The sequence below is a fragment of the Dendrobates tinctorius genome, unplaced genomic scaffold, assembly GCF_039654945.1.
Source record: "Dendrobates tinctorius isolate UK_male_01 unplaced genomic scaffold, ASM3965494v1 ptg000051l, whole genome shotgun sequence".
Classification (NCBI taxonomy): Eukaryota; Metazoa; Chordata; class Amphibia; order Anura; family Dendrobatidae; genus Dendrobates; species Dendrobates tinctorius.
In genome coordinates this window covers 3,458,335-3,737,952 of record NW_027361719.1, presented here as the reverse complement: position 1 = coordinate 3,737,952, position 279,618 = coordinate 3,458,335, and the positions used below count along the sequence as shown (strand labels likewise).

At 44.2% G+C, this 279,618-nt stretch overlaps 1 protein-coding gene and 1 pseudogene across 4 annotated transcripts; both read right to left on the bottom strand.

Moving 5' to 3' along the window:
• Positions 1-43,509: 43,509 nt before the first annotated feature.
• DIP2B (disco interacting protein 2 homolog B) lies at positions 43,510-277,249 on the bottom strand. Of its 4 annotated transcripts, none has more exons than XM_073576701.1 (39): positions 277,044-277,238; positions 178,318-178,389; positions 151,753-151,795; positions 144,841-144,969; positions 143,833-143,958; positions 134,249-134,461; positions 125,135-125,302; positions 123,702-123,821; positions 122,790-122,987; positions 120,988-121,079; positions 116,144-116,254; positions 112,563-112,686; positions 110,831-110,940; positions 103,203-103,305; positions 102,964-103,028; positions 102,459-102,552; positions 98,733-98,852; positions 95,766-95,880; positions 95,343-95,482; positions 89,713-89,849; positions 84,500-84,580; positions 82,171-82,298; positions 80,439-80,553; positions 79,258-79,459; positions 78,731-78,840; positions 76,880-76,960; positions 76,659-76,782; positions 75,448-75,569; positions 70,861-70,972; positions 64,081-64,190; positions 60,040-60,170; positions 59,382-59,550; positions 58,556-58,726; positions 52,707-52,768; positions 49,176-49,233; positions 47,833-47,907; positions 47,209-47,383; positions 46,779-46,902; positions 43,510-44,744 (listed from the first exon to the last, which is right to left on the bottom strand). In XM_073576701.1, exons 2-39 carry the CDS (start codon positions 178,366-178,368, stop codon positions 44,492-44,494), a joined length of 4,662 nt encoding a protein of 1,553 aa, XP_073432802.1. In that variant the 5' UTR covers positions 178,369-178,389; positions 277,044-277,238; the 3' UTR covers positions 43,510-44,491. The 4 variants fall into 4 exon arrangements, with proteins under 4 accessions (XP_073432802.1, XP_073432803.1, XP_073432800.1 ...); XM_073576702.1 differs by lacking the exon at positions 277,044-277,238 and adding an exon at positions 259,115-259,129; XM_073576699.1 differs by lacking the exon at positions 151,753-151,795 and having other exon boundaries at positions 277,044-277,249.
• Positions 197,482-198,299, bottom strand: LOC141091364 (membralin pseudogene; annotated as a pseudogene).
• Positions 277,250-279,618: the final 2,369 nt, after the last annotated feature.

Sequence of the window (279,618 nt, the reverse complement as noted above, 5' to 3'; positions counted from 1 at the left end):
AGAAAATACCCAAAAGTGACAACATTCTAAAAACTGCACCCCTCAAAGTGCTCAAAACCACATTCAAGAAGTTTATTAACCCTTTATGTGCTTCACAGGAACTGAAGCATTGTGGAAGGAAAAAGTTAACATTTAATTTTTTTTACGAACATTTTACTTCAGAACCAATCTTTTTTTTATTTTCACAAGTGTACAAAGAGAAATTGAGCCTCAAAATTTGTTGTGCAATTTCTCCTTTATACGCTAATACTCCATAAGTGGGGGTAAATCACTGTTTGGGCGCACGGCAGGGCTTGGAACGGAAGGAGCGCCGTTTGACATTTTTATTGCAGAATTGGCAAGAATTGAGATCGGATGCCATGTTGCATTTGGAGAGCCCCTGATGTGCCTAAACAGTGTAAACCCCCAACAAGTGACACCATTTTGCAAACTAACCCCCTTAAGGAACTTACCTAGATGTGTGGTGAGCACTTTGAACCCCCCAAGTGCTTCACAGAAGTTTATAACGTAGAGCTGTAAAAATAAAAAATCATATTTTTTCCACAAAAATGATCTTTCCAGGAAGTCCCCCTGACAGCACCATGGAGGACGTCCTCCTCCTCCTTACAGGGACAGGAAAAGCACACGAGAGGTTAAAAGGTTCCGTCCCACCCCATTTCCCTCAGTGTTTTCCTGTCCCTGCATGGAGGGATACGCGAGAGGAAGCACAGCAGTGCTTACCGTGCCCAGGGGGATCGAGCGGCCAGTCCAATCCTTCCCCCTGTGAAGATGCCCAGGGCCGAAACTCTCCCTTGCGGAGTCCCTCTGCCCCTAAGGCCAGGAGTGGGACGATGCTCCTGGAGGGAGCCGCTCCTCCCGGTGGGAGGCTCTCGGCTCCAGTCGTGACCGCCATGGTGGCGAGGGCCGGTTCCCCGCTGGCAGCTGGTTGGGTGGGCGCCGGCATCAGGAAGAGGCGGGGCTAGCGTCCGGGTAGTCGGAAGTGGCCGGAGCGATTTTCGGCCTACCGCCGAAGGATGCACGTCACTTCCGGTGACGTCACGGCGCGCGCTCCAGGAGCCCGGCGTCTCTCTGGAAGTGCAGACAACAGGATGGATACCGAACCGGCGAATGGAGGGGTAATTGCAAATCACCCTTCCCATACCATCCTTCGCAGCCCAGGACAAGGGCCTGACTACCCTATCCTTTATCATAGGATAAGGGAACTCCAGCAGCCCCCCCGACAGTGGCTAAAGACCCGGCCAAGGCCACATCTAAGTCGGTCAGATGCCCAGTATGCAGGGTAAAACTGCCAGACACCCATACCAAAACCCTCTGTGGGCCCTGCACGTCACGGGTGATAGGAGATGAGCAGCCGTCCCTTCTATCCGAGATGAGATACGGGAGGAAGTTCAGGCCTCCAGAGTCAGCTTTGCACAGCGGCAGTCCCCCAGTCCAAGGCCAAGCCGAAAGCGTCCAAGGTGGGAGGCAGAGTTATCCGATCCAAGCTCCGATGGAGTCAGACTTCCGGGACTCGGATCCAGAGGAGGAAGGAGAGATCCCTGCGGATAAGCAGGATGAAGGCAGGAAATACCTGTTCAGACTAGAGGACACGGACGAATTGGTCCAGGCGGTGAGGAACACCATGCAGATTGAGGAAGTTCCTAAGCCGCAATCTAGACAGGACCTGATGTTTGGAGGACTCGTGTCTCGAACGCAGATAGTGTTCCCTGTAAGTGAATACATCAAGACAATGGTCCGCGAGGAGTGGAAGGAGGCGGAACGACGACTTGTACTATCCCGTTACATTAAAGGTCGACTGCCTTTCGATCCCGAGAAAATACGATCATGGGAGGAAGTCCCGAAGATCGACGTTCCTGTAGCCAAGGTCACCAAAAAGACCGCCATCCTGTTCAAGGATTCATCAAGTCTCCGGGACCCGATGGACAGAAAGGCGGACGTTCTGATTAAAAGAACTTGGGAGACGTTGGCGGCCCTTATCAGGGCTAACATAGCAGCCACCTCGGTGGCCAGATCTATGTTTTTGTGGATGGGGCAGTTGGAGGAACACCTTACCAACAAGACTCCTAGGTCCGAGATTTTAGCTTCCCTTCCCCTCATGAAGTCGGCCACGGCGTTCCTATCAGATACGTCGGCCGAATCTGTGAGATTTGCAGCCAGAAACAGCTCCCTTTCTAATGCGGCCCGGAGAGCAGTCTGGCTTAAATCTTGGTCAGGAGATAATGCTTTTAAAGCAAAGCTCTGCTCCATTCCCTTCTCAGGCTTAAGAGTATTCGGACCAGCCCTGGATAATATCTTAGAGCTAGTGTCCGACAAAAATAAAGGTTTCCCGGAAGAAAAACCTAAGCGACCCCAGCCTTTTCGAAGAGGCCCCTTCTATAGGAAACAGACCGACTCTAGGGCCCAGGTCAGGTCCAATAGAGGCTCATACAGAAGCCCCCATGGCCAGGGTGGGAGAAGCAAAAGCTCCCTTTTTTCGTCAACCTCCAGGTCTAGGAGACAATTACGCCATAGGTATTGTGGGAAGGCTTCACAACAAATTGGTGGGTCCTCAGAACCATCACGGAGGGCTACAGTATAGAGCTCTACTCACCTCCCCCCGACAGATATATTGCCCCCATTGTATTCCCGGCGGACTCCGCAATGTGGGCAGATATACAAGACATGATCAGGTCAGAGGTTATAGTACCGGTTCCTCTGTCAGAAAGGGATACTACTCCTCCCTGTTCTCCATTGCAAAGCCATCCGGCGAGTCCCGGACTATTATAAATTTAAAGTCTCTGAATGCCTGGGTCAGGTACAAGAGGTTCCGGATGGAATCTATTCGGTCCGCAATACAGCCAATAGACAGGGACGCTGTCATGTGCACCCTCGACCTGAAGAGTGCGTACTATCAGGTCCCTATCCATCCCTCATCCTAAAATCTACTAAGATTTGCAGTCAGATTACCAACCCGGACCTGCCACTTCCAGTTCCAATGCCTTCCATTCGGGCTGGCTTCGGCCCCACGAATCTTCACAAAGCTGGTAGCGGAGGTAGTGGCCTTCCTGAGAAGGCAAGGTATCATCATCATACCGTACTTAGACGACTTCCTCCTGGTGGCAGTATCCGAAGAAGCGCTCATCCGAGACGGACCGAGCAACTACTCTAATGGAGTTCCTCGGTTGGGTGATCAACTGGCAGAAGTCAGACCTCAGACCAGAGTGCAGGAAGGTCTTCCTTGGGGTTCTCTTAGACTCACAAGACAGGATATCCCTGCTACCAAGACGCAAGCAGAAGACTATTCAGGACAGAGCCAGGGACCTCTTAAAGCATCGCTCCTCCATAAGAGGGGCAATGGAGGTTCCGGGTTTAATGACGGCTTGCATTCCGTGTGTCAGATGAGCACAGTTCCACTCGAGACCGTTACAAAAGCAGATCCTCGCAGTATGGGACAGAAGTCGGTCTTCACTCGACAGACCCATTAGGCTGTCAGGACTAGTGAAGGAATCACTACGGTGGTGGACACAGGCCAGAAATCTCCAGGTGGGCGTATTATGGACAACCTATCCATACGTGGTACTCACCACAGACGCCAGTACGTGGGGATGAGGAGCCCACGTAAAAGGGAAGATCTTCCAGGGGAGATGGCCGGCAGAAATCGGAAACAAATCCTCCAACTACAGGGAGCTCTACGCGGTCTGGGAAGCTCTGCGGCGGACCGACCGATCCTGAAGGATCGACACGTCAGAGAATTATCCGACAACATAACAGCAGTGTCATTCCTGAAGCACCAAGGAGGGCCCAGACACCAACCACTCCAGACTCTAGCAGGAAGAATATTCTCCTGGGCAGAAAGAACAGTCCTCTCCGTAACAGCAGTCCACCTAGAGGGGTCCCAGAATGTGGTAGCAGACTACGTAAGCAGACAACAGGTCTACTCGACAGAGTGGGAACTGGACGAAGAAATTTTTCATCAACTGTGTCAGCATTGAGGGACCCCCAGTATAGATCTGTTCGCAAATCGAAGAAACTCAAATGTCTCCAGATTTTATTCCCTGAACCCGGCAGACCACCCGGAGGGCGTAGACGCCCTGAGCCAGACCTGGGAAGAACCCCTCTCTTACGCGTTCCCACCACTAGCGCTTATACCGGCGGTACTAAGGAAGATCCGTGAGGACCGCGCAAAGGTGATAATGGTGGTTCCATACTGGCCATGGAGATGCTGGTTTCCCCTACTAGGAGCTATGGCAGTGGGAAGTCCGGTCGAACTACCTCTGAAGAAAGACCTCATCCACCACCCGAATCCAGCAAGGCTTCACCTCTCGGCTTGGATCCTGAAAGGAACATCCTGAAGGCAAAGGGCTTATCAGATCAGGTCATATCTACCCTACAGGCCAGCAGGAAGCCGGTTACGTCCGCAATATACCGGAAGATTTGGAAGAGATTCTGTCTGGACGGTGGCAGGTCCGACCTCGTGGCGGGTACCCCTGACCTCCCTAGTATCTTAAACTTCTTACAGTCAGGGTTTAATAAAGTTCTTTAGCCCAGCACTTTAAAAGTCCAGATTTCGGCCTTAAGCTCCTATTTTGATAACCCGTTAGCTTCTCATCCCTGGGTAGTAAGATTCGTAAAGGCAACGCAGCATCTTCGCCCCACGATTAGGCAGCTCACCCTGCCTTGGGACCTTGGCCTGCTACTCAGATTCCTATGTAGGGATCCCTACGTTCCCAGTGAGGAAATAAACATCTCAACTCTCGCTCGCAGAGCGGCCTTCCTTGTAGCCATTACCACGGCCAAGAGAATAGGGGAAATCTAGGCCCTGTCCACTAGAGACCCATATCTCCAGATCAGAGAAGACCGTATAATCTTGAGATAAGATCCGGCTTTTATCCCAAAAGTAGCCTCTTGTCAAAATATAAACCAGGAGATTGCGTTACCATCCTTCTGTGACAATTCCCGTAATGAGAAGGAGCAGCGTCTTCGATCACTGGACGTGAGATGCGCGGTTATTGACTATTTAGAGGCCACCAACAGTTGGCGTATTGACCCAAATCTATTCGTCCTCTTTGGGGGTAAATATAAAGGGGAAAAAAGCCTCTAAGGCAACCATCGCCAGATGGATTACCTCAGTAATCACAGACGCCTACCAGGCTGAAGGTGCAAACCCGCCAGATAGATTAAGGGCCCACTCTACAAGGGCAGTATCGGCCTCGTGGGCCGAACGGGCGGGAGCTTCGGTTGATCAAATCTGTACAGCAGCAACCTGGGCCAGACTTAATACTTTCTGCAAGCACTACAAGCTTGATGTGCTGGCTAGTCAGCAAACCGCATTTGGGAGAAAGATTCTCCAGGCGGTAGTCCCACCCTAGGGAGGTGCTTTGGTACGCTCTATGGTGCTGTCAGGGGGACGTCCTGGAAAATAGGTATTAGACCTACTGGTAATTATATTTCCAGGAGTCCATCCTGACAGCACGGGTAGTTCCCTCCCTGTTTATGTTATGTTAGGTTATGTTATGTCATATATTGTAATATGATTGTATCATTAAAATTTTACGTGCATTATCCACGCTGTGGTACTTCTTAAATCACTGAGGGAAATGGGGTGGGACGGAACCTTTTAACCTCTCGTGTGCTTTTCCTGTCCCTGTAAGGAGGAGGAGGACGTCCTCCATGGTGCTGTCAGGATGGACTCCTGGAAACATCATTACCGGTAGGTCTAATACCTATTTTTCGCCCCCAAATTTTTATTTTTTACAAGGGTAACAGGAGAAATTGGACCCCCAAAGTTGTGCAATTTGTCTTCAGTACGCCCATACCCCATATGTGGGGGTAAACCACTGTTTGGGCACACGGCAGATCTCAGAAGGGAAGGAGCGCCATTTGACTTTTTCAATGCAGAATTGGCTGGAATTGAGATTGGACGCCATGTCGCGTTTGGAGAGCCCCTGATGTGCCTAAACAGTGAATAAAAAACTACAAGTGACACCATTTTGGAAACTAGACCCCTTAAGGAACTTATCTAGATTTGTGGTGAGCACTTTGAACCCCCAAGTGCTTCACAGAAGTTTATAACGCAGAGCCGTGAAAATAAAAAATCATTTTTTTCCCTCAAAAATTATTTTTAGCCTGCTAGTTTTTTATTTTCCCAAGGGTAACAGGAGAAAAGTTGTTGTGCAATTTGTCCTGAATACGCTGATACCCCATATGTGTGGGGGAACCACTGTTTGGGCGCTTGGAAGGGAAGGAGCGCCATTTTGGAATGCGACTTTGATGGAATGGTCTGCGTGTGTCATGTTGCGTTTGCAGAGCCCTAGATTTACCTGAACAGTAGAAACCCCCCACAAGTGAACCCATTTTGAAAACTAGACCCCCCGCAAGGAGCTTATCTAGATGTGTGGTGGGCACTTTGAACCCCCAAGTGCTTCACAGAAGTTTATGACGTAGAGCCGTGAAAATAAAAATAAATTTCCACAAAAATGATTTTTTTAGCCCTCAATTTTTTTTATTTTCCCAAGGATAACAGGAGAAATTAGACCCCCAGAGTTGGTGTGCAATTTGTCCTGAGTACGCTGATGCCCCATATGTTAGCATAAACCACTGTTGGGGTAAACCACTGTTTGGGCACACGTCTGGGCTCGGAAACGAGAGAGCACCCTTTGACTTTTTGAACCCAAAATTGGGTCGAATCAATGTCGCGTTTGGAGACACCCTAATGTGCCTAAATAGTGGAAACCCCTCAACTCTAGCTCCAACCCTAACCCCAGCACATTCCTAACCCCAACCCTAATGGAAAAAAGAAAATAAATGTTTTCTATATTTCATATTTCCCTAACTAAGGGGGTCATAAAGGGAGGGGTTATACTATTTTTTTATTTTGATCACTGTGATAGGGTTTATTACAGTGATCAAAATGTACGTTCAATGAATGAATGAAATCTGCCTGCCGGCAGATCTCGGCGGGCGCACTGCCCATGGAGGGGACTCACGCGAGCCAAGGACCTCCGGGAGGTACCGGGGGTGGGGGGAATCGGGGACCCTAATTCTCTCTTTGATGTGCGATCACTTCAGAGGAGAGAGAAATGAAATGACACATTGGACCTTTTTTTTTTTTTTTTTGCCGTCACTGTTATAAGGTTGACAGCGATCGCAAAAATTGGGGTCCATAAAAACCGACCCTAGTCATGTTCTCTGGGGTCTCGGCTATCCCCGGCAGCCGAGAACCCGGAGAAAATCCGACTCGGGGGGGGGGGGAGCTATACACTTTTTCCACAGTGCCGTTAATTAACGGCGCTGTGGTTTTAGTACCTTTAACTACAGCCGTTAAAAGGCGTATCAGCGGTCGTTAAGGGGTTAAGCCACTTCTTGATGACGGTGTTCACAATTTTTCATGCTATATCCAGTGCCTTGGAAATAATTTTTGTGCCCTTTTCCTGTCTGGTAACTTTACACAATTTGATCCCTTGACTGTGTTGTCAGCAGTTTATGGACCATGGCTTTTGCTGTAAATTCAATTAAGAATTAGCTCAGTGGATAGCACTGCAGCCTTGCAGTGCAGGGTTCTGAGTTTCCAATCCCACCAAGGACAACATCTGCAAGGAGTTTATAGGTTCTCCCTGTATTTGTGTGCGTTTCCTCTGGGTTCCTCCTGTTTCCTCCCACATTCCAAAGACATACTGATAGGGAATATAGATTGAGCCCCACTGGGGACACTGATTTATAATGTATGTAAAGCTCTGTGGAATTAATGGTGTTATATATAGTTGTATACAGGACCCTGTAGGTTTGGATTTCTTTTTCCCTTAATAATAAAGACCTTCATTTAAAAACTGCATTTTGTGTTTATCTTTGTCTAATATTTAAATTTGTCTGGTGATCTGAAACATTTAAGTGTGAAAAACTTGCAAAATAATAAGAAATCCGGAAGGGGGCAAACATGTTTTCACAAAACTGAGTAACGTAAAAAATATGGGGTCAATCAGAATTACTGTACTATATTTAACACAAATTTAAATGTGATTCAGGATGTGGTTGTGTTCAGAATTAGCCAATCACAGGCAGCATGAATCTCATTGTGTGAGCGATTGCAGGCAGGTATGGGAAAACCTACTTTGCAAAAAAGCAGAGAGGTTTACCCGTCCAGGCCTCCAGACAAATGCACTATCAGGATGCAGTGGACCCATATAATTAAAATGGCAACACAGGTGCAAGAATACCGATGAGACAACCGCTCACAGCCTACCAATACATGGAGGGGGTGGTTGCTTGGTATATTGATGTTTTCTTCTATTATTGGAGGATTTTTAAGTCCTCTTTTTGTGCTATTTCAGAAAACCTACTTCAGAAAGGCCTGGGACTATGCTTTTTGGCTGCTTTGTCTTTGGCATATCCCTGGTCATCTCTTCCCCTCTCTCCCTTGGACTGACAATCACTTAATCGGTGCAAGGAGAAACTGGCTGGGGAACACATCAGTGTAGTGTAAACCCTGCTTAAGTTTATGAAGTATTTTTGTAGCCAGAATTATATATAGTTTTTAATTGCGCCATTTTGCTGTATGTATAATGTATTCAAATAAAAAAACACTAAAGTTTTTAATAATTTTTATTTCTATAGCGCCGACATATTCCGCAGCACTTTACATTTCAGAGGGGATTTGTACAGACAATAGACATTACAGCATAACAATAATCACATAGATTATAACAAATACCAAGAGGAATGAGGGCCCTGCTCGCAAGCTTACAGTCTATGAGGAAAGAGGTAGACACGAAAAGTGGGTGGTAACAGTTGCCCTGATTGAAGGGACCAGCCATAATATTAAGTGTGTAACAGTACAGACACAGAGGGCTAATGGATGCATAAAGCATGTGGGAACATGATGCGGGGAACCTGGTTATGGTGAAACTTTGGCTGTGCCACACAGGGATAGATTAGGTTAATGTGTTGAGGTGGTAGGCCAGTCTGAATAAATGCATTTTCAGGGCACTCTTAAAATTGTGGGGATTGGGGACTAATCGTATTGACCTGGGAAGTGCATTCCAAAGAATTGACGCAGCACGTGTAAAGTCTTGGAGACGGGAGTGGGAGGTTCTGATTATTGAGGATGCTAACCTCAGGTCATCAGCAGAACGGAGGGCGCGGGTAGGGTGGTATACTGAAACAAGGGAGGAGATGTAGGGTGGTGCTGAGCCATGGAGGGCTTTGTGGGTGAGGGTAATAAGATTATACTGAATTCTGGAGTGGATGGGTAGCCAGTGTAATGACTGGCACAAGGTAGAGGCATTGGTGTAACGATTGGTTAGGAATATGATCCTGGCTGCAGCATTCAAGACAGATTGGAGAGGGGAGAGTTTGGTAAGAGGGAGACCGATTAGAAGAGAGTTACAATAGTCGAGACGAGAATGAATAAGAGAAATAGTAAGAGTTTTTGCAGAGTCAAAAGTAAGAAAAGGTCGAATTCTAGAAATGTTTTTGAGATGCAGATGACAAGAGCGAGCCAGTGATTGGATGTGGGGGGTAAAGGAAAGCTCGGAATCAAGTATGACCCCAAGACAGCGGGCATATTGCTGGGGAGTAATAGTGGAACCACACAGAGAAATGGCAATGTCGGGTATAGGTACATTAGTAGAGGGAGGAAACACAAGAAGTTCAGTCTTTGACAATTTCAGTTTCAGATATAGTGAGGATATGATGTTAGATACAGCGTTTAGGCAATCGCTGGTGTTTTCTAGAAAGGCTGCAATTTCGCTGCTCAGTATTGTTAAGTGAAACAAATTTTTTTTTCTATAAATGTTACATTTGCACAATTAAAATAACTTTCAAAACCATGGTTGGAAATAATGAGGGTCAGTGGGTGCTGTTGTCCACTGGCCTGGCTGTCTTCAGAAAGACCGCCCAGGGCTCATACCACTGAACACCCGCACTTTTTCCCTGTGGCCAGAATACTACTCAGACAACACAGGTTAAGAGTAACACACTACACTAATAAATTATTGTATCTCCAACAGTCAGCAACATATAATACAGTCCCATCAAGTACATGAGATGGTGCAAATGACAGGTTCTCACCCTTCAGCTGGCTCACCAGGAATTAGAACATCTGCGACTTCAGAGCTTCCGGGGCTGACTACCCCAATCAGTGATACCCCATTTTTGGCCAGCACCACAGCGAGGAGGTAGCGGCAAGCTTATGAAGCTGACAGTACATTGATGTGTGGCCAGGTGATCAGATTGTCCCAACCTGGCTTCTCCAAACGTCTTTGAGGGTTCAGTGATGGTCAATGGAGCAGATCTGTATTCCTCACACAAAATAGTTAATAAATAACATTTCCCACATGTCTACTTTACAGCCGCACAATTTTTGAAACATAATTTTTTTTGTTAGGACGTTAAGGGTTAAAAGTTGACCAGCGATTTCTCATTTTTACAACAAAATTTGCATTTTTTTAGGGACCACCTCACATTTGAAGTGAATTTGGGGAAGTCAATTTGACAGAAAATACCCAAAAGTGACACCATTTTAAAAACTGCACCCTTCAAGGTGCGCAAAACCACATTCAAGAAGTTTATTAACTCTTCAGTTGCTTCACGAGAACTAAAGCAATATGGAAGGAAAAAAATTTACTTTTTTCACAAAAAATTTACTTTGGAACCAAACTTTATTTTCACAAAGGTATTATGAGAAAATGGACCACAAAATTTGTTGTGCAATTTCTCCTGAGTACGCCGATACCGCGTATGTGGGGAAAGCCACTGTTTGGGTGCATGGCAGGGCTCAGAAGGGAGGGAACACCGTTTGACTTTTTTGCTGGAATCAATGGAGGGCGCCATGTCAAGTTTGGAGACCCCCTGATGTACCTAAACAGTGGAAACACCCCCAATTCTAACTCCAACCCTAATACAGAACTAGCCCCGACTCTAAACCTAGCCCAACCCTAACGGAAAAATGGAAAAAAAAAATATTTTTTTATTTTATGATTTTTACCTAACTATGGAGGTGATAAAGGGGGGGTTTGATTTTTTTTTTTATTTTGATCACTGTGATAGACCCTATCACAGTGATCAAAATGAACCAATAGGAGAAATCTATTGTAGCCAGGTGCAGGCAAGCAGATCACGGCGGGCGCACTGCGCATGTGCCCGCCATTTTCTCTACGGAAGAAGATGTCGACGGCCGGGAAAGGCAGGAGGATCCAGCGACACCGGAGGTACCGGGTGATCCATTTCTCTCTCCTCTGATGTGCTAGATCACATCAGATGAGAGAGAAATAAATATGAAATCAGACTTTTTAAAAAAAAAATTTGCGAGCCAGTTATTCAGTGAATAATTGTGATCGCAACACTGGGGTTGGTAAAAACCGACCCGAATCATGTTATCCGGGGTCTCAGCTACCCCCGGTAGCAGAAACCCCAGAGATTTTCCGATGCTGGGGGCACTATAACCTTATTTTGCAACATCGTTGAAAAGCGTCACTGAGGAATAAGTACCCTTAACTGCCACCGTTAAAAGTCGTATCGGTGGTTGTTAAAGGGTTCACAAACATTGATTGTTCAATTATCCTGTGCCTTTGTTTCACAAGGACAGCAGGACAATAAGTTACAAGGACTGATACAGTAGGTAAATAGCAATTCACAAACCTCAATTCAATGTACAACAAGAGTCAGCGTTCAGACTCAAATGAACAATAGCTCATGTACGTGGGCCTACCGAATATATGTCTGGCATAATAAAGAATAAATGCTGTATTATCACACCATGTTTTGACGAAAGGATCATCACGTGATGACTTTTGGTTCAGGTAGTGACTTTTTATCAGATGCTTTTTCTAATAGTTCGTGTAGAGTAGGTCCAAACAGGTATTCAGCCTGAAAGGGAATGGAGATTCTCTATGGGGTTATTGTCAGGTGAGTTTGCTGACCAATCAAGCACAGTGATACTGTTGTTTGTAAACCAGGTATTGGTACTTTTGGCAGTGTGCACTGTTGTGAACTCATTTTCTGGTCTGCCTCTGGTTTCTGGCAAGGGAGCTGGTTGTGCTGACAGAGGAGTTGCGAGTTCTCTTTCCGGGCTCCCTCTGGTGGTGGCAGGAGGTAATGAAGCTGATCTAATTAACAGAGACCTGCCACCTGAGGATGAGGAGTGGACATCTGGAGTCTCAGACTGGATTTAAGACAGCCGACTCCCTATTCCCATGCTGGTGATTTTTTTGCCTCCTGAGGTCTTAGTTTCCAGCTCAGTTCCTGCCTTCTCAAGCTAAGTTGTTCTCCGCTTATGTTCACATTTTATTTGGTTTGGTCTATTCAGTTTTTTGTGTGGTCAGCCAGCCCCGGCTGGGGCTGTGCTGAATTTCCACTCCTGTCATTGTATGTGCTAGTTTGCTTTTTGTCCCTTATTAGATTGGCCTCTTTTTGCTCTGTTCTCAGAATATGCCAGAGTGCTGATATAGTGGGAGAAGTCTAGTGACTTCAGGGTATTTTTTGCTATCAGAAGTGTTGGACATTTTTGCAGGGTTTTTTGGCGTGATTGCATACAGTATCTTTCCTTTCCTGTCCTTTCTAGTTAGGCTGAGCAAACGATGGGGCCCACACTATTTTCCTACCTGTGTTTGTCGGCAGAGGGAAGCAAGAAGTGCTTTAAAATTTCCTGGTTGACACCTGCCCTGACTTTGGTCTTAATAAAACACAGTGCACCTACACCAGCAGAAGACATGGCTCCCGAAACCATCATTGATTGTGGATACTTCACACTAGACCTTGGAAATCAAGGTCCCAGAGTCTGGTGGAAGAGTGGAGTGCCAGACAATCCAAGCTACTTAAGGTCTAGTGTGAAGTATCCACAATCAGTGATGGTTTGGGGAGCCATGACATCTGGTGTAGGTCCACTGTGTTTTATCAAGACCAAAGTCAGCGCAGCCGTCTACCAGGAAATTTTAGAGCACTTCTTGCTTCCCTTTGCTGACAAGGTTTTGGTAGATGGAAATTTCATTCTTCAACAGGACTTGGCACCTGTCCACACTGCCAAAAGTACCAATACCTGGTTTACAAACAACAATATCACTGTGCTTGATTGGTCAGCAAACTCGCCTGACCTTAACCCCATAGAGAATCTATGAGTATTGTCAAGAAGAAGAAGATGAGAGATGCCAGACCCTACAATGCAGATGAGCTGAAGTCTGCTTTCAAAGCAACCTGGGCTTCCATAACCTCAGCAGTGCCACAGGCTGATCGCCTCCATGCCACGCCGCATTGATGCAGTAAGGCTAGCTTCAGACTAGTGTTTTTCCCCGCAGCGCACGGCGCCGCTAAGCCGCACCCCCTCCGGTCATCTCCGCCTAGTGTCGCACATCGCTGCATGCGATCTACACACCCTATCTTTAGCATAGGGTGCGCAGACCGTGCACTGGCCGTGCACTAGTAGGATTTTGCGTGCTCTGCGCCCTTTTGATGGTGCACCGAATGCACCATGTTGCATTTTGGTGCGCTCGGAGCCATCTTGGTAGTGGCATTACTGTGATTGGCTTTGTGTGTGACCTCATCAAGGGGTTATAAAAGAACAGGTGCTGCCCGGCTTGGCACACTGACATCATTGTTCTGTGACACTTCATTTGGGAGGGAGAGAGTGCTTGTCCAGGCATGTGTGTGCACAGTATAGTGAATCAGAGTCCTGTAGTGTTGATACTGGTGCTGAAGCGGAGCCATCATAATAACAGACCTTCTATTCCATTGTCTGGGGTAAATTTCTGTGATATTCATCTAGAACTAGTCTGAATAGGTGCATACCAAAAAATAGCTTACGTATCAAATAAAGAAATGGTTGCACTCAATTGCATTAAGACATATCAAATATGAAATATATGAAGTACAAATAGCATAATGGCTTTTGTAATCTAGAAAAAACATATGAGATACTTAGCACAAAATTTGGCCAAAAGATGTGAGACCATTCACCAACGTCAAGGTGATCTCATTGAACGGGTCCCTATTCTAACTGCCTAGTGTGAACTGTGCTCTGGCTAATAACATGGTAAAGCCTGTATTAATAGGAAGAAAGGAACCAAAATGTGATTGGATGTAATTAAAATCACACCTTGATAAAGGGCGGAGTGCTCAGTCAGAAAGCTAACATACAAATGACAGAAAAAACTGACGGCACATCTAGAACTAGTCTGAATAGGTGCATACCAAAAAAACAGCTTACGTATCAAATAAAGAAATGGTTGCACTCAATTGCATTAAGACATCAAATATGAAATATATGAAGTACGAATAGCATAATGGCTTTTGTAATCTAGAAAAAACATATGAGATACTTAGCCCAAAATTTTGTGCTTATGCTATTTGTACTTCATATATTTCATATTTGATATGTCTTAATGCAATTGAGTGCAACCATTTCTTTATTTGATACGTTTCTGTGATATTCAACACTACAAATAGCGTTAAAAAAAAAATTGGCTGTATTACATTTTTCATCCATACACTATTCTGTGGTCTGGGGGACATTTCCTGTGGTTTATAAAACTGGAGAAAAAAAAGGGAGTCCCTCCGCCTCTTCTGTGACGCGCTGATGACTCTACGTAGTCGATGGTCATTACGTACTCTCGCCAGGACGCCAAAAACGGAGCTGCACCTGCAGGGAATAGTCTGAGATGTAAGTATTACAAACTTTTTTTTAATAAAAATAAGTAAATGGGTTTGGGGGGAGCAAATGATGAATTGACTGTGTGGACTGAGACAGTGAATGAATGATGATATATTGAGGTGGTGGAGTGCACATAATGATGAATTGTGGGTGGGGGACATCAAATGATTTTTAGTGGGTGGAGAGAGCAAATAATGATGAATTGAGTATGGGGTACAGCAGATAATGAATTGAGGGTGGGGAGAGCAAATGATGAATTGGGTGTGTGAGAGAGAGAGGACATGACATTATGAATTGGTGCAGAGGGGGGCATGTAAATATAATGAATCGGGGGAGCTGAAAGTATAGGGTGTTGGACTGGTAATGAATTGGTCTAAAGAGGCCAAAAAACGGAGATTAGACCTACCGGTAATGTTATTTCCAGGAGTCCATCCTGACAGCACCATGGGGGTTGTCCTTTCATCCTTACAGGGACAGGAAATGCATGAGAGGTTAAAGGTCCCCTCCCACATCCACACTCTAGTTATTTTCCCAGGTACCACACTAGTATGGGTGCAATTAATATTTATTAAGATTTAGTACAAGCATAGTAACACAAATACAAATCATCGGGAGTGAACTACCAGTGCTGTCAGGATGGACTCCTGGAAATAACATTACCGGTAGGTCTAATCTCCGTTTTCCAGGACGTCCTATCCTGCCAGCACCATGGGGAATACCAAAGTAGGAATTCACTTAGGGTGAGACTACAGCTTGTAACACTTTACGACCAAAGGTTGTCTGGTTGACTGTTAACGTGTCCAATTTGTAATGTCTACAGAAAGTGTTTAGTGTAGACCAGGTGGCGGCCCTGCAAATCTGCTCTATTGAAGCTCCCACCCTCTCTGCCCATGATGTTGCCATTGCCCTGGTGGAATGGGCTCTAAGCCCCTCTGGTATAGGTAACCCCTTGGTTTCGTACGCGGAGGCAATAACTGATGTTATCCATCTAGCTAGGGTGTGTGTAGGTGCGCCTCTACCCCTATTTTTACCTCCGTACTGGACAAACAATTTTGTGTCCTGGCGCCACTCTTGCGTGACCACGTCTGATGTCCAGAGAGTGAAAGAGCCTTTCTTTATCGTTTTTTGGAAATGGGCAGAATGAGGGTAGGACTATCTCCTGGTTTAAATTCTGGGGAGATACTACCTTAGGGAGGAAACCTGGGTTCAGTTTTAGAATTATGCGGTCCTCAAAGATCTGTATGTAGGGATTCTGGACTGACAGGGCTCGGATTTCTCCCAGCCTTTTGGCTGAGGTGATGGCTACCAGAAAGAGGGTTTTCTGTGTGAGCCTTGTGATGTCTATTTCGGATATTGGCTCGTAAGGTGGACTGCATAGGGCGTTAAGTACCAGATTTAGGTCCCACGGGGGAACTGTTTTTCTTAGTGTGGGTCTCAGTCTCTGGATGGCCTTTGTAAATTTCGCTATCCATGGGTGAAAGGCTAAGGAAAAATTAAAGAAAGTACTTAGAGCCGCTATCTGGACTTTTAACATGCTTGGAGTTAGGCCCTTATTAAATCCTGCGTGCAGGAAGTCAAGGATCTGAGGGATATTCGGCTGAGATGGGTCTATGGGAGTATTACCACCTTCCGAGCAGAACTTCTTCCAAATTTTCCGATATATAGCCCTCGTAACGGGTTTACGGCTAGCCTGCAACGTTGAGATCACCTGGTCGGAGAGGCCTCTGGATTTTAAGATGTCCCTCTCAGGATGCATACTGCCAACTTGAAGGTTCTCCGGATGTGGGTGCAGAACTGGGCCCTGGGACAGGAGATCCTCCGCCATCGGCAAATGGAGTGGCCCCTCCTGAGCCATCTTCTTCAGGAGTGGGAGCCAACTGCGATTGGGCCAAAACGGTATGATTAGCATCACCCATGCCCGGTCCTCTTGGATCTTCCTGAGGACTATCGGAATTATAGCGATAGGGGGAAAACCGTACAGCAGTTCCTTTCTCCAACTCTGGCTCAGGACGTCAACTCCTTCTGGATGGTCTGCTGGGTTGAGGGAGTAGAATCTCTTCAGTTTGGCGTTCTTCCTTGTCGCAAAAAGATCCAGCTGGGGGGTTCCCCACAGGTGGCATAGATCTCTGAAGATCTCTTCCTTCAATTCCCACTCGGTGGCTCGGACTTCCTGTCTGCTCAGATAATCGGCTATGCTGTTCCGGGATCTTTCTAGGTGTACGGCTGACAAGGAGCGAACATTGTTTTCTGCCCAGGTGAGGATGCGAGTTGCTAGGTCTTGCAGTTTCCTGTGCCTTGGTCCCCCCTGATGCCGTAGGAAGGCTACTGTAGTCATGTTGTCTGACATGATCTTTATGTGTTGATCCTGTAGCTCTGAGCAGCTTTGTTTTAACGTTCCCCATACTGCTCGTAGCTCTCTATAATTTGAGGACTGTGTCCTGATGTTCCTAGGCCATGTTCCCTGCAGGTACCTTCCTTCCAGATGGGCTCCCCATCAGTCTCTGCTGGCATCCGTGACGATCGTTACGGATGGTGACAGTATCCAAGGCACTCCCTGGCTGATATTTCTGTGACTGATCCACCATCTTAGTGATGCTTTCACAGCTGGGGACGGCCGAATCTTCTTGTCCAGAGAGGACTGCCGTCTGTCCCATTTTGTTAGGATCTCCCTTTGTAGGCCTCTTGTGTGGGCCTGGCACCACCTTACGCAGGGTATACAAGCGGTCAGGGTACCCAGGATCCTCATAGCCGTCCTGATGGATATCTGCTCCCCCCATAGCTGACGAACCTTGTCCCTAATGGGTTTCTTTTTCTCTTCTTGTAGAAACGAAATTCTTCTCCTGGAATCCAACATGATTCCCAGGAACTTCTTCTGGGTACTGGGCTGCAGGTCCGACTTCTGCTTGTTCAAGACCCAACCTAGGCTTTCGAGCGTGGTTATTACTGAGACCAGTTGCTGCTTTAACTCCGCCGTTGACTGGGATATTACCAGGAAGTCGTCTAGGTATGGCACGATGATTGTCGTTCTGCCTCAAGTGCGCCAACATCTTGGCGACCAGTTTCGTAAATACTCGAGGTGCTGAAGCCAAGCCGAAGGGAAGAGCCTGAAACTGAAAGTGGTAGTACCTGCTTCCTTTTTTTAGTGCGATGAGCAGGAATTTCTGAGAGTGAGGGTGGATGAGAACGTGATAATATGCGCTTTTTAGATCTATTGTGCACATAGCTGCGCTCCGGTGTATCAGCGGGGTGGTGGTCTTTAGAGACTCCATACGGGATCTTTTGTATCGGATTCAATGGTTTTAGATTTATAATGATGCGACTGTCTCCCGACGTTTTTTTTTATGGTGAAGAGGGTTGAATAGTGGCCCTGCCCTCTTTCCTTTTCTGGGACCGGGACTACTACCCCTGATTCTAGCAGGTCTTTTATGTCTGCCCAAATGGGATCTATAAGGGATCTGGACCGAGGATTTGTTACGACGAACCGTGCTGGGGGGGGGCTCTTTGAATTCGAGGGTATAGCACTGGGAGACCGTATTGAGGATCCACCGGTTTTGGGAGATGAGTTCCCATGCCCCCGCGAAGTGTCTGAGGCGACCCTCCACAGGTATGGCGTCATTGTCTCCTGCTACTGGAGCGGGACGGGGGAGCCCTACTTTTCCCCCCTTTTGTGTAATCCCAGCGAGGTGATTTCCCCTTCTCTCTATATTCCTGCCTCTGGCTAGGCTGGGGTCTCTGAAAGGGAAATGGTCTTTTTGGTTTTTCCTCCGGAAGACCTTCTTTGTCATCCGAGGCATTCTCCAGGATCTTATCTAAGGCCAGCCCAAATACCTTCCCACCTGAGAAGAATATGGCACACAACTTATTTTTTGACTGCTAGTCCCCTGACCAGGTCTTCATCCAAATGGCTCGACGAGCCGCATTGGACAAAGAATTATTCCTGGCCGCGAATCGTACGGATTCGGCAGAGGTGTCCGCCAGGAATCTGGTTGCGATTTCTAACAGGGGAAAGCCTTCTAAGATATCGCCCCTAGGGGTCTTATCTTTTAGTTGTTGTTCTAGGTGGTCGATCCATAGATGCATGGATCTGGCGACCGATGTGGCGGCTATTTTTGTCTTCATAACCGCCGAAGAGGCCTCCCAAGCCCTTTTCAGGAGTACATCGGCCTTCTTGTCCATGGGTTCCTTGATGCTGGAGGAATCTTCAAAGGGAAATCGAAGTCTTCGATACCCTGGCCACCGGGGTGTCGATTTTAGGCACCTCGTCCCAAGTGTTGATGTCCTCCTGGCTAAATGGTAGTCTAAGTTTAAAGTCTCCAGGTATGACTAGACGTTTCTCTGCGTCCTTCCATTCCTCCAGAATCATCGAACGGATATGGTCGTTAACTGGAAAACTTGACGGATCCTCGCTCTCAGGCTTCCGAACATCTCATCCTGGATGGATTTAGTCTTTGGGGCCTCCTCAATATGCATGGTGCTTCTCACGGCGCTGAGAAGCTAATCCGTGTTGTCCTAGGAGAAGAGGTATCTCTTCCCCATATCCAGGGGTTCTGAGGTGATCTTGCCTTCCTCCTCCGAGTCCGTGTCAAGGATCTCCTCGTCCGACGACTGATCGGATTCCAATCTTGGCCTCTTAGCCTGGGGCTGGCTGGAAGACTGAGCGGGTAGCAGTCCGGAGACGGATGCCTGGACCTCCTCTCTGACCATTGTACGCATCTCTGCGAACAGAGAGGCCTGTTCGCCCCTGATGATCTTCAGGGTGCACTCCTCACATAGGGGTTTTTTCCATGACCCTGGCAATTTAGTGGTACAGATGGGGCACTTGGGTCTCCTGGAGGTCGATGCTGTGGCTGTCGGTGCTGTCTTCTCCTACAAGCACAGGAGTTTTATTAAGCTCCTGCCTTTGGAATGTACAGCCCCCTCCCGAGTCCTACTTATGGACGCTGAAAAATGAGGAAGAATGAACTCATGGAGATCAACATCCAACACTGCGGAGACACCATCACATGTTTCTCAATGCAGTGATTCTAGAGTAATGCCCCCATCCCTTATGGGAAATATGCAAGTAGTTTCCTACTCCACACTGATGAGGGGCAATACCCCGAAACAACTGTCTGTGGATGGATACCATGTTTTGGCATAGGTGGTTTCCTTCATTGGAGACTGCCCTTCCTGTGGTTGTTCCTTCCCGGGGAAAGACCTGGCTAGTCATTGCTTGCGTTGAGAAACTACTTATGGACGCTGGCTGCTCTGGCTGTGCGGCATTTTCCATGGTGGGGAGTGTTTACCGCGTCTGCCTGGTCGCCCCCCCTCCCCGGTTTTATCCTACCTTGTCCTGCAGACGATCTTCCCTGCCGCGTTTGGCCGCGCTGATCTGTCATGGCGCCACCGGAAGTTGTCATCAGGCGCCCGGAAGTGACGCAGCCGCCGACGCTTCCAGTGTCTCTGGGTGATGCGGCGGAAGCAGAGAGCGCCGTTGAAGGGAAGCGGCTCCGAGTCCCGGAGCAGCGCTCCAAGGGACACCTGGCGGAGAACCCCCCCTTAGGGGGGTGCCGCCCCGGGCCATCTGACGTGAGGATCTGGCGTTTGGACCCCGCTCCTCGATAAGTTTCTTGCTGGATGCCACGCTTCTGCGGCGCTCTCGTGCCTGTCTGTTATGAATGAGTCACCGTAGGAGGCAAAAACAGAAACGCTAGCTAAGTCCAGAAAACCAGAGAAGTTGGCAGCTATCGGATTGCAGACCCCTGAACCTATCAACACAACTAGCAGTAGCCGTGGGGGGTTCCTACGATGCCCTAGACCCCTCGATCACAGCCGGAGGACTATATAGCCTAAAGACAGAAAGGGAAATCTAAACTGCCCCAGAGCAGACCCCAAAGCAAAAGGCAGCCCCCAACATATAATGACGGTGAAGCAAGAAGAAAGAACACTAACACAGACAGAAAGATAGACTGAGCAAAGACGGGGCCCAAGCTAACTAGATAGGAAAGGACAGGAAGGCTGCTGTCTGCAATCCGTGAAAAACCCTATGAAAAGAAGAGCCAACAGACTGACAGTGAAAAAGGCCCTGAAGACGCTAGGCTTCAAAAAGGCTATGTCAGTACTCAGGAATATTCTGAAGACAGAGCAACCGGCAAAAGGAGATTCAGCTCACCCCAGCAGGGAATGGCAGAATCCAGAAAAGCAAGGCAAACAAAACACAAATGCTAACAGGCAAAGCAGAAAACTTAGCTTTAGAGGAGCAGGAATCAGACTGGCCTCCTAGAAGTCCACAGAGAAATCACCCGCAGGGCAGAAGGGCGTCGGCAGCCTTATATCCAGTCCGTGACTCCACTCAGCCAGTCATCATCATTAGGCTCAGGTGCCTGATAATCAGGCTCATTACCTTCCTTTACCAGAATAGGGAGTTCACCAGACCTCAGTGACGAAGGGGAAAATGAACTCGCAACACCTGTCCTTACAGGGACAGGAAAAACACTGGAGTGTGGATGTGGGAGGGGACCTTTAACCTCTTGTGCATTTCCTGTCCCTGTAAGGATGAAAGGACAACCCCCATGGTGCTGTCAGGATAGAACGTCCTGGAAAGGTACTCTGAGGATCATATATACCATATGCATTTGTGTAATTTATATCCTGGCCGCTGCATTCACACACATCCACCGCCCTGGCGTTAACTCTCCACACTCCATCCATATCGGCCCCTCACTCCTTTCCTCTCCTATGTATAGCACTCACGCTCTTTTCACATTGTAAAATTGCACAGATCCATTCAGTCCCACCATTCAATATAAGAGGCGCTCCCACAAATCACTCAACCATCTGCTCACTCTTTCTATCCTCCTTGTCGCAGGAGACATTGCTCCCAACCCTGGTCCCCCATGTTATAGAAAGTCAAACCCCCCCCACTGCTACACTCAGAAACCCCTCTAATCTTATTAATATTCCCTGCATGTCTCTCTTAATTGTGCCCTTTGGAATTCTCGCTCAGTTTGTAATAATCTCTCCTTCATCCATGATTTCTTTCGTTCTAATTCTCTTAACCTCCTGGCTCTTACTGAAACCTGGATCCAGCAGTCAGACACTACTGCTGCTGCTCTTTCATATGGGAGATTACACTTCTCTCATACCCCAAGATCAGACAAAAGAGCAGGTGGAGGCGTTGGTCTGCTTCTATCACCAAAATGTACCTTTCAGGTTATCCCTCAAGTACCCTCACTAGTCTTCCCTTCTTTTGAGGTCCATGTTGTCAAGACTCTACACCCCCTTCTCCATGCAAGTGGCGGTAGTGTATCGTCCCCCCAGCCCCTCCCATGAGTTCCTGGATCATTTTGCCACTTGGCTTCCACATTTTCTCTCCTGTGACATCCCTACCCTCATCATGGGCAATTTCAACATCCCCATTGCTCTTCCCCTCTCCCCATCTGCTACTCACCTTTTATCTCTAACCTTCTCGCTTGGCCTTTCACAGCTTACTAATTCTCCAACCCATGAAGACAGAAACTCCCTCGACTTGGTCTTCTCTCGGCTTTGTGCAGTGGATGATTTCTCAAACTCCCCTCTCCCGCTCTGATCACAACCTTCTTTCATTCTCTATCAAGAACTGCCAGGCTGCTCAGGTCACCCCCACTGTCCATACTTATAGAAACATACAGGCCATTAACACCCAGAAACTTACGATGAACTTGCAGTCTTCACTGGCCCCTATCTGCTCCCTCATGTCCTGATTCTGCACTGAAGCATTACAATGAAACACTTCAATGTGCCCTGGATGATTTTGCACCTCCTATACATAGAACAACACGACAAAGACAGCGACAACCCTGGCACACCCTGCAAACACGTTTCCTGCAGCGGTGCTCCTGGTGTGCCGAGCGTCTATGGAGAAAATCCTATCTATACGAAGATTTCATCCATTATAAGTTCATGCTTAGAACATACAACACTGCCCTTCACCTCTCCAAACAAACCTATTTCAACACCCTCATCACCTCACTGTCCAATAACCCGAAACGTCTCTTTGACACTTTTCATTCCCTGCTCAACCCAAGAGTGCAGGCCCCAACCACAGAGCTTCGAGCTGACGATCTGGCCAATTACTGCAAAGAAAAAATTGATCATATCCGACAGGAAATTATCTCCCAATCATCTTATACCATGCACTGTCCTCCCTCCCCCACTGCATCTAGCTCACTCTGAGTTTGAACCAGTCACAGAAGAAGAAGTAAGCAGGCTCCTTGCATCTTCTCGCCCAACCACTTGCACCATTGACCCATTTCCTTCACATCTGCTCCAGTCTCTTTCCCCTGCTGTCACCCCTCACCTAACTAAAATATTTAACCTCTCTCTCTCTCTTCTGGTATCTTTCCCTCCTTATTTAAGCATGCCATCATACATCCACTACTTAAAAAACCATCCCTCGACCAAAACTGTGCCGCTAACTATAGACCTGTCTCTAATCTTCCCTTCATCTCTAAACTCCTGGAACGCCTGGTCCACTCCAGTCTGATCCGCTATCTCTCTGATAGCTCTCTTCTCGACCCTCTCCAATCCGGTTTCCGCTCTCTACACTCTACTGAAACTGCCCTCACTAAAGCCTCTAATGATCTACTAACAGCTAAATCAAATGGTCATTACTCCATGCTAATTCTCTTGGATCTCTCTGCAGCATTCGACACGGTGGATCATCAGCTCCTCCTCACTATGCTCCGCTCCATCGGCATCAAGGACATCATTCTCTCCTGGTTCTTCTGTCTCTCTGACCGCTCCTTTACTGTATCTTTTGCTGGCTCCTCCTCCTCTCACCTTCCCCTTACTGTTGGGGTTCCTCAAGGATCGGTTCTAGGCCCCCTCCTCTTCTCCTTGTACACTGCCCCTATTGGTAAAACAATCAGTAGATTTGGTTTACAGTACCATCTCTATGCTGATGACACCCAATTATATGCTTCTCCTGACATCTGTGTCTAACATCATGTCCTCACTATATCTGAAACTGAACCTGTCAAAGACTGAAGTCCTTGTGTTTCCTCCCTCTACTAATGCACCTATACCCGACACTGCCATTTCCGTGTGTGGTTCCACTATTACTCCCCAGCAACATGCCCGCTGTCTTGGGGTCATACTTGACTCCAAGCTTTCATTCACCCCCCACATCCAATCACTGGCTCGCTCTTGTTATCTGCATCTCAAAAACATGTCTAGAATTCGACCTTTTCTTACCTTTGACTTTGCAAAAACTCTTACTGTTTCTCTTATTCATTCTCGTCTGGAGTATTGTAACTCTCTTCTAATCGGTCTCCCTCTTACCAAACTTTCCCCCCTCCAATCTGTCTTGAATGCTGCAGCCAGGATCATATTCCTTGCCAATCGTTACACTGATGCCTCTACCTTGTGCCAGTCCTTACACTGGCTACCCATCCACTCCAGAATCCAGTACAAACATATTTCCCTCACCCACAAAGCACTCCATGGCTCAGCACCACCCTACATCTCCTCCCTTGTTTCAGTCTACCACCCTACCCGTGCCCTCCATTCTGCTGATGACCTGAGGTTAGCATCCTCAATAATCAGAACCTCCCATCTCCAAGACTATACACGTACTGCGCCAATTCTTTGCAATGCACTTCCCAGGTCAATACGAGTAGTCCCCAATCCCTACAATTTTAAGCGTGCCCTGAAAACTCATTTATTCAGACTGGCCTACCGCCTCAACACATTAACCTAATCTATCCCTGTGTGGCACAGTCAAAAGTTTTACCATAACCAGGTTCCCCGCATCATGTTCCCACATGCTTTATGCATCTATTAGCCCTCTGTGTCTGTACTGTTACACACGTAACATTATGGCTGGTCCATACAATCAGGGCAACTGTTACCACCCACCTTTCGTGTCTCCCTTTTTCCCTCATAGACTGTAAGCTTGCGAGCAGGGCCCTCATTCCTCTTGGTATCTGTTATGATCTATGTGATTATTGTTATGCTGTAATGTCTATTGTCTGTACAAGTCTGAAATGTAAAGTGCTGCGGAATATGTCGGCGCTACAGAAATAAAATTTATTATTATTATTCTGATCGCCTTCATGCCATGCCGCATTGATGCAGTAATTGATGCAAAAGGAGCCCCGACCAAGTATTGAATGCATTTGCTGAACATACATTTCAGTAGGCCAACATTTTGGATTTTAAAATCACTTTTCAAGCTGGTGTTATAAAGTATTCTAATTTACTGAGATAATGACTTTTGGGTTTTCATTGGCTGTAAGCCATAATCATCAACATTACCAGAAATAAACACGTAAAATAGATCACTCTGTCTGTAATGACTCTATATAATATGAGCTTCACTTTTTGTATTGCAGAACTGAAATAAATTAACTTTTTGCTGATATTCTAATTTTGTGAGATGCCCCTGCATATATAGGTACAACAGAGGCGTGTGTGTGTGTGTATCTAAATGTAGTTAATAAATGATTGTCATCAAGTGATAGGTGATTGTAGATAGGCATAGCCAGCCAGGACAGTATGTTGAGGTACAATCTACAGTAGATATATTAAATCATAATTACACTGGCTAATAGAAAAACCTGTCTATCCTACTAATTGGCGTTGCACAACAGACATTGTTATACCAGATCTGGTGAAAATATTCCAAGATCAGTGTATCCTCCAGGTTGAAGTCAGAAAATGGACTTATTGTAAATTAAGTTGTTGGAGCCATTATACCCAATAGGTATTTCAGGATTGAAGCCAGAAAACTGGTAATTGAACTAAGTGATGAGGTGGTTAAATATCAAGTTAATGCGCTTTTGGAGTGATAACATGGCAACTCTGTAATAAAGGGGAGGAATCGATGGATGAGTTATAAAGTGCCCTTACCTGTCAGACTCCTTTGGTGGAGGAGAAACATCTTCGCTATTCAAGACGAGTCCTTCACACTGAGGTAATATTGTTCTGATTATTATGTAGGAACAGTATAGTATGTCCATAAGGTACATGGTTTCTAAATGCTAAAGATAGGGTACGCAGGTCGCATGCAGTGTCATGCGCCCATAGGTGGAGCTGACCGGAGGAGGCGCGGCCAAGCAACGCAAGTGTGAAAGTAGCCTTACCTTGATTAAGACCATCTGAGCTTTGACCAATACCATGAGGTCTATATCTGTTTCTGACTGAGCAGCTTCCTCATGGAAACAAAATATGTGGTGCATCAGATGTGAAGATTATCACTTGGATTTCTCAGTCTGCTTGCTCAAAATCTAATCTGTTTTCAACCATCAATCTGCATGGTTAGATTGTATTATTAGCATCTTCCAGGAATTTTGGATCACACGGTCACAATATCACAGATCAGGAAGGTCACGAGTACCACCTCCTGTAATCTTTGGAGTGATTAGCTCTCTGTTTCTCCCTATTGTCCGGGCAAGTACACATTTGGCCGACGATCAACGGAGAAGGCTGCAGCCTGTTCTCAGTACTAGACCGGTTATCGGAAAACTAACAGTGAGCGCATGGCATATACGCCTCCAGATTCTAACACATGGCATATGTGTATATACCCCCCGAACAGTCACCGCTAACTCCATGATAACCCCAGACTACTCGCTGCACCACCAATCTGTTTCCGGCTGATTGGATGCCGTTTAAGGTAGTGTATGGCTTAGAGGCGTAATTTACAGCACAAGATGAACAGAACTATTCACTTTTCTATTTAATCCAAAGGGAGGCAGTGTTTCTGAAAAATTTACAAAAGATTTTACAAGGGGGGACAAAACAATACAGCATGTACAGTTGAAGAAAATAAGAGATTCACAAGGGAACGTGCTACACCGATTGCGGAGACAATTCAGTTTAGCTGAGTGAGAGAGCTTCACTTGGGGCCGTTTAATAAACAGGGTCCCTGCATACACGATATGTATCGCTCTACACAAACGCAGATCATAATTGAACTTGATCTTTTATCAGACCCTGAGAGCCACCAACACAAAACCTCACATGGGCAGGGTTGTAGGCTGTTCTCAGCCCTTCAGGATTTTATGAAATCCCAAATAATGCGGTAACTCCTCATCAGGCAATCGCAGAGGGTCGAGACTGATGCCATATTTTGCCTTGGGATTTTATCTATACTTAGAGACCAAACATGGCATAGCTGTTGGCAGTTATACGGACCCCTATGGATTTAGGGTATTTTGGTGGATGTTATAGTTATGAGAAAATATGTATCTTTTTCCCTGGTTAGCCCCAGTGCAACACTGCTCTTGCGGGGACAAAGGTGTCTAGTGAACATATAAAATATTTCCCTTGAGTGGACAATGTATTTCCTGCAGACAAAATGCTGCCCAACTTTCTGAAAAGCACTTCTGCCTAAAGGCCCATTTACATTTAGCGATGCACCAGTGATCCCGACAACGATACGACCCGGTCAGGATCGCTGGTGCATCGCTAGATGGTCGCTAGTGAGTTGCCAAACAGGTAGATCTCACAGCGACGCAGCAGCGGTCGTTACTTACCTTTCAGAAGCGGAGATCCTGACGTCCTCCCGCCTGCGTCCACGCGTCGCTCGTCGGCCCCAGCAGGAAGCGCCCGACGAGAAACGGAGCTGCGCGATCAGCAACAGACAGCGGGGGAGCCGGTCGGAGGTAAGTATCACAAAAAGCGATATCGCTAGCGATATCGCTGCTGCGTCACAAAATCGGTGACGCTTTAGTGATATTGCTATGTGTAAAGGCCCCTTAAGTGACCTGTCTATTGTGTAGCTCTTTGTCTACCCACAATATCCGCATTGTCTTTGTCATACAAGAGGCTCTTACATGTTATTTTACTGGGTCATTATTCAATTCCCTACTAGCATTAGTCTATTCCAAGAGTGTCAGTGAGATTGCCAGGTCTTGTTCCCTTACTGGAAGAGAGAGAGAGGAAGGGAGGATATGAGTGACTTTAAAATTATTTATATTTTCTATAACATCTGAGACGAAACTAGATTTTATCTTAATTTCCCAGACAACCATGTTTTTGCAAACCAAGAATTGACTTTTTATCTGTATATTGGCTGGTGGATTTAAGTGTTTATGTCTGGTGGGTCAAGAAGACAGACTTGCATAACACTTAACATATTGTATAAAGGTACTGTCACACTAAACGATATCGCTAGCAATATCGCTATAATGTCACTGGTTTTTGTGACGTTATAGCGATATTGCTAGCGATATCGCTATGTCTGATACTTACCTCCAACCCGCTCCCCCGCTGGTTATCGCTGATCGCGCGAGAACGTCCTGGACCGTTTCTAGTCGTCAGCGACGCGTGGACGCGGGCGGGAGGACGTCTTCATCACCTCGTCTGACAGGTAAGTGGCGACCCCCGACCCCTGCTATGTCGCTGGTGAGATCTGCCTGTGTGGCAGCTCACTAGCGACCACTCAGCGATGCACCAGCGATCCTGACCGCGTCATATTGCTGGTCGGGATCGCTAAGTGTGACAGTACCTTAAGTCTGTAATAGTGACTTCTGCATAGTGTATGTTTATCTTTGTTTATTTAGTGCTGATATGCTAATTGTATATTGTATTCTATAACCAGTTTGTTGACTTTGAAGGTAGATAGGGAAAGGCTGTGAGGGTGGACTGAAGGACACTGGGTAAATCTAAAAATAGTCCACCTGTATAAAAAGAGACTTCTTTTCCTCTGGTTGGTGCCACTCTTCAGGATCTCAGCTCGGGCTTCTTCGGACTCGACTGAAAGAACACAGGACTGCTTTTGGTTATCTCCCTACGCTCGTCATTACCTCCTCTCTACGTGCGTATCACAGGTGGAGTAGCGACCCTGGGAGCTCGGACATAAAATCTACCATTATCCTGGTGAGTCAGCAGAAGGAAAGGATGAGACCTTGTAATGTGCACCATCTTGGGGTACTAGCTGGGATTGTTGTTTGCTATTGGGTGTTGTGGTTCAATAAAGCATGGCCACACTGTTTTACCCTAACCCTGCGTTGTCTGTGTAGTATGTTGCCCAGCGGGAGATAAGAGCGGGTGTTCAGTGGTATGAGCCCTGGTCCATGCAGTCTTGCTAAAGGCAGCTAGGTGAGCGGACGAGAACACCCACTGACCCCCTTTCTCCACAACATCCATTTAAGTTGCAGAATTGATGTCATTATAGAGAATAGGATAAATTCTATCATCCCTAAATTAACATTTGAATGTGGCTCTTCTTTATATTGTACTAGATGGAGGCCTGAAGCTATTGCATCGGGAGGGCGGTAATGTCATGATGGGTGCAGGCTTTGCAGCTCACCCACCTATCCATTCTCTCTTTCACCATGTGCTTTCTTCTGTCTGTGCTCTCTTCTTTGACCTGTCTACCCCATGTGCTATCCCCCTTGTCTGCTGTCTCTCTCCTTCCTGTGATGTGTTCTCATCTCATGTGCTGTCCCATTTGAGCTCTCTCACCTGTGCACTTTCTCTCCCCCATCGCCTGTCTTCTCCTCTCATGACAGCTCTTCTTTGACCTGTGTACCCTATGTGCTCTTCATCCGTGGGAAAACCCCATTAATGTGACCGGCTTCCTCTGCCTCTAGACACGTCACGCATCTCCTGCTGGGATCTGCTGAATGATTCACTGTGCCTGCACGGAATTCTCGCAGGTGCAGTAACTCAGACCACCGCCATCTTTGTGCAGACAGCGGCATGCGCTCCTCCTGTACAAAGATGGCGGTGGTCAGTGAATCATTCGGCTGATCCTGGCGGCGTGTTCGCGACGGTGTTCCACTGTTGGAACTGTGCAAGAGGCTGCGTAAGGTGTATACAGTGTGTGTTGCATATGGCATATACAGAGTGTGTGTGGTGCATACGGCATAGTGTGTGATTGTGTTGTGTAAGGCGTATACAGTGTGTGTGTATTGTGGTACCGCGCAAGAGGCTGGTACCACCAGCAATTTCCATATTGAGACACCCATCACTTGTCCCAATATGGTGGTCGATGAACTTCCGCCTCTTGGAATTCTGGGATCCAGACAGAACAGGAAGTGAAGACATTACAAGGTAAGTATATATTAGATAGCTCCAATCTCTTTTTTGCCAGTTCTAGTTGTATCAGCTCTAAGTACTTGACTAGGATGCGGCAAAAAGAAATTCCTTAAGATAGGAATCTTGAAGTGCAGTTGTCAGTTTTGGCTTAAATACATTGCATAGATGGACTTAACGTTCCAGGAGGCACACCAAAAAAAAAATGGTTAACGTCGGATTATAATAATATACCAAACATTTCTTCTGGTTTCTGGATCGACATTGACATTCTGGGATGCTCAATCTACACTGTCATGATTTGTAGTTTTGCCCTGTCCTGTATTTTGTATAATATGTCATTTAACTTTTCTCTGGTTGTATGTGCTGTAAATTAACCATGTCTCCTTCCCCCAATACTTTGCAATGTCTTGTGATGTACCTGGACCATAATCTAATTTAGGCTTGTGTCAACAGCTAGTGGAACTTTGGCTATTGTTTCCTAAGCAGAAGATAACCTATAATACACATCCTGTAGACTCAGTGGAGCCCTTACATTTCTAGAATCTTCTGATGGACCAAACCATTGATTAGTAGGTGTGACCCCTACCCCCCTTCAGATGGGCTGATCCCAGGAGCCCCGACAATACATTCTTGTTTTAAGATCAGTTGTGATTTGAGTGCAGACGTGAAGGAGTCACGAACTGAGTTGAGGCCAGCTCGTGACGTCCGTGGGATTGTGTGGAATCCTGTGGACTATTGCAAGGATTATTATCGCATCTGGCACAAGGACTATCGTGAGGTGCCCAGATTTGTTTCCATTGTGTGGACTTCTCATGGATTCCAAGGACATTATGGATATTTGATGTTGTATGCTCCCTGCCTTAATAAATCTCGTTGGATCATCCCTCGGCCTGTTGTCCCTTCTTGCTCTGTCGTATACGCCGTCACATACACTTGATAGTATAGAGTTGGGTAGATATTTTGAACCATTATGTGATCATTGGCACTGGAAGGGTTTCTTACGGTCCAGATCTTAGCCTTGGCTGGCCTTTGATGAAAAATGTCAATATTGGGTTTGATGTAACGTAAGGAGGTGCAGTTGCTGAGCCCATCGGCCACTAGGAACCAAATTCTGGACCTTGTTAGGGTTACCAGGTTCTTTGAATCACTTGATATCGGCTTTCATTAGCATACTAAGTCTTAAGGGGCCTTTACACATAGCGATATCGCTAAAGCGTCACCGATTTTGTGACACAGCAGCGATATCGCTGTGTGATACTTACCTCCGACCGGCTCCCCCGCTGTCTGTTGCTGATCGTGCAGCTCCATTTCTCGTCGAGCGTTTCCTGCTGGCTCCGACGAGTGACGCGTGGACGCGGGCGGGAGGACGTCAGGATCGCCGCGTCTGAAAGGTAAGTAACGACCGCTGCTGTGTCACTACATCGCTGTGAAATCTGCCTGTGTGGCAGCTCACTAGCGACCATTTAGCGCTGCACCAGCGATCCTGACCGGGTCGAATCGTTGTCGGGATCGCTAAATGTAAAGGGGCTTTTAGCGCCAGTTCTTATATATTTCAGTTGTTGGTTAGGTGATTTAACAAGTACAGAAAATCTAATTAAATCCGAGGAAGATAACCAACCATACACATAGGTAAAGTCTGTAAATATAGACCCTCTCTTAGGAAAAGAAAAAAAAAAAGTAACCAGTAAAATTCCTTTATTGCGCTTGTGCATGTTTTTTTGTTTGAGCTCCAAATCGATAGACATTATCTTTATTAAATGATATCTACAACTTTCACAATCCTCCTTCCTTAAAGGGATTGTCCACTACTAAGACAACCCTTTTTTGAACCAAATGTTCGGGCCTGATATATAATAAAGCCTATACTCACCTCCTGTGCCGGCGACATTCCCGTTGTATCGGCACTTTTTCTCCTCGACGCCTTGATGCGGTGTTTTGACACGTGATGCCGGCACCCAATCAGTGCTGGCATTACTGTCTCCACCTTCGGACAAACTGAACATGAAGAGGAAGCCAGGGATCAGCTGCGACCTGAACTTCCTCTTCATGTTCAGTTTGTCCAAAGGCAGAGACCGTGATGCCAGCGCTGATTGGGCACATGGCACCACGTGTAACAACAACGCATCACAGCCCCAGATACAGCGAGTACCGACACCGCGGGAACGGAGTCGGCATGGGAGGGGAGCATAGGCTTTATTATTTTATCAGGGCATAACATTTGGTTTAAGAAGTGGTTGTCCTAGTAAACTGTAAAGCGCTGCGGAATATGTCGGTGCTATATAAAGTTTATTATTATATTAAGGCACTGGTAAATAATTATCATTTTTTTGTTCAAGAATATATGTGGATTGTTGTTCATGGAAAAAAAAAAAAAGACATCCTTTGAAAAAAAAAAAAAGCCCAATCCATCTTTTTAATCAAAAAATAATTTACAGCTGTCTTATTTTTGGGGAAACACAAAATGTAGCATCTCTGAAAGAGTCAAGTAAAAAGTCACACAGTCAAGAGTCACTGAGTAACCCTAATGCTGCTACTGTGCCATAGGGCGGTTATTAGGCCAGGTTCACATTGCGTTATGGCAGTCCGGATGCGTTAAACGGACTGCGCTGACGCTAGTCTTCTTTTGATCACGTTTGTGCGATCACGTTAGCGCAGCTGCTCCTTCTGCGCTAGCCGTGATGGACCCTTGAACGCTGTAGACCGTGTCCGATAGTCCGTCACAGCATAACGGCACTTCGCTAATGCATGCCAATTTTAACATGCGTTAGTGTTGCGGTAAGTTATGGCAGTCTATGGGTGCGTTAATGCCGCTTTGTAACGCATCCGTTAAACGGACTGCAATAACGCAATGTGAACCTGCCCTTAATTTCAGTAGGTATAAAGAACCTAATTACAAAGTAAAACTTTCTTACCTGCGCTTCTCCCTACCTGTATATAATGTCCTGATGGAAGAAGTGTTGTGACCTGTAACCGCAGGACACTACATTACCAGGATGGTTCACATTCCTGAGCAGATCATAAATTCTGCATTGCAGCATCACATTCTACAGCTTAATGTGAAGGATCCAAGGGCTCAAGCTTAATAGGAAATAGCATGAGAACATTTAGTAGACAAATGTGTTTTAAGAAGAATGCAACAGTCATTGGGAATATTGTTGCAAAATGTATGAATATACACAAAGTAATTATACCTAAAGATTTCACCAATCTTTAAAGACTAAAGATCACCAATAAAGGGAATGTGTCAGTAGGATCAACCCTCTCAAGCAGTCTATATGGGTGTGCAGTTCATAGGAAACGGAATATAATGATATCTCTGATCAACATCTTATTCCAGAGAAATCTACATTCTTCTGAAAGACGTCTACTAGTTGGACAAACGCTTCTCATACCCTTCACTTAGCCCTGATAAAAAAGCCTACACTTGCCTCCCGTGCTGGCGCCGTTCCCGTGGTTTCGGTACTCGCTCTCCCCATGGCTCATGTACTGTAGAGTTGAGCTTAACAGGTCAGCCCGATTCATAAGTCGCCGACTTATAGCAAAGTCGGGTTTCGCCGACCGAAACCCGGCCACAGCATGAAGTCGGCCATGCGGTCGGCAAAACGAGCGCCAAAGTCGAGTCGGATTTCCCAGAATGCTTGCACGTGACTTTTTTCAGTCACTGAGCAAAGACGTACACTGTGGGCAACAAGATGACATGTGCAGCATCTGGGGAGAGAGAGATTTTGCACTTTAAAAAAGCGGTCCGGCATGTAGGTGTGTTTACTGTCCTCCACTCCCTGCCGACTTTGCTTCCGCATTTAGAGATGAGTGACTTTGCCTTTTTTAGGGTCGAGTCGGGTTTCATGAAACCCGACTTTCTCAAAAGTCGAGTCGAACGAAATCTTCCGACTATCGGGAAAAGTCGAAGGTCCGACTGAAACACGAAACCCAATGCAAGTCAATGTGGAAGCAAAGTTGGCAGGGAGTGGAGGACACCTACATACTGGTCCACTTTTTTAAAGTGCGCAAAATCTCTCCCCGGACGCTGCACGTCATCTCGTTGCCCACAGTGTACATCCTTGCTCATTGGCTGAAAAAAAAAGTCATGTGCAAGCATTCTGTGAAATCAGACTTTGGAGCTCGGGTGGACGACCGCATGGCCGACCTCACGCTATGGTCGGGGTTTGCTTGGCGAAACCCGACTTTGGCGAAAGTCGGCGACTTTTGAATCTGACCGACCTGTTTCGCTCAACTCTATCCCCATTGACTTGTATTGGGTTTCGTGTTTCAGTCGGACCTTCGACTTTTCCCAAAAGTCGGCCGATTTCGTTCGACCTGACTTTTGAGAAAGTTGGGTTTCATGAAACCCGACTCCAACCTAAAAAAGGCAAAGTCGCTCATCTCTACTGTACTATTGTTGTGACTAGAGTTGAGCGAAACAGGTCGGTCATACTCAAAAGTGGCCGACTTTCGCCAAAGTCAGGTTTCGCTGAGTGAAACCCGACCATAGCATGGCCGGCGACCCGAGCGCCAAAGTCAGATTTCACAGAATGCTTGCACGTGACTTTTTTTTTGTCAGCCAATGAGCAAGGACGTACACTGTGGGCACCGAGATGACATGTGCAGCGTCCGGGGAGATATTTTGCGCACTTTAGAAACGCGGTCCGGCATGTAGGTGTCCTCCACTCCCTGCCGACTTTGCTTCCCCATTGACTTGTATTGGGTTTCGTGTTTCAGTCGGACCTCCAACTTTTCCCGATAGTTGACCGATTTTGTTCGACTCGACTTTTAAGAAAGCCGGGTTTCATGAAACCCGACTCGACCCTAAAAAAGGCAAAGTCGCTCATCTCTAGTTGTGACATGAGTCCGTCGCTCAATAAGTGTTGGCGTCTGTCCCCTCTTCCTGACGAATTTACCATGAAGAGGAAGTGATAGAACAGCTGCAGCCCGGACTTCCTGTTTGATTTGTCAGAAGGCGGAGACAGCGATGCCAGCACTGATTAGGTGCCTGGGTCACGTGTCACAACAACCGAAAGAGATCTCCAGAACCGCGAGAGCCGACACTGCTGGAACGGCACTAGCAAGGGAGGCAAGTATAACCTTTTTTTATTTTATAGCAGCCAAACATTTAGATCAAGAAAGGATTTCCAAGTAGTGGACAACCCCTATAAATGACTGCTCAGGACTATGGGTTAGACCGTGATCTGCATGAGAATCTGTCTCCAGAGATAATTTTAAATAGATGGGGGCTTTGAGATATGTACAGGAACACCAGAACTGATCTTTTGTCTCCTTACAAACAGATTTGCTGCAGCTCTCACAGCTCTGCTGTATTGCAATTTCTCTAATGCAGATCAGTGCCCAACCTTAGCCTGGAACAGCTCATTTACATATAGGAAAAATGTGGCTTTCTTTGGAATGAGAAATCAGATTGCACACAGATGGATTAGAAGGCTTGATCCTACTGACAGATGCCCTTCAAATGGGACAAAAGATAAGTTTTTCCTGATAAATTTATCTTTTGTAATATTGTTTGCCAAGCAATGAACTCTGTTGCTTCGTAAAACAGAAACCAATGAGATTTCCAGGGCACCAGCACTTCTAGACACTGAGTGAGATAAAGGCCCACTACTCTATTTCCCTGAAAATAAGACAGGGTTTTGCATTAATTTTTGTTCTGAAAGATTGACTAGAGCTTATTTTCAGGGCTTGTCTTATTTTGTTCTGTGAATAATCCATATTTATTCTTGAACAAAAAAAAAAATCAACATTTTGTTAGGGTTTGCGGATCGGTCCAAATATAACTTAAGATAAGGTACGATCGCAACCTGGGGTCCACCGTGCGGTGATGTGGAAACTGCAGTATGAAACAATGGTGGCGTGAATCTGCGAACAAGCACCATAAACACACCGAGTTAACGGTCACTAGGTGTGAACAGGGGTGCAAAGAACCTGATTGTTACTTCACAGAGCAGAAGCAGAACTGAAGGCACTCTAAGCTGTGCCCTGTTAGACGTCACAGGTGCACAGTAGTAAGGACGTTAGTTGGGGTCCCTGCAACTTCTCTCCACTATGCTGGTGGTTGAGCCTGCCCTGTCACACGGTTTGTGTAACGTGCACATGCGACTGAATCACCTGATGCAGGTGCTAGGCTCAAGCAGGAGTTACCACCCTACTCTGCCTGACTCAGAGAACGCTAGCAGTGCCAGTAGTAGCACACAGGCATACAACTCCTGTCTGGAGGAGCCAGAATAAGCTTGGTGCGAAGCCAGCCCTAACACGTGCACTCAGGGTGGTAACGAGTTCCGCATACACACAGACATAACATGAAAGTGATCATAGCGTGCCGACGGGCGTCTCAGAGGTTTTTTTATAGACTAGGCTAGTCAGAAAGGACCTTACTCGCTGGCCAATCAGGACTCGCCACAGGACCTGAGCAGCTGACGACCGACCACCAATGGGAGGTCGACACCTCATGAACATGCTCAGTAAGGCGAATCCTGGACTTAACCTCAGGAGTGACTGCCTCCAGCTGAGTATTGCCAGTTACTATAGCTGATCCTGGAGAGGCAGCAGTAACCAAGCGCACAGCCCGAGTCTGAGCAAGATGCTGAGACCGATGTCTTTGCTGAGCAGCATTCACTGCGGTCGAGACTGAATGTGAGACCGCAGAAGACAAGGCTTGGGATCCATCCTGTACAGAGGGAGAATCCCGGCGCCTAAAACATTTGTTCAGATATAACCATCATCACACACATACCAAAGGTCCTGTCAGCAGGTTTTTGCTATGCAATCTGCATGAGGTAGAGCTTAAAACACAGATTTCAGCAATGCCTCTCTTACCAACCTCCGTGGTTTTGCGTGCTTACAGATTGTTTTGGCAACAGCGGTTTATGGCTCAGACACAGCAGGGCATGCCTCCTGGTCAGGCAACACCCTCGCCGGTCACAGGCACCTCACTGTCTATGGACATTGTATATACAGAGCCTGGTGTGTGTGGAGGTAGCTTCTTCAGCTCTGCTGTATGGCTAAATCTAAAAACTCTATGCTAGAACAGCTGCATCCATACATCCTTGGATTAAGCTTCACTTTGCCTACATCAGTCTGCTCTCAGTTAAGGTAGCAAAAACCTGGTGACAGATTCCCTTTAAGCAGTCAACCACAGAATAAAAAACTGGGGGTGGGGGCCCTGGGCAATTGTCCACTTTGTTTCCCCTCCACACACACCCAATGCCGCCCTAACTAGGGCATATTTTTAGAGTTCTGTAAAATCTTGCTAGGGCTTATATTCAGAGGTCTTAGTTTCGAGGAAACACAATAGTTTCTTGGATTGGGGTATAGTTTCTAAGTAAGTAAATGCTGATGCAGATGTAATTTTTTCTTTACTTAAGTGTTCTCTCTATACCCATTTTAGTCTTTTGGGATGTTCATATGTCCACAGATGTCTAAATGAGGCCTAAGATATCGACAGGTTCGTCAGACTGATAGGGAAGAAGTTGTGCATTTGTAATTCCAGGCTGACGATCACATTGTACTCCATGAGATAATCCGCCGGTCAAAGTTTCAGCCGGAAGCTCTCTCATAGAGTACACAGTAGAGCTAGGCTGGACAAGCGCTACTGTGTATTGGAGAGTTGGCTGAGATGGCCGTCAACCCAACATTCCACCAAAGCATCATTTGGCCGATAGCCATCCTTAAATTTGCCCTATTGGTCTGGCAGACCTTACTTGTTGGCTAATAGAGGGGAGGGGGGTGCCAACTACAAGACCCCCATTTCTCTGATGTTCATATGCCCTTAAAGATATATTATGAGCTACAGCCTATAATTGTGGTCCAGCTCAATATTGAATTGGCGCTGTATGGTCATCAGTATGTTACCCATCAGGTAGGGGTCCACTGCAGGAAAGAATGGCAGATATAGTGGTATTATATATATTTTATATCAATATTTTGCAGATCTGTTAAACAATTTTAGTAATGAAAAACAAATTGAGGTCAACCGGATTAAAAGTCTTTCTTATTCTCTTCCAAATTACCAAAACCCAACGGTTAAATAATAGCAGAACTTTTCCATTGCTTGAAATCTGGTGAAGCGATCAGATAAAGCACAAACTAATTTATTTACATATGATCTGTATAAAGACAATATGACATCCGTAAAGCAAACAGTAATGGAAATGTTCCAAGTGGTAAAACCAGGCGGCACACATAGGATACAAAAGGTTCAAGTTTGCGTGTCTTTTATAATCTGTAAACAAGTGTTAACATTTAATGGAAAAAAAAAAAAACTTTACTGGGCGTTCCTGCTCATGGCATAACGTAACAACAATTTCCAAACTTATGTAATCTTTATGATTCATAGTGATTGTAACCATTTAAAAAAAAATAAAGCTTGCCAGGAATGTGCATCAGGAATAGCCAAGAACTAAACATAAAAGACAAAAAGTAACCCATAGTAGTCCCGATCAAACGTCACCACTGCAGCCATAGCTCAGCCAGTAGATAACCTCCGCTGACCTCGCTCAGTAACCATCTAAATGGCTTATGTGGCTCACAAATTTCTTACATGGAATCAGACACAAGTTTTATACTGCCCAAACCTCGGGACCATGTAAAGTCTTGATCCTGCAGAGTTTAAGTGGGAATAAAGAGATGGGATTTATTAAACAATTTAAAAAGTTTTCTGCGGTAAATTTTTAAAATGTAGGACTCTACTTGTTCAGTTTTTGAAGTGGTAGGGAAAGTGGAACCCATATTTGAAAATTGACTATAAATTGTATAATAAGTTGGTCAAAGTTAAATTGCTCAATACACAAGGAAACTTACATTTCTGGCCAAAAAAGTGCCAAATTTCTAATAAAGTTTGCACTTCTTAATAAATTTGTTTTATCAAATGAGCAGGGTTCAATGACCGGACTCTCTATATACCCAAAAATGGACAAGCATGGCAGGGAAGCCGAGTCAGGCAGGGAGAGGCAAGAGAGCTGTGGAGCCGGAGTCCATTTTGGTGGCGTCGGAGTCAAGGAATTTGAGTCGTCGGAGGTTTGGCTTATGACTCCACAGCCCTGGCAGGGCTGTGGAGTCGGAGCCCAATTGGGTGGAGTCGGTGTCATGGAAATTGAGTCGTCGCAGGTTTGGCTTACAGACTCCACAGCCCTGAGAGGCCAGAGGGGAGCCACTGGCTGCACATGGTTTGGGCAGAATAAAACTGAGGTTTTAGCGTTCATTAGTCTTGTTTCTGACTGTTGTAACATTTTGTACTATTCCCTAAAAATAAATCCAGTTGCAGTGCAAATGAATGAAAGTTATGAGATTCTATGGGCACTTTCAATGGGGTACATTTCCCAAGCAGACCAATTTCCATGCAGGAAATGTATTAACGGCCCTGTAAACCATGACGGTCTAGCCACATGTACCCGTCAGCAAGGAAGCCCAATGATAGTAATTACCTGCTCTGTGTAGCAGATATGAGCTCTTATCAGGTCCTGCGATTTTCTATACTGTACTACATTGTGACTTGCCATGTTCATATGTCCAGTAATGATCTGTTATTACGGATCCAGCAGAAATCTGTTGGGAAAAAAAGTTGTGCTGACAAGTTTTTAGTCCGTTATCCAGTGATCTCTACCGCAACCGATTTTTTTAACATTGGAATCAATGGAGTCTATTTGTTTCCTATCCAGCAAGAAAAAGCCTTTTCTTCACTAATCTGTTACAAATAGATGACAATGGATGCCACATTAATGGATCCTTTGCCCACTGACTTCAATGTTAAAAAAAAAAAAAACTCCGGTAGAGATCAATTAGTGAGTAACGGACTAAAAAGTTGACAGCACAACTTTTTACCTGACAGGTTTCTGCTGGATCCGTTCGAACGGATCATTACTGGACTTGTGAACATGTCCTTATGTGCGGCATTGCAAGAAAAAAGTGCTCATCCAGAACTGATCTGGCCTGGGAGATAGCGGAGTGCCTACAAGTCCCTGAATGTCTCCGGAGAGGCTGCCTGCCTGGAGTGAGAGAAAGCGGCAGAGACGTTGTTAGACATTATAATGCACTGTATGGGGAAGAAAATGAAATTAAGGGTCTGCAATGAATCACACAGAATGTTCGCTCCTATGAACTAGCACTTCTGGACTACAACTTATTATTCTTTTGCTACATGTAGAGAATGATTAATAGGCCTGGTCTACTCATAACCTATCCAAAAAAAAAAAAATGTAAAAACAAGCAACATATAAAACAGGAATAAAATGACATCTGTGTGTGTTAGGATAGGTTATGAGTAGACCAGGCCTATTAATCATTCTCTACATTTGCTATGCTCCATTTATTTACAAGGTGGATTTAAATTGATCTGTAGTATAAAACACAAAACGGGAATCGCACTGATTTCCGAGAGGATGAATCTGCTACAATGATAGGACGGGGACATACAACAAAGTAGTTAAAACCAAGTGAGAATTACAGTTTACCAGTGGGGGAAAAAAAAATCAGGATAATTTATCATTTGCATGATTTACAGAAAAATAATAACTTCAATTGTTAATACCCTGCCATCTAAAATGCTGGTTAAAAAAGACCCCCTCCCCCACATTGGTACCACCTGCCAACCCCCCTGAGACTACAGTATGCGGCAATAAGAAAATAGATGAGGTGAAGCATTTTTTTTTTATATATTTTGTAAAAATCTTTAAACTTGTGCAAATTATTCCACCATTAGTGGTCCTCGAGTTTCACTGTACATTCACTCCTTAGGTCCTTAGCAATGTGCAGACAAGCCCCCCACCATGTATGAATGTCTGTATCATGTCGTTATCATCTCAGCAAAGCAAATGGTTTTCTTCACACTGGGATTTGGATGTGTGCAGTTTATCACCAGTTGGGAATTTGACGTGAAGCCGATCACACACGTAAAAGAGCAGATACTAAATATTTGTTAATTAATATGGCCAACAGCTCCGAACACGCGAACTTGCCCAAGAGGATGTTAGTTCGATGGGCTGTTACCAAACGTCGATGGACGGTCAAGTCTGATTGTTAATGGGACCCAAAAAATATCTAATGTCTGCGGACAACTTATGTGAAGTGTTCACCTGCGATTGACCACCATGTGGCGATTTGCTAGGAATGTGGTTTATACCTAATGAGCGCTATTGGAATGCTGCTCATGAGGACGATGGCACCAAATACACTGTGGTGTCGCCTGCATTCATGTATCGGAATAAATCTATGAGCTTTGGCGAGATGATTTCTTATGTTATAAAGATCTGTCACATTTAAAAAAAAAAAAAGCAAAAACCAAATAATTTCTATCGATGCTTTAACTGCAAGTTAACATGTGGTGTTGTATTTCACATATCATAGGTCTGGTTAAAAGAAAAAAAAAACGTTTTGGTACCGTATTAGCCAGTTGAAAAAAAAAAAAAAAAAGACTGACTGTTCTCATTGGGAGAAAAAAATGATCTTGTAGTTACGATTAGAGTTTAGCAAATTTGCTCGGGTCCTTGCTTATTCGGCAAGCTATAGCGCTTACCAAATAAGCTACTGCGGGAACCTGGATACATGGAGTGCGCCGGCTGATCGGCGTCACAGCTGCATGTGTCGTGGCTGTGTCACAGTCGCAGCATATGCATGGAGAGCCCAACACACAGATTGTCCATGCATGAGCTGCGACTGTGACACAGCCACGACACATGCAGCTGTGGCGCCGGACAGCTGATTATCGGGAGTGCTCCATGTATCCGGGTTCCCTCTGTAGCTTATTTGGTAAGCGCTACAGCTTGCCGAATAAGCAGGGTCCCGAACTAATTTGCTCCACTCTAGTTATGATACCTTTTATTGGCTACCAAAGCTAAAATAAGTGATGTTACAAAACCAGCCTTCAAGGCTTCTTAGGTTTCTTCATCAGGCATGGTATCACAAAGTATGTGATGAAACACAAATATTCACACAATTATGTCTTGTCTCTGCTCTATTTTTTAGAAAAAAAAAAATTGTGTTACTTTATTATACCATGCCTGATGAAGAAACCTAAGACGACTGGAAAGCTAGCTTTGTAACATCACTTATTTTATTTCTGGTAGCCAATAAAAGGTATCACAACTACTACGATTATTATTTGTTTCTCCTACCGAGAACAATCAATCATAGGTCTGGTTCACATTGCGTTTTCCACAAATAATGAGAGTCAGACAGGCCCTGATGGAGCCACTATCTTCAATAAGGCAAACAGATTCCAAAATGTTCACAAAGAAAGTTCAGGAGGCCTGGATGGTTTTCTTAAAAAATAATATTACAAGTTATGGGTAATAGATTCTGTGATAGGACATTAATCCTGGAAACTCGCCTGATGTGGAGTCAGGAAAGAATTTTTTCTCCTCATTTAGAGCAATTAGCATCGGCCTCATGGGGATTTAGTTTTTCTCTGTATCAACGTGTTAGCTTCTATTGGTTGAACTCTATGAACTTATGTCTACTTTCAATCTTAGAAACTTTGGATTCATTTTGACCTCATTTCTGGTGGTATCTGTCGTATGGTATAGCATACGATAGATTAAAGCCCCCAATAATCTCATAGATGGATATTGCTGGACACTGTCAGGAAAAACATGCAGTTTTGCAATTTACTGCTCATTAAAACTTGAAGCAATTCTTTAGATATTTAACAATTTCCCTTACAGCCGATTGTCTACAAGTCCAAGTACCGCTGCTTTATATCCTATAAGCACAGCACTGAGACTGGCCAGCTTCAAAACAGTGCTTACAAGCTCAGTAGAAAAGCGCTTGTTCTGCTGTCTAGCAGTGGTGGTCCATCTCCAGCACATGGTAAAATTGCATGTATTTCCAACAATGTCCAAAAAGATCCATTATGAAGATGGAAAACCCCCTGTCAATCCTCGTTTTCCCTGACATCTGAGGAGTAGAACATTACTGAAGATCTGCCTTTTGGTCAGATAGGACGCTTCGACCCATTTAGTGAGATCCTGTTTACCGGAAAATGAGAATTGCTGGCTGCTAGACGATGAAGAAGACGACACGTTGCCCTAGCAAGATATATAACGAAGTTTCATAAATTCTACTTGTTAATATAACAATAGGTATGGTTTGTGTTCCACAGAACGCCTTTACGTATCTACTATGATCTAGGATTCACAGCTTTTGGGTGGTCCAGTTCAATATTCACATCTAAAAACATAACTACGTAATCCTAATGATGTAAAAGAAAACATCTAATGATACAGATCAGAGTGTAAGATGTTAATCTTACCTGTGACTTTTCAAGAGAACTTACCTGTGGACCATGAAATTAGATATAACCTAGCAAATATGACCAAGTCACAGACATTCATATGGGAGAACAGAACATACTGATGTATGACGTAACGCTTTACAGTGTGCTACAAAGTCAGTGATTACATATATGCCCAGGTTACGGTGCCAAGCGTGGCATACACCCCTGCTGCCAATCACGTAGGTGGCATGCAGCTTAGTAGATCTATTGGACTTGAACCACTTGCATGTGCATAGTGCTACTCCTAATCTTGGATACTGCGGTCTGGCAAATGACTAGAATAAGAAATACAGCTGACATTAACTTTGCAAGAAGTAGTAACCACAGTGTATATGTAGAAAAGTAGCATTCTAGTTGCCAGCACAATGTACAATCGCTGTGACAGAGGCAAATCCTCGCCATCTCTGAGCCCTAATGACCCTTTGCTATCGAGAGTCGTCCTGGGAGCAGAGTGCATATATGACTATTGCCGATCAGCCAGGTAGTATGACGGTGGAGTATATGGAAAGCTGGGGATGAATAAGGACAATCCAGATCATAGCCATCGAAGAGAAACGCTTACTCTCTTGCCACAATGGTAAGAAGGCAGTAATGAAAAAGTGCATCGATATCGAGTTCTGTTTCGTTTGTTTTTTTTTACCTGCTGGCAATACAGTTGAGTAGTTAGCAAATTTCCGAAAGACAAATTCATTAAAACATTCAGCATATATTTAACAACATATATTAGTAGGCAACAAAATACTTCTGTATGGATCAGGACGATCGTTCTATCACTTGCATTGTCTATAACGGGGCAGATAAACCGATAGCTTGACTGCGGCGTATGAACAAGCGCCGGTGCGCTCCGCTCGGCCGGTAAGCTACAGCTGGCGTGCCCCTGTACTCTATGCACTCAAAACCTAGTAAAAATGCTAAACCCTCTGCGATTGCCATAGAACAACTCAACATCACCTCCATATTTACCACGAGCGGATCTGAATGCTGAGAATTGTTATATTAATATTTACATATTTAAAATATAGGCAGAATATTTTACATTTAAGACCTATCAATGAAAAATCTAAATTCTACACATTTTTTTTTTCCTAAGTTGAACGCCCCACCTTAGTAGCATCCAGGCTCAGCAGACGGTGGGCTCGGTCGCACTGTAGCAGGGCACTCATGGCACCATTATGAAGAAGCAGTTTTACTACCTAATTTTAATTTAATAAGACAATAACAAAGCTACCGCTGCAAATATCAAGGATTTAAAAAAAATAAATCCTTTCAATATTAAATAAATCTCCACTGAAGAACTAGGTAAGCGTACATGCAGAGTGCCCAGTATGCGCTGGCACCACAGATGCTGTACCCCCACCAACCGTTCTGTAGCTAAAATACATTAACGTCCAGTGACTTGCTTTTTAATACTACCGTAGCACAGTGTTCCCTTTCATAAAATAATGCAGACAGACCATGATCTACTAGAGGTTATGCTAAAAGATAACACACGTTTTAAACTATTATCAAGCATTGGAATTTTTTACGTGAAATTTTGACAAAAATAATAGCCCGGCGGCATGTCTTGAATGGTCAAGTTCAGTCTATTGTCTTTACATGTTGTACGCAACATAGATCGGATCTAAATGATCCGCTAAGAAACTGTCCCGTAGATGCATCCTCTGTTTTTCCCCTCGAGAGTTGATAGGGATGACTCCAGGATCCACCACCACCACCACTCCCACGATCAAGTAATGTTCTTCCAGCACAACGTTGGTCACAAGAGGAACCAGGTCCAGAGCTTCTTGTTCAGAGCCACAAAGCTCAACCACGACCACCAACAGGTTGGTCCATGTGAACACAGCACTGTTTTCAAAGAAAGGAACACCAAAGAAGAAAAGGTTTTATCCATATAAAAGTGACAATATAAAATGGTAAGCACTTTTGACAAATGGTATTAATTTACTGTATTTTTCAGACTATGGGACACACCATAAAAAAGATGCACCCCAGTTTTAGATATCAAAAAATTGAAATAGTATTTCCTAATCATTGGAACTTCCCTGGTGGTGTAAATAAGTAGAGGAGCCAATAGCATCAGGGGTCAAGAAGGTGCTCGAGGGTGTTCTATAGGGTAATTGTTAGCCAGTTTAACCGTCAGATCCCATTAGTGCTTCTCTGCAGTATTCACATTATGCACACAACACTGCTGTATGCACAGTAGACTCACAGCTCTGCTGCACTAACAGTATATACACACAACTCTGCAGCACACACAGCACTGCTGCACTGACAGTACATTCACACAACTCTGCAGCACACACAGCACTGCTGCACTAACAGTATATACACACAACTCTGCAGCACACACAGCATTGCTGCACTAACAGTACATACACACAACTCTGCAGCACACACAGCACTGCTGCACTGACAGTACATTCACACAACTCTGCAGCACACACAGCACTGCTGCACTAACAGTACATACACACAACTCTGCAGCACACACAGCACTGCTGCACTAACAGTATATACACACAACTCTGCAGCACACACAGCACTGCTGCACTAACAGTACATACACACAACTGTGCAGCACACACAGCACTGCGGCACTAACAGTACATACACACAACTCTGCAGCACACAGCACTGCTGCACTAACAGTATATACACACAGCACTACAGAGCACAGCACTGCTGCACTAACAGTATACACACAACTCTGCAGCACACACAGCACTGCTGCACTAACAGTACATTCACACAACTCTGCAGCACACACAGCACTGCTGCACTAACAGTACATACACACAACTCTGCAGCACACACAGCACTGCGGCACTAACAGTACATACACACAACTCTGCAGCACACAGCACTGCTGCACTAACAGTATATACACACAGCACTACAGAGCACAGCACTGCTGCACTAACAGCATACACACAACTCTGCAGCGCACACACAGCACTGCTGCACTAACAGTACATTCACACAACTCTGCAGCACACACAGCACTGCTGCACTAACAGTACATACACAACTCTTCAGCACACACTGCACTAACAGTACATTCACACAGCACTGCGATACACAAAGCACTGCTGCATTAACAGTACAAACATATTTCTATTTTGCAGAGCTGCATTTAGTGTTCTGTTTTCTGCCTGATTTTTCCCGATACCCTTTGCTTGTTCAGTGTCTGCAGAAAGCTTGCTATAAGAGTTTTGGGACGTACAGGCTTTACACTGTGCAATAACCTGATACAGAAAACAACTAAAGAACATTGCTGATAAATATCAACATACTGGTAAGGGTGCATAGGTGTGTGCATCACTGACTAATTGGATGGTCAAATACAGCTCTGCAGCATATAACGTAACCCAGGATTTGTAGATAAGACATTTGCATAGTAAAGGTACTGTCACACTTAGCGATGTACCAGCGATCCCGACCAGCGATATGACGCGGTCAGGATCGCTGGTGCATCGCTAAGTGGTCGCTAGTGAGCTGCCACACAGGCAGATCTCACCAGCGACATCGCAGGGGACGGGGGTCGCTACTTACCTGTCACAACAGGCGATCCTGCGTCCTCCCGCCCGGCTCCACGCGTCGCTCGTCGTCACAGCAGGAAGCGCCGCAGGAAGCTGACGACGAGAAACAGTCCTGGACGTTCTCGCACGATCATCGATAACCAGCGGGGGAGCCGGTCGTAGGTAAGTATCAGACCCAGAGATATCGGTATAACGTCACAAGTTATAGCGATATTGCTAGCGATATCGCTTAGTGTGACAGGCCCTTTACTCTTTACGAAGATTATAGCTACCTTCTTCTCACGTATAACCATGTGTCTCCATACTTACATACGTGTATTAATCCATGTGTCATACATACCACTCAGCAATGCTCCGGTGTGTGCGTGACACTGAGGTTTCAATGTCTATGGGATGGTAGCGCAGTCCCCTCAGCTCCAGTGTTTCATCCAGTGCCCCAACAACAAATAAGGCATCATGCCGTTCTACAGACGGAAACAAATATCTAAGCAAAACATATATTGTGGGAGAAAAAAGCCAAACTAGATCATATTAAGCATTGCCAGCACGTGTTCTCAGTGTCATCACAACAGTGGGGATGGGGATCCAGTGACTAAGTGGAATAGTCCAATCAGGGAGATAGTAGAATTGGGACCACACTACAAAACTGGAGATCAGAGCATTCGACCTCCCTTGTTAAATATAAGTTAGTCCCAAAAACCCCTTTTAAAGTGAAGATTGTGGATACAAGTGAACAGTTAAACGAATAATTCTCTAGACACTTTCCGTACCTCCACTTGCATCCGTCAGTTCTGTCCTACGAACAAAGCCAAGGTATCCAGTTCTTGCCCAAAGGGTCTGAGTGTCCCCGAAGCTGAGTTTGGTGTTAAAGTGATCAGCCTGCAGACTTTCACTGTCATATATTGTGTAGTATCCACTGGCCGTGTGCGGACTGTTCACCCATATCTATGACAAGAGAAGCAAACGACTAATAGCTGGAAAAACCACACTGTAGTCAGATGGGTGGCCTGGAATGGAGCGAAGCAATAACTGAGGACAAAGCAGCTAGCACACAACCCTAGAAATGGCGTAGTAACATATGGTGGTGTCATTCCCTCTTTTGAATGTACTTATAGGGAAGCTAGGCAAAAATTGGCAGTCGGACATTTTAGCAAGCCAACCCAGTGCAAGCCTATGGTTTCTTAAGACCTGACATTTTTGATCAGCTGGAGAGACCTATTAAAGTGATGGCTATATTTACACTCAGGATTAGTCCGTCATCCAAAATACATGACTACTGGTTCAGATAGGAAGGCAATGTAAATCTGTAATACCATTTTAGGTAATAGAAAATAAATAATTCCAGAATTCTCAGTGATTAGACAAATGTCATCTATTTTACAGCGAGCACCTACCTCACCAAGATGGGAATCTCCCAGGGGTCCTTTGGTCTCTGGATTAACAATAATCACTGTGACTCCAGGTAGAATCTGAAACAATCAAGTAAACGAATAATTGTCCAATGTAACAGACACTGAACTAATAGAGAAACATAACAGTAGTAAATGCAGATAAACACCAGGCGGTCCATCCGGATCCAACCTAATATACACTGCTCAAAAAAATAAAGGGAACACTTAAGCAAAACAATACAACTCCAAGTCAATCACAATTCTATGGAATCAGACCTGTCCAGTTATGAAGCAACACAGATTTTAAATTAGTTTCTCCTGCTGTTGTGCAAACAGGTAGAAATGACAGGAAATTAGAAAGATAAACCCTATAAAGGAGTGGTTCTTCAGGGGGTGACCACAGACCATTTCTCTGTTCTCAATCTTTTTGGCTGTTGTTTTGGTCAGTTTTGCATTTTGTCATTGCTCTCACCCATAGAGGTACTGTGCAGTAGCATGAGGTTATGTCTACAGTGCAACCCACATAAGTTGCTCAGGTAGTGCAGCTCATCCAGGATGGCACATCAATGAGAGCGGTGACAAGAAGGGTAGCTGTGTTTGTTAGCACAGTGTCCAGAGCATGGAGCAGATACAGTACCAGGAGACAGGACAGCACACCCGGAGAAGTGGATGGGCTGTGGGATGCCAACAACCCAGCAGCAGGACTGCTAACTCCTCCTTTGTGCAAGGAGGAATAGGAGGAGCAGAACCCTGCAAAATTACCTCCAGCAAGCCACTAACATCCATGTGTCTGCATTCAAAATTTTAGAGACGGTCACATTACATTCACCTGAAAAAAGTTAGAGTGTATTTTAGGATCATCCTGAAATTTTGCCAGAAAGCCAAATATCCCTAAATTTTTGTGAGCAGTGTATATGAACCCACCTGTTTTCATAGGACTGATCAGCTAAGTAATGAGCATCTGGGCATCCCGATCCCCCTCCGACAACAGATGTAAACAAAGACATGGAGTGGGTTACTGGATCTTATCTGCCCAGTCATTTTGTTCTTGAAGAGATAAGCCCGAAGGAAGGATTCTGCCAGCAGCTTACCTCCTTCTTTCTACAGAGAACACATGCATGTGCTTGGCTGACAGCTATCTAATGTGCTTGGCCAGCCAAAGTGGCTACATACATTATCAATACATCACTTTACCATAGCTTATTAAAAGGGCCGCATGTGGTAATTCAACCTGTATGAGAAAACTGATTTCTTGGGGCTAAAGAAGACTTTAAAGCAGCAAAAGCACATTATAAAATATAGATTTGGCAGAGGTTATATTATTAGGTCAAGGTCTAGAAGCTCACCTTTCCAGACTCCAGGAGAAGCAAACTCTGAGGAGACCCTCTTTCTACCAAGCGTACCCTTAAAATTGAAAAGAACAAAATGGTCATTACATGACTTATTGATCTATTGGATCCAAATGATAAGGAATTTGGCTGATTAATAAAAAAAAATACAAACTATATTTTATTATTATACAGTACATATTTATATGGCTAATGACATCCTTGGAGTGACGAGGTTACTGATGGTGATGGGCCAACACACGTGACCTGCCATCGAGCAGCTGGAGAAGTGTAATAACTCATGGCCGTATTTTCCATCAGGGTTATTCTGTCATCCACAATGCATGACTATTAGTTCAGATAGGAAGGCAACGTATTCATTTTGAAAGACCATTTCAAGTAGAAGAATAATTCATGAATCCTCAGTGATTATACAAATGTTGGAAAGGGTGAATGAGGAGCGCAAGATTGGCCATGGACATGTAGTCACACGTAAAATGTCCAGGACGGAGATATAACTGTAATGCCAGTCCCCCTGACTAGGGTCAGGCGAAACCTCCAATATTGGTTGACATGGGGAATGGGGGCTCTGACTCCCTAATGATGATGATTACAATGACATGTAACATCTCTATACACAACTGATAATACAGGATCCACCAATCATAGAAGGTGATGTCACATCTGACCTTCTCCCCCACTACAAAGTTATCTTTGCAGGGGCTTATTGGAAGCTTTAATACAAAAGATAGGGTCAGTTCATTGCTTCTAGAAACAGCGGGAATTTAGAGTCTAAAAAAGATGGTGTGGCCATTATGAAAATTGCAAGATTTCTATTTCTTTAATTTTAATACAAATTGTGGAACAGAAGAAAAGTCATTGGCAACATTTTTTACACTATAGTACTGATCAAAAGTTTGGACACATGTTGCATTAGTTTTCCTTGTTCTTACTGGAATGCATACATTGTAGGTTAAGAATGAAAGCAGAAAAACCACAAGGGAAAAATAATGTAAATACAGTTGTGGCCAAAAGTATTGACATCCCTGCAATTCTGTCAGATAATACTCAGTTTGCAGTCTTTTCCAGGAAGAAACTGAGTATTATCTGACAGAATTGCAGGGGTGTCAATACTTTTGGCCACAACTGTAAGAAGGTAGAAACCTTTTTACTCTGATGACAGATTTACACCCCCTTGGCATTCTCTCAAGCAGCCAGGTAGTCACCAGGAATGGCTACCAGTAAACAGGCATGCCTCATCAAGAGGTGTATTTTGTTGTGGCAGTATTGGTAGACAGCTCGTACAGTGCTGAGCCATATTTCACCACTGTTCCAAGTCAGAACATAGCAAGAACCACTCAACTAAGTAAAGAGAAATGGCAGTCCATCATTATTTTAAGACATAAAGGTCAGTCAATCCCAGAAATGCCTAGAACCTCAAAGGTATATTCATATGAAGTCATGAAAACAATCAATCGCTATAGTGCAGCTGGCTCTCACATCGCCCCAGGAAAGAAAGACCAAGAATTACCTCTGCTGCAGAGGATAAGTTCATCAGAGTTACAAGCCTCAGAAATTGCAAAGTGACAACACCTCATATACAAAACATCATAAATGATGCATAGATATCAAGTAGCAGACACATCTCAACATCAACTGTCTAGAGGAGACTGTGAAAACAAGTCTTTCTAGTTGAATTGCTGCAAAGAAGCCACTACTGGAGACTGCCAACATGAAGAGTCTTAGGGCCAAACAACACAGAGAATGGACATTAGTGGAAATCTGTACTGTGGTCGGATGAGTCAACATGTGAGATTTATGATACCAACCTTCATGCCTTAGTGAAATTTGAAAAAAAAAAGGTACACATACTCAGCATGGCTAACACCATTGTGCAATGACATGCCATCCCATCTGGTTTTCAGTCAGTGAAACCATCATGTGTGTTGCAACAGGACCATGACCCAAAACACATCTTCAGGTTATGTAACAGTTGTGCGACCAAGAAAGACTGAGAAGTGAAAGTAATGCATCCAACAAATGCAGAGCATCTCTGAAAACTCCTTCAAGACTGTTGGAAAGCTAATCCAGGTAGCTAAAGTTATTTGAGAGAATGCCAATAGGGGTGTAAAGTGGTCATCAGTTTAAAAAGAGGAATCTGAAGTTTAACTCATATTCTAGTTTGTTTCACAAGATTCACTACTACTTGTTTGCTTACGTGTTCCTTTGAGATTTTGCTGCCTTCAGTCTGAATCACTAATGTACACATTCGAATAAAAACTAGGAAAACTATTGCAAGATCAGGTTTGTCCAAACTATTGGCTGGTAATGTACATTTAACACAAACACCTGATTTAAACACTCTGTCCCTTAATGATGACACATTCTCTTTAAAAGGGACATATTACAAAGCTATTTCATGGGGAAAAATCATAACCAATGTTGTGGGAAAAAAAACAATTGTGAAGGCTAATTGATGTATAGCCTTGGCAATAATAATAGAATTCTATGAATTTTTATCATGAGGTTGTAATAAGTAATACAATGCCATCTGGTCTCCAGCTATAATCAAGATGTCCAGTTCATGTAAAAACACTGACTACAGGAAGCAGCGGATGAGATACTGGAAGGTTATGAAGGTCATGGCAGATGGTTTTATTCGGTCACTTGTCAGGCAGCCAGAGGTTGCAGAACTGACAGCATCGACAGAGATCCCCTGACACTGGCATCCCAGCAGATCCTGGCAAGGATAACCATTATAGACGACAGCATGACTAATCTAATCTGATGACAATCTGGCATAACGAGGAAGATATTTAACCATTTCGCACCATGCAGGTATATACTCCAAACATATACTGATAGGGAATTTAGATTGTGAGCCCCAATGGGGGCGGTGATGACAATATCTGTAAAGCGCTGTGGAATATGATGGCGCTATATAAGCAAACCACATATTTGTATGGCCACATACTTCTACTATTTCATCTTGACTGACACTGCACATGCTGCATTTCACCTCAAAGTGACAAGAAACAATGGCCCCTATGCATGGAAGCTTTTACAACAGAAAACTGGTGTAAAAGGTTTGAAAAGTTGCAACATGAGGTGGCGCAAAAATTTTTGACTTGACATTTTCACGCCATTTTTGCCCGGCTCCTACAAAGGTGGCAGAGCTTAGTAGGGATGGGATGTCGCGTCTCCCGCTCATCAAAATTCGTGACATGCAAAAGTGCTCCTTACTCTAGTCCCTGATTGGAATAAGATTTATGGTGAGGGGCACAGCTTGCACCATGAGTGTTCTTAATGAATCAGGTCCATATCACTCCACCTTATCCTTTAACTCAGGCGTGAAAAAGCCAATTTTGATGAATTGGGACCAAGTATTAATTACAACTTAAATAATAAATATTAAATATTAAATTGCAGCTAAATGATCAATATTTAAAATTGAATTAGCTTCTTATAACTAGAACTATAATTAGCTAACATTAACCAATGGAGCTTTTTCTTCTTCCTAGAAAATGGCAGTATTATAAAACTGAATACCTGTCATGTCGAAGAGATTTGAGATCCACATACACTGTTGTAGGATCTGGCCCTGAGGTTCCCTGGGAAATAAATGAAAACACAACATACATAAATGGAAGGTGTTTTCTATACACAGGTATTTTATGACAAATTGCATCTTGTAATAAATTTGACAATGTTTAAAAGTTAAAGGTGTTGTCCAAACTTCAATATTCAATACTCATCCATAGAATACGTCATCAATATCAGATGAGTGGGGGTCTGATGCCCATCACCGCCAATGATCAGCAGGTCCCACAATGGTCCATCACCTGCCAGTGATCAGCAGGTCCCACAATGGTCCATCACCCGCCAGTGATCAGCAGGTCTCACAGTGGTCCATCACCTGCCAGTGATCAGCAGGTTCCACAATGGTCCATCACCTGCCAGTGATCAGCAGGTCCCAAAGTGGTCCATCACCCACCAGTGATCAGCAGGTCCCACAGTGGTCCATCACCTGCCAGTGATCAGCAGGTACCACAATGGTCCATCACCCGCCAGTGATCAGCAGGTACCACAATTGTCCATCACCCGCCAGTGATCAGCAGGTCCCACAATGGTCCATCACCCGCCAGTGATCAGCAGGTCTCACAGTGGCCAAATGTAAATGACATACAGAGTGGAACAGCACAGCCCCGTACTCTGTGTAGTGGCCAATCTCAGGTACCGAAACACAGCTCCTATGAAGAGGGCCGGTTTTAGGCAAAGTGGGGCCCTAGGCAGAGTTTAAAATGGGGCCCCAAATGCTAACATATTGCACATCACAGAAGCATTTTGGTTGTGTTTACATGCGCTGAGTTCAGGATGCTAAGCAAGCGTGATCGACAATATTGAAGTCGTTCAACACTTGTTTCCCAGCCTCTTTCCAACGTCTGAGAAAGAATGATGGGGACAGAACGATTACTAATGGATAAATCTGTCCCCATACAGTATCATATTATCAGCAGCACATCTACAGTTTACACCCCATAGTCCTCCAAATAATATAAAGTGCCCCATAGTCCTCCACATAGTATAATACACTGCTCATAGCCCTCCATATAGCATAATACACTCATCATAGCCCTCCATATGTCATTGCTTGCGTTGAGAAACATGATGGTGTCTCCGTGGCTTGTGTTTTGCATGTTTTTGCATATTTCCCATAAGGGATGGGGGCATTGCTCTAGAATCACTGCGTTGAGAAACATGTGATGGTGTCTCCGCAGTGTTGGATGTCGATCTCCATGAGTTCATTCATCCTCATTTTTCACAGTCTTTTACTAGACATTGCTCCTACTAGCCAGTTTCCTACTCCACACTGATGAGGGGCAATACCCCGAAACAGCTGTCTGTGGATGGATACCATGTTTTGGCATAGGTGGTTTCCTTCACTGGAGACTGCCCTTCCCGTGGTTGTTCCTTCCCGGGGAAAGACCTGGCTAGTCATTGCTTGTGTTGAGAAACATGTGATGGTGTCTCCGCGGCTTGTGTTTTGCATGTTTTTGCATATTTCCCATAAGGGATGGGGGCACTGCTCTAGAATCACTGCGTTGAGAAACATGTGATGGTGTCTCCGCAGTGTTGGACGTTGATCTCCATGAATTCATTCATCCTCATTTTTCATAGCCCTCCATATAGCATAATACACTCATCATAGCCCTCCATATATTAAAATACACTGCTCAGTCCTCCATATAGTATAATATACTCCTCATTGTGCTCCATATAGTATAATGCACGGCCATAGTCATCCATGTAGTACAATTCACTTCCCAGAGTATAATGCACCCCATAGTTCTTCATATAATGTATTCCCCATAGTTCTCGATACAGTATAATGCAGCCCACATATACTATAATGCAGCCACCCCATAGAGCATAATGCAGCCACCCCACAGAGTATAATGCAGCCCCGCCATAAAATATAATGTAACCCCCATAGAATATAATCCAGCCCCCCTCTTATAGTATAATGCAGCCACCCCTTAGAGCATAATGCAGCTACCCCAGAATATAATGCAGCCACTCCACAGAATATAATGTAACCCCCCATAGAATATCATGCAGCCCCTCCATAGAATATATGGCAATCCCCTCAGAGTATAATGCACCCCCTCCATAGAATACAATGTAGCCCTCCTCATATAGTATAATGCAGCCCCCATAAAATATGTACCCCCTCAAAGTATAAAAAAAGAGCCCCCATACAATATAATCTAGCCCCCCATAGGATACAATGTAGCCCCCCATAGAGTATGATGCAATCACCCCCCATAAAATATAATAAATATAATACAGCCCACTTCCACAAAGAATATAATGTAACCCCCATATTGAAGTCATTATTTCCCTCTACTCCTCTTTGGTCAGACCTCATCTGGAATATTGTGTCCAGTTTTGGGCACCACATTTTAAAAAAGACATCAACAAACTGGAGAAAGTTCAGAAAAGAGCGACCAGAATGGTGACCGGTCTGCAAACCCTGTCTTATGTGGAAAGGTTGCAGGATTTGGAAATGTTTAGTTTGCAAAAGAGAAGACTGAGAGGAGACTTAATAGCTGTCTACAAATATCTAAAGGGCTGTCACATTGTAGAAGGATCATCTTTATTCTCATTTGCACAAGGAAAGACTAGAAGCAATGGGATGAAACTGAATGGGAGGAGACACAGATTAGATATTAGAAAAAACTTTTTGACAGTTAGAGTGATCAATGAGTGGAACAGGCTGCCACGAGAAGTGGTGAGTTCTCCTTCAATGGAAGTCTTCAAACAGAGGCTGGACAGACATCTGACTGGGATGATTTAGCGAATCCTGCTTTGAGCAGGGGGTTGGACCAGATGGCCCAGGAGGTCCCTTCCAACTCTACGATTCTATATAACACAGCCTCCCCCATAGAATATAATGTAAACTGTACCCCCCTTGATATATAAGCCGTATAGTATATAGCCCAGCACCACATGGTATATAGCCCAGCACCACATGGTATATAGCCCAGCCTCACATGGTATATAGCCCACCATGGTATATAGCACAGCCCGCCCACCATGGTATATAGCACAGTACCACATGGTATATAGCACAGACCACCATGGTATATAGCACAGCACCACGTTATATAGCACAGTACCACCATGGTATATAGCACAGCCCACCATGGCATACAGCCCAGCATGGTATATAGCACAGCACAAAATGGTATATAGCCCAGCACAACATGGTACATAGCCCAGCACACCACATAGTATATAGCCCAACACCACATGCTATATAGCTCAGCATGGTATATAGCCCAGCACACCACATGATTAAGCCCTTTCAGGGTGAAACGCGTAGGAAATTGCTCCCCTCCATACGCCTCTTTATGTCGTTTTTACCTGATGGTATGAAGATTTTATATTCTCAATAAAGCAATTATTATTTTATCTCCTGGATACGCTGGAAAAATCCTTCTTTATGTTGTGCATATAGCTCAGCATGGTATATAGCCCAGCACACCACATGGTATATAGCCCAGCATGGTATATAGCCCAGCACACTACATGGAATATAGCCCAGCACCACATGGTATATAGCCCAGCACCATATGGTATATAGCCCAGCATATCACATGGTATATAAGCCCAGCATGGTATATAGCCCAGCACAACATGGTATATCGCTTAGCACCACATGGTATATCGCCCAGCACCACATGGTATATAGCCCAGCACAACATGGTACACAGCCCAGCACCACATGGTATATAGCCCAGCACACCACATAGTATATAGCCCAACACCACATGCTATATAGCCCAGCATGGTATATAGCCCAGCACACCACATGGTATATACCCCAGCATGGTATATAGCCCAGCACACTACATGGAGTATAGCCCAGCACATGGTATATAGCCCAGCATATCACATGGTATATAAGCCCAGCATGGTATATAGCCCAGCACACCACATGGTATATAGCCTAGCATGGTATATAGCCCAGCACACCACATGGTACACAGCCCAGCATAGTAAATAGCTGCTCCCCCCAGAATGGCTCTACAGTCCAGTACTCACACTGATATATTAAAAAAAAACAAAAAACACACTCCTCACCTTCTCCTCGTGCCCGCGCTGCTGGCTGCTCCTGTCTCCTGCTCTGCCTGCCACAGTGAGTGCGCGATGACGTCATCGCGCACCCGCTGTGTCAGAGGCAGAGCGGGGAATGATGGGAGAGGGAGCATCAGCTGATGCGCTCTCCTCCATCATTGCTGTGAACTGTACCGGCGTCTATGATGCCGGTATAGTTCAATGCGGTGGTGGGGGGACTCGGCGGTGGGGGAAGGCGGGCCCCCATGCCTCACAGGGGCCCCATAGTGGCTGCGTGATGTGCCGCTAGCTGGGGGCCCCTGGGGGAGCGGGAGCCCTAGGCAGCTGCCTGGTCTGCCTGCCGCTGACCCTGCCTATGAAATTGAATAGGAGTGAGCCGAAGTAATTAAGGATGGCCCCTACACAGTGTATGGAGCTTAGCTGCTCCACTCTGCATATTACTAGTCATCAATGGACCTGCTAACAACATGGAGGTGCCGGGTGTTGTAACCACACAAACGAATATTGATGACTGATCCTAAGTATAAGTTATCCATATCGCAGACCTGAACAACCCCTTTAATAAGTGAAATTTTTTTCTTTCTTTTTAAGGGGTTGCCCACTACTGAACAAATAAAGGCAATCTATACTCACCTCCTACAGTGTTGCCATTCAAGCAATGTCAGTGCTGCTGCTGTTCCTGGGGGGAGACGTGACAATATGACTGCTGCACACTGTGACCGCTGCAGCCAATCGTCTGTCACTGATTCGCTGCAGCTCATGAATATTCCATCTGAGTGGATGTCTACTCGACAAAATAGTAGTCTGTAAACGGTCAGTGCCGCTGATAGCAGTCAAGTGGCACAACAGTGTCATGTCACCTGCTGGGAATCGAAGCACCAACATCTCTGGAAAGGCACCACTGCAGGAGGAAAATATAAGTTGTTTATATTTCAGTGAGGCCTTGAATTAAATCAGAGGTTGGCCAGTAGTGTGGGTGCACCTGCAATGAAACCTAAAAACATCATGGCACTCTTTGAACCTTATGTACAGTTCCTATGCGGAGCCTTTTCTCTTCAAAGTGCAGCTATTAGTAATGCAGAACTTTTTTTTTTAATTCACTAATAGTGATGAGCGAACGAGCTCAGATAAAGTGTTATCGTTATCTGAGCATGCTCGTTTGCCATCCGAGTGTCTGCGGGGTGCTCGAATAATATGTTCAAGTCCCCACGGATGCATGTCTCGTCAGACAATCCCTGCATGTGTTGCAGCTGCTGACCAGCCGTGAGACAAGCAGCGGCGGGGACTCGAACATATTTTTCGAGGACGCCGAAGACACTCGGTTAGCACCCAAGCATGCTCGTTTAACACCTTATTAGAGCACGTTCGCTCATCACTATTCACTAACAAAGTTACTAGGATAGTCAGCCATGTTGTAGATTCTCTGAAGCTGGTCATCGTCACGATTTCTACAAGCATGCATCTCATATCACATTCGTCTCTCCACCCTACTTTACCAAACGGCAGAGCGAATGCTGCTTGAATCAGTGTGGATGATGCAATAATTACAGGACTAGCAATATCCCAACACACACAGATTGTCACACCCAGTTTGAGTAAGATGTACAAGTTATGTTAGCTATATAACTCGACCGGTCTAACTCAGCAGGGAGGAAGTAAAGGGCTTCAGTAATTCAAGTGTCTCTCCACCCTGTCGTATATGGACGTAGAGTGTTCACCATTGAAGTTATCCATTGCGTCTCTTCATTTCCAATTACCTGTAAACATATTGCAGTATTCACTCTTGATCCAAAGGTAGTACTAACAGCACGTGGAGACAGACCAAGATCTTTGAAAAGTTTGGAGAACGAGTACGTGAGGGCAACTCTTGGACGTTCTTCTGCCACCACAACACAAGTTCGCACGTACGACAGATTTATTCCTCTGGTCTGTAAAAGAAAATATCAGAAATCAAAGTCAGATTACACAAGAACACACAGCCGGGACGCAGGAATAACTGTTTGTATAGCTCCGTTAGACTTTTACACACCAAGAACTCATCCCACAGTGTTTTGTAGTTAAATTCTGTGCAATACAGGTTATAATTCAGGTTATAGAAGTTTCTTTTCCAAATTCCAAAAATAAGTTAAGGTGTGCACTGAACAACTGTTGCCCCTGTGTCAGGCATCTACTTCCTTCGATTGGAAAGAAATCTTTGTGCGCAAAACGTTTTAAGCAAAGTACGCTCATGAGAATGGATTTCACTAATGTTGAGTCACCTGCATTCAGCGCAAGACTACAAAGAGCAAGGTCTGCTGAAAATGCCGGGCGCCAACCCCATCAACCTATTGCTGCCCATGAGGGAGTCAATAAGAACATCTGTGGATAATGAAAGGACACAGGACCCTGAAAACATGGGAAAAAGGTCCTGGCTCTGGCCACGTCTTGGTTATTTTGGTGAACATTTGGATGTTTCTTTACAGGCTCTGCGGGCTGAATGGCGGCAGAATGATAAAATTACAAAAAGAATTTAAAAAAACCTTAGAATTAGCATCTCTGATCTAGACCGCACTCCTTTAGAAGACAAACGTGTACAACTCTTACCTTCAACACATCAATCTGGTTCCCAAGTCCCTTGGAGCACATCTCCATGACAGAATAGGAACAGAACGTGTCTCTGATCTTGTACTGACTTACTGCAGACAGCCACAGGAATAAGTTGGATTCCAACTCCATAGGAGGAATTAATATAGACTGGTGACCAGAGTAAACACTGCGGGCAAAAGGGAGACGTAGAAATGACATTAGACGACAACATAGTCACGGTAAAAGGATAGGGAAAAAACCATTGTACTCAAGGTAGACAACTTTTTTTATTTTTATTAGATTAGGTTTTTATCATGATAAGTAATATAATCAATACATAAACCTATCCAACTGTACAAAGTAAAAATTATTTCTATGCAATGATCCAAAACTGTCAATGTTTGCCCAGACATATTTTAATGTGCTCTCAGTCCAGATTTGTGGACTTGCCAAAGTTAGCACAGCGAGAACATACAAAGTAAATGTAGATGTAGCATTGGTTGGATTCAAATCCAGGACCGCAGCGCTGCAAGTCAACAGTGCTAACCACTGAGCCACCGCACTGCCATCCTAACAATCATTATGCAGCTACATAATAAATATTTATGTACACATATAACATGAAGCTGTCAGTTTTATTTCTTTTTTGCTGATTTTTTCTTATTTTAAAACCAACCTGCAAAGGCACCAAAGTACAAAACCAAGTCCACAATAAGGATCCAGACATATGGCAATCTGGCGCGTAGAGTACAGTTCACACTGTAATTTTATCGCCCGGCAAAGTGCATTTACGGATCCATGGGACATCTGCAATTGAATGGAGAATTAAATTAATCAGGATCCTGATCGTAAACACTCAATGCATACAAATGGAAATTTGGACATAATAGACGATTTTGGTCTAATTAATATGGGATGAATAACTATCAAAAAATGACAGATCATTTTCTACCTGAAGTTCGTTCAAAGTGTAGGAATTTCTTGTTTTTACAGCAAAACCCAAAGTGTTAGGGGAGAAAGAGTAATATAAGAAATACCTTTTTTCTAGATCAGATTTAAATAGCAGCAATGTTTTCTGCAGTCCTAAACTGCAATTATTACCACCAGAATTTATAACCTACCGTATTTTTCAGACTATAAGACACACTTTTTCCCTCCAAAATCTTGGAGGACAACGGGCGGTGCGCCTTATAGTCCGGATGTACCTGCTGTGGTGGGAAGGTGGGGGAGCGGCAGCGGGTCACAGGAGGGCAGGAGCTGGCTGATGCGGCTTAACCTGTGCCCGCTGCTAAAGAGAAATGAATATTCACTGCTCCCCACGCCCATTGTCCCTCACACCTCTATGCACTGATGCGGTCGTGGAGAGGTGGGAGGGACTATGGGCATGGGGAGCAGTGAATATTCATTGATCTTTCACAGCGGGCACAGTAGCCGCAGGCTTTCTACAGGGAGACCACGTGTACTCGCTATTAAAGAGAATTAATATTCACTGCTCCCCCCCCCCCCGGGAGTGGAGAGCAGTGAATATTCATTCTCTTTAGTAGTGGGCACATGTGATCGCCCAGCTGCTGCAGGAAGCCGGCGTCTGCAGCCAACAGTGTGGCTGCTATTAAAGATCAATGAATATTCACTGCTCCACACGCTCACAGTCCTGGGTGTGGGGAGCAGTAAGTATTCCGGCAGCTGTCCTCTGCTTGTAAGCAGCGCATGGCGTCACTGCCATGCTCTGCTTACAAGCATAATTCAGCTGCTGGCATCAGAACAGGACACAGCGAGGGAGCACAAGGAAGGCAAGTAAAATGGCTTATGTTTTTTTTAATGTTTCTGATGGGAGCCATGCATACCAGGATATGGAAGAGGGGGCCATGTGTATCAGGATAGGGAGGAGAGGGCCATGCATGCCAGGATTGGGACAAGGGGGACATGCATATCAGGAAAGGGATGAGAAGGCAATGCATGCCAGGATTAGGACAAGGGGGCCATGCATGCAAGGATAGGGATGAGAGGGCCATGCATGCCAGGGTAGGGATGAGGGTGCCACGCATACCAGGGTAGGGATGAGGGGGCCATGCATACCAGGATAGGGATGAGGCGGCCATGCATACCAGGATAGGGATGAGGTGGCCATGCATGCCAGGATAGGGATGAGGCGGCCATGCATACCAGGATAGGGATGAGGCGGCCATGCATACCAGGATAGGGATGAGGGGGCCATGCACACCAGCATAGGGATGAGGTGGCCATGCATGCCAGGATAGGGATGAGGGGTCCATGCATACCTGGATAGGGATGAGGCGGCCATGGATAGCAGAATAGGGATGAGGGGGCCATGCATACCAGGATAGGGATGAGGGGGCCATGCATACCAGGATAGGGATGAGGGGGCCATGCATACCAGGATAGGGATGAGGGGGCCATGCATACCAGGATAGGGATGAGGGGGCCATGTATACCAGGATAGGGATGAGGGGGCCATGCATACCTGGAATGGGGACATAAATATATACCAGGATGGGGGATATTAGTACAGAAATGACCACATTTTTTGCTTTGATTTTTTTTTTATATTTTCTTCCTCTAAAACCTAGATGCCTCTTATGGTCGGGTGCATCTTCTAGTCTGAAAAATACAGTAATTTTCCCATCTCAGGTACAGATCATTTATAACCAATATGCCAGATGTAAATCACCCTATGGCTTTGGGCTGTGGGAGAAGAATGGAGAAATGAAGACTTAGAGCGCAGATTACACGAAGTCCAAGTAGATATTTTTTCCTTGCTTAGACTGAACCTCAGGACCCAGTAATAGTGCAGCAGACCAAAGAGCGGAAATTAAACTTTGGCTAAAAGACATCTACATTGAAGGGAAATGTATCATCAGAAAATAAGCCTTAAGCCCCCGTTACACACTGCGATATCGCTAGCAATATCGCTGTAAAGTCACCGATTTTGTGACGTTACAGCGATATTGCTAGCGATATCGCTGCATATGATACTTACCTCCGACCGGCTCCCCCGCTGCTCATTGCTGATCGCGCGAGAAGCTGCTGGACCATTCCTCGTCGGCCACTTCCTGCGGCGCCGACGAGCGACGCGTGGACGCGGGTGGGAGGACGCAGGATCGCAGCGTCTGACAGGTAAGTAGCGATCCCCGTCCCCAGCGATGTCGCTGGTGAGATCTGCCTGTTTGGCAGCTCACTAGTGACCACCTAGCGATGCACCAGCGATCCTGACCGCGTCATATCGCTGGTCGGGATTGCTGGTGCATCGCTAGGTGTAACGGTACCCATAGTCCAAATCAGGTTTTTATGTAAAATGTATGTTTTTTTTTTCATATTATATCTACAAGCCTCCATATTGAAATTCACAGGATAGACAGACATGTTAATGAGATGCAAATGGTGAGAAAATAAAAACACATTTTTTCAAAAATATCTTGATTTATTCAGTATCTAGTATAATCATCACATGCAGAAATATTGCTATCGATGAGGTTAATAAAGGGACTGTCAGCACAGGATGACTGTTAAATCGAAGAAAAATATTGAAATTTGAGCGTCCTCAGTGGTTGATACCTTTATAATGGCTTACTGAAAAGATGGTAACAAATTGATTTTGTGTTATTTTTTGCCTGATGAAGAGACCTGAGTAGTCTTGAAAGCTCGCAATTTGTTGCCATCTTTTCAGTTAGCCATTATAAAGGTATCAACCACTGAGGACTCTCAAATTTCAATATTTTATCTACTGGCTAACACAGTGCAAAGATATATGTATTTCCTGTTCAATCTAAGTACAGGTGCTTCACGGCCAATCCTTTATATACCCCTCCCCACCTGCTTGTTTTCCCTCTATCTACACCTTCCTTTTTCATTGTCTTGACTGGGTCAGAGAAAGGGGGAGATGGCTGGAAAACCAGCAGATGGGAGGGTGTAATTAAATAGCTGGTCCCGCCATGAAGCTCCGAGCGCCTGCACTTGCTGTTTACAGACATTCTGTGCTGACCGTCCCTTTAAGAGTAAGCGCTTGTATTTCTGCACATAGATGTTTTGAGCATTTTGTTTCCATTTTTCATCATTTGCATATCATTAACAAGTCTATTTATCCTGTGATTTCCACAATTACAAGACTTTTTCCATCTTGGTGTTACAATGTCAATGTTAAGGAGTGTATATTAGAAAGAAAGAAATCTTGCAATTTTCCAAATGACCACTAGGCCTCATATTATCTTCCCACTTCCTGTTGGGCATACCGGCATTAGTAACAATACACTGGCTGAATCAGATCCTACTGAAGTATTTAATGGGCATGCTCTCATCAGGGCAGGGGAGCAGGTGAGCTGTGACATCCCCTTCTGTGAATGGTGGACCCTGTATTATCTACTGGAGTCGGGAAGGAATTTTTTTCCCCAATGTGAAGCTTACTGTTGCCACATGGGTTTTTTTTGCCTTCCTCTGGATCAACATGTTAGGGCAAGTTAGGATAGGATATGGGTTGAACTAGATGGACTCAAAGTCTCCCTTCAACCTTAATAACTATGTTACTATGTTACTGTGTATAACGCAGTTATATTTCATTGTCTTCCTGACTGTGATAACAAGGCTGATGAAAAGTCTTCTGCACAAAACCGGAAGTATGAGTCGCATATAAGGTCATTGTGAATATTGCAAGATTTCTGAACAACAAGCCACATAACAGAAGACACTGGATCACTAAACGTACCTTTACCCCTGTGAGCATGCCAGTGGTGCTAACACTGAAGTCGAGGTAGGCCAACATTTCGGGAGTAGGTGGCTTATATATCTGAAATGATCGCTTTCTGGGCAAATCATCTAAAGTCAGAGAAAATGTGCAAGTTAGTATACGATTGTGTAGGCGAATAGACTCCATGTCATTACTGTAATATTTTCACATTTAAGATGCTATTAAAGAGTTTATCCCAAGAAACAAGTTCAGATGAGAAGTCTCAAAAGTCTAGAAGTTTTATAGTAAACTTTGCACAGATTCACGGCACAGAATATCTTATTTGTATTCTTTCTCTGTGACGCTCTTGGCGCCACCGGTCACTGGTGCTATTGTGAGAGTTGCATGAGCAGCGTCACACGTTTCACTTCTCTGGTCTTATTCCTACAAGCCCTTTCGTGCACTCTATGGCCTCAATTTATCAGTTTGTGCCAGAAATCTGACGGATTAAAGATTTAAACACCATAAACTGACCAAATTTTACAACTTTTCGTTTTTTTCACACCTGCTCTGGCAACTTTTTGTAAAATGAGTGGGGTTTAGCAAGGAAGGTCGTGCCAAGCAAATGAAAGATTGGCCAAATTTAGGAGGCACATGTACTGGGCTCCTTAGGTGGATGTGCACATTGATATGCACTTTGAACACCATAGATGGCGCCATAGTGAATTATTTTAATCCAATTCTTTAAAGCAAGTTAACAGAGAATATCAGTATTTCTCGTTCGCCTTATTGGGGGACACAGAGACCATGGGTGTATGCTGCTGCCACTAGGAGGCTGACACTATGCACAAAAAAGGTTAGCTCCTCCTCCGCAGTGTACACCCCACCGACCGGCAGGAAATTCCTCAGTTTAGCTTAGTGTCAGTAGGAGGTGGACACGGGTCTTTCATTAGACCCATATCTACCTCGATGTGCGTCGTTCCTTTTCAGGTTTCAGGAGGGATACAGTGTGAACAGTCACAACTGTACTCCCACAAAGAGGCTATGAGTACAGCGTGTACTGCCACCCCGTATCCTCTTAGTTCTCCGGGCGGACCACAAGCTCAGCACAGGTGACGTGCCAGCGAAAACGGATGGTCCTTGCCCCCCGCCTCCCACCCACTCACCCACCAGAGCCTGTCGGTTGGACGAGGAGCGAATACGTAGAAGATGAGCAGACAGCGTGGGATACAGAAGGTACCTTTATTGGAGCACCGGAACATGAAGCCACAAAATGACCTGGCAGCGACGCCAAAAGTAGCGCCACAGATTCTCTAGCGCCGCAGATTCTCGCCTGCTCATGCCTTCCGACGGTCGCCGCATCCCTTTTGGCCCCGGCTGCGGTGCGGGCCTTCTTCACCCCACCGCCGGTATTCTTGTGAGGATTGCGTCTGGGAGCAGGGCTATGGCGGCGTCTCCTTTAGGGGCGGACGTGGCTGCGCCGCAGTTCTTCTGCGCCGCACCGTGCTGACAGGCGGCCGCCGTTTCAAATTTAGTCCCCGGCTTCAGTTTGGGCCTTCGCGCCCGTCGCGGCCACGCCCCCCGGTCATTATTATCGGCCGGTTGCGCTCCCGCCCGTTCCTAAGCCCTCCCACCGCCTCTCTAGTCTTGTGGCTGGGAAGGGGGAGGAGGCGGTTCTTCCCTCTGGTGCAGGCGGCTAGCTCCGCCTTTCTTCTTACACAGAGACCGCGTTTTTTGATTCCTCACATCAGGCTGCCGCCATATTTGCAGCCTGACAGCCGGAGACTAAAGCAGATGCCATCTTTCGGGGACACGGGACCGTGAGTAGTTCTGCAACTGCAGACTGACGCCCTACTCTGCCTTTCTGTCCCCCAACCTTCCAGCATTTCCGCAGGTTTTCTTCTTTTCTTCCTTTACCATGTCTAATTCTAAGTCTGAACGTGGCCGTCCGCCAGCCCCCACGGGAACCCTAGTCCGGTTTTTCGATGCTCCTCTTGCAATCACAAATTCCCCTCTGCCTGGACTTCAGCAATCCTGTTCAGCATGATGCCGTCCAGGAGCCATCTACTGCGCCACGTGAAATCGAACCCCCCATTCCTGGCTGGGCCTCGTCTCTTTCACAATCTGTGGCAGACCTCACCAGGGTGCTTCAGTCCCTAGTGGTCGTTCTTGATAAGTTCCCCCTGGACACTTCTGCAGGGTCCAGCAGGTCGCAAGACGTTCCATCTGAGCCAGCTAGCAGAAGCCGTAAAAGGCCCAGGCAGGATCCCCGGCCGGAATCCTCTCCTGGCCTCTCATCTGCACCTAGTCCTTCCCAGCAGTCGCCCTCCCGTGCCTCCTCACCCGAGTCAGGTGAAGCGTTCTCGGATATGTCCTCTGAAGGGATTTTAGAGCTGGATTCTGACCAGGACGCGGACATGAAGGTTACGGTACAGAACCTCATTGCTGCGATTAACCACACCTTCGAAATATCTGACTCCCCTGCGAAATCCTCAGATCAGGAGGTTTCGTTCAGACGGGCAGAAACACCACCCAGGGTATTCGCTTTCCACTCTGAGTTTGGCAAGATCCTTGCCAGGGAAAGAGGAAATCCATCCAGGCGATTTCAAAGAGGGAAGCGCCTCAGCGTGCTGTATCCGTTTGCTAAAGAGCTCACTGACAACTGGTCTGCTTCCCCGTCGGTGGACGCACCCGTGTCCAGACTTTCTAATAACACGGTTCTCCCGCTTTCAGGTGTAGCGTCGCTAAAGGATTCTAATGATAGAATTATAGAATCCTTGGCAAAGTCAGCATTCGATGCGGCTGCAGCGGCGCTATGTCCAGTCTTTGCCTCATCTTGGGTGGCAAAGGCCATAGCCACTTGGGCAGAGGATCTCCGTAAGGGCATCCTAGATAAGGCCCAACCAGAGCAATTGGCCGATCTGGCCAACTAGATTTCCCATGCAGGGGAATATCTGCTTTCTGCTTCCCTGGATGCCGCGTCTTGCGCTGTTCAGGCGTCAAACAACGTGGTGGCAATCCGATGGACCCCCGCCAAGGTGTCAGTTTCGGGCCTTTCGGGCTTACCGTCGCTTCAATAAGGCAGAGAACTTCTCTAACCAACAAAGACCACAGGCATGCCAGGATAGAAAGACGGTGTCCATCAGACCCACTCCCTCCTAGCGATCTCGCTCCTCCCAGGGCAGACCCTCCAGGTCCAGATCTGGACGGTCTACGTCAGCATGACTATCAACGAAATCCCAAGGGTCCCTCCCAATTGGTTTCTTCAGGGACATCTGGCTGGCCTCAGCAGAGGACGCTTGGGTCAGGGAGGTTGTATCTTCAGGGTACAAGATAGAGTTCATTTCTCGTCCACGGGATCGCTTCTTCGAGTCCCGTCCTCCAAAAGATCCAGCCTTAGTTCTGGGGTTCTTTGCATCCATCGCCTCTCTCCTCAGTTCCGGGGTGATTGTGCCCGTTCCCGAATCAGAACCTTTCACAGGGTTTTATTCAAACCGGTTCGTGGTGCCGGAAAAAAGGCGGGACAGTTCGCCCCATCTTGGACCTCAATTTACTCAACAGGAGAGTCCGACTGCGTCATTTCCGAATGGAGTCTCTTCGGTTAATCGCTTCCATGGAGACGCAGGAGTTCATGTGTTCAATAGACATTCAAGATGCCTATCTACATGTTCCCATATTCTCCGGGCATCAGAAATTCCTGCGTTTCGCGATTCGCCAGGAACATTACCAATTTGTTGCACTGCCGTTCGGTCTTGCCACCGCACCCAGAGTATTTACAGAGATCATGGCAGCGTTGATGAACTTGTGGAGAATCAGAGGTCTCGTTCCTTTTCCGTACCTCGACGACATTCTGATCAAAGCTCCATCCTTTCATCAAGCTCGCCAAAGTCTTACCATTGTCCTGGACACCCTGCCCAATTTCAGGTGGCTCATCAACTAAAAGAAGTCCTGTCTTGTCCCGACACAACGTCTTGTGTTTCTGGGTCTATGGTTCGACACTCGTCAATCGAGAGAAAATTGGCTCCCTGCAACGGGATGTACGATCGCGGCAGATCATGAGACTTCCATCTCTCTGGACGACCATGAAAGTCCTGGGAAAGATGGTGGCGGCAACAGAGGCGGTTCCCTTTGCCCAATTTCACTCCAGACCTCTCCAACTCGCCATCCTATCCCGGTGGAACAGGTCTGTCCTTTCCCTGGATCGCCCATTTCGACTTACAAACCGTGTCAAGCAGTCCCTCAATTGGTGGCTGACGTCTCCTCTCATCTCCCTAGGATGGTCATTCCTCCCCATTCACTGGCAGATTGTGACAACGGAGGCCAGCCTCCTCGGCCGGGGGGCAGTGTTCCGCAATCACACTGTTCAGGGTCGTTGGTCAACTCAGGAGTCAGCCCTGCCAATCAACGTCCTCGAGATACGAGCGATTTATCTGTCTCTCGTTCACTGGGAGAGACTTCTCAGCGGACTGCCTACCCGGATTCAGACACACAATGCCACGGCTGTGGCATATGTCACACGCCAGGGAGGGACGCGGAGTGTCTCAGCCCTGGCAGAAGTGTCCAAGATTCTTCATTGGGCGGAGGTTTCAGTCCCGGCAATATCCGCGATGCACATTCCCGGCGTGGACAATTGGGCCGCCGATTTTCTCAGCCGCGAGGGTCTCGCGGCGGGAGAGTGGTCCCTACATCCGGAAGTATTTCTTCAGCTTTGCCGTCGTTGGAGAACCCCAGACGTAGATCTGCTAGCTTCTCGCCTCAACAGGAAAGTCCTCTTTCCTTCCTAAGGTGGTGTCCACTTTCCACCTGAATGAGGACATTGTTTTCCCGTCCTTTTGTCCGGGTCCAGATCACCCTCGGGAGCGGTCCTTGAACAAGCTGGACCTGGTCAGGGCGATGAAGGTCTACCTAACTAAAACGACTTCTTTGCGGAAGACAGATTCTCTCTTCACCATTCCAGATGGGGCGTGGAAAGGTCACCCGGCCTCCAAAGCTACTATTACTCGCTGGATCAGATCGGCAATTTTGGAGGCCTACCGGGTTAAACATCGAGTGGCCCCTCTGGGGATTAGAGCGCACACTCTACCCGGGCAGTGGGTGCCTCTTGGGCGGTACGTCACAGAGCTTCCGCGCTGCAGCTTTGCAAAGCTGCAACCTGGTGATCGGTTCACACGTTTGTGAAATTCTACAAGGTCCACACCTACGCTTCGGCGGATGCCAGCCTAGGTAGAAGGATCCTGCAGGCTGTGGTAGTGAGTCCGCTGGCCTGATGCAAGTTTTTTTTTCCCACCCCAGGGACTGCTTTGGGACGTCCCATGGTCTCTGTGTCCCCCAATAAGGCGAACGAGAAAACAGGATTTTTTGGGTTGCTTACCGTAAAATCTGTTTATCGGAGCCTTCATTGGGGGACACAGCACCCTCCCATGTTCTACAACTCCTGTTATTATATTGGTTGGTTGTTTACAGTTGAGTTGTCTGTTCTGTTTTCAATCTATTCCGTTACTTCTCCTACTGCTTTCTCACTAACTGAGGAATTTCCTGCCGGTCGGTGGGGTGTACACTGCGGAGGAGGAGCTAACCTTTTTTATGCACAGTGTCAGCCTCCTAGTGGCAGCAGCACACACCCATGGTCTCTGTGTCCCCAATGAAGGCTCCGAGAAACAGATTTTACGTTAAGCAACACAAAAATCCTGTTTTTTTCATAAACTGTACAATAAGAATAATACTAACTGGGGACGGGGGGATTGGACAACCCTTTTAAATACCTTTTAAATACTTTAAAGCTTATATTTTTGTTGATCATGTCGTAATTGCAAAAATTCGGAGAGCAGCATGTTTTACAAACACCAAAGACTGACCATAACTTCCAAACAGAAAAACAAGTTTGGACAGGTGCAAGCTAAGTGCCACCTCCATATGTAACTAACAAATTAAAGCTACACTCTGCAACGCCATAGTATGCTAACATGGAATATAAGAAATTGGATTTGCCTCGCTGCTCTAAAAAAAAAAAAAGTTAAAATTAAGATACTTAGCGCATAAATTGGTCAATTAATGTGGGCCCAACAGCCATCGACAAGGCGACCTTCTTATCTAGGAACCTAACATGACAGAGGTATCATATTAGGTTAGGTTCCCAGCAAAGAGAGATCGCCTAGTTGATGGCTGGTGGGCATACATGAATTGGCCAATTTGTGTGCTAAAAGTATCTTAATTTTATCTTTTTAACTAGAGCAGCAATGCCATTCCAAGTTCATATATTCCATGTTTGCATACTATAGCGTTTCGGAGTGCTGCATTTGTTAGCAGCAAGTTTTAGATATTCTTACTATGGAGAATGGTTGTGTTTCCTGTCCCGTGTACAAAGCATCTCATTGTCACTTTCTGCTGTTTGATGTACTTGACATTGGCGGTAACAACAGTTGGCTTAAAGGAGTACGCTAGGCGACATCATGCGAGTCCACAGCCCTCCAGCTGAACAGTGGGCAGGAGCGCAGGATTGTGATTGCTCTGCAGCACATATAGCTACATCAGGAATCCAGCAGGTCTGAGAATATACAGCGTCACCCTGCACATTGCATCATAGCATACAGCTTGCTTTAGGAAATTTCCCTTTACTTGCTGTATTTCACTGCTATGACTAAGAAATCACAGAGGTAGAAATGTGTGGTTGTTGTGTGAAGAGATATGGGTATGGTTTAATTTTAACATGGAATTTAAGAAAGAAAAAAAAAAGTATTTTCATCTCTGAAATCTGAAGTTGGTGCAAGACTGATATATACAATTTCGCCAAAAGTACCGCTAGAAATAGTGAATATTCACCTGTATCTATGATGGTTGGCCAGGTTTTCACATCCACCGCAGCTGCTGCCTCTTTGGACTTTAGCAATCTCAGTAACGTTTGTGTTGTGAGAATGCAAGAAGTTTTACTGACCTAATAAAAAGGACAGCTATGTTATACTGCAGTGTCAAAAATGCATAGAAGATCCATTGTAACGCGAATAAGTAGGGAGCGACTCCAGGCTGTGTATCCTGCTCCTCGCTAGAGATGTTGGCACTACATAAATATATAAGAGAAGGGTAGACAAGCAGAGAATGACCCAATATAATCGTCAGAAATTTAATCTTCCTATTTTTCCTGACCTCAACCCCTTCCCGACATGTGACATACTATTACATCATACGTTGGGTCCCATCTTTGATGGAGGCTCAGGTTCTGAGCCTGCATCACTACTGGCAGATCGTGGCTGTGTTATACAGCCATTATCTGCCTCTAACAGCAGCAAGCAGAGCTGAGCCCGCTCATCCCTGAAATGTTGTTGTGAATCTCTGACGGCAGCATTTAAAGTTCTATTCACCTATTACGAGGCGCCGAAGAGCTGCCATGCCAGCCAAAGGGCCTGCTAAAGACCTCTGTGTCTGCCATTATGACACTCTTGGAAAGACCAACCTGTGTCTGGCGTTGACAGAAGACTGATTTTTACTATATACTGCCATATTGTGGTGCTGCACTACATAGTAAAAGCAATCGGATAGCCGTAGGTTCAAGAGAAAAGAAAAGTTTTAGAAATGGAAAAATTCGACTCCCTTTCCCCATTAAAAATACAGAAGTAAAAAGATTACTAAAATAAATGTGTTGTGATAGCATCCCTAAAAGTTTGAGCTATCAAAACAGAAAATTGATTACTCCAGTCAGTAAACGGTGTAACAAGAAAAAAAGTCTGAAACTTTTTTTGGTAACTGGAAGAGAAGTGCAATAAGAAGCAATCATTATGTTGATTGGTAAAAATAAATTGACCGCTCACCACATAAAATAAAGTCCTCACACAGCTCCAGTGGCGTAGCGTGGGGGGGGCGGGGGGGGCGGTCCGCCCCAGGCGGCACGTGTGTGGGGGCGGCGCGGCAGCAGAAGCAATTCCTCTCCTCTGTGGGAGAAGCGCGGAGCCTGGACTCACTGACTGTACATTTCGGCCTGCGGGGCTGTGCAGTGAGGGGGTAATGTAATGCAGCCTCTTCCCACCCTTCCTCCATCCTTCTCCTCCGCCTATCGGGAGTCTCTGTACCCCTGCTACCTAGCAGCTTCTCCCTCCTCTCCGCCTGGACCCTCAGTGAGCAGCGCTGCGCTGGGCAGAGGCAGTGCTGACTTCAGCCCCGCTGCACTGGAGGACTGTCATGGTGGGATGGTCGCGACTGCCAGGAATGTGATGCACACAAGGAGCCATGTTAGGAAGAGCCGAGCAGTGAGCTGGTGAGTGCGGGGCTGGGGTAAGGTGGTCTGCGGCTGCCCCCGGCGGCCCTGTGTGCAGGCAGCTGTCATCCTCATCACAGGCTGCGCTGGGTGTGTGTCTGCCTCCATTGTGTGCAGTTATGTGCCACCAACACCGCTGCCTGTGTCTCACCATGTGCAGCAGCGAAAGGATCTGTGCATGCAGCCACACTGTGTGTGTGTGTATGTACACTTATGTGTGTGTGTGTGTGTGTATGTACACCTGTGTGTGTGTGTGTATGTACACCTGTGTGTGTGTGTGTATGTACACCTGTGTGTGTGTGTGTATGTACACCTGTGTGTGTGTGTGTGTGTGTGTATGTACACCTGTGTGTGTGTATGTCTGTGTGTGTATGTATACACCTGTGTGTGTGTGTGTACACCTGTGTGTGTATCCACCTATGTGTGTGTACACCTGTGTGTGTGTGTCTGTGTGTGTGTGTGTGTGTGTACACCTGTGTGTGTGTATCCACCTATGTGTGTGTACACCTGTATTTGTGTATGCCTGTGTGTCTGTGTGTGTGTGTGTACGCCTGTGTGTGTGTCTGTGTATATACACCTATGTGTGTGTGTATGCCTGTGTTTGTGTATGCCGGTGTGTGTGTATACACCTGTGTGTGTGTGTATCCACCTATGTGTGTGTATGTACACCTATGTGTGTGTGTACACCTGTTTGTGTGTATCCACCTATGTGTGTGTATGTACACCTATGTGTGTGTACACCTGTTTGTGTGTATCCACCTATGTGTGTGTATGTACACCTATGTGTGTGTGTACACCTGTGTGTGTGTATCCACCTATGTGTGTGTATGTATCCACCTATGTGTGTGTACACCTGTGTTTGTGTATGCCTGTGTGTGTGTCTGTGTGTGTGTATACACCTGTGTGTGTGTCTGTGTGTGTGTATATACACCTATGTGTGTGTGTGTACGCCTGTGTGTGTGTCTGTGTGTGTGTGTGTGTATACACCTGTGTGTGTGTGTACGCCTGTGTGTGTGTGTCTGTGTATATACACCTATGTGTGTGTATGCCTGTGTGTGTGTGTCTGTGTGTGTGTGAATACACCTGTGTGTGTGTACGCCTGTGTGTGTGTGTCTGTGTATATACACATATGTGTGTGTGTATGCCTGTGTTTGTGTATGCCTGTGTGTGTGTATGCCTGTGTGTGTGTGTCTGTGTGTGTGTGTATACACCTGTGTGTGTGTATACACCTGTGTGTGTGTGTGTGTATATACACCTATGTGTGTGTGTATGCCTGTGTGTGTGTGTCTGTGTGTGTGTATACACCTGTGTGTGTACACTCTGCGCATGTGTCAGCACAGCAGCAGCTCTGCTTTCCTAGGTTTTCTGTCCCGTCCTGGCACCGTAGCAGCTGCAGAGGCTCCGCCCTATTGATGCTCCCGGGAGGAGGAAAGAATATGGCGGTGCTGCTGCCCCGGCTGGGAGCGAGAGGAAAAGGGTAGGACAGTACTGCACGGGGTGAGGTGGGATACTGGGGAGCATGGTATGGGGGCGATTTGTGGGAGAGGCTGCTGGGTGCACCGCGGCCATTACCGGAGAATGCACCACCAACATCTGTACGGGAGAAGCCACAGACAGCTGTCACATGCCACATAGACATCACACCACAGGTGTCCTAATACAATAATCATCCCCCATATAAGTGTTCTCGTACATCCCCCCATATATACGTGTCCTCGTACATCCCCCTATACGTGTCCTCGTACATCCCCCCCATATATACGTGTCCTCGTACATCCCCCATATCCATATATACGTGTCCTCGTACATCTCCCCCTATACGTGTCCTCGTACATCCCCCCATATACGTGTCCTCGTACATCTCCTCCCCATATATTTTCTGTTTTTTTCTGTCACATTATTAAAAATTATTATTAAAAAAAGCCATTAGGTCTTCATCCAGCATCATCAAGCTAATACATACATATATATATAGAGAGAGAACTGCAAGAAGATGAAAGTCTAGAAATGTAGAAATAATAACAGCAGAGTTAGTAGCAGACTAAAAATTAGATCTTTGAGTGTAGTGTGGGCTCTCCTGATGCTTCCGGATTATCATCGACCAAAGGGGCGGCAAATTTTTCGACCGCCCCGGGCGCCACAAACAGTTGCTACGCCACTGCACAGCTCCAGTCAATAACAAATGAAACCGCTACAGGTCTTGGAAAATGGCGACATGCAATTTTCTGTTTTTGATTTACAAATTTATGGTTTTTGTTTTTAACACTTATAAAAAACAAACCACGCAAAAAAACCAAACTCTGTAAGTTTAGCATTGCTGTAATCATACTGACCTGGGGAATCACGTCTACAAATCATTTTAACCGTATGATGAATACAGTAAAAACAAGGTGTGATCCGAGCTGGTTAGAGTGGTAACACAGTATCTTCGGCGTGCGCAAATACAATGTTCGAGTCCTCGCGGCTGCATGTCTCGTGGCTGTCTGACATCCGCAACACATGTAGGGATTGCCCGTTTGTTAGACAATCCATGTGTGTGTTGTGCCTGTCGAACAGTCGCAAGACATGCAGCCGCGGGGACTCGAACATATTATTCAAGCATGCCAAAGACACTATTAGCACATGACCATGCTTGGATAACACCTTATCTGGGGCACACTCGCTCATCACTAGTAAGCAGCATAGTGAATCAGAAGAACTATGCTATATTTTTAATTAGAGGTATTTGCTATTATTATTACACCTACTACATATTGGGATAGGATCTTGGAGATGGGAATATCCCTTTAATCCAGTTACTACAAATTATCAGTGCACAGGATGAGTGATAAGTAGTAGATTAGTCATAGTCCAACATTCCACAAACCCACCGATCGCCATAAGAGGGGACTTTTGTTTCGTGTTTCTATGAAGCACGATCTGCTCATGTGCTCTTCCATTCAATCTCTATGAGACCACCAAATATAGGCGAGTGCCATACAATATCCCACATACTGGTCATCATTGGACACCCACCGATCTACTAGTTATCATCTACCCTATGAATGGGCTCTACCTTTTAGCATGTGGAATGACCTCTGAATTCACTGAGGACACCAACAGAGAAGAGGCTTACAGGGTCCGACATTCATCATGTGAACCTTAGGTGACCAGCGACTTACATCTACAATCATCCGGACTGTGGGTAAGGTGGCCGAGAGGTTCTGCGCGTGAGGCGGCCGGACAGTAACGGGAATGCAACCAGCATATAGACAGCCATAAAATGCAGCGATCAGCTCAATGCCTGGAAGTCATGGAACAGAAAGAAAGCATGTGCATGTGACCAGGAGCTTCCGTGTCACAAAAGTTATAAATCATAGTAATTAGAGTAACCGTCGTCAATAGAAATAAAAATTTTCTTAATTAAAAATTAAAATGAGTTCCTCTTTAAGTAAGCATTAAAGGGACTGTTTAGTGAAAAGACGTGATCGCCTATCTATGGGTTTGCCACAATGTGTCACTTTTATCCCGCATATAATGCAGCGGCATTGCGTATGATTGACCACCACCTTTCATTCTCTATGGGGATGGCTGGAAATAAAATCCTGCATGTTTGGCATAGAAAATTAATAGGACGGTGGTCGACTGTGCACTGTGACTCCATTTTAACGAGATAAAATGCCGCGATCTGTGGGGCCTCAGTGGTGAGACCTTCCCCCACCCTATATCCAATGGAATGGTGATAACTTCTTTTCACTGCACAACCCCTTTAAGTTGTAGTTTAATAGAAGTAGAAATCACGTGCGATCTGCTGGCTGCCAATGAAAGGTTATAAAACCTAAGGAAGAGCAAAGCCAGCATAACATCTCATGGGTTGGGTGAGAAAAACTACTGGAAGGCAAATTGATTTCTCATGATAAATACAGGAATATCTCGAAGAAGACGACATGTTCTTCACAGCAGGGCTAACGAGGAATTCAGTATTATACAATTCCTGCTAATCTACAAAAATAATCCTAATGCAAGATCAGCAGGAAACTGGATGAAGCGTGCCTGGGGCCAGAGATGCCCAGAGAGTGAGAACCCGGGGAATCACCAAACTGGTACTTGGCCCGTCCTGAATCATCTTTATCAAGGTGATTGTAGCCGTATTATTTCCCCTGACGAGGGAATAAACCTTGCCCTAGTAAGCTGCATAAATTGTGCCAGCACAGGAAGCCATGAACAAATGTGATATGCAGAATAGACACTTTCAATGTGTATTATTTCATAAAATCTAATAATAATCCAGCACCTCACCAGCCACAAGGAGATTTACTACACATGGCAAATTAGTCCAGAAAAGCAAACCATATACTAACGATTTCACCAGAGTTGGGGACTGCACACATACCAGGAGGATAGAGAAGTACCACGTTATCCCCAGCGTTTAGGTGCCCTTTTTCCACCAGGGTGGCAGCTATTCTCTCGGCTCTCTTATGTAGCTGTAAACAGGAAGCGGTACACACGGCCGTCCCCTAAAAATGGAGTTATAGGTCAGTAACAAAGAATTACAATTGCAGTTTTATCCCAGAAAACTGAACTCAAACCACAAGAGAAGAGCTTTATGAATACCTTTGCATTGAGTAGTATAAAGAGAATGTGCTCTGGCGTGGTCTGCGCTCTCCACTGAAGTATTTCGGACAAATATTGGTGCTGTTAACGGCAAAATATAGGTCAAAAATGAGTTTTACACATGTATTTCATACTTCTAGACCTGAGCTCTGCAACTCGCGTGATTGTCAGCAGGCACCAACCCTATATTATTGGAATGGTGCCAGGCCAGGAGGCGAGAATCAGTGGGACGGTGCCGACCCAGGAGGCGAGTATCACTGGAACGGTGCCGGCCCAGGAGGCAAGTATTACTGGACCGGTGCCGGCCCAGGAGGCGAGTATTACTGGACCGTTGCCGGCCCAGGAGGCGAGTATCACTGGAACGGTGCCAGCCCAGGAGTCGGGTATCACTGGAACGGTGCCAGCCCAGGAGCCGAGTACCACTGGAACAGTGCCGGTCCAGGAGACGAGTATCACTGGAACGGTGCCGGTCCAGGAGACGAGTATCACTGGAACGGTGCCGGTTCAGGAGGCGAGTATCACTGGATCGGTGCCTCTACAGGAGCAGAGTATCACTGGAACAGTGCCAATGCAGGAGCAGAGTATCACTGGAACAGTGCTGATGCAGGAGCAGAGTATTACTGGAAATGTGTCAGTCCAGGAGCAGAGTATCACTGGAACGGTGCCGTCCAGGAGCAGAGTATCACTGGAACGGTGCCGGTCCAGGAGACGAGTATCACTGGAACGGTGCCGGTCCATGAGCAGAGTATCACTGGAACAGTGCCAGTCCAGGAGGCGAGAATCACTGGATCTCCTAATATCAAACTTTTACTTCCTGTTGGGCACTTGAACATTAACAGCCATAGACTGACTCAGACACTACTGAACAGTACTGAAGTATTTAGTGAGCACGCTCTCATTGGGACAGAGATCCATGTGAAGTGAAGGGAAAGGGAAGGGAAGAGGTGAACTTTAAAGAAGTAGTCCACAACTTGGACAACCCCTTCTCATACCCCATGCTTGGCCTTGATAAAATAAAAAAGCTTATACTCACCTACCGTGCTGGCACTCGCGATCCCTGGGGTATTTGTGTGATTGTTATGATACATGAGCCATGCGCCCAATCAGCTCTGGCGTCACTGGCCCCGCCTTCAGACAAATCGAACATCAAGAGAAAGTCCGGGCTGCAGCTGCTCTTTCACTTCCTCTTGATGTTCTATTTGTCCGAAGGTGGGGCCAGTGACGCCAGCAGGCTCATCTACTATGTAAAATCGTCTAATTCTGTCTGTCTGTAACGGAAATCCCGCGGCGCTGATTGGTCGTGCCCGGCCAGCCGCGACCAGTCAGCACATTCGAACGACTCACGCCTCCGTCGGGAGATTTGCAGCGTGGAGAGAGACAAATTCTAGAATACCCGATACGTTAAAATCGGGCCACCATCTAGTGTATCATAACCGCACGGGAGCACTGCTGGAACGACGCTGAAATAGGAGGCGAGTATAAGCTTTTTTAATTTATTGGTGCCAAATATGTAGATCGAGAAGAGGTTGTCCTAGTACTGGTCAACCTCTTTAACATTGACTATTGTGAATGGTGGATGCTGTATTTTCTACTGTACATAGAGGTGTTCCTTTTCATTGGAATCCTGTCTGTGATGATAATGAGAATGCAGAAAAGCTTTCTGTACAGAAATGGAAGTTCACTTCCGGTGTAAGGCCTAGAGGCTAGCTTGAAAATTACAAGACTTCTAATGACACATTCCCTTTAAGTTGACGGACAACATTCAATATGTGATGGGCTAAATACCCTGTGCCATGTAAAAAGTAGAGTCGCTATGTGCTCATTTCTTCCAACCAGCAAACAATCTTTTACCTTTTTCACCAAGTCATTTTCTTCTATCTGTCCAAGATCTCTACCCGATGCCTGAGCAATTCTCTTCCCCGCAACCAGATTACCGACCATCACGGATGCTGGGCCAACTCCTTCAATGTAGAGGAAACAATTTATAATAGGATTTAGTAAGTCGATAAAGACGTGTGCACAATGCGCTCACACACGGAACGTTAGACGAGTGCGGTGGAGGATTCTAGTCTCCTGGAACCTTGTAAGGGGTTCCCGAAATACAGCAGCAGCAAGATCTGATGGGGATGAAAAACTAAGCCTGGACACAAAAGTGTTTCACACGTCAACGAGCATTTTCAGGGGTTCCCACATTGTAATAAGACAATTACTGGCCTAAAAGCTGTTATACAGAAGGAAAAAAATAACACTTTGTCCCAAAGAGCATGGTGCCCACTTGCTGCTTGGACTTGTATTCATGGTGTATAAGCGTGCCAACATGGCACCACAATATCATTACTGTACATCATAGTGTATATGAGGACATTCTGAATATTTACCGGGCTGTTTCTGCCGTGGCTTTGGCAGGTTGGTCACACACGTGTGAGGACACATGAGTATATTGCACGGGTGTAAGGTGCCTTCCAAAAAGTGCTGCTTTGTTTGAGATAGGTGAATTCCTCCAAGTGGCGTTTTTGGCAATGTGTTTGCAGGAACAAGGGCAAGGCAGTAAACTCCCACCTGATGGATACTATCGATGGCCTGGATGGAAGAGAAGAAATCATTCGGAAATGGCATAAGAATTCGGCATAAAATATATATAGTATTCAGTAATCTTATAGCAAATATGTAGAAAAATAACTCTAGTCATTGCGCACACCGAGTATCTGCAGCAGACTTTTCTGCATCAACAACCAGAGGGTTAGCAGGAAAAACCGTGTAAAATGTGTGCCACGTCGCGTTTTGATGCGCTCTTTCCATGCACAATGGGTGAAACCGATACAAAAACGCTGAAAAAATTGAAATGCTGCAGATATGTAAAAACGATTGGAAAGATCAAATCAGCAAGGAAAATAATCAGCGTGTGCATGAGATTTCAGAGATTTATCCACTTTGCTGGTACATTAAAAAGAAGAGTTTTTTTTACTATTGAAAAAATGTTGTAAAAATGCAGAGTGTGAACAAGCCCTTACTGAAAATAAATGATGTGGACACTTACGGTCATTTTTTTTGTATTTTGGACTAAACATAATTTTTGCACTCAAAGTTCTTTAAAAAAGTTGTGCCGTTTGCTTTGCATAGCGTCTGTGAGAATCTGTCAGTGAGCTCGTTCTGATGGCGAGGTTTCAACTCGTATCTTTTTTTCCCCCTCATTTTCTCTATGAGAGAGAGGCTCAGAAAAAGACAGGAAAAAATGCCACAAATGTTCCCCTCGACGAGCTCATACTCTCCGATAACTCACTCTGCAGCCAGCAATGTGCAGGGAAACAAAGAGCCCAGAGAAGCCAAATAGGGAAACATTTATAAGAAAACGAACTTGTAAAATAATTTTAAGTTCTCAATATATATATATATATATATATATATATATATATATATATATATATATATATTTAAAAAAAAAAAAAAAAAAGGTCTCTGAAGGGGTCCATATTCTTAAACTTTGAGCAGAAAACCGGAGCGCAAACATTTAAGACATCAAAAAAAAAAGGACCCACATAAGAACCATGTAACCCTTTACCTGCAGGACACGACTCATCCACTGGAAGGAATCCTCCTCTGAGGCATCAGGACGCTGCTCTGCCACCACCACGATGCGTTCATCATAGAACACCGTCACTGAGAACACCGCAATCCTGACAAATACAACACAACATAAATGCACCATCTCATTATGATCGATGAGGGGGCTCACCTCTGGGACCCCACTAATACGGAGAATAAAGAGACAGCAGTCCTAATTCACACTGTGGCTACTTCACCATTTTCTCCACACAGTGACACTCATGGCCACCGGGCTGAGTAGGACACTGCTTGGGTAGGACTGGATGCAGGTCCCGTGGACAGCGGGGAGCTAGTGAAAGACAATTGGGCACAGACTCTTTATTCTCAGAATGGATTGTTGGGGTGACGGAGGTCACAGAGATGAGACCAGAGCAGATTATAAAGTGATGGAGTATTCTGGTGATAAATCATTTTAAGAGATGAGAATGATGGTTTAACAAACTAAATAGCAATAGTCTTTGTTGGGGATACTAATATTTCACAGGTATGGGGTAGAGAGGTCATTACTATATGCTTCAGACTATACACAATATTGCCACATGCACTGTACATGCGCACACACAGCTCCGATGTCTACATGCGCACACACAGCTCCGCTGTCTACATGGGCACACACAGCTCCGCTGTCTACATGGGCACACACAGCTCCGCTGTCTACATGGGCACACACAGCTCCGCTGTCTACATGGGCACACACAGCTCCGCTGTCTACATGGGCACACACAGCTCCGCTGTCTACATGGGCACACACAGCTCCGCTGTCTACATGGGCACACACAGCTCCGCTGTCTACATGGGCACACACAGCTCCGCTGTCTACATGGGCACACACAGCTCCGCTGTCTACATGGGCACACACAGCTCCGCTGTCTACATGGGCACACACAGCTCCGCTGTCTACATGGGCACACACAGCTCCGCTGTCTACATGGGCACACACAGCTCCGCTGTCTACATGCGCACACACAGATCACTTTGCCACACTCATGCACACCACTATGCTACATTACATACACACAACTCTGCTACATCAACACACATACTACCACATTCCCAGGTAAGTCAATGACCACATGACGTGAAAGACCCTTCAGCTACTCAAAGCATGCAGCATGAGTGTCGGTTCTGATGGTTCCTCTCCTGCCTTTCAGCGATCAAAGTGATCAAAGTCGAGCAGGATGGGAGACAGCAGTTCCTCAGTGATCGGGAAGGACATGGTGTCAGTGTTCTCCTTGATTATAAGAAACTCTGCACACACTTTTCTGGCAAAAATTTTCAGTTCCATAAAGTAGATCTTCTAGTCCAAAAATAAAGCATGTTTTATTCAATGAGTGGGTAAGCTGAATATGTAATACACAGGGATTTCATGTCCATGTGCTTATTACCAATATCTATAGCAATAGGTGGCATAAAGTTGTCATTAAATTTGGAGGTAATAATACAGAAGTGAACCACACGCCTGCAGCCATTGTATGTGTCACTGGCTCTGGAGATCATTTATACCTAGATCCGCTTCTTTTAGGCACTGATTTTATTACTTCATTTATTGCATTGTAAAAAAATACACAATTTCGTTCAGTGCTGAAGGCGACTGGTAAAAAAAGGGTCACAAAATGGCGACATAAAGCAAACTGAAAATACACTTCCACACGCTATACCCCTTTAACACATCACTGAGTATGTCCTACCTTCCTCTGTACAAGGTTTTAATCGATTCCACGGCTAATGCAGTTGCTACAATGTCATCTGCATTGTGCCGCCTTCCGCTAACCACCAACGTCCCATCCATTTTTCCTACCACAAACACAAGATTGCCCTGGAAAAAGGAAAAACAATATCATTTAGATAAAAAAACTGCAATTTACATTGTTACATATGACGGGGATCTCAATCACTGCAGGGGAATGCAGTTTCCCTCAGATCCTCCACCATACACATGCACTCAGCAGAGTACGGGCTTCAGATGACTTTTCTCTTGAGTGTACGGCAGCGGGCAGTCCAATCAATTATCGGTTATACAGGTCATTCATTGTACATGTTACCTTTTAAAATGGAACAAAAAGAGTCATGGTTTTAACTGCACCTCAACTGCAATGTCTGAATGTACCCTAAAGGAGTAGAAAGTTGGGCAAAGAGTTTTGCGGAACCTTGGTCCAGTGGCCATGTAAACCACCTCTTATCTGCCAACACCTCCGCTGGCTAGTGGACACAACACAACATCATTGTTGCATAATGATGCATACATTACGTATCCTACTAATTAAGAGACAGCGAGATGCCGACAGGTAGGTGGTTTGCAGCACTGATTCAACGGCCATGGATTACCGATATAACCGCCAGACCAAGGTTCCACAAATCTTTTTGCTCAAATCTGGGAGTTGGCTTTTTATTTTTTAAACAAAAATTTTCAACAGTATAAAGACACAAACAGTACAAACCCCTTTGAACCCAATGACCCTCATTAGGAAAAAAAAATCCCGCCCAAACGGAATGATATACTGACTCTGCACCTTTACAGTAGGGAATGTTTGCTATACGAAGAATTAGAAAGTGTAAACAATAGTACGCACAGACTAAGGAAAAAAGGGGGCAATTTATATCTCTCAGGATCACTCCTCCTCCGCTCTCATCTCTCCAAAATACTTGGAGTATCTGGCAGGCCATGTAGGAGTCAGCAAGCTTATATATTCTGCATCGCATCTCCCTGGGAGTTGCCTTTTCTTAGAACCCCTTCTCGAAATGATGACTTGCTAATGATCAATGAGGGTCTTACAGCTGCAAAATAAAATGATACTAAACGGCCCCTATTTAAATAAAGGAATAATACATAGCGGACGGAGCAGATTTCCGCTTAGGTTTTTACAGTAGGCTTCTTCTTGTACATTTAATCTAAGGGACCCGTCACACATAGCGACTCACCAGCAATCCCGACAACGATATCAATGTGTCAGGATCGCTGGTGAATCGCTACATGAGCGCTGGTGAGTTGTCAAACAGCTCGGTGTCGCTGTGTTCGTTAGTTACCAGCGCGCTGATGCAGGGAGCTGGTAACTAACGTACACATCGGGTATCCAAGGGACGTGCGTCCCTTGGATACCCGATGTGTACGTTAGTTACCAGATCGCTGGTCTCCCGCCTGTCACACACAGCGATGCGTGCTGGCCAGCGGGAGACCAGCGACCAAAGAAAAGTCCAGAGGTTTCCCAGAGCGATCAGCGATACCGGCAGGGGGGCCGGTTGCTGATCGCTGTCACACACAGCGATCTCGCTGGTGAGATCGCTGTTGTGTCACAAAACTTGTGACTCAGCAGCGATCTCGCTAGCGAGATCGCTATGTGTGACGGGGCCTTAAAACTAAAGATCTTTTCCCACAAACTAAGTTGATTTTAATCAATAGATCTTGGAATAGTAATTTCCACAATTGGATGTGTTTAAAACAAATGTTTGTTTGTGCTGAGATAATCTTATAAATGTGCTCCTGCTGTGTGCTGTGTAATGTCTGACCGTACAGGGAGATGGTCTGATCAGGGGAGGAAGCAAAAGTGTATACAGACCGGACAGCAGGAGATCACAGCTGATTCTTGTGAAGTAAAGCATTTATCTGCCTGGTTTAAAATATATTTTACCTCCATGCAACAAATCATTTGCGATCCCCTGCTGTCCTGTCTGTATCCTCGCTTTTGCTTCCTCCCCTACCCAGGAGCTGTGGTGTGATCAGACCATGTCCCTGAACGGTCAGACACAGCCATTACACAGTACACAGCAGGGGCACATTTATAAGATTATCTCAGCACAGGAACATTTTATTTAAACACATCCAATTGTAGAAATTATTATTATTCCAAGATCTATGGATTAAGATGAACTTTGTTCTTGTGACAGCCTCTTTAAGGCAAAAGACAAAAATCAATTATACAATGAGGAAAGGAAGAGCCTGAATTTACTTATAAAAGGGATAAGGTCGCATTTTCTACATCAAGTTAACTTTAGTAGCAGCCAATTAAATGCAGCACTTACAGGTCCTACGAATCCCAGTAACCCAGTCCTGGTAAATGGGGTTTCCCCAATTGGAGTTCCTGTGGCACCAAATGGTAAAACCTGGAGAAAAAAAAAACAATTAAGTGACTTGCTGCTTGCAAAAGTACAAGAAAGAGGGATCGTACATGTAAGCTGAAACTCTGAAGCGAGGCAGTCAGGGTTTCCAAAAGCTTTATGTGACAGACACCGCGGGTACCATATTCACACAGCAATCAGAGAGCATGGACAGATGTCTATTTGTAGAAAGTCCAGGCAGGGAACGGAGAACATTGTACTCCTTCCAAATACAGACAGATGACACCTGTGCTCGCACTGCAGACCTGTCCAGATCACAGTAGTCTTACAAAGATTTACACGAAAACTCCCTCAGATCTTAGTTTTCATCTAGTGCACAATTCCACAGTGAGGAAACTGAATATAAAGATGTGAAAAATCATGGACAGAGACAACAGAACGGCTTGGTTTTGGACTTTGCTTGGAAGTGATTGACAATGTAAAGGAATTTCCAAGACAATTCCTGTCAGTTAGACAGGACCCATAAAGGGAAGGAACCATCAGAAAATGACCTATTGTTTAAATCAGGTTTTTGTGATGGACGCATTTTTTTTTTTAATTTGGCAAATTTTTTTTTTTCACATCACAATCTTTATATAAAAAAATCGTAATCTTGCACTTTTCACACTCGCCACTAAGGCTTTTTTAGACTCATACTACCTGATGTTTCAGGAAATGTTTTCAGCAGGTTCTTTATCAGCAGAGGCAGGATTGCAATGACAAGTAAAGCCCCCGTCACACACAGCGAGATCGCTGCTGAGTCACACTTATCAGCGACCGGCCCCCCTGCTGGGTATCGGTGATCGTGCTCGAATGCCCTGGACCTTTTTTTGATCGTTGGTCTCCCGCTGGCCAGCACGCATTGCTGCGTGTGGCAGGCGGGAGACCAGCGATCAGCAAGCTGGATGCTGGTTTCCAATGTAAACCACAGGTAACTAAGGGCGCACGTCACTTAGTTACCTGCTGTGTACCTTAGATACCAGCGCGCTAGTACAGGGGAGCTGGTAACCAAGTTAAACAGCGGGTTTCTAAGCGCCGCGCCTAGAAACCCGCTGTTTACCCTGGATACCAGCTCCCTGCACCAGCACGCTGGTATCTAAGGTACACTGCAAGTAACTAAGCGACGAGCGCTTGTTACCCACGTCGTCGCTGGTCCTGATCGCTGCTGAGATCTGCCTGTTTGGCAGCTCACCAGCAATCATGTAGCGACACACCAGCGATCCTGACAAGGTGATATCTTTGTCGGGATCGCTGGTGCGTGGCTATGTGTGACGGGGCCCTAACACCTGTAAACACAACTGATAGTACAGAATCCCCCAATGTCGATGTCATAGCTCTCCCTGTTTCCCTTTCATTACCAAGGAGCTTTTCACATGCTCATTTGGTGCGTCAATACATAAGATAGAGGCAGACTCTGTTCATTGCAGCTACATACATGTGTTGTTTCCTGAAACAGCAGGAAGATTAAAATCTAAAAAAGCCCCAGTGGCTAATGTGAAAATTGCAAAATTTAGATTTTTTTATTTTTAACACTGATTGTGATATGTACAAAAAAAGCAGCGTCAAAAATACTTTCCGTATATACTCGAGTATAAGCCGACCCGAGTATAAGCCGACCCCCCCCTAATTTTGCCACAAAAAACTGGGAAAACTTATTGACTCGTGTATAAGTCGAGGGTGCACAGTGAGTGGCCTCAGTTATCTGCAGTGTGTGGCCCCAGTTATGATGCACAGTGAGTGGCCCCAGTTATCTGCACAGTGAGTGGCCCCAGTTATGATGCACAGTGAGTGGCCCCAGTTATGATGCACAGTGAGTGGCCCCAGTTATACTGCACAGTGAGTGGCCCCAGTTATGATGCACAGTGAGTGGCCCCAGTTATGATGCACAGTGAGTGGCCCCAGTTATGATGCACAGTGAGTGGCCCCAGTTATGATGCACAGTGAGTGGCCCCAGTTATGTACACAGTGAGTGGCCCCAGTTATGATGCACAGTGAGTGGCCCCCAGTTATGATGCACAGTGAGTGGCCCCAGTTATACTGCACAGTGAGTGGCCCCAGTTATGCTGCACAGTGAGTGGCCCCAGTTATGCTGCACAGTGAGTGGCCCCAGTTATGCTGCACAGTGAGTGGCCCCAGTTATGCTGCACAGTGAGTGGCCCCCAGTTATGATGCACAGTGAGTGGCCCCAGTTATGCTGCACAGTGAGTGGCCCCCAGTTATGCTGCACAGTGAGTGGCCCCAGTTATGATGCACAGTGAGTGGCCCCAGTTATGATGCACAGTGAGTGGCCCCCAGTTATGATGCACAGTGAGTGGCCCCCAGTTATGATGCACAGTGAGTGGCCCCAGTTATGTGCACAGTGAGTGGCCCCAGTTATGATGCACAGTGAGTGGCCCCAGTTATGATGCACAGTGAGTGGCCCCAGTTATGATGCACAGTGAGTGGCCCCAGTTATGATGCACAGTGAGTGGCCCCAGTTATGATGCACAGTGAGTGGCCCCAGTTATGATGCACAGTGAGTGGCCCCAGTTATGATGCACAGTGAGTGGCCCCAGTTATGATGCACAGTGAGTGGCCCCAGTTATGATGCACAGTGAGTGGCCCCAGTTATGATGCACAGTGAGTGGCCCCAGTTATGATGCACAGTGAGTGGCCCCAGTTATGATGAACAGTGAGTGGCCCCAGTTATGATGCACAGTGAGTGGCCCCAGTTATGATGCACAGTGAGTGGCCCCAGTTATCTGCACAGTGAGTGGCCCCAGTTATCTGCACAGTGAGTGGCCCCAGTTATCTGCACAGAGTGGCCCCAGCTTTTCTGCACAGTGAGTGGCCCCAGCTTTGCTGCACAGTGAGTGGCCCCAGTTATCTGCACAGTGAGTGGCCCCAGCTTTGCTGCACAGTGAGTGGCCCCAGCTTTGCTGCACAGTGAGTGGCCCCAGTTATCTGCACAGTGAGTGGCCCCAGCTTTGCTGCTCAGTGAGTGGCCCCAGCTTTGCTGCACAGTGAGTGGCCCCAGTTATCTGCACAGTGAGTGGCCCCAGTTATCTGCACAGTGAGTGGCCCCAGTTATCTGCACAGTGAGTGGCCCCAGTTATCTGCACAGTGAGTGGCCCCAGTTATGATGCACAGTGAGTGGCCCCAGTTATGCTGCACAGTGAGTGGCCCCAGTTATGCTGCACAGTGAGTGGCCCCAGTTATGCTGCACAGTGAGTGGCCCCAGTTATGCTGCACAGTGAGTGGCCCCAGCTTTGCAGCACAGTGAGTGGCCCCAGTTATCTGCACAGTATGTGGCCCCAGCTTTTCTGCACAGTGAGTGGCCCCATCATGTTGCTGCTGCCGCTGCCTCCCTTACAAAAAAAAACAAAAACCTGTATGCTCACCTCAGTCGCTGCCCCTGCTCATCAGTGTTGCGCTCTGCAGTGACTGTACAGGCAGAGAGCGCGATAGCGCCCTCTGACCTGATTGTCACTGCAGAGGATGCAAGACAGCAGAGCGCAGGGACAGGTGAATATGCCTGCCCCCCCCGTTCATACTCACCGGGTCCTGGCGCTTGTCTCTGCAGCTCCCCTGCTTGTTGTTCCATGTTGTCGGTGCTGCTCTCTTCCTGGTTCAGCGGTCACGTGGTACCCGCTAATTAAATATGCACATATTTAATGAGCGGGTACCATTTGACAGCTGAAGCAGGAAGAGAGCAGCGCCGACAACATGGAACAAGCAGGGGAGCTGCAGAGAAGGGTGAGTATGATCTGACACCCCCGCTCCCCCGCCGATCCCCCCCCCGGTATATGACTCTTGTATAAGCCGAGGGGGGGGGGGGGGGGAGACTTTCAGCCCCAAAAAATGGGCTGAAAATCTCGGCTTATACACGAGTATATACGGTAATAAAAAAAATAAATTCAGCTAAAAAATATTATTTAAACAATAGGACATTAAAACATGTTAACAAAAATGTCTTGAAACTGAATAATAGGTCATTTTCTGATGATATCTTCCCTTTAACAATAACCTGATCACAAAGTGTTGCCCCTGCTGGTGCCCAGAATGATCAGCTGAAATCTTTGATAAAACCTATAGCATATGATAAGCATTCCTGCAGCGCCACTATTGGGAAACATTAAACATTACACAGCTCACATTCAAATCAAATCCATTATATGTAATGCATATCAGGACAGGTCCTCCGGGGTAGGTGACACTTCTTGGAACCACATTACAGTTTGGACCAAAGGAGAGACCATGATCCTGAACAGAGGGCCACTAGTAATAACTAAGTATTACTTAAAAGGTTTATTCAGGTGTATGTTTTTTTGTTTTTTTTATTTTACTATGGACCTAAAAACAAATGGGCAGGTAGCTGTGCACTATCTGCCTGTTATAACCCGCAATTGACAGTCGATACATAGCGGTAACTAACTGCTCCTGTCATCAATTCAGCTTCTCAACGTCAACAGAGCAGCGACTCCTCTTTCGGGCTGCTCTGTCGACAGGGAGTGACTACGGACATCATGCTGATTGACAGCTCTCCACAGTTAGGCAGCGGGCAGCCGCCTGTCAATCAGCATGACATCTGCAGTCACGACCTGACAACAGAACAAAGTAGAAGAGAAGACGCTGATCTGTCAACGTGATGTCAGTGGAAGCCACTGAATCTCTGGCAGAAGTGCTCTGTGCCAGCAAAGATCGGTGCTGGGTACAACAAGGAGGTAGGTAGTGTAGTCCAAAAAAAAGTACTGGATAAAGCCTTTAATAAAAGATGAACAAAACTTTATTTCAGGTCAGTGAGAAGCAGCTTCCTAAATATGTAGACGAAGCCAAGGTACGAAGCTGTAGCATCAGACTGAATACACCCTGAAAATGGCGCCTCTCATTCAATTAAATGATTTACTGCGGCAAAATCTGCAATAGATTGTGTGAATTTAGTTGTGGAAATGCTGTGCAGTTACCATGGGTTTCACACTTTGCATAATAAGAAGTCAGAATAGATCCATCCTTTACATTTTTAGATTGCCAGAAAGTGAATAAAATGTAGAATGTATCTTGAATGTTTCTTATGATTCTCAGGATTTACTAGTCACTAGTGCTGCATTATAGTTATTTGCCCTGGGGCGTGCAAGCAATCAGAATATATGTGTACACACCTCAAATGTATTCTTCGTCACTCCCGACAGTCCGTAATAACTTATGCCTCCTCCTTTGTAACTCACGCAGATTTCTCCAATCTCATCCGTCTTACATAACTGCGGCACGGCTTCTGGTTTTACAATACACATCACCCCTGAAAAGGCAGAAGAGCGGGAATCAGACAGCAACAGACTGGGACTTTATATGTATAAAATCAGTGTTCAATTCTGCACCAACTTGTGTTACAAACAATTGTAAAAAGATTGATCAAGTTGTTATCTATGAGCCTCACGTTCAGATTTGAACATTTTTCTTAGCCGCAGGCCCCTTTTTTCTACAACTGTGCTGTATTTCCTTTTTTGTTTTTTATTTATTCCCTTATTTGGATCCGGTATTTTCTCTGACTAGTAAAAGTGAGTTCTTGAGATCAGTTCTCTTTGTGATGGTGCGGTGTCTCTGGAGACGTTGTGGCCCAGGAACTGAAAAGCTTTTCGTAGCAGCAGGGGTGATGTTTGGCACCTAGGTCAATCCTTCTGTGGGTGCTTGCTGCCATGTGGCACACTCTACTAATAATGTAACTATTATCTTGAAGAGGTAGTCATGAGTTGGCGATGGGCTTAAACAATTTTATCAGGATATTAATTTTATCAGGATGTTAACGGGATTGTACTACAATTAGAAGTTATGTTCTATACATAGGATAGAAGATAATTTTTTAATTGCTGGAGGTCCAACTGCTGAAACCCCAAGATATCCCGAGAACGGAGCTCTGAAAAGCCTGATTCTGAAAGAGTGGGCTTCAAGCATGCACAGCCAGGCTTCATTAATTCTCAGTGGAAGAGCTGAAGACTAGCGGATTGCTGTGCCTGGTTACTCTGATGTTCCCATTGAGAAAGAATAGAGTGGAGGTGTTCACTCTTGACCTTGGGTCCATTCAGACAATGTCATTCAGAGATCCATTCTTGGGATCAGTGGAGGTTCCACTAGTTAACTCCTATTCCAAGGTTAAGGACAAACTTCAAAGCGTGCTACAACTATCTCTATATATAAAACTGAGTGTGTGTGTGTGTGTGTGTGTGTGTGTGTGTATCACCAACCAATCACGAAGCATCTTTCATTTCAGCAGAGCTGTTTAAAAGAAGCTGAGCTATGATTGGTTGCTATGAGCAACAGTTTTCCTTGCAATCAATCACTAAGCATCTCTCATTTCACCAGAGCAGGTTAAAAGAAGCTGAGCTGTGATTGGTTGCTATAAGCAACTTTTCCCACTTGACAACACCTCAGCAGACACTGACATGGTGGGAGAAATCTAGCATCCCTGGGAACATAAGCTCCCAGCCATTGTCTGCCCTCCAAAAAGGAGCACAGAGCACATGACAGAAATGAATCCCCCCCTCCTGGGCCCATATACACATCACACATCCTCCATCATATAGGCACATGTTCCCTCTTAAAGGGATCATTGGTATGGAAGTCAGAGCAAATCCATCCAGCGCTTTGGTTTTGACCCCAGGCCTTTCTTAAAGGGATCTCCGCTATAGAAGTCAGGGCAATTGCCTTCAAATGCTCTGGTACTGACCCCAGGCTCTCTTAAAGGGATCTCCTGTATGGAAGTTAGGGCAAATCCCTCAGCGCTCTGATTCTGACCCCAGGGTTCTATTAAAGGGAATCTGTCACCCCTTTTTTGAGATATCATATAATGATATCATTCAATTGTGTGTCACATAAGGATTCTCTTAGCACTTTTGCTTCCCAATGACCCCGCACCTTTCATGCATAAATACCTTGTTTATATCGGTTCAGAGGTATGTAAACTGCTGCTGTCCGGTCCGCTGGGCGGGGCTTATTCACCTGCTCCCCCCCTCCCTGTCTTGCTCTATGCATTTCTTCTTGTGTAGAGCAAGACAGGGAGGGGGGAGCAGGTGAATAAGCCCCGCCCAGCGGACCGGACCGTGGCAGTTTACATACATCTGAACCGATATAAACAAGGTATTTATGCATGAAGTTTGCGTTGTCAGGGGGAAGCAAAAGTACTAAGAGAATCCTTATGTGACACACAATTGAATGATATCATTATATGATATCTCAAAAAAGGGGTGACAGATTCCCTTTAAAGGGATCATTGGTATGCAAGTAACGGCAAATCCACTCAGCACTCTGGTTCTGATCCCAGGCTCTCTTAAAGGGATCTCCGGGATGGAAGCTAGGACCGTTCCACTCAGCTCTGTGGTTCTGACCCCAGGGTCTCTTAAAGGGATCATTGGCAAGGAATTTAGGACAAATCCACTCTGCACTTTGGTACTGACCCCAGGCCTTTCTTAAAGGGATCTCTGCTATGGAAATCAGGGCAATTGCCTTCAAATGCTCTGGTACTGACCCCAGGCTCTCTTAAAGGGATCTCCTGTATGGAAGTTAGGGCAAAACCCTCAGCGCTCTGATTCTGACCCCTGGGTTCTATTAAAGGGATCCCCGGTATGAAAGTTAGGGCAAATCCACTCAGAGCTCTGGTTCTGACCCAAGGCCCCTCTTAAAGGGATCCCCGGTATGAAAGTGAGAGCAAATCCACTCTGTGCTTTGGTACTGACCCCAGGCCTCTCAAAGGGATCTCCGGTATGTTATGGTAAATCCCTCAGCGCTCTGATTCTCACCCCAGGCTTCTATTAAAGGGATCATTGGTATGGAAGTCAGGGCAAATCCACTCAGCGCTCTGGTTCTGACGCCAGGCCTCTCTTAAAGGGATCCCCGGTATGGAAGTTAGGACCGTTCCACTAAGCACTCTGGTTCTGACCCCAGGCTGACAGGATGATGTGGGATATTAGGGGTAGTAGTCCAGTGGCTCTGGCTGACGAGACGATGTGGGATATTAGAGGTAGTAGTCCGGTGGCTCTGGCTGACGGGATGATGTGGGATATTAGGGGTAGTAGTCCGGTGGCTCTGGCTGATGGGACAATGTGGGATATTAGGAGTAGTAGTCCGGTGGCTCTGGCTGATGGGACGATGTGGGATATTAGGGGTTGTTGTCCGGTGGCTCTGGCTGACGGGATGATGTGGGATATTATAGTGAACGTGGCTATAAAGAGTGGGCGGGGCTCTACACTCAGCTTTATATATATATATACACACACACACATACATACATACACACACACAGTATATATATTCATTATAATTTGTTGTAACTAACCGTAGTTAGTTACTATGCCTGGGCAGCGCCGGACTTTTCCGCTAGTTTTACATAAAAATCTTGTCTTCATTTATGAAAATTTTGATTTTCTGCAATAGATCAAGGTGTAATATTTGCATATGCGGTCCAGGTCCTTTCTTCTCCATAGCTGTGGTGCATTTACAAATTTAAAAGTAATGGGGATTATTTACAATACTTGTAGAAAATGTAATTTAATCTTTTACCAATCCCATTTTTCCATGAATAGCCTATTAATCAATTAATGACTTGGCCATTTACTCCCCTTCCCGGCCAGGCATATTTTCGGGTTTTATTGTACCCACGCTTTTATCAGCTCTATCATTTTTTCTCATATAACTATTGAACTAATTTTGTCTCTTTTTTTAGCAATGCATGGGGCTTAGGGTGTGTGCACACGTTGCGGATTTTGCTGCGGATCCGCAGCCGTTTTCCATGTGGTGTACAGTACCATGTAAACCTATGGAAAACCAAGTCCGCTGTGCACATGCCGTGAAACATTCAGTGCAGATTTGCTGCGGTTTATTTTCAGCAGCATGTCAATTGTTTTTGCGGATCCACAGCTGCAGTTTCCATTCTGGGACATACAAAATTCTCTCTCTCTCTCTCTAGAAGCACAAGGGACAAACTTTTGGACAAATCCGCTCAGGCAAAACGCACTAGAATCCGCATCAAATACGCTGGAAAAACACTAAGAATCCGCAGAAAAAAGCAAACGTTTTACCCTGCGGTTTCTGCCAACAGATTCGGATTCTCTGCAGAAAAATCTACAGACTAATCCGCAACGTGTGCACACACCCTTACTATTTCATTTCTATTTTTTTTCCTTTGCGGATATTGGGGTAAAACGTAAAGAAAGATAGGTAATACAGGTCTATATTTAATTTTTATGACTACAGAAAACAGCTAAAAACATTAAATTGTCTCCGCCTTTCCGCTGAAATTATCTTTATATATTGAACATATTTCTACGATGTGAAGTGGGGCTAGAAACTGTGATGTAGACAGGCAGAATCTCTTTTAGGCTGTGTGCCCACGATGCGATTTTTAAGTGTTTTTGCCGCGATTTTCGGCGCAAAAACGCTGCGAAAACATTTAAAAATTGTGTACAGAACGCCCCCCCCATGCATTCCTACGGCATTCCGCACATGCTGTGCTAATGCTTCGCTTTTTTCCACGGCGGAATCGCATCGCGGAAAAAAATTGCAGCATGCTCATTCTTTTGTGCAGAATCGCAAAGAATTGCCGCGATTCCGCACCCATAGGAATGCATGAGAATCGCTTACTTCCCGCATGTGGCTATGCCCACCATGCGCGAAGTTAAGCATCTCATGTGCGGTTGGTACCCACGGTGTGGAGGAGAGGAGACAGTCCTTCAGGCCCTGGGTACCATACCCCTGTAAAAAAAAGAATAAAAAATCGGGGTATATTTACCTTCCGACGTCCCGCGCTGCCATCCCGGGCCTCAGTGTTCCCAGTAATGCCTCGCGTGACTCTAGCGGTCTCGCGAGATCGCTATAGCAACGCGAGACCAACGTCATCACAAGTCTCGCAAGGCATTACTGGAAACGCTGAGGCCCGGGATGGCAGCGCGGGACGTCGGAAGGTAAATATACCCCGATTTTTTATTTAATTATTTTTTACATTCTTTCTTTTACTATTGATGCCGCATAGGCAGCCTCAATAGTAAAAACCTGGTCACACTTGTCAAACACTATGTTTGACGAGTGTGACCAACCTGTCAATCACTTTCCAAGCGATGCTTCAAATCGCTTGGAAAGTGCTTGAATATCGCACGCGAAAATCGCGGCAAAATCACAAACATAATTGCGGTAAAATCGCGCTGAAAAAAAACACGCGATTTCTGGGAAGGAGTCCGGTTTTCAGTGTCCGGACTTAAACGCTACGTGGGCACATAGCCTCAGTTTGTGTTTTTTTTTATTTATGCTTTTTTTCCTACTTTATTTATGCTATTTTTATTTATTTTTCTCATTTATTTTATACACTATGCCCCTCAAAGGTATATCATACATAGTCCCAGCTACAGGGAAATTTCAACCTCCTAGCTGCATAATATAGAGTTCTCTCTGTTTCCTAGGACATAGCAACTACTTTTCCTTTCCTACATCAAGTGACCAAACGTTCACTGGGTCCAGAGGAGGAAGCAGGGTAAGTGCTTCCTAATCGATATACACACAGTTTTATAACATCGGTGCAGAAATAATTTTGGACTAGCAGGATGAATAAAGTCTATAGGCAGTTTAAAAGCAGTTAAAGCAGATAATACATCACAACATACTGGCATACATTTCATACAAAGTATATGGAGATGATGAAGCTGCCAAAAGAATTGATAAAAACAAAAATCAGCTAATCATTTTTAGCAAATGCTGTATATGACTAGTATACATCACACATTGAAACATCAAAAATGTCCTCCCCTACCTCCAGGCATCACGTGACCAACATCTTGCACCGTTAAAGCAGAGTTCTTATCTTCAGTGTTTACACGGATAACACCATAACTTAACCCATTCATGGACAGAATAGCTCTTCCAGGCAGTGGGGCCCCAGGGATCCCAGGTCTTAATAAAAATAATTGTTTTATGACACTGCACATTGTAACATCATAAGTAATTACTAGGCTTAACGTAGACAGATACAAGATGGAAACGAGACTATACTGTACAAAACTGATATAGAAAACTCTTGCAAGCTTCAATGTACCGACCCAGTATCCTCAATATAGATAGATGCACAGAGATATATATTTAACCCCTTTCATTCCCATGATATAGCAGATGAAAAAAAAATTAAGGCCATCTCTAAACGCAAGTATCATGTTGATAGTTTATTTTCTTACTATACCTTCGGATGGCTACGGTCATGGCTTCTGGAGATGTGGCACATGGACAAATCGCTTCAGGCTTAAGACCATAATTTTGAAATAAACTCAGGAAAGCGTCACAGGATGAAACAGACCCTGGGCAAAATCAGAGAAAAACACAGCAATTAAATGCATTCTAGAGTTATTAAATAAAAGAGGGTTAACAGTGGAGAGATATTACACTTCAAGGGTTCCAGATTGTGTAACCTACCACTACATGTAAAATTACTATAATTATGGCAGGTAAGCTAAAGTAGGACACAGCATCAAAATATCCTCGCATGATGCTAGACTAGAGGCACTGGATATATCAAATGAAGAGCTGAAGACTTGAGTGTACGTAGAAGCATATATAAATGGTAATGGAAATGAAAATACATATGGAGAAATTCCCGTAAGTACGGTACTTCCTTTAACACATCCCACCCCGATTACACGAAAGTCTAATTCCTTTCACAAGTATGGAGAACATATCATGATAGGAACCATTTGGGCAATACACATAGGCTGTGATAAAAAGTCAACGACAGCTGGGAGGCTGCAGGTTGGTTTGAAGAATTCTAAGGTGGCCATCAACAATAGATGCTAGCTGAACCTGCTGATCTTGGTCAACCTTTAGGTAGTGATGACTCAATCAATTAGCAGGACCCTGGTCCAGCAGCCACATCGATGCCACCATGATGGTGACACACCACACCTACAAATCTCAGAAAAAGAGCAGAGGATGCAAATAGGACGTGGTTCACTGGGCTCTCATCCAGCCGCTGAGGACTTCTTGCATGTCTGCTAAACCAAGGCTCTGCAAATCGATTCAGTTATCTTCAATAATTAGGAATTCTGACTTTCTCTTGCTGGCAGGTGTTGAGGGGATGGAGCCTCTGCCTGTAGGATTTTAACATGCCCAATAGGTTTGTTCTGGTACAGGTTTACTCCCCTCTCCCAATTTGGTCAGTATTTTGCATCAGAATTTGTAAGCCAAAACTAGGTCTGTGTTTACGACATGGGGGACATAACAGATAGATTTAGACTACTTCTCTTTTTTTGCTCCTATACCTGTTTTTAGTTTTAAAATACTGATGTAAAATACTGATCAAATCTGCAATGTATGATTAAGGGTCCATTCATCATTCTTGAAGAAAAGCTTCCTTCAAACCTACCATAGATCAGCGAAAAAATGAGTAGGCCATGTAACATGCATACTCTATGGGTCTGTATGATAGTATTATCGAATGTTCGGTATGTGTCAAATATTAAACAAGCGCCATAAGACTTGTATGTAACACATTGGCAATCGGAAAAAATCTGTTGCCTGTTGATTTGCCTAATTAATGAAGCACAGACTGCAGTGCATCCTTTTCTACATTTGTTACTGTATATGCAGTTCTCAGTACATGTTTATTAACCCCTTTGCGCATGTCGCTTCTCTCCCTTTGATGTGGGCTCCGACAGTGAGCCCACATCTTTCCCGGCAAATGTCAGCTGTTTTGAACAGCTGACATGTGCCCGGAACAGCTGCGGGTGGAATCACGATCCACCTGCGGCTAATAACCCGTTAAATGCTGCCGTCAAACTCGGTCAGCGGCATTTAATGTGTGCTTCCGGCCATCGGGACAGATCGCAGGTAACCGGAGGGTTGGCATGACAACCAGAGGTCTCCTAGAGACCTTTATGGTTGTCACTGCCCGGTGGTCGGCACTCATAGCAAGTGAGGTATTCTGTCACATGCAGGTGATCTGATCATTGCCTGTACAGTATCTAGCAGAGCCAATCGAGTCATGGAGACTATTGAAACATGCCAAAAGTAAAAAAAAGTTTTTAAAAATATTAAAAAAAAATATATAAAAGGTTTAAATCATCACCCTTTTGCCCCATTCAAAATAAAACAATGAAAAAAAAAAAAAAAATCAAACATACACATATTCGGTATCGCCGCATTCAGAATCACCCGATCTATCAATAAAAAAAAGGATTAACCTGATCGCTAAACGGCGTAGCGAGAAAAAAAAAAAAAGTCAAAATGCCAGAATTACCTTTTTTTGGTTGCCGCAACATTGCATTAAAATGCAATAATGGGTGATCAAAAGATTGTATCTGCACCAATATGATATCAATAAGAACGTCAGCTCGGCGCACAAAAAATAAGCCCCCACCCGACCCGAGATCACGAAAAATGGAGATGCTACGGGTCTCGGAAAATGACACATTTTCTTATTATTTTATTTTTTTTTAACAAACTTTGGATTTTTTTCACTACTTAAATAAAAAAGAACCTTGTTTGGTGCCTGTAAACTCGCAATGACCTGGAGAATCATAATGGCAGGTCAGTTTTAGCATTTTGTGAACATGGTAATAATAAAATCCAAAAGAATTGTTGTGGAATTGCACTTTTTTTTTGCAATTTCTTTGCACTTGGAATTTTTTTTTCTCATTTTTGAGTACATGATATGGTAAAACCAATGGTGTCATTCAAAAGTACAACTTGTCCAGCAAGAAACAAGCCCTCATATGGCCATATTGACGGAAATGGCTCTGGGAAGAAGGGGCAGTGAAAAACAAAAAAGCAAAAACTAAAAAGGGAAAGGCCTCAAAGGGGTTAAATAGATGGTAAATGGCACAGGTACTTTTATTTGGCCTAAACCCTAGAGGGGGGTGTCTCTTCCTCAATGTCATCCTCTGCTTAAGTGACTATAATCGAGTGGTTTTGTTGTGAATGGGTAGTGAATGGTTTCCCACTCATCCGAACAGCCAAGACGTAATACTATATTTTCCCATGCAACCTACTGATGGTGCTGATGATCCAACTCTATATGCAGAACATGAATATGCATTTTTAAGCAGCAAGTAAAATTGACACAAAACAACTGTCCACAATCTTATTGAATGTTGCAGTTTTGTTCTTTACAATCTGGTTATCATAATCATTAATCATAAACTACAAGGCCGCTTACATGGATTGGCTCCATCTGTTACAATGAGCATGCGGAGTGAGGCCAAACTGATATCCTTCTGTTCTCGGTGTGCAATCATTGCCCAGTGCAAGTCCCGGCACTTTACTACTGCAACCCTGGCTGAGAGACAAGAAAACACAAAGACGTATTCATGACTTTATCTCAGTGCTGTACATTCATGAAGGACATCCATTTCCTTCACTTCTTGTTTCCAACGGAAGAAAAATCAACCTAAATGCCAAGATCTCAGCACCATGTCATTTAAACAATTGCAGGCTTTGGCACTGATCTAACTAAAAATAAACCCTCATAATAAAGAATAGAAATTGCTCAAAACTGGCAGCGATCTCACGCAGGTTTCAAGATAATATACTGACAAGAGTTCTGTCCATCAATATGGCACAAATGCATTGGTGAAGTTACAGCTGCTGCTCACTATTCTTGGTCCCTTTTGATATCTTCTATTATTAAAGGGGTTCTCAAAGAGTGTAATAAAATGCCCCTCATCACACAATTCTCACAGCAGCCTTTCCTAGTCATGTGTCGGGACGGTCTGCAGTCTGAAGAAAGACAGCTTTCAAATCCTGTGTCTCAACTGACAGAGGAGCTGTATTGTAAGCACACATACTGGAGCTATCGCAGCAGGGTTGTGACATGAAAAGAAATAAGTCTTCTCCTCTGCTGATAGGACTGAGGCTGGAGAAAAATAATCCTCAGTGTTCAGTCAGCGAGAACACCATCTATTGCATCAATTACGCCATGGGGCCTATTCTGTTACATGCAGACCTTTTTCACATATTAGTTGTTTTGGTAAGTATTTGCTCAGAAATTGCAGACCACAATCAGAAGAACCTACAGAATGAAAACCTATAATTGAAAGATTCTTTATTTAGGTGTCAGATGTCCTAAAAAAGTATTGACAGCACTTCATTCACCTCACAGTCAACAAGGCAGCACTAAGGGCCCTTTGACACTGCGTTCTTCCTCACACTCCGTAGTCCCATCAGGGCTTTCAAACCCCTTCACACCCCACAAAACGGGATTTGGACATATGTGCGATGGGGTTATTGACTATAATGGTGCCGATAGAGTCAATGTGTGCTCTGTCGTGCGTCATTTTCAGGAGAATACGCCTATTCGAGGCGAACACCCAGATGGAGTAGACTGTGTCTGAGTGTCCACATCACAAGTTGACTGTCAGCACCATTATAGTAAATGGCCCCATTGGCGCATACATCTGAATCTCATTTTGCAGGGGATTCGGACATAAGTCCCAACGGGACCACTGAGATTGGAGAAGAACACAAAGTGAAAGCACCCTAAGGGTATGTGCACACGTTTCTGCAGGAAATCCTAACGTGTTGGCAGGAAAACACAGCATAAAATAAGTGTGCTGGGCTATATAACCATGTATCATGGATATGGAGCATAAAAAATATCACTCTAATAAAGAAAAATATTCAGAATTGAGAGTCCTCAGTAGTTGATTCCTTTTAATGGCTAACTGAAAAGATGGCAACACATTGCAAGCTTTCCAGACTACTCAGGGCTCATCATCAGGTCTCTTCATTTTTCTATCTACTGGCTAACACGGTACAAAGATATACATCTTTCCTGTATCTAATAAAGAAGTTATCCAATTTGAAAAAAGCCATAAGAGGAACCAACACTCTTGTGCACCCTGCCAGTCTCTGTGTACTTTTTACCACAATGATGTCACTTTGACAAACAAGACCGCCATGGCATTGCTGCAGCAAGTAAACAAAGACCGGTAGGGAACAGCAGAGCGATGGCTGATGTAGAAGGGAAATACTGATTCTTATGACATGTCACTCCCTTGTTCAACTCTTTGGCTGATCCTTAACAACCCATGTTAAGTGAGAATTTTGAATATGTTGCTTAGGCCGATCATCATCTAAATAAGTGAAAAAAGAATATGCATTCACAGCAGCTTCAAGCACCTGAATCCTAGTGCAATATAGAAATCCCCCAAAACACACCTGTGCAGTTACAGCATATTACACTGGAACATCTATGAGTCATTTACACAAGCAGATAATTGGGAAGGAGAGCATCTGGCAACGCTTGATCCCGATCATCAGCCTGTCTAACCACACTGACCATTATCAGATGAATGAGCGAAATGCACATTCATAGGTTGAAATGATTTTTTTTTTTTTTTGCATAAAAATCATTGCTCTCGGCAGCACATTGTCCTGTGTAAACGAGACATGTGCTGCCAAGAATAGTGATATTCCATGCACAGAGATCGATCATATTAGCTCTGAGTGCAGGCAGCCTTTCCAGTCTAGAAAACAACCGCCAATTGGCTTCTAGCAGCCAGCCAGTGGTCGTTTAATGGCTGCAACTGGGCAGCATAAATGGAGCCTTAACCTTGAGAGTCAATGTATCTATGCCCACATTATGTAGTTGGTGATAATCAGCACTTACACAGATGAAGGCAGACTGATGATCAATGGTCTACTGCAAGTATCTCCAGCTTAAAGGGAACCTGTCACCTGTTTTGGCTGATATAACATACGGAAACTGCCTTATCTACAGCATTCTATAATGCTGTAGATAAGCTCCCAATCCGACCTGCAAGATAAGAAAAACAAGTTTTATTATACTCAGCCCAGATAGGGGGGGGGCCGGTCCGATCCGAGTCGCAAGTCTGGACCCGGCATCTCCCATCTTCTTGCGATGCCGCCCTCCTGCTTGTTTCATCGCTCTCTTGCGCAGGCGTTCTTCTCTGTCCTGTTGAGGGCAGAGCACAGTACTGCAGTGTGCAGGCACTGGGCCTCTCTGACCTTTCCCAGCACCTGCACACTGCAGTACTGTGCTCTGCCCTCAACAGGACAGAGAAGTACGCCTGCGCACGAGCGCGATGATGGGGAGCGACGATGCAGGCAGGAAGGTGGCATCGCAAGAAGATGGGAGGCTCCGGACCTGCGACACCCATCGGACTGGACCACTCCCCTGGGTGAGCATAATAAAAGTTCTTATCTTGCATGTTGGATCGGGGGCTTATCTACAGCATTAGGCCGGCTTCACATTTGCGGTTTAGTCCGCTGCGTTTGATGCGCATACATCCGCATGCGTCCTGCGTACCTATCTTTAACATGGGGTAGGCAGGGACATGCATTTGTATGCGTTAGGGTGCGTTTGCGCACGGCTGCGCCTTTTTGCAGTATGCGGCGGGGCGCGCCGAACGCATCTTGTTGCATTTCTTGCGGCGTCAAATATCCACAGTCATCCACATGCGGATGACGTGTGAAAAAAACAAAACGCATTACTGGCTATGTAAACGCAAGCGTACACAACGACATGCGTATGCATTAATTTACATAAAACACGCCCATTGGGTGTGGCTTGTGTAAATTCAAAAATTTGCTGGGAAAATGGCAATTGGCTATCATTTGCAACTGCACGCACGCGTTTGCAGTTGTGGACGATACGCTGCGGACTCAACCGCAAATGTGAACCTAGCCTTATAGAATGCTGCAGATAAGCCCTGAAAGGCAGTGGCCGCATCTTATATCGACCAAAACTGCTGACAGGTTCCCTTTAAAGCAGCTCCAAAAACATTAACGTACATGTAATGAGTGTATGTTAATAGAGCTGACCCTTTGGGTAGGTAATACAACACTTAACAGTAAGATTAAGAAGGAAGAAGGAAAGTTTATTCTTCTGAAGCTGTGCACTTATCACCATGTAGTACATTACCTTTATTTGCATGGACTCTTTGGACCCAAGATAAAGGACACGCTTTCATCACCGCATACGGAACACTGACTGTATGCATTTTATTCACTACATTCTAAAGGAAAATGATAGAAAATATGAGAACATTTATAAACTTTTTAATAGTTCATTTTTTATAGATGAGGGGCATGGGACGTACGCCAGCTCACACAGTGCTCGTGCCAACGATGGGGCATAATGCTGATACTACACACAATGGGCATCATGCATGGGATTTCCATGCAGTGACAAATCAGGGTAAGCGTCACACAAAATCAAGGAAGAGACGCGTCTACCATTACATCAGAGCTTCCTAAAATATTTCCAACTCTTTTAGGGCGAATTTACACATCCATATTACCATCCACTTTGTGCCAATTGTACCGAGGTGCACGAGCCTCTACTGAGCCTCCGAAGTGCTGCAGCCAGCAGAATAACCCACTGCTGTGTGCACGGTATTATCAAGGGTACAAAATGAGAGTCTCACCGTTAGTATGCCATGCCAGAGACCAGCATCCCTCTTAAAATCGAGGACATTTACCATGGTTTCACCTACACAAAGGACAAAATTTCACATGAATGGCCATACTGTTTAATCATGTGATAGTATACAAATTGTTCTGATTTATATCACATATTAGAGGGTTTATCCAGAGGATCTAAATATGACCGCAGCCAAAATACTATGAATGCGCAGAGCATGGACGCTATTTGGATTTCACCCACCTTCAGTATAATTACAAGACTGAGAAAGAGCCTGACAATGAGAAAGCATTGCTATTCGAGAAACTGCGACCCCCATCACGCTGCCTTCTTTACTTGTTTTATACTGCAAAACAAATTAATGAGATTACTAATACACAAGATGGGCACGCGGCACAACTTATCCAGAAACACTGACATCTGTCTAGTCCTGGACTCCCGTAAAGGACAAGTCGTAATAACAGGATTATAGCGCTATCATATTCTGAGGTCCTTTACAGACATTATCAGCTCTGTCCCCATTGGGGCTCAAAATCTAAATTCTAGATCAGTATGTCTTTTGGAGTGAGAAAGAAAGTTGGGGAGAAAATAAAACTCCGTGCAGATAACCACTGAGCCACCCTGCTGCCCCAATTAACAAACATTAGATTACTAATGTAAGGCAGTAAAACTGCAGATGTGTTGTCTTTTACCTTGAAGATACATAGGTTTAAGCGGGAGTCACACATAGCAATCTCGCTAGCGAGATGGCTGCTGAGTCACAACTTTTGTGACACAACAGCGATCTCACCAGCGAGATCGCTGTGTGTGACAGTGACCGGCCCCCCTGCCGGTATCGCTGATCGCTGCAAGAAACCTCTGGATATATTTTTCGTCGCTGGTCTCCCGCTGGCCAGCACGCATCGCTGCGTGTGACAGGCGGGAGACCAGCGATCAGCTGTAAAAAATAATAAAAAAAATATTGTTATTCCCACCTTCCGACGTCCCGCGCAGCATTCCCACCTCTCTCCACGCTCCCGGTCCCAGTGATCCTTTGCACGAATGACCGCGAGACGTCGCGCTGCCGCGAGACAGTGACATTCTCGCGGTCATTCTCGCAAAGGATTACTGGGACCGGAGCGTGGAGAGAGGCGGGAATGCTGCGCAGGACGTCGGAAGGTGAGAATAACAATATTTTTTATTTTAATTCTATTTTTTTACAGGGCTATGGCATCAGCGCTAATGAACACAGCGATGCCGGGCGCTCGGCATCGCTGTGCTAATCGCTGGTGAAGCTGTCTGTGTGACAGCTCACCAGCGATCACATAGCGACTTACCAGCGATCCTGACACGTTGATATCGTTGTCGGGATCGCTGGTATGTCGCTATGTGTGACTCCAGCTTTACATAGGAGCTGGGAACACAAAACAATAAGAGATTTGTAATGACTATATGCAACAGTCCTCGTTTTCCATTTTGGTTGCATCAGCCCCAAATATATTCATTCTTCACATGCTGGCTTCAGTTTCCTTGGATAAGGTCTACTTGTAATTTTGTGCCAACATACAATTTAGTGATATTCATGTCTTACTTCTACCATATTACAGAACTATTATTAAAGATTCAAAAGGGTGGAAAAAAGGGAAGTGAATTTAGAGGAGAGGCAAGGAGAGAACTTCCTGGAATTGTAAATTATAAAAATGCTGAAAAAATTAGATAATTGATCTTGGCTATTGACAGCGACTTAAGACAAGCCTGGCCAAGTCATAAGAGACAGACATAATTGCCAAATATTTGCGGAGGTTGCAGTCCGTAACCATAGAAATTATTCACCCTTTATCAATGGCAGCTGGAAATGAGACAGATGATATTTTTGGGAACACTTTGCAGACAAGCGGTGACATTGTAGAAGCCTATGGGTGGGAAGTAACCTTACTGGCTCATCCCTCTAATAAGCAGCGAATAGTAATTATTTAGGGATGGTGTAATTCTAGCCTAGCTTAAAAGGAATCTGTCGCCAGGTTTTTGATATGTAATCTGCGTATGGCATGAGGTAGGGGTTAAAACACTGAATTCAGCGATGTGTCACTTAACAGGCTGTTATTACTTACAGTGAAGGTCTTATCAGTAATATAAGTAATATATTGCAATTGCTTAAGGGCCTTACACATAGCGATATCGCTAAAGCGTCACCGATTTTGTGACACAGCAGCGATATCGCTACATGTGACACTCACCTCCCCCCCCCCCCCCCCCCCGCTGGATATCGCTGATCGCGCAAGATCGGCCTGGACATGGGCGGAAGACGTCACCCTCGCCGCGTCTGACAGGTGAGTAACGACCGCCAAGCATCGCTGCGTTGCTGGTGAGATCTGCCTGTTTGGCAGCTCACTAGCGACCATTTAGCAATGCACCAGCGATCCTGACTGGGTCGTATCGTAGCCGGGATCACTGGTGCATCGCTAAGGCTATATGCACACGCTGCGGATTGGTCTGCAGATTTTGCAAAATCCGCAGGTCAAAAGACCTGCGGTTTATCTTCGGATTAGCCTGCGGGTTTGCCCTGCGGTTTATCACCTCTACAATGGAGGAGATGGCAAACCGCAGCGAAATCCGCAGAAAAGAATGACATGTCAATTCTTTCTGCGGATTGGGAACCGCAGCGAAAAACCACGCGGAAAATTCTGCACCATGTGCACTGCGGTTTCCATTTTCCATAGGATATAATGGTACTGTACAATGCAGCAGATTCTGCTGCGGATCCACAGGGCCAAATCTGCTGCGGATCCGCAGCAGAATCCGCAGCGTGTGTGCACATACCCTAAATGTAACGGGGCCTTTAGTCTAGCTGGTGTGCGCTTGCTAGTCCAGCTCCGCTCCCCTCCTGTGATAAGCAGCTCACTGTCAATAGACTATGTACATAGAGAGCCTGGTGTGGGCTGGGTTAGCTTTCTCAGCTCTGTTGCATCTAAAAACTCTGACTTTGTCAATAAACTAAGTGATACATAGTTGAATTCAGGGTCTCTTTGCAACATCATGCTGCGCTCAGATGACAGAGTAACAGCCTGCTGACAGATACCCTTTAAGGCATCAACATTTTTTTAAAATCTTTTTTTGTTTAATTATTGTTAGGAAAATTCTAACGTACAACTAAGTTCACAAAGAAATGACTATTCATCTCATGGCCAGTAGTAGATCAAGCACAGAGATAAGCATTTAGCATTCTGTGCTGTATAACTGATAAGGCAGTTGTACACAGGGCAAGTAGTTTCACGCATGGGTCCTTTTAATTCAATTTTGACCCCTATTTGAGACTCTCTAGCTGGCCATACACATCATAAAGCTGTCGGCGAAATGATTGTTCAGCTGACCGCTACCTTCCTCAGACACAGGCTCGGCTTTGTCAAGCGTTCCTGACTTTTCTAAGAAAGAGAAGATGCCAGAATTATCTGGCAGCGGCTTATCTCACTGCCAAACAAAAGGATAGGACAATTGAATTCCAGCTGTCCAATCTTTATGTTCCCCAGTATGTCTTCCAGGTGCAAAAATTAAAGATGTGTCTGACAGGATATCAGGACTCTTCAGACCTACAGATGACTACCCATTCCTGCTACTACATGTGGGGACAAATGACACAGCGAGAAACGACCTGGAAACCATCTGCAGAGACTTTGAAGACTTAGGCAAGAAAGTGAAAGAACTGGGAGCGCAGGTGGTCTTCTCTTCCATCCTCCCAGTGGATGGCCATGGAACAAGGAGGTGGAATAAGATTCTGCAGGTGATCAACTGGCTACGTCGATGGTGCCGTCAGCAAGGATTTGGATTTCTGGATCACGGAGTGAATTACCTATACGATGGACTAATTGCTAGAGATGGGGTGCACCTTATGAAGACTGGAAAACATGTATTTGGAAGTCGCCTTGCTACACTTGTAAGGAGAGCTTTAAACTAGAACAATGTGGGAAGGGAAGCAAAAAGCCAGAAAAAGCCATACACCTGACAAATGCTATTGAGAATTCTGCTATTAGAAGTGGGAGGAAAGAACAAAGACAAAAAAATCTAAATAAAAATATTGGAGAAAGAGAAAACAATCACAAACTAAAATGTTTCTATACTAATGCACAAAGCATGGGCAACAAACAAGGAGAATTGGAACTACTAACACAGGAAAGGAAATATGATGTCATTGGAATCACTGAAACTTGGTGGGACGATACACATGATTGGAATACAAGACTAGAAGGATACAACTTATTTGCAAGAAACAGACTTGATAAACGAGGAGGAGGTGTCGCATTGTATGTTAGAAATGCATATATCTGCACAGAGATTGAAGCTTCAGAGACTGGGAGTTCTGTGGAAACTGTTTGGGCAAGAATACAAGGACAGAACAATGGAAAGGACACCATTGTAGGCATTTACTACAGGCTGCCTGTGCAAGCTGAAGATATGGATGAACTCTTTATGCATCAAATGGCAGAGTTCTCCAAAAAATATGACATAGTTGTCATGAGAGATTTCAACTATCCAGACATTTGTTGGGAATCTCTCTCAGGCAAAACTAACAGGTCAAGGAAATTCTTATCCTCTCTTGCTGACAACTATGTTCCAAAAGGTAGGGGAGAAAACAAGGGGAACTGCTACCTTGGATCTAATCCTTATAAACAGGGAGAAAATGTTTAAGGAGGTAAAAGTGGCTGGGACGCTAGGAGGTAGTGACCATGCTATTTTAGAATTTTGGATAACTAGAGGAGGAAGACCTGTGAAGACTCAGATGTCAAGGTTAGATTTCAGAAAGGCAGACTTTAAGGGACTCAGAAAGAGAATTGGAGGGATCCAATGGCTGGATATCCTTAAAGACAAAAATGTACAGGAAGGATGGGAAATCTTGAAAAATCAATTCTCATGGAACTAATTTTTGGACTTCCATGTGCTGCTTGACAAAATACAGGATTCCAATTATAGTAGAAGATTAATCCAAAAATTAGTTCCATAAGAATTGATATATTAGCAGTCACTTGTCTGGCCATTGGACGTGCAGCAGCTGACTACCAATTGTATATGCCTGATCTCTCCTGCAATAGGTGAGTGGATTTCTTTTATAATTTTAACATTAACCCGGATAAGACCCTATTGCGCTTTTTCTTGTTCCTACAGTGTACTATATTGAAAATCTTGAAAAATGAAATTCTCAAAGCACAATCGTTAACAATTTTGAAAAGAGAGAAGAATAGGAAGCATTTAAGGAAACCAGGATTGATGAACACAGAACTTAAGCACATGCTAAAAAGGAAGAAAGAAATGTTTATAAAATGGAAAGAGGGAGGCATATCTAAAGAAGAATATAATGATGTCTGCAGAACCTGCAGGGCACAAATCAGATTATCTAAAGCTGACAATGAATTGAGGCTTGCAAGAAACGTCAAAAGCAACAATAAAGGATTTTGGGGATATGTCAAAAGTAAAAGAAAAGTCAAAGATGCTATAGGATTTTTACAGGATGAAAATGATGAAATAGTAAGCCAGAATGTTGAGAAGGCCGAACTTTTAAATTCCTATTTTGCATCTGTTTTCTCTCAGAAAGGAAATGTAACATCAACTGTTCTTCACTGTCCTATTAAGGGAATTGAAGAATCCAAGATATCTATAAACAGAAAGATAGTGAGGAAACACTTAGCTAACCTAAATGAATTCAAGTCTCCAGGTGCAGATGAATTACACCCCAGAGTACTGAAGGAGATAGCAAAAGAAACTTTTGAACCCCTCTCCATAATCTTTGAAAATTCTTGGAGAACAGGAGAAGTCCCAGAAGACTGGAGAAGAGCAAATGTTGTTCCTATTTTCAAAAAGGGGAAGAAGGTGGACCCAGGCAACTATAGGCCGGTGAGTCTGACTTCTATACCAGGAAAGATCTTTGAACAAATTATTAAAAAACATGTATGTAAGTACCTAGATAAGAATGAAGTGATTAAACAGAGTCAGCATGGGTTTGTAACTAATAAGTCATGTCAGACTAACTTAATTTCCTTTTATGACAGAATCACTGATTGGGTGGATCAGGGAAATGCTGTAGATATAGTATATCTTGACTTCAGCAAAGCATTTGACAAAGTATCTCACACAATCCTTATTGAAAAAATGACTAGGTATGGAATGGACAAGGCAACTTTTAGGTGGATTCATAACTGGCTTAGTGATTGGACCCAAAGAGTGGTCGTAAATGGCTGCACATCCAGGTGGAAGAATGTCTCAAGTGGGGTACCACAGGGCTCTGTCCTGGGCCCTGTATTGTTCAACATCTTTATCAACGATTTAGATGAAGGAATTGAGGGTAAACTGATTAAATTTGCTGATGACACAAAGCTAGGAGGGATAGCTAATACTAGAGAAGAGAGAGAAAGGATTCAAAAATATATAAATAAACTGGTGCAGTGTGCAGCAACTAACAGAATGGTTTTTAACAGGGAAAAATGCAAAGTACTACATCTGGGCAATAAAAATGAAAAAAGCATATACAGAATGGGAGGAATAGGGCTAAGCAACAGCACATGTGAAAAAGACTTGGGTATACTAATAGATCACAGACTGAATATGAGTCAACAGTGTGATGCAGCAGCAAAAAAGGCAAATGCAATTCTAGGATGTATTAACAGAAGCATACAGTCTAGATCACGTGAAGCCATTATTGCCCTCTACTCCTCTTTGGTCAGACCTCATCTGGAATACTGTGTCCAGTTTTGGGCGCCACATTTTAAAAAAGACATCAACAAACTGGAGCAAGCTCAGAAAAAAGCGACCAGAATGGTGACCGGTCTGCAAACCCTGTCTTATGAGGAAAGGTTGCAGGATTTTGGAATGCTTAGCTTGCAAAAGAGAAGACTTAATAGCTGTCTACAAATATCTCAAGGGCTGTCACATTGTAGAAAGATCATCTTTATTCTCATTTGCACAAGGAAAGACTAGAAGCAATGGGATGAAACTGAATGGGAGGAGACACAGATTAGATATTAAAAAAAAATCTTTTTGACAGTTAGAGTGATCAATGAGTGGAACAGGCTGCCACAAGAGGTGGTGCGTTCTCCTTCAATAGAAGTCTTCAAACTGAGGCTGGACAGACATCTGTCTGGGATGATTTAGCGAATCCTGATTTGAGCAGGGGGTTGAACCAGATGGCCCAGGAGGTCCCTTCCAACTCTACGATTCTATGATTCAGTATTATTTGATGGGGGATGGTTGGGAGGTCCCCATACACATTAGATGGGCACCCAATCCCAAAATCAAATGGATGCCTTCTACGTGTTGTACTGTTGCCTCAGTAACCCTACTGCCCAAGGTGCTACCTGCAGCTCTCAATTCCCCAGTGCAAGTAATTTGGCATTTGACTTCAGTATTTCAGGGTAGAAGGTATTATTTGGTGGATCCTATTTATTTTTGGTGTCTTTTATACAAACCAACAATAAAAAAGTCAAATATATTAGAACAATTAGATTTAAAGGGAACCTGTTTGGATAAAAATGGTATCTGATCTGCAGGCCAGATGTTAAAGAGCAGAAGGAGCTGATCAGATTGATGTACATTTTTGTGGGAAAACTTGCATTCTCTTCCTTCAAATCCCTGTTGTTTGCATGCATATGAGTCCAGTGGGCGGTCATATCGTGACTGACAGTCAGTGATTGATGCAGCTGTCCATCACTAGTAGGACCGCCCACTGGACTTAAATGCATACAAACACCAGGGATCTCAATAAATAAAATACAAGTTATACTAAAACTTTATCTACAAACCTACATATCATTTTGCACAGCTGCTCCTTATTTATACCATGTTGTTCACAGATCAGACTTCATGTACCATGTGATAGGTTCCCTTTATGATTTTACCAGCCCGTTTACCTCAATATAAGCAGGTTCTACGCCCGCTACTGTGATGTGTGGTTGCCAGTCCTTTGGTGCCTTGGTCAGGTATCTGGAATCAGTCACAACCCACTTCAGCTTTGGCCACCCTATAGAAACATACCTAAATTGTGAGCCCCTGGTCTTTGGTACTTAGAGGTTAACATAAGCCCCCGGAATCATTTTCAGGTCATGTTCCGTTAGGTTCATCTCAAAACTACCCAACAAAAGTAATATGAAGCATGAGAAGGCTACCAAGTCATATTTTACCAATTTTAAAGAGGTTGGCCAAATGATCTTTGACAAAATTTTCCTTCTTTGTGAAGCACAGCCTAGTAGATCTTCTCTCAAAAATGACGGCTAATTTAGGGACATGTGACCAGTCCAGTCCACCGGCCTCCTCCAATTGTATTACACTGCGCATTAGAAAGCTGTTTTTCAATTGGAGGCGGCTGATGGACAGGTGTGGTCACATGTCCCTAAATTAGCCGTCATTTTGAGAGCAGATCTATGAGGAACTAACAGGCTGTACTTCACAAGAAAGAATCTGTAACACTTAATTTTGTGACCTTTACCAATATTTATGTCTCCAACACACGTGTTAAAATAAAATCGCCAACGCCTTTAAAAGGGAACCTGACAGACGCTGCATGATTTCAGCCGAGTATGTTTGACTCTGAAACGTCACCGGGAATTGATCTGTACGGGTGACTAGCTGCACAGGCAGATCCCCGGCGGCCTCTGCCCGCCTTCTACCAGTGACTGACAGGTCTCTCCCTGTACACGCATGCAGGGAGGGACCCATCACTCCAGGGGCAAGAGGTGGAAAGAAGCCGCCATGGAGCTGCATTTCTGACTTCTCTCCCAGGTGGGATGGCACATAGCAGTGTTGAAAATACGTTTTTTTCTGAAACCCCACAGCATTTCAAAGTCAAACATACTAAATTTATACACAGCATTCCTATGATAAAACACAAATATATTTATGACAATGCATTATTTTTAGTAGAAGTACATTAAAAAAAGGTCAAAAATACAGATTTACTCATAAATAGACATATTATGGTGACACAGCCCATATAGCGGGGGGGGATCTATATCTAGCTATCTATCTATATATCTCTCTAATATATACATTAATATTAAATATTAAAAAATATTAATGTCACTTTTATATTGCGGTGCCCATACTTTTGCACCGGTCAAATTTTGTTTAAATGCAGATTGCACATTTTCTGTTAGTACAATAAACCTCATTTGAATCCAGAAATATAACTGAGTCCATCAGTTATTAGATATATGAAACTGAAATAGCTGTTGCAAAAACCAAAATTGTTATAAAGAAAAAAGGTTAACATTAATAGGGGTGCCCAAACTTTAACATATGACTGTATATATATATATATATATATATATATATATATATATATATATATCTCAGTTATATAAAATGAAAAAGTGTCTCCCACAAATAACACCCAGAAATAGACTAATTAAAGACATCATTTTTATTTAGATGGCAGACAATAAAACCGCAGACACCACTTCACGAAAAACAGCTGCAAAAAAGATGATTTTCCACTGTGACAGTGTGACTAAGGAATTTAATTACAAACTATATATCATTTTTATATTCTATTAATTTCACCGCTCCATAAATTCCAAGTAAAAATATCAACACAAAATACTGGGAAAAATATATTCTAGGCAGGAAAATAATCTAGTGGCTTACCCTTGAATTGCACAATTTCTCCATTCTGCGTCTTTGGCAGTCCTTTCAGGCAAACCTCGGTGGTAAGAGCAAGCTTCACACCACAGCTTCCCAGCAGGAAACCAATCTGATGCCCACCAGCATCCTGTTTATGAAGAAGACAGGAGAAAAGTAAATGGGCAGAAGAAGGCAATGTTGAGGCTCACTGTTGTTACTGGGATTTTAGCCAGACAGAATGGAACAAAAATGGATGCTCTCGGGAACTGAGCACGCTCCGCTGTGGTACACTATATATTGTAGTATAATATCTTGCTGTATATGTCTGGTCTGTATGATTGGGTCCAATGGCTACATACCCGCATGCTATCGAGACAAGTCAGAAGTTTGTATCAGACAGAATCTAAGAACATCTTTTTCCGCTGACCTTCAAATCAAAGACGCCTCAGACTAGGACTATGAATGAAGGTGAGCACAACGTCCAAAGTTCACCAAATCCTATATAAATTGGTTGTGAAGATCTTCAGCACGGAAAAGCCCCTGCTTGGCTTAAAGGGAACATGTCAGTACGTTTTTCACAGTGTAAACTGAGAGCAGTCAAATATAGAGCAGGAGAACTGGATTGTGTGACTTACTGGCTGACACCCTACGACACCGCCTCCCCTGCTGCGCTATGCTATGGCGGCCTCCACTTCACCCACACTCCTCGCCCTGGCAACAGACATGGAGGAGTTGGCCTTCTCCTTTCTTCCAATTGCACCTTCAACCCAATCCCACCTCTTCCCTCCCTTGTCCTCCCCTCTTTTGAAGTCCACTCCGTCCGCATCTATTCTCCCTCTAACTTCCAAATGGCTGTCATATATTGACCTCCAGGCCCAACCACTGCCTTCACTGACCAATTCTCTACCTGGCTCCTTCACATTCTCTCTGCTGACATTCCCACCATCATCATGGGTGACTTCAACATCCCCATTGACACCCACCAGTCAGCAGCCGCAAAACTCCTGTCGCTCACTTCATCTTTTGGACTTACTCAGTGGTCCTCCTTAGCCACCCACACAAACGGACACACATTAGACCTGGTCTTCACCCATCTCTGCTCCCTATCTAACTTCACAACCTCCCCTCTCCCTCTGACCACCATTTACTCACTTTCTCATCCCTGTCCTCCTCACCCGTCACCCATGTCAAGCAACACGCGCACCCCCGCAGAAACCTTGCACATCTAGACTCTCACATACTCTCTGACTCTATCCTACCACTGTCCTCCACATCCTCACTCCACGACCCAGACACTGCCACTAGTTTCTACAATGCCACTCTTGCATCAGACATCGACTCAGTCGCCCGTCATGCATAGCAGAGTACGACGACTCAATAGACAACCCTGGCACAATAACACCACTAAAAACTTCAGCAAGCATCCAGAATTGCTGAAAGGCGCTGGAAGAAAACGCATTCCCAAGACGACTTCACTGCACTCAAACAAGCAACACTTACGTTCAAGTCTGCCCTCACCTCTGCTAAACAGGCCTACTTTACATCCCTTGTATCTTCCTTATCCCACAACCCCAAACAGTTGTTCAATACTTTTAACTCCCTCCTCTGCCCCCTCCAACTTCCCTAATCTCTGCTGAGGACTTCGCCGCGCACTTCAAAAACAAGGTTGACCAAACACGGCAAGTCTTTATTATTCAAATCCCACCTCACCACTTGTGCACTCGACCCCTTCCCATCCCACCTCCTCCCCAACCTCGCCACCACTCTTATCCCATCCCTAACCCACCTCTTCAACCTATCACTTACTTCCGGTACCTTCCCTTCTGCTTTCAAACATGCCACAATCACGCCTATCCTTAAAAAGCCAACTCTCCACCAATATCGCTGCTCCCATTCGCTTCTAAACTCCTGGAACAGCATGTCCACGCTGACCTTTCCTCCCACCTCTCATCCAACTTGCTCTTTGACAATCTACAATCTGGTTTCCTTCCCCATCATTCCACTGACACAGCCCTGACCAAAATTACCAACGACCTACTTACAGCCAAAGCGAACAGACAATACTCTATACACCTCCAACTAGACCTGTCCTCTGCTTTCGACACAGTTGACCACTGCCTCCTACTACAGATCCTCTCCTCCTTTGGCATCAAAGACCTCGCCCTATCCTGGATCTCCTCATACCTTTCCAACATCCTTTTCTGTGGCCTCCCTGCCTCCCTCTCTCCCCTTTATATCAGTCTGTGATTATTAGTTTGTTTACTGTAAGTGATATCTGTACTTTGTATGTTACCCCTTCTCATGTACAGCACCATGGAATCAATAGTGCTATATAAATAAATAATAATACTGGGCTGCTTGGTGCAGTTTCCATAGAATCCCCATTGTGCAGATGTAGCAGCGGTCAGAGTGCTAAACTGTGTATAACCCTGCACACACCCCTGTGATGGGCAGCTTCCTGTGTACAGCTGCCAATCAGTGGTGGAGGCGGGCTTTTACAGTTTAGCTGGACTGCAGTACACATGAGACCTAGTCAGGCAGTGATTATCTCCTGCTGATTAAACACTGATTGTATGGAAACTACAACACGGCCCAGTAAGTGACACATCCTTGGAATCAGGATCACTTGCCCTGTATTATGCTGCTCTTAAATAGCAAAACCTGCTGACAGATTCCCTTTAAGATGCAGAGAAAATAAACAAAGGCCTCCAGTCATTTGGATATAAAACTTCACCAATTTACTAGTACAACTTAAAAGGTTTCAGGTACATTAAAAATATTGCATAAAAGGCAAAAAGTGACGCATTTCTAACCTAGAATTGTCCTTACTCATGGTATCATTGAAAGGTGCACTGAACTGCTGCTCAGTCACATCAAGGGTTCAGAGTGCCTGCAATTACTTTGTAGTCATTAATTGCCGACATACTACCCTTAACAGGATGAATGGCATATTGTGTACAGCACCCACTCACTTTCTATATCTTTATACATCTGTCCGTTTAGTAAGTTGTTTTGTTTTTTACTATGGAAAGTCTAAGCAATTTTTGGCATGCCGGGTAGATTACCAATTGTAGTAGAGTGGAAACTTGCATTGTTTGTTCTTTTGAGTGCTTCTGTATTGCTGATTTACATGCAGAGCATTGCATTTCTGACTCTTTTCATATTGTTTCCACTTAATATTTGTCAAAACCTATTCTAAAAAGAAGTGAATATAAAGTTTTCCTCTTGAACGCTATAGAGATAACTACACTCCCTGATTGGATCACAAACTCTTGGGGTGCCGGTACATCAGTATCCGCGTATCACATAGGATACTGGTCAGTTGTGATGACAGCTTACATTTCCAAAAAATGCTTTTGCTGCAATTAGGCCTTGCTATAATAAAATGGCCCAGACTACATTATATATTCAATTATTCAAGAAAAAAGTCACAAACATAAATTATGAATGGCTTTGCTTTCACTCGCTCTCATTTGCTGGAATTACATTTTTAGGTACAATTACTAGCAAACGTCAAAGGGCTGAGAGGAGTCTGCAACTGGAATAGTCACCGGAGATTGAAGGCCCGAGAACGTGTCCCACATTACTCTAAATGTTAATGTTACCTTTCTAGTAAGAGGTACCTCAATCGGCACTGGAATGACTTCTGCCAGGAGACAGCCGTAAAAAGCAACCATAAACATGACTGGATCATTATTGGGGTAGACCAGGGCCACCTGAAAGAAGGCAATCCATGAGAAGAGTGGCAGAATGAGACATCAATTCTTAACTGGATTCAATACTGCAAGCTTTGCATCTAATTATACAAATCAATTGCTTATAAGAGAAAACAAAAGTGAATTTCCAGGCAAAGGCTTAGTTAAGATCAATATCCCAGTACCAACAATCTTAGGGTGTCCTACACCTTTGATAGTTGTCGGTTGAATAACTATTCTTCCCAAATTCCTCATACATCTGACCAAGTGTGAATGTGTTTCCAATAAGGAGCGGTGGCTAAACTACCACCAGACTCTACCGGGAGTGACTAACCTCTGCGCGATCAAAAGGATCAGTTACTAAAATTCAGCCTGCCCAATTCTTCTGACCACCAACATAATGCACATTAGACGGTTGGCTAGTCCTGATGAAATCAGTGGGTGTTGGTGTTTTCCAATCTACTCAAATGGGTACATCATGTTAAGGATCCGCTACAGTCTCAAGATTGTTGGGATTTTTTCCACTTTATTGTTTACATCTCATTGCCTCGGGTTCCCAGCCACAGATGCAGTTCTATGAGACGTGGCCCGTCTCCTAAGTAAGAAGCGAGCACAGTGTTTCCAAGTTCTTTGGTCTAGAGCTGGACCTGGCCAGCTTCAGTGCCACTGCTGCGCTCCTCCGATGTTGCAGAGACAAAACTCCTTCTGCTTGCATCATTGGACAGTGCACAGCATAGACCAATCTACCTGCCAACCAGGAACGCACTCCCATCCTGCCAAGCAGTAATCTGGGAGGCAGAGTTCTACAATCTGATGAGAACAACCCTTTATCTGTACGCAGAAGATCTTCTGGTTTTCTTTTATAGAGCAGGACAACCAATGTCGACAGCCGTGAAGAAGTTGACCCCAGAATACTTTGCAGCGTCGATCATATCGGACCAGCAATGCTTCAGCATTTAAAGAGGGCCTGTCACCAGGTCTAAAGTGTCTAGTTTTTGCTCTTATTTTAGTCCCACTGAACCACGTCGTATGGTCTCAGAGATATGATCCTTTAAATTTAGATATATATTTCATGTTCTTTACCAAGGGGGAGGCTCACAGGATCCTCTGGGGCGTGACTTTAGGCTGCTCTATATTTTTTACCCTGTGAGCACCGTCCCCTTGAAAAAGACCATAATAATTAGCACTACATAAAAAAAACCCCATCCCTGGATCCGTACAGCGGATTTATAATAATAAAAAAAAAAAAAAAAAAACAAACAAATAAAATAAGAGCAAAAATTGGCAGCTTCTGACATTGTGACAGGATTTTTTAAGCTCTATAAATGGGAGCGATGGCTGTAAAATATAGCTATCTTATCCTGCATCCACAACTAAGTTTGCGCAAAGCAGCATTGCTTCATGCGGCAGACATATCACTGGATTAATACACATAGGCAATGATAAAAAAAATATCCATAGTTATATTACAAGAACATAATAGTGTTGAACACAATGACACCATGACTGTATAGTGGGAGACACGAAAAAGTCACACTGGTACAATGAACTGGACATGACAAATGAAAATAATGGCAGACACAACAGTTAAAGAGGTTTTCCAGTTTCAGAAAAGTTCGTTTTCCAGACACAGTTTGCTGTAAAAAAACAAAAAAACAAAAACAAAACAAAAACAAACCCTAAACTTTACCCACCCATGCCAGGTTCTAGGACGAGTCTCTGCTGCGCTCTTTGTTGTTTGTCTGCAGCGCTGACATCACTTTGACAGCGGTGCAGTCAATCATTGAGTTGCTGTCTATGCCGAGCTCAGTGATTGATTTCTTAACGTTAGTATGGGGAAGCGGTGGAAACATGCCACTGGACAAACAATAGGCGAGTAAAACACAGACTTTTTTTTTACATTAAACTTATCTGGAACCAGAGGACCCCTTTATTGTAAACCTTACATTAGAGCATTTTCTAATACAGCAGGAGCAGCAGCAGAACCCACTAAATGGCCTGATACTTAATTGTGTTTTATGTGCAGAAAAGTGGTATTCACACGTACAAAAAAATACATAGACAATGCATACAACAGATTTAGACAAGGGTCTAAAAGGAAGATACTCATTCAATGAATGAACATGCCAGCAGTGATAAGATAAGAAGACAGACTCAAAAAAACCCATAAAACACAACATTATCACATGTGAAGAAAAAAAACCCCACAAAAAGTAAAAAAGATTAAAAAAAAAAAAAATCTACAAATATCATACTGAGGTAGGTCTAATGCCATAGTGCAAGTTGTATGGGGGATTAGGGACAACAAAACAAGTAGCAATACTCAGACTCTTTGAAAGCTTTGTAGAAAAACCTCCAGACAAAGTCTAGATCATCTCCTTATAGGACTTTAGGTTGAATTTTAATATTGGGCAGTAAAATCGAGTCCCGCAGAATAATCTGTAGACCACAATGTAGCAACTGATGACCCTATAAATCTGGCTGTCATATGGAATTAGAAGGTCTTTTTTTTTGGATTTTCACTGGATTTATTGACACAAGAGAGACAGTCATTGAGACTAAAGGTAACCGGCTGGATACTATTACCTAGTTATAGCTTGAAAATGGGACTCCGTTGGGCTCTGGGTACACGACAGAATAGCATAACATTTCATTAAAGAAGAATCAGGCTTTAGATACATAAAACGAGAGAAACCCTATAGACTGAACTTTTTTTTTCTCTCGCAATGTAATAGAGTAAATATATCAGCACCAAAGAAATGTATCCTAAGTGGGTGATCAGGGCTGATGGCTGTCGGATCCCACTGATCCCTCCATCCATGCACAGATAACACAGATCATCTGTCCCTTTCAATTAACATGTAATTGCTTTATCTGCTCTCACTGCTGAATCTGGCTGGCGTTGCTGTTTTTTCCTTTCTACGCCTCCCTATACTTGAGATCTGGCCCCTCTTCCCTTTATATAAATCTAATCTAATTAAGGCTAAAATCATAGATTTACACATAGAGAAGAAGGGGAGGAAAATCTCAGGACCATAGAGGTGCAGGAACAAAAGAAAGCAAACTACTGATTAATTAGAACCGCGACATTTAGACCAGGTAAAAAGAAAATATCCATACATATTTATGGCAAGTAACTGGTCCTCTTATAGAGTAACCGTCAATTTTTTTTCTTTTTTTTATACATCAATAGAAAACATGAAAGTAAGAAACAATGTAATATCTTATAAGAAAAATCTGCTTCTTTCTCCTCCTGGACTGAACTCCCATTCTCCAAATTCTCAGTTCTCAAAATACAATCTGGCAGTTGTGATCATTCTATGAAAAACTTTAACTGTCATTTCTGTATCTGTCTGCCTCTAGGCTCCTCCCTCCTCCATCGAATCTTATAAGCACCAACTGTCGACTTCTATCTCAGTAATGGTAAATTCTGACTTCAAGGAATACTGTACATATTTCACGCCTTGAGAGTGAAATTTCAAAGGAGGAGAAAGCAGCAGAATTCTCTATGAAATATATTACAAAAGTTGTTTATTTGGATGTGTACTATCGATTCATAAAATTAAAATGTTACTATTCCTGTGTGTTAAAAATGTATTTCTTCACTTCAAAGGGAATCACTTTCCACAGGAATATAAATCCTTAAGTTTGCCGTCAAGTTATGATGGATCTGTCATCCAATGGACCCAAATGTCAGTGACGGGCTGTACTGGTCTTAATGAGGGATATCAAGGTTTCAGATTTCTATCCCAGAGATTGGTGCTGTCATAGGCTTAAAGGGTGTAAATTTACATATGTCATTTATATGCAGATAATAAAGTCTATCTCTGCCCTAAATCTGTGAAAGGTAAGTCATCTGTGAAATCTAAAGGTCACTAACAAACCATATTGCTTTTAATAGTGTCATTTTTCCACTTTTTTATATGATCCTCCAACAGAGATTGACAGAGCAAAAGTTAATAGAGCCTTAGGGTATGTGCACACGTTGCAAATTCATGTGCAGATTTTTCCGTGCAGAATCTACAGAATCCACAGGTAAAATGATTTAGTGCGGATTTCCTGCAGATTTTGTGCGGATTTCACCTGCGGATTCCTATAATGGAATGGGTGTAAAAATGCTGTGGAATCCGCACAAAGAATTGACATGCTGCGGAAAATAAACCGCTGTGTTTCTGCGCGGAATTTTCCGCAGCATGTGCACAGCGGTTTTTGTTTTCCATAGGTTTACATGGTACTGTACACTGCATGGATAACTGCTGCAGATCTGCAGCCAAATCTGCAACGTGTGCACATACGCAAAGGGTGTGTGCACACGCTGCGGATTCTGCTGCAGATTCGCAGCGGTTTTGGCCCTGCGGATCCGCAGCAGTTTCTGCTGCAGTGTACAGTACCATTATAACCTATGGAAATAGAAATCCACAGTGCACATGGTGCGGAATTTTCCACGCGGATTGCGGATTTGTCAATTCTTTGTGCGGATTCCGCTGCGGTTTGGCACCTGCTCCATGGCAGGTGTCAAACCGCAGGGGAAACCCGCAGGCTAAACCGTAGAAAATCTGCAGATAATCTGCGGATTTACACAAATCCGCGCGGACAATCCGCAGCATGTGCACACACCCTTAGATGGTGCCAAATTTACTTAAAATATGTCACTTATAAACAGATACTCAAATTCATTGCTTTCAATTTAAAAAAAACAACAAAATGTAAATAAAATAGCGATTACATGCAAATATAAAAAAGTATGACTTTACCCTATCACCTGGCTTCAGCCCCTGCTCATTTTTGGTCCCCAGTTTATTAAGAAGGGTGTACGCCAGTCTGACGCTTCGGGTCCACAATTTTCCTGAAATATGAAAAGTTTTCTTACTGTCAAGCCTCAAAATCGTCACCACATATGTGTCATTAATTTGTGTGCACCAAGCTCTGGAGGCAGGGTGACAAAACTGGTGTAAGGGTAGGCTCCCACGTCTTAGACGCCAGTGGAACCAGCGGTCCTTTTCCTGAAGCGGCTTCGCTTGTGTCCTTTCGGTTGTTTTTCCGGTAGCTCTACCGCCAGGGTCTTTGCTTTTTCCTTTAAAGTTTATCAGAGGAGGCGGATTTCAAGCTAAGCCGCCAGAAGAATGAGTATGTCACTTCTTTAAACCATTTCTGCATTATGAAGTGGATAAAAGATGTGACCTAAAGGGGGTTTTACACTAAGCGATATCGCTAGCAATATCGCTAAAACGTCACTGGTTTTGTGACGTTATAGCGATATTGCTAGCGATATCGCTATGTGTGATACTTACCAGCAACCGGCTCCCCCGCTGTCCATCGCTGATCGCGCGAGAATGTCCGGCTCCATTTCTCGTCGGGCGCTTCCTGCTGAGACTTCCTGCTGTGACGGCGAGCGACGCTGGAGGCGGGCGGGAGGACGTCAGGATCGCTGTGTGTGAATGGTAAGTATCGTGCGCTGCGTCGCTGCTGAATCGCTGTGAGGTCTTTCTGTATGAAAGCTCACTAGCGATCATTTAGCGATGCACCAGCGATCCTGACCGGGTCGGATCGCTGGTCGGATCGCTGGTGCATCGCTAAATGTAAAAGGGCCTTAAGGCTGAACGTGTGCACAGCAAAGTCGTTTTCACATTGCTGTGCACTATGTTCATTTTTTGTGGCGGTTCTGCAGAGTTTTCAGGTGGATTCCAAGCGAAAGCCACCAGAAAAAGACGACGTGCTTACATACTCCAACTGTTTATGAAAGCGAAGGTCTTATGCATCAGAAAAAAAGGAACTCCAACTAGTATAAAAATACATTACTAATTGGATCTATGCAAACCATGGTGTGGAAAGTTCGAGATTCACTTTAAAACTGGCGGTTGTGATAAAATGCAGGTTACATATGTCCAGTTCTATTAAGTCTCTTATGGGGGGGGGTAATTACTTTATCACATTCTACATTTTATAGAATTAGAAACCTTGCATTTTTCACATCGGCCACTTGAGGTTTTTTTTAAATTTTGAAGTCCTGTGCTTTCAGAAAATCCACATGTACATTAGCAACAATAGGCAGGCTCGCACCCTATCCTTTATATTGAAGCATCTACTGAGCATGTGCAACAGTAATTGTGAAGCGAGGGGGAGCAGGTCAGCTGTGACATCGTCTATTGTCATTGGTGGATCCTGTGTTATAACCTGTGTTATAACGAGTTACCATTGCTCTTAGTCCTGCCTGTGATTATACCGAGACTTCTGAAAAATCTTGTATAAAGTGAAAATGACAAGATTTCAAATTTTTTTTCAATATAGATTGTGATATGAAAAACAAACATTGTCAAAACGTAAAAAAAAAAAATTGATTTCAATAAAAGGTCATTGCCGGATTCCTCTTAAGTAGAAGTATCAGTAGATGAATGTAATACAGAAGAAGAGGGCTAAGGATTTTTTTAAGGCAGCACAAGCTCTGACACAGAAAAATAAGTAAGAACATTGCTCTAAAACTGACAGCAAGCATGGAAGTCCTGGTGCTCTAAAGCATGACACACTGCAGAAGACATTATGTTCTGGGTCACGGTACCATATGTCAGCGTATAGACGGGTTTCCCAGTCACGTCCAGGGCGGTGAGACAGGAACATTTTGCTTGTGTTGTTCCCCATCGCTGCAGAGCTGCTTCTACTGAAGGCGGCCAATTACACACCACTCCTAACGGCTCTCCCTTCACAGGGGTCATCTGGCGACCTTCAGGTTTTGGTTGGTTAGGGTCTGGCCTGGGAACTGTGCGGTAAAAACATGACAAACATGTAAATTCCATGCAATAATGTAATCCCCCAATATGTCGAAGGCCATAAAATCTGATTTCATGGGACAATTCCCAAATTTTTGTTTGCAAATCGATATCAATCAGCGTGCTCAAATACAGTGTCATCCGAGCATGCCCGTGTGCTAATAGAGTATCTCCGGTGTGCTCGAATACTATGTTTGAGTCCCCGCAGCTGCATGTGTCGTGGCTGTTCAACAGGCACAATACATGCAGGGATTGCCTAACAAACAGGGAATTACTGCATGTGTTGTGGCTGTCAAACAGTTGCGAGACATGCAGCCGCAGGGACTCGAGCATAGAGTATCTCCGGGGTGCTCGAATACTATGTTTGAGTCCCCGCAGCTGCATGTGTCGTGGCTGTTCAACAGGCGCAATACATGCAGGGATTGCCTAACAAACAGGGAATTACTGCATGTGTTGTGGCTGTCAAACAGTTGCGAGACATGCAGCCGCGGGGACTCGAGCATAGATTATCTTCGACGTGCTCGAATACTATTAGCACACGGGCATGTTCAGATAACACCTTATTAAAGCCCCTTCGCTCATCACTAGCACCGACTTTAAAGCCCTATATGTCAATTAAAATCAAGGAAAACGTATTTAGTGCAAATAACCAATGTGACTACATGTCCGAAATTCATTTACGACATCTGACAGATAAATGATACCTTCCACAATCTCTTCGAAATCGTCCACAAAGAATTCTTTTAATGGTGGCCTTTTTGGTCGCTTGAGTGTATTCAGTAGCTGTTGGATCTTTGTAGACACTCTGCTATTGACGGCGACGCCTGTAACAGCGGAACGAGACGGTAATAAATCAGCACAAAGGTGATGGGCAAATTTGTATCATTTTACTATAGGATGCCATTGAGAGAAAGAAAAATACCTCCAGGGTCAAACCATCCCCGCTCTTTTGTCACCTGACTAACGAGACCTGCGATTGTCTGCAGCTCTCAGACTGCAATGGGATATCATCAGAGGCAGAAAAAAAAAGCGGCACAGTCAGCACGCTGCACTAAGTTGTATTTCCCATGCACGGACAATTTAAGACCCAGTCAAGCAACTAGCAGGAAAGGCACATCTGATGACATCACATTCCAGTTACTCAACCCGCTGCAGACAATCACATGCCTCATGTGAAAACAAAAAAGTCAAAATAAGCATAAATTAACTATAATAAATGCTGAAGAAATAACTTCACTTCAAATAATGAGGCATAATGCCTAACAAATGAAAAAAATGGAAATGTTCCCATTAGAATGATATACATAGAGAAAACGGAGCAGAGAAACACAATCCAATAAAAAAGTTATATTTTATTAATTCAAATAATTTTGAAAATATACAAGATGTACATACCAATATTAAGGCTTTTACAATAAAAAGGAAGGAAGGAATACTACGGCCAATACAGGGGTACACATGGTGATACTGCGACCAAGAGTTATACAATATGCATATCGGTAATACAGTACAACAGGATATATCCCAAGCAAAGTATCCATACAGAAACATGAGCAAATATAAACAATGTCCGGAACAACTAACAAATCAGTATGCACATCTGCATCAAAATAAATATCACTTACGCATAAATCACCAGTACACCAGTGTGCCCTCCTGTGACCCCCTGACGCGCGTTTCGCGTTGGATGCTTTTTCAAAATTATTTGCATTAATAAAATATAACTTTTTTATTGGATTGTGTTTCTCTGCTCCGTTTTCTCTATGTATATCAATCACATGCCTCAGCAGACAGGTGACTGAGGAAAGGAACGTGCCGTCCCAATGCAGACCACCGGACCAACGCCTGTGCTGGATCTAGATCTAAATTCATTCAACTCATTCTACTGTTTTAAAACCAATCCTTCCAAGTCCAAAATTATGCAAGATGCCGATCGATCCCTTTAATATAGAATAAATCTTTTAAATATTGAAAAAAATATAAAACGATAATATAAGCAAGATAAAGATATCAAATCATTATATAGATTTCAAGCATCCAATGTTGTAAAGCTGTGGTGTAAGTTTCCGTTTAAAGCCCGTGAAATGATTGCAAGCTCTGAAGCCTAAAATGCGGCTAGATACAGGAATGGAGTTACCATCTGCAGTGTCCATTAGGCTGGACCTTCTTGCAGCTTTGTGCACCCCCTTTACCAGACCGGAGGGCGGCAGGTCAATGTTTGCTGGGCGGACAGAGGACAAGGATGAGGAGGAGGACGAGGATGTGGTTGTGGTGCTTGTGACATCAGGAGGAGCCGATAGACATTCTGTAAATAAGTAATGACAGATGGCATCAATATAAAAATGGAAGGTAAAACTATATTTAAACTGCCCAAATCCTCTAATAACACTTCATGAAGGTGTAAACATAGGAAAATTATGGTGATGACGTCTTTGACGGCCCTGCAGAAAGTACAGGCTATGAAGCAAACCCCCGTCTGTCCTCCAGAGTGAAAATATTTATTATGCACCTATGAGAAATTCTTCTGTACTTTTTTAGCGCCTGAAATTTTTTTTTTACCTTTCGGTTTCTCTATTCCAATCCTTCCATTGCACCTATAACAAGGTAGTTTCTGTTTATACAGATCCCCAAAACATTACGATAATAAGTGCACGACCCCTGCAAACTTTGTGGGTTATTTTCTGTTACAAACGGTCATTTTTTTAAAAAAGACACACAATTCTGAAATATTTTTTTATTAATTGTTTATGGGTTGGAGATTTCATTCAATATGGACACGAAACGGTCCTGGTCATGTAATGGGCACAGAGGAGCACGGCTCATGCCTTTCTACGGGCTCTCGGCATTCTCATCAGAAGACACATTTTTATCACCTTGTAGTAAAAGGCTCGTATTCATTTTTGTAAGTATTTTGGAAAATTTTGTAACGTTTGACCACATTTTTCTTCTTTTTGCTGAAACATCAATTTCCTCTTTTCTTTACTAGAAGAAACAAAACTATAATCTATGAGGCAATCCCAGCACCCATCTGTGGCTACTATGCAGTAAGTCTTCTCCTTACTGGAGGAGCTAGTTCACCTACTTTTTCCATGGAGTACTGCCTATTTAAGTCTCTGTAATCCAGGTGGATCCGTTTAGTGAGAAACAGCTATCTTCCCCTTCGCTGAAGCCTACCCCCCCCCAGAAAAAATACAGGTTATGCTACAAACAGTATTTATCACCTGTCCACAAGATTGGTGGGAGTTTGACAGCTGTGGTCTCCACTGATCAAGAGGACACGGGACCCCATTCTCATGACTGGTGGGGAATTCGCTGTGGTTTCTGTCATTTATCTGGTGGACCGTTCTACTACTAATAATTTTAATATATTCCGAACATATTAAATAATTCAGTAGGAAACATTTTGCAAGAGTTGCAGGAAAAGCTAACCAAAGAGCCACTGAGGCAGCACCGTGGCTTGAAGCACAAGGGTCCAGGGTTCAAATCCCACAAAAATGACATCTACAAAGCATTTGTGCTTCCCAAGTGTTTGCGTGGGTTTTGTTAGGTTTATTCCCACACTACGAAAGGCACCCTGGTAGAGATATAAATGACCATAACTGACCAGAGAACCGAACCACTTGCAAATGTTCATTTCCTCAACAGAGGACAGACGGATTTTGCAATGGTGCTCTTGCACGGAATCGTCTTGTCATCTTTGGAGGAGATTTCAGTTTCCAAATAGAAGCTGGAACTAGACATTTTAACCGGTAAGTCCTCCTTGTCTGCTGAGGTGGCTCACAGAGTCTGACAACAATTTACCCACATGCATCTGATGGATAGAGAATTCTCCATCCAAGAGAGAAGGATTTCAACTTTTTCTCTGCCTCTCACAATTCATATCACTATGACTCACTCTAAACCCCAGGCTCTCCAGGCTCCTCTCCTCTTCTCGTCCGACTACATGCACAACCGACCCCATTCCCTCACATCTCCTCCAGTCGTCACAACTCACCTAACTACAATCTTTAATCTCTCCCTCTCCTCTGGCATTTTCCCCTCCTCCTTCAAACACTATCATTACTCCATTACTAAAGAAACCCACCCTCGACCCATCCTGCACAAACAACTACAGACCAGTCTCCAATCTCCCCTTCATCTCTAAACTCTTGGAGCGCCTGATATACTCCCGCCTTACCCGTTACCTCTCCACTCACTACCTCCTAGACCCTTCACAGTCTGGTTTCCGCCACCTACATTCAACAGAAACTGCACTCATCAAAGTGACCAATGACCTTCTGACAGCAAAACGTAACGGTGACCACTCTCTGCTCATTCTTCTCGACCTTTCTGCAGCTTTCGACACTGTTGACCACCCTCTCCTACTCTCTAGGCTCCAGTCACTAGGCATTAAGTACACTGCTCTCTCCTGGTTCTCCGCCTATCTTTCTGACCGCTCCTTCAGTGTTCTATTCTCTGGCTCCACTTCATCTCCTCTTCCTCTCACTGTTGGGGTACCTCAGGGCTCAGTCCTTGGCCCCCTTCTCTTCTCTCTCTACACAGCCCCAATTGGACAGACCATCAGCAGATTTGGCTTTCAGTACCATCTTTGTGCTGACACACAACTATACACATCATCCCCTGACCTTACCCCCGCTGTACTACAGAACGCCACTGACTGTCTGTGCTTTGTATCGCCCCACCTCATTGTAGATTGTAAGCTCCCACGAGCAGGGTCGTCTTATTTCGCTCTAATTATTGTATTGTTAACGTTATTACTTATGACTGTTGTGTTTGAAACTGTTCAGCTGTAAAGCGCTGCGGAATATGTTGGTGCTATATAAAGATTATTATTATTATTATTAAACCCCGGACAGTCTGTCATCTACTAATTTAGGAGGATAAACATGCTAGGGACAAACTATATTATGAATCTGGGCCGAATAGAGGGAAACAATTAGCCAGGGCACTCGACGCTAGTCAAAATTCCTCATATATTATGTCACTAAATTTGCCACTAAGAGGAAAACTTAATTCCACAGAAGACATCCTGGGGAAGTTCGGGGCATATTACGAGAATCTATAGAATATTAAAGGTAAATACAACTTTCTTTCAGGCTCTCCATGGATGTGTTGTGACTGTCACACAGCAGTGACAGATGTAGCTGGGAAGCCGAATAGCCGATCAGCCGGCGCGATCCAGCAAGCTGGGTTCCCTCTGCAGCTCATTCGGAAAGCGCTATAGCTTGCTGACTAAGCACTGACCCGATCAAATTCGCTCAACTCTAGTCTTAACCTACGCAGGTCTAGGTCAGTATACAACAGTGCGCTTAAAGGGTCTCTACACAACTCCAGTAGCACAGGTCAGAGTTAACAGAAATCTCTCAGCCATTTCCTATTTGGACGGGAATAGACGGCAGTGCCCCCTGTCCCCATTACTTTATATACTTGTTATGGAATGTTCCACTAGAGGAAATATTTATATTCCGGTACTGTTAATAGGCAGCACAGTATGCAGATGACCTGTTTCTCTACACCTCTAACATGAAAATAAGTTTCCCCAACAATGTACTAAAATTTCAAACCTTTGGAGACTTCAGCAAATTATAAGGTAGACACCCATAAATCTGAGGTCCTTAATATTAATATTCTCAATTCAGTTTCATTTCACATGAAAGACTCATTCCCATTTAAATGGCCAACTAGACTATTACATATTTGAGTATCTGGATCTTAGCAAATCATGAAGCCATCTACTCCCTAATCTTTCTTCCTCTACTTCTAAAAAAAAAAAAAAAAAAAAAAAGAAATCAGACTTCACTACTTGTAATACTCTTCCTTTGTCATGGTTAGGGAGAATCTATTCACTAAAAATGAATATCCACAAAGAGCCCTATATGTGATGCAAGCTCTCTCTGTCCACATATCCAGGCTTTCCTTCATACAGCTAATCTATGTTCATCAACTTTGTTTGGGCGGGCTCTAAACTTATAGGGATGGGATTACCGGACATTATATTGTTCTACAAGGCTTCCCTACTGACATCTATTCTTAAATGGTGGGAAGTACTGTTTGACCCTTGAAAAGGAAAGCCAGAGCCCTCCAACTCTGGTTGACTCCTTTACAATAGCTTGCTATTCTATTTTCTCTCCCAATAACCTCTACAGAGCTCAAGTTCTGGAACAGAAATTCAGCCCTTTTAGGTTTATCTTCTTACACTAGCCCTTTTTCTCCTAGATTCTAATAACCTTTCTATGAATAGTTCGGAGAGTCACACATTTTGGGTCTATCTTAATTACCGTATTTTTTGACTCACTTTTTTCCCCCAAATTTGGGGGGAAAATGGAGGTGCGTCTTATAATGCAGATATACTTTACCGGCTGCGGTGGAGTAGGGTCCCAGGGTCGCTGCCGGAGGAGGCAAGGGTGGCGAGCTGCTGCAGGCCGCAGGCTGGGATGAGGGGGTGCTCCGATGTGCGCCACTGTGAGTGAAAATGGCTGTGGTGCTCAGTAGTGCGGGGGGGGCCTCCTCCAGCATTTTGCGAAAACCCGGAGCCCCCCGCATATCCATTACTGCGATGCGGTGGCCTCTGGAATAAAGGCTATCAGGGGCAGCGCATGCTCAGATTGAGATCTCGACAACAAGATCTCGGGAGCAGGGCCGCACCTATAATGAGGCCATTTGAGCCTGTGGCTCAGGCGGCAGCCAGCTGCTGTTCTCTGGGGGCGGCATTATGCGCTCTGCTACCCGCAGCACCTACAATTTAGCCTCCGCACGCTGGTGCTGCGGTAGGATGCAGATCCTTGTACATGAGGTCACAGGAGGGAAGGAGTCAGGGCCCCTGATCATGTGACCCCTGACTCCTCCTGTGACCTCATCACAGGTCCTGTGGCAACAGCCCTCAGTGTGTGCAGGACTCTGCTGTGCTGGTTGTCATGGTGCTGGACCAGTAAGTTTATGTGTGGGGTCAGGGGGGTTTTTACAGGGTGGATGTAGCAGAGCCCTGTGTGCAAGGTGTACGGAGCAGAGCCACGTGTACAAGGTGTACGGAGCAGAGCCACGTGTGCAAGGTGTACAGAGCAGAGCCATGTGTATACGAGGTGTACGGAGCAGAGCCACGTGTGCAAGGTGTACGGAGCAGAGCCATGTGTGTACGAGGTGTACAGAGCAGAGCCACTTGTGTGTGAGGTGTATGGAGCAGAGCCATGTGTTTACAAGGTGTACAGAGCAGAGCTGCGGGTGTACAGAGTGGAGCAGCGTGTGTACGGAGCGGAGCCGCGTGTGTACGAGGTGTACGGAGCGGAGCCGCGTATGTACGAGGTGTACGGAGCGGAGCCGCGTATGTACGAGGTTACAGAGCAGAGCCGCGTGTGTACGAGGTTACAGAGCGGAGCCGCACGTGTACGAGGTGTACGGAGCGGAGCCGCGCGTGTACGAGGTGTACAGAGCAGAGTCATGTGTGTACAAGGTGTACAGAGCAGAGCCGCTTGTGTGTGAGGTGTACAGAGCGGAGCCATGTGTTTATAAGGTGTACGGAGCAGAGCTGCGCGTGTACAGGGTGTACGGAGCGGAGCCGCATGTGCAAGGTGTACGTATCAGAGCCATGTGTGTACAGGGTGGAGCCGCGCGTGTGTGAGGTGTAGGGAGCAGAGCAATGTGTGTACAAGGTGTGCGGAGCCATGCCGCGCGTGTGCGAGGTGTACGGAGCAGAGATGTGTACGAGGTGTACGGAGGAGAGATGTGTACGAGCTGCGTGTGTGCAGAGCCACGTGTGTACGAGGTGTACGGAGCGGAGCCACGGGTGTACGGAGCGGAGCCACGTGTGTATGGGGCGTACAAAACGGAGCCCTGCGTGTACGAAGTGTACGGTGCTTAGCCGTGTGTGTACAGAGCGGAGCGCGTGTGTACAAGGTGTATTGAGCAAAGCCGCATGTGTACAAGGTTTATGGAGTGGAGCCATGTGTGTACAAGGTGTACAGAGCGTGGCCACGTGTGTAAAAGGTGTACGGAGCAGAGCCGCATGTGTACAAGGTTTACGGAGTGGAACCATGTGTGTACTGAGTGGAGCAGTGTGTGTTCGAGGTGTACAGTGCGGAGCCATGTGTGGTACGAGGCATAAAAAGCAGAACCGTGTGTGAATGAGGTGTGCAGAGCCATATGTGTACAAGGTGTATGGTGGGGAGCATTCATACCTCCCAGCGGGACAGTCCCGATTTTGAGAGTCTGCCCCAGCTGGGAGCTTACTTTTCCGACGGACACAGGAATACACGGTGGAGCCCAGAGGAGTACTTTAAAATTCGCAGGTGACGTTCCACCGGAAGTGACGTGCTAGAAGCTGACCGGAAAATAGGTAATTTCGGGACGAGATTGTGACGGACCCATGGAGGCACTTCAGGGAATGCTTCAGATCCATCACCGTGTCCTCCTCCAACAGCGCGGACAGCGGGATGGCCTTGGACTTGGGGATGCCAGCCGTGTGAGCGGATCATGATTTGTCCTGCATCGGGAGGCTCAGGTGGGCATTACAATGAGAGCTGGGAAGCTATAGTATCTTTATAGAATCTTTCTTTCTCTGTTCTTTCTTTCCTTCCCCTCTTTCTCTCCCCTTTCATTCTCTCTGTTCTTTCTTTCTTTCCCCTTTCTTTCTCGCTCTGTTTTCTTTTTTCTCTCTCTCTGTTCTTTCTTTCTTTTCCTCAGTACCAGTCAGTGTGCCCACAGTACCAGTAGAATAAGAGGGGTAGGAAACTAGGTGGCACTGGTCACATTGAGCCGCTGATACTTTTTACTGGTGTATAATCATATGCCGTGAGCACCCCATAAAGTGGGCCAGCCCCAGACAACAGGGTACAAACAAATCACTATTACTATCACTCCAAGTGGACAATTATATACGTAAAGTTAATGATGTCCCTATGCCAAGCAGTGCGGAGAATCAGAATACACTGAGGAGACCAGAGCAGCGGGGTATGGGGAGAAGAATTATATGGGGCCCATTATGCTGTATGAAGTAATATATGGGGTCCATTATACTGTATGAAGCAATATATGGCTTCCATTATACTGTATGAAGTAATATGTTGGGCCCATTATACTGTATGAAGTAATATATGGTGCCCATGATGCTGTATGAAGTGATATATGAGGCCCAGGCCCATTATACTGTATGAACTAATATATGGTGCCCATGATGCTGTATGAAGTAATATATGGCGCCCATAATACTGTATGAAGTATCTGCAACCTTCAATCATCTCAAGATCTCCTTCTCCACTCCCCCCTTATCTCTTCTTCCCACAACCGCATACAAGACTTCTCCCGTGCTTCCCCCATACTCTGGAACTCTCTGCCGCAACACATCAGACTCTCACCATCAACGGAAACATTCAAGAAGAACCTGAAGACCCACCTGTTCCGACAAGCCTACAGCCTGCAATGATCCTCGGGCTACTGAACCACCGCACGACCTGCTCTACCCTCTCCTACTGTATCCTCACCCATCCCTGTAGACTGTGAGCCCTCGCGGGCAGGGTCCCCTCTCCATATGTACTTGTATGTCCCTTGTCTAACACATGTTTATTATACTTGTCTATATTTCCCCTTTTCACATGTAAATCGCCATGGAATAAATGGCGCTATATAAATGCATAATAATAATAATAATAATAATAATAATAATAAAAATAATAATAATGATAATAATATATGGTGCGCATTATGCTGTATGAAGTAATATATGGGGCCAAATATACTGTATGGAGCGTTATATGGGGCCCATAATACTGTATGCAGTAATATATGGGGCCCATAATACTGTATGGCGCATTATGTGGGGATAGGGGATGACTTTCTATTTGTTGTGGATCTGACCGATGGGACCCCCATGATCCTGGGAAACGTAGCTTTGAAGAGCACCATGTAAATGGAGCTGTGGTCGATCATACGCACTGTGGTGCCATTCACATGTGGCTCTTCAAATAACTCCTTTAAGAGAGTGAGGAGGGGACGACAAAGTATAGCAAAAATTCACTGATAGGGGCTGATGAGTGTTATAGTTTGTGGGCTGGTGGGATTTGTGTGGCAGGGCTGCATTTTTGTCCCAGTCCGGCAGTCTGGCCACGTGCCAGGCCTATTATTGCCATTAATGACCCTTGTTCTGGATACTTCTGTGTTGTTCTTGTATGTGCGTGTGATGGCACTGACATCCTTGTGTTTAGACACCTTTTTTTTCTATTTATCTAAATCAAAATGTCCATTATTGTACTCAGTTATACAGGATAGATACAAAAATTTACTTTGTGTGCGGGGGGGGGGGGGGGGGGGGGGCGTCATTTTGCTGTTCGCCTCAGGCAGCAGAGGCTAGGTTCACCCCTGCTTGGGAGACTACATCTTGGCACCTGAGATCTCGTTGCTGAGATCTCAACCTGACCATGCAACACCCCAGAGGCCACTGCAGCGCAGTAATGGATGTGCTGGGCCTCTCTGAGCTTTGCCGATGCTTGCGCACTGAAGTACTTTGCTCTGCCCTCAACACGGCAGAGAAGTACGCCTGCACAGGAGCGCGATGCTGGGAGTGACGAAGCAAACAGGAGGGCAGTATCGCAAGAAGATGAGAAGCGCCGGACCCACGTCACCCATCGGACCGGGCCGCCTCTGCCCGGTGAGTATAATAAAACTTAGTTTTCTTATATTTCAGGTCGGATCAAGGGCTTATTTACAGCATTATAGAATGCTGTAGATAAGCCCTGAAAGGCAGTGGCCGCATCTTATCATCATATCAGCCAAAACTGCTGACAGGTTCACTTTAAGGAATCTGAAGAATTCCAATATTGGCCAGATACCCAAACCAATTCAAGACTATAAGAATGGACCATCGTCGCTACACCTTTGCTTTTTTTTCCCCAAACTTTCTTTTTTTCTTCTTCTTTCTTCATACTTTTTTTTAATAAAAATACTAATATACTGTTATTAATTTCTGCTTGATTTGCTAGCTTATCTAGTGTTGGTATCTCTAGCATATTTCTTTTATGATGTGGTTTAATAAAAAGAATTGAATAATTAAGCAGACATCCACAAATAAGTATTTGGTATATAAATGATGACTCCATTAAACTCCAAATTGCTGACCGATACTTTCAGACTTTACCAGAATTATTTCCAAAGCAATGAACTGTAAAATCATTAATTACATAAATATATTATGACTGCTTAAAGGATAAGCATTACAAAGCAGCAATACAGACAACAATAGGATTCTTATTTTATTTTTTTTTACCTATGTGAGTATTGGATAGCACATCGGCTAAGGATCCACTGGTGCTCTTCACATCCCCGTGTGACAATGTAGATGATGCTGAAGATGACGTGGACGAGCCCTGAATAGACTTATTTATCCAGGATTCCGTATTCTGTAAACTTTGATTGAGTACAGCAGAAAGAGCAGCCTGACGTCTCAGAGAACCTTCATCTTCGGAGGCGGATGACGTGTCTGTGAGGGAGAATATACAAAGCTTACATATGGTGTGTACCATGCCCGTAGACAGCGGATTAAGGTCTGGACTGAATTTGGAAATACAAACTGGTCAGTGGTCCCGGTCACCCGCTGCAGCCTACAGCTCGGCATAGATATGGGATATTAGTGGCAAGTTCAAGCCAAATTTGGCAGCATGTACACAAAATCCAATTGTGAGGCCACATGTATCAACATTTACAAACAATAAGCTCCAATACATATATCACACTATCCCCATCCAAATCCCTGACCACTGGATTAATAAACTGCAGAAACAATTATCCAATTTTATATGGCAATTTAAACCCACGAGGATCTCAAAACGTTCGCTGTTTAAACATAAGAAAAATGGTGGATTTGGCCTACCTAAAATCTATGCCTACCATGCTTCTAATATCATTCTTCAAAGTAGATACTGGCTGTGTGAATCCGGCAAACCTGGCTGGACAGAACTTAAAAAACCTTCTAATAATTCCGCTTTATCGTCATTGATAATATCCCATTTCACTTTGGAAATAGCTATACAGTATCTCAAAAACTAGTAAGTGTAACATTAATCCAAACAAACTTCCTATCTCGATATTTCATACAGCTCTACCAAATTTTCCATGTAAAAAATGGGAAAAGTTTGGAATTATAGACTGTTATTCACTTATAACGGGGCCTAAATTAGACTCGATTATACGTTTTCAGTCATTGAAAACCCTATACAATATTCCTGGCGAAGAATTTTATAATTTTCTAGAGTTACGGAAGTACACCAGAAATAAATTTGCTTTACCTTTGACCCTTTCAAGAGAAATTGTTACTACTTTAGAGAATCCTATGAATAACTCAATTTGGAATACGAGGAATATCTATACAATTTTTAACTCTGATGTCTCTTTTGAAAAACTGAATTATATGTGGACACTGGAAAGAGATCTAAAGAATAACTGATAAATGGGAAAAAGCAGTGGAACTAGCGTACAAATCTTCTACTAGCGCAAACTTACGTGAACATTATTTTAAAATTTTACCTAGGTGGTTCTACACTTCCACTAGACTTAAAAACGCATTTCCCGATCAATCCGATTTATGCTGGAGGAATTGTGGTCAAAGAGGTAATTTTCTTCACATATTCTGGGAATGTTCCAAATCTTTGATACTTAGGAAAGATGTGTCTTTATCTTTACTATTGAATAAAATAAATGAGTCTCCTGTCAAAATTTCTCCCCAATTGGCTCTCCTTTTCTGGAAGCTGATGACCTCCCTCAAATAATTAAACAAGTTTCTTTACATATTTTTTCTGTCATAAAAACATGTATTGTAGCAAGGTGAAAATCGATGGAAATTCCCTCTATTTCTGATATAATTGATATTACTGTATGTTCTCTCATGACTCCTTTGAAATGTCCTTAGCTTTAAGGAATAACTTTCTACCTAAATATATTTCCAAATTGTCCTCTTGGAACGCACTTTTTTCTCCAAGCAAGGAAAGCCTCTTTATTTGATGTCCTATTACTTTGCCAGAATACTTTTAATCTATACTTTATTTTATGTTCTTTTTGCACTTGGTATGTTAATTGTTGTGGCGCAACTATGTTAAGATGATCTTCATTTCCCTTCTCTCCTCTTCCTCCCTAACCCCTTTCCTCTTTTCCTTTTTTTGGTTACCTTGCTTTACCTGACCCATTAACCCCTATACTGTAAAAATTCCCCTTAGAAAAAGAATTTTGAGAAAACTTAAAAACAATAATACTATGAAATGCAACAATTAAACTTTTTTGTCACCTAATCTTTTATGGAGAAGTTTACTTGTAAAAAAAACTCCATGAAAATTACAAAATTGCACTCAGAAAATTTGAGAAGGTCGAGGATTAGTTGCAGTGATAGACAGTCATGAGAACCGTTACCGATTCAGTACTGCAATGAAGGAGCCATGGCGCTCCAGGGCCATCGTTCTGCATATTAGTGAGGAATGAATACACTATCAGACACGCATTGACGGAATACCAATGGTCAATCAAACCTAACCTTGGTAGGTTTACAATAAAAATGAAATATAAAAATTACAATTCTAAAACTAGACAGGACATTAAAAAATTAACCCGAAACAGTGAATTAATGTTATACCAGTAATGGTAGGTTTTCATAAAAAAGAACAGAAATCTTTTGCCAAAATAGAGAGTTTACACCAAAAATAAGATCTAGCATGATATTACAGGATTTTTGGTTTAGAGTTTGCTTGAAATAGAATTTCGACAAACAGGTCAATTGCCCAGGGCCCACGTTCACTTAGAGGCCCCCAGCATATCTATTCCAAGGGTGAAACTGCTTATGGACCTATGGTGGCATCATGGTCACAGAAGTCCTTTAACTACACGAGCCTAGTGAAACTAAGGAGAAGACAGGCTGGCATGTAGCGCATGTGTCAGAGGGAAGGTGGAGGCAAACTGGGCAATTTCTCAGGGACTCCACTCTCTCAGGGACCCCCAGCATTTCTATTCTGAGGTTACGACTGTTTAAGGACCTTTGGTGACATCAGTGTCAAGTGACCTTGATGTCACTTATATTGAAGCTACAGAAGCAGGGTCTGGGGGAAACTATATGTAGATGGGTAAGGAATTGGCTAAAAGACAGGAAACAAAGAGTTGTCATAAATGGTACGTTCTCTAAATGGGACAGTCAGCAGTGGGGACTGCAGGGATCTGTGCTAGGACCGATTCTTTTAACCTCTTTATTAATGACCTTGTGGATGAGATTGAGAGTATAGTGTCAGTCTTTGCTGATGACACCAAACTAAAAGGATACTAAAATCTGACCTTGATATTACAATATTGTAAAACGATCTAGATAAGATGACTGAATGGGCAAACACCTGGCAGATAAGGTTTAATGTGGATAAATGTAGAATAATGCACCTGCATATACTGTACATTAAATAGGACCATACTCAGGACAGCAGAACAGGAGAAGGACTTGGGTGTTCTGGATAGAAGTAAGCTGAGCGGCAGTATGCAATGTTAAGCTGCAGCCGCAGAAGAAAACAAGATTTTAAGGTGTATAAAAAGTGAGAAAATTCCAAGATCCCAGCGTATTATTGATCCTTTATAAATCACTGGTGAGGCCACATCTAGAATATGGGATCCAGTTTGGGGCTCAATATTTTAAAACATGGATTTTTGTGATAACTCACCGTAAAATCCTTTTTCTCCGAGACGCTCATTAGGGGACACAGGTACTGTGGGTGTATGCTACTGCCGCCTGGAGGCTGACACTAAGTGAAAAAAAGAGGTTAGCTCCTCCTCCGCCGTATACACCCTCGCCCCGATTGCGGGCGGAAACCAGTTTGGTGCAAAAGTAGTAGGAGATCAAACAAAAATCAGACATCAACCTTAATGCAGGTAACAACATGTCTAGAAAATAACCACCCTAATCTTATACAGAAAGCATATTAATTAAATAAACAGAAGCCAACTTGGCTAACAGGGTGGGTGCTGTGCCACCCAATGAGTGCCTCGGAGAAAAGGATTTTACGGTGAGTTATCACAAAAATCCATGTTTCTCCTTCGCCTCATTGGGGGACACAGGTACTGTGGGACAACCTAAAGCACTCACTGGATGGGAAGTTGACTTACCGATCCAAGCTACATGCACCTCCTGTCTAAAGGTGTGCCACCGCTGCTTGGAGAATCCTTCTACCCAGGCTCACATCCGCTGAAGCCTGTGTATGGATATTGTAATGTTTAGTAAACGTGTGCAGGCTGGACCAGGTTGCTGCCTTGCAAACCTGTTCCGTCGAAGCCTGGTGCCGACGCGCCCAAGAGGCGCCCACTGCCCGAGTAGAGTGTGCTCTGATCCCTGCTGGAATCAGCACGCCTCTGATGCGGTAGGACTCCTGAATAGACAAACAAATCCATCTGGCTATGGTCGATTTTGAGGCAGGGAGTCCCTTCCAGCGACCTTCAGGGAGAATGAACAGCGCGTCTGACGAAAGGGTGCCGTCCGTGACATGTACCTCCTGAGTCTTCTCACCAGGTCTAACGTATGCAGGGCCTTTTCCACACGGTGTACCGATGCTGGACAGAAAGAGGGCAAGACAATATCCTCATTAATGTGAAACAAGGAAACGACTTTTGGCAAAAAAGGAGGAGTTGGTCTAAGAACCACCTTGTCTTTGTGAAAGGTCAGAAACGGGGCTCGGCAAGATAACGCAGCCAGCTCAGAGACCCGCCTGATTGATGTTATAGCTACCAGGAACACAACCTTCCAGGAAAGGTATGACAAAGACACATGCTGTAGCAGCTCAAATGGAGCTTCCTGCAGAACACTTAGGACCAGGTTAAGGTCTCAGGCGTCCATAGGTGCCTTATAGGGAGGTACCAAGTAGGAGACCCCTGGATGAAAGTCTTTACCTGCAAGTTGGTAGCAATCCTGCGCAGAAAAAGGACAGATAAAGCCCATATCTGTCTCCTGAGAGAACTGGGGGCCAAGCCTGAGTCTAGGCCAGACTGGAGAAAAGCCAAGATATTAGGGATGGAGAATCTTAGTGGAGAACAACCGTTGCCTCGACACCATGCAAAGAAAACCTTCCAGGTGTGGTGGTAAATTCGTGCTGAGGCAGGCTTCCGGGCGCTAACCATCGTAGCAACCAATTTGCGCCCAAACCCCGCCTGCGTCAGAATCCAAGATTCAACGGCCAAGCCTTCAAACACAGGGCCCCTGAGTTCGGGTGACAGATCGGCCCCTGAGAAAGTAGATCTGAGCGCTCTGGCAGTCGCCATGGCACGTCGACGAGCAGCTGCACTAGATCTGCGTACCATGCCCGACAAGGCCAGTCTGGGGCCAGCAGAATCACTGGCATCCCTTCTGCCTTGATCTTTTTGATGACCCTCGAAAGTAGTGGCAGCGGGGGAAATAGGTATGAGAGGCGAAACTGACTCCATGGCAGAACCAGCGCATCCACGACGATTGCCTGCAGGTCCCGGGATCGAGCGACAAATACGGACACCTTGGTGTTCACCCTGGAGGCCATCAGATCCACATCCGGTGTTCGCCACCGTTGGCAAATCTGCAGACAGACCTCTGGGTGTAGTGACCATTCCCCGGACGCAAGCCCCTGCCGGCTGAGGAAGTCTGCCGCCCAGTTCTCTACCCCCGGGATGTGGACCGCCGATATCACCGAGCGGTTCTTCTCGGCCCAGCGAGGCACGTGCCCTTCCTTCCCACATGGTTGCCCTGCTGCGGGTGCCCCCTTGTTGATTTATGTAAGCCACCGCCATGGCGCTGTCCGACTGAATCCGGACGGGGCGGCCTGCTAGAAGGTGATGAAACCGTTGCAGAGTCAGCCGGATCGCCCGTATCTCCAACAAGTTGATCGGGAGACGTGCCTCCTGCGGTGACCACCGTCCCTGGGTCGTGTGGTGGCGAAAAACCGCTCCCCAACCGAGGAGGCTGGCGTCTGTTGTGACCACCAGCCACTGATCTGGGGGGAAAGGATTTCCCCTGAAGAAGGGAGGAACTGATCGCCCACCACTCTAGTGACTGTCTGACCTGAGAGGACAATCGGCACCGATGATCGAGCGTGAACGGGTTCTTGTCCCAGGATGACAAGAGGGCGTGCTGCAGGGGGAGAAGATGGAACTGGGCGAACAGGATCGCTTCCATCGCCGCCACCATTTTTCCTAGAATTCTCATGCAGAAACGGATGGCGTGAGGGACTGGTTGGCGCAGTATCCGCACTCCCTGCCGGAGGGCTAGGGCCTTGTCTCGAGGGCGAATTAACAACCCTCTGCAAGTGTCGAAGGTCATCCCTAAAAAGGAAATTCTCTGAACTGGAACAAGGGATGACTTCTTTACATTGACCAACTACCCTAAGCGGGCAAGAGTATCTAGCGTGATGCTGACACTTTCCTCGCATGCCCGCCTTGAAGTGCCCTTGACCAAGAGGTCGTCTAAGTAGGGGAATACGACTATGTCCCGGGAGTGCAGGATGGCCATGGGGACTGCCATGACGCTTGTGAACACTCTGGGGGCGGTGGCTAGCCCGAAGGGCAGCGCTGCAAACTGAAAATGTAGACCGTTGATGGCGAAGCATAGAAACCTTTGATGCGGAGGGAAAATGGGGATATGTAGATAGGCGTCCTGAATATCGATAGAGGCCAAGTACTCTCTCTGCCCCATTGCCAATATGACTGAATGGAGAGACTCCATCCGGAAATGTCTGATCCTGATAAATTTGTTCAGGAGCTTTAGATCCAAAACGGGCCTGACAGTCCCGTCCTTTTTGGGGACTGCAAACAGATTGGAATACAAGCCCTGAGTCTTCTCGTTTTCCGGTACCGGAATGATGACTCTGTTGTGGCTGAGCGAATCATTGGCTCCTAGTAGAGCCTTGGCCTGGATATCCACTTTGGGAAGACCGTAAAGAAAAAATCATCTTGGGGGGTACCTGACAAATTCTATTTTGTACCCTGTGGACACCAGCTCTCTCACCAATGTGTCTTGTGCGACATTGAGCCAGGCGTGGTGAAACTGGAGTAGGCGGCCGCCTACCTTGCTGCTGGTGCCACCTGCCAAATGCCCCAAGTCATTTGGCTGAAGATCTTTGGGACCTGAATCCCCTCCACCTGGACTGGTTAGTACGCATCCTCCGGACCCCAGAACCAAGGCCGGGACCGGATCCGCCGCTGCCGGACGCCCGTCTCTGCTGCTGCCGCCCAGGAGAGGCTAAGGGCTCCAGCCCTGCGCCGCTGCAGGAGCCCTCCCTGGCCATCCACCTCCGTCCAGCTCAGGTAGAGGGGAGGGGGGCCATATGAAAAAAGGACGGTGCAGGCACCCTAGCTCCATCTAACTCCTTCAAGGGGTGAGGAGAGGGACCGTCCGCCGCCTTGTCCCACCGCAGTCTTAGCATTGGTGGGGCAGTGGGGGCTGCACGGACTACGCTTGTGCCTCTGTGCAGCCTAGGGTTTCAATACCCTAGGGTGGACAGGGCTAAGTCCGGCATCATGTTACACGGTGCGGGAGAGGATACATGGAGGGACACTCAAACGTGCTCGCCCTTTGTTGGTTTTGGGAGATCGGACCCTATCAATAGTATCAGTCGCCCCTATCTCACCTTCATGTGAAAAAAGGAACATCCGGAAAAAAATCACCATGGCGGGAGAGGATATGTAGAGGGACACTCGCACGTGCTCGCCCGTTGGTTTGGGGAGATCGGACCCTTTCAATAGGGTCCATCGCCCCTGTCTTATCTTCATGGGGAAAAAGGAAAAAAAAAAATCAGTCTTGAGACAGACAGACGTGTGCCTCCAACAGACACTGAGCAAAAAACTAGTTTCCGTCCGCAATCGGGGCGAGGGTGTATACGGCAGAGGAGGAGCTAACCTCTTCTTCACTTAGTGTCAGCCTCCAGGCGGCAGTAGCATACACCCATGTACCTGTGTCCCCCAGTGAGGCGAAGGAGAAAAGAATATTCAGAACTTAAAGTCAGTTCAAATGGGGGGGGGGGGGGGCAACAAGATTATTGCAAGGGATGGAAGGCCTCTAATATGATAGGTTGAAAAAGTTGTGCTTGTTTGGCTTAGATAAAAGGAGATATCATCTATATGTATAAATATATGTGTTGCCAGTACTAAGGACTGGCACATGACTTATTCCTTCCAAAAACCATACTAAGGACCAGGGGACAAGTTACCTTTGCAAGAAAGGCGATTAAGCAGCTAAATAGGAAACGGTTCTTTACAGTTAGAGCAGTCAGGCTGTGGAATTCCCGACCACAAGAGGTAGTAACGGCAGACACTATGACAGCTTTTAAAAAAAAGGGCTGGACGATTTCCTCAATACAAATATATTTTATAGTTAAATTGGTGACAAAATGTATCATTAGTGGAGAAAGGATGAGTGTGATGGACTTAGGTCTTTTTTCAACCTATGTAACTATATGTACCTTATGTGGAATTGCAGTGTGTGTATATTTATCTGTATATGTGCAGTGTGCGGGTATATACACACACACACCGCACGTATACATGTAAATATACACAAACTGCAACTGCACATAAGGTACATATAGTTACATAGGTTGAAAAAAGACCTAGGTCCATCACACTCATCCTTTCTCTCTCTCTACACACACACACGTGCAGTGTGTGGGATGACATGATCATATGCGAATAAATGTGGATCTCTTTGTTCAACAATAAGGCTATGTTCACACGTAGCAGAACATTTCTGCTTAAAAACTGGACTCCCTTCCCCAGAAACCGCGCTTTTTTTCTGCGCGTATTCCGCACAAAAAACGCACGTTTATGAGTTTTTTTCCGCGCGGTTCCAGACCCATAGAAATGACCAGAAATGCGGAAAAATTCACGAAATTAATGAGCATGCTGCGTTTTTTACCGCAAAGCGTTTTTTTCGCGGTAAAAAGCGCATCAATATGCACAAAAAGTGCAAAATGCATAGAAATGAATGGGAAGCTTATTTTTAGCGTTTTTATATCGAATTTATTAGCAAATCCGCTAAAAAACGCTAAAAAAACGCTGTGTGTGCATACAGCCTAAATGTGGACTGTTGTTCATGAAAAATATAAGCTATCCCTTGATTATGAGCCCTAACCGATTTTTCGAAGCAAAAAAAAAAAAAAAAAAAAAAAAACACAATATAAGACCCGGTCTTATTTTCAAAGAAACACGGTACTATGTCCTCAGATGAAAACCTATCATCAAAGCTTTCTTGATATTCCTAGTATTTTACACTGACTATACAGTAATTTAAAAGGGCTGTCTATTACTTTAACCGCTTTCTGCCATGGGACGTACTATCCCGTCCATGTGCCCTGGGACTTACAGCCCATGGACCGGACAGTACGTCATTTGCGATCAGTCACGCTCATGGGGGAAACGCGGCTGATCGCATCTGGGAGTCAGCTGATTCACACAACTGACACCCAGCAGTAAGTGCCAAGAGCGGTCACGGACCGCTCCCGGCACTTTAACCCCTGGAACACTGCAATCAAACATGATCGCAGTGTTCCGGAGCCAGCAGAGGAGCTGACACAGTTTTTTTCACAAATAAACGCAAGTCATATCAAAGAAATTTTACCACTATCATGAAGTACAATATGTCACGAGAAAACAATGTCAGAATCACCAAGATCCACGGAAGCGTTCCAGAGTTATTACCTCATAAAGGGAGAGTGGTCAGAATTGTAAAAATTAGCCTGGTCATTAACATGCAAACCACCCTTGGGGGTAAAGGGGTTAATATTGTGACCTATTACAAAGCCAAGGAAAGATTATCATTATCAAAGTAATGGACAACCTCTTTAAAACTAAAAAAAAATACAAAATGGAGACCTCTAATACCTGGAGGAGTGCACGCATCTGCAGGAGACTGCACAAAGGTGGACCTCCTTTTGGTTGGCATAGGCAAAGCCATCTTCTGTTCTTTATGCTTTGCCAGGGCAGCTTGGACTGCTTCTGTATGGATATCTGGAAGGCAAAATATCTGTTAGGCCATGACTATTTTGCAGGTAAAAACCACTAGAAACCACATTGAATGTTCAGGCTTTCCTCCATATTTCAGGATAGATATCAAAACAGCAGCACATTTGCTTACAAAGCTACACCTTTTCATTGGCGCTGACTGTGTACTAAAAACCGAGCAAATTCATCTTTTATGTTTTTATGAAATGAAAGTAGTAGAAAGAAAAGTTAATGGATTTTATGCTAAATTATGAAACCGGAGTGGAGGCTCCTTAAATAAGGAATGGTTTTTCGAACTTTTTCAGGCGAGCAAATGGCCGTGCATAACGTCGAAATCACAAAACCAGCACTACATAATACATGAAGAGAAAGCCATAAAGAAGAGAGGAGAATTCCAAAGTAAAAAGACAAACCAAGACAACTAAATAATAAAAAAAAAATATGACCCTAAAATAAAGATCATAAATAAATTCTCATTGAACTGAAACATTATCCAAAAGAAAAGTCAAAAGACCAATTAGGGAAGGAGACACTGCTCCTCAGAGGTGGGAGAACTGACGGGTGACACATTTCTGTTGTCCAAGAAAGGTTTGTTACAGGATTAGTTGTGTGATGACTTCCATGTGCAGCAAATCTAGGCAGAGGACCTTTCCTCTGCAATAAATGCTCCATAAACCTGGGCGGCGATGGTGGTCCTAATACAGACCACAGTCCAAAGGGTAGAAAAAGAGAAAATACCAGTAGCTCCACTTTGTGGTACCAGTAGGGATGTACTCAAGTAACTCCGAACACAAAAGTAAATATTTGACCCACTCAGAAGACCTACTCAGGCAAAAATAAAGGTTCCCACTGGATGCAGAGTATACAGAAGAGAGCAGGATTTCTTACCTGAGCGATACCGTTCATCTCTGGCTCCTCCAGATCTGGCTCTATGGTACTTGGAGGATGATTGTGCAGGACCAGCCGATGACCCACTTGTTTGGTTTCGATGGTTTTTTTGCAGGGCTGGATCGACAGCTGTAATGGGAAAAAAATTCATTTTACACATTTAATAAGAGTAGATTACATAGGCAGTGCCAAAACCATTTAAAATGGTTATAAGATACAAAAAAATGACAGAATAACTGGAAGAATAAGATGTGGAGATGTCACTTTTTTCCACACAATTTGATTTCACTACAAAAAGTTTAAACTAGTTACTCTTACAACACAAAATTACCCAATATGGTGAAAATGACTTTACCATCTACTCTTTAGAAACAGCCTTCTGAGGCACACTGAATGGGGCTGTCACCACGTTTAGAAATGGACGATGCCCTTATTAAACTCTATAGAAATGGACACAAAATGCTCTCCAGCTGAAAATGGGGACTAAGTGTGGCCATACATGTTGGAAGAATGTCATCAGTATCCGATTATGGTGGGACCAGCAGACGAGCTGCAGTGTATAAGGGTGTCCCATCTTTCCTCCACTCAGATGTCAGCAAAAACAAGGGTTGGGTGTTTTAGATCGCAACATGACCAATCATTTTTTTCTCACAGCAAAATAGCTGCTGTTATGGAGGCCGGTTAGTGGCTTACTTCTCTTTCCCCCATGGAGAACACATGTAAGATTAGTCAGACCAAGCAGGCACGTGGATGGGGGATTGGGAGGAATAGCTCCGAGGCTCTTGAATGTGTATGGCCATCTTTAGGATGCCTTGTTCTCAGCAACTGTGAAGTTGCAGGAGTTGGACTCCTACCAATCTTACTTCTATAACCTTTCTGTTTGTTAAAGACAAACCCTTGCAGGCTGTCTCACCATGGCAAATTTTTTTTTAAAACCAACATCGGATATCAGCCGATCACTTCAGGTCCTGCTACTAGAACCCGCAACCTCTTAACCTAGGGTCAGGTGCATCTCTGACATTCCAAAGTTAGAAAACCGCCTATAATATCTAATTTTCTCAATTTCCGGGCTTCAAAAGTAATCAGTGACCTTCAGAGGGCTGTTTTAAAAGAGTACACAAAATCAGATGCAAAAAAAAACAAAAAACATTTACCAATAAACTGAAGACAAAACATACTCAAATTTCACAACTAGAGCCAAAACCTTGTTATAAGTAAGAAAACCACACTTATTTCTACAAAATATCCACAAACTTTCTATTATTCATTCATAAAACGAGCAAAATAAACAATTGTGATGAAAACAAAACAAAGTACAAATCTTCAAAAAAGAGAGAACCTTCAAGGACAGCAGAGTGGGGGGGGGTTTCAAGCAGCACCAATAAGGTAAGAAGGTACTAGGAAGGGCAGGAACCCCTGCCGCCATCGATGGAAAGGGGAAACAAAAACGAGTGAGCAGTGCCTGTCGAGCCTACTGCACCTGACGCAGGGTTACGGGGTTGTCCACCACTAGGATAATCCCTTCTTAAACTAAATGTTCGGCCCCGATAAAACAAAGAAGCCTATACTCACCTCCCTTGACGGCTCTGTTCCAGCGATGTTGGCACTCGCGATCCTGGGGCTGTGATCCGATGAAATGACATGTGATGCCTGGCGACCAATCAATGCTGGTGTCACTGTCTCCGCCTTCTGTCAAATTGAGCACGAAGAGGAACTCAGAGATCATCTGCAGCCCGAACTTCGGCTTCATGTTCAGTTTGTCTGAAGGCTGGGGCCGAACATTTAGATTAAGAAGGGGTTCTCCTAGTAGTGGATAATCCGTTTAAGAAGTTCTGAAGGAGGTTAATTTCTGAAGCCTTCACCTCTTTTCAGGGAAGGGCAGACATAACTTAAAAACCAGATGCGTTAGCCAAAAATTAATTGGAATCATTAAAATTATTAATCTATCATGGTAGAATAGCATACAATTAGTCAGCAGGACAGTTCCCACTGGAATTTCCAAAGTTATATCCGCAACTACTATATACGGCAAAAAAACAAAAACAGCAACACAACAGGCTAACAATGAAAACCGCCATTATATATCTATAGATTCTGACCGCACATTTATCATACGTGTTCTCCCATCGCATGCACACGAGACAAGCATTTTAATTAATCAGTATGTTATTACAGAGCCGCAGGCTCTCATTAATAATAGATGAACACTGGAAATAGCTTCACATCTCTAGTTACCTAGATGTATGGTACTGGAGAGCGCAGAAAGATTGCAACGCATCACTGCCTGCCTCTCATCTGTGAAAAGCATTAACACTATAGGAGATGAGCATACTGTGGACAGGATTTTACTTGATTTCTCCATAGTTACCAGGAAGAAAAGAGGGTTACATAGACTGGGTATAGCATGGGGTTTGCAAAGTATCATCAAAAGCAGCCAGCTATAGCATAACTGTTATCCTACGCTCCTTGTGAACGTTCCTGAAGTGAGAAAAGCCACATGACGTTACAGCATATTTCACCCCATGCATTGCAAACTGTAAACTCCACTGTAGAAATTCCCAGCAATAATTTACATTCCGTAAATTTAATATCTGCAGCATAAATCACTTTCTGTGTGCATGTTTTTTTTTTTTAATTTATTTATTTATTTTTTAAAAAAGGGTGCGGATCAGATTAGTAAAATGTTACTTTAATAAACCGGAAAACTCACAAAGCGTCTGCTCATGTGAATATATTTTTATGGTCACCCAGGAAAAAGGACAAAAGCGTTCTGATTTTCCCAGGACAGTCCCGTATTTCAGACACAACTCACGATTTTGGCAGTGTCCTAAGGCAAAAATGCTACAAATTGGTAAATATAAATATATATACACACACACATACACTGTGTTCCAAATTATTATGCAAATTATATTTTTCTCTGATTTTCCTAAATAGTCCGTACAAATGACAGTCAGTCTAATAAAAGTCATCACCCGTTAGAGTATACATCGAATTTTATTGAAGAAACCTCCCAATGATAACAGTATAATCTCCAAAATGAATAAAAACTCAAATTGCACTGTTCCAAATTATTATGCACAGTAGAATTTCTAAACATTTGATATGTTTTAAAGAACTGAAAATGCTCATTTGTGGAATTTGCAGCATTAGGAGGTCACATTCACCGAACAAAAAAGCTATTTAACTCCAAAACATCCTAACAGGCCAAGTTACATGTTAACATGGGAACCCTTCTTTGATATCACCTTCACAATTCTTGCATCCATTGAACTTGTGAATTTTTTGGAGAGTTTCTGCTTGTATTTCTTTGCATGAAGTCAGAATAGCCTCCCAGAGCTGCTGTTTTGATGTGAACTGCCTTCTACCCTCATAGATCTTTTGTTTGATGATACTCCAAAGGTTCTCTATAGGGTTGAGGTCAGGGGAAGATGGTGGCCAAACCAAGAGTTTATCTCCTTTTATGCCCAAAGCAGTCAATGACTCAGAGGTATTCTTTGCAGCATGAGATGGTGCATTGTCATGCATGAAGATGATTTTGCTCCTGAAGGCACATTTCTGCTTTTTATACCATGGAAGCCAGCTGTCAGTCAGAAACTCTATATACTTTGCAGAGGTCATTTTCACACCTTCAGGAACCTTAAGGAGCCCTACCAGCTGTTTCCCCATGATTCTGGCCCAAAACATGACACCTCCACCTCCTTGCTGACGTCGCAGCCTTGTTGGGACATGGTGGGCATCCACCAACCATCCACTACTCCATCCATCTGGACCATCCAGGGTTGCTCGGCACTCATCAGTAAACAAGACTGTTTGAAAAGTAGTCTTCATGTATGTCTGGGCCCACTGCAACCATTTCTGCTTGTGAACACTGTTTAGGGGTGGCCGAATAGTAGATTTATGCATCACAGCAAGCCTTTGAAGGAACCTACACCTTGAGGTTCGAGGGACTCCAGAGGCACCAGCAGCTTTAAATATCTGTTTGCTGGTTTGTAATGGCTTTTTAGCAGCTGCTCTCTTAATCCGATGAACTTGCATGGCAGAAACCTTCCTCATTCTGCCTTTATCAGCACAAACATGTCTGTGCTAAGAATCAACCACAAATCTCTTAACAGTACGATGATCACGTTTAAGTTTTTGGGAAATATCTAATGTTTTCATCTCTTCACCAAGGCATTGCACTATTTGATGCTTTTCAGCAGCAGAGAGATCATTTTTCTTTCCTAAATTCCTTGAAACCTGTGCCCTGCTTAATAATGTGGAACATCATTCTTAAGTAGTTTTCCTTTAATTGGGCTCACCTGGTAAACTAATTATCACAGGCCTTTGAGATTGATTTTAGTGATCCAAAGAGCCCTGATACACAATAGCATCTATGAATCTATGAGTTTATTCGAAAAACAAAAAATTACATCTTTATGACACTTAAATCCAATTTGCATAATAATTTGGAACACAGTGTATATATATATATATATATATATATACACATACATACACACACACATATATATATATATATATATACACACACACAAACACACACATATATATACATACATACACAGGGGTTGGACAAAATAATGGAAATACCTAACGTTTTGGCATCATAATCTTCGAACATGTTATAAACATGCAAACCGTGACATATGGTAATGTTTTGTAGTTGATTATTTGTGATATGTGTATGTAAATTAACTGTTTGCTTTGCAGAATTGTAAAAACATTGATGAGAACCTGATACCAATGGCAGACCTCTCGGATTTTCAAAGAGGCCAAATTGTTGGTGCTCATATGGCAGGCGCTACTGTAACAGAAAGTGCCCGATTGCTTGGCATGTCAAGAGGTACTGTCTCCAAAGTAATGACTGCGTTTGAAAGAGAAGGAAAAACGTCCGCAGCAAAGCACAGGTCCGGCCGAAAGTCGAAGTTGACAGAGAGACCGTCGGACTCTAAAGCGAATTGTGAGAGAGGATCGCAAGACCACGGCTCCAAAAATCACTGCTGAGCTCAATGAACACCAACAGAACCCAGTTTCCACGAAAAATGTTCGTCGGGAGCTGCACAAATCTGGATTCCACAGAAGAGCTGCAATTCGAAAACTGCTGCTTTATATATGTTGTAAACAATAAAACATAAAAAATGATCAATGTAAATCAAAATTAGTACCCCAAGGAGGTCTGGATTTGAAATCAAAGTGGAAAATCAAATTACAGGCTGATCCAGCTTCAGTGGAAATGCCTCAAGACAAGGAAAAGATGTTCAGAAGTGTATGTGGCCTCCACGTGCCTGTATGACCTCTCTACAATGCCTGGGCATGATGAGACGGCGGATTTTCTCCTTTCTCCTGCCAGACCTGGATTAAAGCATCAATCAGCTCCTGGACAGTCTGTGGTGTTGGTGGATGGAACGAAACATGATGTCCCAGATGTGCTCAACTAGATTCAGGTCCGGGGAACGGGCAGGCTACTTCACAGCATCAATGCCTTTATCATGCAAGAATTGCTGACACACTTCAGCCACAAGAGGCCTAGCACTGTCATGCATCAGAAGGAACCCAGGGCCCACTGCACCTGCATATGGTCTCACAATTGTTCTGAGGATCTCATCATGGTACTTATGGCTAGCACATGGAGGGCTGTGCGGCCCTCCAAAGAAATGCCTCCCCACACCATAACTGACCCACTGCCAAACCAGACATGCTGGAGGATGCTGTAGGAAGCAGAAGGGATGCTGTAGGAAGCAGAAGCTTCTCCACGGCGTCTCCAGACTCTGTCACATGTGCGCAGTGTGAACCTGCTCTCATCCGTGAAGAGCATAGGGCGCCAATGTTGAATCTGCCAATCTTGGTTAACTCTGGCAAATGCCAAACGCCCTGCATAGTGTTGGGCTGTTAGCACAACACCCACTTGTAGACATCGGCACTCATACCACCCTCATGTAGTCTATTTCTGACAGTTTGAGCAGACACCTGGATGCTCGTGGCCTTCTGGAGGTCACTTTTCAGGGCTCTTGCACTGCTCCTTCTGTTCCTCCTTGCACAAAGGAGGAGGTAACAGTTTTGCTGTTGGGTTGTTTGCCTCATAAAGCCACCTCCATGTCTCCTGGTGTACTGGCCTGTCCCCTGGTATCTGCTACATGCTGACACACACAGCTACCCTTCTTGTCATAGCTCGCATTAATGTGCCATCCTGGATGAGCTACACTACCTGAGCAACTTCTGTGGGTTGTAGACACCACCTCATGCTACTGTACCTCACCTCTAGGGGTGAGAGCAATGACAAAATGCAAAAATTATCAAAACAACAGACAAAAAGGATGAGAACAGAGAAATGGTCTGTGGTCACCCCCTGCAGAACCACTGCTTTATAAAGGTTGTTTTGCTAATTGCCCATCATTTCTACCTGTGGTCTGTTCCATTTGCACAACAGCAGGAGAAATTGATTCGCAATCAGTGATGCTTCATAACAGGACAGATTACTTTTACAGAAGTGTGATTGACTTTGAGTTACACTGTGTTGCTGAAGTGTTCCCTTTATTTTTTTGAGCAGTGCATATTATTATATACATATGCACACGTACACACTTGGTCAAAATTGTTGGTACCCCTCATTTAATGACAGAAAAACCCATAATAGTCACAGAAATAACTTGAATCTGACAAAAGTAATAATAAATAAAAAATCTATGAAAACGAACAAATGAAAGTCAGACATTGCTTTTCAACCATGCTTCCACAGAATTTTTAAAAAATAAAACTCATGAAATAGGCCTGGACAGAAATGATGGTACCCCTGAAAATAATGTGACAAAAGGGACATGTTAAATCAAGGTTTGTCCACTAATTAGCATCACAGGTGTCTACAATCTTGGAATCAGTGAGTGGGCCAGTATAGAGGCTACAGATACTCACTGTGCTGTTTGGTGACATGGTGTGTATCACTCTCGACATCGACCTGAGGAAGCGAAGGGAAGAGTGGTCTCAGGAGATTAGATAGAAAATTACATACAAACATGTTAAAGGTAAAAGTTATAAGACCATCTCCAAGGAGCTTGATGTTCCTGTGACCACAGTTGCACATATTATTCAGAAATTTAAGCTCCATGGGACTGTAGCACTAGCCAACCTCCCTGGACATGGCCGCTGGAGGAAAATTGATGACAAATCAAAGAGACGGATAATGCGAATGGTAACAACAAAGCCCAGAAAAACTTCTAAACAGATTAAAGGTGAACTTCAAACTCAAGGAATATCAGTGTCAGATCGCACCATCTGTCGTTGTATGAGCCAAAGTGGACTTCACGGGAGACAACCAAGTGGATGACACCATTGTTGGAAGAAAAAAAAAATCATAAAAAAGCCAGACTGGAATTTGCCAAACTACATGTTGACAAGCAACAAAGCTTCAGGGAGAATATCCTATGGACAGATAAGACAAAAATTGAACTTTCTGGCAAGGCACATCGGATCTATGTTCACAGATGGAAAAATGAAGCATATCAAGAAAAGAACACTGTCCCTACTGTGAAACATGGAGGAGGCTCTGTTATGTTCTGGGGCTGCTTTGCTGCATCTGGCACAGGGTGTCTAGAATCTGTGCAGGGTAAAATGAAATCTCAAGACTATCAAGGGATTCTAAAGAGAAATGTTCTGCCCAGTGTCAGAAAGCTTGGTCTCAGTCACAGGTCATGGGTCTTGCAACAAGATAAAGACCCAAAACACACAGCCCACAACACCCAAGAATAGCTAGAGGAAAACATTGGCCTATTCTGAAGTGGCCTTCTATGAGCCCTGACCCAAATCCTAGTGAGCATCTTTGGAAAGAGCTGAAACATGCCGTCTGGAAAAGGCAACCTCAAACACGAGACAACTGGAGCAATTTGCTCTTGAGAACTGGAACAAAATATCTGTCGAGAGGTGCAGAAGTCTCATTGACAGTTACAGGATTTGTTTGATTGCAGTGATTGCCTCAAAAGGTTGTGCAACAAAATATTAAGCTATGGTTACCATCATTTCTGTCCAGACCTATTTCATGAGTTTTATTCTTTTTAAAATTCTGTGGAAGCATAGTGGAAAAGCAATGTCCGACTTTCATTTGTTCATTTTCATAGATTTTTGATTTATTATTACTTTTGTCACATTCAAGTTATTTCTGTCATTAAACGAGGGGTACCAACAATTTTGACCACGTGGGTATCTATTCATATGTGTCGTTAACCTCCTGCTTATTAAAAAAAAAACACGTAGGTGACATTTTCCAAAAGAAAGGCATTTGATGTTGAATCTACACTGCAATCTGGAATAGAACACGCGTGAGACGAAAACTATCAGATTATTTTGAACCTATGAATATTCCATGTCCCAATAGTTTCTAGTTGGTTTATTTTTATTTTTTTTAGGCATCACGAGAAAAAGTTTACCATCCCAAGAAGAGTGCCAAATATGGAGACCCTTCCCTCGAATGTCTGTCTGATAAGACCCTTCTGGATGTAGCTATTGCGCCTACCCTACAATCACGACGGCTGCAAATACTGCAGGAAAACAGGCTGATTTTAATAGAAACGGATCATTTGACCTAATGATACATTTTGGAGACTGACCTTTCGCTTCCTTTTGTGTCACCTCTCGGATCATCGTTCACTGCACGCTGCTCGGCGAGGAGTCATTTGATGCGGCTTGTTTGAGGAAGTGCTAGAACGGGACTGTACAGGGCACATGAACTTCCTTCCGCAGCGCCGTGTGTTGATCAATACACAAGACGTGCTCTCCTGAAACGCTACATCACACGACACACAATCTCCGCTGCACAGTTTGGGGCATCTGCACTGTTTTTACTGCATAATAAAATAATCTGCCATCTTCCTGAGGTTTCAGATGGACACAAATTTAGATTTTAGGTTTTGCTGCTATCGTGGAAATTTGCATTAATTTTAGATTGCTGTGAATAATAATCAGATGAAATGCAAAAGAATGCTAATTCCTTGCCATGAAAATTGAAAAAGTTGTCCACTAATTGGACAATCTCTTTTTAGGGGGAATCTGTCATCAGGTTTTTACTACCTCATCTGAGAGCAGCATGATATAGGGAAAGAGACCCTGATTGCAGTGATTTATCATAAAAAAAAAATACAAATATTGCTGCATTCAGAAATGTCCGATCAATAGAATAAATAAATCCAATCGGTAAACGGCGTGACGAGAAAATTGAATTTTTCATTGTAAGTACACCAACCTTATCAGGTCTAAGAGACCTATTTAATACTGTATATGGTTTGCATCCAGAAACCTAGTGAGATAAATACTTTAAAGAGGTGGAGAAGGACACAGCCCACGCAATAAAGTTATGGGAAGGCGAATATTCCTTATAAGAATTTCCTTGAGGGGTAATCAGCAAACTACCCTTTAATAGTGGGAGGCAGGTTGGGAGCCGTGCCTCTGGGGGAAGAACAGAGCCGCCTCCAAGCAATTTCTTTCATGTTCAAAGCTGTGGCTGTCACTATATACCTAGCTGTTATTAATGATCATAAACTCAATAAAATGATCATTTGAAGATATAGTCGAGGTTTCATGGTCCCTGATTTGCATTGATACTAGAGATGACTGAATCAATTCAACGCAAATTAAACTTGAGTCTCTTTTTATGAAATTTGCAGGTCCTGATGAATTTGAACAACTGACAATTTGGGTGAAGCACCAAAAAAATTGCCCACCACCAATTTTCACATTGCAGTGGACTGCAGCAATCACAGAAAGCTGATAAGACCTTAAGCATAGCCATGCGGGCTTTCTCATTAAGCACAGCCAATCAAGAAGGACTATACAAGCCTGTATAAAAGCTGAGGCAGGGAATACAGCATTTATTTTAGGGCAATTTTAGGATAGTGAGTAGACATCAGAGCTCACAGCCAGCAATAAAGATAGGAAGTTCAAATACATTAGACACACATTCTAGACAGTAATTTGTTGAATAACGGCAGTAGTCTTCAAATAATATACTGCTCAAAAAATAAAGGGAGCACTAAAGCATTTGGAATTATGTTTAAGGCTATGTGCACACAGTACGGATCCTCCCGCGGATTTTTCCGTGCGGATTTTACTAAATCCGCAGATCAAATGACCTGCATTTTTCCTGTGGATTTCTTCCTTTTTTTTGCGGTTTTACTGCAGTTTTTGTGCGGTTTTCCACTGCGGTTTTCCACCTGCGGATTTGTAGAATGGAGCAGGTGGAAAACTGCAGCAAAACCGCACAAAAGAAGTGACATGCACTTCTTTTAAATCCGCAGCAATTCCGCACTGATTTTTCTGCACAGCTTTTTTTTTTTTGCCATTGATTTACATTGTACTGTAAATCACAGTGCGGATCTGCAGCGTTTCTGTACGGAAAAATCCGCTGCGGATCCGCAACAAATCTGCATCGTGTGCACATAGCCTAAGCGTTCCCTTTATTTTTTTGAGCAGTATACATAGATGCAAATGGAAATTAATATAAGAGATGCCAGCATAAGTGCCAGACAAAATATTTGACTGATCGGTGACATGGTGCTTTTTTTCTTCTTAATTCACTAGAAAGCAGAAGAAAGGCAAAACAATAGATTTTACAGAAATAAAATGTTGGGAATCAGTGTCAGTCAGATACACTGTGCTAGCTATAAATGACTCATTTTGTGATAGGGGGAAATCATTGTTGGGGTCTGTTTTAAATACAAAATTCCCCAAAATTCAGACCTTTAACTGCGACACACACATCTCTATTCACCATTTACCATTTTTTCACTTCCCATTTTTGCTCATCCAATGAGCCCTTTCTCTCTCCCCAGCCAATGCACCCCATACACAGATTATACATGAGTATTTTCTAGCTAGTCATTCTACCCCCCTTGTTTTTCATGATTCTTTAAGGCAGGGACAGTGACGCCAGCGAGGGCTGGGCACTGGGCTCATGTGTCATGTCATAACTGCACAAGAGCCAAAGGAAAGCGAATGCAGACACCACTGGAACAGCATCGGCACTGGAAGGAAGTATACCGTAATTGTTTTTATTTTATCGGGGCCAAACATGGGAAATGAGAAGGGGTTGTCCTAGTAGTGGACAACCCCTTTAGAAGAAATATGTGCAATGGTAACCGACAAGAAAGTGTGAGAGCAAAAAAAAAAAAAAAAACATACCACAGCAAAGAATGTGGAAGCACCACCACTACTGGCACCAGCTTTTCAGACAGAAGTATCACCAAACACAAGTCATAGTTGGCTTCCTTAGCCTCTGGCAAGAGAAACAATGGGGAGAAAGAGGAGAGTCTTATGGAGTTGATATCACTTATCTCAGTCACAGCAGAATGAGGTTACCTCTAACAGCGACACTATCAGTTTGTGTTAGTGGTTGCAAAGAACAGCCTGCCTGATCACAAAAGACGAAGAGTGATAATTTTTGGACCTTTTTTTAATGTTTAAAATTATGAACAGAGTGTCAGTATGTGGTGTTGTTAAATGAGCTGTTGGTTACAACCAGGTCATCAGCTTCTATAGTGAGATCACTCTGACAGTACAAAAGCCAAGTCTGTGTTAGAGCAATTGAAAGGGGATGGATACAATCCTAGGAAACCTCATAGTATCTTTCACAACTTTTCAGGGCAATTGGAGTACCTACGATTTTGGGAAAAATCTAAAGATTTGGTGATCTCTGACTGGATAACCAGTCTTTATAAATTTTGGCCATATACAGAATTATAAATATCCATTGCTATGGCAGGCTATTCATCAACCTGAAACACAAATACTTAGCAATCATTTAAATTCTTGCAGAACCAGCAGAATATTACAAGCGCGGTGACACAATCGGGTAAGAATGTGAGCACCGCAGGTGGCTCCCCAGTCTCCTGGTTATATCAATTGCACAAGTCGGATGATTTGAAAGGGACTATAAAACAAATTCACTGCTTTCTATCGCGAGTGTGATGACAAGCGGACTGATCAGAAGCTACCCCATGAGGATTACAATTAGATCATTGTGCAGGAGAAGACTAACTCCAGATGCTCCGAGTGCGAACCAAAAAAGGTTACAGGATTTCATTATAGAGAATTTATTTCTGGATGTCGAGTGGACAGGACGCCGTGTCGGGGGTGAAACAGCCGAAATGTCTCGTAGTAAGGCCCAGTGAAGTATGGGATTCATTACAGGGTTTTCTGCACAGAGCTGCTAGAAGCAAAATGTACAGTAAGTATTCTGCTGGGACGCTCCAAGCCGTCCTACAGCCATTATATGCATTGCACAAAACACTAGTGACATTAAAATTAACGTCTTTTTATTTTCTGCTAGTACCATATGGCTAGAAATACCAACACTGTAATATGGCTCTTATACCTGAAGAACTCAATTCGAAAGTTGGGCAGTAAATTACAGCACTTCCAAAGCATTGCACTAGGGTAAAAATTGCAAAATAATTGTGTGTCAGTCCACAGAAAGACGCTCCAACACAGGTTCAATCATAGTTTCAATCCTAGAATGACGGGTAGAAGTGATGCAATACTATATATTACATTTTCTCCTGCAATGCACTCCACAAGTGTTAAAAAAAAACAAAATGCATTGTGCAAATACCGTTTTGTTTTGTTTTTTTTTCTAAAAAGTCCTATATAAGGGAGTCTGATGGCTCCGAAATCCATACCAAACTTAGCCCAGGTCCTCGTAGGACATGTTCTACTAAACGAGACATCTCTTTAGTTTAGAAATCCGCTGGAATGTTTAGGAGACATTCTTTATGGTTAGATGTGTACCGGATGTGCCCGGAGCAACGTTGGGGGGCCATGTAGCCCAAAGCACAATTATTCCTGCAACTTCATATCCAAGCTCAGAGCTGTCAATCAATACAGCAGGGGTGGAGTTACAAGGTGAAACTGTTGGAGAAAGGGTGCTCAGGACCACATGGCTCTGCCAGTGATGCTCCAAGCACTTAATGACATACCCACCAGATTTTTAAAAATTTAGGCCACTTTCACATGTTCAGTATTTTACATCAGAAGTGGGTGATAAATACGGAAGTGGTGATGTGTTTCTATTATACTTTCCCTCTGATTGTTCCTCTCCTGGTTTTGGATTACAAATTCTGATGGAAAATACTGACCAAACACTGAACGTGTCCTCAAGCCAAGGCTGATCTTAGTGCAAGGCATGTGCTCTCTTGGATACTGATTGCAGAGCTGACAATCTGAACACCGTGGTCACCCATTTTAAAGAAATACACATTGACCGTATTCTTCGGTAACATCAGCAGCCACATTGCTATCAAGCAGATTTTCAGAGATTTCTTCTTATGCACATATGTGCCAGGCCACCAGCTATGCTGAGGTCTATTACAACCCTAGAGGAGGAGAAGATCAGGCCAATCACCGAAAGGAAGGGTCTCACCATGTATGACAGAGAAGGAGGAGCATTCTCTGGTGACCAAGTGACTGGGCAAGCAGCTCCACGGTGGCTTACAGACAGCTACATCCTGGCCAGAAACTGAAGTCAGGAGTAGTGATGAGCAATCGTGCCCGTGTAAGGTGTTATCCATGTGTTAGTGCCGTCATGTAACGGATGCGATAAATGCAGGGCCATAACGCAATGTGAACCAAGCCTTAGGCTGTCCAGTCTAAGTTCAATTCTGTGCCATTTTTTTGGCCATCAAGTCATATGTTAAGCTACACCCTATTCAGTTCTATTTGGGAAAAAAGTGACTAAAACACATAATAAATATGGTGCAAGTCATTAGACATTGTTTTTGACAAACCACGCCAGGATTCTGGCACATTTAGCTTGATTAATATACCACTGTGTCCGCTCTCCCTTCTTCAGTAGTCACATACACCAGACAAGGAGCAGTGTTGGCTTATAGTCACACGTAGCAGAGGATTTTCTCTGAAATTTGCTATAAAGCATAGCAGTGTGTGAAATACGTGGCCTTTTTTTTTTTTTTTTGCCCCATGGGGTCGATGTTGTAAATTGCTATGAAATTTCCATTTGATCATCCGAGACAAGTCTTTGAGAAATTGGTAAAGTTTTGATGGCCTAGAAAAAAGTTGGGTCTGTCCACTTTTGTTCTCCAGCTTGAACTGACTGTCATGGAGCAACACTCCTGCAAGTAGATATAGTTTCTGTTCCTGTTTAACAGGAGTATTTAACTTTTTATTATGAATACTATTGGTATTCATAATGCCAAACCCGAAATTGGCAAGTGAGGATGACTCCTTAGCCCATGGCGGTGGTCGCACAGCTCCTCAGCACCTTCCGATTTGCTCAACTAATTTGATTTCTAGCTGAGAAAAGAAGTTCATTTCTGGGTCAGACCGTATGGTGCGTGTAATCCGCTAATACATAAATACTAAGATTTAGAATAGGCTTATAAAAGTAGCATTTAATGGTGTGTTGGTATGTGGAGTGTAGAATCTGAACCCGGACCAACTGCTGCGCTGTAGTTTGCTTTTTGGAAATGTTGATTTGTGATAATCCACAAAGTTTTCTAATCCCCCACTGTTCGCAGACCACAAAATTGCAGTTAAAAATGTCATTTCACAAGACTAGACACATTGGGAAAGTTATGATTTTTTATTATTTTATTTTGTATTTTTTTGTGCAGCCTCTATTCTTATAGGCAGACTTCACTCATTTTTTATTTGACCGATCCATAATTAGTCAAAATCCAATTTATATACACTCTCTCATATTCACTTATGACGACTTGTGATGAACGAATGTATCCGAGCATGCTCGGGTGCTAACAGAGTGACTTTGGCATACTCGAAAAATATGTTCCAGTCCCAAAGTCTGCATATCTCGCGGCTGTTCTACATCCCTGCACGTGTTACTGCTGTCGAACACCTGTGAGACATGCAGGCGCTGGGACTCGAACATATTATTCAAGCACGATGGTTCAGCGGATCATTAGGCCAGCAGCCATCACACTCTCATACGCAGAAGCACTTGTTTGGCCAATTGTCCCTGTGTTCTTTATAACAAAGCCACCGCCAGACATATCTCTGGGAGATCAATACGTTCCATCAGTCCGAAATCGAACATGGCTGATCAGTATTTCCTCCGAGGCTCCCATGCACAGTAGACAGCCATACACATCCTTATTGTTGAGCTGGGCCAACATTGGCCTAATGTGTTTTGGAGACTTTAAACTTGACAGCATTAAAATGTGCCACGTATATCCATATATTTGTTCTGTTTGGTAAATCTATCTAATATTAAGGCCAGGACTGTGGAGTTGGAGCACATTTTGGTGGAGTCGGAGTTGGTGTCATGAGAATTGTGGAGTTGGAATCGGAGGTTTGGCTTACCGAATCCACAGCCCTGATTAAGGATAGGTTCACATAGGGTTAGGGGCATGCGTTTAACGGATCTGTTAAACGGATGGCTAACGTTGATGTCATTTTTGACATCTTTTTTACCCCTAGCGCTAACGTATGCGCTAACGCATGGCAGCATATTATATGTGTATGGCGGGTTTAAGATTAAGAATTAGACAGTTGTGATAAATATACCCCAGTGTATGGATTCTTTCATTAATATAGAATTATTAGTAGAGAACACAGCTCACAAGTCTCCACAAGCAAACATAACCTAAGGTGTGTGGACAAAAATTTCCAGATACATACTTCAGACCGAGGGTCACTGCGTGTGCCCCTGTATATCCACTGTCTCCACAGGAAAAATAAGATATAATGCTGCATATTGGCCCAGAGTATGCTAAAAAAAATGCTTGGGGCCATATAGATCTTGTGACCTCTATGATTCAGACACGTTCACAGAAGTTAGTTTACAAATGTAATGTGAACCGTGACCAACGCCAACTTGCTCCGACTTCCGATTCTTCTGCAATGCTGAGAAGTACAATATTTATCAAGAAGCATTAGAGTGAAACCTGTCTACAGGATCAGACTATGTATAGGGATGGCTTTTATTCTGTAGCTAGAAGCAGCAATAATCAGGTGCACCCAGGACTGCATGAGAGCTGCATACACAGAAAAGAAATTTGTTTTTAAAGAAGCACTCCCAACAAAAACGAGATGTGCTAAACGTTTCTAAATACATGTGCAATGTAGTTGCATTCAAACACTTAATCGCTGACTTCCACTGTTTCCAGCGCCGATCTATTCCTCTTCTGAGTCATGTTAAGTTGATTCCAACTCATTGGATCACGGTGGGGCTTATGTGTTGAAAGTTGCAATTACAACGCAACTCTATGGAGTCTCGTTCTTATACTCCAGAGACTCGCATTGTAAGGCCACGTTCACACGTTCAGTATTCGGTCAGTATTTTACATCAGTATTTAGAAGCCAAAATCAGGAGTGGAACAATCCGAGGATAAGTATCATAGAAACACATCACCACCATACATAAACCCCAGTGTGATCCAGTGAGTCAGAAATTAAGTCACACGAATGAGAAGAGGAGCGGTGCAGCGCTGGAAACTGGAGAAAACGGCCATCGGTAAGTATTTTAGTGCACTTACACTGCACTACACACATTTAGAAGGGTTTAGGGAACTATATTTTAACTTCTTTTATCAGGCTCAATGCAAAGTTGTTTCAATGTTTCAACGTGTTCAAGATAAATGTGGCCTGTACTAGCAAGGAAACTGGCACTGCAGAGAATGGTCTCCTGAAAGTTCCGTGTCTAATAAATCCATTCACACTTATCAAGCCAAATAGAAGTAGTTTACAAGAAGCCTACCACAACAGCCTAATCCGCCCCACCACAACAGCCTAATCCACCCCACCACAACAGCCTAATCCACCCGACCACAACAGCCTAATCCACCCCACCACAACAGCCTAATCCACCCCACCACAACAGCCTAATCCACCCCACCACAACAGCCTAATCCACCCCACCACAACAGCCTAATCCACCCCACCACAACAGCCTAATCCACCCCACCACAACAGCCTAATCCACCCCACCACAACAGCCTAATCCACCCCACCACAACAGCCTAATCCACCCCACCACAACAGCCTAATCCACCCTACCACAACAGCCTAATCCACCCTACCACAACAGCCTAATCCACCATACCACAACAGCCTAATCCACCCTACCACAACAGCCTAATCCACCCTACCACAACAGCCTAATCCACTCTACCACAACAGCCTAATCCACCCTACCACAACAGCCTAACCAACAAGACTGTAATAGCCGATGTGTTCTGCATTATCAGCATGGCACGGAGAACTTCCTTCACACATCAAGCAACTGTTCACCTTTTTATGATGATTACCATTTGTTTTACATAACGTGAACTGATAAGATCACATGGTGGAGCCGCTGAAGGAAATGTCCCTTTTGCTTTTCCAAACTGCATCTCCCACCTGTTATACCTTTAAGGGAATGGAAAAAGGAACTAAAAATGACTAAACAGGACATAATCTTCCTCCTCGCTGATTGCTAGTCTGCAGAAAACCAGCAGAGAACACAGGGGTTAATATGCAGAAGGTTCCTTCCATTTCCGCTAAGCCAAGGTGTGGGATATGGTGATCTTTGATCATTCTGTAACCAGGGCAGAGGGGGGAGGCTCCTGCTGCAGCTCATTGTTTTATATTCACACACAAGATAGCAAAGAGAAGGACATGAATTGGCAGCTCCCCTGGGACAAAATGACACATTTTTGGTAAATTCTGAATGTCCAAGTAATAATTGATAGAAAGAAGAAAAAAAGGTAACACAACATGAAAATAAAGATGTCCTGGGTGTGTAGTTTATTTTTTAGGTTATTGTTATTTGTTATTTTAGATTCCCACTTTTGAAAATCAGACTTTAAACTTGCTGATCAGTGGTGGGCTTACAGCCCTGGGATCGCGCCCCCATAGATCACCTACTCATCAGCTATCCTGTACATAAATCGTAAAAGCGAAAGACAGCAAAATGTGCTGGAGTGGTTTATCAAAATCATAATGATCTAGATGTGTTGGTAATCACAACCAAGATTCCAGCACATAAATGGACAGTGCAGAACACACTGCATATTAAATATAACAGACGAAGAAGCAGTGAAAGAATTCTAATATCGCATAGTAAAGTGCAAAATAGGTTTTATTAAAGGGTGAAAAAGCAGTACATGGCTAAAAAGTGACATTGGCAGGAAACAAAAGGCCGGGTGACAATGGCTGCTCCAAATGAATAATCATGAAAAATACATCATCATTGTGAAGTGCCTCATTATCTAAACATAGGTAGTATTCGCCCATGAACGTGACCATGTAATAAAGGGAAAAGTCCCTAACAAAATAATGTCAAGCAAGAGCGTACAAACAATAGTCAGGTGAACACTTACAAAATGAAGGAGCAGCAAAAGGGACCACGGCCGTACCCCAACGCGCGTTTCGGCAATTGTGCCTTCCTCAGGGGGCATGTGTTAATGCTGGTATGGGCCCATTATATAGGGGAAGTGGAAATGAAAGTACCAATAACGCCCAGGACCACTAAACACACCCACCCATCCCAGCGTGGCAGTCACTGCTGGCGCTGACAAATCACAGGGGGAAAGTGAAAATGAGAGCACCAATCACGCCCGGGAGCACTAGACACACCCACACCTCCCAACAGGCAAACACCGCTGACGCTGACAAATCACGGGGCCCCGTGTAGTCAAACGTCAGACGGTGGGCGGGAGGGAGGAGGGGAGATGTCACGTGGTCCGTGACGCAATTAGCGCATGCGCAATGCAGGCGGAGGTAACCGCGGCCATTCCGCCATTACAATTGCCGAAACGCGCGTTGGGGTACGGCCGTGGTCCCTTTTGCTGCTCCTTCATTTTGTAAGTGTTCACCTGACTATTGTTTGTACGCTCTTGCTTGACATTATTTTGTTAGGGACTTTTCCCTTTATTACATGGTCACGTTCATGGGCGAATACTACCTATGTTTAGATAATGAGGCACTTCACAATGATGATGTATTTTTCATGATTATTCATTTGGAGCAGCCATTGTCACCCGGCCTTTTGTTTCCTGCCAATGTCACTTTTTAGCCATGTACTGCTTTTTCACCCTTTAATAAAACCTATTTTGCACTTTACTATGCGATATTAGAATTCTTTCACTGCTTCTTCGTCTGTTGTTATCCTGTACATAAGTCACAACTTTTCAATGTTGGGATTACATTGAGATACTCCCATTGTTCTCAAATTCAGGAAATACAAAGTAATACGACCTTTAGGATCATTTCCAGACATCAGTGACTTTGGTCAGGAGGAAAGTACACTGGCGTGTGAGAGTATGTATACAACAAACATACATAATTTTTGTGAGACCCCTCAATATGGGTTTACAACCCGCATTATAAGGATAAAATACCTGCAGCCCATCAGTCAGATACAGCAGTACGAGTAATTCTCTGCCAATGTGATCGAAACTCACTATTTACTGTCATCCTTATGGTCTTAAAAAAAGATTCTGCTCCACTCTTGTATATTTCGGAAAAACTAACATTATTATTGGATTTTTGGATCATTGGTTAAATTGATAATAGGTGGTAGGAAGGCTACAAACCCAATACGGAAACATAAGAAAAACACTAACGCTTGACTCATAGGCAATTACTAAAACATGTACGGTATATACAGTATATATATATATATATATATATATATACACACACACACACACTGGTAATATATACACAGCGTGTTACCATCAAACATGGAGTATTACATGTGGTAAATGTGTACAGATTATAGCAAATAAAAAAAAAAAAATCATTCATGCCCCAGTCTATATTGAGGGCATGGCGAGATTTATGGTCCATCCCGATTGGGGTACACCTTGTGGCAGTGGGATGGCTTTTTTAAAATGGTGTCAACTAAGTACCCCATGTAATTTACATATATTGTTACTATTTATTTATGCACTTACCGCATCATATTTGCACCTTTTGTTTTTTCCTAGGCTTTGTCTGGAGAATGGCCACAGTGTGAACGTACCCCTACACACTGCACTTCTACCGACATGTGCCCCGGCTCATTTCTTTGGTTTTGCTCTGTTCCACTCTTGTATAGTTTGGAAGATCTAACATTATTGCCTTTCTGCATCCTTGGGAAACATGAGAATAGGTGGTAGGAAGGCTGAAAAACCACTAACGCTTGCATCATAAGCAAATATTGATGCAAGAACAAGGAAGAAAACACCCCGGCGAGTTACCAGCAGTAAAGCAAACACGGAGTATTACTACAACCGGCGCGCGGTAAATATGAGCACAGTGGAACAAATAAGGAAATCATTCACTAGCTGGTGGATGAATGTTTATAGACAAAAAAAGGGAAACCAAAATTAACCCAACATTCCTTATGATAACTTTCCTAGATTTCTGTCAGTGAATAGAAACAAACATTCTTATTTATATCCAGAGGCAGAAAATTGTCGCCAGTTAATACTTTGTCTCACTGTATCTGGTACAGGCTAGAAGCGTTAATGGGGTGTGCGTCGCAGACTTTGGTGCGGGTTCACATTTACGGTATGAAAACCCCCCCACTGTAACTGTTACATGACTACAGCACAAGACCACTGCAGCCAATCACTTGGCTCATTGCTTTAGTGCCATCTACATTGGCATAACTAATGAGCCCAGTGATTGGCTGCAGTGCTCACATACCATAGTCCTGACATGACCACTGCAGCCACACCAATAACGGCTGGGGTCAGCGGCAGAAAGGCATCAATGAAGCCGCAAGGGGTAAGGCTGATTTTTTTACCTTTCACTGACAGCAAGCAGAGAGCTTGAAAAGTACAAAGAATTCCAACAAAGTGCATTAAAAGGTTCCAAATCTTTTTCCTATACATTAATTAGGCTTTACTCACGGAAGAGGAGCACAACGTATGCTCCTTAGGTGTGATCAAATGGACCGTATATCCTAAACTTTTACAGATCTGCTAATAACAGTATCACAAGTCATACGTGCAGTTTTAGTCTACATATATAAAACTGAATGTATGTGTATCACCAACCAAGCACGAAGCATCTTTCATTTCACCAGAGCTGTTCAAAAGAAGCTGAGCTGTGATTGGTTGCTATGAGCAACAGTTTTCCTTGCAACCAATCACTAAGCATCTCTCATTTCACCAGAGTTGGTTAAAAGAAGTTGAGCTGTGATTGGTTGCTATGAGCGGAGTTTCCCACTTGACAACACCTCAGCAGACACTGACATGGTGGGAGAAATCTAGCATCTTCGGGAACATAAGCTCCCAGCCATTGTCTGTCCCCCAGAAAGGAGCAGAGAGCACATGACAGAAATGAATCCCCCCTCCCTGCCCATATACCCATCACACATCCTCCATCCTATAGGCACATCTTCCCTCTTAAAGGGATCATTTGTGTGGAAGTCAGAGCAAATCCATCCAGCGCTTTGGTTTTGACCCCAGGCCTCTCTTAAAGGGATCTCCGGTATGGAAGTCAGGACCGTTCCACTCAGCTCTGTGGTTCTGACCCCAGGGTCTCTTAAAGGAATCATTGGTATGGAAGTTAGGGCAAATCCACTCTGCGCTTTGTTACTGACCCCAGGCTCTCTTAAAGGCATCTCCTGCATCGAAATTAGGGCAATTCCCTCAGCACTTTGATTCTGACCCCAGGGTTCTATTAAAGGGATCATTGGTATGCAAGTCAGGGCAAATCCACTCAACGCTCTGGTTCTGACCCAAGGCCCCTCTTAAAGGGATCATTGGTATGGAAGAGAGGACAAATCTACTCTGCGCTTTGGTACTGACCCCGGGCCTCTCTTAAAGGGAATCTGTAACCCCATTTTTGAGATATCATATAATGATATCATTCAATTGTGTGTCACAGAAGGATTCTCTTAGTACTTTTGCTTCCCCCTGACCTCGCACCTTTCATGCATAAATACGGTGACAGGACAATTGTGTACAAGATAATTGTGTACGGACTATTGTGTACAGACAATTGTGTACAAGGCAATTGTGTACAAGGCAATTGTGTACAAGGCGATTGCCCTGTACACAATTGTCCTTGTACACAATTGTCCTTGGACACAATTGGCCTGTACACAATTTTCTGTACACAATTGTCCGTACACAATTATCTTGTACACAATTGTCATGGAACCCATAAATACCTTTTTTAAATCGGTTCAAATGTATGTAAACTGCCGCAGTCCGGTCCGCTGGGCGGGGCTTATTCACCTGCTCCCCCCTCCCTGTCTTGCTCTACACAAGAAGAAATGTGTAGAGCAAGACAGGGGGGGCAGGTGAATAAGCCCCGCCCAGCGGACCGGACAGCGGCAGTTTCATACATCTGAACCGATATAAAAAAGGTATTTATGCATGAAAGATGCGGGGTCAGGGGGAAGCAAAAGTACTAAGAGAATCCTTATGTGACACACAATTGAATGATATCATTATATGATCTCAAAAAAGAGGTGACAGATTCCCTTTAAAGGGATCTCCGGTATGGAAGTTAGGGCAAATCCACTCTGCTCTTTGGTACTGACCCCAGGCCTCTCTTAAAGGGATCTCCGGTATGGAAGTTAGGGTAAATTCCTCAGCGCTGATTCTCACCCCAGGCTTCTATTAAAGGGATCATTGGTATGGAAGTCAGGGCAAATCCACTCAGCGCTCTGGTTCTGACGCCAGGCCTCTCTTAAAGGGATCTCCGGTATGGAAGTTAGGACCGTTCCAGCGCTCTGGTTCTGACCCCAGGCTGATGGGACGATGTGGGATATTAGGGGTAGTAGTCCGGTGGCTCTGGCTGATGGGATGATGTGGGATATTAGGGGTAGTAGTCCGGTGGCTCTGGCTGACGGGATGATGTGGGATATTAGGGGTAGTAGTCCGGTGGCTCTGGCTGACGGGATGATGTGGGATATTAGGGGTAGTAGTCCGGTGGCTCTGGCTGACGGGATGATGTGGGATATTAGGGGTAGTAGTCCGGTGGCTCTGGCTGACGGGATGATGTGGAATATTATGGGTAGTAGTCCGGTGGCTCTGGCTGACGGGATGATGTGGGATATTAGGGGTAGTAGTCCGGTGGCTGTCTGACGGGATGATGTGGGATATTAGGGGTAGTAGTCCGGTGGCTCTGTCTGACGGGATGATGTGGGATATTAGGGGTAGTAGTCCGGTAGCTCTGGCTGACGGGATGATGTGGGATATTAGGGGTAGTAGTCCGGTAGCTCTGGCTGACGGGATGATGTGGGATATTAGGGGTAGTAGTCCGGTGGCTGTCTGACGGGATGATGTGGGATATTAGGGGTAGTAGTCCGGTGGCTCTGTCTGACATGATGATGTGGGATATTAGGGGTAGTAGTCCGGTAGCTCTGGCTGACGGGATGATGTGGGATATTAGGGGTAGTAGTCCGGTAGCTCTGGCTGACGGGATGATGTGGGATATTAGGGGTAGTAGTCCGGTGGCTCTGTCTGACGGGATGATGTGGGATATTAGGGGTAGTAGTCCGGTGGCTCTGGCTGACGGGATGATGTGGGATATTAGGGGTAGTAGTCCGGTGGCTCTGGCTGACGGGATGATGTGGGATATTAGGGGTAGTAGTCCGGTGGCTCTGGCTGATGGGGTGATGTGGGATATTATGGGTAGTAGTCCGGTGGCTCTGGCTGACAGGATGATGTGGGATATTAGGGGTAGTAGCCCGGCAGCTGCGACAGGATGATGTGGGATATTAGTGGTAGTTGTCTGGCAGCTGTGACTGACGGGATGATGTGGGAAATTATAGTGAATGTGGCTAGGGTTCTACACTCAGTTTTATATATATATTATATATATAGATATAATCATTATAATTTGTTATAACTAATCGTAGTTAGTTACTATGCCCGGGCAGCGCCGGGCTCTTCAGCTAGTGCTTTATAAAACAAACTTTAAACTAAACCCCACAGACACCACAGTTAACAGAAGGTGAGAAGTAGATGCTTCACTTTCTTTTGTGACCCCTGAAACCACAGCAGGGTTTAGAGAATAAAAAGGAAACCGGTCGGGTGTGGTGCAGGCTGTAATGGACACAAAGACTTTCCTTTATTGCTACAATATCATGATGCCCATACCACCAACGGTCACAAGGTGGCAGAGTGAGTTTTATTGTTCCAAGGCCAGCAGGATTTCTCTGAATTTATAAAGAATCTTAACCCAGGATGCACTCACTCGCTGCAGCCCAAGTCTACATGGAGGAAGGGCAAGCTACTTTAAATACATAGCCTGTGGTAGGAAGAGCACAATCAGCTGCATGTAAACCCCACCTAGTCACGCTCCTGTCTGATACCAGTAAATGATGCTTTAATGGAGAGGTTCACTGAAATTGGTATGTAAATGAGAATTTCATTGTGAACAAAAAAAGAAACATAATACGATTAACCACTTTTCAAATAATCCATAGCAGGAAATGTCTTTTCATAGGAGAGAGTTCCTCTAATTGACAGACGAGCCGGAGCTCAGAATAAGCCCAGTCACACAATGTGGCATGGCGGTGACCTCCTGAATCAGGGATTTCCAGGTGAAAAGGCTTTGTGAGCGAAGCCAGACGACAGCCACAATCAATAAGACAATATTGTGCTGTGGCGAGGATCAGGCCTGACATAAATCAGAAGCTAGAAGTAATCTGTGACGCTGGAGGGAAGTGCTCAGCCCCGATGTGATCTCCAAGGCAGAAGTCAGCTTCTTCATCTATCTCTTTAATCTATGCATCCCTCAATAGCCCAAAACCACAGATAGCCATGATATCACAGAGGAATCGTGCCAAATGACTACAGAGAATCCGTAATCATGTTTAATGCCCTCTCTATAAAAACACTCCAGTGCGAGACATCATGCACATGGTAGTGCGGCAGTACTCCAAGAGTAGTACAGGGACACAGCGTGCCTACAGGGCTGAAATTATGGAATATTCTTGCACGCTAGATGTAAAATGTAACCATAATGTTCAATGGAAGACAAAATAGAGTCCTGTCGGTGGATTGCACTAGAGTGCCCTTTTTTTCTACCGTATAGACGGCCTTTCCCATACAGTGGAACTGTGACCTTGGTGACCCCAAGTACAGGTCATGGGAAACCCTGTTATTATTTAAGGGTTAATCTCAATATAGCAAGTATCCGCTATCCTTGGGATCCAACTGCTGGGACCTCCAGCGATCCCAAGAAGGAGGCTCTGGAATCAGGGAAATGGGCTCTAAATGATCGGCCCCCGCTCCATTCATTGTTTAGGGGACTGCTGGAGACAACAAATGAATAGTAAGTGAATGGAGCGGAGGCAGAGCATGCAGATGGGGCTCTATACAGTATGGTGCCAGGTATCCAGAGCTCTGTTCTTAGGGTCACAGCAGTTGGACCCTCAGAAATTTGTAGTTTATCCCCTAATCTGTGGATAACCCTTTAAAATATATTTGCAGCATTTCCTCGCCCAGTATAGTAAGGATACACTGAATGGTGCATTTAATTCTGATGTGAGGATCAATGCTATGTTATCCAGCAGAAATGTCTTTAGCACTCCTCTCACAGTCCTGGAGCCTGGAGAAGGAGACATGGATATTACCCGCACTGCTGTAGAAATCACAATTCCAAATTATGGATATAAAGACGAGATTTTATTCACTATTCTCTCAACGCGTTTCGACATTCACATAGCTTCTTCCTCAGGAGATGCATAAGTGTACAATATCCTTACATACCGTTTAGATAGATGCAGACATTCAAATCTGGCGCCAAGAGACATGTCAGAGCAGTGACAGAGTTCATAGAGTTGGCGCAAAAATAACAGATGGTATTGTATTACAGAAATAAAGCAAATCATTACATGACGATTTGAACATCCTTATTTTCTATTACAAGTAGAGGAAAAAAAGAAAATACAGAAAACATTGCAGATTCGAACTTACTAAAAAAATAAATATGTGATCAACGGATTCACCAGTCTTTCAAGTGGACAAGCCACATATCAAGTACAAGCAAACTGTCAGAAGAGAATTATTACAGACATTACCACCAGAACAATTAGTAAAAAAAATGAAATCAATAAATGATGCATGCATAAAAGAATGAATATTAGAAAAATCGATAAAAATATATATATATATACACTCACTGGCCACTTTATTAGGTACACCTGTCCAACTGTGTGTTAAGACTTAATTTCTAATCAGCCAATCACATGGCGGCAACTCAGTGCATTTAGGCATGTAGACATGGTCAAGACAATCTCCTGCAGTTCAAACCGAGCATCAGTATGGGGAAGAAAGGTGATTTGAGTGCCTTTGAACGTGGCATGATTGTAGGTGCCAGAAGGGCTGGTCTGAGTATTTCAGAAACTGCTGATCTACTGGGATTTTCACGCACAACCATCTCTAGGGTTTACAGAGAATGGTCCGAAAAAGAAAAAAAATCCAGTGAGCGGCAGTTCTGTGGCCGGAAATGCCTTGTTGATGCCAGAGGTCAGAGGAGAATGGGCAGACTGGTTCGAGCTGACAGAAAGGCAACAGTGACTCAAATTGCCACCCGTTACAACCAAGGTAGGCAGAAGAGCATCTCTGAACGCACAGTGCGTCGAACTTTGAGGCAGATGGGCTACAGCAGCAGAAGACCACACCGGGTACCACTCCTCTCAGCTAAGAACAGGAAACTGAGGCTACAATTTGCACAAGCTCATCGAAATTGGACAGTAGAAGATTGGAAAAACGTTGCCTGGTCTGATGAGTCTCGATTTCTGCTGCGACATTCGGATGGTAGGGTCAGAATTTGGCGTAAACAACATGAAAGCATGGATCCATCCTGCCTTGTATCAACGGTTCAGGCTGGTGGTGGTGGTGTCATGGTGTGGGGAATTTTTTCTTGGCACTCTTTGGGCCCCTTGGTACCAATTGAGCATCGTTGCAACGCCACAGCCTACCTGAGTATTGTTGCTGACCATGTCCATCCCTTTATGACCACAATGTACCCAACATCTGATGGCTACTTTCAGCAGGATAATGCGCCATGTCATAAAGCTCGAATCATCTCAGATTGGTTTATTGAACATGACAATGAGTTTACTGTACTCAAATGGCCTCCTCAGTCACCAGATCTCAATCCAATAGAGCATCTTTGGGATGTGGTGGAACGGGAGATTCGCATCAGGGATGTGCAGCCGACAAATCTGCGCCAACTGTGTGATGCCATCATGTCAATATGGTCCAACATCTCTGAGGAATGCTTCCAGCACCTTGTTGAATCTCTGCCACGAAGAATTGAGGCAGTTCTGAAGGCAAAAGGGGGTCCAACCCGTTACTAGCATGGTGTACCTAATAAAGTGGCCAGTGAGTGTATATACATACATGTATTTGTGTGTGTGAATCATCTGTGTGATAATTTATAAAAACATGTTACATCATAATGGGACATTCAATTTTCATGAGATCAACTACAATTGATATTCATTAGTAGGGGCTATTTATTTAGAATGAATTTGTAAAATTTTGCTCTTTTCTCTCCTAGAGTGTTTCTGAGTCCTGTAGCCTGGGATTTCCCTCTCACTGCAGTCCTTGCTGGCTATCTTGTGCTGCTGTCCCCGATTACTGCCTATGCTCAGCTCCAAAGTTCCTGTCACATTTTTCTATAGATTATTACATCTTCTTCCTAACCTCTTAAGTAAGGAGCGATTTTTTTATTTTGGCACTTTTATTTTTTTTATCCCCTTCTTCCAAGAGCCATAATTTTTTAACACCTTTTTGGTTAATGTAGGTTTGTTTTTTTTGTCATTTTTTGTTGCATCTTTTATTGGTGCTTTTTTTTTTTTTTTTTTTTTACATCCAATAAGCAATGAATAAGCCACTTGCAAAACGAACAAAACAGACGTCCTGGGGTCTTCCGGGCGTTTCTTTTTATGCTTGCCATTGATTTCTACGGTAAAGTATGGAGCATCTTCCTAGCTGAACATGCCCGAAGACGTGTCGCTTCTCCAAAATATTGAAAGTGTTTAAAAGACGCTCTAAAGCTTGGAAAATATGAGCAGCAAGTAGCGCATCCATAGCATTGAATCAGAAGATTCTTTTGAGCTTTTTATGAGAGAATAAAAAGAGAAAAAACATTCCAGTACTGGATCCATTTATTTGAATGGGAGTGAACGTATCATAGAACCTATTCAATCTGTCTCCTATCCAGCTGCTATTTGTTTTTTAGCTGGAGCCAAAAAAAAAAAAAAAAGGGAAAATGCACAATTTTGCCTGGCCAGCAATATGGATAACAACTGGATACGGGGTTTTATGTTTTTCTTTACATCCGTTTTTGCTCTAACAGATTCATTTTTTTTTATGCTGGACCTGTTACACACAGATGACAACCAGACATGGGAACCATGCCTTACACAGTCTTGTCATATATCATCAATCTGTCACATTGCAGTATTATATCCAGGCACAGGCTCGGACTGGACCACCGGACAACAGGAAGATCTTCTGGTGGACCCCCACGCAGGGATGGGATCTCCACGCCGCCTATAGGAGACGTAGTTGGCACAATACAGGTTTCTCTATGAGAGCAGATTGCAATATTAAATTAGTCGAGTTTCTCTGTATCTATGACGTCAAGATCAGTTTTTTTTTCCTTCAACTGATCACAACCGCCCAAAACAGAATCGGGTGTCATCCGGGTTATTTCATTTGTTTCTACTGCAAAACTGGCGAGTCAGATCCAAATACACAACAACTGATGCGGCCAATGACCAGGAACAATCCCCCATACAGCACAACGGGATCACCAGATGGTTGGACGCCAGGCTCCACTCCAACAACTACATCTGATATGTTGCCCCATCTCTGGTTATTCTGGACTCAGTCAGGCCATTCACTATAATCTTATAACAATGTCCCTCGCCAAAGAGACCAAGAAACGACAACAGAAGTACATTCAAATGGTGTCAGGACCAAGATCCTCATTAAAATTATCTTCTGATCTGCAAGATTGAAATGTAAATCCATCGACACCTTTGTATCTCCTATCTGTTGCTGCATTCCTGAGAGGTTAGCATGTTAGTTCAGATGCAAATGAGATGTTACGCCCTCAAACAGCATGCATGGCTAAGAAAAACAGCACAGATCACACTCACACCAATGTTATTCAATGAGGCTGTGCAGATGATCTTTTTTTTTTTGATTGACCATAGCTCTAAGAAGAAAAAAAAAAAAAATTGCAGCGTGCATGTGTTTTTTTCCATAAATCAGATTACACTCACCCATTAGGTGCGTGAAAAAACTTAGATGGCGTACAGAGGCACAGTATAACTACCGATTTTTACGGATACATTGCAGCTGTGTAACATCGGAAACTGTAAATGGTCCTGTAAATGATTCATAGCTGCTGTAAAAAAAAAAAAAAAAAAAAGGGAGGAAAAAAATCATTTGGAGTTTCCTGCATGAAACCCTGGACAATTTTTTTTTTATTCTCGTGTGAACCTTCCCTTAGCCCGGGAGTCTTCAGAGCAGAAATTCTCCAATTGTCACATAAAACCTTGCGGTATTTGATCTCCTTGTGGATTTTATGGAAAACTTCTGCTCCAAAACCTCAGGAAAAAAAACAAACTCCTGCTGGACTTGCCAAATATTGTGCCAGAATCGGTCATCCCCTTTATACACACTCTTTCTAGTTTCACCGTTTTGACTTTATTAACTCAAAATTCTTCATTATGTTATTCAAAAAATGTTATCTGCTTTGTGCTTTTTTTTGTTTTTAATAAAACATCCTGTAATCACCCAGATCAGCATTATGCGTATGAGGGATGTGCCAGGATGGGAAGTTCTTCTGATCGCTCCGATCAGTGCGGGCGTCAATCACAGCGGCCTACCATCAGGGGATCATGGAAACACCCCCACTTTTCCCTGCATTAGTTATTACTTTGTGACTTATTCTGTGCAGAGATCTGATCCTGTAAAGCAGATTTCCAGGAATACAGCGGCTCCTGTACGGTTACTGCAAGGACAGAAGAACGAGCGCCTATCTGAGAAGTCAGAAACCCGCGCTGCCTGTGACTGACATGTCGCACCGGCATATTTCACCACCGGCCCCGGGATATTAGGAGGAATTACATCCATGGCAAGGTACTGATGTTCTGAACATGCTGAAGTCTTAAGACTCCAGTGAAGGGAGCAGCCGCCACCTTCTTGCACCCTTTAAAATAAGATATGGGTGCCATCCAAAGCCGAGGCATGGGTGCTGTAACTTCTATTGCCTTCTACTGGGACTAGACTGCCTACTTCCGCCATATCATTCACAATCACAATGCAAACTCAATTTCATCGTCCTACTGGGGAAAAATAAGGACAGGCTCCACCAATGGAGAAGCTGGAGAGATGAGCTGAAGTGTAAAGCAATAGTATGAAAGTTGCACTGAAGACTAGACGTCAAGAAAACGGCTTCAGAAATTAATGGGAGGAAATGTATCCAGTAAATGCTATTTTCAAGGCATAGAAATAGCTTTTCCCACCATATGCTGAATCACTGAAGGGACGTGGCAAATAGGATTACAAATACCTGTACATTTAGAGTGTAGAGCAGAAACGCCAGGAAGCCGCAGCGATCAGCGGATGATGAATGTCTGCACAATGGATGTCGGCCCGGCACGTAGAAGAGCACATAACGCCCCCTGCAAGGCTCCGTACAGACCGGAGACCCCGGTAACAACCCCTCCGCTCCTTGCATATAGTCAGACCTTAGATACGTCACATTTAGATTGAACCACATGCAAATACACAGAAAAAAATCTATTGTTGAGCCCCTTTACCGTGCAAACGTTCCGGTCTCACCCTCCTATATCTAGCATACGCGCTGATGATATCAAGGAAGGAACAAGCACACCGGAGAACAGGGGGGCACCAAGGACAGAGGCATCAGCATCATCATTTTTTTTTTTTTATTTTAAATGACTTTTCTTTTGGACATTTGTACAAAAGTGCGCAAGGGTGTAGGTGAATTCTGTGCAAAATCAAACAAGCTTTTATTTTCTTGCCTTTTACATTTTTTGTGTCTTTTCAAGAGAAAAAGTCAAATAAGCCTTTAAAATGTCATATCGGTCTCCAACTGCGCAAACATTACAGAAGACAGATTTATTTTTAATCTACTGGGAAACTGGAATACACGTGCGGAAAAAAATAATGAATAATAATAATAATAATAATAATAAAATAATAATACATCGTGAAATGCAAATAAAAAAGTCACCATTAGTCTAGGGTGACACTAGGTGTTATCTGAGCATGCTCGAGTGCTGACCGAGCGTCTTCGGCGTGCTCGAATACTATGCTCGAGTCCCCGCGGCTGCATGTCTCGCCGCTGTCAGACAGTCACAACACATGCCCTGTTTGTTAGACACTCCCTGCATGTGTTGCGCCTGTCGAGCAGCCGGGAGACCTGCAGCCGCGGGGACTATGAATGGGCTGCAATAATAACCCCAGTGCAGAGGCCTGCTACAGCCTGACCCTACTGATCGGACCAGGTCACCAACAACTCGAATTGCAATAAATCCCAAAATCCTAAAACACGGACATAAATATAGCAGCTTGTATTGGGCATCTTTCTGCTTATGCCCCCTACCCAAGAAGTTTTCCCATAGTTCAAAAAAAAAAAAAAGTTTGTCACGGTCAATAACCATCATCTACAAACCCAATTATTGATAATGAAAGCACAAATTAGGATCTATGATAAAGAAAAAAAATTTGCTATATCATGGCATGCAGTAACCTACGTATAAACCTACTGTAGGGATCACATGCACTTTCTAATGCTATGAAAACGGACCCCGCTCGCAGCCGCAGGAGCGCGGTGTCAGGGTGAACATTTCCAGTAGTTATCTGCTCCTGGCCGTATGCCAAGGTTTATAGAAATGAAGAAGCTGAACTATAAAGGGAAGGGCAACTCCACAACTAAAAATACTCTAAGCAGCAATTTGTTAATCCACAATGTGAATGTCCCTTTTAGGCCAGGGAATCTTTGGCCCCCTACTAAATAGAGCCCCAGGGGTGCTGAGATCAAAGGTGGCCCACAGCGGTGACAGGCTTCCCTCCCCTCAACACCAGGAAGGTAGGGGGTCAGAAGATGCGATCGGGCCCCCAGAAGGCTCATCCGTCATTCTGCTAAATAAAGGGCTACCAGGGTCTTTCTTACTGCTGTGTTGGGACATCACCTTGTGCATGCTTCAGCAGTGTTACCACTATACACACATCCTATACTGTGACATTACTATGTGCAAAAACACTTTCTCATGATCTCATATTTATTATTCCCGTTTTGCCTTCCAAGGATAGATTTTATAATACAAGCACGCATTACTAAAAAGATGTATTAGACCTGACAACGTTGGTGTATTTACTTTCATGTCAGAATGGCTGTGCAATCAATTTTCAAATTTTAATTTCAGTGGTTAGCACTGCAGCCTTGCAGCGCTGGGGTCCTGGGTTCAAATCCCACCAAGGACAACATCTGCAAGGAGTTTGTATGTTCTCCCCATGTTTGGGTGGGTTTCCTCCACATTCTCCGGCTTCCTCCCACATTCCAAAGACATACTGATAGGGAATTTAGATTGTGAGTCCCATCAGGGACAGTGATGATAATGTGTGCAAATTGTAAAGCGCTGCGGAATAGGTTAGTGCTATATAAAAATAAAGATTATTATCTCTTAGCATGATTGACAGTGTCTCAGGGTGCCTCCTGCTGCAATGTTCTCACCCTGCTCAGTACAAGCTGCTGCTGTCAGTCAGGCTGGGTGGTGGAAACTGAATACACCTGGGTTCTGAGCTCTTTCACACTTCTGTTGGACTCCAGCCATTCTGACATGGAATTAGAAAAATAACATTAATCTTTTCAGGATCAGCATCTATCTAATAATGTATATAGTTTGTATTGTGAAATCAGGTGACACATACACTGTACAGGGGGTTGCCTGCTCTCAAACTTCTGCTTGTGAGGCCAGTTAGATGTAATAAAACAATCTGGGTGTTATTCTCCTTTTCCGGATCCAGCGTTGTCTCTCCACCACTGCCCTAGTCTCTGTTTGGCTGCAGAAGTGACATCACGTCAACAGTGCCACAGTCAATCACTGAGCTGATCCCACAGGAGATGCGCGTGGGGGGGGGGGGGGCGTAACGCGGCCCACGGGAGACGCCGCGGGGGGGCGTAACGCGGCCCACGGGAGACGCCGCGCGGGGGGGGGCGGGACACGGCCCACTGGAGAGGCCGCGCGGGGGGGCGGGACACGGCCCACGGGAGACGACGCATGGGGGGGAGGGACACGGCCCACGGGAGACAGCAGGTGGTCGACAGGTAAGGTTTCCTTATGGATGATTACTATGTATGAAATAACTCAATGCAAATATGGCTACTAACAAAAAGAACAATATTTTTGACTCTCGTACCGCTTTTTGAAGGGGATGACTGAGGATAAATACTTCTTACTCATCCAGAGGTGAATTTGATGTCACTCAGTGCGATGATATTTTATACCACAAAAATGGATTCTAACCTTACCTTGGGTTTGAGGGATGTAAGGAGCCAGAACCTTCGCCCTTTTCTTCTCATAGCCCTTCTGTGTAATATCTCCTGTAAGCAGAAGCACAGGATGTAGATAAATTGCATAGCAATGGAAAATGTCCATCAACCATATGGGAAAAAAAACAGCACAACTACAGAATACAAATAAGCGATTTCCACAGCAGATGTATCGCCACATCCAAATCAGTGTAGATGGAAACCGCTGGACTACAGGATGAAAGCCGGACTGGCAACCGGAGCGAATGCTCTAATAACACAAGTGGTCCTCCCGTCTGCGGGCATTAGGGCGTCATCTGCTGCACGCTCACATACGAGGCGACGCACACTCACATACAAACATCTGCTGCACGCTCACATACGAGGCGACGCACACTCACATACAAACATCTGCTGCACGCTCACATACGAGGCGACGCATGCGTTACGCTCCTTACACTGACTTTCAAGTGTAACATTTCTTACTAGATTACATTAAAAAGGCTTCAACTTCACCAACAGATGACTATGGACCCAACGCCATGCAAATCATCAGTCCACCAAAACTCTGACTCCAATCTCAATCCACCATCAATGGTTAAAAATGTCAATGTGCACTTATACCTCATCTACTCCTTGAATTGCTTCTATAATTCTATTTGTGAACCAGAATGCTCAGGATGAACAGAGCTATAGGCTCCTCAGTGGATTAGAGCAAGTCACAGATCTGCTGATAATCTAAGATTTTAGAGACTCACAACCTGGGACTGAAGTGACACTGAGGCCGTGAATCCGCTGATTCAGTGGCTACTTATTGGGCCCGTGACATTATTATGGTAATACACATTAGCCCTTTAAAAACGGTTTAAAGAGCAATTGCTTTATTACATAGAAATGTGAAAATCAAATTTATTTATTTCTATATTTCTTAAGCATACAATCTCAACGATATAGTTGTACCGTAATCTAATCACGACATCCCAGAATTTCCATCGTCACTTATTAATTTAGGTGATAAAGTCCGTGTGATTACAGGGTGCGATGACGCCGTTGCCCTACAACGAGCAGTGAATAGTAACTGGTGCGGCAGTATTTCCGGTTTCCTGAGCTTTTTATCATAGTAACACAGATAAGTGGGAGGAATATGATATCATTAGACGTAGCAGTGAGTAACCAGACAGATCAACTTTCACTTCCTCAGTACTAGTAGGGCGGCATTAATCTGCAGCACTAATCTGTGGCGCACAGGGATCAGCTACAGTGGAATGTATAGCAGAGGGGGTTCATGTCAAGGGAGTGAAATCCTTCTTCAGGATTCGGTGCGCTTTCTGCCTCCCGTGTGATGATCCATAACATTTCCCATACTCAACAGTCATGGACAGTGCTGATCAGGTATCATCAGCCACCCAGCAGGTACATACAGTAATTACTCCTGGGCATGCACAAGAGCTGTCAATCAAGTACTGGTGGTGCATCAGCAACACTTCTCACCACCCGATGTGGAAGTGGGACGTGCTGGATACAAATTTAATCTGGCCATACAGATTACATGAAAGGCGGTCAATCAGTGAAGTCATGGAGATGGTCAGAGTATGCATGTATGTGCAGGGGGTCTTCCATTTCTCTTAATGGCAGATGTGCAGTCTGGATTTCAACATGTCAGGTTTGGTCCTGGGTGAAGTAGGCAGCCCCGGAAAAACGTGGTAGTGGCCAGGTACAGACTGGGACTAAAATTCAGCCCTGGCATTTGAAATCATAAAAGCCCATGATGTCCCACCCTGGAAGGAGTAAAGGAAGATTTACTATAAGACCAATATTTCTAATGATACCCGTGGCCTGCTGGGGTAAGTGACAGAGTCAGCGACTTTGTGCTCCATCACAACTCTTAACAGTATGGGTGTCTTAAGAATACCGATTCTGCTAGCAAGGTAGCAGACAAGGCAGCCCACGACCAGACAGGCCCTTCTGGCATTTGCCAGAATTGCCAGTCCGGCCCTGGTAGCAGCTTACACCCATTTTTCTACATAGACATGAGAATACGCACTTGATGGCGTCTGGTTGAATATGTGACAGCCATGTAAAGTTTATGGGCAGCTTCAGAGTCTCCAGTCCAGAGCCTGATGCTCCATATTCTGTCTGATAGGGTTCATAGTCAGCAGACTCTGTAATGGATGCATGCTTTGTGCACACCCAGGAAATAAAGACATGCTGTCAATGTATCGTGTGCCTGTCAGTTACTAAGAAAGATGTTGCCCATAGGCATCCAAAAGCAAAAAGGGAAAGCGTCAAGACACCCCCTTACAGAGGTTTCAGTGAGTCTATGGGGGGCTTTGATGTGACCATGCATTACCTGCTATACATTTCTGTAGGCCCACAGCTTCCTTTGATGATAGCACCCAATCACCAGCGAATATCTATTCAGTAAGAAATGTCCGTCCTGACAGCACCTTTAATTCCCACTTCTTGGTAATCATTTCCCCTCATCAGTTAGATCTTAATCCTGAAACAACTGAAAGATGTGGGGCAAGTGGCCTGATAAGATGTGTGACTTGTGCTCTCGCTTATAGGGAGAGTTGACAATTGGGCACGAATATATCACCTTAAAGGGAAGGTGGGTGTTCAAGCGGATGATCCTTGTAAAGTGTATCAAACATTTCAAGAACATTAGATTTTAGTGACAAATATACACTGGCGCTACCAAGTGCAAATAATGATGGATATGTGCAATACAGCCGCTGCTGGCGAATGCCCAGGGTCTGTGCACACCCAAGGAAAAGTAAATGACAAAAAATCAAGAATAAAATTGCACCTGCGCTGACTGACTATATCCTGCAATGACCACCTAAGTAGGTCATGAATGATTGCTGTACTTACTTCCTGTGTACTGTGGGGCTGCAGATGAATCCAGCATGTGCCATGTGTAAAAATGGCTGTACCCCGATGGAAACCAGAGACGCAACACCAAGGAGGCGTCCCTCCTGTAGACGGTGGTGTGGGAGCGTCCCTTCAGCTGTCAGCCGCTGGACACGCTGAAAAAGATGGCGGCGCGCTCCGGCCGAGAGGCGCCGCCGGCGTGCAGCGGCAAGGAGGAAGAAGAACCAGGTGACGTCACCGGGAAAAAAGGAAGGGGGCGCGTGCAGGCCAAACTAGAAGCCAACGCGTTTCTAAGGTCTGCGGACCTTCTTCATCAGGGCTGTCAGACCCTGCTGCGCCTAACCCTATATGTGGCATAAACCACACCTCCCCCCACTTGTCAGCATAAAGGGCATGCTAGATTCCAATACATCTACCCACTGCCCGTCAGGAAATGATGCAAAAAACATCTAAAGAAAGGTATCCAATGAGAAAATATTCATATATATGATATATTTTGAGAATAATTTAAAACCATTTTTTAATATAATCCAATTAAAATATATATCATATACAAATAAACATAAAACTTAAGTGTTCATATTTTCTAAAACAAAACAAAACTTTCCCTTAAAAATGCATGCATAAAATTCGTGCAATAAAATTCGTTGCACGGATAAAAAGGTTTTTGTTTTTTTTTGTTTTTTTATTTTTAACAATAAAAAAGAAACCATCTCAACATGAATGTTGCACATAACAGAAAATATGTTGATAACCATTTGGATAAATCTGAAATCCATCAAAAAAAGGCATATAACTCCACTTCTTGATTGAGGCCCCTAGGGGCCAAACAATCCAGAGTGAAAATCCACTGCGACTCAACCCGAGACATTTGCGCCAAATAATCACCACCTCTCACGTTTTTGTGTACTCATTGAATACCACAAAACGATGTTCCCTTAATAGATTTATTATGGTAATCTTTAAAATGTCTAGAGAGGGGATGACCACTATAGCCTTTTTCTATATTATTGAAATGTTCTTTCACTCGATCCATGAGTCTGCGTTTGGTGCGACCAACATATATTTCTTCGCAGGGGCACCTGATTAAATAAATAACACCAGTGGTAAAACAAGTAATCGAGTCCTTAATCTTAAACGACAATTTGTTATGAGAGTCGGTAAATGCAGTCTGTAAAATTTTCTTAAAACTGGTACGACTGCAACAAGAGCATGTACCGCACGGTATAAAACCCCTTGGACGTGCCCCTGATGAGATTGGCAAAAACGGTTTAATAGTAGGGGCTACCAAATTACCCACCGTTTGAGCCCTCCTAAATACAAATCTTGGAAATTCCGGCAAAAGATTACCTATTATTTTATCACCCCGAAGAATAAACCAATGTCTCCGAATAATATTCATGAATTCTTTATGACCAGAATGATATTGGGTGATAATAGGTAAATCCTGGATTTGCTCAGTGATAGTGGGTAACTTAGCACCATCAGGATCAGATTTGTGGATTAGAGCATGCCTAGATAACAATTCAACTTTTTTTCGGTCTACATCGAGGAGATCTTCAGGATAACCCTTAGTGAGGAATTGCTTGGATAAATTCAAAGCCTCAACAGTATAATCTTCTATTTTGGAGCAGTTCCGTCTTAATCTCGTGAACTGCCCTTTAGGAATGTTTAAAAGCCAAGCTGGTAAATGACAACTATTTAAATCAATAAAGCTATTAGAATCAACCTCTTTATGAAAACATCTAGTATATAAGTTATTTTCCTCCACATAAATTTCAAGATCCAGAAAGTGAATATTGGTGGTACTAGTGGTGGCAGTGAACTCCAATCCAAACATATTAAGATCTAAACTTGAAATAAAGGCCTCTAGATCCCCCAGAGACCCCTTCCAAATAAATAAGACGTCATCAATGAAACGTCGCCACATTACCAAATCAGACCGAAGTTGTCCTGATTGAAAGATATGGGTCTCCTCCCATTTGGCTACATACAGATTTGCGTAGCTGGGTGCAAAACGGGTACCCATAGCGGTGCCCCACGTTTGTAAATAAAATTGATCCTCAAAGAAAATAGTTATGTGTGAGAATGAAAGAAATACTCTCTAATAAAAAATCCAATTGAGTACTGGTATAAAAATCCAGTTTTTCCAAAAAATATCTGGCCGCTTCACATCCTTTTTGATGGTCTATCACTGTGTAAAGGGATTTGATATCGAGGGTCCCAAGGATAAATCCATTTTGCCATTGAATATTTTCAAGAATTTGTAATGTATGACTAGTGTCTTTAAGATAAGCCGGTACCAGAGGCATACATTTCTGCAGATGTATGTCAACATAACGAGAAAGATTGGAAGTTAGACAATTAATGCCAGAAATTATAGGTCTCCCAGGAGGACACAATTTATCCTTATGAAGTTTTGGAATATGGTAAAATATAGATGTACTAGGGGATTTCTTAACAATATATTGAAATTCCTTTTTATTCAATAAGCCATGGGATTTGCCCCATTCTGCTAATAAACTTAGTTTCTTAATGAAGAATATTTTTTGGCAAATTTATTTGGAAGGGGTCTCTGGGGGATCTAGAGGCCTTTATTTCAAGTTTAGATCTTAATATGTTTGGATTAGAGTTCACTGCCACCACTAGTACCACCAATATTCACTTTCTGGATCTTGAAATTTATGTGGAGGAAAATAACTTATATACTAGATGTTTTCATAAAGAGGTTGATTCTAATAGCTTTATTGATTTAAATAGTTGTCATTTACCAGCTTGGCTTTTAAACATTCCTAAAGGGCAGTTCACGAGATTAAGACGGAACTGCTCCAAAATAGAAGATTATACTGTTGAGGCTTTGAATTTAACCAAGCAATTCCTCACTAAGGGTTATCCTGAAGATCTCCTCGATGTAGACCGAAAAAAAGTTGAATTGTTATCTAGGCATGCTCTAATCCACAAATCTGATCCTGATGGTGCTAAGTTACCCACTATCACTGAGCAAATCCAGGATTTACCTATTATCACCCAATATCATTCTGGTCATAAAGAATTCATGAATATTATTCGGAGACATTGGTTTATTCTTCGGGGTGATAAAATAATAGGTAAACATTAGATTTTAGCCTGTGCACCAATATGACGTCTAGGAAGCCTGCCGGACGTTCCCATCTGCTATCATTGCCCGGAAAGACTGGATTGCATGGTCACACGATTTCCCCCAGAGATAAGAAGCTCTAGAGGTGTTGAGAGATGCTGATCTCGCACCTTCATGACAGCAAACAGCTATCAGCTTATAGATTTCCTATCTGACTGCTATCTACTGTCTATGGCCAGGGGAAATCTAACCCAATGCAAAGCACCAGCATAAAGGTAGAAGCAACACGTGGATCTACTGCTAACAGGAGGACAGCATCACCAACAGATCAATGCGTTGTCATAAAACACAACTCCAGACACAATACCAGAGAAGAAGATGACATCATATGAGTCACGGCACATGACGCCGATACTGACTGGAAGACTAGTCTAAATAATGAGACACAAGACGCTCCTGAGTAAGGATTGCAATATGTAAGCGGCCAACCACGTATCTGGCATCTGTCAATGATCACAGGATTCTTCCCCGAATGCTAGGAGTCAGGCCTACAGGCTCCAGCTAGATCTTCCCTCAACCCACAGCATCACTTGAAGAAAACTGAACAGACCCCACACAGACTAATGTTCATCTTATGTGCCAGTGCACAAGGGGCATTATCACATGGACCTCAGGTCCACCAGGAAAAATGATCCCAACACGCACTAGGCTGGTCCAATTTACAGAATAGACTAGCGCCTGCCAATAAGGTATTGATCTCCTGCATCATCTCCCTATGCGGATGAGCCATGTCGACTCGGACACGGAGCCGGTCACTTACGCAATTTGCAGCCGTAATTGAATCGGTGCCCACACTGGCCCAGGCAGATCAATAGTTAATCTGGAGCTTGTAGGCAGAACCCAATTGTCAGTCTGCCTTACAATTTATTTTGCCTGCCATCCTTTTTTCAAGAGAAATCACAAATATGGCCGTGTACATGACTTCTATACGCATAAGTAACTATAGTGTACAGAATAGCAGACCAGACAGTTCCTCCATAACCATGCCCATCACGGCGCTCCCCATAATGCTGCACCCATACATCCGTGCGTCACAGTCTGAGAATGAACCGACTGGGGGTCAAGCTCGGGTTATGAGACCCATAGTCAATCTGTGCACGGCCCACAACACACGGATGTGTGAACGCAGCATATAGGTGACCTTCACACTACAATGTGCATTGTACCGAAAAAGACTACACAAGATTTTTTCCTGCACATTTTTGTCTAAAATTGTATGAATGGCTGAGTGCACAATGCGCCTGTCCACCCAACCGGACACATATGCTGTAAGACAGACCTGGCGAACACACACGAGGTCACAATTGTTGGTACTCCTCGTTTTATGACAGAAAAACCCACAATGGTGACAGAAATAACTTGAATCTGACGAAAGTAATAAAAAATCTATGAAAATGAACAAATGAAAGTCAGACATTGCTTTTCAGCCACGCATCCACAGAATTTAAAAAAAAAATAAAACTCATGAAATAGGCCGGTTATTTCTGTGACCATTATGGGGTTTTCTGTCATTAAACGAGGGGAACCAACAATTGTGACCTCGTGTGTGTATGCTATAATCTTCCCCCATTCAACAGATGGAAACCAAAGTGTCCTTTTGGCCTCTATCTAGCTCAGGAGTGGGCAATTCATTTTCCCAAAGGGCTACATGAGGAACAGTGAATGTTGTGGAGGGCCGAGCTAACATCCTGACATTAATTCTGCTCAATATTAATATTAACACATTAATTATAATTATTTTATATTATTAATGGTGGTATATATATATATATATATATATATATATATATATATATATACACGCCTTATCGTGTCTGTCTGGCCCGGAGATTGGTCGCGGCCGCCAGGCCCCCGCCAGGCCGCAGCCAATCAGCGACAGGCGCAGCTGTTTGTAACGGTAAGCTGCGCCTGCCGCTGATTGACCAATCAGCGGCAGGCGCAGGCCTTAATCTGTAAAAAAGAGAATTAAAATAAAAAAAAGTTATTCTCACCTTCCCACGGCCTCCTGTCTTCTTTCCACGCGCCCGGCCTCGCGTTCCCAGTAATGCTTTGTGGCTTAGACCGCTGATGACGTCACTCTCGCGACAGCGAGAAAGAAGACCGACGTCATCAGCGGTCTAAGCCGCAAAGCATTACTGGGAACGTGAGGCCGGCCGCGTGGAAAGAAGACAGGAGGCCGTCGGAAGGTGAGAATAACTTTTTTTATTTTTTAATATTATTTTTGTACAGGGCCGCAGCAGTGATTGGTCGCGGACAGAGGGCCGCGACGCTGATTGGTCGCGGCTACACGGAAAGGAGGGTGATCAGACCATGCATACCAGGAAATGGGGGTGAGGGGACCATGCATACCAGGAAAGGGGGGTGAGGGGACCATGCATACCAGGAAAGGGGGGTGAGGGAACCATGCATACCAGGATAGGGGGGGGTGAGGGGACCATGCATACCAGGACTGGGGGGTGAGTGGACCATGCATACCCCAAAAGGAGTGTAAGAGGACCATGCATACCAGGATTGGGGGGTGCGGGGACCATGCATATCAGGAAAGGGGGGTGAGGGGACCATGCATACCAGGATAGGGGGGTGAGGGGACCATGCATACCAGGATAGTGGGGGTGATGGGACCATACATACCAGGAAAGGGGGTGACGGTGAGCATACATACCAGGATTGGGGTGTGAGAGGACCATGCATACCAACAAAGGGGGGTGAGGGGACCATGTATACCAAGAAAGGGGGGTGAGGGGACCATGCATACCAGGATTGGGGGGTGACGGGACCATGCATACCCTGAAAGGGGTGTAAGAGGGCCATGCATACCAGGAAAGAGGTGAGAGGACCATGCATACCAGGATTGGGGGGTCAGGGGACCATGCATACCAGGACAGGGGGTTGAGGGGTAGCATGCATATCAGGATTGGGGGTGAGAGAACTATACATATCAGGATTGGGGGGTGCATTATTGCATTATTATTAAATCTTCAAAAATAAACTGCATATATATTCTAGAATACCTGATGCGTTAGAATCGGGCCAACATCTAGTCAATCAATATTGAACAGAATTAAGCATGCTGACAACCCCTATATACCGTTCATGCCCCTATATACAGTATGAGCCCTCATATAGCCCCTACATACAGTGAACTCCCACATAGCCTTCCTATGTACAATACAAGACCCCATTTACAGTATGAGCCCACACTCAGTCCCACCTATAGACAAGTGGGGGAAGGCGCGTGCATTGTGCAGCCCGTGAGCCAGTGTTGTCAGCCCTCTGGCGGTCTTAGTCCGCGGGACGCGCTGGAACAGGCAGAGGGATGAACGTGGCCCACGGACCGCACTTTGCCCAGGTCTGATCTAGCTAGTATACATTCCCATACAGTCAGCAGGCTGCTCTTTCCAATACAGACGGCTATCACAATACATATACCATGCAGTATATGTCATTTTACAATAGGGCCGTATGGTGGATGAAAGCCGCGGCATCCAACAAGATGATGGCCACTGTCAGTGGCCGCTAATACGTCATGAGCCGTAAAAGAGCGGCAGGGTTACCTCTGTCTCTATATTGGAGACACATATTGGGGAACTGCAAGCTGCAATTAGCATCGGGAGCATCCAGATAATCTGCTTGCTCCAGTGTATTCCCTCGCAGCCTCTACTCAGCCATCAGACGCTTCTCTCGCCCCCCACCACCCCTTATTATCAGATCTGTGCTTGTGATGGGGGCAATCATAGAAAAGTGCATGAAAGCAGGAGCGTCCCCTCGTGTATCGCCAGCAGACGCGTCAGTGTTATTTTCACATGTAGAGATGTATGCTGCAGGATAAAAGCTAAAATGCCTCTTATTCGGAGTTTCCTGCTCTGTCAGGAACCAAAGAAAGAAACCCCGCTTATATCAGAAGGTAAACACGGAAATCCTGCCACAATCACTTGCTGTAATTTGCAGCGACAGGAAAGAACACTGACAAGAACAACGCTTACAAGTTTAAGAACCTTACTGCGAAGAAAGGCAGCACATGTACACAGCACTGAAACAGAGGTCCGATGCGGAGCGTGAAGGCTGCGGAACGTGAAGGCTGCGGAACGTGAAGGCTGCGGAACGTGAAGGCTGCGGAACGTGAAGGCTGCGGAGCGTGTAGGCTGCGGAGCGTGTAGGCTGCGGAACGTGAAGGCTGCGGAGCGTGAAGGCTGGGGAGCGTGAAGGCTGCGGAGCGTGAAGGCTGCGGAGCGTGAAGGCTGCGGAGCGTGAAGGCTGCGGAGCGTGAAGGCTGCGGAGCGTGAAGGCTGCGGAGCGTGAAGGCTGCGGAGCGTGAAGGCTGCGCTGCAAACACATGTGGGGGCCCCGATTCATTACTGCACTTGGTTGTTTGTTTGGTTTTTCCTTTGCCTGTCATTCATTTATGCCATATTCAACTATTAATTTGCGCCTTTTTTAGTCTATTTGATGCGTTTACCGGTTTGTTTTTTGCTAAAAAGTTGTTAACAGTTCATGAACTTTTTTTTTTAAGAATTTGTCACAATTCAAAACCTCAACTAATACCTTAAGACAAAAATAGAGAAGTGACTTCAAAAACACACATGATGAATCGGGCCCGTGGTGGACTAGTGACTCGCTTTTGTATCATCATTTATCCTTGAAAAGACAGTCCCATCATTTTAGGACATGCTGAAAAGATAGAGGACATAGGGAAAATCAGACAGGACAACAGTGGGACCCGCATCTATGACCAGAACGGGGCCAGAAATGGAGACAGTATGTATCAGACATTTCTGACATTTCCTTTGGAGGAGCCCTAAATGTCCAGGGTTGGAATATCTCTAAGTACTATGAAGCACCTACAAAGCATTTCCAAAAAACTATTTGGGGTTAAGAAAAGTCAAGCCATATGCTGGGGTATAGCAGGACCCCACGGAGCACAGATCTGTGGCTGCACAACCTGCTGCATCACAGCCCCAATGTAGACGCTCTGTGGAGCCTTATCTTCATACCGAGGTCACACGGCCATAGATTCATGTGAGAGAATCGGGCCCAGTCACATAACCAGACCCTGCACTTTACAAGATGGACGATTTAGAATTCAGACGAAATTACACCATTGGGGAGCGTCATTTTCTTACTCTACTTTTAAAGTAAACCTGTCACCATGAGAATGCAGGTCAATCTGCAGGCACCATGTTATAGAGCAGGAGGAGCAGAGCAGATTGATCTATAGTTCTGTGAAAAAAGACTCCGTATATCCAGTGATTTCATGATTTAATCCTCTGCTCAGTCCAGTGGGCGGTCCCATCAGTGATTGACAGCTTTGTTTATATAAGTGTGCATGCAGGGTGAGCTGTCAGTCACTGATAGGACCGCCCACCGGACTGAGCTCCCCAGAAAGCGCAGAGGATTAAATGAATAAAACACAAGATATTTTGAAGCTTTACTCACAAAACTATATATGAACCTACTCCGCCTCCTCTGCTCTGGAACATGGTGCATGCAGATTAAAAAGGTTCCCTTTAAGCAGCGTTTCCCCTGTCCAGTCCTCACGGCCCCAAACAGGTCATGTTCTCAGGATTTCCTTAGTATTTCTCAGGTGGTGGAAGTATCACCACAACATCAGGAATTCTCTCCCCTGTGCAATACTATGGAAATTCTGAAAACATGACCTGTGGGGGCCGTGAGAACTGGAGTTTGTGAAACATTGACTGTAAATATTGTTAGTATGGCTAATTTAGGGAACGTGAAGCACCAATGTGAATTGTTCCGATACACCTGTTGAGCGTGCCATATAATTATTTGCTGTTTGGAGAGTAGTGCCAATTAATCTGTTCCTCAGGACTCCAATATTAGACCCGTGCTTCCTGTTCTGACAAAATGACTTTTCAATAGTCTCATTATCATCACAGACAATAGCTGTCACAGCTCACTTCTTTTCATTCCTTGCACAAGGACCTTTGACCAGAATGCCCAGTATGCCTCTATACAAATAGGCTCGGAGTCAGTCAACTGCTGCTTATGTCCAAGTGCAGCACAGGAATCAGCGGACTCGTATTAGGCCCAGTACTCAGTATGTGACTCGCAAGGTATTTTTTATATGTGGGTATATAAAAAAAAAAAAAAAAAAGTTAGTGAAACTCTAAATTTAACCTGATGTAAACAAAAGATCATTGTCTGATGACACATTCTCTTTAAAGAGGCCCATTATCCAGGCTCTCATTTCTGCTAAACTGTGGGCTTACCAGGGACGGACCCTCATTCATGGTCTGCCCCCAGACTATCAACATCTTTGCTAGCAGTCACTGAATAGGGGGTCTTCCTAACAACCTGAGGATCACGTAGAGTGGTGACTCATTACAACAGATCTGATGACTAAAGTCTCACGCGTTGATCATGAAGTGGCCAGGACGGATTTTCATCCTAGGAACTTAATCATTTGCTACTTTTCCAAAGTTTTATTCTTTTTCAAAACAAGACAATAACATCGAGTCATTAATTGACGCAACAGACGTTAGATCATACAAAATCAAGTGCAAGCGCAAACATAGCGATCAAAGTAATGGATAAAGTACAATAAACGGTATGTAACAAATCAAGTTGAGGGACCACTTTGTTAAATAAAAATCCTACCCTATTCATTTACTACAATCATCTTCATAACCACAAAGAATTAATGAGAAGCCACCGTTTACTTCTTCACAAGAACCAGATTCTTTACTTCACACAAACGGGGAAAAAGAAAAATAAAACAAAGAATGACAGATGTTATTTATGTTGGGAATATAGTAACTTGCACAGCAGTCGTCAAGAAAACGATACCATATATATTTCCATGTATCCTTTTGCGTAGAATGTAACAGACTTATAGACAACCTCTTGTCCGGCATTGAGCTCTGTCAATGATTACAAAAATTACAAAGTCATTTACCGTATGTACCCAAAAAATGATGTTTCCTGCCTGAAAATATACTCCAAAGAGCCCATCACTTGATGTCTTCATTCTAACTTGCTGTCCACTGCCTGTTGTCAAGCGCAATCCACATCCAGCAGTAGAGACGTCAAGATGGTTTACAGGAAGAAGGACTGTGCCTTTGCCGCTGTGGTTTTGCTCTCTTGCATGTCTAGCTGTGTACAGCTGTAAATGTCAAGATGGGCTTTCAGGGTACATGAAAGTCTCTGCACCTATAGTGCTGACAGAATAGTAACCGATTCACTCAAAAAAATTATGTACAGCAAGTTACAGAAATTAAGAAACAGGACCGTTCCTGGACATATGACACTAAAAGCAGGTTTTCTTTATCTTGCTGAGAGGGATAAGGGGAGCAAGCCTATGCTTTTACTATAGCGTGAAAGGGCAGGATAGACATGCCTTAAAGCTATCAAGAACAAGCGTTTCTAGAAATTGATGAATATATTTATTAACTCGGATCTGTCATAACTTTGAACAGCTGGCACATATTCTGGGCCCGGGATAAGGTTTTACATCACTAATCCCCAGTAGCAAGTTGCCCTTCAATCTGGCACTCTGCCTGATCCAGAAAACCTTTTCAACATTTTTAGGCTTCAACCATATAATACACAAATGATAGTAAAGCAAATAAAGAAAAAAAATAGCTACACATTTGCAGTTCTAAAATTGAAAATTGCTGAATTTTATATGATCTCCAGTGATAAGGTGGGCGACTTCCATTTCTTAATAGACTGTAACAGGAAGGCTATTTCGACAATGCCATTTAGAGGCTGGGTTCTCGTGTTAGCTGCAGCCAGTCTCTGGTGGAGGCCTGGACTGTAGATGGGATTCTGGAGCATCAGCCACTGTAGGACTCGACTATAGCCTGGTGTACACATTAATTCTGAGCAACAATGATTGTAAGAAAAGCCACACTCAGGAACTATTACACATGAGAAAAGTATTGGCTTTTATTTTGTACTTTACCCATCTGTGTTGCACCCATTTGTGGCCTTCGGTCAAAAAACTGCATCAAAACCTTATGTGATTCCAGCCTTGTACATATTCTGGTATCTGAGTGAGGCCGCTTTCTCACGGCCTTAAAACTGGCAAACTTTAGTGTCTATTTCCTGAAACACAACACCCCAACTCCCAGTGGTTTTCGTGAACTGAACTTTGATCACAACAGGGTTCCATGATGACCGGCCGTGTGGTCCTCATATGCTCGATAAAATACATCCTGTTTCTGGACATCTAGAGCCAAGCTTGGGGCCAAAGTATTGGAAAAATGGTGAAAAACACAAATAAGGAATTTATTCTATATAATTTACATCCATTTATAATCCGGTCTGTATGTGTACTGACTTCACTTTAAAAACGCCCATAAAGCAGAAATAGTGACCGGCCAAACATTCCCCCATACACAAGAACGCTCAGCTCAGCAAAGCACTTGTGTGTCTTCAATAGAGAGGAGAAAGCCGCCACCAAACACCTGACAAAAGGATCAAACTTTTTAAACTTAATCTAACCGAATCCTTATCTGTCAAAGAAGTCAGAAAGCCCCCATACACCTAACATAACTATTAATTTGGTAGTATAGTTCATTCAAGGACAAGTCTAGCAATAACGGTACATGGCCAGGTCGTTCCTCCGTTACTGAGAAATCAGCATTTAAATATGTAATTGAGGCTGAAGAGCAACAGTAGTGGCCAAAAAAATGTTGGCACCTTTGAAAATTATTGCAATTACACGTTTTATTATACACGTTTATTTCCTTTGTGTGTATTGGAAGAACACTCACAAAAAAAAAACTGAGGGAAAAAAAGGCAAATTGGACATCATTTCACACAAAACCCCCAAAAATGGCCAGGACAAAATTGTTGGCAAACCACTATAAAAATTGTTGGCAAACCACTATAAGTTGACTCAATCTTTGCATTGTGTATCTGTGTGAAGAAGAAGAGAAAGAGGAGAAGAGAACTGTCTGAGGACTTGAGAACCATAACTGTTGAACAATATTAACAATCTCAAGGTTACAAGTCCACCTTCAGAGATCTTGATCTTCCATTGTCCACAGTGCGAGGAGTGACCGAGGAGGACTTCACTGCTGACACTGAGACATAAAAAAGCTAGGCTACATTTTGCCAAAATGTACATGAGTAAGCCACAATCCTTCTGGGAAAGCTTGTTGTCGATAGGTGACACCAAGATAGAGCTTTTTGGTAAAACAGATCATTCTACCGTTTACCAAAAATGGAATGAGGCCTGCAAAAAAAAAAAAAAAAAAGAAGAACACGGTACCTACCGTCAAATATGGTGGAGATTCAAGGATATTGTGGAGGTTGTTATGCTGCCTCTGGGTGCCTTGACTGTGTGCAATGCATCATGAAATCTGAAGATTACCAAAGGATTTTGGGTCACAATGTAGAGCCCAGTGTCAGAAAGCTGAGTATGCGTCCTACTGTAGGTCATGGGTCTACAAGCACTACAATGATCCCAAACATACTTCAAGAAGCAGCCAGAAATGGATGAAAAAAAAAGCACTGGAAAGTTTTGAAGTGGCCAGCAATGAGTCCGGATCTAAATCCCATTGAACACATGTGGAGAGATCTTAAAATTGCTGTTGGGAGAAGACAGCCATCAAATATGAGAGACCTGTAGCAGTTTGCAAAAGAAGAGCGGTGCAAGAAGCTTGCTGTTTGCTATAGGAAACAAATGATTGCAGTTATTAACTCCAAAGGGTGCGCAACCAACTATTAAGTTGAGAGCGCCAACAATTTTGTGCAGCCTATTTTATAATAATAATCTTTATTTTTATATAGCGCTAACATATACCGCAGCGCTTTACAGTTTGCACATGTTATCATCGCTGTCCCCGATGGGGCTCACAATCTAAATTCCCTATCAGTATGTCTTTGGAATGTGGAAGGAAACCGGAGAACCCAGAGGAAACCCACGCAAACACGGGGAGAACACACAAACTCCATGCAGATGTTGTCCAGCGCTTCAAGGCTGCAGTGCTAACCACCGAGCCACCGTGCTGCCTCCTATTTTGGGGGTTTTGTATGAAAGGATGCCCAATTTGCCTTTTTTCCTCCGATTTTTTGTGTTATTTTCTTCTTTTCTGTGTAATTGCATTAATTTTCTGAAATACTTCATTTTCTGGAACACTTTTAAGGGTGCCAACACGGCCATGACTATCTGTAGATCTAAAAGAATCTGTCACTCCAGCTGTATTACCCACTCAGCTCCGCCAACTCCTTGACTGACTGCTCCTCTGACTGAAGTTGCACAGACTTGAAGCAGTTAGTCAAACAGGAGAAGGCGGTGCCGATCGGGGAATAGAGCTGGAGTGACAGAGGACTCAGATCTACTAATAGCTCTCCAGCCTCATTGACATATTAATTCAAACACTGATTTGTCAGTAATGAAGAAACGGACTGGCCATGGAAAGGTATTGCTGGATTTGTCTTTGAGAGAGCTACATGCACATTTAAATAGTCTAGGATGTGAAATCCTACTGTCGGATTAAATATTACCTCCAGTATAACATATTGAATAAGGATGTAGAATGCGGTTGTGTTAATGGGGACGAGAAACCTACATACCGTCCAGTATATACCATACCTATGAGGCCTTCTTCTCCCAGACAGGACCGGATGGCTGGAGTAGAGGCTGGAAGAACCCCTGGATCATGTCTCTGATGATCGGCTTTGTAATGAAGCAATGTCACAAATGTTTTAGACATCAGTCTGCTGCACCATTACAAAAGACACTGGGCTGAGGTTGCTGAGGGGTAGACATCGGGAAGCTTCCCGCAGAGCCAAATATATCCAAGCCTGCAGCTGTCCAGGCTTACCGCTTCCATGGGCCCAGCATCTAATTGATTTGTATCTGCTGCAGCTCCAGGGAATGGAAATCTCCATTATCCCAGATATTTATCTCAGGCTTGTTAGGCTGCATGTGTCATGTAATACAAAACATGCGCTGCACCATAAAGGCCACCATGTGATTTTTGGTAGGTGTGGATAGACCACAGACCCATCATAATGACTGGACCTTTTCACATGCCCTTTTTTTTTGGAGATTGATGATCACTGGCCCGTTGAGGGGAAAAAAAAAAAAAAAATCAAAACTGGATATACAGATGTCACGTGGAGCGCTGTCCATATTTTACTAATGGGTAGGAAAAGCTAGGTATTTATTTCTTATGAGAAAAACGGATTCAACGAGAAATGTAAAAACTGAGACACGGACCAAAAAAAAAACAAAACACTTTCTTCATACATGAAACAGTTCTATGGCGAATGATAAAGTAACTCAGGCATGAAATTTCTGTCAGCTGACTGGTTCTGCTATGTGTAGACTGTCCCTCGAATTCTGCCATAGGCAGGGGATCCAAAATGTCTCATCCTGGGCAGCACAGAGGCTCAGTGGGCAGCACGGCGGATCAGTGGGCAGCACGGCGGATCAGCGGGCAGCACGGCGGATCAGCGGGCAGCACGGCGGATCAGCGGGCAGCACGGCGGATCAGCGGGCAGCACGGCGGATCAGCGGGCAGCACGGCGGATCAGTAGTTAGCACTTTGCAGCACTGGGGTCCTTCGATCAAATCCCATCAAGGACAACATCTGCAAGGAGTTTGTCTGTTCTCTCCGTGTTTGCGTGGGTTTCCTCTAGGTCTCCCTATTCCTCCCACATTCCAAAGACAGATAGGGAATGGGATAGGGATACTGATAGGGAAGTTAGATTGTGAGCCCCAATGGGGGACAGTGATGATAATATATTTAAAGCGATGAGGAATATGATAGCACTATATAAGCAAAGCATAATAAATCCTATTGCTTGCCCTAAGTTATCAGGTATCCCAGAGTGACTTTTTTCAGAAATTAAGATTACCATCTCAAAGACAACTCCACATCTCTTCCCCATTTAACAACACTGGTCTGGATTAAAAACTATGCACATACTGACAAATCGATAACGTTCCCCTGAAACAACATTTCTCAGGAAACCTTTCTTTTCTTCATTTTCTGCCAAAGCCTTGACACTAGACATGAGAATATCATCATACCCAAGAAATTCATCCAAGAGAAAACGACGAAGGCTACTTTCACACTAGCGTTTTTTAGCGCTGCGCTTCGTGCGCAATAGAAACCAGGGCTGTGGAGTCGGAGTCGTGGAGTCGGAGTCGGTGCTCATTTTGGTGGAGTCGGAGTTGGAGTCGGTATAAAATGGACCGACTCCGACTCCTAAAATATATAATAAATTGGGTACAGTAGTTCAATGCAGGATGTGCTGAATATTTTTTCATAGGAGTTTGGGAAAGTTATGAAATGCCCTATAAATGGCTGTTATATTCCTGATCTAAGGCTACATTCACACACAGCGTTTTTCCTGTGTTTTTTGAGGATACGTTTTTCAGCTGCAAAAGTTGATCATCTTTTTAAAAAACTGCATCACCTGAAAGGTTTTTGCGCTCATAGATAATGTTACTCAATAGCAAAAGCAGATTAGAAATCTGCTCTATCCATTTATCCATATCTGTCTATCCATATCGTATCTGTACCAAAAAGAATGAAAACCGGGTAGTACACCAATATATATTCTGTTCTATCTAAATATCTTGATTATTGGATCATAAAAATGATTAAATGTCTGAGGTTCACATTGTACTACAATAAATTTTTCACTTAAATATAAACAATATGTGTGGGAGTCGGAGTCGGAGTCGTGGAGTCGGAGTCGGAGTCGGTGTAAGGGAAATTGAGGAGTCGGAGTCGGAGTCGCAGGTTTGGCTTACCGACTCCACAGCCCTGATAGAAACGCATGCAAAAAACGCATCATGTGTTTTGCATGCTTTTGCGCTTTTTAGGCGCATGCGTTTTAACCAGTTTCTAGCCATGTTAACTCTTAAAACGCATGCGATTTCAAATGCAGACGTACGCATGTCCATGCGCATGCCTGCGTTCCCATAGACTGTAATGTGTTATTTTTGCGCATTCCGTGCACAAGCTTTTTTTGACGCCGTTGGACGGACCCAAAAATGCAACAGGTTGAGTCGGGCGCGCTTAGGCACACACTACAAAAAACACATGCGCACGAAACCGCATACGAACGCGTGCAAACGCTAGACCATGTGCCCGCCTTGTTAAACATAGGGGCGCATGGACGCGCAAGATGCATTGCGCTAAAAAACGCTAATGTGAAACCAGTCTAAATCTGTCTCCGAAGCACAAGTCACGTGTTGGGTCTAGTGTTACCACCATCACAGGTATGTTGAGTCTCTGTCGTGCTCTGAGGTAGCCTGAGAAACCCATATTCAAGTGGATATTCTACTATGTACTCTTCTTGAGGCCAAACTTTACTAGCAGTATCACTGAAAGATAGACCATGACTCGGATTATCAGAGGCTTGCGTCACACGCTCGAGCGATGGCTTCAAAAATACCTTGGGCTCAATGACAAGCTCGAACTTCATAGAGCTGTTCTGGTACATATCCAAACACATCTCCTCCTCATCATCTTCTCCATCTTCCTCACCCAGGGGATCTTTTACCAAACCAGGAACAGTGTCGTAGCACTGAAGGAAAATAGGTGCTCGGCTCAAGTTCAACTGAATCTCCACCCGCAGGATGCCATCTCTGGGCCACTTATCGTATACAGGCTCTAAGCATTTGATAGAAGACCGCGAAAATGCAATATGGATATATGCGAGAATAAAAAGAACCAAAAGGGTTCTTAAGAAGGACAAAGAATTCAAAGATTCTGCGGAAAGATGGCGGGAAGAGACGGGCAGAGGTGACTGCCATCTTGAAGAAGAGAGCTTGGAAGAGGCGATCCCGCACGTTGATCACGGGGTCCTGGTTAAGGTTGGGGGTGCAAACCCGATTTCCGTTAGTGTTATTAATAGGCATATTTTCCCGATTCTCAGACATCTTGATGAATCCTATGCCTTGTCCGGGGGGTCCCCGCTCTTGCCCCTGTCTCGGTGGGGAGGGGACCCCTTAAAGCTGACAGGGACGCACAATCTCTAAAATATCCAGAAACCCTAATGTGAAAAAGGGAATCTGTCAACAGGTTTTTACTATGTATTCTGAGAGCAGCATAATGTAAGAGCGGAGAGAGTGATTTGTCACTTATTAGGCCTTGTGTCGCTGTTTCAATACAATCAATGTTTTATCAGCAGGAGATTATCATTATAGGACAACTTGGCACGTGCAGAGTAGTTCAACCATGGCTCCACCACTATACAGTGTACACATAAAGCAGCCAATCAGTGATGTGGCTGTAGTTATTCACAGCTCAACAACTGAGATCTGCAGCAGATAAAACGGACTATCACAATTGCTGCACACTAAGATAACATCTAACTGCTGTATACTAAGTGATACATCGCAGGAATCAGGGTTTCTGTCCCTAGCTCATGCTGCTGTCATATTACATAGCAAAAACCTGCTGACAGATTCTCTTTAATAAAAAGACAACCAGACACTCCGTAAACACTGAGACAAGTTTACGGTGGATTTGGGAGAGATAACCATTATTTCACGTCTATTGTGTGTATTCAGTTGTGCTAAAAAGTTTACATACCCAGGCAGAATTTTTGCTCTCTTGGCCTTTTTTCAGAGAATATGAATGATAACACCAAAACTTTTTCTCCACTCATAGTTAGTGGCTGGGTGAAGCCATTTATTGTCAAACTACTGTTTTCTCTCTTTTTAAATCATAATGACAACCCAAAACATCAAAATGACCCTAATCAAAAGTTCACATACCCCATTTCTTAATACCGTGTATTGCCCCCTCTAACATCAATGACAGATTGAAGTCTTTTGTGGTAGTTGTGGATTAAGTTCTTTATTTTCTCAGATGGTAAAGCTGCCCACTCTTCTTAGTAAAAAGCCTGCAGTTCCTGTAAATTTCTGGGCTGTCTAGCATGAACTGCGTGGTTGAGATATCCCGGCTCAATGATACTGAGGTCAGGAGACTGAGATGGCCACTCCAGAACCTTCACTTTGTTCTGCTGTAGCCAATGACAGGTCCACTTGGTCTTGTGTTTTGGATCGTTGTCACATTGGAACGTCCAAGTACGTTCCATGCGTAGTGTCCAGGCTGATGAGTGCAAATTTGCCTCCAGAATTTGCTGATAACCTGCTGCATTCATCTTTCCTTCAACTTTGACCAAGTTTCTTGTGCCTTTGAAGCTCACACATCCTCAAAACATCAGTGATCCACCTCCATGCTTTACAGTATGAATGGTGTTCCTTTCATCATAGGCCTTGTTGACATCTCTTCAAATGTAACATTTATGGTTGTGGCCAAAAAGTTCAATTTTGGTCTCATCACTCCAAATTACCTTGTTCCAGAAGTTTTTAGGCTTGTCTCTGTGCTGTTTTGCGTATTGTAGGCGAGATACTTTGTGGCATTTGCCCAGTAATGGCTTTCTTCTGGCAACTCAACCATGCAGCCCATTTTTCTTCAAGTGCCTCCTTATTGTGCATCTTGAAACAGCCACAATGCTAGTTTTCAGAGAGTCCAGTATTTCAGCTGATGATATTTGTGGGTTTTTCTTTGCATCCTGAACAATTTTCCTGGCAGTTGTGGATGAAATTTTTGTTGGTCTACCCGACCGTGGTTTTGTTTTTACAGAGCCCCTGATTTTCCATTTGTTAATCACAGTTTGAATGCTGCTGACTGGCATCATCAATTCCTTGGATATCTTTTTGTAACCCTTTCCTGTTTTATACAGTTCAACTACCCATTCTCGTGGATCCGTTGACAATTCTTTTGCTTTCACCATGACTCTCATCCAGCCACTGACCTTTCAGGATTGTAAGATGCAAGAGTCTGTCGTGATCCCAGAAACTCACTCAGCTTTTATGCACACAGACTGATTACAAGCAAACAGGTCACAGGTGTTATCAGGCCAAAATCACCAGGGTATGTGAACTTTTGATCAGGGTCAGTTGAATGTTTTGGGTTGTCATTATGATTTATAAAATTTAAAGAACAAACTTTTTTTTAAGTTTATATTTAATACAAAATGATATAAACAATAGGTCATTTTTGATGATCTTGCCTCATCAAACTTGCCACACCACGTAAATTTGTATATATGTGAAAGACTATTTCTAGTTGACAAGTACAATATGTATCTCTGGTTATAGCATATGACAGAGCATGATTTTATGTTTTAATCAATGAGACATTTTATGCCATTTGTCTCATTGTAACATGTAAAGTAATACAGACCTGCTCCAACACTGTTTGCTCAGCTGTCCGTGTCATATTATTGAGGACAGCGAGACTCGTGTGGAGATTAATAGCCCAATCTGAGACGATATCTGGCCTGTGTAAAATGGCCTTTACCCGAGCCCAGGATCATATATTCACATAACGATCTCGAGGGAATGTGATCTATGTGATCTATGAAGCGCAAGGCCTAATTGTTACATAAATATCAAATATCTTTTACAAGCCGTTGGAATACGGATTACCGCGGCATTAAACCTATCTCCACAATGGCTTTACACTCGCACATACATTGTGCCCAAGGGACGAGAAATATCTTCTATAGCACAAAATGGCAAACGCAGGCAAGCAAGGCGTTATGGAATTTAGCACAACAAATGAGGAAATTCATATGAAACTTAATACAGAAGACAGATTATCCAAACCTAGACATGGCGGGATTAGGAATGGCCACTAAATTCATGAGTGCAAAAGGCAGGTAGACAAATTTCTGCCAATGCGGGATGATCAATAATAACCATTGTATATGTATGCACTCACTATTCAAGCATCCATATAATAATAGAACAGTTATTCCTATGTTTGTGTATGGATAAAAGTGCAAAGTGCTTGTTAGAAAAAAGAACTTTACAATTTAGTTGTCATTAAAAAGTCTCTCCATCCTCAAGAACAGGGCAATTGTTAAATTTTATTGTTTACAGTTCATTGACCACCTCTGAACATGCGCAGTGCTTACAAGCTCTTTCCAACTTAAGCACTGCACTGAAGCACACCGGAATTGCTGGAGCGAATACACTTTTAGATCTCAATCCAGACCAGCTTTAGTGTCCCTGTACTTTTTAGATTCTGTAGGGGTAAGGCTGCATCATTCTGCAAAATCAAAGAGCCATTTGGGGGGCATTAAATCCCTTTAAAGACTAAGCTAGAATATAGCATCTTTTTATGATCAGAGAAAGCATCTTTTGCAGATCAGTGAAGATCCAACATCTAGAAAGCACAAAAAGAAAGTCCAACCCAAAAAGGCCCAACCAAAAATAAAATGCCAAACCAAAAAAAGGTAAAAAAGGCCCAACAAAAAAGGCCCAACAAAAAAGGTCCAACCTAAAAAAGGTCCAACCTAAAAAAGGTCCAACCTAAAAAAGGTCCAACCTAAAAAAGGTAAAAAGGCCCAACAAATTCTCATGTGAAATATGTAGAGTATGAAAGTTGCAAAATTTATGAATTTTGATGTTTTTATGCTGACCCTGTTACTTTTAGTAAGAGCAGGTGGGACTTTGTGGAATGCCATGAAATAGCCTATCAGAATAAGTATCAATTATGCAGAGAAAGTTGTAAATTACAGCAGAAAAAGATTTCACGCTTTGGCGCACGAGTCGCCCAAAGGATACGCCAAATTTCTCACCGGGCGCGACTCTCGAGTTTTGTGCATCTTACTCTTGTTGATTTTTTTTTCGGGTTCAATTTTCAGCCTCGTAAAGTTATTATTTTATTATCGGAAGATTGCCTCCAGGTGCAGAAATAATTCTACATAAATGTGCTGACGCAGGAATACGATTCTACATAAACACGCTGTCGTGTGCACAGAAACATGTAACCACGTGTCTGATACACCGCGAATGCAAGTGAGCGCATGCTACACCATAGGAAACGTGTAGTCCATGATTCCTGGTGCAGTCAACCAAAGGTGAAAGCGCAATGTGTGTGCACATCCATTCATCCGCTATTACACTGCCGCTCAAAACAAACACAACTACGGTAAAAGGTGCGTAGAAACTGCACAGAAGATGCACACTGCCTGTGGCGGCTGTTACAGCAGTCTGGTGTAAAGTCTGAAAGTCATCAGGTCACACATGAATTACTAATTGCATTAGATTGGGCAGGTGAGTGTATTTTATTAGGTCACTCCCATAAAATCATTTGTAGAAAGGTATCCAACGGCTGAGAGGCAATTTCAGTACAAGTAACCAATAATTAAATACTTGTAGTGATGTGCTGGTCCTGGAGAGCAGGTAGTTCTATAGCCTCAACCATATGGCGCAAGGATCCTACCATAACAGGCGATTTTAATGGAGGCTTTCTTGAGGGCATCAAATATTATTAAAGGACATCTTCCAGTAGGATCAACCCTCCTAAGCCGTCTGTATGGGCATGCAGATCATAGGAAGATGAATAAAATGATACCTTGATATTTAAGATTCATTGTCTTATTCCTGAGAAACCCAGGTTCTTCTTAATATGTGAATGCGCTGTTAAGATCTATGGCACAGACACAGATTTGCCTGCACAGCTTATGATAAATAAAAGGAGGCGTTACCAGTGTGAGACATATAGATCAGGAGAGAAGACTGTCAGTCATTACATGTCTCACTCTGGTAACGCCCCCTTTTTCATTTGAAATAATCTCTGGAGGTAGATTCTCAGGGAGAGCTATGTCCCACCCATAGATCTTAATAGCTCATTTACATATTAAGAAAACGTGAATTTTACTGGGATAAGACATCAGATTGCAGATATAAAAGGTATCCTTTTATTCAGCTTGCTATGACCTACATGCCCATATAAACGGCTTAGAAGGGTTGATCTACTGACAAATTACATTTGTTCAGAGCCTAGTGCAATGTGAAACGATGTGCCAGGCCGACTAATCAGAAGAAGAGCCGCAGAAGCCCGGAGGCCATTCTCAGGGTCCCCGCCAAGCAGCCACAGATTACAGATATGGGCGCTGTGCATCGATCCACTCCAACTGCATCACCGAGTATTCTTCTTCCTGCAGTAAATTAATGAGATCACCCTGTACTCTTGGTGTACTCTTTAGTACGGCTCTTTTATACTTTCGTAACATTTTTATTTACACCAAAGTGCAAGCTGTATTGCCAGATCTGTGGTGTGACCAATATATAAAGCACTTAATAGATCCTATTCACTTAAAAAAAAAAAAAAAATATTGTTTAATCTGAAAATACCAAGAACAGTTTCGCGAATCCGAGTTTCACCATCCATGTATGGGCCACAAGTCTAGCCTGACTGCCCAGACCTGAGTGTTCCTCCTCCCTGCTGAGCACTCCTACTGCTCAGTGCAAACTGCAGCTGTCAATCAGTCAATCAGGCTGGGTGGGTGAGGACTAAATTCACATGGACTCATGAGCTCTCTCGTAAAATGCGGATAAAAATCAGGATTATACAGCCATTCTGACGAGGATTTTAAGCATAACAGTCTCATCAGGTCTTAGATCTATTTAACAATGTATCAAGATTTTACTGTGAAATCTGTTAACAGATCCTCCTTAAAATTCAAAAAGTCCAGTCCTCCACCCCCTCGCACTGGCATCTGCCACAGGGAAAAAGCTCCGACATCTTAATACAAAATTATACTCATGGCTTTTTCGTCCAATGTTTGTCTAATGTGTCTGACCGCCTGAAGGGGGTTTTCCCCTTTTTTTAATCAAATATTAGATGTGAGGGAACTCTCAGCACTTTGCCAATCAGCTGTTGGAAGGAATGGAGCAGGGGGTTTTTTTTAACAAAAGACATCTTTGTACTTTTAGTAGTGGTGGTGCGTAGGGAAAAGGGGACCAAACTGCAATACCAAGTACAACCACTGCTAAAAATATGGAGCTGTGCTGTACAGAGACACCTAGTCCGGTAGTCCGTCAATCAGCTGATCGGCAGTAGCTGGGGTGGGAACCCCACCAATTAAGGTGCTCTATCTAGAGGATAAGCAATCAGTTTTTTAACAATTGGAATACCCCTTTAAGGTATTAGTTTGGTCTGACTTTTACTGCCCCAAAGTAGGGATAAGCTCTGCCTTTCTTGATATGAGTCAGCACAGGACAAAGAAGACACACAAATGCAATGAGTCATTGTAAAATAAGCAAAGTGGACACAGAGCGTGGTTAACCCCGTACCTGCCGGGGAAGCCACTGACTGTATGTATACAGAGACTGAGAGGTCAACAACCTCGTGATCCTCCAGCATGAGCTCATTCTCAGTCCTTATACAAAGAGATGGGTTCCATCTTTTGTCACAGCCGGGACGAGGAACACAACATCCCTTATTGTCCACATAATGTTCCGTAAACAGTGGAAATATTTCAGCAGATGCGGAGGGACGATATATCACAGGCAGGGCCTGGAACACACTGAGGTCATTGATGGTGGCCAATACTTTGGAAGTGCCAACGAAACCACAAAGAACAAAAAAAAAAACTGAAAAATATACTTTATCTGTCGAAAGTTTTCACCTAGAAAGCGAGTGCTTTACAACATCAGTCATAGAAATAGCATATGAAGAAGCTGCAACAGGGATCTGGAGGAAACCAAAGGAACAAGCATGTCTATAGCCAATTTGTCCATCCATCGTTTCCTCCCCAATGAAAGAAATACTCGGAATTTGGGGGACAGTGAGGACATATTGTCCTCCTCAAACGCATCCATGAATGAAATGCATATGTTCCTAATAGATAGGGGGGTTCATGCCGCTGCCACACAACTCTGGTGGTGGCTTATCTCCTGTGAGAACAAAAGATTAGGCATATTACATCATAACATGCACAGTCCTTCTTTTCCCCAACATTAGCCATCTCCAGGGAGTCAGGACATCCCACGAACACAGATGGTCAGCAGGTCTCACCAAAATCGGTGGGTTCAGCTAATGTGTCACCTTTAGAAACCGATGGCGTAACCTCCATATATGCCATGAATAGGGGAGGGTCCCGCCGCCGGGTTCCCTCTTCCCATTATGCACATCAATACAGAGTAACATTATTGCGTTCCAAGGATGATGCAAAGAAAACGATATTACGTAACTGCATAAGTTGTATGAAAATTACGTAGGCGACTCTTCATACCGACGATTCCACTCTCCCGAGTCTAGGCTAGGTTCTCTAGGTCTATGGGAAGCTGAGCATTCACCCATGGACCACCATGTAATCCTTGGATTGTGTCCCAAATATTTAAGGTGAAAAATGTATTTTTGGCTCTAAATCTTATTGAATAAGACAAAAAAGTACATACAGAGCCCCAATATGGCTGCATCCTTAAAGAAATCCACAAATATGTGCTGGGTGCAAATTAGTAATACAGCCGGCCACCCACGTGCAATCGCGGTTGTCCCAAGCCTTGTTCAGCTATTAGTCAGTCTGGATGAACTGCTCAGAAGCGTGCATGCGTTTTCAATGGAGAGAAGAGAATACGCTACCGGACAACACTGGCAACTGCTGATTTGTTGGGAAAACAAGAGGATGAGGCTTGTGAATTTTAACATGTCCAGTCATTTTTTACTCTACTTATTACAAAGGCCGAATTGACGTTGGTCAAACACGAACACATATTAGACGTGCAACAGTTCCCACCCATCAGTTGATTAGTCCATTTATTACTCGAATTCTAAAAAAAGACCTGATTTTCATCAGTGCGCCTGATCAGATCATCATCATTGTTTGGTCAGACTGTCCGCTTTTACCTTTAGAGCTTCGCCATTTTTACTGGTATGCAAAACAAAATCGATGAAGTTTTCTCAAGCATCTAGCAAAGAGTCAGTGAAAAATCTGTGTTTTGTCTCAGTTTTCTTGGATTCAGACTCACATTAGACTTTCAGCCAGAAAAAAAATCTGATGTGAATGCTGGAAGGTGGAGTAGGTGTAAAGCCGCGCTCCGCCAGAGATTCGACATATTATAAGAAGCCAAAAGAAGTATAAATGTGGGTTTATTCATCGATGCGTTTCGAGGCAATACAACCTCTTCATCAGGACTAGCCACAATGATCTGATGAAGAGACTGGATTGCCTTGAAACGTGTTGACCAATAAAAACAAATCAACACTTCTTTTGGTTTCTTATCGTATTCTGAAGCTCCTATCCCAATATGTAGTAGGCGTAATAATAATATTGGCAAATACCTCCAATTAGAAGTGTAGCATAGTTCTTCTGATTATCCATGTTGCTTATCCCACGTGCAGGGCGTTGCAGTAGCCTAGTTATCCATGGTTATGACCACTAACAACTGAGTGGTCATAACCATAGACACATAAGCTACTGCAATGCCCTTACATGGAATAAGTGCCATAACTAATCAGAAGAACTATATACAGTGCCTACAAGTAGTATTCAACCCCCTGCAGATTTAGCAGGTTTGATAAGATGCAAATAAGTTAGAGCCTTCAAACTTCACACAAGAGCAGGATTTATTAACAGATGCATAAATCTTACAAACCAAAAACTTATGTTGCTCAGTTAAATTTTAATACATTTTAAACATAAAAGTGTGGGTCAATTATTATTCAACCCCTAGGTTTAATATTTTGTGGAATAACCCTTGTTTGCAATTACAGCTAATAATCGTCTTTTATAAGACCTGATCAGGCCGGCACAGGTCTCTGGAGTTATCTTGGCCCACTCCTCCATGCAGATCTTCTCCAAGTTATCTAGGTTCCTTGGGTGTCTCACGCGGACTTTAATCTTAAGCTCCTTCCACAAGTTTTCAATTGGGTTAAGGTCAGGAGACTGACTAGGCCACTCCAACACCTTGATTTTTTGCCTCTTGAACCAGGCCTTGGTTTTGTTGGCTCTGTGCTTTGGGTCGTTGTCTTGTTGGAAGATGAAATGACGACCCATCTTAAGATCCTTGATGGAGGAGCGGAGGTTCTTGGCCAAAATCTCCAGGTAGGCCGTGCTATCCATCTTCCCATGGATGCGGACCAGATGGCCAGGCCCCTTGGCTGAGAAACAGCCCCACAGTATGATGCTGCCACCACCATGCTTGACTGTAGGGATGGTATTCTTGGGATCGTATGCAGTGCCATCCAGTCTCCAAACATCACGTGTGTGGTTGGCACCAAAGATCTCGATCTTGGTCTCATCAGACCAGAGAACCTTGAACCAGTCTGTCTCAGAGTCCTCCAAGTGATCATGAGCAAACTGTAGACGAGCCTTGACATGACGCTTTGAAAGTAAAGGTACCTTACGGGTTCGTCTGGAACGGAGACCATTGCGGTGGAGTACGTTACTTATGGTATTGACTGAAACCAATGTCCCCACTGCCAAGAGATCTTCCCGGAGCTCCTTCCTTGTTGTCCTTGGGTTAGCCTTGACTCTTCGGACAAGCCTGGCCTCGGCACGGGAGGAAACTTTCAAAGGCTGTCCAGGCCGTCGAAGGCTAACAGTAGTTCCATATGCCTTCCACTTCCGGATGATGCTCCCAACAGTGGAGACAGGTAGGCCCAACTCCTTGGAAAGGGTTTTGTACCCCTTGCCAGCCTTGTGACCCTCCACGATCTTGTCTCTGATGGCCTTGGAATGCTCCTTTGTCTTTTCCATGTTGACCATGTATGAGTGCTGTTCACAAGTTTGGGGAGGGTCTTAAATAGTCAGAAAAGGCTGGAAAAAGAGATAATTAATCCAAACATGTGAAGCTCATTGTTCTTTGTGCCTGAAATACTTCTTAATACTTTAGGGGAACCAAACAGAATTCTGGTGGTTTGAGGGGTTGAATAATAAATGACCCTCTGAATAAACTTTTCACAATTTTAAAAAAAATTAAACAAAGAAATAACATTCTTTTTTGCTGTAGTGCATTTCACACTTCCAGGCTGATCTACAGTCCAAATGTCACAATGCCAAGTTAATTCCGAATGTGTAAACCTGCTAAATCTGCAGGGGGTTGAATACTACTTGTAGGCACTGTATTTCTAACTGGAGGTATTTGCTAATATTAATACACCCACTGCATATTGGGATAGAATCTTGGAGATGGGAATACACCTTTAAGCTGACAGGTTACCTATATCCAGTATGTAAAAACTGTACATTTTAGGTTCTGATCCTCGGCGTCTATGCTGTACACTGCACCTCTGTTTACTACATGATCAGGTCTCCATTTTCCTTTAATGAAAGGATCTGATTTGTGTCACCATGAACATACCTCAGCTCTCAGATATGTGAAAACACATGGCTACACCCTGGAATGACCCGGGGGCTGTGATTCTTGGCCAGGAGCCCTAAATACTACCTGTTGATACATAGAGCTGTTCCAAGAAAAACAATTACTAATTAATTAAATGATAAGAGTTATTAGTTATTAAACTCCTAGCGGTGAAGAGTTTGAGGCCACAGCGCCCCAGGAATGATTGTACCTAATAAAGCATTGCGGTAATGGGCCCCTACGGGACGGCAGGACATCGCACGTATGGCTAATGTGATCTATACCTCCTTATGATGAGTGCAGAAAAACTATTTAATACTCTCCTTCCACTTACAATCACTGCTTTAGATGGCAGCACAACACAGTGGGCAACAGCCAGCCCCAAGACATTAACAAGTATGCTTCCTTCAAGGGGTCACCCGACACCTCTCACGTCTGGTGGTGCGGTAGTGGTGACCGCTGGGCGCTCGTCAGGTGTTCTGCACAGCCGGATCTGGGCCCCGTAACATATAACTAGCCAATAGCTAATAGGTGGTGGGGGCAGATATTAGAGCCCCCAGTAATCTCAGATCTGAAGTCATCAATGTAACAAACAATTATAGCACATTGTACGACTTAACACAATCCAAGAAAACGACTGGTGGACAAATTGGTTCCTAAAGCGGTTTGTCCGGGCTTGGAACAAAAGTCTGCAGTCACTGTGTGTAACTGCAGACTGGCGAACCATGAGCTCACGAGTCCATCCTAAGTAATGGCGCCTCCGCTCTACGTCAGCTATCCCTTTAATGTCCCTGTTAGATCTCTAGGGTCATGTTATTCTGCCGGCCATGCCCATGTATGCATCACAGATCGTGCCAGAAAAGTGCCATGTAAGTTCCATGTAATTTATTTTTGACAGTCTCATTTTGAAGTCTGCCCAGTTTTGCACATATCAACCCCCCAAAGGATGCCCCTCCAGTTGTCATTCTGCCAAAAATAGCAAATTTGGCGCGGAAACGTGCAATGTGTGCAAATACCCTAAGGGTGTGCGGATTTTTCCGCGCGGAATCTGCAGAATCCGCAGGTCAAAATACCCGTGTTTTTACTGCGGATTGCCTGTGGATTTTGTGGGGATTAATTGCGGATTTTGTGCGGATTTCCCCTGCGTTTTTACACCTGCGGATTCCTATAATGGAATGTAAAAACACTGCGGAATCCGCACATAGAATTGACATGCTGCAGAAAACAAACCGCTGCGTTTCCGCACGGATTTTTCCGCAGCATGTGCACAGCGGTTTTTTCCATAGGATAACATGGTACTGTACATCACTAGCGAATCTGAGGCGGATCAACAGGGCCAAATCTGCTGCGAATCTGCAACGTGTGCACACACCCTAAACTATCTGCTATAGTTTCAGTCCTCCTGGTAGATCAGGCTCATCACAGTCTCTCTCTGCTTCCTGCCAGCACAGCTCCATTCTGCCTCCAGCACTGACAGACGACATTCTTCCTAGAATACGCTCTAAGCTCCTAAGGGCTCATACTCACTTGCGAGAGACTCGCACAATTCTCATGCGAGTCTCTCGCATGAAAACCTGGCACTGCCGCCAGCACTGGGACCACAGCGTGCGGCTGCATAGAAATACAAGTAGCCGCACGCTCCGGTCCGAGTGCGGGGCAGTGCCAGGTTTTCATGCGAGAGACTCTTGCAAGTGAGTATGAGCCCTAAGGCTATGTGCCCACGTTGCAGAAATGCTGCAGAATTGTCCGCAGCATTTCCGCAACTCCCTGCCGCAGGAAATACGCATGCAGAATTCGCCTGCATTTTCACAAGTGTTTTTAGCTTGCAGAATGCTAGCGCTTTTCCAAGGGATTTGAAGCATCGCTTGGAAAAGTGATTGACAGGTTGGTCACACTTGTCACGCATAGTGCTTGACAAGTGTGACCAACTTTATACTATTGATGCTGCCTATGCGGCATCAGTAGTAGAAGATAGAATGTTAAAAATAATTACAAAAAAAAAAAAAAAATAGTGATATACTCACCTTCTGATGGCCCCCGGAGCTCTCCCGGTTCTCAGCAGCGCTGCCAGCAACTTCCATTCCCAGAAATGGCAGGAGAGCTCCGGGGGCCATCAGAAGGTGAGTATATCACTATTTTTTACTTTGATTCTATTTTTTACAGGGATATTGTACCCTGGGCATGGAGGGCAGTCTCCTCTCCTCCAGACCCTGGGTACCATCCGCACATAAAACACTCACTTTACGCATGGTGGGCATGGCCACATGCGTAAAGTGAGCGTTTCAATGCAATCCTAAGGTGAGGATTCACCGTAATTCCGCAGAATTAATGGACATGCTGTGAATTTTACCGCTATGTGATTCCGCAGCGGAAAAATCCGCAGCATTGGCACAGCAACTGCGGAATCCCATAGGATTGCATGGGAATGCATTTTGTTAGCGTTTCCGCAGCGGTAAAAATGTGGCGGAAACGCTTAAAAATGCAACATGGGCACACAGCCTAACAGTACCCTGCCTGATGGATTTACCTTTTCCTTTCTATCTACATCAGTGTAGCTCTGCCTGAGCGTTTTTGCATTGTTAGCATGCTCCTTGCAGAGCTCAACTCTCCTACAATCAGCAACAGAGCTTGCAGTTACTAGTGTTATGCCGCGCTCACCAGGAGGTGGGGCTTTGGTCCCGACGTCACCCCTCCCGGTATGGCGGTCCCTCCGGGGTTCCCGTCGGGTGCGCACGCGCAGCTCTTGTCCCCAGACCTCCTCCTGCAGGTCACGTTTGTGCTTGCGCGCTCCTGTCTGTGCTGTCTCCGGGTCGGGCCCCTCTATGGTAATGGAGGACCTGACCCGGAAGCTGTAGTAGTCATGTGCTTTCTGGCTAGGATCTGACCCGGAACCTGTCATGGTCATGTGCTATATCAGGTCATTCTCCCCTATGGGAGGTGCCTGATTATTGCTGTGCTTCCTGGCTGGGTCTGTGGTGTGTCCCCGCCAGGCTGTGCGCTGTTCTCAGGTCCTCTGCTCAGTCTTCTATTCTATGGTGCTTCTAGCCCTCGTTCTGAACTCTTACTCGTCTCATGCTCAGTTGTGCCTCCTGGCACATTCCCGAATCCTGTCCTCTGTCTCTTGCTTAATCGTGCCTCCTGGCACTCACTCTGTCCCGTCGCTCCATTGCACCTCCTGGCTCTACTGCTGCTCCATTCAGTATTCTGTCGTGCTCCTTGCACGTGTCCTGCTTTGTTTATCTTCGTTCGTATTACTTGCTACATGCCATACGTGCTCCGGCGCTCCTGTCTCGCACTATCCTGTAATTAGCGCGCTTCCGTGTATACTCCTGGGTTTCCTAGTGCCTGTACTATCCTTCTGACATACTCATTCCTGTCTCCTGTGAGCCACCCCTCTCGGTACCGGCTACCGTGGTATCTGAGCCCTTGGGCCTGCTCCTAACGGTCCCTGTATAGGGGTCGGGTCCACCTGGCTGCTCGCCCGGGGTTCCTCGGTGCCACGGTCCAGAGGGTCCACTCCTGGAGTTCCAGCTCCAGATTTTCCACTCTAACAACAAGGCAGTGCAGAGATGTTTTGGTGTTTGCTGACATTTAATTGATTTCAAGCAACAAAAGCTGTTCTATTGATGCATATGGCAGAAGATAATTATCTGTTATATGCATCAACAGTCGCATTTACAGTTTCACATCACTGATCTGCCTGCAGCGGACAACAAACAGCTCCAGGTTGCGTATCAGCTCTGCACTGCCTAGTAATTACAAGCTCTGAAGAAATGCAGGAGAATTGCGCTTTGTTAGAAACCAGCTAAAAATTATGTAAAACCACACAGACAGATTTATTGATGTAAATGGTGTACAGTAGTTTCCAGTGTTTAATAAAAAATAAACATTGCCTCCTATGAATCACAGCTCATGGCTTGAGATCATAGAAAAACAAAAATAGCAGCAAGGGGGCATACAGCATGCCCACAGCTGCCATCGTAACCCATCTGCACTCCATGGCTGCGTTGCAGAGGCAGGGCATGATAGGCACCTGAATGAAATGCTCGGGCTAGATTGTGACACTTAAAGGGACTATCAGCACAGAATGACTGTTCAAGTCAAGTACAGACGCTCAGTGCATCATGGCAGTGAAAATTATTTAAAGGGAATCTGTCACCTCAGTGCGCAGGTGCCGGACCCCTCTGACCTTTCCCGGCGCCTGTGCACTGCAGTACTCTGCCCTCAACAGGGCAGATTTACGTCTTCCCTAGAAGATGGGAGGCGCCAGACCCGGACCTGCGACACCCATCGGACCGGACCGCCCCCTGGGTGAGTATAATATACCTTGTTTTTCTTATCTTTCAGGTTACATTGGGGGCTTATCTATAGCATTAGGGTACCGCTACACCTAGCGATGCACCAGCGATCCCGACTAGCGATATGACGCGGTCAGGATCGCTGGTGCATCGCTAGGTGGTCGCTAGTGAGCTGCCACACAGGCAGATCTCACTAGCGACCTCGCTGGGGACGGGGGTCGCTACTTACCTGTCAGACGCGGCGATCCTGCGTCCTCCCGCCCAGCTTCACGCGTCGCTCGTCGGCGCCACAGGAAGTCCCAGCAGGAAGTGGCCGACGAGGAATGGTCCAGCAGCTTCTCGCGCGATCAGCGATAACCAGCGGGGGAGCCGGTCGGAGGTAAGTATCACATGTAGCGATATCGCTAGCAATATTGCTGCAACGTCACAAAATCGGTGACTTTGCAGCGATATTGCTAGCGATATCGCAGTGTGTAACGGGGGCTTTACAGAATGATGTAGATAAGCCCCTGATGGTGGTGGCCGCATCTCATAGGGCAAAAATGAGGTGACAGATTCCCTTTAAATTTACCTTCCAACCTGCCTATTTTACATCCATCCATGTCACATCTTTAAACCTGATGTGCCCCCTGAAGTCCATTCACTGCAGTTATGCAGTCTTAAGGATGAACACTTCAATGTATTTTGACGCCTTTCTTTCTGTGTCCATCGTTTTTGCGGGACGCAATAGTGTAGTGAACTATGTTCTTTCCTGCAAAAAGAGAGACACCAATGGAAAGGAAGTCAAACATTTAACAGAGTGCGCAGAGTAAAACACTTATGTGAATGCAGAAGTAAAGACCACAATACACATTACTTGGCTGCCATACGACCGGCAGACACCTTGGCCGGCTCTTCCACACATACTTGTTCTGCCGTGCGCTCCTGTGTTCTCGATAAGAGAGCTGCTGCCAGACATCTCTGATGGTGACTAATCTCTGGGAGAACAAAAGGATCTGAAGATCGAAATCAGACATGCCAGATTTTTAACTCCCCAATCAATTGTCCAGGACTTCCATACACATTAGAACCTGTCGATACTGGGACGTTCAGCCAATGTTAGGAATAAGACGTTACACAGGGAAAAAGTATTGAAAACAAGAAAGAGGTGCAAAAAGCATTGGAAAGTCATGACATCAGCTGAAATCCAATCAGTAAGTAGAAAGCCACTGCCACTTAGTGAAAAATAATATCAGCTGGTTCAACTGATGGCCTATACAAGGTGTCTCATTACCAAGGTGCTACCCAAGAAACATCGCTTGAGGGGGTAAAACCAGTGAGTTGTCTCAAGACCTTTGCAACCTTATTGTTGCAAAATATCCTGATGGCATTGGTTACATAAGAATTTTTAAACTACTGAAAGCTTCAGTGAGCACTGTTGTAGCCATAATCTGGAAATGGAAAGAACATAATTTCCCCATATACCAGCCACGAACAGGCGCTCCCTGACAGAGAAGAGAAAAGAATCATAAGAAAAGTTGTCCAAGAGTCAAGGACCACCTGTGGAGAGCTACAGAAAGTCCTGGAATCAGCAGGTACAATTGTTTCAAAGAAAACTGTAATAAACTCAACCACCATGACCTGTATGCACGCTGACGACGCAAGACTCCACTGCTGAACAAAAAGCATGTTCAAGTTTGCTCAACAACATTTAGATAAGCCTGTGAAATACTGGGAGTATATAGTCTGGTCAGATGAGACCAAAATTGAACTCTTTGGATGCCATAATAAACACCATGTTTGAAGGCCAAAGGGCACTGCTCATCACCCCAAAAACACCATACCAACAGCGACGTTTGGTGGTAGGAACATCAAGGTGTGAGCTGTTTTCCAGCATACGGCACTGGCAAACTTCATTTGATTGAAGGAGCGATGAATGGACAAATGTACAGAGACATTCTTGAACAAATCTGAAGATGAAAAGAGGGTGGACATTTCAGCAAGACAATGATGCCAAACACACAGCCAAGGAAAATCTCAATTGGTTTCAAATAAAGAAATGGCCCAGCCAATCACCTGACCTGAATCCAACAGAGCATATAGGGAAAGAACTAAAGCTCAGAGTTAATAGAAGACACGGGACCTTCAGAATTTGAGGAGTGTTTGTCTGGAAGAACAGGATAAAAATCACACCTGAGCAATGCATGCGACTAGTTTCTCCATACCATCACCAACAAAGGCTTTTGTACGAAGTATTAAATGTCAGTAAGCGTGTTGAATACCCCCCCGTCTGAGTAATTTCTCATTATTACACATAACCTAATTTACGGACTTCTATGGTTTGATGTCCTTGTCTGTATGGATTGTTACCGACATCTGGTGAGAATTTCATGTGACTAGCACCTTTAGAAATCTATTTACCTAGAAAACTGGTGGCCTGTTCAATACTTATTGCACCCGCACTATATTATAAATGTAACACTAGAGACCATATAAAAACTGACTAATAACAGCACTACACACATTTCATTTCCTCAAAGTACAGCATTTTGTAGAAAAGGTTACCAGGAAAAATGACATCACTACTAAAATGTCATTATTAATAATAATAATAATAATAAGAATAATAATACATTTTATTTCTATAGCGCCAACACATTCCGCAGCACTTTACATTTCAGAGGGGACTTGTACAGACAATAGACATTACAGCATAACAATAACCACATAGCTCATAACAGATACCAAGAGGAATGAGGGACCTGCTCGCAAGCTTACAATCTACAGTGGCATTTAAAAGTTTAGGCACCCCTGGTCAAAATTACTGTTATTGTGACCAGTTAAGCAAGTTGAAGATGGAACGATCTCTAAAAGGGCTAAAGTTACATATGACACATTTTCTCTGTATTTTAGGCCAAAAAAATTATATATTGTCATTTTTTACATTTTAAAAATTACAATAAGGAAAATAGACCAATGCAAAAGTTTGGGCAACCTGCATAGTTAGTACCTAGTAGCACTCCCTTTTAAAATATCACAGCTTGTAAACGCTTTTAGTAGCCAGCCAAGAGTCTTTCAATTCTTGTTTGATGGATTTTCATCCATTCTTCCTTGGAAAATTCTTCCATTTCTGTGAGATTCCTGGGTCGTCTTGCATGCACTGCTATTTTGAGGACTAGCCACAGATTTTCAATGATGATCGAATCGGGGGACTGTGAGGGCCATTGAAAAACCTCTAGCTATCGCCTTTTTAGGCATTCTATTGTGGATTTTGATGTGTGTGATCATTATCCATTTGTAGAAGCCATCCTGTTTTCAAATTCAGCTTTTTTTACACATGGTGTTATGTTTGCATCAAGAATTTGTTGAAATTTCATTGACTCCATTCTTCCCTCTACCTGTGAAATGTTCCCTGTGCCATTGTCTGCAACACAACTCCAAAGCATGATTGATCCATCCTCATGCTTAATGGTTGGAGAGATGCTCTTTTCCTGAAATTCTATGCAATTTTTTCTCTGCACATACCTTTGATCATTGCGACCAAAGAGTTTTATTTTAACTTCAACGATTCACAGGACTTGTTTCTAAAATGCATTGAGCTTGTTTAGATGTTCTTTTGCATACCTCTGATGCTAAATTTTATGGTGAGGGTGCAGGAGAGGTTTTCTTCTGATGACTCTTCCATGAAGGCCATATTTGATAAGGTGTCTCTGAACAGTAGAACAATTACCACAACTCCAGAATCTGCTAAATCTTTCTGAAGCTCTTTTGCAGTCAAGTGGGGGTTCTGATATGCCTTTCTAGCAATTCTACAAGCAGCTCTCTCTGAAATTTTGCTTGGCCTTCCAGACCTTATCTTGACCTCCACTGTTCCTGTAAACTGCTATTTCTGAATTACATATTGAACTGAGGAAAGGACAACTTGAAAACGCTTTGCTATCTTCTTATAGCCTTCTCCTGCTTTGTTGGCCTCCACCATTTTCATTTTCAGAGTGCTAGGCAGATGCTTAAAAGAACCCATGGCGGCTGTTTTTTCGCACAAGGTTAGAGGAGGCTATGTGTTTCTAAACCTGTGGAATCTGCATCAGCTGGCCTTTCCTAACATTGAGGGTGAACAAGCCATATCCCTTACAGGCTAATTAAGGTCTGAAACCTTGGTCAAAGTTATCTGAGCACACAAATCTCCAAAGGTGCCCAAACTTTAGCATCGGACGATTTTTCTTTTTGTAATTTTTAAAATGTGAAAAAATTACAGTGTGTATTACTTTTTAGCCTAAAATACAAAACAAATGTGTCATCTTTAACTTTAGGCCTTTTAGAGATCATTTTATCTTCAACTTGCTTAACTGTTCACAATAACAGTAATTTTGACCAGGGGTGCCTAAACTTTTGCATGCCACTGTATGAGGAAAGAGGTAGACACGAAAGGTGGGTGGTAACAGTTGCCCTGATTGTATGGACCAGCCATAATGTTAAGTGTGTAACAGTACAGACACAGAGGGCTAATGGATGCATAAAGCATGTGGGAACATGATGCGGGGAACCTGGTTATGGTAAAACTTTTGGCTGTGCCACACAGGGATAGATTAGGCTAATGTGTTGAGGCGGTAGGCCAGTCTGAATAAATGAGTTTTCAGGGCACGCTTAAAATTGTGGGGATTGGGGACTAATCGTATTGACCTGGGAAGTGCATTCCAAAGAATTGGTGCAGCAGGTGTATAGTCTTGGAGATGGGAGTGGGAGGTTCTGATTATTGTGGATGCTAACCTCAGGTCATCAGCAGAACAGAGGGCGCGGGTAGGATGGTATACTGAAACAAGGGAGGAGATGTAGGGTGACGCTGAGCCATGGAGGGCTTTGTGGGTGAGGGTAATAAGTTTGTACTGGATTCTGGAGTGGATGGGTAGCCAGTGTAATGACTGGAACAAGGTAGAGGCATCGGTGTAACGATTGGCGAGGAATATGATCCTGGCAGCAGCATTCATGATGGAATCACAAGCAAATATCACATACAGAATCCCTAGAAACCAGACAATATAGTAAAGTAAATATCTAAAACACATAAAACACCTTTGTATTCCCGTTCACACCAGACATATCAGGCTCAGTATGTATGGAGTGCAGACACAGATACACATGCATTACAATACAAGCCATAAAAGTGCTGATCAGGCATCACAGTTACTGCCAAACCCGCCTGGAATTCCCACTACTCCAGAATCCTCAAACAACCCTGCTGTATTTATGGCTCCTCTGAAGCTCAGCCATTTAAAGAAACAATGTCTGCGAACTGGAAAATAAAACCCCTTCACATCAATGATTTAACAGCTTAATAAGCGTTCATAAACAGCCGCTAAGCTGCCTTCAATGGAAATTAACACTTTATTTGCATTGGTGTCATCACTGACCAAGGGGTGAGGACGAACAATAGGAATCCTTCACATGAAGAAAATTGCAGCAGGCTGTTTTTGATTATTGGCTTAAGATCATTAAATCCATCCCTTTTGTGACCACTGTCAGTAAAGACCCCATTAAAAAACGCAATGTATCTTCTTGGCCAATCGGCTAATCTCCCCAGATCTTCCTAACTGCAGCCTCACCAGAAAACTAATTTTGCCAGGAGAACAGCTGCAATTAGCCAGAAAAATGTAGTTTTACATGGTGGCCATTCAAATATTTGGTCGATGTAATCCAGGGACGGCTTGTGTCTCCCAGAACGGGAGGTGCTAATACAGAGAATGTCTCCATTTTGGGTCAGATCTCATGTGTGGTACAGAAGCGATGCCTTTGGCCACAGAATGAGGCCCGTGACGAAGCGACGGAGGCCCGTGACGAAGCGACGGAGGCCCGTGACGAAGCGACGGAGGCCCGTGACGAAGCGACGGAGGCCCGTGACGAAGCGACGGAGGCCCGTGACGAAGCGACGGAGGCCCGTGACAAGGAGAAGGAGGCCCACGATGAAGTGAAGACCCATGATGAAGTGACGAAGAGATGTCAACCTAGAACATGGTGGTGACACTCAGTGGGAAAGATGGGAGTGGACTGATTGACTAGCCGTGCTTCTGCCACCCCACGATTCATGCAGTGCCCTGAACAAGAGATGCACTGGTCTAGATCCGTGCACTTTGATATTAATAACTATTCAATAGTTAGACCATCAATATATTAGACCCAGACAACCCCAATAAATAGTGTCTGTTAAGTTAAATTTTTTTTCATAAATCAATTGTACACGTAAAAATAAGCAACTTTGTAATATATCTCATAGAATTCTGCTTCTTTCTCCTCCTGGACTGATCAGTCATTCTCAATTCATGGGTAACATGTCTTCACCGAATAGATTTTTCCATTACTAAGATAGGAGACGGCAGCTGTGCTCATTCTATGGAGAATTGGTACTGTAGTTTCAGGAGAACCTGCAGCAGAATATCTGTGTCTGCATCCGATGCTATCGAATCTTATAAGCACCAACTGTCATCTATCTCAGTAATGGGAACACTACACATGAATTAAAAGTAAAGGATCAGTGCAAAAGGAGAACATATATCCCAACATTGCTTTTTTTAGATCATCTATATGAAATAAAAAGGACATTACCGATTACTCTTTAAAGTAAGATGTTGTGTTCCAATAGAGCCATATTTGAGAGTACCACCCTGTAATGAGGCGCTGCACAAACCACCACTCAGCTGCAGAGTGCCAGGGTCTTGGGGCGTTTCTTCCCAGCCTCGCTGACTTGTACAACAGAGCTTTCTAGGCATGCTATGTGCAAAGCTCATAGTGGAGAGGCAGGAGGAGCAGAAGAGCCATCACCTACTGGGATTGGTGGATCCTGTGTTATCAGCTGCTGCTATAGTTATTATCCTGTCTGTAATGATAATGAGACTGCTGAGAGACTTAAACATAACAGATCATCGAACATTAATATCCGCCTCAGTGCCCAGTGTATAGATAAGATTTTGTTATTATAAATTATCAATAACATTTAAAATGGAAAAAAAAAAACACATTAGAAATTAAAGAAAAAACTTAAAAAAAAAAAAAATAGATACATTTTCTGATGACACTTTCAATTTAAGATCCGATGCAAACTGTATGGGGGCAACCAAACGTTAATACGACTGTTGAGACCCCACTTTGCTTGACTTTTGGGCTGCATAAATGATCCAGCCAGAGTTTACACAGGACAATGATGGGGAATGAGCATTATTAGGAGTGCTCTTCCGGGCAATTATCGGCCCATATAAAGGGGGCTTCCAGTTTAACATTTAATAAACAAATAAACAATCATTATGGGTTAGAAACCTACAGTAATTGTTACATCACACAGCAGTTCCTGCCTGTACTACCCCACCCAAGTGCCGTGTCAGATGCTATAAGGCACACATGCTATACTAGGCCATTAATCTACCCTTGCGGTACTGACTACGGGGAATCTGGGCGCTCGGCCAAGGAGCACTGTTTGTAAATATTTGACAACATTAGTATGAGGTGTTACATACACTTGGTGGTATTCAGCAGACGTCTCCTCCGCCTCACTAGTGCGGTACGTGGCCAATCTCTGGCCACAAATAACATGTATCCGTTCTTCACACATCCTGCACCAAGCATACGCTATTACCATATTGGCCGAGGGCGGCCAACACCCCGCCGACTCCATCTACACCGATCACCTATGTGACAAAACAAACTCTTCTATATTTACAGAATTAAGGAAGAGAAGCCAGAGAGGACGTTGTGGTAGCAGGCGAAACCAGGCCCAGAAATCTACATTAGGGTCAAGCTTTCTGGGCTGGTGAAAGTCAGCATGATTTTCATTTTTATTTTTGTCATACACTTTTTTCCCCCCTATAGAGAAGACTTTAGAAATAAAACACACTTAGAGCATGCTACAGATCTAAAACTGCCTGAGACCCATATTTTGCACTTTGGTTATAGTCACACTTCTGTCTTTCTCATAGACTTATCGGAGCCATTAAACGTTAGAAAAAAAAAAGGATCTATTTGTACAATACATTAAAGGGGGTGTCCACGACTGAGACAACCCCTGCTCAATCACTATATTTTCACCAAGTAAAAGAACAACAGCCAGTGCTGTTCCAGCAATGTCGGCGCCTTGTCGCCCGGGGCTCACGTGATAAAACTGGCATCCATAGGAAGACAAAGAGTAGCCGCAGCAGCTCTCACTTTCTCCAGATTACAGTTTTGGATAAAGGAGGCGAGAGTGAGCATGGCGCCGATTCGCTGCTGGGCTCACGCAACGATGTCACATGACCTCAAGGCGCCAATATCGCTGGAACGGTGCTCGCCCCAGACTGGAGTATAGGCTGCTGTTATATTTACATGGGGTAAATGAAGTGATTGAGAAGAAGAGGTCTTCCAATTCATGGACAGCCCATTTAAATGTTTCCGTTTATATTTATTTTTCTGATCCAATTGGCTATCAGAAAAACAAAAATGTCTTTAATTTGTATCTCCTTTGCGCACGTTTTTTTTTTTGTTTTTTTTAACTGACCAAAAAAAAAAAAAAAGAACGTGGTCTGCACAACTTTTTTTTTCTGTTCAAGAAACAAATAGTCGGAACAGAAACATCTGTATGTTTTTGTCTCTAGGAAATGTATCATCATATATGGTCAACCCTTATGCTTTCCGTTGATAGGGTCCATTTTTAAGCACTACACGCGCCCAAAACACTAGAGATACCACACCTCTTGTAAGGAATGGATCTGTTGAATATGGAGACAAAAATAGGATACTGTTACGCTAGTCACTACTCATGTATAAGGCTAGGTTGACATTAGCATTTGGTGGCTTTGCGGAGCGCTGCACACAGGGCTGTGGCGTCGGTAAGCCACAGTTGCGACTCCGACTCCTGGATTTTATCAGGCTCCGGCTCCGACTCCTTCATAAATGGCCAATTCATAACAACAAATTTACTGTTGTAAAATATTAAACATCGTGCTTATTCAGTTTCTCACCATCATATAAGTAATCAGACCACTTAGAGCAAAAACTACATTTATAGGAATACAATTAGAATATCGCAAATAACTTTTATAAACTTTTCTAAACTGTAAGTAAATATGCAATAAACACTTTTATGCAGTTAATAAGAAGAAATCTATAAATTTGTCCTCATAAAAAGTATTGCCTCTGTCAGATCCTCCTTCATGGATGCCCTTAAATCTGATCTAATTATTTTGAGAGCAGAGAACAACCTCTCTACACTAACTTGTGTTGGTGGCAAAGCAGTAACCACTCGGGCAACATCTCTGACAATGTCAGGATACAGAGGAATCGCTTGTTGCACTGTTATTTTTGATGAACGGTCAAATTTCTCAATTTCTTTTAGTGCACATGAAAAATTCTGCTGAAATGTACTGGCTGTGTTCCTTGATGGGGATGACTCTTCTTCTATGCGGGAACGCTTTGCACGGTCCTTGTGATCCAAATATTTTTCGAAATTAAATTCTTCAGCAGTTGATGATGAGGGTGAAGATGTGGCAGGACGACCAAATTCTTCTTGTTCCTCCTGACTGTTCTGCAACCCTTTCATCCTTACTGCTATTTCAAACAGAGCTTCTTTTCCTTTACTTAGCTGTTGATCATCTAGAAGAATCCGATGCATTGGGTCTATATAAACAGCTGCCAAAAGAATGTTATTTTGTAATAGTAGCTCCTCTCTCCGTTTCATTGATGTAGCAATGCCACTTGCAATTAACCCTCCTCTTTGGGACAGGCAAAACATCAGGTTCTTCCACTCCTTTAAGAAAATACCTGGAGTTAAGTCCTCTGCTTGTAATTTTTTTAGTCACTGTAAATGGGTGCTCTAGCAATTTTTCCAGCTCAGTCACATGATTCCACTGACTTTCATTTAGAAGCAGTTGAGGGTTAGCCATGTCTACAAGAAAGGTTTTCAGTTCAACCAAGTGCTGAATCATTAAGTAAGTACTGCCCCATCGTGTGGCTTGATCAATAATTGCCCCTTTTCCAGCACGTCTCTTCAAAATTGAGTCAACTTTAGGGGTTCTGGCAACAGTAGCCAATTTTCTCACCTTGCCAATCAGTGCAGCAGCATGTCCTTCTTGCAGACTGTCTCTAATAGCCAGCTGTAGCGTATGCACAACACAGCGCATGTGATGAATGAAAGAACCTATTGACACAGTTTCAACAAGATCATCTAAACTATCATGTTGCTGTTCATCTGAAGCAACTTCAGTTTGCTCCTCAATTACAATACTGTGTTCCTCTATTTCAAACATTTCTGTGTCTGTGGACCCAGAATGTTCTTCTAGCTGCTGGTCACCATCATTACTCTCATTCATTAGCTTAATAGTACTTATCATATTTGAAGCATTGTCAGTTACGACAGAAAGAACTTGCTCTTTTTTAAGTTCATAGTCTTGCAGAACCTTTTCCACCAAGACCTGGAGAAACTCACTGGTGTGATGAGCTTTGGTGTCTTTTACTGCCAATGTCTTGGTAACTATTTCATTTTTGTCACAAACAAATCGGACATTGATGGCAAAATAGTTCACTCTGTGACGTGTGCAGGCATCCATTTTAAGAAACAGAAAGCGTCCCTAGAGAGTTTTTTTAAGTTCTTCCTTTTGTTTAAAAGCTTCTTCGATTACTAATTTTCTAATACTCTCTCTCTCCAGAGAAACACCAAGCTTGCGGGAAATTTCCCCATTCAGACACATAAAAGCTGGTCGTGAAAATAATGAAATAGGCACACTATCCTTTACAACAAGTTCTATGATCTGTTTTTTAAATGTATCTACTGTCATTGTCACAGTAACTTTGTCACTGACAAAATATCTTGCAACTGATGGCTGCAAAGTTCTCTGCTCCTTTGTTTGGCTGGAAGAGCTGGGCACTGGTTCATTGGTTTGGATGCAGTCTTTCTCATCCACTGCTTTCAGTACTTCTGGATGAAAGCGCTGTAAATGTCTCTTTAGATTAGAAGCTCTGGTAGGAGCATTTTTATCTTTGCCTGAATATGCACTCATCTTGGCTTCACAGCATTTGTTTTCGTCTGGATCATTTGTCATACACTGACAGACATAATGTTTTCTATCTTGAGTGATGGTGAAATGTTCAAATACAGCTGATTTAATGTGATGCTTCTTTGACATTCTCAGGTTTTTAATTCTGCATTCACAATCCAAATGACAATTGTTTTTCCTAAAAACAATTGTACAACATTATTGCCAGGTCGTACAACTGATATAGTGGTCAGTAATACTGTTATTATTCCTCATGTACTCACAGTTAACTGATGCAAAGTTTGTTGAAAGGATAATACTTCTTACAGTCTTCCTCTTCTGAGTAGCAGGCAGCTGTGAGATGCTTGGAAGACGCACACCTAGTATGATCTAGTCTAGAGGAGGAGCTTTACTACTAAGAATTTGCAACACATTTTCACTTTCAGTTTCATACATTGTAAGTAGGGGGGTTGGGGCAGCATGAGGTTAACCAAGTATAAGATTAGATAAGGGCAGTGGAGAACAGTGACACACAAGAAGTAAGAAATGTCTCTATCTCCAGCAGAACTGCTTATCACTGTTGTTCATAGTTTGATAGAACATATATATTTGAGTAACATTTATAAAATTCATATGAAAGTTCAATTATGAAATATTAATACATTTTTTTTAAAGCTGGAGTCGGAGTCGGTACATTTCTACCGACTCCGACCAAAACTAACTCCGACTCCGACTCCACAGCCCTGGCTGCACACTTCCTCCATTAAAAGGGAATCTGTCACCTACTTTTGGCGGGCTATTTAAATGAGGTCGGTCCGGTCCGATGGGCGGTGTTTCCGATCTTTGCCGCCTCCCCATCCTTGGCCGCCGTCTGCAGTTTTTTTCCCCGGAAAAAAGTATTTTGCTGTGTTCCGGGGCCTAGTTAACCGGCACATGTGCAGTAAGGCTTTTCGGCTTTGCCAAGCATACTGCGCGTGCGCAAGCCAAGAATGCTTAGCGCACTCGCGAAAAATGGCAGACACCTACTCCTATTCATGAACAAACTGCGGACAGCGGGCAAGGATGGGGAGGCGGCAAAGATGGGAAACACCGCCCATCGGACTGACCGACCTCATTTAAATAGCCCGCCAAAAGTAGGTGACAGATTCCCTTTAAGCTCCGCATACTTCTGCATGTGTACAGTGTACCTATCTTTAACATTGGGTATGCAGGACATGCAGATGTATGCGGATGGGTTGTTTTTACACGCCCGCCTATCGCACGGGAACGCAACAAGTTGCGTTTTGCGCAGAAGACAGGCCTTCAAAACAACGCATCCGCATACATCCGCATGTCCTGCGTACCCAATGTCGAGAAGCAAAGATCAACATAGCAGACAAGGAGCACAGAGCAAGCACACACCTCACGAACAAAGCTACAACTGGCAGCAATCAAGGGCAGAGAGGTGGTTAAATAGCCAGGTAATTACTGTGGACAAGAGACGCATGGATGAAGCCAAGGCCAACCCCTGTCCTGACAGGACGGCTAAACTTTCACTCCAGACACTGACAGCTCAGCACGCCCCTTTCCTAAATTGGACGGCAGAACTGTCATTCACTGCATCCAGACACTCAGATAGGAGGAATCATGATTAGTGAAGACTTGAGCGAACTTGCTCGGATAAGGCGTTATCTGTGCTTGCTTGTGTGTTAACTGTGTGTCTTCAGCGTGCTCGAAAAATATGTTCGTGGCTGTCAGTCACAACGCATGCAGAGATAGCCCATTAGCCAAGCACACAGAAGACTCTCAAGTTAGCACACTAATCGTGATATCAAACAGATTTACCAAAGCTTATCTTGTTATCTATTTTCAGATAACTAAATTGCCTGTAGAGCATGGTAGTCCAGTTTTTAAGAAGCCACTGATCACACATGAAGCTGCTCAGAAGCGAGCAGCTCAAGAGGCAGAAGTGCTCAGCTCCGGCATAAGCGAGCAGACCACGGAGTCAGTATAATGTGGCATCTAATCCAGATTTCGGTGCTAAACTGAACTTTAAGCCCCAAACAGAAAGACGACGGGCATTACACTCCTTATATATGTGAAGTACCTAACTAAAGGTCATTGAACGTTCTAGTAAAATACACACCCATCCTATGAAAATGTTAGCTCCATCATCAGAGACACACTGGGAAAGTCGAGCGCCAGTTTATGACGCTCAAGCGTCAAAGAAAAGATTATTCGCTTAGCAAGCGAGGCCAATAAAAGATCAACAAGAAGAGATGCATCACCCTCTCTGACCAGAAATACGAGGAGAACGAGCCGAAACGGAAACCAACGCATCTGCTCTACAGATAGCAGAGGCCTTTGTGTTGTGGAGGAAACATGCACACCAGATAAAATTCAGGGCAGAATAACAAACATAACGTGTCAGGAAAAAAGAACAAATACTAATCATCTACACTGGGCTATGGTGGAGCCTTATTATCTCCGTACACTGTGTGTATAGAGTATATTCCAGCAGAGGGAAAGTCCAACTTATTTGTTTTCATAACAAGAGATAAAACATAATGATGTCATGTCTGTTATACAGAATTCCATGGAGTGGCTCATTGTAAGGGATTGTTCCGAGGGTGCGGACTAGGTATGAATCAGGAAACCATTCAATCACCTCGTCCCACTCTTCTCACCATTCCCAGTGTCCTACCAAAATTCACCCGAAAAGCTACAATATATCCATACATATACAGTGCTCAGTATACATAAACAGCGCCGGACTGGCCAATTGGTAATTCTGGCAAATGCCAGAAGGGCCTGTCTGGTCATGGTCTGCCTTGTCTGCTACATTGCTAACAGAATCTGTGTTCTCAAGACACCCATACTGTTAAGGGTTGTGACGGAGCACCAAGTCACTTACCCCAGCAGCCACGGGTATCATTAGAAATATTGGTCTTGTAGTAAATCTTCCTTTCCTCCATCCAGGGTAATATTAGTAATATATCCCATCTGGTACTTGGGGACATGGACAACTTGGGCCTGTGTGATTTCAGATGCCAGGGCCAAATTTCAGCCCCAGTCCGTACCTGTACATAAAGGAGTACAACAAGTGCACTCCTCTGATTGTTCCACTCCCGATTTTGTCTTACAAATACTGACCGTGTGAACGTGGCCTAAGCTTCCTTTCAGAATCAACTTTTTTTTATGGGATGTCATGCTGCACTGCTCAGCCATGTAGAGCGGGCACACAGCAACTGGGCTTGGTTTGAACAATCATACTGCGCCAAGTCACGCTTCATAACATCTCATTTATTATTCTGTGGCACGATACGACCACCGTTCGGTAATCCTTTACCAATTGGTGGTCGTTCAAATGCCCGATAACACCAGCAGACCAAAGTAAACAATGTCCACTCGGCAATCTGTAATAGATTGCTCAGTTCCCGTAGGCTGCCATTGTTCTCGGCAGCTCAGGTCCTCCTGGGTACACAGGATGATGCGTTGATGATTTTTTTTCGGCTGCGTAAAAGATCATTTCAGCCAATGAACGAGCATTTATTACCATCAACAGCCTGATTACAGGGCACGATAATGGCTCGTTCACAATGCATTCTTTGGGCAGTAGACCCGGCGGTCAGGACGAGTATTGGGATGTGAGCACGGAGAGTGTTTCACAGACGTGTGACAATAGTCTAATAAAAGCAGAATTACTAAATGGACAGATATTGGAGTAGGGGCAGATATTGAAAGACTCAACAACAACATTCTTTATGATTCAGCCTTTTTGTGCACTGGCTACAGCTGTAATTATTGAGAAGGAACAAAAATATGTAACTAGGCTCGTTAAAGGGTCAACATTGACTTTTAGGATTGCTACCTCCAATAGGTGGCACTAGAGTTCTAGTCCTCTTCCTCTCTGAAGAGACAATATGCATAATTAGCATATTTCCCAGAGGAGTATTGCGGCTTTAAGTCTTCTCACCTCGACATGCTTAGCATGTCATTCTCCGCAAGGAGAAATGATACTTCTTGGATATCGGTCAGAAGCCTCTCTCACAGTCAAACCAGATCTCACGCTTTGCACTGATGAGGGGCAGTACCCCGAAACACAGTGTCTGCAAATGGAGATTCTGGCTTGGCTTTTATCCTAAGTCATGTAACTAGGCTCGTTAAAGGGTCAACATTGACTTTTAGGATTGCTACCTCCAATAGGTGGCACTAGAGTTCTAGTCCTCTTCCTCTCTGAAGAGACAATTTGCATAATTAGCAAAAATATATTGTAATGTAATGTGATTTTCTATTGTACTGCAGGATGGTAACAATAGGGACACAGAAGGCAACACGTTATCACACTACATCATGGATCAGGGACAAACACGTCCGATGAAGAGTAACAAAAAATCATTTCTCAATTAACCCAAGTAAAGGTGCAGATTAGAACAGGCCAATGTCCCAGGAACTTTCCTGCCCGGCACAAACCTTCCATTGTTCGGTGTCTTGTGTCACCTAATCCTCGCACTCTGAGAACAGAGGTTTATTTAGGAGTAAATTCTCCCTGAGGAAAGTAGGCAGAACCACTAAAAAAAAGGTTAAAATCTTTAAAACCACAAGCACTGAGCTGCCCAATAACAGGGTCACCATGGACTTTGGCCATGTTTACACGCTGTGTCACATACTTGCCATATTTGTCATTGTATGAGAAGGGTCATAAGGGAGATTTCTGAGATAGGATGGAAAATACGGCCTCATGACTCGCTGATTTATATTAGGATCGCCCCTACAGAATCTGAATCCCAAATATGGCCTCTCGTATCATAACCCAAAATAAAGACAGACCCATTACCTGACACAACCCCTAGATCTCACCTAATCAGTACAGATCCCTGACCCTCTACATAAATACAGATTCATTAGAAGCACTGAACATAATAGACCCCCAGAACACACTCCTCTTTAAGGCTCCCCCACAAGGCCCCTTAAATACACACCTCTGATCAGTCCAGTCCTTACTACAGACCTCAGAAGAGACCTTAGTATGGACCTCCGACCAGTTCAGTCTTTAATACGGACCCTACATCAGCTCTATCCTAGCTATGGATCTTAAGGCACTTTCTCACATAGCGAAATTGCTAGCGAGATCGCTGAAGCATCACTGATTTTGCGTCGCAACAGCGATCTCGCTACATGTGACAGGCAGCGGCGACCAGGCCCCCGCTGCGATCTCGCTGATCGTGCTCGAATGTCCTGGGCCATTTTTTCATCGTCGGTGTCCCGCTGGCCAGCATGCATCGCTGTGTTTGACGCCAACGAGCGACCTCGTTGGCGACGCAGAACACATGCACGCAGGCGGGAGTCGTCTGACTAGCCGCTGTGTGACAAGAAGATACCAACGACCGCTGAGGTCGCTGTATGGATCGCTGCTGCGTCGGTGAGTAGATCTGCCTGTTTGGCAGCTCACTAGCGACCATTTAGCGATGCACCAGCTATCCTTACCAGGTCGTATCGTTGTCGGGATCGCTGGTGCGTCGCTAAGTGTAACGGGACCCTTAGTCCAGTCCTTAAAAAGAGTCTGTCACCAGGTGTTTGCTACTTACTTGGAGAACAGCATGATTTACAGACTTAGCTGCTTGCTTGTAGTTCTGATGAAATCACTGTTTTATCTGTAGATTACCACTAAAGGACTAGTAAAAGTATGGCCATGTAGTTTTCCATATACACGGTCTCTGTATAACCCCGACCACACCATTGATTGTCAGCTTTCTGCCTATGCACACTCTATAGACTGAAAGCTGCCAATCAGAGGTGTGGGCGGAGTTACACAGAACTCAGCATTCAGAGAACCGCTAGATCTGCCAGCAGAGAAAAAACACAAACCACACATTATACCAAAACTGCAGCGAGCAGCCCAGGATGAGACATAGAACTGTAATCAAGGCTCTCGGATGTGGTGGCAAAAACCCGGTTGCAGATTCCCTTTAATACAGACGAGGTTTTACTCACCTCTCTCGATCACTGGAGCCCGGGTGAAAGGAGGAGAGGCAAGCAATGGGGCACGGAAGGGAAAGGAAAAACTTCATTAGATTAAAGGGGGAAATGGTAAGGAGAGAAAAGAGACGGTGGTGAGACAACTGTACAGTTTAATACTAACTTATAAATGTTATCTATACTTTGTTTTAATACAATAGCTGCTTTATGATTTCCTGATAAATGTAAATGTGACACACTGAAGGTTAGATAAAGAAGAATATAACAACTTGGGCACCCACCTACAGTATAGGACAATACGCATACACCACTAGGATAGCATGGGATTGACCAAAAGATAATAGAGGTAACGAGAATTGTTCCAAATTCAGTCTATACTCATGAAACAAACACTTATGCTGTATTTTGCCACAATCCAGGGTCTTCAGGATTCTACTGTACATCACAATACCAGATAGCCTGCAGCTGGCGACCATCCAGATCACCAGACAGAAAGAAGCAGCGCCAAAGATCCAGATATGGAGGCTAGAAAACCAATGTCCTTTGTCAGTCATTTTTTCCATGGGTTTGATCCTTATGATGAATAAAAGTCACTCATTCGTTTTGCTTCTATTTTTCGTCAAAACTGCAGGGAATTTCCAGCATACAGGTTTACAGAACTACGGAAATTTCTTCCATTTACAATGAAAAGTATTAATTGGAGAAAATCTATTTACTAAAACAGTGACAGAAAATTCAAGAAAATCACCGATAGTCGGCTATACATCTCCATTGTCTTGTGAGATCCTTATTTGGTAGCAATCTCCTTGAAGAAGCCACGGTGGGCGAAACGTACGTTGGAGGGAGTATGGACACATTGAGCCACACATTACGGGTATATATGATTTGGATTTATATACTATATATTTTCTATGCACTTTATGAGTAGCTGATTTTTCAGCCCATATATATTATGCACTTTATTAGTATTATTATCCTTATGATTTTTGTATGATTATCTATTTATAGTGGTCACCATGTCTTTTTTATATGTATTTTGCTGTAATTATATATTATGGTATTTTACTATGTCTTGTTCTGTTTATTCATTTGTAATTATGTAATACATTTATTTGAGTCTTAATGTTTTAGACTCAGTTTGTTGTATTCATTTTTTTGAGTAGGTTATTATATTGATTATGAATATCCATTTATGCTTTATTATTTTGTGAATTTTCTTTCACTTAGTTGTTGGCTTAGTAATCACCAATCAGCAACAGTCAAGGATGAAAATTGCTCTACGTCAAGAGAGGAGCAAGACGAGCTCTCCTGGGGTACAAGGCAGGCGTTTCCGAGAGTGTCCACCCCTCCACCCGTGATCCCCAAGGTTCAGCATGATAGCTTTGGTTGGACAATCAATTCCATTGATCCTTCCTACCCCTCCTTACATTCCCACTCTTTCTCTCCGTACATGTAATGTTTTCACCGCCAGGGCTGGCTGGCCACAGAGCTGGCTGACCATTGCCCCATGTATCTGTAGTAGGGTCCTCTGCATTCTTCAACCCCTCTGCCGGCTGGATATTTCACATTTGTAAGGTCTCCATCACAAACACTTTTTGCCATTGACAAATGTCTTTACATACAAAACAGCGGTCAAAACGTTCTTTAACATCTTGTAGGTGCATTATTTCAAGTGTAAAAAATCTCATTCACATGTACGTTTCTTTCCCACTTACAAGTAAAAAAAAAATCTCCTAGTTTTGTCAGTGATTTTGTTCACAGTTTCATCAGCTTTTCTTTACAACCTCCTATCCAGCAGTCTATGCAAACAGAGTTCTATCCGATTTGTTCACGGACCCATTGACATAAATGGCCCCATTCACTAGCATGGGTAGGAGTGCTATCCATGAAGAACATGGATACCACTCATGCGCAAAAAATGGATATTACCGCTTCAAGGGGTTGTCCGTCACTCAGACAACCCCTTTTCAATCACTTTATTTCCACCATGTAAAATATTAACAGCTATACTCACCGGCAGGGCAGTGGCGTCAGAGCCCATTTTGGTGGAGTCGGACTCGGTGTCATGGAGATTGAGGAGTCAGAGGTTTGGCTTATCGACTCCACAGCCCTGCTCACGGTGCTGGTGACGTAAAAAAGGGTAAGAAAAAGATTCCACACAAATTTTTGGAGCCAAAGAAATATGTGGTTCAAATACTGTGTTACTTTTAAATCCTTATACTGCAGCCCTCTCACTAACAGCGCCCTAGGCAGCCGCCTCCATACCCTACCCATCATCTTACCCCTATAGCAGGACTTCTGAACCATATCCAATAAGCATGATGCCATTTTTTTGTTTTGCATCACTAATACCAATATTTTTGTTGTTCAGCATCCACTGTCCAGCTTAACTACACTGGCTATTTATCATTTGCTATGCGTGTAATTGGGATATGAATGATAAACCCTCTGGGGGAGAAAAAAAAAAAAGAGACCCGAATGATGTTTTTGTCTCAGAGTCATGGATGAGGTCTCATAAAGTACATAAGAGATCAGAAACTTGATTAGCTAAAGAAAAATATTGTAAAGGAAGCCAACAAGGTTGGGACATGAGCAGGTCAATGCCCCAAACACAACTTAGCCTACAAGGTTGGGTGTCAGCTGGATCTTTTGAGGGGACAATCCAACCCGTAGGATTTGTCCAGCCTGTATGTAGTCCTCTGTATGGAGGATCTATAGTAAGGCCTGGGTGTGCTTTAGCTAAACTAAGAAAATCTACAGATAGAACTCCTTTCAAAACACACAGCGACCAACACCCAAGGTCTTCAACTCTTCACGTGAAGTGTTCGGATTCCTAGAATTGTGAGGATGGAGTTCCCAGTATGGGGATTGTTGGTAGTTATTTAGGGATATGCCATCAGGCGCATCACAGACGTAAGCCTGCGTTCACACACTGCGAATGTGGTGCATTTATTTGCCACAACCACAACACAAAAAAGCATGGTTTACCACGATTGTGAGAAACCAAGGTAAACATTACAGCAGTTTCATTACGATTTTAGGAAGAAAAAAATGCACCGTGGCCACAATGTGTGAACACAGCCATGGGTAACTATGTATCGTCAACCATCAGACAAGACGTAACTGGTGGCATGCATCTACAATTTGGTGTAGGTCTCAGTGCAAGCATGTGGAATATCTCTGCCACCACTTCTCTAGATGCAAACTCTCAGACTAGATCCCATCAAAGTTGGGGCAGTCCACTGGAGTTTTCCTGCCTTAATGAGCGTTGATTGACAATAATGGTTACAGGGTCTTTTTATAGGGTCAGTGCAAACTGTATGGAGAACATGATCCTTTAGATCCACATGCAGTTTGCATATTATCAGCAGCTAATCCCATTTACAGGGGGACAGGTGTTGATGAAAGCAATACATTTTAGGAAGCATATAAGGGTGATCAGCCATTGACTGACTGCTGCTGTATTTACCTGGGTCAGTGATTGGGAAGGAATGCTCTGCCCATTATTAGCATGCTTAAAAGGCCCCCCCAAGGATGCAAGTTATCTCCTATGCAGCGGACTCTGCAAATGATATAATGTGCAGACCACTGGACACCCCAGACATCCCAAAGATGAGGCTGTGTAGAGCGCCATCTTGAATTTAGCGGAGTTGTCCATTCTTGGCCTGCATGCCATTCAATATCTATGGGGCTGCTGGAAACAGCTGAGCGTTGCAGCCTTTCTCCGGCAGCGCCATATACAATGTACGGAGCATGCACACCTCCCATTTATAGAAGACGGGGCGGCAGAGCTCTATTCTTGAAGTTCCAAAGCCCTGTTCCTACGATTGCTGCAGATCCCAGAACTCAGACCCCAGAAATTATTACTCCTTATTCTTTGGATAGGTAGTGACTTGCGATTTTGGGAAAACCCCTTTAATGTGCATATAATCCATTGTTGTTCTCCCAGTTTTCCTGCTGGATGGTGACATGATGTCAGTGACTATTCTTTGCAGGACAGATATTCATTGCCACGCTGAACTGCTCCATGATGGAGGGAGAGCTATGTGGCTACGGTGAGTCACTGGCTTACTTGATGTCTTACCTCCCATGTAATGAGGCTGGGACAAGCCCGAACAAGCGAGGTGCATCACATCCTGGGCCAGCAGTCATCCTCACTGTTTATCTGGAGGTTACTAGGTGCGGCCCGGACTGACATACATTGTTGTTCCCCCTGGTTCTGAGTCAGAGAATATATACTACCACCGCACCGATCACAAGCCATTCACACTGGAGACAGGCAAGAGTCACAGGTAATGCACATGACAGGCCATGCATCCCTGGCTGAAGGCTGCAGTCAGTGATATTACAGGGGTTGACCAAAATAGGAAAGAAAGAGGCTGCTTTCTACAAAAAAAAAAAAAAAAAACAGCAGCTTATCTGTCCACAGAGTGTGGGCACTTTTGCACCACTGCCACTTTCCCTTTAGAGGAGTTGCAGTATCACACACAGCCTGTGGAGAGATGAGGCGCTGTTTTGTTGCTTGTGTATCAGCCACGATGACAATGAATGCAGATTAAATTTTGACTTCAGGCTATAAACATATCCACAGGACGTACCATGAGTGTATAGCACATGCGTCTCCCACATCTACATAAACATGAAGACCACACCGTGTCAGTGCTAATGACTGGGAAGCCTGAGCACCACTCCACCGACAGCGATGTAAGGGCCTTGTTCTCATGATACATGCCCAATGCAATGAAGTCACTCCTGGACAGACGTGTCCACACACACTACCCAGAGGAGAAAAAAGAAGCCAAAACCACCACAACTGAGACGACAAATATAATACATTTATGGCGGGCACTGTGGATATGCCGTAAGATTACTCCTTTAAAGTGACTGTCCAGGACCTTATCCTCAGAATCCTAAAGTTAGGTCATTAATAAGTCCTGGACAACCCCCTTAAAGAAGAACTCCATGCAAATAGTATCAGTTCAGCTTTACATTATTGCGCATCGGAGTTCATTAGCAAGCGCCGAGTATATTTATAGCGCCAGGCGCCGGCATACTAGCAGCGCAGGCACGCTCAGTCGACCAGGCGCCGGCACGCTCGTAACCCAGTTACTAGATGAGCTGGAAGCCATGTTTCCGAGGACATCACTCAGAGCAGCGGTAACCTCTCATTCATCACTTTGTAGCAGGTGACGACCCATTAAGAGCTGTCAGTGCCATTTACTAAAAATTATGGCACTAACAATCAGTACAATCCTAAGGATTACAATTAGGACTTTTTACACCGACATATAAACACCGCTATTATGAGGCAAATGAACTTCCGCTAACACACCCTAGCAGGCGAACATAAAACTGCTAACACAGCCTCCAAGTACCCAACTCATAGGGCCCCGTCACACACAGCGACTCACCAGCGATCCCGACAATGATATCAACGTGTCAGGATCGCTGCTGAGTCGCTACATGATCGCTGGTGAGCTGCCAAACAGACAGCTTCACCAGCGATCAGCACAGCGACACTGTGTACTATAGTTAGCAGTGCGCTGATGCAGGGTGCGGGTTACTAAGGTACACATTGGGTATCTAAGGGGCGTGCGTCACTTAGATACCCGATGTGTACATTAGTTACCAGCTGATCGCTGGTCTCCCGCCTGTCACAGGCAGCGATGCGTGCTGGCCAGCGGGAGACCAGCGATTAAAGAAATGTCCAGGGCTTTCCAAGAGCGATCAGCGATACCGGCAGGGGGGCCGGTCGCTGATCGCTGTCACACACAGCGATCTCGCTGGCGATATCGCTGTTGTGTCACAAAACTTGTGACTCAGCAGCGATCTCACTAGCGAGATCACTATGTGTGACGGGGCCCATAGCACAGACCGAGGACACAGCTATCCCCCCTTGTAAAGGCACATGAATACCCGCAGATTGTGGTCCATCAATGCACCTTCAACTAGCAGAGGTGAACTATATACTGGTCCATCTACGCTCCTTTACACAGGCCAAGGAACAATAATACAACCATTCTCTCTCGTCATCATCAGCGCATACCTCGGCACCATGGCCGATAATCGGAGTTGAGCATCCCTCAGCTGCCAGCAGATTTAACATGCTACAGTTTTTATTCTGGGCACTAATGGCAATTAAGGGACTGACACTTCTTATTATCATCACTGACTGGACTTTGTGACAGATAACACCTATACATAGATAACACTGGATCTACCAATCACAATAGATGATGGTCACAGCTCACCTCCTCCCCCTCTCTGCACAGTTCACGCTCTCACCACTTTGCCATACAAAGGGAAGGCTGTCCCCATAATCAAATACAATACATAGAAAAAAAAATCTTCACCCAGAAAAAGAATAACAATAGTCTGTCTGTTCACTCTGCTAAAAATAATCTCTGACACCGCTCCATCGACGGAAAAATAAAAATATCACAAGTCTCAGAAAAAGGCGACAAAATTTTTTTTTTCCAAACTTACAATTTTTTTTTTTCACTATTTATCTGCCAGCACGATTTCACAACCAAGCTATTTATATGAGCATGTAGCAAGTCCGGCAATACCTTTACATGGCTAGTCTGTCCCTACAGTAGAAACTGATATGCAAATTATATGCAACTGATATGGGCAGCACGGTGGCTCAGTGGTTAGCACTATAGCATTGCAGCGCTGGGGTTCAAATCCCACCAAGGACAACATCTGCAATGAGTTTGCATGTTCTCCCCATATTTCCATGGGTTTCCTCTGGTTTCCTCCCACACTTCAAAGACATACTAATAGGGAATCTATACTGTGAGCCAGCTGTGGAATTAATGATGCTATATAAGGGAGCAAAATAAATATACGAAAGTGAGATTGTTGATCTGAAGCCTCTGTCACTCCACCTCTTCCCTGTCCTGCTCCACTAACTGACATCTTCAGTATGCTGTGTGATTTCAGCCAAGCAAGAGGAGGTGGTGCTTAGTGGGAAATAGAGCTGGAGTGACAGAGGAGTGATCTACTATAGCTCTTCAGCCTCATTCACACATCAACTAAAATGTTGATTTCTCCGTAATGGAGGAACGGAATGGCAAAGTGAAGATTTTGACTTTGAAAGAGCTAATGACCAAATCTGTCACAATTAATCACGTCTGGAAAAGGAATAAGGCCGGAATCACATCTGACACTCACAGTCTGAGTACGGACTGCAATGTCTGAACTGGCTGCAAGTCTCCAGACTAAAACTCAACATCTTCGCAGGCAAATTAAGGGATCCACCGACGATCTGGATATGACAGTATTCAGAACTAGAGTTTTGCGAATATGTTCTGAAACAATCGCCGAATCTGAATTTACCTTATCTGTGCCATATTGGTACTCTATTCGTGCCGAATTTATGTTTGATGATCAGTTCCGAACATATTCGCTCATTTCTACTCCCACTGACTCCAAGATTCACGGGCGATCGTAATTCGAACCGATTTTTGAAAAATTTGCTCAACTCTACTCAGAACGTGAATGTTGAGAAGTGTGAAACCAGTCTTAGGTTATGGGCACACAACGGCTTTTAGATGCCGACGTTTCCGCCGAGTTTTCAAAGAGGAAGACGCTTCAGGAAACCGCTGGCAGTGTTTTTCCTGAAGCGTCTTCACTGGCGTTTTCTCTATTGTGTATATGGTGCCTTTGTTGCGGGAGTCGTCTTTTTCTTTTGTTTTTAAATTGGTTCAGTTTTACATGGTAAGTGCTTCTCACTTTTCGAGGCCCAAAGTGACAAAAGATGGAACATGTGCACAGCAAGTCCTTTTTACATTGCTGTGTATTGTGTTCATGTAGCTTTTTTTAGGCCTTTTTTTCAGGTAAGGCTAGCTTCAGACTAGCGTTTTGGCCAATAGCGCACGGCCCCCGCTAAGCCCTGCCCCCTGCCGCACCCCCTCCGGTCATCTCCTCCTAGTGTCGCACATCACTGCATGCGATCTGCACACCATATCTTTAGCATAGGGTTCGCAGACCGTGCGCTGGCCGTGCGCTAGTAGGATTTTGCGTGCGTGGTGCCCTTTTGACGGTGCTCCGGGCGCGCCAAAATGCAACGTGGTGCGTTCGGCGCACCGTCAAAAGGGCGCAGCGCACGCAAAATCCTACCAGCGCACGGTCTGCGAACCCTATGCTAAAGATAGGGTGTGCAGATCGTATGCAGCGATGTGCGACAGCAGGAGGAGATGACCAGAGGGGGCGGGGCTTAGCGTCGGCCTTGCGCTGCGGGCTAAAACGCTAGTCTGAAGCTAGCCTAAGCCCCAGGTAGAACCTGCCGGAAAAAAAAATAAGTTGTGTGCACATACCCTTACTCACACTTCCATGTCCATTTTTCATGGTCTGCTCTCCATTTCTTTCCCAAAACCATTCACTGGAATGGGCAAGTTATGTCTGACAAACGGACCAGAGTAGGACATGACCTGGCCAGCAAAAAAGACGAAAATGGACACGTGAAAAGTCCCACAAAATTGGAAAAACCGGACATAAAACAGATGACAAACACTGACATGTGAATAAGGCCTAATAGGGTAGACGTCTCTAAGAGAAGGTCTTTTGGGATGTTTCACTGCAGAAAGAAGACATTCTTAAGTGCTTTTTTTTTTTTATAGACGTTTACACAAATGTGCAATGACTTGCAGCAGCCAAGTCATGAGAAACGGAGGTCTATTACAACAAATTCCCCTATAGGGTGAGTACAGAATGAGCGAGGTCTTCGGAGGGGGATGCAGATCCTGTAATTACATGTATTAGGTGGCAGAGCCGCGCTGGGAGAAGTCTGGGAGGAATAACATGACACCAGCTCTACAAGATCCACCATCAGCTGCTCCTGAATTATTAATGAACTGTAATGCTCGACAATGACTGAGATGTCTTACAGATTGAGCACAAAGTCGCTTTGTTTCACACATGGATGGAAAACACAAGGCCCCATTGAGAAGTAAAGAGCACTCCGAAACTTTGGAGTGAGGTCTATTGTAATGACCTGCCGCGAGAGCTGGACATGGCCTGCACGAGTGCGGTCAGCGGAGGGAACAGGGATCGGGCAATTAAAGGGCTACTTGTAATAAGGGAATAGGGGAAATCCAAAATCCAGACAGATCAAGCGACATTACCAATTGCTACATTACACTAAGGGTGTGTGCACAAGCTGCGGATTTTGCTGCGGATCCGCAGCGGTTTTTGCTGCGGTGTACAGTACCATGATTCCCTATGGGAATCAAAAACCGCAATGCAGACGGTGCGGAATTTTCCGCGCGGATTATCTGCGGTTTTCAATCCGCAGAAAGAATTGACATGTCAATTCTTTCAGCGGATTCCCCTGCGGTTTGCCATTTCCTCCATTGAGGAGATGAAAAACCGCAGGGCAAAACCGCAGAGCAATCCGCAGGTAAAACCACAGGTATTTTGACCTGCGGTTTCACCAGCGGATTTTACAAAATCCATACGGATGAATCCGCACCTAAATCCGCAACGTGTGCACACAGCCTTAATCCAGGCAAGAGATCATTTATCACACTGTACAAGTCACAAGAAAGCCTCATGTTGCATTGGACATTTGGGGGAAAGAGGAGAAAGCCTCCATCTTGAACGTGGACTTGTTCTTCAGTTACATAGTCACTAGTATGGTACCAAATGAATAAAAAAGTGTATAGTAAGAAAAGACCTACAAATATATAAGTACCAATAAATGAGACGAGTATGGAACTAAATTCAGCGGCATTATAATGGTGAAAGCATACAGTATTTGACCCCTTGCTGATTTTGTAAGTTTGCCCACTAACAAAGACGTGAACAGTCTATAATTTTAAGGGTAGGTTAATTTTAACATTGAGAGATAGAATATCAGAAATAAAATCAAGAAAATTACATTGTATAATTTATATAAATTTGCATTTTGCAGTCAGAAATAAGTATTTGATCCCCCTACCAACAATTAAAGAGTTCTGGCTCCTACAGACCAGTTAGACGCTCCTAATCAACTCGTTACCTGCATTAAAGACAGCTGCTTTACATAGTCACCTTTATAAAAGACTCCTGTCCACAGACTCAATTATTCAGTCAGACTAACTTATACAACATGGGCAAGACTAAAGAGCTTTCTAAAGGCCCCGTCACACTAAGCGACTTACCAGTGATCCCGACACCGATATCAAGGTGTCAGGATCGCTAGTAAGTTGCTATCTGATCGCTGGTGAGCTGTCACACAGACAGCTTCACCAGCGATCAGCACAGCGAGCCATCCTGTAAAAAATAGAATCAAAATAAAAAATATAGTTATTCTCACCTTCCAACGTCCCGTTCAGCCATCCCGCCTCTCTCCACGCTCCGGTCCCAGTGATCCTTTGCATGAATGACCGCGAGATGTCACGGTCTCGCGGGATAACAAAGTCTCGCGGTCATTCGTGCAAAGGATCACTGGGACCGGAGCGTGGAGAGAGGCAGGATGGCTGAACGCGACGTCGGAAGGTGAGAATAACTATATTTTTTATTTTTTTTATTATTTTTTACACCTGATTGCTGGTCTCCCGCCTGTCACACACAGCGATGCGTGCTGGCCAGCGGGAGACTAGCGACCAAAGAAATGTCCAGAGATTTCTTGCAGCGATCAGCGATACCGGCAGGGGGGCCGCTCGCTGATCGCTGTCACACATAGCGATCTCGCTGGTGAGATCGCTGTTACGTCACAAAAGTTGTGACTCAGCAGCGATCTCGCTACCGAGATTGCTTAGTGAGACGGGGCCTTAAGGATGTCAGGGACAATATCATAGACCTGCACAAAGCTGGAATGGGCTACAAAACCTAAGTAAGACGTTGGGTGAGAAAGAGACAACTGTTAGTGCAATAGTAAGAAAATAGAATAAATACTAAATGACTGTCAATCAACATTGATCTGGGGCCTAAAACTACACGGGGGGAACTTGATAATGATCTCAAGGCAGCCAGGACCACAGTCACCAAGAAAATCATTGGTAACACATTACGCCGTAAAGTTTTAAAATCCTCTAGTGCCTGCAAGGTCCCAAAGCTCAAGAAGGCACATTTGCAGGCCCGTCTTAAGTTAGTCAATGAACACCTGGATGATTGTGTGAGTGATTGGGAGAAGGTGCTGTTGTCAGATGAGACAAAAATTGAGCTCTTTGGCATTAACTCATCTCGCCGTGTTTGGAGGAAGAGAAATGCTGCCAATGACCTAAAGAACACCATCCCCACTGTCAAGCATGGAGGTGGAAACATTATGTTTTGGGGGTGTTTCTCTGCTTAAGGGCACAGGACTATTTCACCGCATCAATGGAAGAATGGATGGAGCCATGTAACATAAAATCCTGAGTAACAACCTCATTCCCTCCACCAGAAAATTAAAAATGGGTTGTGGCTGTGTCTTCCAACAAGACAATGACCCAAAATATACAGTCAACGATTCAGCATCACAACGCTTTTTCGCTGTTTAATAACCCTTTTCTATTTCTTCAGGCACATAGTTTGGTCCAAAAATGTGTCTGGCGGAGGCGTAGATGATGGGGGGGGGGGGACGGTAGTGATCGGTTTCTCAGGAACGCGAGATTACAAGTGGCATCCTCAAGTAGTATTTGCTCACTAGTGTGCAAAAATTGGTCTTGTGAGGGGAGAAATACGGGACCAAGGAGATGGTCAAAAGATATACCGGGTTGGAGGTGGATGACTTCTTGGAGGCCACGATAGCACAAAGGAAAATCTTAACATACAGTAGTTATACTGATATGGCTCTTCTGATCCTACAAAGGGCATTTATCACCCCATATATCCAGTCTAAGATGTCCCCCTCAACACCTTATGTTCTATATGCAAAGCACGAAACACAGACATCTATCACCATCTGTGGAGCTGTACAAAAATACAGGGGCTGTGGAGAATAATACATGAGAAACTGCAGGAGATGTGTGGGGTCTCGTTCCCACTCACACCACAATGGGCTGTCTTTAGTATACTAGAGGAAGCTCAGGGTGGGTTACCCAAACATATTAAGGCTACTCTAACGATATGGGCCTCAGCCACCAGGAAAAGCATAATGCATCATTGGTTGAGCCCGTTTTGTGCCACCACAGTCTCTCATTCACACTAAGGTTATGTTCCTTTTCAAAATGGATTGGCTGGATGCATTGACCAGTAAAGAAAGAATGTCCGAAAAAATTTTGAAAACATGGTCTTTATTCATTCCATCTCTCCCCTATGGGGATTAAAAATAAGTTGCGCGCTCAATTTGAGAATACGCAATGGTACTTACTACAGCGAGTAAGTGGACATACACCAATTCCATAATTTATTTATATAACAGGTACATGCAGAGAGGGGTGGGGAGGGAGGGGGAGTAGGGGTATTTTGAAAAATCTCAATATTAGTTTCTTTAGTGTTAAACTGTTGAAATCTAGCATATTGATATCATTAAGGAGAAGAGGGTAAATGTTTTGTTAATGCATGTTTCCTGGGTTTGTCTCAAATTAGGAATGCAGGAACGCTGGACTGTATTTACAAGTTACAGATCGGCAGAACACTTGTCGGCGTTCATTAATGCCTGCCGGCTGTTGATATCATGCACAGATCCTATAAACTGGGAACATTTATCGATGTGTTCCCAGACCACATGCTTTCTACTCTGGCAAATTCATCATGAACCTGTAAGATATGTGTCTAAAATGCTTGTAGTTTTTGTATTTTATTTATCCTTAATGTTGGAGACATCTGTATTACCAATATGTATTGTATGGAGTTTGATACTGAAAATTCAATAAATAGAGTTATAAAAAAAAAAAATACATACAGTCAAGGCAAAAAAGGAGTGGCTCAAAAAGATGCACATTAAGGTCATGGAGTGGCCTAGCCAGTCTCCAGACCTTTATACCATAGAAAACTTATGGAGGGAGTTGAAGCTCTGAGTTGCCAAGCGACAGCCTCAAATAATCTTAATGATCTTAATGATTTAGAGATGATCTGCAAAGAGGAGTGGACCAAAATCCCTCCTGACATGGGCGCAAACCTCATCATCAACTACAAAAAACATCTGACTGCTGTGCTTGCCAACAAGGGTTTTGCCACCAAGTATTAAGTCTTGTTTGCCAGAGGGATCAAATACTTATTTCTCACTGCAAAATGCAAATAAATTTATATAATTTATACAATGTGATTTTCTGGATTTTTTTTTTTGCTATTCCATCTCTCAATGTTAAAATTAACCTACCCTTAAAACTATAGACTGTTCATGTGTTTGTCAGTGGGCAAACTTACAAAATCAGCAAGGGATCAAATACTTATTTTCCCCAGTGTATATGAGAAAAGTTAACACAGAACTGGATGAAAAACAACAATCTTTATTGGATTAATTAAACACAAAGTGTTAAAAAGGTATGGCAGGTGAGTTGTGATAGGAAGCCAACATCAGGAGGCACAATTAACAAGCCATAACTAAATACAACTTCTTGCTTGGCATTGAACCGTGATAGTTGTTAATCTATTGAGAGGTTATACTGGCTGTAATTATATAGTAAAGTACTTGTGCAGAGACAAAAATAGTAAGGCCAGAATATAAGCACCAATTAAATAACATAATTCAGCCATTAAAAAGACATATAGTAGAAATGACTACGGTAAGTGATATACCTGAGACAAGCGGTGGTGCCGCTTCCCCTATGCGTGTTTCGGCGAGTGTGCCTTATTCTGGGGAGACTTAAAGGGGCTTCCAGCCTAAAAATACCAGCCCACAGAAACCCCAGAATTGGCCTATCACATGAGAGGCGCCAATTCTGGCTCTTTGCTGGGCTCTTCCCGCCTGCCATGGAGAGGTGGTTACCGAGTTAATGACAGTTGGGGTTGACAGTTGACACACACACAAAAAACACTTCATTTGATAAAGAATCTCCCACACTATCCCTTGTTCATCACTTTAATGAAAATAAAAAAAATTCCCATGGAATGTGGACTACATCGGAACACTGTGGGAACATTTTTACACATAAATTGGAGAACGAAGGACTCGCTCGTGTTTATTTCTGTCTTTTTAGGTTTTTCAGGTATTCATTTCTGGACTATATCGGATTTGGTGGATTACAGTGGACCTGCATGTGATTTGTTTTAATTTTCATTTAAGTGGTGAACAAGGGATCGTGTGGGGGATTCTTTATTCAAATAACCGCATGAGGGCAACCCCGAAGAACCAGGCATATCGCCATATGATGTGCTAATTTTGGGATGGCTGCGGGCTTGTATTTTTAAGCTGAGAAAGGATGTCTGCTTTACCTTTGCTGGTTATCAAAAATAGGGGGAGTCCCCACGTCAGTTTTTTTTTTTCTTGTTTATTTTTTAGGTTAGAACAAGGCTCAACACCCTTTAGTGCCACATGAAAGGCACTAAATGATGCAAGTTTAATGATATCTATGGGGTTTGTGAAATTATATATCTACAGGATATCTATATTTGCATAGAAGATTGTTTCAGTTTGTAAACTAGCCTTAATTGACAGAATTACAGTATGTAAAAGATTATGTTAAAAACGCATTGCATACGGATGTCATATGATTGCTAGGTGAGAAAATTCACATTGCACTCGTCTGACTTTTTTGGGTCAACGTCAGTTTTTTGTTTGTTTTTTTTACACAGATGTGGGTGAGGTCGTAGGCTGAAAATTTTATCTGATGCCCAAGCTAAATTTTGCCCTAAAGTACTATACCAGAACCACATGCACCTACTTGCCAGCGAAATCGGCACGCAGCAAGAATCAGACACTTTTCCTGTCATTTCAGCCAAATATGCTTTATTCCGAAACGCTGCAGCAATTGCCAGGGACCGGCCTCTTGGACTAGTCACCAGTTTTATTTTCCAGCCTGGGGAGATCAGGAGGCAGGGAAAGGTGACAAAGTGGCTTAGAAATTTAGAAGGAAGTGGATTTCTCCAATAAGAACTATTACAATGTTTCTTATATCCACATGGACTGTTGGATGTAGGCAATGTTTGTTGAAAGTACAGTTCTCATTTATCAATCATTATTACAGAAAAAAAACAAGCTGTTAACACACACTTATAGTTCTGGCTATATTGACTAAATTTTGTGAAGGCAAGAATATCACCAAATCACAAAGTGCAAAAGTTTTAGTCTGCAATAAGGCACACTACGTGACTGCAGACTTGTGAGTCCTCACAGCGTGCACACTGCGAGCTGTCAGGGCTCTCTGGTACAAGGGCCGGAGAATGACCTGAAGTGTGCAATTTGCATATGTGTAGTCACGTGCTGCCTAGACATGCGTGGCCTCACTCAATATCAGGGAATTGAGAGAGGCCAGACGTCTAGTTGGAATGTGGCAAGAAGTTTAGAAATTGCATACTTGCTGACACATGACCGACCGCTCCTGATGCCGACACTGGAGAATCCTGACAGCGTGCAGTGTGCACACTGAGGATTTACAATCCCTTTGAGGCTAGGTTAACAAAATGCGTTTTTGCAGGGTTCTTTTTGCTAGTTTTTTAGTGCAAGTCAAAAACTCTTTTTTTTTTTTTTTTTTTTTTTTAACAGTACAACAAAAGCTAGGAGATTCCAGAAATCGCTTGAATTGGAATTTACAAGATGCCAATTCTTACAACGTTTTTTCACCAATAGAAAGCAATGAGTAAAGGAAAAAGATAAAACAGCAAAAAAAAAAAAAAAAACTACAGTTTTTGTATTTTTGGTGAATAAAACAAGCTTTATTAAACATGTACTGTAGACAAAACACACATATAATCCTCGTGTGAACATAGCCTAATATTTCGACAATTAAAAGCTTGTGACTGGTCACTTCACCGGATATATGTGTTTACAGGTTATATACATATGAATGCTCAGTATGGTATACACGTGTCTCAGGTCTCCTGATGTGTACCCTGTAAAATAATTCTGCCCCCTAAGTCCTACTGAAGAGAATAGGAGCAGAGCTGCAGTTCCCAGCATTGGCCCAGCTTACAGGTGATCAGCGAGGGGTGTGGGGAGCCAAGCTCCCATCAATCTAATATGGATGACTTATCAATAGGTTATCAATATCGCGAGGGCCGATCAAGTATAGAGCTGATCACCTTAAGATTAACCCCCGTGTTCCCGGCAGGTTTTCTACATACCGTACCTAAGAAAATGCTGCAAACTGACAAAGGAGCAGCCCTTTAATTTCTGTTATAGGAACCAGATGGCCTTCATACCTTTACCTGTCATATATAATTGGGGCGGAAAGGATATACACATGCACGTAAAGTATCTGTTGAGAGAATTTGGGACAGAAAGACACTGATATATGTGACATGCAGGCTTGCTGCCAGAATCCCCATACCCTTGACGCAATAGACAGAGACAAAAGCCCTGGGCTGAAGTTAGGAAATGAAAGAATGAGGGCAATCCATGCACACATGCCCCAAGTAGAATGGAAGATGTTTTCCTTCACTTAAAAGCACGTAGAATAGTTAAATTACAAAAATGAGAAAGCTTAGTGTTTTATCCACACAGCGGACATTTAATCATCTTCTACACACTTTTTCCTTCTTTTTTTTTTCCTTCAAATAATAAAAGTAACATAGAAGATCTTTAAATAACATTGCATTACTTGTATGGATCCAAGCAGTTATAGCATTATAGCCCAGAGCTGGAATCACAATTCTGCAGGTTTCAGCTTTCTTCAAAGGTCAGTATCTGCACTTAACCTGCGCTGTTAATGCTGGGATATGTAGTGTTTATACGAGACACGGGTAAAGAGAAAGCTAAGGCTAGGCCATCAGCTTAGATCACAAACTCGGAGTCATAATTATGGAGACGAATCTCTAAAACAATGAGATCATAAGATTAAAATTGGGTATATAAGACAGATCCTTATGGGAGTATCCAATGCAAGTTCATCAACGTTCCCACTCCTGAAGCTGCAGTTTGTCAGGATAGGTGATAACTTGTGGATCAGGGAGGGTCCGATCTCAAACACAGAGGTCTGAAATTACTTACTGGAATGGAGCAGTGGAGAGACATGCACACAACTGTAGCATTTATCATCTAAAGCTGTGTTTACGCTGAAATATGATAATGAACAAGTATTCTTAAAAAAAAAGCTCATTTCATGATTATCTTGAGGTATAAGCAGGCTGACAATTATGCAGTGAATAAGCTAGTTCATCAGGTGAAATGATCTTTCGAGCAGCGAGAAAAATCATCGTTCTCAGCCATGCATCGTCCTATGTAACAAGGATTTGCACTGCCGAAAACAATGGCAGCCTGTGTGTTCTGAGCAATTACAGATCAGTGCGCATCGCTAGCTTCGGTATACCGGAGTAAAGAGGCGTTTAAAGTGATTTCAACTGAACAACCTCTATAAAGTGAACCAGTCAGCAGGATTTTGCTAAATAAAGTACAGACACTGTCAGGTTGGCAGTGTTATACTGATTAAAATGATACCTGGGGTGAAGAAATCCGTGTTGTGCAATCAGTGTTAGAAGTTTTCAGTAAATGATATGCTTGTGCTCCGGGGCTGGGCTGTAGGCAGAGTCTTATCTTTCTGCTCTAAGGGTCCCGTTACATTTAGCGATGCACCAGCGATCCCGACAACGATACGACCCGGTCAGGATCGCTGGTGTCTCGCTAACCGGTCGTTAGTGAGCTGCCACACAGGCAGATCTCACAGCGACACAGCAGCGATAAGCGATCCGTCGGCGGTCGCTGTTACCTTCCACACCGCAGCGATGATGATGACTTCCGCCTGCGTCCATGCATCGCTAGTCGGCGCCAGCAGGACGCCAACGACGAAAAAATTGCTCATGACATTCGAGCACGGTCAGCAATATCCAGCGGGGGGGCGGTCGCAGGTACGTGTCACACAAAGCAAGATCACTAGCGATATCGCTGTTGCGTCACAAAATCGGTGACGCTTTAGCAATATTGCTAGCGATCTCGCTATGTGTGAAAGGCCCTTAAGCCTAAAGGCCGCGTCCTCAACAGCAGAAGACCCCTTGTAATATTCCAGCATGATATAATGGGATACTTAAGAGAGCAAATATTCACTCCTATAGAAGATAGCGTAATGCTGCATTTTCACTGGCCGATAATAATCCATCCTATTCTAACGACTCATCGTTCACGAGAATTGTGTAATGTGACTAAACATTGTGACCAAAAAAAATGCTTGTTCGTCGTGTGTCAAATAGTTTAGGAAAAAAGCGGGAAAAAAATTGTCTTCAAAACTTGTGTAAGTTTCCAAGACAGAACATTGTTCAGTAGCAACTGGAGTGTTGGAACGAGGACTTGGCCACGATCAAAAACATTTTTGCTTTGTTTATTAAATATTCTTTAAACAATATCAATGGAAATGTTTGTACAATACTTTATGAATTCATTCATTCAACCTAAATAGCAGTTTATGGGATTCAGACTATAGATTGTCTGTGTGTACACGGTGCATAATATCTGATGATATGATTTAACAATTGACATTCAACCATTTCAGCCATGATTCTCATCCTGTATTAACACTTGTCTGACATTGCTTTGCTTGCCGCGAGTTACAATCGCATAGTTCATCGCTTAAACGATTCAGTTCGTCTAAAGGAACCTTAAGGCTTGGCCTTTACATGAATGCCGCTAATATGATCCCTTTTTGGGCTATTCTTTTTGTTCCTATAGCTTTCTACGGGCAGGTGTCCTGCTATGCCCTCATGTATTTTATGTCTGCTGACATAGCGATGTGAGCGACAGGAGTTTGGTTCACCTTGTTGTGGTGGGATGGCTTTTATGTTTGGTTCACCTTGTTGTGGTGGGATGGCTTTTATGTTTGGTTCACCTTCTTGTGGTGGGGATGACTTTTAAGTTATTTTTCTCAAAACAATGTTAACCAAGTATCCCATGTCCTTTACAGGTACTAATACTATGTATTCAGAGCCTTACTTCAGGGTATTTACTCATTTTGTTTTTATCCTAGGTTCTGCTTGTTAGATGGCGCAGTGTGAATGCGCACCTATCCACTGAATTTACACCAACATGTACTCTGCCTCAATCGTTTTGTTTTTACACAGTGGGCACAGTAAACCACTACAATGCTAGCTACTAAAATCCCATGTCCGTGAGCCATGTCATATGCTATTCTTGCAGGCTCCATTTGACTTTGATCTCTAGACTATATTGACAATCTTCCTATTAGCTGCCATCACTACCCACTTTTAGCTTGACAGATAATTTTCATTACGATAATAAAGTTGATATTCGGACACAAGTGGAGATATTGATCTGCTGTCCGCATGCTGGTTTTCAATCGATAAATGTTTTCTGACATTCAGGCCGATTCCAGCATTACTGCTCAGCCCCAATCATTACAGCACATATAGCTCATTATGTCACGTACCTAAATAATGGCAAAGGTGTAACAACAATCTCACATCCCATTGGCCAACATCTGCCTCCAATAATGTGTAAGTGTAGGGAGGAGGACCCCCACAGAGTGTCCAGGCCGGAACGAAGTGGACCGCCATCTGAGTTCCTAAGGAAACAGTACCCAGGGGACAGAGGAGAGTTGACTGTTGAGAGTGACAGGACAGTAAGGGGAGGGGCGAGTATAAAAGGGGCAGGGAGCGAGCAGAGGAGGCAGTTGGTGATATGTCAGACTCGGAGCAGGAGACGGAGGAGGCATGAGAGAGCGGGAAGGACACTGACAGTTCAGAGAAGAGACCAGCAGCAGAGGGTAGATACGCAGTGGCCCTCAGGAAAGAGGCGCCGAGCTTACCGACAGGGGACTGTCTATTCACCCCAATCCCGGGTTACGATCTGCCCCCCGGTCATCCTCGGCCGTTACCGCTGAGCTCGAGCCCTCCGCGGCCTGTCCGCTCCCTCTCCCGGCTGCTGCCATCCCCCTTCAGCCCGCGGCTGCGGCCTGCCCGCTGCCACCTGCGGATGCTGCCGGTTCACGTCAGCCCGTGGTTGCGGCCTTCACCCCGCTGCAGTCGGCAGTTGGGGTCTGTTCCTCGTCAATAGAGACACTCTGCACACAGCCCCAGGCTGTGCGCACGGCCAGTAAACTGCCACTCTTGAGCACTGCGACACAACCCTGCTTGGGGACAGGAGTCCAATTGAACTCGCTAAAAAGCGCAACCCCGCTGTTACAACAGGGGGTTACTCCATCTCTGGACTCCATCAGGGCCTGTTGTGCCCCAACTCCTCCTGGGCGCTTGGGCGCCCGAAGACTATTCCAAATCTTCAGCAGCTGGGCCCAGCGGCTGCTACGCCAAGGCAGCCTCATCAAAGACGCCAAAGCAGCTTCATCAACAACGCAGCTTCCACAGAGGTGGCGAGGGACGTCAGGACGGATAAGTGACATTATAGAGTATAAGGACCCATAGACGGCCATACCGAGGCCCCATAGTAACCGGCCTCGGCCGGGTTAGTCGTGTTCTTTTCAAATAGTGTTTGGTTGTACTGAATCCCTGTGAGGACAACTGCTGTTACCCCTTTTTGGTTGCTTAGTATAGCCCTAGCGGCTTTAAATTATAAAAAGTTTGCTTTTCAAAATTCAACCAGTCTCGCGTCTTGTCACTGCATCCTGCGAACCTGCTGTTACCTACATAAGTATGGACTCAAGTGGAAAGATGGAAGAATATTAGCTATCCGGTGCGTAGGTGATAACTGTATGACCCTGGGGATCTCAGGGCTGGGACCTGCATCGATCACGAGAACGAGGGTCTGAGATTCCCCTGTGCGAATGCACTTGTGCAATAACACCATTCCTTCCACTGTCTACATTTCAGACATACAAAGCTAAGGATAACAACACTCAGTTATCTCAGTCGGTTCAGACCTAGGCACAACAGTTTATTATTTTTGCTCAATGTGCTCCCTTAAAGGGGCTGCCTTATGAAGACAACTCCTTTATATGAACCCTGTAAAATCAATTAAAGGGTTTGTCCAGAACTATTACTGTTATTTTACTAGGGGCTGAAAAACTAACATGCAGGTAGTTACTAACAGAGGCAACTACCTGCCTATTCTACCTGGCGCCGGCTCATAATGGTCACCAACAGATCTTCCGGCAATTCAGCTGCTCCAAGTCAACAGAGAAGCTCATCCTTTTCCGGGCTCCTTGATCGACGAGGCGTGACTGCAGAGGTCATGCGAATTGATAGCTGGCTCCATACACAGAGCCGGCTGTCAATCAGCATGATGTCAGGAGTCATGCCCTGTCACAAGAGCAGAGCTGGAGAGAAGTCATACCGCTCTGTCGACATGATGTCAGCAAGAGCTGCTGAATTGCCGGCAAGGGGCACTCTGTGCCGGCAGAGACCTGAGCTGGGCACAAAAAGCAGATATCATCTATCTGCCTGTTAGTTCTTATGCACGGAGGAAAAACATTACATAGTCCTGGATAACCCCTTTAAAAATGGGATCATTTTAGCTAAATGAACATATGCAAGTCAAGTGGTGCTCATATACTGACCCATTCACCTCCTAGGCCATCAAAGCAGCATGGGGAAGAATGATTCGATTATTAATGATGATTTTTATGTCGAAATATAGCAAACAACTCGATCACCTGACAAATATTCGTTTCACTTGTTAATTAGGTGATCGGTGGCATGTTTACACGAGCTGACAATTGGGATTATGGCCGATCAGCAGCTCCGTACACTAAACATTAGATTTCCTTCTTTAGGACCAATTGGACATCCATCTTTCATGTACGAGCTGTTCCTCTCTTATTCACGGACAGAACGCATGCAGCAATTTCACATTTTTTCTCTGGGGGGGGGGGGGGGGAGCCCAGACATTTTTATTCTAGCTATGGATAAAACTCATCCATTCAAGTCTTTTGGATCCGTGAAAGAAACAACTTTTTTCATGTTCATGAGTTTAAGAAATGTTCTTTGCTTTTATTGCATGAGTAGAAAAAAATGCTAAAGTCACTGATAATAAAAACTGACACAATGACCAAACACTGATGAAAATCCCATCCAAAACATTGATGAAAAGCGGTACGTTTTTACATGAAAAATCACCGATGTCTGAACGAGGCTTTATTCTGTGCGGCTATTGCATTTTACTAGACCCTTGAAGGCTGCCCAAAAAAACAAGAAAAAAAATCTGTTTCAGGTAGGGTTTCACTGGAATGTCGTTCTTTTTTACACAACAATTTAAGAAGTAATACTAGGCCAAATAACGTTTTCCAAGTTAATAATTGCAAAGCATTTGTAAAAAATGGTTTAAAGGGGTTGTCCACTATTTTAAATTAACCCCCCTCAATGTATCCTCCCCGGGGACCCTAATGAATTTTGTAAATACCTTTTGTTGCCTATACTGCCTGTGAGCGGCGCTATCCATGGCCGCTCACAGGCAGCACGTGACCCACAACTGACATCATGTCAAGTGAGGTGTGAGTCAGCGCTGGGTCCACGCGGTGGCTGCGGGGTTGTGGGCGGGGTTACCCCCCGCGTCACACCCAGCATCCACTGCGCGCTTTCTCAATGAATTGGCGGGTGGTGGATGCCGGGTGTGTGGGGGGATAACCCCGCCCACAGCCTGGCAGCCAGCGCGGAAGGAGGAAGCGGGACCCCCAGCTGCTGCTAGCACTTGACGGGACGTCAGCAGAAACAAGAGTCGGCTGCTGCCGGGGGTCACATGCTGCCTGTGAGCGGCCAGCGATAGCCCCACTCACAGGTAGTATAGGCAACATGAGGTATTTACAAAATTCATTAGGGGCCCCGGGGTGATACATTGGGGGGTTAATTTAAAGTAGTGGACAACCCCTTTAATGGACGAGTCTGATCCCGAAAAACGGACCAGCCTAGTAGTACATGCTATGATGTTTACACGTGGACATTGATCCGTGTGTATAAAGGTTATATGAACGTCCACGGTGACTTGCTTTGGTCTCTGTGCTGTCCGTAAGCCATCGGTTTTGCCTATAGACAACACACGGATGTAAGATACGCCTGTCTGAATGAGCCCCAACGCTGCTGTTCCATGAGTAATATACTATGAGCTGATGACTGGCTTTGAGACATAACGCCCAGACACTGTGATAAGACAGGGACTTTCACCTGAGTGATGTCATTTCTCACAAGTCAAACATTTCCCTCAACCAGTGTTCATTTCATCTCAATGGTCACTTTTGGTTTCCACCATAGGCCGCCGTAACTTAGAAGAAGATGTGAACTGGAATCAAAATAAACTCAAAGAACAATCTAAGGAAATAAGAGTTATCAGGTGAAAATCGCGATCTGGCCCCCTGCATGTACTGCAGGAGAAACGTCCAGGCTCAGGGAAACTGACCCTACGTTCCCAGCCAAGCATTGTTATTCCGGCAGCTGCATCTCAAACTAGTTGACTTCACGTGGAGCAGTAGGACAATATAACAATCTGATAAAAATTACTGATCTCCAAAACAGGATTTAGTTTGCAAGAAATTCACTTTCCTTTAAGGTATGTTCACCATAACTTTTTCAGGTTGATTCCGCCTAAGAACCACCTGAAAAAGCGATAAGATAAAACAAAAAAAAAGAAAAAAGAATGTCCATGCACATAGCAATGTAAAAACGTCTTGCTATTCACATTTTCCATCCTTTTGAGCTTCTTTTAACCGTTTCTAGTTTCCAAAGCCGTAAAGTGTTTAAAGGAAGTGACCGGTCCGGTCTTCTGGCGGCTTCTGCTTGGAAGATGCCCACTGTTAATACACACATTTAAAAGAGAAAACGCCGGAGGCAAAAGCTGCCACAAGAGACATCCGAGAAGATGCTACATGAATGACGCCACCGGCATTTTCCTGGAGCGTCTTCTGCTTCAAAAACTCAGCGGACACACCGGTGTCTAAAAGAGGTCAAGTGCATATAGCCTTACAGTAATGCCAGAGGGCACGGCCAATAGAAACTCATGCTGCAGAGTAGCCTTCGTAAAAAAGGATGTGTCAAATTGCAATTTGACACGTAAAATCTACACAAAATTCAGGTTAACCGACCTATCCTATTATTCCCACAGGATATAAGCCATCTGGCTTACTCCGCTGACTTACTGAAAGCACGGTAGGCCAAACATGCGTACACGTATGTGTACAAGGAAGGACTGGGAAAGTTGTCTACTATCTGAGATGAATGGCTGTGCCATAATCGGTTGATAGATAAGGGTCCCAAACCTCTCTGCGGAACAGAATGGGGGTCTTGTACCCTCCACGCTGACTGGTGCCGCAGCCGGTGTGACGGCGGAGGAGGTTGTGCATCTGCACATCTGTTTATTCTTTTATGGGAATCCTGAAAACTTACAAGAAACTAATTTAGGAACTTATAACTTCTAATAAAAGTGTTAAAGTCAATTTTTTTTTATCAAATTAAGGCTGGTACTAAATGAAGAGTATGGCTAAGACACTAAGCAAAAGATGGATACATGCCAGTGCTATATCGCAGTATAATGCTAGTGAATGGGGGGGGGGGTCGCAAAAAGTGGGAACCACTTGGATATTTGCAACTAGTTCATCGCAATACCTTGTGGGTTACAATGTGACTCCATTCACTAGCATTATGCTGCAATATAGAACTGGCATCTAGCCTTCTTTATCTGGTCAACCTCGAGCCAAAGATACCATGTAACCCAAGCCTAACACTATGAGACCTTCAAAAATCTCTTACGTCCTCACCTGCCGGCCAAAAGGCTATTTTGCTGCTATCTAACGTGTCATTTTTTCTTCTACAAATGGACCTACCTACCTGTCCATGGTTCAAATGTGTCATGGAAACGGATTGGCATGGTGGCTCAGTGGTTAGCACTGCAGCCTTGCAGCGCTGGGGTCCTGAGTTCAAATCGCACCAAGGACAACATCTGCAAGGAGTTTGTATGTTCTTCCCGTGTTTGGGTGGGTTTCCTCCCACATTCCAAAGACATTATAGGGATCCTAGATTGTGAGCCCCATCGGGGACAGTGGCAATAATGTCTGTAAAGTGCTGTGGAATTAATGGCGCTATACAAGTGAGTAAAATAAATAAAATACATAAAACAACAGTTTGTAGATTTTTCATGGGTAAGATAGGAAAAAGACGACCGTCATAGCTCACATCATGGGTCTGCAATGTATGGTACCTGTTCTTAATACGTTCACATGACTACAGTACTTAGAGGACTGAGGACTATAAAATAATAATGAAACTCTTCAGACATTAGTGGTGGGCGCCGCCATATTGCAGTTATTACTTTCCATTGATTGCAGAACAGCAACAACAAAACAGGGCAAAACTGGTCTGAAAAGAGCTCCGCAGCCGCTTCTGGAAATTCTCATTTTTCGCACATACCACCTCTCTGAATTCTATTAATACATTACACATTGTTTGGCCAGGGTTACAGGCAGTTCTTCCCACTTAAACAATGAAGTAGAGAAGCTAAACATGGCTGTAAAAAAAAAAAGAATACTGAATATTTAGTCCCTGGAGATTTTAAGAGATTATTTTCTAAAATGGTTTTCTCAATAGCATTTGCATTTCTGTATTAACGAAAGAGGATAAAGACTAAGCAAACAATGCCAACTTGTCTTCCGGGGAATAACAGGCAGGATTGGGAGGAAGCGGTCTGTAATTGAAGGTTACAGCTATTGATAAATAATTTCCCAGTCCCCAGAAATTACTAGATCCCTCAATGACTGGCCCAGCAGTCCCCTACGTAACTAGTATACAAAAAAAATCCTCAAATATCAACGGGAAAAGGCAACTGATCTTCAAAAGGGAGAATTATTTTCTAAAGGAACACTAAACCTAGAAATAACAACACAGGGCTTATTCTCCGTCAGTTTTAAAAAAAAAAGATGTGAGACTTGGTGGACTTTAGGTCGCACTGAAAACTATGGGGGAGAGGCTCCTGCTGCAGCCAGATGTCTCACCATCAGAAAAAGGACAGTGAAAAAGAGCAAGAGACAGATGGTTAATGTCCTGGAACACGTAAGATTTTCCATTTTGATTTTATCAGGAGACAAAAAACAATTAACAAATGAGATTAATGAAGGAACTTGCTTTACGCTTTTATATTTTTTTATTGGCTATGTTCACACGTCCCGTTCTTGCTGTGAAAAAATGCAGCATTTTACTGTCCCAGAAAAGGGAACAAGATTTCTGAAATCTCATGCAGCCTATTCTTTTCTTCAAGATTTGAAGCAGTTTCATACCTGCTGCAATAACGCCGAAAGAACATTTAAGGATTAGCTAAAAAGGGAGAAGTGTAGGGGGTTGTGTAGTCAAGATGATTATACGCCAAATAAGTAGGATCGAAAGCCTTTAATGTCTTAAAAAAAAAAAACAAAAAACACAAAATTGTTAAAAGTAGAACGTATACATTTGTCAAAATGATGTCACTCTGGAAGCCCCACATGCAAGTAACAATATATGCAACAAAACTTCTTTTTCTTTGTCGGTTTGTTATTATTTAGAAGTGTATTTTTTCTAATTTATTATTTATTTATTATGCGTGCTTATATAGCACCATCATATTCTGCAGCACTTTACAGACATTGCTGTCCCCATTGGGACTCACAATCTAAATTCCCGATGTTTGGAGAGTGGCAGGAAACCCACGCAAACACTGGGAGAACACAAGCTGCTTGCAACAGCGCCAACCACTGAGCCATTATGCTCTCAAATTTGAGCCTTTCATGAGGATTGAGAAAATGTTACCGTTCAATAACAGTTTAGTAAAGCACGGAGCAGCACTGGGTTAGTGCAAAGAGCGGGATCGTGCTCTGCATGCTGGGAACCCTCAACAAGGAAGGAAATTTAGGTTTGACTTTTTACTAGAAAGTTGGGTTCATTCGTGGGACATTATGGACCCTTCTGAGCAGTTTAACTACTAGATAATGTTTAAAAGAAAAAAAAAAAATCACCAATCTAGTATTGCCCACTCTTATTAAATAAAAAAAGAACCACAGATTGGTGATTGGTACAACCCCTTAAATGGGAACGCAAGTTAAGAAGTTATCTCCTATCAATAGGATAAAGAACAACTTATTCACGGCTGGGACCCCCGATCCAGAGAACACGGCACTGAAGAGTCCCACCTGAATGAAGTGGAGGACAAGAATGCGGACCTCCACTAAACGCCTTCTCTATAGGACTTTCTGAAATAGAGCGCTGTTCTCACCTATATTCTCAGAAAACAGAGAGGAGGCATATGAGAAGAGAATATACACAGCATTGCTGCAGTAGAAAATGTGCTAATAATTCAGAAGTTCACATACGTCCATCTACGATCAGAACCTCACGTAATTATACCAGCATGTCGCGTCTAGTCTGGAATGGAGATGTGGGTGTATGAATTTATGATGTATAAATATAAGACATAATTGGGTCCGGATGTATGATTTAAATAGATTTTTGAAATGGTTTCCTTAACATTTACTGTGATTTTGGTCATAGATCCTCAACGTGACCTTGAGTGACCTACAGTCATAACAAAAACTAAGTACACCTGCCGGGAGGAAATTAATTTTGTACCCACCAGCGGCATTTGGGTTTCAGTCACGGGACGGTGCTGGCACGGGCTCAGCCACTGTTCTGTCTATAGAGAGCGGCGGCTGTAACCGCAACCCTGGCAATAACTGACTGCAGCGCCGCACTAGGTTCGGCTGTCAGTGTCATCAGTGCGCGCCGTCACCATCAGTGTGTGTGATCAGTGCGTGTCATCACCATCAGTGTATGTCAACAGTGCGCGCCGTCACCATCAGTGTATGTCAACAATGCGCGCCGTCACCATCAGTGTGTGTCATCAGTGCGCACCGTCACCATCAGTGTGTGTCATCAATGCGTGCCGTCACCATCAGCGTGCGCGCCATCACCATCAGCGTGCACCCCGTCACCATCAGTGTGTGTCATCAGTGCGCTTCGTCACCATCAGTGTGTGTCATCAGTGCGCGCCGTCACCATCAGTGTGTGTCATCAGTGCACATCGTCACCAGTGTGTCATCAGTGCGCATCATCAGTGTGCGCCGTCACCATCAGTGTGTCATCAGTGCGTGTCATCACCAGTGAGTCATCAGTGCACGTCATCACCATCAGTGTGTCATCAGTGCACGTCATCACCATCAGTGTGTCATCAGTGTGCGCCGTCACCATCAGAGTGTGTCATCAGTGCGCGTCGTCACCATCAGTGTGTGTCATCAGTACACGTCGTCACCATCAGTGTGTCATCAGTGCGCGCCGTCACCATCAGTGTGTCATCAGTGCGCGCCGTCACCATCAGTGTGTGTGATCAGTGCGTGTCGTCACCATCAGTGTATGTCAACAGTGCGCGCCGTCACCATCAGTGTGTGTCATCAATGCGTGCCGTCACCATCAGCGTTCGCGCCATCATCATCAGCGTGCGCCCCGTCACCATCAGTGTGTGTCATCAGTGCGCTTCGTCACCATCAGTGTGTGTCATCAGTGCGCGCCGTCACCATCAGTGTGTGTCATCAGTGCGCGTCATCAGTGTGCGCCGTCACCATCAGTGTGTCATCAGTGCGTGTCATCACCAGTGAGTCATCAGTGCGCGTCATCACCATCAGTGTGTCATCAGTGCACGTCATCACCATCAGTGTGTCATCAGTGCGCGCCGTCACCATCAGTGTGTGTCATCAGTGCACGTCGTCACCATCAGTGTGTGTCATCAGTACGCGTCGTCACCATCAGTGTGTCATCAGTGCGCGCCGTCACCATCAGTGTGTCATCAGTGCGCGCCGTCACCATCAGTGTGTCATCAGTGCGCGCCGTCACCATCAGTGTGTCATCAGTGCGCGCCGTCACCATCAGTGCGCGCCGTCACCATCAGTGTGTCATCAGTCCGCGCCGTCACCATCAGCGTGTCATCAGTAAGCGCCGTCACCATCAGTGTCTCATCAGTGTGCGTCGTCACCATCAGTGTATGTCATCAGTGCGTGCCGTCACCATCAATGTATGTCATCAGTGCGTGCCGTCACCATCAGCGTGTGCCCCGTCACCATCAGTGTGTCATCAGTGCGCGTCATCACCATCAGTGTGTCATCAGTGCGCGTCATCACCATCAGTGTGTCATCAGTGCGCGTCATCACCATCAGCGTGTCATCAGTGCGCGCCGTCACCATCAGCGTGTCATCAGTGCGCGTCGTCACCATCAGCGTGTCATCAGTGCGCGCCGTCACCAGTGTATGTCATCAGTGCGCGCCGTCACCATCAGCGTGTCATCAGTGTGCACACAGTCACCATCAGCGTGTCATCAGTGCGCGCCGTCACCATCAGTGTATGTCATCAGTGCGCGCCGTCACCATCAGCGTGTGTCATCAGTGCGCGCCGTCACCGTCAGCGTGTGTCATCAGTGCACGCCGTCACCATCAGCGTGTGTCATCAGTGCGCGCCGTCACCATCAGCGTGTGTCATCAGTGCGCGCCGTCACCATTAGCGTGCACATGTGAAGGAAGCCTAAGAAATAAATAATACATACACATGGAGCAGCTCCCTTCTCTGTTTAGCCAGAAATAATCTGAGCTCAGGGTGGGACACAATCCGTTGAGGTGAGCCGCTGGACACAAAAAGAAAAAAAAAAAAAAATCACTGGTGGGAGATGGGGTTTAGTGAGGGATATTATAGAGAGGTCTCCCCTAAAAAGTGGCTTATTATTGATGTAGTAGGTAAGACATATAGGAAAGAACAGGGCTAAGAATACGCCCTGTCCAGGGCGGCGCAGACCAGTCACATCATCTCTGATCATATATTGATTACCTCTGGCCCAGTCCACTTGGGTGAAGCCGACTAGTAATCAATGAAACTGAGTGTGCCAGATACACAGCAGAAAATGAAGTCAAATAATGAAGACTAGCAATGTGCAGAGGAAACAGACAATGAGCAAAAACATATATTTATTTCTGCAAGAAATGAAATGAGAAGGAAAATAAAAAAATAAATATAAGAAATTACAGCGCTCAGACAGACAACGCAAGCTTTTACGTCATTTACAATGCTGCTAGATCTACTGCGCCCATTCATCACTCCACCGTACACAATCCTACAGCGAGCGGCGCGGCCATCTTACTTTACGAAAATGAAAGCATCGCTTCTTGGACAGAAGACACACGGAGCAGAGTGGCATGGAGAATATCACGGGAATAACTGTAACCATGAAACTTGGAAAAGGAAAGCCTAGATCCACAGCAGAGACATGCAAAGTACAGGGGCCCCATAGTAATCTATAGTCAGAGACATACAACGTACAGGGGCCCCATAGTAATCTACTAGTAATCTACAGTCAGAGACATACAAAGTACAGGGGCCCCATAGTAATCTACTAGTAATCTACAGTCAGAGACATACAAAGTACAGGGGCCCCATAGTAATCTACAGTCAGAGACATACAAAGTACAGGGACCCCATAGTAATCTACAGTCAGAGACATACAAAGTACAGGGGCCCCATAGTAATCTGCAGTCAGAGACATACAAAGTACAGGGGCCCCATAGTAATCTACTAGTAATCTACAGTCAGAGACATACAAAGTACAGGGGCCCCATAGTAATCTGCAGTCACAGACATACAAAGTACAGGGGCCCCATAGTAATCTGCAGTCAGAGACATACAAAGTACAGGGGCCCCATAGTAATCTACTAGTAATCTACAGTCAGAGACATACAAAGTACAGGGGCCCCATAGTAATCTACAGTCAGAGACAAACAAAGTACAGGGGCCCCATAGTAATCTACAGTCAGAGACATACAAGGTTCAGGGGCCCCATAGTAATCTACAGTCAGAGACATACAAGGTTCAGGGGCCCCATAGTAATCTACAGTCAGAGACATACAAAGTACAGGGGCCCCATAGAAATCTACTAGTAATCTACAGTCAGAGACATACAAAGTACAGGGGCCCATAGTAATCTACAGTCAGAGACATTCAAAGCACAGGGGCCCCATAGTAATCTGCAGTCAGAGACATACAAAGTACAGGGGCCCCATAGTAATCTGCAGTCAGAGACATACAAAGTACAGGGGCCCCATAGTAATCTACAGTCAGAGACATACAAAGTACAGGGGCCCCATAGTAATCTACTAGTAATCTACAGTCAGAGACATACAAAGTACAGGGGCCCCATAGTAATCTGCAGTCAGAGACATACAAAGTACAGGGGCCCCATAGTAATCTGCAGTCAGAGACATACAAAGTACAGGGGCCCCATAGTAATCTGCAGTCAGAGACATACAAAGTACAGGGGCCCCATAGTAATCTGCAGTCAGAGACATACAAAGTACAGGGGCCCCATAGTAATCTACAGTCAGAGACATACAAAGTACAGGGGCCCCATAGTAATCTACAGTCAGAGACATACAAAGTACAGGGGGCCCATAGTAATCTACAGTCAGAGACATTCAAAGCACAGGGGCCCCATAGTAATCTGCAGTCAGAGACATACAAAGTACAGGGGCCCCATAGTAATCTACAGTCAGAGACATACAAAGAGCGGAGAGGTCCGTAGCATACTGTAGACACACATACAAAGAGCAGACTACTCCATCTTGGCCAGGAGACAGTGTGACCCTGGACAGGCTTCTCATGGTCTCACAGATGCTGTACGTTTCACCTGTACAGTAGAAAAACCTGCTGCTGACTGCAGCACCCTCCCTTATAGTGTAACGCTCAGAGGCCTAGGAAGCCTTGGTCGGGGGGTATGGAGGGTTTTTACACTGCCTGGATTGTCTTCATACATACTGAGAACATGCAGGTGTGGGGACTCGAGCACGCTGAAAGCAATCTATAAGCACACGAGCATGCTCAGATAACACCTTACCCCAGCATGCTCGCTCATCACTAAATATAACATATGGGCTTAGATGTAATTGCAGGGATTTGTGCCTTTGTGAACATGACTATAATATATATCTCCCACTTATCAGCTATTCTCACATGCGGGAGGCGGCCGACTGGAATGGGATTACTGCCTTAATGGCCTGTCACACTAAGCGATATCGCTAGCAATATCGTCACTGGATTTTGTGACGTTATAGCGATATTGCTAGCGATATCGCTGTGTCTGATACTTCCCTCCGACCGCTCCCCCGCTGGTTATCGCTGATCGCGCGAGAACGTCCTGGACCGTTTCTCGTCGTCAGCTTCCTGCGGCGCTTCCTGTGGCGCCGACGAGCGCCGCGTGGAGCCGGGCGGGAGGACGTCAGGATCGCCTCGTCTGACAGGTAAGTAGCGACCCCTGCGATGTCAATGGTGAGATCTGCCTGTGTGGCAGCTCACTAGCGACCACTTAGCGATGTACCAGCGATCCTGACCGCGTCATATCGCTGGTCGGGATCGCTGGTGCATCGCTAAGTGTGACACTACCTTAAGGCCGCGTTCACACATTTTGTATTTTACAAATACTGATGTCAAAAACTGACCAAATACTGAACGTGTGAATGTGACCTGACAGCCCAGAAAGATCTCCCATCCCACAACCTCCAGTACTGACAGCAGCCCACGTCTTCTGGGTACAGGGGTGAGTGACCACAGTACGTCACGTGTTTTGCTTGTAAAGGGGCTTTCCACAGGTTTGATGTTGTAATGTCCATTTGGCGGGGGTCCGGCTCCCACCATACCTCTCCTCTGTTAATCCTTTTCAGACCATGTTGAAGAGATGGCTCCGCACACCTGGCACATGGTAATGTGCGCCATCTAACAATCAGGTGTGACTACCAATAAATGGATCAGGGCTACGCGGGGAGGAGGACACAGTGTTGACTTGTCAATAAAGTGTCAGCTGTTTACATGGCGTTCACTGTGGGGATGTATATACACAGCACCCTGCAGACAGCCGCTGCACACAGTGGGTGCCGGGGGACTCAATACTACTTTGGTGTGCGCAGCACATGAAATCAAGAGCAACGTCCATTTCTAGTTTTCACAAAAAGGATATTGATGGTCTAATGCAGTTATGTTCTACTCTATAACTTGATTCCTATTAATTCCTGATCCAACAGGAGAACGTTCTGAGCCCTTCCTGCTCACATGATGGTCACACAGGAGCACAGAGCGTCACATTTCCAGGACGGTCATCTTGTAACGAGCCATGCACCGGTGTGTCTATCACGTGACCAGGACAGATCACCGTATAGAACCAAAGAAGGTGCCCAGATATTAAAGGGTTATTCCCATCTTCATAGATGGAGATTGTCAAATAATTCTCGTAAAAATAAGCATTTTTAATTTACAGCTTATTAAAACTTACACATATCAACACTTTTGTTTACAGTTTTTACTTTGGAGACCGTTCACCGCTGCGGTTTAACTTGTAAGTGCTGTACTGAAGCTGGCCAGGATTAAGAGGTGACAGCACGCTACAACGATCCAGGCCACATTCAAAACAGTGCGTACAAGCTCGATAGGCGCTTGTAAGCGCTGCACACGTTCTTGTGTCTAGCAGTAGTGGCCGGTCTCCAAGGCGACAAACAAAAAAAAAAGTGTTCATCTCTCAAGAACAAGTGAAAATTTTAATAGACAGTAAATTGCAAAAGTGCTCATATTTACCAGCACCATCTGTGGCAAGTCCCATTTATGAGGATGGGAATAACCCCTGAAACCCTTGACTACAAAACCCACGTTAGGTTTTTTTCCTCTACGCTTTCCAAGAGCCATAACTTTATATGTCCTCCCTGTGCTTGCGTGGGTTTCCTCCCACACTCCAAAGACATACTGATAGGGAATCTAGATTATGGGGCTCCAATGGGGACAGAGATGATGATGTAAAATGATGCGGAATATGATGGCGCTATATATAACATATATTCTGATCTAAGCTCTAGGCACAACATGGACGGCGTCGTGCTATGGACATCGCAGTCGGAATCCTAAGAACACGATGTAAGTGCAAAACATTTAACCTAAAAAATTAATTTTTCATTGCTCAACCAAATATTCAACTATGTTACTATTTAGGTTGTTTAGAAGGCCGTAGATCTGGGGATTTATTCTGACGGAATATAGGCTGAACTGGACGGCCAAATGGCTTTTTTTCAGCCTTGCTATGTTACCTGCTAACTATGTTAAGATAAATTATGGAAATTGGTGCATTTTTAGGTTCTAATCACTAGTAATTAGTTACCGGTACTTCTAAGCAGCAATGAGTTTACACATAAATAACCACAAAAACACCGTATAAAAGAAAATCTGGTTGGCCTAGTGCCAGCATTATTATCTGCGCCCGAAATTCTCACCTTTCTTCTCACTAGTAAACACCATCTGGACGGGCGGCTGCTCTGTATAAGCAGAAGGACGTCTTCATGACTAATCAACAGAAGCCTCAAACCAAACATCAGACTCACATGAAGGAGGGATGTGGGATTTATGCTAATTTACTACCCACCACACATACATCCAACTTCAGTGTATGGACATGTGCCATCAATGTCAGAAGAAGCCATAGATTTACACTGCTCTCTACTCCATGATCTTCTGGGCAAAAAGCCAATCCGTTAGCCAGTCAGCACAACTATCTTGTGGGTAATATTCCTGAGTCCTGACTATTCCAACATTGGGCGAAAAGGAAGGAATGTGGTACGATTGATACAATTTGGCCAAATCTTGGTTCCAGTGGGGGGCTCAACCACCCTCAGTAGTTACAGAACATAGTCCCCTCTACCCACAGAAATAAACATGTATTCTTTGTCGAACCGTGACTATCTCATACATAAGGAACATATACACTACTCACAAAAAGTTAGGGATATTTGGTTTTCGGGCTAAATCTCTGGATGAACCTAAAATGAGCTCTAACCCACAGGTGAACTTAATGTGACCTTCTCTAAACTTCTGAAGGCCCGTGTCCAACGGTTCAGTATTTTAGTACTTTCTGCACAACTTGCTATTCTCTAACCAGGAGCTTAATGGCAAAATTCACAACAGGTGTTCGACCCAAGAATCGCCCAATACATTTCAGAGTTCACTTAGAATTGGTATTAAACAGTGCTCCTCATCATGCTGTTCACATTTTGACATCATGAGACCAAGACGTCACCTAACAATTGATCAGCATTCCCCCACCCTTGCGAAGCTCCACGCAGGATGTTCTCAAGCGAAGTGGCCACTGAGCTCACAGAGTCAACAGAAGGTTGCAGCAGAGACACTGAGAGACTGGAAGAGTCACAAAAAGGCAGAGAAGTGGTCGTCCTCTGACCACATCCGACACTAATGACCACTTCATTGTGAACATCGGAACCGGATGATGAATGCCACACAACTTCAGGCACATTTAAGGGAGGTGAGAGGCACCCAAGTGTCACGTCAGACCATTGAAAACCATTTACATCAGCGTGATAGACTACCTGCAATGGTACCTGACCACACCACCAGGCACACGCATCATCGTCTTGCATTGGCCCGTGAGCATCTACGCTGGACGAGGGACCAGTGGGCTTTAGAGCTGTTCACTGATGAAAGACTATTCACACTAATGATTGTCACCAATGATGTTGGAGACGCTATCCATCAGCCAGCCACTGCTGTCACCAGACGAGCCTTTGGTGGTGGTGGTGTGTGGGCAGGTGTGTCTAGTCAATACAGAACTGCCATGCACTTTGTTAATGGTACAGTGACAAGCCCTTACTCCCTGAATAACATCGTTGATCCAGTCATTTTGCACCTGCATGAACAACACAGGCCTAATTTCTTCCTCATGGACAACAATCCTCCATCTCATTGAATGTCGCATCATTAGGGAACGGCTGCTGGAGACTGGGGTATCTCAAATGGAGTGGCCTGCACTTTCTCCAGACCTAAATCCCATAGAAAACCTATGGGATCAGCGGAGTCACTGTGTAAAGGCTTGTAACTCTGTACCCCAGAACCTCAATGACCTGAGGACCGTCCTTCAAGAAGACAGGGATGCCATGCCTCAGCAGACAATAACTCCACTTGTGAACAGCACGAGACGTCGTAGTAAAGCTGTAATTGTTGCTCAGCGCCACATGACAAGCTATTGAGCCGTTGACATTTTTGGCTGGGGTATACCCGATGCTGTTGTTGACTTTTGTTTCATTAAATTGTTTGAGATGAGGAATTCACCATTGCATACCTATACTTACATGCCCTACTTTCATGATAAAATATTACTGCAGTATGAACTTTTTATGTTTTCCATAACTTTTTCCTGAAAGCCAAATATCCCTAACTTTTTGTGAGTAGTGTATATAAGGACTGGTTTATGAACGCTGGTACTTACCATAATCCAAGGTTGATGGATTTATCCAAGTGGCTCTAGCAATCTACATAATATGGACAACACCATGACAGGTGGAAAAACCCATCCATTAGCAACTGTATTACACTGCAAGTCCTGACCTGATTGCGAGCCTCCCAATCTGCAACATCCATACCGTACCCTACCCTAACTCATGAGCATCTCCCTCCACGAGCTACTTGTGCATCCATCACCCTCCGCCTCGCCTAATGTTCATCATCAGATGACGTCTCTGCCAGCCTAATATATTAGTGACATTTCATGGCATGCCCTGGAAAGTCATCCTAGTCATTGGCATCAAGTAAAAGCACAAGACAACGACGGAAAATCACAGAAAACCCTAAAAACAAAAAAAAAATTGAAGACACAGCGGCGAACTCCAGAGGTTAAATAGTTAACAAGAACACACACGCAGAAGAATAGGCCTAATAACCACAACAGAGGCGCAGGTAGTCATAGCATCAGGCCAGCACTTCAATTGGGCGCATAACAAACCGGCTGAATATAGGCAAATCCCTCAGCACGCTACGCCGGCCCTAATGACGGTATAATGCTAGAAAACAGGATTCCCCGAGTCACAGAGGAGCCCGGGCAGCTGTTACATGAGTGGCACGTGTTACTCGGAGACCCAGGGAGCCAACGCGCCTCACAATTTGGTGCCAGCGACTAATTACTATTTTTTGAGATCTATGGGAGCTTCCTGCCCATTAATAATAGAGCATGATTGGTGGGGTTCGTAGGACCACCTCCTTTCTCCGAGTAGGAGGGGTCTCAGCGGACAAACTTCACTGGAGTACCAAGTCAATGAAACAAAAGTCGACACGTTTTACAAGCAGACAGACTAGTCACCCAACGGCATTAGAGGCCCCACAATAACACAGAACATTACAATCCAGAGTTTTGGATTCTTACTTGACTGGTTAGATTTGGCACCAACCGATTTGCGGTATTAAATGGACGGAAATTGGTAAATATTAAATTGGCGGTCATTTAATAGCCTGATTACAGAGGCAGAGCGCACTGGATGATCTGTAGTGCCATTGTGACTGGCAGCACCAGTTTAAACAGGACGAGGTGCTGCCGAGAACGATCACCTTTTGTGCAGCGCTGCAGGAACAGCTGATAACCAATGTCTAAATTTTAGGCGGTCTATCTTATGTGTACATGTGACTAAAAAGGAATTGTGCACCACAAATCTACCGTATATATATTTTCCAGCACTCCAACTGGTTACAAAAAAAAAAAATGCTCCACTACTGATTAACCCCTTATTAATCACCCCAGAATCATAGAATCATAGAATCATAGAATCGTAGAGTTGGAAGGGACCTCCTGGGCCATCTGGTCCAACCCCCTGCTCAAAGCAGGATTCGCTAAATCATCCCAGTCAGATGTCTGTCCAGCCTCTGTTTGAAGACTTCCATTGAAGGAGAACTCACCACTTCTCGTGGCAGCCTGTTCCACTCATTGATCACTCTAACTGTCAAAAAGTTTTTTCTAATATCTAATCTGTGTCTCCTCCCATTCAGTTTCATTCCATTGCTTCTAGTCTTTCCTTGTGCAAATGAGAATAAAGTTGATCCTTCTACAATGTGACAGCCCTTTAGATATTTGTAGACAGCAATTAAGTCTCCTCTCAGTCTTCTCTTTTGCAAACTAAACATTCCCAAATCCTGCAACCTTTCCTCATAAGACAGGGTTTGCAGACCGGTCACCATTCTGGTTGCTCTTTTCTGAACTTGCTCCAGTTTGTTGATGTCTTTTTTAAAATGTGGTGCCCAAAACTGGACACAATATTCCAGATGAGGTCTGACCAAAGAGGAGTAGAGGGAAATAATGACTTCACGTGATCTAGACTGTATGCTTCTGTTAATACATCCTAGAACTGCATTTGCCTTTTTTGCTGCTGCATCACACTGTTGACTCATATTCAGTCTGTGATCTATTAGTATACCCAAGTCTTTTTCACATGTGCTGTCACTTAGCCCTATTCCTCCCATTCTATATATGCTTTTTTCATTTTTATTGCCCAGATGTAGTACTTTGCATTTCTCCCTGTTAAAAACCATTCTGTTAGTTACTGCCCACTTCTCCAGTTTATTTAAATCTTTTTGAATCCTCTCTCTCTCTTCTCTAGTATTAGCTATCCCTCCTAGCTTTGTGTCATCAGCAAATTTAATCAGTTTACCCTCAATTCCTTCATCTAAATCGTTGATAAAGATGTTGAACAATACAGGGCCCAGGACAGAGCCCTGTGGTACCCCACTTGAGACATTCTTCCAACTGGATGTGCAGCCATTTACGACCACTCTTTGGGTCCGATCACTAAGCCAGCTATGAATCCACCTAACAGTTGCCTTGTCCATTCCATACTTAGTCATTTTTTCAATAAGGATTGTATGAGAGACTTTGTCAAATGCTTTGCTGAAGTCAAGATATACTATATCTACAGCATTTCCTTGATCCACCCAATCAGTGATACCGTCATAGAAGGAAATTAAGTTAGTCTGACATGACTTATTAGTTACAAACCCATGCTGACTCTGTTTGATCACTTCATTCTTATCCAGGTATTGACTTACATGTTGTTTAATAATTTGTTCAAAGATCTTTCCTGGTATAGAAGTCAGACTCACCGGCCTATAGTTGCCTGGGTCCACCTTCTTCCCCTTTTTGAAGATAGGAACAACATTTGCTCTTCTCCAGTCTTCTGGCACTTCTCCTGTTCTCCAAGAATTTTCAAAGATTATGGAGAGTGGTTCAGAAATTTCTTCTGCTATCTCCTTCAGTACTCTGGGGTGTAATTCATCTGGACCTGGAGACTTGAATTCATTTAGGTTAGCTAAGTGTTTCCTCACTATCTTTCTGTTTATAGATATCCTGGATTCTTCTATTCCCTTAATAGGACAGTGAATAACAGTTGATGTTACATTTTCTTTCTGAGAGAAAACAGATGCAAAATAGGAATTTAAAAGTTCAGCCTTCTCAACATCCTGTCTTACCATTTCATCATTTTCATCCTGTAAAAATCCTATAGCATCTTTGACTTTTCTTTTACTTTTGACATATCCCCCAAATCCTTTATTATTGCTTTTGACATCTCTTGCAAGCCTCAATTCATTTTCAGCTTTAGCTAATCTGATTTGTGCCCTGCAAATTCTGCAGACAGCATTATATTCTTCTTTAGATATGCCTCCCTCTTTCCATTTTATAAACATTTTTTTCTTCCTTTTTAGCATGTGCTTAAGTTCTGTGTTCACCCATCCTGGTTTCCTTAAATGCTTCCTATTCTTCCCTCTTTTCGGAATTGTTAACAACTGTGCTTTGAGAATTTCATTTTTCAAGATTTCCCATCCTTCCTGGACATTTTTGTCTTTAAGGATATCCAGCCATTGGATCCCTCCAATTATCTTTCTGAATCCCTTAAAATCTGCCTTTCTGAAATCTAACCTTGACGTCTGAGTCTTCACAGGTCTTCCGCCTCTAGTTATCCAAAATTCTAAAATAGCATGGTCGCTACCTCCTAGGGTTCCAGCCACTTTTACCTCCTCAACCATTTCCTCCCTGTTTATAAGGATTAGATCCAAGGTAGCAGTTCCCCTTGTTTTCTCCCCTACCTTTTGGAAGATAAAGTTGTCAGCAAGAGAGGATAAGAATTTCCTTGACCTGTTAGTTTTGCCTGAGAGAGATTCCCAACAAATGTCTGGATAGTTGAAATCTCCCATGACAACTATGTCATATTTTTTGGAGAACTTGGCCATTTGATGCATAAAGAGTTCATCCATATCTTCAGCTTGCACAGGCGGCCTGTAGTAAATGCCTACAATGGTGTCCTTTCCATTGTTCTGTCCTTGTATTCTTACCCAAACAGTTTCCACAGAACTCCCAGTCTCTGAAGCTTCAATCTCTGTGCAGATATACGCGTTTCTAACATACAATGCAACACCTCCTCCTCGTTTATCAAGTCTGTTTCTTGCAAATAAGTTGTATCCTTCTAGTCTTGTATTCCAATCATGTGTATTGTCCCACCAAGTTTCAGTGATTCCAATGACATCATATTTCTTTTCCTGTGTTAGTAGTTCCAATTCTCCTTGTTTGTTGCCCATGCTTTGTGCATTAGTATAGAAACATTTTAGTTTGTGATTGGTTTCTCTTTCTCCAATATTTTTATTAATTAGATTCTTTCGTCTTTGTTCTTCCTTTCCACTTCTATTAGCAGAGTTCTCAATAGCATTTGTCAGGTGTGTGGCTTTTTCTGGTCTTTTGCTTCCCTTCCCATGTTGTTCTAGTTTAAAGCTCTCCTTACAAGTGTAGCAAGGCGACTTCCAAATACATGCTTTCCAGTCTTCGTAAGGTGCACCCCATCTCTAGCAAGTAGTCCATCGTATAAGTAGTTCACTCCGTGATCCAGAAATCCAAATCGTTGCTGACGGCACCATCGACATAGCCAGTTGTTCACCTGCAGAATCTTATTCCACCTCCTTGTTCCATGGCCATCCACTGGGAGGATGGAAGAGAAGACCACCTGCGCTCCCAGTTCTTTCACTTTCTTGCCTAAGTCTTCAAAGTCTCTGCAGATGGTTTCCAGGTCGTTTCTTGCGGTGTCATTTGTCCCCACATGTAGTAGCAGGAATGGGTAGTATCTGTAGGTCTGAAGAGTCCTGATATCCTGTCAGACACATCTTTAATTTTTGCAGGATGCTATATGAATTAAAAAACAAAATCTATTCTTGATTTCCAGTTCGGCGGAGCTCCTCCGCCCTCAGTCCTGTGTCCCCAGCTGATCCCATGACACAAAGTCATACCACCACCTTCACAGTTCCTTCTGGGCAGAGAAGTAGCGTTTCCGCCATTCGGACGAAAATGTGAAGGATGCAGCCAATCAGCGGAGGTCACGTGACTTTGTATCAGAAGACCGGCGAGGGAACACAGGGCTGAAAAAAGCGGATAGAACACGGACGTGAAAAACAGACGTCTGAATGAGGCCTAACACGCTGGAAAGGATCCTTATAATTTAGATGGTTTCTAAAACTTACGGACTGTATGTTATAAGCCCTCAATGGCTTAAAGGGAATCTGTCATCCCATTTTTGGCCTATAAGCTGCGGCAACCGCCATCAGGGGCTTATCTACAACATTCTGACCTTTCCCGGCGCCTGCGCATTGCAGTACTCTGCTCTGCCCTCAACAGGGTAGATAAAGTATGCCTGCGCAGGAGCCGCGGCAGAAGTAAAAAGGAGGACGTCATGGCTAGAAGATGGGAGGCGCCGGACCGGACCACAACACACACCGCACTCGCCCCCCCGGTGAGCATAATATAACTCGTTTTTCTTATCTTTCAGGTTACATCGGGGTTTAGCTACAGCACTGCAGAATGCTGTAGATAAGCCCCTGATGGCGGTGGCTGCAGCTTATAGGCAGAAAATGAGGTGACAGATTCCCTTTAAAGCAGATCTGTCACCAGACTTCCCAATGCAAACATTACTGAAATCAGCTCTTAGATCTGCCTTAAGGTCACATACGTGAAATATTATAAATGGCAAGATGACATAAAAACCTTGCAAAAAAAGATTTAAAAAATAAGCATTTTTATTTATTATTATGAAAGGGCCTAACTTACTTCCCATGACAATCCTCCACAAAGGATCCTTTATTAGGTGTAATAACAAGATTAGGGAAGATAAAAGCCGGCGCTGGACGACTAACAATCTGGCTGTAACTACCAGTTAGGACTTGCCTTTGCCTTAGGAGGAATACTGCATTATCTGCCTGTCAGCTCGGCTGACAATCTCTCCCGTCCTGACTCTTCAGTGGCATAGAGGGGGCCATCATCTCAGGAGCGGACTGTTGGGCTTGGTGCTGACAAGATTGCTGGACGGTCAATTAGAAGAGGAAATGATTTATTCCGCTTTGCTGATATGGCTCCATCACATTCTGAAGCACTTTACAGACATCATCTCTGTCCCCATTGGGGCTCACAATCTAGATTCCCTATCAGTATGTCTTGAGTGTGGGAGGAAACTGGAGAACTCAGAGGAAACTCACACAAACAGGGAGGGAACATATAAACTTCTTGCAGATGTTGTCCTTGGCAGGGTTTTATCCCAGGACCCCAGCACAAAGCAAAAGTGCTAACCACTGAGCCACCGGTCTAAGCTTCCAAGCTCCATAATATTAGAAGGGGTTGTCCCATCTTCTTCAGGAGCGCCTTGCCTCCCAACTTCTTGTTTGCCAGGGGGGATGATTGACAGTTAGTACCAGAGGCATTGCTGAGCTGCTGGTCCGAGTCGCACACTCTCCAATGCTAGCAGGTGAGGACCATTGGATCACCGAAGAGCTCCTGGACTACAAGACCAGCACATCTGGATTGTCCCGGCAAAGGGATCTAAGGACTTATCTACAGCAGATCAGTTGGGTACAAGACCCAGATACTTCACTGATCAGCCATTTTTTTTGCTCTGGCTGGCCATTGCTGGTTACTGCAACAGTTTCTATGTTTCTATGCAAAAGAATACAAGCTGTTCTGCAGCGCCCAGCAGCGGTCACTACACTTCAACAAGAGCTGCACTCAGTAACTCCATTGCAAGTATTTACATACTTTTATATAGGTGAAATAGGTGAAGAACAGATTTTTAGTGGGAAAACTAAAAAAAAAAAAAAAAAAAATCCCAATGCTTTAAGGTATTGAAGCATACATCATCGTTTGTCGTATAATTTCAACCTCGGATTTGTTTTTTGGGTTTTCCGTATTTTTTTCTGGATTAAAATAAGGTAATAAAAGTGTGAACGGCAGCAGCGGATGATGACAGGTGCGCTCTACTATCACATCCATCAGCACTAATCATTACTAGATTTTCTCATAAATATTTTCAGGGCAGGCATGAAAGCTTGTGCCCCAGGTGGGATTATTTAAGAGGCATGGAGACATTTCATCATCCCGAAACGCCCAGAGATTAGACGACTGATTGAGAGCCGAGAGGAAGCAATGGCTGTTAACCCGGAATTACACCAGCCCCGCAGGATCCAGGCAAGCGGCGGTGTCAATGAAAGAGCCGTGATATCAGGTGGTTCCATTCTGCTACATCGCACCATGCATATATTCAGCCCCCGCTGTACAGCTCATAGCTATTTAATGCACACCCCGGGGAGCAGAGTCATTAAATCGGCCTCTGTAAATTATGCTGTCAGCATGCATAATGTAATGTCTGCACACAGGCATGTCTGCAGCCGCAGCAGAAAAGCTTAATGAAAAGTGCAACCAAAGCACAAAAATGGATTCAATTCCAAATGTAAAAAATATAAAAGAAACACATGTGTATGTAGTATTTGGTCACCTATATCTCCCCATGCAATGTATCTAACCCTTATATGCAAGATTTTACAGTCCGTACACACGGGCTAAAGAGAAAGCTGAATATGGGTCACATAGGGGACGAGAAACCGGCCCAAGACAAGATAATGTGTCTTCCGTGTATATCATCCAACAGGTCATGGGGCTGATAGTCGGGTACGACCATAAAAAACACCAAGGGGAGCCGATCAGATGTTGTTATATGGTGGTGAGACCTCTTTGCAGAGGAGCGTATGGCAGCACACATGGTCTCCTAGTAGAGAGTTGCAGGGACTCCATGTGCCGCCATATGTAGAAGCTTTCATGCAATGGTTATATGGAGGAAAGCCTCCATAATAAAGCATCTTGTGATATTTTGCTGTTCTGTGCACATTTTTAGTCCAGAACATCCCTCTTTGGGTAGTTTTCCTATAAAACACACACTTGTAGTGCATCATGCAATACATTACTGAAGGGAGAGCCCGGCCTCTAGATGAACCTGCAGCCATCAGCAAACAAGACATGAAGTCTACAGCAGTAAGAACGTTCTTGGCATCGGCCAGCAGAGCAGATCGCTTGATTACCTAGATACAGGCAATAGTCCAGATGATAACGTGACCTACAAGGGAGAGGGCACAAAAACTGAAGCTAGTTCATACCTAGAACGGACTCCTCTTGGCGGCGGCTCATCTTCCCTGGAAACAAAAGATTTGGGCTTTGATTCACCAATGGCATCAAACCTTCTCTTCTCCAGACAACATCTGTCGCGGGACGGTCAGGAGGCCTCTATGCACATCAGATGGTTGGCGGGTTCAGATGAATTTTCATCTAAATACCCCCATACACATACTACTAATGTTGGCTGAACCCGCCGATATCGACAGGTTTGGCCAACGGTGCGATACATATGGGGGGCCCAGCTGACTGATGGTTGGGGAAAGAGGTTGATCACACATGTCCGATATCAGACTACGAAACGCCTTATGAGATAAGCCCCACACAGAACACAAGCTTTGTGGGCGGAACGAGCGCTCCTGTGTACGGGAAAGGCGGCTGAGATGGACTCAGCCAACAACAGCCATCTAGTATGTATGACCGGCCTGATGTATATGGCGGCCTTAAGCATTGTGCAGGTGATAACATTACTGTCAAAAGAGATTTCCTCAAATCGCAACCTGTGAAGAATGCTTGATGTCTGGAGTGGTCCGGACAGAGATCGGACAGCAGTGCTTGGACTGGCAGCAGCTCTTGCAACTGGAGGAGGGACCTCCCCACCACTGGAGGAGGGACCTCCCCACCACTGGAGGAGGGACCTCCCCACCACTGGAGGAGGGTTCTCCCCACCACTGGAGGAGGGTTCTCCCATCAGCGAATATGCGAGAAGGGCTTTACCACGACGGCACAACCTCTTAGGGATTGGCCCATCTCATAAAGTAAGTTGGCATACGCAGATGATTAAAGCTCTAGCATGCCAGTATGCCAAAGGATTTCTTCATAAACTGTATCAACCATAAACTCTTCTACCACACGGCCATTAAACAATACCCAGAGCAGCACATATTGCACGTCTCCTCTCCAGCCGGGCGTACTACATTGCCTGCAGTGCTATCGGCATAGGGGTTCCCTTTGTTTCACCACCAGATGGATCCCGCACCCCCCTCTATTAATTAACACTTATTGATAAGATGCCAACACATTCCACAGCTCAGACTGGATGCAGCCAGAGACAACAGCTCGGCGTATAGGAAGCCGACATAATCAATGGGCGAGCTAAGATCTCTTATGGGGTACACAATGGGCAGCACACGTCACCTAGGAGGCGACTGGCAGAAGATCTTAAGGGGCAGCTCTGCCGCTGCCTGGCACTGGGCGGCCCACGTAGGCTACATTTCTATCCAACAATAGGATCTCTTCTAGATATGTAATAATCAGTATATATTATGAAGAAATTAGTGATGAGCATGCTCGGATAACGCCATATCCGAGCACATTTGCTCAACACCAGTAATATTCAATATATAACATGTAGATAAGTAATAATCAGTATAGAAGAGGTAGATAATATGCGAAAATGAATGTAACAGGTAGATAATCAATATATAAATATATAGATATGTAATCAGTATATATCCTGTAGATAGGTATATATTATATACCAATTATTACATATATATATATATATATATATATCACATTATTTACTGATTACTACACACATAATACACATTTACATATTATATACCGATTATTACATGATGTATATTATATATTACACATTTACATATTATTTACCGATTACACACAATGTATACATATTATATACCGATTACTACATGTTATTCAATACACATTTACATATTATATAGCAGTTATTACATGCATATATATTACACATTTACATATTATATGCCGATTAAGTATCTAACTCATATAGCATAGCTACATTTATAGTATTACATATCTACCCGTGATAATCATATAATTACACAGGTGCATTGTACATGCTGATTATGTAATAATGATTATCACATGCAGAAACTTAATATTTTTGTGTGTGGATATGTAATAATAGATATGTAATAATATGCAGCTACTTAATATGAGTAAGATATGCAATCATCAGTATAATATGCAGCTATGTAACAATATTCTATGTAGCTGTATAAATATGTAATAACTGGAATAAGTACATATGCAATATACAGATATAACAGATATAACTACATATGTAATATAATAGATGTAGTAATTGGTACATACACAATATATACATAATTGGGATTATAAGTACACACATGTATATAATAATCAGCACATGTGATATATACATATGTAATAATAATGATGGGCACATCTACATGTGTAGGATCATACAGCTCAGTATATAATAACCAGTATATAATAATCAGCACATGTGATATATACATATGTAATAATAATGATGGGCATATCTACATGTGTAAGATCATACAGCTCAGTATATAATAACCAGTATATAATAAGTAGCACATGTGATATATACATATGTAATAATAATGATGGGCATATCTACATGTGTAAGATCATACAGCTCAGTATATAATAACCAGTATATAATAATCAGCACATGTGATATATACATATGTCATAATAATGATGGGCACATCTACATGTGTAGGATCATACAGCTCAGTATATAATAACCAGTATATAATAATCAGCACATGTGATATAGACATATGTAATAATAATGATGGGCATATCTACATGTGTAGGATCATACAGCTCAGTATATAATGAGCACATGTGATATATACATATGTAATAATAATGATGCGTATATCTACATGTGTAGGATCATACAGCTCAGTATATAATAACCAGTATATAATGAGCACATGTGATATAGACATATGTAATAATAATGATGGGCATATCTACATGTGTAGGATCATACAGCTCAGCATATGATAAGCACATGTGTAATATCAGAGCTGCCATTCACAGGACAGCACACAATGGCAGACACTGAGGTCACAGCCGCTCACACTACATTGCAGTGAGTGGAATCGGATCGATGCTGCTGGCCGATAATGGTCGGGCGCCCGTGCTCGTCACACAGATCAGCTGGGATCAGTGATCGCTGGTGGTGACAGCTCCACAATCGCCTCCATTGCCGCCTGGCCGAGGAGCTGCCAGTAATCCCCAGTAGATCCCCGCAGATCACACAGCACAGTGGATCCCTCCATTCATAGTGAGCCGCAGAGCAGGCTCTACCTGTGATCCGCTCGCAGTGGTTTCTCCCATGTCCTCACAGCCTTCTCCCCCAGCACAGCCGGCCGCCGGCACTCACCTTCTGACAGCTCCAGCTCCAGTTCGGCCAGCTGTTCCCTCACCTCCTTCGGGAGGGCTGACAGGTCGAAGCTCCTCTCCGCCATGGCGCCGGCCGCAGACACCGTATTACACCGAGAGGTTTGAATCGCCGGAGCTCAGCGCATAGCCCTCGCCGCGGCCGCCATGCCAGGCCCTGCCTCACGTCACATGACCACAGACAGACATCCAGTCGGCACTAACGCGGCTGACAGCAGGAACACTGACACCCCGAGCACAATGCCGGTACTACAGCGTAAGAGCCAACCTGGGGCGAATGGAATAGTAAGAAAGAAATCTAGCGCCACCAGGTGGTAGGCTGGGAAATACAGTTAGCTTTGTCCCCTGTATAACACAGCACTCAGCGCTATGGTGGGTATTTCTTTCCTGAGAGGTTTCTTAACACTCACATTACTTTTTTTCCAGACATTTTTCATTTCTTATATGGAAGTCTATGGAGAGGCTTGGACTTGTAAGGATGTGGTGGGGACCCTCATGTATTATTATTATTATTTACTAGCTGAAGAGCCCGGCGCTGCCCAAGCATAGTAACGAACTACGGTTAGCTATAACAAATTATAATGATACTAACTATCTATCTATCTATATATATAGATATATATATATACACTCAGAAATATATATATATATATATATATAGCTGAGTGTAGAGCCCCGCCCACTCCACATAGCCACATTCACTATAACATCCCACATCATCCCATCAGTCAGAGCCACCGGACTACTACCCCTAATATCCCACATCGTCCCATCAGCCAGAGCCACCAGACTACTACTCCTAATATCCCACATCATCCCGTCAGCCAGAGCCACCGGACTACTACCCCTAATATCCCACATCATCCCATCAGCCAGAGCCACCGGACTACTACCCCTAATATCCCACATCATCCGGTCAGCCAGAGCCGCCAGACTACTGCTCCTAATATCCCACATCATCCCGTCAGCCAGAGCCACCGGACTACTACTCCTAATATCCCACATCATCCCGTCAGTCAGAGCCACCAGACTACTACCCCTAATATCCCACATCATCCCGTCAGTCAGAGCCACCGGACTACTACCCCTAATATCCCACATCATCCCGTCAGCCAGAGCCACCGGACTACTACCCCTAATATCCCACATCATCCCATCAGCCAGAGCCACCGGACTACTACCCCTAATATCCCACATCGTCCCATCAGCCAGAGCCACCAGACTACTACTCCTAATATCCCACATCATCCCGTCAGCCAGAGCCACCGGACTACTACCCCTAATATCCCACATCATCCCGTCAGCCAGAGCCACCGGACTACTACCCCTAATATCCCACATCATCCCATCAGCCAGAGCCACCGGACTACTACCCCTAATATCCCACATCATCCCGTCAGCCAGAGCCACCGGACTACTACTCCTAATATCCCACATCATCCCGTCAGTCAGAGCCACCAGACTACTACCACTAATATCCCACATCATCCCATCAGTCAGAGCCACCGGACTACTACTCCTAATATCCCACATCATCCCGTCAGTCAGAGCCACCGGACTACTACCACTAATATCCCACATCATCCCGTCAGCCAGAGCCACCGGACTACTACCCCTAATATCCCACATCATCCCGTCAGCCAGAGCCACCGGACTACTACCCCTAATATCCCACATCATCCCGTCAGTCAGAGCCACCAGACTACTACCACTAATATCCCACATCATCCCGTCAGCCAGAGCCACCGGACTACTACCCCTAATATCCCACATCATCCGGTCAGCCAGAGCCGCCAGACTACTACTCCTAATATCCCATATCATCCCGTCAGTCAGAGCCACCAGACTACTACCACTAATATCCCACATCATCCCGTCAGTCAGAGCCACCGGACTACTACTCCTAATATCCCACATCATCCCATAAGTCAGAGCCACCAGACTACTACCACTAATATCCCACATCATCCCGTCAGCCAGAGCCACCGGACTACTACCCCTAATATCCCATATCATCCGGTCAGCCAGAGCCACCAGACAACTACCACTAATATCCCACATCGTCCCATCAGCCAGAGCCACCGGACTACTACCACTAATATCCCACATCGTCCCATCAGTCAGAGCCACCGGACTACTACTCCTAATATCCCACATCATCCCGTCAGTCAGAGCCACCAGACTACTACCACTAATGTCCCACATCATCCCGTCAGCCAGAGCCACCGGACTACTACCCCTAATATCCCACATCATCCCGTCAGCCAGAGCCACCGGACTACTACCACTAATATCCCACATCGTCCCATCAGCCAGAGCCACCGGACTACTACCACTAATATCCCACATCGTCCCATCAGTCAGAGCCACCGGACTACTACCACTAATATCCCACGGTGGACCCCGAGCGGCGAACACACTTTATTATTATTTTTATTTAGTGTGTTCCGCCGCTCCTAACACTACCACCAATATCCCACATCATCCCGTCAGCCTGGAGTCAGAACCAGAGCGCTGATTGGAACGGTCCTAACTTCCATACCGGGGATCCCTTTAAG

What these genes read in the sequence shown, in the direction of transcription:
- DIP2B (XM_073576699.1), bottom strand. Translation starts at nt 277,128, where the DNA reads ATGGCGGAGAGGAGCTTCGACCTGTCAGCCCTCCCGAAGGAGGTGAGG. An exon ending in TTATACTACTCAATGCAAAG is followed by an intron (nt 76,783 to 76,879) that starts GTATTCATAAAG and finishes CTCCATTTTTAG; the next exon opens with GGGACGGCCGTGTGTACCGC. An exon ending in AAATCTCTTCGACATGACAG is followed by an intron (nt 49,234 to 52,706) that starts GTATTCAGTTTT and finishes TTCAATTTTAAG; the next exon opens with GGTACGCTTGGTAGAAAGAG.